The 287,090-nt window shown below is 39.4% G+C and overlaps 17 protein-coding genes, 1 long non-coding RNA gene and 1 other non-coding gene across 47 annotated transcripts in view; 11 read left to right on the top strand and 8 right to left on the bottom strand.

Annotated features, from left to right (window-relative positions):
* Window positions 1-23,832, top strand: part of tbc1d1 (TBC1 (tre-2/USP6, BUB2, cdc16) domain family, member 1) — a 48,173-nt gene extending 24,341 nt beyond the window's left edge. Inside the window, exons 11-21 of one of the 2 annotated variants that reach the window (XM_034688911.1) lie at window positions 991-1,124; window positions 8,552-8,752; window positions 9,860-9,955; window positions 11,457-11,618; window positions 13,530-13,688; window positions 15,643-15,743; window positions 15,914-16,057; window positions 16,898-17,057; window positions 18,081-18,250; window positions 21,920-22,096; window positions 22,191-23,832. In XM_034688911.1, coding sequence (XP_034544802.1) covers window positions 991-1,124; window positions 8,552-8,752; window positions 9,860-9,955; window positions 11,457-11,618; window positions 13,530-13,688; window positions 15,643-15,743; window positions 15,914-16,057; window positions 16,898-17,057; window positions 18,081-18,250; window positions 21,920-22,096; window positions 22,191-22,481 — 1,795 coding nt within the window. In that variant the 3' untranslated portion in view covers window positions 22,482-23,832. The remainder of the gene's footprint in view (window positions 1-990; window positions 1,125-8,551; window positions 8,753-9,859; window positions 9,956-11,456; window positions 11,619-13,529; window positions 13,689-15,642; window positions 15,744-15,913; window positions 16,058-16,897; window positions 17,058-18,080; window positions 18,251-21,919; window positions 22,097-22,190) is intronic. The other variant, XM_034688912.1, reaches the window with a different exon arrangement.
* Window positions 23,833-46,746: 22,914 nt separating this feature from the next.
* Window positions 46,747-63,385, top strand: klf3 (Kruppel-like factor 3 (basic)). Its single transcript, XM_034689071.1, has 6 exons — window positions 46,747-47,075; window positions 56,516-56,576; window positions 57,173-57,707; window positions 58,487-58,634; window positions 61,041-61,207; window positions 61,298-63,385. Exons 2-6 carry the CDS (start codon window positions 56,535-56,537, stop codon window positions 61,477-61,479), a joined length of 1,074 nt encoding a protein of 357 aa, XP_034544962.1. The 5' UTR covers window positions 46,747-47,075; window positions 56,516-56,534; the 3' UTR covers window positions 61,480-63,385.
* A 1,194-nt stretch (window positions 63,386-64,579) lies between these two features.
* trnap-agg lies at window positions 64,580-64,651 on the bottom strand. The gene has a single exon. It is a non-coding gene; the product is annotated as a tRNA-Pro (tRNA).
* Window positions 64,652-66,857: 2,206 nt separating this feature from the next.
* fam114a1 (family with sequence similarity 114 member A1) lies at window positions 66,858-77,239 on the top strand. 2 transcript variants are annotated; one of them, XM_034688706.1, is made up of 14 exons: window positions 66,858-66,924; window positions 67,046-67,108; window positions 68,340-68,675; window positions 68,923-69,007; window positions 69,126-69,358; window positions 70,332-70,466; window positions 70,563-70,715; window positions 70,803-70,959; window positions 72,414-72,499; window positions 73,555-73,800; window positions 74,101-74,240; window positions 74,329-74,401; window positions 74,822-74,875; window positions 75,019-77,239. In XM_034688706.1, exons 1-14 carry the CDS (start codon window positions 66,859-66,861, stop codon window positions 75,142-75,144), a joined length of 1,953 nt encoding a protein of 650 aa, XP_034544597.1. In that variant the 5' UTR covers window position 66,858; the 3' UTR covers window positions 75,145-77,239. The 2 variants fall into 2 exon arrangements, with proteins under 2 accessions (XP_034544597.1, XP_034544596.1); XM_034688705.1 differs by having other exon boundaries at window positions 70,803-70,998.
* Window positions 77,115-84,430, bottom strand: LOC117816442. Of its 3 annotated transcripts, none has more exons than XM_034688707.1 (10): window positions 84,123-84,430; window positions 83,205-83,474; window positions 81,044-81,328; window positions 79,583-79,693; window positions 79,447-79,485; window positions 79,269-79,313; window positions 79,132-79,173; window positions 79,005-79,037; window positions 78,862-78,909; window positions 77,115-77,356 (listed from the first exon to the last, which is right to left on the bottom strand). In XM_034688707.1, exons 2-10 carry the CDS (start codon window positions 83,242-83,244, stop codon window positions 77,304-77,306), a joined length of 696 nt encoding a protein of 231 aa, XP_034544598.1. In that variant the 5' UTR covers window positions 83,245-83,474; window positions 84,123-84,430; the 3' UTR covers window positions 77,115-77,303. The 3 variants fall into 3 exon arrangements, with proteins under 3 accessions (XP_034544598.1, XP_034544599.1, XP_034544600.1); XM_034688708.1 differs by having other exon boundaries at window positions 79,132-79,170; window positions 84,123-84,427; XM_034688709.1 differs by lacking the exons at window positions 83,205-83,474; window positions 84,123-84,430 and adding an exon at window positions 82,700-82,738.
* Window positions 79,990-85,025, top strand: LOC117816443. Its single transcript, XR_004631954.1, has 3 exons — window positions 79,990-80,136; window positions 81,069-81,273; window positions 83,258-85,025. It is a non-coding gene; the product is annotated as an uncharacterized LOC117816443 (long non-coding RNA).
* A 28,029-nt stretch (window positions 85,026-113,054) lies between these two features.
* On the top strand, window positions 113,055-150,804 carry klhl5 (kelch-like family member 5). Its single transcript, XM_034688830.1, is given in 17 exon segments — window positions 113,055-113,458; window positions 113,460-113,717; window positions 113,719-114,000; window positions 118,750-118,938; window positions 126,903-126,999; window positions 127,001-127,040; window positions 128,769-128,785; window positions 128,787-128,966; window positions 132,059-132,271; window positions 139,276-139,462; window positions 141,428-141,652; window positions 142,207-142,282; window positions 142,659-142,745; window positions 144,002-144,076; window positions 144,377-144,514; window positions 145,889-146,060; window positions 147,993-150,804. Coding segments are annotated over 17 exon segments (2,370 nt in total). The 5' UTR covers window positions 113,055-113,411; the 3' UTR covers window positions 148,080-150,804.
* A 4,012-nt stretch (window positions 150,805-154,816) lies between these two features.
* Window positions 154,817-166,791, top strand: wdr19 (WD repeat domain 19). Its single transcript, XM_034688855.1, has 36 exons — window positions 154,817-154,938; window positions 156,365-156,456; window positions 156,575-156,640; window positions 156,724-156,849; window positions 156,972-157,087; window positions 157,180-157,295; window positions 157,395-157,475; window positions 157,581-157,693; window positions 157,790-157,963; window positions 158,053-158,123; window positions 158,230-158,402; window positions 158,696-158,816; window positions 159,013-159,119; window positions 159,211-159,327; window positions 159,480-159,635; window positions 160,344-160,491; window positions 160,770-160,971; window positions 161,368-161,527; window positions 161,606-161,716; window positions 161,915-162,024; window positions 162,843-162,900; window positions 163,041-163,187; window positions 163,296-163,378; window positions 163,467-163,550; window positions 163,652-163,798; window positions 164,180-164,304; window positions 164,410-164,519; window positions 164,637-164,705; window positions 164,810-164,887; window positions 165,069-165,165; window positions 165,261-165,385; window positions 165,474-165,555; window positions 165,669-165,819; window positions 165,906-166,029; window positions 166,136-166,212; window positions 166,474-166,791. Exons 1-36 carry the CDS (start codon window positions 154,933-154,935, stop codon window positions 166,586-166,588), a joined length of 4,038 nt encoding a protein of 1,345 aa, XP_034544746.1. The 5' UTR covers window positions 154,817-154,932; the 3' UTR covers window positions 166,589-166,791.
* A 1,060-nt stretch (window positions 166,792-167,851) lies between these two features.
* Window positions 167,852-178,054, bottom strand: rfc1 (replication factor C (activator 1) 1). The gene is made up of 23 exons (XM_034687497.1): window positions 177,947-178,054; window positions 177,350-177,493; window positions 177,157-177,232; window positions 176,452-176,568; window positions 175,925-176,229; window positions 175,709-175,783; window positions 174,955-175,032; window positions 174,533-174,865; window positions 174,331-174,444; window positions 174,049-174,228; window positions 173,537-173,641; window positions 172,548-172,983; window positions 172,291-172,406; window positions 171,979-172,093; window positions 171,430-171,518; window positions 170,930-171,067; window positions 170,517-170,612; window positions 170,174-170,427; window positions 169,864-169,981; window positions 169,412-169,557; window positions 169,103-169,316; window positions 168,645-168,836; window positions 167,852-168,529 (listed from the first exon to the last, which is right to left on the bottom strand). Exons 1-23 carry the CDS (start codon window positions 177,947-177,949, stop codon window positions 168,419-168,421), a joined length of 3,555 nt encoding a protein of 1,184 aa, XP_034543388.1. The 5' UTR covers window positions 177,950-178,054; the 3' UTR covers window positions 167,852-168,418.
* Window positions 178,055-179,898: 1,844 nt separating this feature from the next.
* rpl9 (ribosomal protein L9) lies at window positions 179,899-185,090 on the bottom strand. Of its 4 annotated transcripts, none has more exons than XM_034688848.1 (8): window positions 185,011-185,083; window positions 184,324-184,370; window positions 184,061-184,176; window positions 183,484-183,579; window positions 183,224-183,356; window positions 182,480-182,560; window positions 180,930-181,059; window positions 179,899-180,077 (listed from the first exon to the last, which is right to left on the bottom strand). In XM_034688848.1, exons 2-7 carry the CDS (start codon window positions 184,367-184,369, stop codon window positions 180,953-180,955), a joined length of 579 nt encoding a protein of 192 aa, XP_034544739.1. In that variant the 5' UTR covers window position 184,370; window positions 185,011-185,083; the 3' UTR covers window positions 179,899-180,077; window positions 180,930-180,952. The 4 variants fall into 4 exon arrangements, with proteins under 4 accessions (XP_034544739.1, XP_034544740.1, XP_034544736.1 ...); XM_034688849.1 differs by lacking the exon at window positions 185,011-185,083 and adding an exon at window positions 184,872-184,978; XM_034688845.1 differs by lacking the exon at window positions 180,930-181,059 and having other exon boundaries at window positions 185,011-185,090.
* Window positions 185,091-185,556: 466 nt separating this feature from the next.
* Window positions 185,557-192,303, top strand: lias (lipoic acid synthetase). Of its 2 annotated transcripts, none has more exons than XM_034688843.1 (11): window positions 185,557-185,718; window positions 185,987-186,165; window positions 187,988-188,081; window positions 188,194-188,274; window positions 188,493-188,649; window positions 189,006-189,063; window positions 189,159-189,287; window positions 189,834-189,979; window positions 190,079-190,149; window positions 190,256-190,367; window positions 191,387-192,303. In XM_034688843.1, the coding sequence occupies exons 1-11, from the start codon at window positions 185,560-185,562 to the stop codon at window positions 191,446-191,448; spliced, it is 1,248 nt and encodes a 415-aa protein (XP_034544734.1). In that variant the 5' UTR covers window positions 185,557-185,559; the 3' UTR covers window positions 191,449-192,303. The 2 variants fall into 2 exon arrangements, with proteins under 2 accessions (XP_034544734.1, XP_034544735.1); XM_034688844.1 differs by having other exon boundaries at window positions 185,558-185,718; window positions 185,990-186,165.
* On the bottom strand, window positions 192,256-199,808 carry ugdh (UDP-glucose 6-dehydrogenase). The gene is given in 15 exon segments (XM_034688850.1): window positions 192,256-192,932; window positions 193,076-193,186; window positions 193,278-193,369; window positions 194,381-194,520; window positions 194,833-194,963; window positions 195,063-195,157; window positions 195,259-195,406; window positions 195,815-195,871; window positions 195,873-196,016; window positions 196,110-196,190; window positions 196,192-196,224; window positions 196,226-196,312; window positions 197,482-197,583; window positions 198,076-198,237; window positions 199,499-199,808. Coding segments are annotated over 14 exon segments (1,494 nt in total). The 5' UTR covers window positions 199,499-199,808; the 3' UTR covers window positions 192,256-192,821.
* Window positions 199,809-202,736: 2,928 nt separating this feature from the next.
* Window positions 202,737-208,007, bottom strand: map9 (microtubule-associated protein 9). The gene is given in 15 exon segments (XM_034688942.1): window positions 202,737-203,462; window positions 203,649-203,702; window positions 203,705-203,786; window positions 204,103-204,249; window positions 204,329-204,351; window positions 204,354-204,489; window positions 204,599-204,685; window positions 205,539-205,701; window positions 205,793-205,851; window positions 205,984-206,051; window positions 206,134-206,242; window positions 206,358-206,527; window positions 206,634-207,140; window positions 207,450-207,540; window positions 207,648-208,007. Coding segments are annotated over 15 exon segments (1,884 nt in total). The 5' UTR covers window positions 207,720-208,007; the 3' UTR covers window positions 202,737-203,346.
* A 959-nt stretch (window positions 208,008-208,966) lies between these two features.
* Window positions 208,967-216,376, bottom strand: smim14 (small integral membrane protein 14). 2 transcript variants are annotated; one of them, XM_034687936.1, is made up of 5 exons: window positions 216,246-216,376; window positions 214,306-214,401; window positions 212,144-212,192; window positions 211,811-211,965; window positions 208,967-210,841 (listed from the first exon to the last, which is right to left on the bottom strand). In XM_034687936.1, exons 2-5 carry the CDS (start codon window positions 214,378-214,380, stop codon window positions 210,803-210,805), a joined length of 318 nt encoding a protein of 105 aa, XP_034543827.1. In that variant the 5' UTR covers window positions 214,381-214,401; window positions 216,246-216,376; the 3' UTR covers window positions 208,967-210,802. The 2 variants fall into 2 exon arrangements, with proteins under 2 accessions (XP_034543827.1, XP_034543828.1); XM_034687937.1 differs by having other exon boundaries at window positions 216,135-216,263.
* A 1,515-nt stretch (window positions 216,377-217,891) lies between these two features.
* ube2kb (ubiquitin-conjugating enzyme E2Kb (UBC1 homolog, yeast)) lies at window positions 217,892-224,099 on the top strand. 2 transcript variants are annotated; one of them, XM_034687369.1, is made up of 7 exons: window positions 217,892-218,212; window positions 219,021-219,114; window positions 219,211-219,269; window positions 220,543-220,625; window positions 220,752-220,851; window positions 221,057-221,185; window positions 221,778-224,099. In XM_034687369.1, the coding sequence occupies exons 1-7, from the start codon at window positions 218,150-218,152 to the stop codon at window positions 221,850-221,852; spliced, it is 603 nt and encodes a 200-aa protein (XP_034543260.1). In that variant the 5' UTR covers window positions 217,892-218,149; the 3' UTR covers window positions 221,853-224,099. The 2 variants fall into 2 exon arrangements, with proteins under 2 accessions (XP_034543260.1, XP_034543261.1); XM_034687370.1 differs by lacking the exon at window positions 217,892-218,212 and adding an exon at window positions 218,386-218,409.
* Window positions 224,100-224,154: 55 nt separating this feature from the next.
* On the bottom strand, window positions 224,155-249,654 carry pds5a (PDS5 cohesin associated factor A). Of its 17 annotated transcripts, none has more exons than XM_034687361.1 (34): window positions 249,375-249,654; window positions 248,305-248,457; window positions 238,777-238,980; window positions 238,201-238,287; window positions 238,013-238,110; window positions 236,469-236,595; window positions 236,116-236,196; window positions 235,864-236,004; window positions 235,285-235,400; window positions 235,020-235,114; window positions 234,733-234,878; window positions 234,274-234,425; window positions 233,827-233,940; window positions 233,476-233,557; window positions 233,336-233,384; window positions 233,080-233,219; window positions 232,678-232,793; window positions 232,030-232,135; window positions 231,680-231,840; window positions 231,428-231,551; window positions 231,132-231,290; window positions 230,901-230,969; window positions 230,578-230,714; window positions 230,163-230,286; window positions 229,651-229,855; window positions 228,266-228,380; window positions 227,975-228,107; window positions 227,572-227,691; window positions 227,407-227,469; window positions 226,899-227,050; window positions 226,720-226,801; window positions 226,380-226,630; window positions 225,939-226,194; window positions 224,155-225,246 (listed from the first exon to the last, which is right to left on the bottom strand). In XM_034687361.1, exons 2-34 carry the CDS (start codon window positions 248,416-248,418, stop codon window positions 225,208-225,210), a joined length of 4,158 nt encoding a protein of 1,385 aa, XP_034543252.1. In that variant the 5' UTR covers window positions 248,419-248,457; window positions 249,375-249,654; the 3' UTR covers window positions 224,155-225,207. The 17 variants fall into 17 exon arrangements, with proteins under 17 accessions (XP_034543252.1, XP_034543242.1, XP_034543246.1 ...); XM_034687351.1 differs by having other exon boundaries at window positions 226,720-226,819; window positions 230,901-230,972; window positions 249,375-249,532; XM_034687355.1 differs by having other exon boundaries at window positions 226,720-226,819; window positions 249,375-249,532.
* Window positions 249,655-252,517: 2,863 nt separating this feature from the next.
* Window positions 252,518-269,588, top strand: n4bp2 (NEDD4 binding protein 2). 3 transcript variants are annotated; one of them, XM_034687348.1, is made up of 16 exons: window positions 252,518-253,521; window positions 254,160-255,156; window positions 257,439-257,563; window positions 257,738-257,826; window positions 257,970-258,046; window positions 259,314-259,454; window positions 260,576-263,262; window positions 263,484-263,569; window positions 264,240-264,285; window positions 264,471-264,694; window positions 264,781-264,905; window positions 265,071-265,197; window positions 266,942-267,118; window positions 267,239-267,407; window positions 268,190-268,313; window positions 268,440-269,588. In XM_034687348.1, the coding sequence occupies exons 1-16, from the start codon at window positions 253,269-253,271 to the stop codon at window positions 268,483-268,485; spliced, it is 5,493 nt and encodes a 1,830-aa protein (XP_034543239.1). In that variant the 5' UTR covers window positions 252,518-253,268; the 3' UTR covers window positions 268,486-269,588. The 3 variants fall into 3 exon arrangements, with proteins under 3 accessions (XP_034543239.1, XP_034543241.1, XP_034543240.1); XM_034687350.1 differs by having other exon boundaries at window positions 253,014-253,521; window positions 260,690-263,262; XM_034687349.1 differs by having other exon boundaries at window positions 253,014-253,521; window positions 268,235-268,313.
* A 2,608-nt stretch (window positions 269,589-272,196) lies between these two features.
* On the top strand, window positions 272,197-275,134 carry rhoh (ras homolog family member H). Its single transcript, XM_034688985.1, has one exon. The coding sequence runs from the start codon at window positions 273,199-273,201 to the stop codon at window positions 273,784-273,786; it is 588 nt and encodes a 195-aa protein (XP_034544876.1). The 5' UTR covers window positions 272,197-273,198; the 3' UTR covers window positions 273,787-275,134.
* A 2,600-nt stretch (window positions 275,135-277,734) lies between these two features.
* Window positions 277,735-281,652, top strand: LOC117816511. The gene is made up of 6 exons (XM_034688811.1): window positions 277,735-277,908; window positions 278,035-278,180; window positions 278,346-278,407; window positions 279,166-279,279; window positions 280,900-280,998; window positions 281,326-281,652. Exons 1-6 carry the CDS (start codon window positions 277,789-277,791, stop codon window positions 281,487-281,489), a joined length of 705 nt encoding a protein of 234 aa, XP_034544702.1. The 5' UTR covers window positions 277,735-277,788; the 3' UTR covers window positions 281,490-281,652.
* The last annotated feature ends 5,438 nt before the right edge of the window (window positions 281,653-287,090 follow it).

Here is a 287,090-nt window from a genome sequence, read left to right as displayed (position 1 = left end):
TCTGTGGTTGTCTTTGATTATCTTTGCTTGTTCTCTCTTTGCTCTCACTTTCTGTACTTTTTCTCAGACATACCCCAACTGACTCTGCCCTTCCTCCTGTTCCTTCCTGCCCTGCATCTCTCTCTCCTCCTCTCACTCATCCTCCCTCCTCACCTTCTTCTGGAGCCCGGCTGAATAAAAGAAGGTGGGAATCCTGCATTGACTTCTGTTCAGCTCATCTTTTCCTTGTTTTTTGTGCACTTTCAATTTGTCAAAGCTTTTATTTTAGCATTAATCACAGCTACTATGTATTCGAGCAACATCTTTCAGCTGAAATCAATGTGGATTAAAAGCATCTGTCATAAGCCACGTGTCTGTTTGTTTGAACTGGCAAGTTTCTCTTTTAACTATTTTCTGCAACATTTTTTCATCCCATCTCTCCATCTCAGTCCGCTGGGTGGTCTGCGAGCTCGTCTCCACTCCTCTTCTTCTGTTCCTAATTTTCTGAAATTTCAATTTCTGGCTCCTGTCCAAGAGAATGATTTACTTGAACCAAAGAGCAGGTACACACACATGTTCACAGAGTAAACAAGTCCATGTTTATATGCCAAAATTGTAACTATGCTGCTGCTTTTATGGATCAGGGTAGGTGTTTATTTTTTTTTTTTCTGATTTTTGATATACAGTTGTGCTCATAAGTTTACATACCCTGACAGAATTTGTGATTCTTTTTGGCCATTTTCAGAGAATATGAATGATAAGAGAAAACCTTTTTTTTCACACATGGTTAGTGGTTGGGTGAAGCAAAATTTTTATCAAACAACTGTGTTTACTCTTTTTATATCATAAAGACAACAGAAACAACCCAAGAAACAATAAATTCTGCCAGGGTATGTAAACATAAGAGCACAACTGTACCTATGCATTTGTGTGTGCTGTTACTTACTGACTGTTTATCACAGAAATACGTCATATTTTCTGTGTGTGTGTGTGTACTTATATCTATTTCAGGGATGTTGCAGCTCTGTCCACACCAAGTAGAGAATATGAGATGGGGGAGAGTCCTCTGCGCAGCCACCGCCACTCCTGGAGGCAGCAGATCTTCCTACGGGTCGCTACACCTCAGAAGAGCACAGAAACCATTGGTATGAATGGACAAGCCACACTTATTTATGTACCTCTATCCCCTTTTCATATTTCAGGTCTGCAACTTCGCCATGACACAGCTTCGCCAACATGCCTTTGTACTTCAATACTGATACCATGACTACATAATATCGGAGTCCCAGTGTGGGATTTCATATTGCATTATAGGGTTGCCAAAGCACGAGAGATAAACACTCAACAGGAGCTTCACATACTTACACACATAAAGTACATCCTGTCTCTATACCATAACTGTTATATCTTTTTTAGCCCATGAATGTAAGTTAAGGACCTGTTGTTTTTTTTTTTACATAAATTAGTTACTTTCCTTAAAGCTGGGGTTGGTAGTCAGATTTAGATGCACTTTTTGTTACACTGGTTAAAATGATCTTTATGTCCCGATGGCAATTAATACACAATGTGTTCTTAAAAAAGAGGGGGAAAAAGCCGCTATCTACAGCCAGAGTAAACCTGGGAAAACACCAACCACTCCCCGTTTTTGGGGTCCAAAATTATGAAACCAATCAAATCCCGTCCTCCCGTTCTGCTCGCCTCCTGCGCGTACATTTCCCCAGTGTGCTCCCCGTCCCCTGCCTCTGCTTCCCCAGACTCTACTGACTTAATAAGTTCTACAGAAAATGTATAGTATTGTAGCATCCATCCAGACGCTATAGGGATGATGAGTCGATTCGGGAATACGTTGAGCTTTAATAACCGGTCACTGTCGGCCGTGACCACGCCAACCAACAAAACAACAATCAATGTTTGAATGAATGAATAACTTCTCCTCTTGTCTCTCCTCTCTCCCGCTTGCACACTCTACACCTCTCCTGATGCCTTCACTGACTGTCAACACTGTAGGAACTAAGAACATCTACACTGAACACGTTCAACAAACAGTAGAGCTGTTACAGTTTTATTTGTATTATAGCTTTTCTCCTGATATCGTGTCACCAGTACAACTGGATAATGCAAAAATGACAGTTGTGAGTACTAACAGTAGCCATGTTTGTTTGTGTTTTTAACTTTCACTATGATAATTTTTTGGTGAGGACCGGTTTTGAATCAGTCACAATCATATGGTTGGGAATCAGCTGTGCTTGTGCATCTGAGAGGGGGCGTCGTTTTGGAGGAGCTCCGATGGGGGAGTGGGGGTCCCGAGGAAATGCTACATTCAAATTCATGCTAGTTTTCCGTGACTACCAACCCTAGCTTTAAAGCATAACCCCAAAACCACCCCTGTATGGCTACAGCAAACAGCCTGTCAAGTGAAGAGTGATTGATATGCATATTTTATGTGTTGTTTAAAAATACAGTTTGCAGTAGATCTCTCTGCCCCTTCTTGAATAAGATTAAACTTTATGACAGTTATAGAGCCCAGGCACTTCATTAATAGATAAATAAAGGCCTTATTTTGGCTAAAATGTGTGAAGAAAGACAGGCACCTCACACAACACAGTGTAATTATGACTGCAGAAGTAGTAGCAGTCATGCTTCACAGTTGTCACACAGCCAACACCCTGTCAGTCTGGAACAGCTCATATAAGACAAATCATTTATCTTGTGCAGGTGATTCTGTTTAAAAACTACTCTCCAGTTAAAGATGTATTTTTGTATCTTTTGTATTTTTAATATGTAATTTCATTTCTTTCTCTACAACCACCTGACAACCTCAACTACTGCTTTGTGCACTTGGGGGGAGCATTGGTGTTTCTGTGTGCGTGAAAGAGCTGTGATCTGTACTCTTACTTTACACGCTCCATTTGTGAAGTTCAACAAAGGAGGAGGGCAGTTTTCGGTCAGGACACTTGTGTAAACACACATGTTCTTTTAAGTGAATGTATGCTAACAATGTCCTGACAGAATACGAGCATTAGCAGGACACCTTGCATGCTTTATGTCAGCTGTAATATTACAAGCATCCATGCCAGGTCCCAAAAGTGTAGATAGGGTGCAGTGACAAAGTCTTCCCTCTCAGTGTCACTCTTTCTCTTGAGAGGAAGGGGAAAAAAGTTGATCACTTTGCTTTTGTTGTGTGAGCTCCTACCTGGTAGTTTCTATTCAGGCTACTGTTTCTTCCTCACAGTGATCTTTGATACGCTGATGTTCACATCTATGCAATCATTATTTGATCTGGTTTTGGAGTGCTATGACACTGAAAACCAAAAGCACCAGTTTTGTCCAGTGTATTCCCTGCTACTCCTTCCCTATAAAGCCCTTCAGAATAACAGATTTGAGTTGTCTGTCATGTTCGTCAAGAGTTTTGTTTGCACTTTTGATTGATGACTGACGGGAGCTTGGCCACCTTCTTAGAGTGTCTCAACCACACTATTGCTAGCATTTACTTTGACTGATGGACACATGAGCTCTGGTGGCATGTCATGTTTGTTTTGAAGCTCTACATTTATGTTACTGAGTGAGCTAACAGGGCTCTGTCTGATGTTATCCGTTTTTTCATGTCTGCTCGTGAAGACAAATGTCAAATTCAAAGAAAATGCTATTTTCACCAGAGACTGAAACATGATTAAATGTGTTAGTCTGCCTGGAGATTGACGACCCTGTCAAATCATTCTAAAAATGTTCAAAAATGTTGTACACTTTACAAATTATTGCTTTAATGCCAGGTAACTTTGGAACATCAATCATCTGTCTTTCCTCAGTACATGGACACAGCAAAGTGTGTGTCTGCCTGTCCAGACGTGGGAATCATGCATGTGCTTGCACGTCCTTACATCTTGCATTTTGTTAATTATATGTGCCGCGTGTGTGTATGACAGAACAAGTGTTGACAGTTGAGATAGTTGGGTTGGTCATGCTGTTACTCCTGAGCAAACAGAAAAAGTAAACATAAAACTCCTTAAGGGAGTACAAGAAAACATGTTCATACAAAGGAAGAAGGAAGTTGTTTTTCATGACGCTTTATTATAGTGTTTAAATTTAGTATCAGGAGAGGGTTTTTTTTAATTCTTTTAAGAGCGCAGCACACACTTTATTGAAGTGACACATGCATTTAACCTCATTCTGGAACAGATTGGGATTGTAGCCAGTGACTGGTTCAACATTGTTTAATGAAGCAGGTATCTGTTATTCAATCAATCATTTCATCCATAAAATTATACAAAATGGAAGAATAAGTGCCAGTTACAATTTTGTAGAGTCAGAGAAGATGTCTACGATTATATCAACGAAGCAAATCGTTATATCTGATAAGCTGTATTTTTTCATGATACCAGCTATCTGCCTGACTATCAGTCTTTCAAATATCTGCAGCACCTTGGACCTCATGCTGATGTATTGGTGGGGACCTAAGACAGAGTCAGCTTTATACTTTGATTGCATGCATAGTTTCTGCAGACAAAGTATAAAGCATAGAAATATGGCACATGTTCCGAACAACTGCACCATGAGATAATGCAGCAAACACCAACAACGCTGAGCAATTTACTCTTTCCGAACAGGCATGCAGGCCAAAAAGCAAGCCTGGCAGGCATTGCACTACTAAGACTTAATCGGTTTTATTGTGTCTCCATATAAATAATTGTGCTGAGATTTCTCCTCAACTTGTGCTACCTACTTAGTGTTGGAGTAAGGGTGATATACTCACACTATGATAGAAACACTGATGGACATTACCTAGATGTGACTGATTATCAGAGGCAGGCTCTTTTGTCATGTGTTGTCATTATGCAAGAATTCCCTTTTTTGATCTATTTGCATATTTTTGCTTTTTTGGCAGTAAAGCAACAATAAATGCAGCCAACCTGTTTATGAAGCTTCATTAAATCCAGATTGTGTTGTTTGACCCCTTCTGCACACAAAAACAACATATCTCTACAACAAACTATCTTCCTGTTTGTTGTATGAGGTATTATTATGAAAGCATGTAAGTTAAGTCCAGAAGCAGTGTAATGTCGTGTGAGGTTAAGTGCCAGAGGTGAAAGAAAAAAAATCTTTGGCGTTGATCTGGAAAAGTAAACAACAGCACATTCTAACATGGGGTGTTGGAACCACCTGCAGTGACGCACGTCACGCCAAAACTAATAGAGCTGGCTGTTTGGGTACAAGTCCTGTGATGCCAGTGTTGTTTGGACTGCTAAGCTGCTTCATTATGTTTCATTATTCAACTTATTAGGAATGACGTGTGCAGCTTTCAGTTGAATTTGACCTCAGGTTGACAGATTTACTATTTGCAAGGAAATGAGTGACACAACAAAAACAAAGTGAAGGAAAAACATGCAGGACTTAAGCTTTGTACTTAAATTCTACTCAGAATGGCAGGCGTCCAGATAACATTGACAGGACATTTTCTTTTTTTTTTTTGTAATTCTCTTTTTTTTATTGAGATATCTTGTCATTATAACATGACATTTTCTTTCTTTTTTAATAAAAACAAATTGCGAATGAAGTAAAACAAATAACAAAAAAAACTGATAATAGGATGTCGCTAACACATCTAGTGAGAATTTACCTTTACGGAAATATATATCCAAATAGCTCAATTCTAAAATCACCTTTCTTTTTTCAGTCATATAAGTAAACTGGCCCTTCTTTAAAATTGCACTTTAGGGAACAGCCATAAAAGCCAAGAGAAAGGACCAGGAGAAAATTAAATAAATAATATAAGTAAAGTAAATAAAATAAATAAAGTAAAATAAAATACAACAATAATAATACAATGAAATAAGAATTGTGATAATAATGACGGAGATAATAACATTAATAAAACTGACAACATACATTAACATCATGAATACTAATAACACTTAGAAATTGTAGCAATGAACCAAAGGGATGGTAGGGGATCTAGCTATTGTGTACTCTATCCATTTTTGCCATGACAGGACATTTTCTATGCATCCATCCATCCATCCATCCATCCATCCATTATCTTGACCGCTTATCCCGTTAGGGGTCACGGAGGGCTGGAGCCTATCCCAGCTGGCTTCGGGCGGAAGGCAGGGTACACCCTGGACAGGTCGCCAACCTATCACAGGGCTAACACAGAGAGACAGACAACCATTCATGCACACACACACCTACGGGCAATTTAGAGTGATCAATCAACCTGAGCATGTTTTTGGATTGTGGGAGGAAGCCGGAGAACCCGGAGAGAACCCACGCATGCACGGGGAGAACATGCAAACTCCACACAGAAAGGCACCTGCCCGGCCGGGGATTTGAACCAGGAACCTTCTAGCTGTGAGGCAACAGCGCTACCCACTGCCCTTTTTTTTCTATGCATTGATCACTAATTTCAGAAAGCCACCAACTGATATCTCCAAATACTCATCAAACTCAAGCCAAAAATATGAACCACAGTTCAGTTAACTTATTTAAAGGGCATACTTTTTGCAGAATGAACACTGTAAAAGTCCCCATTGATTTTCATTTTTTTTATTTTACTCCTTTATACCTTTACTTGATTCTGTTCTTTGTGCTACTACATTTGACATGGGACTGATGGGACCTTTTCATCCGCCTTGTCGCAGAATGTGCTGCTTAGAATGGATTAGAATGGTTTAAGCCTGTCATTGTGAACTAAAGTTTCCCTTTTTACTGATTCAGGTCTCCTTTCACTTAGTGAAATGTGCACCTGAAGTTTATTTTGACAGACAGCTGCCATTTAGGTGAAGCAGAATCTGCATTTCAAGCAGGCCAGTGAGATGGGTTTTGTAGTGGCTGAATGCAGTGCTAAATTGGGTTGAGTTGGGTGTGTATGTGCTTATACACATGAGGTCATGGGGTGTGTCGGGTGACTCCGTGCTCATGTGTGTGTGAGTTGAAGGGGGTGGCGGTGTCCCAAGGTCATGTTGACAGTCCACACACAGACAGCGCCAGAGGAGAGCGCCAGCCTTGTTGACCCACTTTGCATGTTTTGTGTGTGTGAGTGTGTGCCGGGACTTGGTTTTGACCAAGTTGGAGTGTTTGCTCAGGGAGTGGATCATGCCACCTTATGCAAGAGGGTGTGTATGTGTGTGCGTTTGTGGAAGTGTGTGTGGTTATTTTTTCTAAAACAAGGTTTCAGTGTTAGGACTAGGCATAAACAGTATTTGATGTTGACAAGGAGCTAGTGAGTCATTGTAGATGGTTGAGAATCCTCATAATAATTGTAGGATATTTGTGTGTGTGCGCATTCATGCATGCATTTTTCACATGTAAAAGCTGACTCTTCAGCCCTCTTCTGTTAATGCAGGGCAGCAGTCTGTGTTTGTTTAACACATACACAACTCTTAAGAGAGTTCTCTGTTTCCCTGTGTGTCTGTGTCCGTGTGTTTCCGTGTCACACATGTGTCAGGTTTGGCTTCACGTCTTTCATAACTGAAGAGTCATATGTTTGTACAGTGACTCTGCTGGTTTAGACATGTCTTGGAAAGTCTCCCTGACGCAGACACAAAGGCATACATACTAGCCTCATCCAGCACAAAGAAGACTATTGTCACCGTGTGTGTGTGTGTGTGTGTGTGTGTGTGTGTGTGTGTGTGTGTGTGTGTGTGTGTGTGTGTGTGTGTGTGTGTGTGTGTGTGTGTGTGTGTGTGTGTGTGTGTGTGTGTGTGTGTGTGTGTGTGTGTGTGTGTGTGCGCAGGCTTGTCTATTTGTTTTAGGATGTCTTTTGCAGGAGTATAAGGGTAGCTTATCTTACATATTTCTTTCTTTCCTCAGAGGAGTCTAGCTTGGAATCATATTTGTCATTTTAATTGTGTTCTTTTATGCCTGTCTGAATGTCTCCAATGCTTTTAATGTTTTAATGTAAAGCACATTGAGTTGCCCTCGTGTATGAAATGCGCTATACAAATAAAGCTGCCTTGCCTAGCTTGGAAAGATAAGCATCAAATTTACATACCTAAGCCAAGCTGAGGTATGTGTGTTGGTGTGTGTGCATGAGTGTGTATATGTGTGAAAACGATAAAACTGAATCGTGATATTGTGATCAACTGAAAGTAAAGCGAGTACTATCTGGATGGTTGTTATGTCCTCTAAACAACATTGGGTATTTTGAGGTTTGGGATCCACCCTGTACTTTGGGGTGGAGTCACACAAACACATTTATTTTAACTGTGTGTGCATTGCACCCAACTGTGTCAAATATATCTATGTTTAGCTTCTTTTTTTTGTATGAGTGTTGAAGAGATTTTTTTTACAATGAACCCACTTGAGCTGTTACCACTGGTCAGTCAACTAAATGGCATGAGTGAATTGAAAAGAGAAAAAAGCATTAAAAAATGTAATTTTTTTCATTAAGTTCTGGAAATGTCTTACATTTAACTTTCCTTTTCCTTCATATGGTCTGCTATTTCAAACGGCCTGCTTCTACTTGATTAAAATGTAACTCTTCTATGCTAGTGTTTGTAAAGAATGTATTTCTGCTGCAGTGGACACCTGTGAAGTGTATCTGATCTAATGCATTGAAATGTGATATGTCTTACAGAACGAGGAGATCCCTGTCTTGAAGCAGGTCGAGTTTGCTCTGGCCAGGTGGGAAGTGGAGGAGTTGTGGACTTGTCTATAAGCGTGGTGCCTGAGGAGAGGACAAAAAGGAGCAAAGAGGAGCTGAGGGAGCTATGGAGGAAGGCCATCATACAACAGATCCTTTTGCAGAGGATGGAGAGAGAGAACCAAAAATTACAAGGTACATTTATTAGATAAAGGGAATTTATAAACATATTTAAACACACATGTACTACTCAAATGCGTCTTACATAACAGTGCACAACGATGCAGTAAAGTGTCTTCCCCTTAGAACATATAACACCCCATGTGTCCTATCAAAGGAAGGGTTGAATGTTGACCAGGTTACTGAGAAAAAGAAGGGAAGCTAAATGAAACCGAGTCTCTTAAAGTATTAGTACACAGCCTTCTACAGTGGATTTTGTTGAATCACAATACATTTTATAGCTGTCTGGTCTTGCATTTACTGTCTTTGTGATGACAAAAACAGCAACCAACTTTGGTTCACCAGGAAGCACTGGAATCATTCACATGGTGATGTTCTTGAGTGACGTGTGAATTTGATTTCTCTTCGAGCCAAATAGCAAGTCAAACAAGCCTTTCTTTAATTCATCTCTGGCACTGTGCCTTTCCAGATGTGCTCAAACACACACAGGTTAGTGCACACCTCCTTTCTTTTTTCTTTTTTCTTCAAATATTTAGACCTACCATTATTGCACAGGTTACATAATATATAGGTGTGTTTGTGTGTGCGCGGATGATGTCTAAGGGTGTGCCAAGTGCACCACCTTTTTTCTGACCCAGTTGGCCACATATCAGCATACGACGAGCAGTGCACCACACCCTTACTTAACTACCTGTTCTGTAAACAAACCATTAATTCACAGACACAGCACCTCATCCATCACACTGGTAGACATTATTGCCTTCATACTGTGTTCATCAGATTTTTTTACTGAGAGAAATCAGGTCAATATTGATGTAAGTCAAACATGCCAGGGCTAGTGACTTTGCCCACTCCGACTGTGCTCAGGTTAAACAAATATACATACTTCAGTGTTTCTCAAGTGTTTCTTTCTTTAGGTCTAGTTTGATTTTCTTTTATTACTCCCACACGGTGCACTCCACCTTTCTGTCCGTTATCTGTCTGGATGGAGATCAAATCCCTATTCATCAATTTATCTCTCTCACTGCTACCCGCTTTATGGGTCAGCTGTGAGAGTGTGTGTGTGTATGCATATCTTTGTCAGCTACAGGGTGAGGTCTCCTTTCTTGTGTGTTATCATAGGCGTAGCTCTTAGTCAACACAAAGAGAGAGAAATGGAGAGCAGCAGGAGGCGAGGAGAGAGGAGAGAATATGCGCTGGCTGGTCTGCAGCCATCAAGTGAGTCCTGCTGGAGGAGACTGTGCATGTTCAGAAACAGCTGATAAGACCGACATCAGAGCCACAGCCTCTCCAGCAGCATCTATTCTTACCCTGGGTGTGTCAGCTATACTGGGCCATCCAAATTTTTTTCCTCTGTTATTCAGAATTCACATTCCAGGTCACTGTCACTACTTTGCTGTCCTTGCCTCCTGAGCCATGATACATAGTGCTTCATATAAAGTATTCAAACCTCTTGTAATGCTCTCTAATCTCACCCCAAAACCTTTCCTTTCGACTTTCTTTGCTAAATTTGACATTTCCAGATATATTTGAATAATTCCCACCAGATAGCTGCACACCTCTTATTCCCACTATTTCCTGGAAGGTGTCACTGCAGTTCTCTTTCCTGTCCCACAGTGATGATGTCACTCTCCCCCTGGTCTGCCTGGCTGCAGCTGGTCACTGGGTCGACACCACACATGACCATAAAGGGTGGGGAAGTCCTCAAGGGAAAGGAGGGAGGAAAAAAGAGGGAGGGTAGTAGTTTGACAAGACAAATGTGGGATTGAATGAGAAGAAGGGAGTTGATTCTTAACAGAAAATTGACAGAGAAGAAGAGGAGGGTTGTGGGTGAAGAGATTAGGGGAAGGAGAGAGGAAGGGTGTTGTCAAAGAAAGGCACTCACTAGGGGCTCTGGGTGTGCCCTCACCTTCTTTGATCACTGGTGTCAACATGTTAAAACGGAATTCACAGTTTGTGTCTCTGTTTGGCTTTTATGAAGTATTTTTCAAAGTCCAGGGTCAGCACCCTCGCCTGTGTCTCTACTGTCTTGGTTAACAACAAATTAACACATTTTGCTGCAGCAGGCCCTTTTTTTCTTGAGAAATATCTCTGAAAACCACTGTACATGACCTTTTCAACCCCAGACAGCAGAGAAGTTATGGTGGTTATCAGCAGGTGAACATATTGCAACATGTTACGGCTAAAGAACCAGATATTAGAGTCGATGAACCAGGTAAAGACAAAGAAACAGGGCTAAAACCGTGTGAGTAATGGACTTACATTCAAAAAGTGGCCCAAGCAAGAATATCAATGTCTGCATCTTGGCTATTTATTGTGTTAAAACTAAAAACACCATTGGCAAGGCCGCTTTAAATTAAAATGTATCCAAAATGAAGGTTTATTTTGTAAATGTGTATTAATTTCTCTCTCTGGTTTTATTTGAATTTGCTATTACAGTCGCAGTCACAGGCCCTCTTTCCTCCCACAAGCCTGCCAAGTTTAATAATGTTTAAAAGTATAATGATACTGAGTGCAATAGCCGGTCTAATGTGCATTTTTTAAGTGCAAAACCAAAATAGGATAGAATCTATTTTACTGGTTAGGTACATTGTGTATGGTGAAGGCAGTACTATCCTGGCATCTACACACAGCATTTAACAACCACACACACACAACACAGGCCAGATAAGAGGTGCAGGGGTTGTCACATTATTGATTTCTTTATCTTGTGATGCAGATTCAGAGAGCGACCTGCAGAACAAGCGTCTGAAGCTGGACTACGAGGAAATCACGCCGTGTCTGAAGGAGATCACTCTGGTCTGGGAGAAGATGCTGGGGACTCCTGGGAGGGCAAAGGTTAAATTTGACCCAGAGACCATACATGATGCGGTTGCAAAAGGTACATATCATTTCCATGAATATTTCCATCAGAGCTTCTTTGAAATGTTTGTCCTTCCGAAAACTCACTAGGTTTTTGCAAATATTGACTGAATCTTGATTTATTAAGTTCTAAAACTGAAAATATGTTTCTACTTTTCTTCTTATCATCAGCCGGGGCTCTTCTTCTAATTCAGCAAAAAGAGCATCAAATCAAAACATGTTTTAAATCATCTGGTTGTGCACACAGTAAAATGACTGTGCACTTTGCTTGTCCTTATGTGCCTATCTCCAACTTTGTGCTGGCTGACATTTTTGTCCATTTTCTAGTATCAGCATGTTCTGCTCACAGGACAGGGCGGTTATCTCTGCTCTCTAAGAACATGGTGAAGCAACTTTAAGAGCTACATTGTTACGTAATAAGATAACATCAAATATTAAAGGTGACAGGTGGCCTTGAGAAGTCACGTTTAAACATTATCCTGTGTTTTAGGCTTTATGAATTTAGAACATACTTATTTTTGATCGTATTTGTTTCATCATATAAACTGAATCCATGTCCTTTTATGGCACGTTTTACATCACCTCTTTCTCATTAAAGCCCCCAGAGTGAAATAGTCCAGTTCACACACCAGTAACTCAAACTAAAGCTCACATGTTGACGTATTATTTTTTATCAGGGTGTTATGAAAAATCAATGTTGGCTCTGGCATGGCAGACAGGCAGTTAAAAACTCATGAAGTTTCGGCTGAAAACTTATATGTAACCATCTATGAAGCTACAAAATGTAATTCATACAAGAAGTAAGATTTATGTGAGCTTGTTAGCAGCTTATGACTAATACAGGTGAGCTGGTCCTCTGATTTACTGCTTTAGAAGTAGGAATTATGACACTGTGTGCCTGAGGTATTATTCATAATGTGGAAGACTTCATAAGAATAAGCACATTTCTTAAATTTTTAAAACTTTGGCTAGACATTCGCTTCAGGCATTCAAATCCGTATGCGGTTGTACAGGGTAGCTTCAAGGTGTCCATGTGCATACATTAACAGGGCGTGTCTGAATTGCGGTCAACAAAATTTACCAGGGTGAAAATAGTACTAGTAATATCACTAAAGTCTAAAGTCTAAAGTCTAGTTATTGATTAGCAGAAATAAACGGACGTCTTTTGTTGCCCCTGTTCCCAGCTTTTTTGGAACGTGTTGCAAGCATCAAATTCAAAATGAGAGAATATTTGCAAAAAAAAACAGTAAAGTTTATCAATTTGAACATTAAATAACTTGTCTTTGTAGTGTATTCAATTGACTATAGGTTGAAAAGGATTTGCAAATCATTGTATTCTGTTTTTATTTATGTTTTACACAATGTCCCAACTTCATTGGAATTGGGGTTGTAGAAAGAGAAGAACTCTTTAGTTGACCTCATCATCAAAATCTGATCTAATTAATGATACACCAGGTACCATAGGATTCAAATTCACTAGAGGATAATAGTTGAGGAAAAGACTCTAAATGGCCTTACAATACTATATGACGAAGGACATTTCCAATGTAAATGCATAATGAGCTCTATTGTGTCCTAGCTATTTAGAAACATTGTCTGTAGCTTAACAAACTGACGCTCACAGTCTGTCAGTCAGTCACAGTAATTATTGGGCTGACATGAGGTATTTTTACAGCCGCTTTAAGTCTCCTTTAAGTGCCTTAAGCCCCCAAAGATTGACCACATTGTCAAGTCCTAACGTTGGATCTCCTTGTGTTTTGCATGTCTCAGACAGAATTTGCATAGTACTGATAAAAGTCAAATTTTTGCACAAGGAATGCACCGAAACGTCTCACAGTTCAAGCAGATTAACAAGTCACACCAACTTTGAACCATCCCCTCCCCACTCAACCACACCCCACTTCTCTTCCATCTCTATCATCTCCGGCAGGTGTCCCCCGGCAGCATCGCGGCGAGATCTGGAAGTTTCTCTCTGAACAATACCTGCTCAGGCAGACAGTCCCGTCCCGACCACCTGCCAATCACATGCCGTACAAAGAGCTGCTGAAACAGCTCACGTCACAACAACACGCCATCCTCATAGATCTGGGTAATTCACGCATACAAGCACGCACGCACGCACGCACGCACGCACACACACACACACACACACACACACACACACACACACACACACACACACAGAAAATGCAGAAAATGCAAACATGAATTTGTTTGACGCTTTTATATCTTCCTGCATGTCTTGTCAGCCTCAAATAGACACTTCACCTAACTGATATGTATCCAGTAAACAGCTGTTGGAAAAGGAAACAAGTTTTACAAAGGTGTTGCATCATTCTTGCCTTAAAATTCAGACTAATGAACACACTTAGTGAAATCAAGATCTTCAATTTAAAAAACAAAACAGTTTTGCTAATGTCCTCAGGGCCCCTAAAATCAACCCAAAATTCAGATTCTCATTAAAACAGCACCTCTTTAGGCAGTTATTTAATCCATCCTTAATATTAATTTATTGATTTACTGGAAAAAAATAGATCTGCACAGCTGGAGAGGAATGACAACATTTTATTCAGAGAATAACAGATGCATTTTCTACACCTCGGTTTTCTGTTGTGGTTCGGCAAACATTTCATATAGACAGCGGTGTTCAGTTCCCCTTAAATAGTATTGAAATTAATGTAAAACTTGCCCCCCTCCTCCCAACAAAAAAAAGCCAAAACAGCATTAAAAGGTTCCATAGTGTCTCTAACCTCATTTTAACAGTTTCACCCTAAACTTTTGACAATACCTCCTCCCCAAAAACCCACACAAACACCCACAGTACCTGCACCCCACCCATTTAACACCCACATACAAAGAATTCATAGAATTCATACACATCCTCCCACATATCCATCCCTGCAGCACTTCACCTCCTCCTTTTTTACAGTTGACCCTGTGTCTTTCATCTGTCTATCTGTGTTGCTCACTCTGCATCATGTTGGGTGTGGACAGAGGAAACGGTGTGCACGGTGACGGTTGATAGCAGTGATGATGTAAAGGTGCAATGCACTGTGGGAAATAAACAGGGTGTATATGATGTTGAAGCTGCAGAGGAGGCGGAGGGAAATGCACAGAAACTCTAAGCCGTTCTTTTAATGAATCAGTTAAAAAATGAAAGGCAGTAGATTTTAGAGGTGGATTGTAGTGCAGAAGTAGAGAACTCACACCCCTCATATTACAGTCAACACATATACATACACACACTCTTCCCTTGAGGCAGGGGAGGGAACCATAGCATTATGTTCACAAGCATAAAGCCCCTCCAGCGCATTCCACAAATACACACTCACGCCGTCGTCATTGTTTTCCCCAAAGCCTCACTGTCACACACTGTATGTCAAGAAGTCCTCAGTCCCAAAACATAAACACACACACACACACACACACACACACACACACACACACACACACACACACACACACACACACACACACACACACACACACACACACACACACACACACACACACACACACACACACACCTGCCAATTACCAGCCCATCAACGGTAAGAATGCTCCTTTACAGATCCCAGGTCATTATGTTGTCATGTTTGAAAGAGTTGCGTCCAATCCTGCGCTACATGTTAAGCTGCTGAGGGAGGGTATGTGGTCTTTACTTTAACACGCATTCATGTGTGTGCCTGTTTTCAGGAACATGTTTGTGAACATGGCAACCAGGAATACGTTGGCACATGCTCGAGCACTCGGCTCTTCCTTTTTAACATCAGCAGCAGAGTGTAGAGTCGCTCATCCTAAGGCAAAGTTTATCTGCTTCGTTCTAACAGGTGCTGCACACACCTACAGGCTTTGCTGTCTTTAGTATCATTAAGCATTCTTTTCCAGAGCGTGTCAGATGAAATTAAATAAATCACATCTATTAAGGCAGTGTTTTTAGATAGATATCAGGTTTATCGCAGACATCTCACAGACACTGTGTCTGGAAGAGGTATTTCTACTGAATGTAAACATTCTCATATCTGCTGTCTTTTCTTTCCCAGGTCGCACTTTTCCCACTCATCCATATTTCCAAGCCCAGCTGGGTGCAGGGCAGCTGTCTCTGTTTAATCTGCTAAAGGCCTACTCCCTGCTCGACCCTGAGGTATTACCTAATTCCTCTTTTAGTATTCCCTCTGGCTTTTTTTTCCTTCTTTCACTTTCTTATCTAGTATCTCCCCCCCTGACTTAATGTACTAAATGGAAGCGTCAGCCTAAGCTTTTATCTGTCCTTCCTCGTCTGTGTAGATGTCAAATCTGTTGTTGTTTTTATAGGTGGGCTACTGCCAGGGCTTGTCCTTCATTGCAGGAGTGCTGCTGTTACACATGGGGGAAGAGGACGCCTTCAACATGCTCAAATTTCTCATGTTTGACGTTGGGCTCCGCAAACAGTACAGGCCTGACATGATCATCCTGCAGGTAACATGTGCACAGAGTTTCTTTGTCCCACATTTACCGTAGCAAAAACAACTCTTATGTAGATCATTGTCTCTGTTACTCACACCCTTTTCAATCTTGATTTACATCACTGTACTTTTATCAATCAGCCTGTCAATCTCGCATTATATGATGACAGATGATTCATCGCATTCCTTGTTCTGTCGTCAGATTTTCAAGTCAACTAATGGTTTATTTGATATCACGTTTACGTAGGAATTCATCTCCTTCTATTACGGTGCAGGGGGTTACCAAGATACCTGTGATGCAGGTATCAAATTTTAATTGAGCGTCAGATTTCAGCCTTTAATAGAACAACTGCAACCCAAGACAGTTAAACTGATTGGGCGGTATCAAACTGGCATTGTGTACCCCACGGTTATTGTATTAACATTCTTCTGCATTCACGCATTGTTGTGTTTGTTAAGAGTTTTACTGTTAGGTATCTGTCGCTGTTTATCATGTGACTCTGAAGCCCCTGGGAATATTGTTGTTATGGGCGACACAAATAAAGTTCACTCACTCATAGAGATTGATGATCACAGCAATCAGCAGGTGTTGAGTGACTCTCTGAATGTGTTTCAGGGGAAAAATAAGATTATTTCTGACACTGTCCTTAATCTCCAGCAGCTTAAATAACTTGTAGAAGAAATAAAAGCTGTCTTACTGCATGGTCAGCCTAGCTCTGACGTGTAGTTACGACAATGATATAATTTAAGAGAAACAAATTCAAATTTAAAACTATGCATGAAATTATAAATATGTCCACAGTTAACACATGTTGGCATATTTCCAACCTTTGTGTTATGTTGTTCATATCAGATTCAGATGTACCAGTTGTCACGGCTGCTCCATGACTACCACAGGGATCTTTACAGCCACCTGGAGCAGCAGGAGATCGGGCCCAGCCTGTACGCCACCCCCTGGTTCCTCACTGCCTTCGCTTCACACTTCCCCCTTGGCTTCGTGGCCCGAGTCTTTGGTAAGCTTTGAGAGATGATCTGGACTCATAAACCACTAATCAGCACTTTTTCTCTTTTTCCTATGAAGTCTTCTCCTCAGAGATCTTTTCAGGTTGTTTCCAATCTACAGTTCACTTTCAGATTTGATATAGAAGCCCAGAACAATGGAACAGGGGAGGGGAAATGGTGACGCAAGAAAAGTTTGATGGGGAAAATGGGCAGAACATAAGAAAAAAAAGGCTGTGAAGCCAAATTTATACGAGGAATCTCTTAAGTTTGGCAGTGAAGCAAACAAGATGGGTGTGGTAGTGTATGTTGTCAAAGGATAAACTGAAGTTTTACAGTAGTGACCCATTTTCTAAACCTAGACTGCTGTTTCTCTTCAATCAAATCTCCCATAGTGAGTCACGTACACACAGACTTTTGAGATGAAGTCTGAGTTTGTCAGTTAAACTCTGATGTTGTCCTCCATAGTGACCTTAATACCATATATTGGTGTAAATATCATCACACCCACAGCTCCTTCATGTACGACTTTCTTTCTTCTTGTCATTGCTTTCCTCTCCCTCATTCCTTCCTCACTGTTGTTGTCATGCCTAATTTCCTACACTCTGCTCGGTCAGTGAACCAGACTCCCTGGCTCCTCGTGCTCATCTGAGCATAACTGTGCATGTGTGTGTGCGTGCATGTGTGTGTGTGTGTGTGTGTGCTACAGTCAGAGGGCATCATTGTAGCACTGTTACGTCTTTGATATCACACCTCCACTCCCATTCCTTAATCTGTTGTGTGATCTCATGCAATCCTGCCTAACCTGTACTCCACCCTGATGCCTTTACAGCACACACACAAATAAACACACCTACACTACCTCTTCACATTCACCCTGGGCTATATTTATGTTTGTTTCAATGTTTTTATTGACGTCAAAGCATCTATCATTTATAAAACCCTTAAATCACCAGTCATCTCTTTTAGTGCCTCTCACTGTTAATCTAAGTCATGATGTTCCCACCTACTTCATTGTTTCTCTGTCCTTTTGTCAGATATGTTGTTCCTGCAGGGGTCAGAGGTCATCTTCAAGGTGGCCTTGAGTCTACTTGGAAGCCACAAGCCTCTGATCCTGCAGCATGAGAACCTGGAGTCTATAGTGGACTTCATCAAGACCACGCTGCCAAACCTGGGCCTGGTGCAGATGGAGAAAACCATCAACCAGGTCAGAGCAAGAAACTGCCTGTTACTAATTATTACTTTTTATCAAGCAAGAGTGAACTGTAAAATTATACAGTGTGACCCATTTCTCATGGCCGTAGCTGTTCATACTGAGGACGTAGTAGCAGCGACATTAGCAATGCGTTAGCTGCTTTTCTAAAGCAGTCAAGCATGCTGCACTTCTCCAGATTTATTGGATGTTGAACTTCAAATTGTTTCATAAGACTGCTGGTACAACCAATCTCCAAACACAAAATGTTTTGAATAAAAAATACATTGAACAAGACGAAATACTAACTTTACATATCAGTAGGAGGATGGATAAATGCCCGCATGGTTTGTTCTTGTCTTTCACATTTAATGATTTAAGCAGTATTCATTGCAGCAGGGTGACAACTCTAAAAATACCTTGTTTTTTAGTTCATCATAATGCAGGAACATGGCGCTCATTTATGTGTTGTGAGTTTTTGAACAACAATTAATAATGATAATACATTTTATTTATATAGCGCTTTTCAACAACTCAAAGACACTGTACAATTGTTAAAATCAAAACAAGCAAGGAACACAAATCAAACAAAACAAAACAACAATCACAAATCAAAAGCTAACTTAAGAATGTGAGTTTTTAATAGGGATTTGAATGTTGAAGGGTAAGAGCAGTTTTGGATATGAGTGGGGAGTGAGTTCCAGAGGTCGGGGGCGGCTATGGAGAAGGCTCTGTCCCCCCAGGTTTGGTGCTTGGTTCTGTGAGGTGGAGACAGGAGGTTGGCATGTGAGGAACGCAGGTTACGGGAAGGAGTGTGATGGTGGAGGAGGTCAGTAAAGTAGCAAGGGGCCTGGTGGTGGAGGGCTTTGTGGGGGAGGAGGAGGATTTTAAACTGCATGCGATAGGGGACGGGGAGCCAATGAAGATGTTGGAGGACAGGGGGTCATGTGGTCACGGGAGCGGGTGCAGGTGAGGAGGCGTGCAGCAGAGTTCTGAATGTATTGCAGTTTATGGAGGACCATGGAAGATGTGCCGTAAAGGATGCTGTTACAGTAATCTAAACGGGATGTGATGTATGCGTGGATCAGTGTTTAGGCAGCAGAGAAAGAGAGGAATTTGTGGGAATGAAATCCACCAGGCATCAAACTATCACATTAACTGTTGAAGGGTTAATTATTGTGGGTTTTTGCAGCATGAAGAGATAAATTATCAATAAGGTGAACAGATGTTCAACATCAACATATCTCTCAGGCCTCTGGTTGAATGAAAAGGTTATAGGTTAGGTAACTAGGGGATAAGGGTCCAGATAACCTTGTGTCAGGTTGTTTCTCTCACTTGTGTAACTGTGTTGTTGTTGTTGTTGTTGTTGTTGTTGTTGTTGTTGTTGTTGTTGTTGTGTCACTTAACACTAGAAACGCCACAACGTTCTGAGGAACTGTCTGGGATTTTGTAATGTAAATAATATTCTGTGTTTAAAAAATACAGGCCTGTCACTCTATGACTTTTCCTAAAAATATGTATTGTTTGTCCCTGTATGAAGCTTTTATGGCTCAATGAAACAAACAGGATATCAGAGGGTTTATACTTTTTACTTTCTACCGCTGCTGCAGTTACACAGAGGGCTGCGCAAATATGATACATAATGATACATTTCGCAGGTTTCATTTCCTGCGGCTATCGTGATGTTGTAGTTCTTTCCATCGTCTATTGTCTCTTTGTAGGCTAGTCTACGTTCTTATTCTATATTCATAAGGGGGAATTATCTAAACAAAGAGAGGCAGACAGAGATCTAGGTCTACCGATAATCAGACAAAGACGGACAGTGTGGGAGAGAGAGAGGAGGAGAGCAGCCTGCCCAAATAAAAAGGATGCGTCTTTCCGTCACTCAGTGTATCTATTCTATTATGCAAAGTTTTTTGTGCAATATTTAAGTAATATAGCTATTATATAGACAAGAAATAACATAATACGGTTTAAATCAAGGGAGCAGCAGTAAATATGCGAACTAAAATGAGGAAATAAATAAATAAATGCATCATTCTATATCAACATGACACGTTGACAAGGCAGCCAATCATGTTCTGTTCCTTTTTTATACATGATACATTGTTTATTCTTTCAAAATGTATTGCAACTACATAAAAATTGCATTCTTGTGTGCTTCTAGTCACAGAGGATGCAATTGCTCACAACGGTCTGACAGACCGGTGGTGGTGCTATAGGGGTGCACTGGAATGTTGGCGGTCCTAGTGTTAATGAACTCAAGAAACAATTAAATGTTTCATCATAAGATCTGATTTTATGTCTCATGGTAGTAAAAGAGGCAACATAAGTGTTCTGTTCTGACGCAAAAATGTAAATGATAATATGGTCGATTGATAGATATGATCAATTAGAACTTCACCCTTTGTTTAGTGAGCGCAGTGAGAAGGGCAGCTGGTGGGAGGAGAATCACTGAAGTCATAAAACTTAAATGTTTCACGTCAGTATCAATCATGACAAATAATCTACTGATGAGTATTCACATTTATTACTCATGAAAGAAAAAGTCCCACTGCCATTATAAGACTTCTTCTATGTTATTTATGAGTCGGCCTTGTTTAGTGATGTCAGTGCAGAACATTCGATTGTTTTGAATGGGAGGAACCGATGATGAGTCAGTTGCATATACAGTAGGGAAATATTGTCAAGGTACACTATAGTTTAAAAAGTATGCATTTACCTTATAATTTGCCAGAGATAGAACAGGGGCGTTGTGTCATGCTGTAGCTTGTCGGTACTTTCCCTCAAGTGCCACTTAACCACGTCAGGGTGTCTTTATGCTCATGGTGGTGTGACTCAAAGTTTCATCCAAAAAGAGAAACACAATCAGGGACTGGACCAGCTGGATTTTCAGAGCCTGTAGCATGTGTTTCCGATGTTGATCCTTCCATCATAAAACAACAGCGAGTCCTGATGTGGTCATCATTCCTATCAGAATTGATAACACTGTACTCGTGTTAGGTTGTAGAGATCTGGGATGATGGTGAAGTTTTCATATATCTGTAAAGAAGTTCTAAACAAATCACAGCTGAAACCAAACTTATATATAAGAGAGAAACTGAAAAAATGTGTATATTTCTACATAAGTATGAAGAGCTGTCTTTTCTGTCTTCTTGGTCATCTTTACCAGCCACATTTGTGCAACAATTAATCATTACTGATAGTTCCAGTACGCTCAGGTTGATTTTCTTTACCAATAAAGTCATAAACTGACCCCCGAAAAACTAAAATATTTTCTTTTCTTTAACACAAAAAAATTAAAATAAAAACGGATGGGTTGGGGGTACAGGTCACTGAGAAGCGTATTGCTTTAATTAAATACATTTACTGTCAACACTGACTTAACGTCCATATAAAATGGGCTGAAAATTCCTTTATCAAATGTTCCTGATTTTTAGAAGATTATATCTTGCTCCTGACATACTTCGATGGTGACTTTCATCTCCAAAATAGAAGCATCCATATTTCAATTAAAAAAAAGACAATTTTCTCAGTTGAATTTCAGATGAGCCCAGGACAAAAAGTAAAGAAAAATGTAAATGTTTTCTATTAACAATTTTTTTTCCTGAATATTAATCAGATACTTCTACATTTTGAGAATTGTGGCCACTCATTTTAAGATTATCTGCATTCTCTCATCAGGTGTGTGAGATGGATATGTCCAAACAGCTCCAGGCCTATGAGGTGGAGTATCACGTCCTGCAGGATGAGCTGCTGGACACGCCCCCCACCCTTAACCAACAGCAGAGGGCTGCACAGCTGGAGAGGACCAATCAGAGCCTCCGGCAGCAGAACCTTGATCTGCTGGAGGAGCTACAGGTACACACAAACAGAAACAAAGTGGTTTATATAATGTTGTTGTTTGTTTGTGGGGTTTGTTGTTTTGTTTTAACCCTGCTTGTATCTCACACAGGTGTCTCAAGCTTGCGTCTGCAGCCTAGAGAGCCGTGTGGAGACTTTAGCACAGTCGGATGGCCGTCTGAAGGAGCAGGTAACTGCACTGCAGGAGGAAAAGAAGCAGCTCGCCAGCACTGTTACACGCCTCCAGGACCTCCTCACCAGCCTAGGCATTCATACAACCCCTGATGGACACACTCTCGCCCCTCCCTCAGAGAGACACACGCCAATAGTAGAGGTGGAGGGGCTGGTGAACAGGACTGTGGACTCTCCCCCACACCCTCTGGCTATTCCAGAGGGGTTATAACCACACCTGATCATTTTCCAAATGGTGAGGTCAACCTGAGGAGGGTCTGGGTGTGGAGGTGCAGAGGAGGGAAAGGTGGATGGAGATGTAAATCGGCTCCCTACTTCAACCTTTATTCTCTTCCCAGCATGTGAATGTTTTAATAAAAAGAAGAAACTCAGAGGAAGTTGGACCTTGAAGAGCAGAGAAGGATGGAAATAGAACAAAATTGGGGATGAGGTTGAAAGAGAAAGTAGAAATTAAAGAATGGACAAAAGTAGTAGTATTATCCAAAAAACACAAGTGCACACTTCCAGCACTCTGATAAAGATGAATACACTTGTTTTCTGACCAACAGACCCCAAATATAGCACTGTCCCACTGGGCCTCTACTGTCAAAACAAAAGTTACATTTGCACCTGTACCCGTATGTTTGTGTGTCCGAGTGTTTACTTTGTTTGTTTTACTTATTGTGTGTAGAATGTAAGGAGGCTGAAAACGCCAAAGATTGTCCCCATGAATACAAAACAAGATTGCACAAATGTGTTGTTCATAATTGATGCACATAACAATGGAAGTAATACAAAGATTAACTGATTCCAAAGTAAGAATAAGAAGAGTGAGCTAAAGGGACGGATGAAGAATAAACTTCATGACAAAGTTTAGTTTGTGTTCCTCTCTTATAAAGTTTATTGCCATGTAAGCTAAATGATGTTCGATTTTGGTGCTCGTATACAGAAGTCAGGTGTGAACTATTTTTGATTCTCCAAAGTTTGTTTCCTGATCCTGACAATTTTATACTTCATTTATCCGCAGCAGGTCACAGGAAGAGAAACACAATAAATCCGCTTCCTGTTTTTTCACCTTTGAGTGCGATCCATGTGTGTAGAGAGGGAAATAGATGCAGGTTCAGCAGAAAACTTCAACACAGTGTCTGTGCCTTTCTTGTGCACACTTTCACACATCAGTTACTTTGAATTAGGACAAAACACTTTCAAGTCTGAAACTTTAACTTAGAAACTTCTGCTGTGGAGACAATCTGTCAGCTACGAGTCATTTACTGTATTCAACACACTGAACTCCTTCAGGCCGAGCTTGCTGCTTGGTGTGTGTGTATCTTAATGTCTGTTTGTGTTACTTTGTGTCTGTGCACTTCACTGATGTCAACAAATCTGTTGATTTACACTGTAAAGATATTTGAATTTTACTGCAAACTCTCCTTGCACATTTGTTTTAATTGATGATTATAATTCTATTCTTTAAAATACATTTCATATCCTTCCAGCACATCCGAAGTCAGTTTTTCTTTTCATGTGTGTTTGTCTGCATGTGTCAGGTGTCATGTGACGGATTAAAAACAGTGTAGATTGTACCACCTCCTGTCCAAACATGTCAGTCACTTTAAACATCACAGTGTGATATAAGGTTTCACGCATATGGAAATGTTCTCTACAAACACAGACATGTATGGCTTTCCAAAAACTCCTCCTAAGGTTGAGTGAAAGACATGTCTGGACAAGTTGTTTCCTTGTGTGTGTGTGTGTGTGTGTGTGTGTGTGTGTGTGTGTGTGTGTGTGTGTGTGTGTGTGTGTGTGTGTGTGTGTGTGTGTGTGTGTGTGTGTGTATACAGGAACTAGGGCAGAACTTCAGCCAAGAAACAAACAACAAAATGTTGATGAAATACAAATAATCTTAAATTCTGGCATAATACGATTTTTTAAATAGAAAGCATTTCAGATGAAGATTCAGAACACTTTGTACAAAATAATGAATATAGGACACATTTCATTAGAGTGAAGCATGTAGAATTACATGAGAGCTGCAAGCAAGACTGTCAAGTTCCTCTGAGTGAACTCTAAATCAAACAGCTGGTCAGACTGAAGCCTGACAATGTGCGTTGGTAACAAAAACATTACATTTTAAGCTATTACAGTCATCCTAATGGCACCACCATAGTGAAATGTACTTTAATTCAACATTTGAATATTATTTGGTTGTCTTTTATCAGAAGTAAGATGATATCAACATAATTTCAAGTCTCCTCACATTCTCTTCGTGATCTAACCTAAGCGTTCACAGACGTCTCGGTCAGAGGATTGAGTCCTGTCCTGTGCTGTCAGGATAAAAGTTAGGAAAACTGCTTATAAACTCATATAGCATTTTTACAGATTCAGAATACTGCTCTTTGAACGACCTTTGAACTTACCTCCACAAGGTCAAGACAGCAGACTTTTACAGGGATCAACAGAAGAATAACTGTAATTACCAAAGACCATAATTAATCCTGCCAGTGCTACTGATCGCTCTGTTTTAAAGACACAGTTTAGGAGCTTATCCAACCAAACACTCCACCTGGACGGAGATTTCCATGGAGCAGCAACAAAGAGAGTCAGGTTCTTTCGGTACACACCCTTCGCCACTAATGAGCGTGATCAGCAGGTAGACTGTATGACTGCTGATTATGTGGACACACCCTGCAGACCACCAGAACCAGACTCTATGAGACTCCACTAATCTATGAGGATCCCTGTGGTGCTTATGTGGATTTAATTTTAAAGCCTTATAACCCCTGACCGAGCAGCCCTGCCCATGTCGTGTGTGTGCCTGTTAAAGGCTCAGTTATGATGCAGTGCTGTAGTGTTGTGTTATTTGTCTCTGTGTGCACCTGCCATATCTGATTCCTCTGCTACTACAGGTTGAAAGAGCACACTTCTTGTTTGCCTGTGGTTTAAGATCATCTTCAGGTTTTCATTGGTTAACAGAGGGGGAAAAGGATCGCCAAAAGGACACTCATGTTGTGTGTAAACACTGCCTATATCTACAGTGTGTGTGTGTGTGTGTGTGTGTGTGTGTGTGTGTGTGTGTGTGTGTGGTGTGTGTGGTTGTGTGTGTGTGTGTGTGTGTGTGTGTGTGTGTGTGTGTGGTTGTGTGTGTGTGTGTGTGTGTGTGTGTCTCACTGCTGGGCCGAGCACAGTGCCAGGGGTTGTGCCATTGCTCTGAGTTTTGTTTTATTTTACTTGGCATCTATTTATCTTTCCACACTCCAGCCCTGCCCTGCCCTGCCCTGGACTGAGCTCCACCACAGCATGTATCCTCCTACAACCCTGGTGGAACACACTGAGTGAGCCAGAGAGAGAGCAAATCAAACTGGAGAAGTTATCCTAACATACAGATAATAAATATGTAGTTTGACGAAATTATTTGTGTGAGATGTAGGGTTGCACTCACAGTTCTTTAAATATCAAGTTCCTTAAACCATAATTGTGACTTGAGCTCCAGAGTATGCCCCTCCGATAAATGTGAGATTTACAAACCAAATTTGAGTATTAAAAAACAACATTTAAAACAAGTCAGTGATCTGTGTAAGGATGAATAATCCTAGTTTTGAGCCAAGACAAAGGTAAGGGACGACTATTCATCACCTTGCTCTCTTGTTCTCTCTCTCTTCATTCTTAGAATCGAGGAGTAGGTGGGGGCAGAGTGTACAGTCAAACCCAACTGGGCTGCCCTGACTCTGCCTTCCTTGTCCCCTTACTAACACCTTTCCTCTGTTTTTTTCCTTCTTCCTCTGTGGGTGTTATGGGAAGCAAGAGTTCGCATTGAGTGGTTAGCTGGAGCTATCCTTTGAGCTTCCCCAAGGTGTCATGGGCCTAACTTGACGAAATCAGATGATGGAGTTGCACTACTTTATGACCTGTTGATGTACTGGCCCTTGCTGTTCATTCTATCCCCATATAGCTTTCATGTTCAGGTTGTGGGGGACAGAGGGGCCATTGGAGCTACATAGCTAAATTCAGAGAAGGGAAAAATGGTATGGGTTTCACTGAATGTATATCCTTTTCATTAGAACAAAAGTAACTACTTCAAATTCAAGAATACAAAGTATTACAGCTCTAAAATGTTGTCCATAAGAAGGAGCACAAACTATTAATACATGGGGATCAGGAAAATGTGAAGAATGACATGTTACATCAGGAAGCGAAAGCTAAAGTGATCAGAAAACAAATACTCACATAGTTTGATTGAGTAAAGATTACCTTAAACTTAAAGTGATGTAGTGTTCTAAAATGAAGTATCTCTCTGTTGACCAGTAAAGGGACATACTGTCAGTCCCTTCATTTTGTCATGTACTGTATTTCTCTCCTGTTCCAGTGAGGAACATGTGAACGAAAAATGTTGGGTTAATGGTTTCCACTGATTTGAAAATGAGTGATTTATTGCACATGTAAAATTAAAGTAGTTCCTACTAGTTATACAAGTTCTGCTCTTTGTTGTTTACATAATGAGGCTGTTGACATAATCAAAGAACCACCATGTTGAGATAACTCTTTTGTATCGACAAGATCATCTACTTCACTTCCATCATACACCCATGGAATGACCCATGGAATATAAACAACTTCACACAAATTTCTGATTTAAAGATCTTTTATCAATTTTACAAAGATTTATTTATACAGCTAAAAAGTATAGCCCCTCCAATTCCACAGCCGGTAGCACTTCTGCAGCAACAGATCCTCATCAGCCTACTTGGGGAATGAATTAACTGAACACTTTCATCCAATATGAGTTACAACATTTTCCTGCTTTTCTGTTACAGATCAAGTTAAACTTCACATTTTAATTCACACTGGTCTATATTTCTGCATTTTCTCTGTCTGCATTTTAAAATGATAAATACAATTGACAAATTGCCATTGACATGCTGTGTTACTCTGTGTTTCTTTTGTGTCTTCCTTGGTGAATTTGATAGACGTCTGACCTCCCTGCTGTTTCTGTGGTGTTTTTCTCCTCTCTTTGTCTTCTACTTGTGAATTGTAAGCTGTTTATCACAAATCCAACATTTTTGCTCAGCAACTTACTACTATTGTAATACTAACCCTATGTAGTGAAGCCTGCTGATTTAAATGTGAATGGAAACAGACAGAAGTGAACTGTGCTGGATTCATTTGATAAGATGTTGTCATCCCTGGAGCTAAGCTAACAGTAAATAAAATGGCTAAGTATTTATCAGCTCACCTTTAGACACCAACAAATACCACCCTGATCTTTTAATGGGGTGTTCAAAGTAATTTAGGTGCATGTAATCATTAATGACACTCTGTTCAAAGACACAAAGCCACACATCAGGTGCTGAGATGAGAGAGCGCTGCTCTGTACAAAAGGTCAAACAGACTCAGTAACAGCTCATAAAGCAGTAAACCTTGATAAGGAGCTACTTCACCTGAAGCATTTACAGCCATAAAGACCATAAAGAGAGCTACTGATTGTACTGGACCTGTGGCAGCTCCATCAGACTTCTTCTCTCAATAAACCTTTAGGCTGACATCATTCTTTTGTACATGGAGACAGTTTAGGGTTTGTCATTTTAACAGCAATGTGGCAACATGTACTAATACAATCTATAGCTTATACAACATGCCATTGTTTAGTTATCTTTACAACCGTGACACAATTCAATGCACTAAATAATTGCCCAATATTGAAATAGCTACGATCATTTCGTATATGATTTGTGTGTACATATACAATATTGACAACAGTTTTACCCAGGATTTTTTTCTGAAAGCTGAGTTTTGTTGCTTATTGCTGTGCAGTGCATGAGGCAAATTAGACCTCTTATAAAGCTCCTACTTTAATTCTGCATTGCTGTCTGTGTGCGTGTGAATAATCATTCCTAGAAGTTTCAAAAAGCAACAAAGGCCTTGTTCAAAGTGTTGGCTAAGAAACTGCAAACATATTCAACCCCATATGTTTCAACATCGCTTTCTTTAAGTGCGTGTGGGTGTGTCTGTGTGTTTCATCATACCACCCAGAGATTGCAGCTCCTCATGTCTACACTGCTAGTTAAATATGTGTGTGTGTATGTGTGTGTGTGTGTGTGTGTGCGTGTGTGTGTGTGTGTGTGTTTGTGTTTGTGCGTATGCATTTGTGTGTGAGTGTGTGTATGTTCCCTTTTTTAGTTGTGTTCAACAAGAAACACTGCTGTTTCCTTTTTTAATTTCTGATCACCAGAAACACTGTTGACAATTAAGCTTGTTGTCTGTGCGAGTCAATAAAAATGAAAAACTGCTGATCAAATCACTGTGCTTGGATGTATTGTAAATAAGTTACCCAATGGTCTCAATAAAGTTTAATTTGTGTCTGGGGTTTTTTGCATGCTATACAGATTTTAAAAAAAAGATAATATGAGATGATTAACAGAGTTATAAATAAAAGGAGCAGGTGTGAAGTATAAAAACAGGCTCAGGTAAAACTGACAGCTGGAATTTTAAAGACACAGAGATTTATGACTTATGTCATATTTGAGCTGATTCACATCTTTGAAATCAAAGATCATAAAAAAACAAGTGAACTGGGCCAAACCCTCAACAGTTTTCATAGTTGTATTGTCATTATGTGATAGAATAAGAGTTTGTGTGCACAGCATCCGAGGCTGTGTTGAACCTTTCATGCAAATTTTAGAATAGAATTAGAATTTAATTCTAAAATTAAATTAAAATTAAAATTTAGAATTTTAGAAGCAAATAAAGGCTATAGTGGTAAACAAATTAGTAAAATCGTAAAATTAGCAACTAGGAAAGTATTTTTAGTATTTGAAGATGGGGAGTAAGTCCTTCATGTAAGAAATAGCATTAACACCAAACAGAAAAAACAAAATAAAAGTGAAGGTGAATGTGAAAAAAATACCCCCCTGTGTGCCAGCATATAATTGGATTATTATTATTATTATTATTATTATTATTATTATTATACTATTACTATTATTATTATTATTATTATTATTATTATATTATTATTATTATTATTATATATAATAATAATATAATAATAATAATACATTTTGGGGGGGCTGGCATTTACCCTCATTAAATAGGACAGCTGAAGAGCGACAGGAAATGTTAAGAGTAGAGCTCTAGGGACGACATTGAGCAAAAGCTTGTGGCCAGGGGTCATACCAGTGACCACTGTGACCGGAGCTGTAAGCCTCAGTGCATTGGGCACACACTAAAATGCTTGCCCAACCGGCGCCCCATAGAGTCAGATTATTAATTTCCATGTGAAGAGAGAGCAGCAGAAAACACATTTTCTTACCAGCAGACTAAGAACAAAATAATCTGTAAAAAAAGAAGTCCAATGAGACGTGTCAAATGATGTCCTGAAGAGGATCATAAATGTTGTCCTTATACATAGTGTTGTTTTACCAGAGACTGCTTTGCCTCAAAAGCTGTCCTGAATTTCATCCCTGCTTTTTGTTCTAATGTTTAATTGTTAAACATGCTGCATTTTAATATCTTGCAACTTTGAAAGACTAGGTCCTTCGTAGAAAACTGTCTGTAAAAAATAGTACATACACGCATTCTGTCACAAGATTGGCATTTTACATTTTTTATTGTAAACTAAATTGAAATATTCGCATAAGGTATACCTAAAATCTTCAAACCTTAAGTACAGTAGTAAAACAGATCTAGATACTTTTCACCTCTGAGTGTGAGTCCACACTCTACAGCAGAGCCTCCAGCAGTGACCTCAGGGTGAAACTGAGGCTCAGATTATAAAGGGCAGATTGTTGTCATCCTGCTGAGTCACAAACTGAAAACATAGAGCAGCAGGCCGAGCAGAGAAAAGACATCCTCTCTGGAAAACTGGGACGGATGATGTTACAGGATTTAACTGTGTGTGTGTGTGTGTGTGTGTGTGTGTGTGTGTGTGTGTGTGTGTGTGTGTGTGTGTGGTGTGTGTGTGTGTGTGTGTGTGTGTTGTTTGTTTGTGTGTGTGTGCGTGTGTGTGTGGGTGTGTGTGTGTGTGTGTGTGTGTGTGTGTAAGGGTGTAAGGGTGTAAGGGTGTTTCTGTTTGTTGTAGAAGGTCAGGCGCCACAGTTTGGGTGTGACCACCGCTGTCCTGTCAGCACATCGAGTGTCCACAAAACCCCTCCCCTTACCCCCTGCTCTCTCTCTGTCTCTCTCTCTGTCTCTCTGTCTCTCTCTCTGTCTCTCTGTTCTCTCTCTCTCTCTCTCTCTCTCTCTCTCTCTCTCTCTCTCTCTCTCTCTCTCTCTCTCTCTCTCTCTTTCTTCCCCTTCCTCAGAGCCAGGGTGTAACCAAGACTCTACTTGTCAGTTATTCAGATCTGTAAAAGGAGAGGGGGGTCTTTGTGTGTCTGCGTGTGTGTGTGAGCGACAGGCAGAGACAGCAGGCAGGTTTCCTTGAACAATAAAGCTGTCTGTTAGTTATTTCTGAACCCTGGAGAGGAAGAGCTACTCCCTGCAGGGTGGGGAGAGGATTCAATGAGCCCCCACCCAACATGCACACACACACACACACACACACACACACACACACGCGCACATGCAGCATGCACATAAATACACACACATTGATCCAGATGCACAGATGCACACAGCTCAAAGCCACACACACACACAAACTATATCTGAGCCCAAAGTCTCTTTCAGAGCTCGCCACACCCTTCTTGTACAAGAATCAATGATTGTGTTGTGAGGGAGTCATCTTTTATAAAGGCGGGCATTATTCCAGCTCTGCTCTGAATGACTGGGCGACTTCCCTTAGGCCTGTTCTGTGTGCTGCAGCAAAACACCCCAGATCAAGGTGTAATGCCTGTCGACTGCATAATATGTTAAAGAAGCAAGGGGTCTGAAGCAATCTTTAATTATAGGTTATACATTATAGCTGGATCATAAAAATCCAGTCAGGTAATTAAAACAGTAATATTCAGTAAACCAAATAATGGTGCAAATACATTTTGTAAGAATACTTGACACTATGGAGAAATACTCCAGAAACTTGTAAAATATACAAATACTTTAAAATAATGATGGTAAAATACTGGTGGAACATTAAATGCATAAAAAGGTAAAACAACAGTAGATTGAAATATAAGTATATCAAAATGACTGGGAAGATACTCTGTTACACATACTCACCCCCACTTCCATGAGTGACTCTTGTTCAGCTGCTAAAAACTGCTTGTTCTAAGCAACCATTCGATTGGCCGATGAAGAGATCACAATTCAAGGCATGAAGACCGGCAATCTGTTGAAAGTGATTTATGTTTCCTTAAACATAACAATGAGTTTACTGTGCTCGAAGGCCTCCACTATTGGCTTCCTTTACAGTGCATGTGATCAAAACATTATTAACACAATGAATAACACAACTGATAATCTACATTCCTCCAGTATTCTGTGGTTAATGGGTGGGGGAATCTCCAAACATGTGCATGTTTGCCAGCTGTTAAAAGTTTTTGTGTTGATCCTCTTTAATCAACTAGGAAAGATGTGTGGAGGAAAATTCAACTTCTGCATTAATTACAGCGAAATCCTTTGCTATGAAATAAGAAGTGCAGCATCTTAGTTGTTTGATCAACTATTGTTTTTCCCTTGAGTTTTTCAAGTTAGTTTGCATGAGCAACAGTCCATATAGATGCAAAGGCTCTGTCCTCCAGGTCAAATGTCACGGCGGTACTACTTAATCACAGCACAGCATTTGATAGGCTCTTTCATGATCTGCTATAAAATGCCTGGAGAACAAAGTTTCTGCAGAGGAGTGGATCATGGGGGAATTAAGGTATTACCTGAAATATATGATATAATCAAATGTGGTGTCCCAAGGTTCAGTTTCAGGGCCTCTTTTTTTCATTTCAACCCCCTGATTTTATTTTGAAATAACCTCCTAAAACCAGTAGTATGCTGATGACAAACTGTTTTAACTGACTCATTTGCATACTGGACTGCTCACTATACATTTTTCCATCTATTCACATCTTGGCCTGGTTCTTGTGATACAACAGTTCCTCTCAGTCCTCAAACTTACACCTGAAAGCCAAAGGTGATCGGGCTTACAGTTGCAAGGCTCTAAAATAATCCCCTGTTCCACATTGGGTCCTTTTCTACCATTGATGGCTTGATTTTCTTCTCCCTATTTGTTATTAAATTACTCTCTCTTACAACAGTTGTTAGATGTGCTGTTTATTTTTTGTCACATTTAGATTATCGCTTTTTATTGCATTGCTCCTAATGTCATTAATACCAGTCCTAAGGCAGATTCTCAACTTTCTGCATCAGCTGCAAAGCACTTTGGTTCAACTCATGCTATTCAAAGGTTGTATAAATGTGTTTTATAACTGAAGTGAATTGCATTGATGTCCTTAGTGTGAGTGTGTTTAGCCAGGTGTTTGATACCAGCTTTAATATCGACGCTACTCCACCCTATTGTCATAAATCAAAACTACAGACCTGCCCTCTTGCTAAACCACTTTCTTCTCCAGTCACCGATGAGGTCTGTAAACACAGTGATGATTCTCAGAGTCAAGCTTCCTGTTGTGGCTCTATTTCAAGTTTTAACAGTTCACAATTTTTCAGCAACACACAGATCACTTCAGAAATAACCCTCCCGAGTCATGTTTACTCATTGCTTACAGCAATTAAAGTACAGTGCTTGCTTTTTAAGTCTGTGCCCTTTTACATTCTTTATTAGGGTGGATTGAGTTCCCTTCATGATGATGTCATGCCTCAATTAGCAATATCTTAACTCCCGCCACAAGGCACACACACACACACACACCACACACACACACACACACACACACACACACAGACACACACACACACACACACACAAACACACGCACATTAACACACACACACACAATAACACACACACACACAATAACACACACACACAATAACACACACACCCACAATATCACACACACACACACTCGTAAACATAGATAGCCCCCTTTGATTATCCAAATGCACCTGTACAGAGTAAACTTAGAGCCACAGAAATGTTTGAGCCTGGTAGAGTTTTTCAACGAGGTGCAGCAAGTGAAAAAAACACATTTGAACAATAAAACTGTTTGTTCCTACAGAGTCTATGGTTACGCCATACTGCCTGTCTGCATGTGCAGAATACAGACAGAGATGTGATTGTTCTCCAGCTAGAAATTGATATTCCAAAACATAGCTAGTCATCTTCAATTATTACACAAACACACATAGGTGATGTGACAACAGTGAAAACAGATATAATACTAAGAGAAGATCACCTACCAACTTGGATAAATATATATATTTGATGGAAGCAATTTTTTATGTTAGTTAAAGCTCCACACAGCTATCTCTCAGCTGTCAGACAAGCCTGGAAATCATCCAGAGATCATCCACTATATTCCTAAAATTATAACCTTTTCATTTATGACAGCTCACTAAATCTGTGGATCATAGAATCAAGTAGGACACACACATTTGCAGATTCCTTGCACAATTTTTTGTTTTTGTCTTTGCATTTCTCTTTCTGATTATTTGGCAGCCTCTCTGTCTTGCATGTCTACCTGTGTGAAAAGGAGGCCTCGATACAGGCGTGTCATGTTTACGATCCATCATAAAAAAAAAAGAGCTTATCAGTCTGGATCAAATGGAAATTAATAACGAGGAGTCTGGAGGAGCACAAAGAGAAAAGGCGTGTCTTCTGTCATCAGTTTGTGATCGTTTTGTTAATGTGCAGTGGAATATTCAACATAATGAGCTTTAAAATGTCTGGGTGATGCGTCATTTCAATCAGACTCTGAACAAAGGTAATGCTATTCTGTCACTTTTTGTCTTTCAGTTAGATTCACAATTACAATTTATCTACAAATAAGTGAAGAAATACAGCCCTTGTTGTGTGTTCGCACATGTAGCAATAAACAGAGGAAGTTTGACAAAGTGTCAGGTAGGTGGCTACCTGTCCAAACCACAGCTGACTGTGTCTAATCCCTGCTCAGTGTGCCAGGACATCCGCAATGTGATGATTTCAGTCATCATCAATTGAAATGTGTGTGTGCGTGTGTGTTTTTGTAACAGTGTGCCTCATCAAGAATGGTCCAACTGAGTGTTAATTATGGTTTCCCTTTTTTAGCTCTGTCTGAACACATGCCTATGTCCCACGTGTCACACCCAAGACAGAGAGGCTTGCGTGTGGTGTGTGTGTTTGTTTGTGTGTGTCTGAATGGTTAGTGACAATGTGTGGTGAGTCATTTTACTGAGTCCTTGTTTTCATAACTGTATGAAAATAGTGATTCTTTTAAAAGCTACTGCTTTAGCTATTAATGTCCACCCTTCTGTCAGTCATTTCGTCAGTCATGACCCATTTTTACCCAGACTGAAATTTCTCTGCAGCCTTTGCTAATACAGACTTTTTTTTTTTTAGACTTTATTGTCCCCTATGGAAAATTATTTTCCACAGCACCTTTCTGCATTTCCACAGACATAGACAAACATAGAACATAAACTGTAGGCTCAACAAACCGCCCACCAAGACATCAACATTAATACTGCTGTTATTTCTTCTAACAACGATAAGAAGACAAGCTGAGTTTTTCCAATATATATCTGACCAAATGTTTGAAAGCAAATGATTGACAACGTGGACAACATGACATCTACCCAAAAGTGAAGCCAAAACATTTTGAGCCCTCCTAACTGAAAATTAAAAGACATGTTGAACATTTTTTCTCAAAGATTATTTAGGACTTGATCATTTGATCTTCTGGTGATGATTTAAGTCACGGCATTCATGGTCCTGAGAAGTGCAGTTTTAATTTGGCGTCAAATATGGATTTTAACGTTGTGAGTGATGTTGAAAATGTGGCTCATGTTCAAACGGGTGTACCAGATTAGCAGAGTAAAGGAAGAACAGTGAAAGAAAACATAACACAAACATAAAAGTCCTAAACTTACCAAACCCATGAGTGACTGCTTCAAACAAGAAGCTGTTTCTTTGCTGACTGTACAGACCTGTGGGATCTTTGCTGTTTTATCATCACTTTAAACTTGTTTGGCTGGAAAAAAAGGCAGGTGAGTACCACAGTTCTGTGAGCTAATCCCTTCTTCACATACTTTGGCTCCAAACAGCAATATGTCAGTGCCTGGGGTTATTTTGGCATTACCTTTGTACACTGGTGGACAAAGTACCCGTCTTCATTACATAAGTCAAAGTATAGATCCTCCTGGTCAAATATTACTCCAATTCAAGTGAATGTTGTTCCGTCAAATTATTACTTAAGTTAAAGTACTCGAGTACTTGCTTTTAAAAATACTGAAGTATTCAAAGTACTTTTTAAAATATCTCAAAACATATATTCACAAAGCATGAGTGCAGTCAAGAATGCCTGTGTGTACATTCTGCTACAATATGTTTATCCAGAAAACATTTCATATCTAAAAAAAACCATGAAATATAAACTAAGTTACTAAAAGCTCAGACAAGTTTAAAATGTTCATCTGGAATAAAACAAGAGTGTTAGCTACAGACCTCCACATGCTTTCTCAGGTTAGATGGTGATTTTTTTTTGGGCTGTGATGAAGTTTTTGTGGTAAACAGATCTGAGATTTACAACTATACGAATCATTCTTTTTTTCAAAAACCTCAAACGATGGCTTAAAATATGGCCGTGGTGCTCAAGTAGGGAATCACCATTCTTCATACCATCATTACCACAACTAAATGAGCGGACTGATCTGAATAACGTTTGATCTGCATTTGCTCTACGCTCAACCAAAGTATGGCTACACCACTGAGACAAACCACACACAAGTACACAACCAGTTTACTGCCTTTGGGATCTGATTTCAGCTCATCATCATCATCATCATCAGCTGACTTCAAAGCAGAAGTAATGAGTAACTAGAGCATTGATAGAAATGTAGTGGAGTCAAAAGTACGATATTTGTCTTTCAAATGTAGTGGAGTAAAAGTAATAGGTTCCCTCCAAAATATACTCAAGTAATGTACAGATACTCAAAAAATGTATTAAGTACAGTACTCAAGTAAATTTACTTTGTTACTGTCCACCACTGCCTTTGTACAACAGAAAGAGGCATAGACCGTTTATCCGTCTTTGTCTACAGTCACTGCTTTGCCACCAACTTCATCTGTACTTTGCAAAAGTACAAAACAGAGAAAAGATGGAAATTAACTCATCAGGCCTTTTCGTAAAACTTGCAAGGTGAGTGCAGTGTAAACAAATATACTGTCTGCAACATTTTTTAATATTGTTAATTTTTTTTGTCACTTATTCCTTAAAGGCCCTGTAATCTAAGCTCTAAATATCTCTCGGGACTATTTGAAATTCATTTATGTGACTACTTTGAGGTGGTGAAAATCCTTGTAAACCACATGTTATGGTAGTTGTCATAATGTTTGTGTACAGACACTTTTTAAGTCTAGGCTGTAGTAATTGTTTTTTTGTGGTCTTGTGGTCTTTGTATCTGCCAGCCCAGGTAATGTGTGGGTGCTACAGCTTGTCACTAAAGTAAGAGATTTTGAAATTCCACAATCAGGGATTTTTTCAAGAGATAAAGATGGTGTTAAAAATGCAAGATCAAACATCTATCCCCAGGTCACCACACAATTTTTTTTAATTCAGTCAGAGCCACTTTTGCTGCGTTAGTGAGTCTGATCCAGTCCATTTTTAGGTTCTTCCTTTGCCTGTCCCTCAAACTTTCACAAAGCTTAATAAAAACCCAGCCAGTAGAGTTACTTCTAATAAATAGGCACACTTCACCTGTGTTCCCTTTGCTGAGGTACCGACCAAAATTGGATCTGTAGTGTATAAAGAACACTGCTGCTTGTTATTTAACCTCTGGAATATAAAAATTTACAGATCCTGCTCCTGGCAGCTCGGCTAATCCATCCACTCACAGACTGAGGGATGTGTCTCTCTGGTGCTAGTTTGTAACTCTAGATCAGTGGAAACATGTTGTTTCTCAACATGCTCAGATAATATGCAGTCAGTGGAAAGCAACAACAACACACCTTTTCAAAGACTTTTAGCACATTTGCCGAGAGGTGCTGCAGTGTTTTGTGAGAAAACCAGACACTTCAAAGCAAAATGCAGTCAGTGGTGATCACCTGTGGCTGACTCAGTTTAAGCCATCTACATCCACTCAAAGTGTATTGACAGAACAGCTTTCATTAAATTAGTTGTTTACAGACCCATTGGAAGAAGTATAAGAAGCAAACGAGAAGAGTTTTCACAGAGGTAAGAGAGACACATTTTTTGAAGGGCCAAGCATTAGCAAAAAATCAGGGGTAAACAAAATATGTTGCAACTCAGAGGCCTATGGTTGCAGTGATATCTTACCTAGCATCTGCCCACAGTCAGTGTCTCAGCCTTCCACAGAACTATGATCAATATCTTATTCTATTTTATTTTGGTTGGCATTCTTCAACCTCCACCCTCACGCCACTTCTGATTTATCATACAGCCGTTCCTCATTATGCAGATGATGCACTTATTTAAAAATGGAACAGGAAACTTAGGAGAAAAGGGCATTGGCTTGTGAAAGCTTTTGAAAGTACTAAATGATGAACCCCTTGGAATCATAAACTGTATCCAACTGTATTCCTTTGCTATTCTTGTGCCACAAGCCTTGCTAGCTTAACACTGTGAGAGACTGCTCACGTACAGAGAAGAGTGTGTGCAGGTAGGTAAGCCTGAAATCCTTCCAGTCATTTGATTTAGTCCAAACTAACTTTAGACAAAAACATCTGAGTAGATTTTCTTTTGTTTTCAGTCGATGCCTGTCACTGGAAGTCTGACTGTGCAAAACAGTGATTTGGGTTGAAGTAAAACCTGATTATAATTGTCCAGAATAATCTGTCACCAAATAATAGGTTGGAATCAAACAAACCAGTGGATACCATTCTCAATTTTGTGAGAAAAAATCTGGGTATTCTTGATATTTCCTTTGTGTTTGCAAGACAAGTATCTTTAACTCATGAAATGATGATTAAAAGTTATTATGCTCTTCTAGAGGGGTCCAGTGGTTTGAACATTTTTCATAGTACAGAGATTCATTTTTTCCACATTTAATAAAGTGTTATAAATATGCATGTTACAACTTGTACTTTGAATTATGCCTCAGTGTAATATTCGATTGTCCATTTGCTTGATTATAATTCAAAAGGGCCGTTTGTACAATCCTTAATCAGCACTGTAATATCAGCCTAATTGCACATTTGTCACAAGTGACTGTAATGAGACTGACAGCTACACAAGCAAGAAGTGCATTCAACTCTATTTTGCTTTTTCATAATCATGACAAAAACGTTTCTGTTTGGAAAAAAATGTTGTATTTTTTCACATCTTTGCTCTTTGTGTCTGACTGGTGGGATTGCTTTTTCAAGAAGGTTGGCACCTGTCCAGTCATACAGATGGTTATTCATTAATGAGTCTGATCCTGCTCAAGTTTTTTTTATTTATGAAAAACTGCTGCCAAGAGTCTTTTCTTAAGTTTTGGTTATGTTTGGATAACAAATATTCAACAGTATTGTCTAGATCTGCTCTGTATGTTGTCATGATTTGATGCTATGAATATAAAAATTGGTTGATAGATTGAACTATTTCACAAGCTTGCTGTTTGGAAATGTTTGGAGGGGGGAGGCCTCGCAACAATTTATTCCATCAAATTCCGAACTTCTTTGGACATTCACAAACATAACAAAACACAAAGCTCTGCATGACCAAGATCTTGTCGTTTCAGGTATCATTTAAACCACCAAATACAATCCAGGTAGTCCTGTTCCATTGGCAGATCTATGTGGCTCTTATGACACTGAGAGCTATGGCTTCACAACTCAAGAGAGTTGTCATTAGGACAGTTATTGTATAATAAGCTCTTCATGTGTATCTAGCAGGAATGTGCTCTTTCGTATGTTTGATTGGTTAACACTGCAAGTTGTTAGATGCGTCACAATGTGATGCAGCAAATGTTAAACTAGGTCAAACATATTTGCCAAACAACCTTGGATTTTTCACCTTATCCCTCCTCATAACCTTTCATCGTGTGCCCAAGGAGTGGCCTCATTCCAAATATTTGCTTAATTTTATGTTTAACATGTTAAGATGATCGCTGTGTTAGATTAAGTGACTTTATAACCCAGCTTCCCAATCACTGCCACTAAAAACCATAAAATCATCTTAAGATCTATACTTAGTGTCAACTTGTTTGTGCATTTAGTTAGTAGCTGGGTAGTAAGCATGATAATGTTTAGTTAGCCATTGCTTATGCCAGATAGTGGATCAAACATAACTGGCCACTTACATTTTTTTAATGCTTTTAAAATGTTTTAAGTGTTTTCTATATGCTTTTGTTGATTGTTACAGTTCTGGTTTTTAGTTTGTTTTGAACTCTGCAAAGCACTTTGTGTATGAATGGTGCTTAAATAATCTTGCCTTGCCTTGACGTGCAAGTCCCTTTCCACATTTAACATATCAAACATATTGCTGACATAAAACCCAATATATTGCTCTAAATTGAAGTTATTATCAGACTTGTCTAGACTTGTGCAAATTATAATACAATTGTAGCATGGTATCAAAAATGTGACTCAGTTGTAGCCAACCTAATAGCAGCCTGAGTGTGTTTCATAACTCCTCCTCATTGTTGAACTGAGAAGCATCAAGAATCCTGGAACAGTGACAAGTTTTTTGTGTTGAAAACTTGCTGCTACTTTATGAACCATCTTGACCTCTGAGATCATCAGGTACCGGTCTGCTTTCAGTCCCTAGAGTCAGAACCAAACATGGTGAAGCAGCGTTTAGTCATTATGCACCACATATCTGGAACCACTCCCTGTAAGCTGTAGGTCTGCTCCAACTCACCTCTTAAATCAAAGACTAATACCTTTTTATTTGCCACTGCCTTCCTATCCTTTTTTTTAAAACTCATTTTAAATGCAATTTTTAAATTTACTTTTAAAATATTTCTAATTTTTCCTTTTCTTTTCAATGTTTCATTATATGCATCATTTTAATTGTGCTCTTTTATGCTTGTCTGAATGTTTCCAATGCTTTTAATATTTTAATGTAAAGCACATTGAGTTGCCCTCGTATATGAAATGCGCTATACAAATAAAGTTGCCTTGCCAAGGCGACAGCAGGATGTAGGAAGAAGCTGCGGAAGCTTAACTACAGTGTGTCAAAGGAGACAACGTTGCACAGGATCAAAAAGCGATTAGATAAATAATGCAGAACTTAATTGCATCATGATCAACATGTTAACACTGACAGTCCTTAAATGTATGCTATCATTTTACAGAAAATAAACTCTAACATAAATGCTTGCTGAACCCAGAGAGCCGAAAAATACTGAAGAAATTGCAACAACTTGGGAGCACCTACTCTGCATTGCGAGTACATGCTGGCTCATGCTGTGCAGGCAGAGAAAAGGAAAGTGAGACAAAACATTTTTAGTGGAAGGGATGTTGACAAGAACATGTCTGGATTGAATCCAAAAACTTGCATATCTCATTTCTATGGAAGTGTCACATTGTTACAATGTTACAATGTTACAATGTCATTTAGCAGACTTTTATCCAAAGCGACGTACATACGAGAACAAGAACAACACAAGCAAAGATCTAGACAAGAGGAAACAAGATCAGTAAGAGTAACAAAGTGCTTCAAGTCAATTTGGGTGCAGGTACTGCCAAGTGTAAAGGCAATGCACAAAAATAAGTAAGGAATTGTTTTTTGTTTTTTTTTTCGAAATAAGGAACATCTACAATGAAGCAACCAACCAATTTAAGACCTTCCACTAACATCATCAACAATTAACATCACCACAATAATGACCAAAGTACCAAGTGCTGGGTCCCTCAAGAGCTGAACACCGATTCCCAGAGTAGAGCAGGACAGTGCGAGTCAATCGTAGTACATTGCTACAGAAAAAACAGATCTGTTCTTATCACAATATCATGCACCATGCTCAGTAACAGCAGATTCTTGTCATTGCTCAACTCAACCATTAAGTACAACTAAGCCATATCCCTCAGTGCACACTTTTACACATTTCTTCTCTAATTTTACACCCAATTATAGAAGCTATACCATCATATAACCTCAGACTTCAAATTTCATAACAAGAAAATTGCTTGTTACAGCAAGACTAGTGTCATGTTCCAATGTGTTATTAAGATTAGTCAAAACTTTGTTTCAACATGAGAAACTTGATGTTAAAACCGAAAACTTTTCACATTATGACGTTATAGAAATGTGCACTTCTTTTTCTGGTTTTGCAGAGATAAGTTACTTTACATTCATCTCTGCTTGAACAATGTCTGCAGGATACCTTAGGTGTTTTCATTTGAAGGACTACTTGCAAATCTAAAGTATGATATATAAATGTGAGGAACATATTACCCAGACATAATGTATGTGAAACAAATCCACCTGCCATATACAGCACCATCAGTCATCCCTGTCATAAAGGACTTTGGCAGTGTCATGTAGGTGTGACTTATAGCAAAACTAATTCTAATAAAAGTTGTAATTGTCTGGCTCTGAATAGAGGGGGGAATGCAAAACTGTAGTCATTCTCTTTGCTTGCCTATGGCTTACTTACTTCTTACTTTGAGTTCAAGAGTGTATGATGATTAGTCTACCTGATATTTATCTATAAAGATAGGTCTTAGATTTTTGGTTTGATCCTGTTCATAGAAAGCAAAGGTCAGGACAGAAAGATTAAAAAGCACAATCAGGAAAAAGCATGTGTTTCATTTTAGGTCTTATAAAATGACAGTGATGTAAGATATTAGAATCAGTCCACACCTCTAGTCCAATAGAAAATGCTGCTTTACCCAATCTTGAAGCTGTAATATTAAAATCTCAGAAATGGGGACCAATAGTCAACTACATACATTAGGCATTTAGCATTAAGACACACCTAGTTAGTAGCTTACATAATGTCAAACCTGACTTCTGATTTCTGTCATCAGATCAAAGTGTTTCCAGAAGTCGGGCATATCATTCTCCATCAGTCATTTCTGACACAGACACACTTACAATATATTATCCCACCAGGATGATCCCATCATGAACTGTGAGACATCACCACCTTTCACACTCCACTTCTCTTGCAGACGGACTCAGCTAAGCCAATGTGGATGTTTGTTGAGACTTGAAACTAATGCAGAAACATCCATGAAATTACAGCTGTCATATCATCACTGTCTTGTTTAGACAGTAAGTTCAGCAGCAGCACGCACCCGTGCCTCATCTTGCTGCACAGGAGGACAGGGTCTTAATGACAGATGTTACCTACTGTGTGTGAGTGTATATGTGTGTGTCTGTATTTGTCTGTGTGAGTACTATGAGAGTGAGTGCGTGTGTGTTATTTCTGCCACGCCCAACTTTTAAAAAGAAGCAGAAGTTTATGATCCTGTGCTCCTTACCATCTGTCAATCACAGTGAGGAAACCTGTATCCACATAGCATTAAAGATATTCTTGATGAATAACATCTGGATATCGTTGAACATGTTATGATAATTTAAACATTTATCATAAATATTAAACAATTATTGAGTAGGAGAATGAATAAAATGTACCATCTTATAAGTGATAGAGATCAGCTAAGAAACAAAGTGCCACGTGGTGCTGTTTTATAAATCAGCTCACCTACAGTAGGAGTGCTTTGTTGCATCTATATTTACTATGGCCTGTTACCAAAGATAAAGAAGGAGAAAGTGTTGACTGTAATTGCCTGAGAAAAAGCATAGTGATGACAGATTTTTAATGGACACTTGCCAGTTGCTTATCCAACAAGTATTAACTGAACCGACAGAATAAAACAGAATTTTAGTTACGTAATGTTTCATGAAATAATATAAAACATAATTAAGTGATCCAATTTCAGAAATCACGGACAACAAGACCGAAACGAAGAAGGAAAAGGAAATGGATAAATAAAATGATCAGATTCCATTCTTTAAATGGCGGCCATCTGCCTAATCAAATATAATGGCTCTGTGATGCTCGATCTTTTTATGTAATCAATTTAATAAACGGTACAGCAAGTTTCACCAGTGACATTCAGAACTGGACGATATTAACTAAGGGGAGAGTTTCCGACTATGGTTATGCTGTAAAACCGGCAACTGTTCTGATTTGGTTTCTATGGTATTTTTTTTGGTCTGTGTTTCCAGAACAAAGCTCCAAAAACCAAGCGTAGCTACCTGCTCAGCACCAGAGAGCAAGGTAGCAACTAGCATTTAGTAGATAGGACACCAGATATTTCCCTCAGGAGCTGGTGGGGACTAAAAACAGAACTAAAAGACAGTTTCCATTGGCCTTATATTCAAAGGTGGTAAAAAAAAACTATTTCAACTGACAGAGTGTTGCTTCAAAGCTGCATTATGATTATCAAGCAACTGCCACTATACAATTTTAAGATGGTTTCCTAATGTTTTTCATGGCCACAGTGACCAAAAAATCAATATGGTCAGGATTTCAGGAAACCAAATGCCCTCAGCATGAGAGTTGGGTTCACCAGTGCTGAAAACTATTCTCTTTACTTAGAGCTAATATTTATTGTTGATGCCAAATATTGTGGGATGGATCTTTAACTGGAACTACACTGTGTTCGTAAATATCATTTTTACAGTTACAGGTAAACAAATTGACCTTTGTTACCAATAAAGATCAATGACTAACCTGTGTCTTGAGGTGTCCTGAAACATATTTTTTTTTTCTCTCGGCTGAACAGTAAAAAAAAGTATTCCACTAAGTTGTAGGGACAAATTTTTCTGAAGAAATTATACAATTTCTGTTTTACCCTTTGCTAAAATAAATTGTCAATCACTCCCTAATCAGAGATACACAGTGCCTTGTGGCAAAAACTCCTTCCTTGTCACACCCTCTTCCTTCTTTACACACACAAACACACACACACACACACACACACACACACACACACACACACACACACACACACACACACACACACACACCCACACACACACACACACAACTCAGAAGAGAGAGAGAGAGGGGATGAGTCTAACTTACTATCAAGGCCCTGCATTAATCCTGTCAGCAGTCATTAAGTTACCTCAGGGCTGAGGTTTCAAACATGCATAATGTTAATGCACATGATAGCAGATTTTCAGTCTTTTTCAAATACAGCTATGCACTTCTGTGTTAAATCTCTTCATGTCAGCTCACTCATTTAGCCAAAATATTTACTTTTAATTATCTGTGTTGATGCTTTTACATGTGATCACCACTATCTGTGTAAATCACTATGCAGTCAAGTAACTTTGTCCACTTGCATCAGTATTAATACTTTACTTTTCAGTGTTGTGTTCTACACTATTGAATTTCAAAAGTTCAATATTGTATAATTTTTACATCACAACATATTAGTTACTCACTTTTCCATTTTTCCATTAACTTTGTGGGTCCAAAATGTTCACATGACAACTAAAGTATTTGTTTCAGCCTTGTGACAGTAGTTCACATACAAAGCATGCATTTTATCAATTTCATTTGGTTCCCTTATTAATTATATATAGAATGGAAATGTGTCTTCATTTCCACCCATTGTGAAATGTAAAGCAATAAGAACACCCTCTGGGCACTGACACATTGTTTTGGTGTGGGCCAGGCATGGGCAAAAGTGACCTGGCTGGTATAGTTAAAACCAAACAATGCATAAAAATACCAGAGTTAGTTTGAATTAGTTCATAATATACAGAGTAGACCATGGGTACACTCTGGTCTGTGCAAAAATAAATCATTTCTGCATTAAGATTACCATGATGTCATTAAATTATTTGTGTTGCTTACTATTACATGAAGTCATCAAACAGTGTGGTATTTAAAATATATTCACCCTAAAGCCAAAATGAAATTTGCTTGTATCAATGGGTCAACCACGAATATGTTCACCAAGTATTGCTGAAAATTATGACAACCAAAACCTGCAAAGTAAATTATGAAAACAGGATAACTTGTATTACACCAGTTACTGTAAGGTCTGTAAGGTGTAGAACAGAGGAATAACTATTTTCCGTCACTTACATAATAATGTGACATTTATGACACAAGGCCAAAATTGCATTTAAATTAACCCCCAGAGATCACTTATCATAGTTTAGCACCTTGATCACTCATAATAGTGTACAGAGGAAAAAAAAAAAACAGTTTTGTTTTCCTTAAAAAGATTGAGCAACAGAACATGGAATTACTTGTTTACTCAAAAAAAAGGTCAAGTTAGACTTTTTACACCAGGGGTTCCCAAACTTTTCAGACCACGACCCCCAAAATATAGAAGACTCGCGACCCCACTGTCCCTCAAAGTGATTTAACGTGGGCTTCATTTAGCTGGTCTGCAGAAAATTTGCCTAACTATATGAGCATGGGCTGTTTCCTGTGCTGTTATGAATTAACCTACTGCTACTGATGCTTTGATAATTAACTGTTCACTAACCCTAAACTTAGGAGTCCTCTGGCAAAAATAAAGGCTGAAAACTCATTACATTTTCTATTTTCAAGGTTTTAATTTAAGTTTAGCTACTATTTTTGTTGATATTTTTTACTATAATGGGTGAAATGTAGGCTACTATTTTTAGATCACTTTTTTTATTCAAAATGTTTATTGCATTTTTTCAGTATTTCTTTGTTTCACTACAAGTTAACAAACTATTATGAGTAATACAAAAACCAACAAAGAGAAAAAAATTGGGTAATAAATACAAAAAAATACAATAATAATAATAATAATAATAATAATAATAATATAATAATAATAACTAACAGTAAAAACAAAAATGAAGGCAAACATAAGAAAACAAGGTAAATAAAAAAAATAAATGATAATAATAATGATTTTTTTTTTATAATTAAAAAAAAAAAAACTTCTGGAAGACATCTCATGACTCCCCCATTTGTATCTCTCGTATATACATATATATACAAACATAGATACATAAAACACACATAATAATATATGTACATACACATACGCACGAACATACATACATACACACATACATACATATATATATAAGGGGCATTAGCTTCAACATTTTCTTTTTTACAGGCACATAACTTTATATTCATTGATATCCTTTTTATGTATCTCTAGGTACTTTTTCCATTGAGTAAAAGTTCTCTACTGTTCCTAACCACTTGAATGCACTTGGAGATTCCTTTTTTCCCCAGTTTCTTGTTAATTACACATTTTGATGTAAATGACCTGCTGTTAAAACACAGTGTAAATCACACATTTTCATCAACAAAACGAAGCTGCTGATGTTCAAGATAGCGACTGTCGTGCCATGAAAAAAAAGAGTTTCTGTCCTCTGTAGACTCAAAACGAAGATTTCATCACACACCACGTTAAATAACACACAAACACGAATAAACACACAATCTGCTGGACCACCCCGCCCCGGTCCCGCCCCACGGCCCGACCCCGCGGAGAACAGACAGACTGAGGATCATGTGACAGAAACAGTTTCTCAACGACAAAACCGGAGAGAGAGAGGCGCTCACACACTCAAAGATACTCACACATACACACACACAGTGGGAGAGAGAGATAAAGAGAGAGAGACAGAGAGTTTCGTAACTTGGGGAAGTTTTCTGTATCCATCGATCGCTGGACGTTGTCTCGTTGTTGTTCTGATGTCAGTGACACAGCGGAGTGTCGCCTGCGTCACTTTTTCAGCCCGGTCGCTTCATTGAGTTTCTTTCTGTGCCGTTCAGCAAGGCATCTGTTAAACTACCACCTCTCTCCAAGGAATAGACTGTGTACTTCATCTGTCAAGTAAGTTTGATATCGAAATCTCTCAATTTTTCCTGTGTGGACTTTTTTTTTACAGTGTGGACCCCCTGGTACTCTGCTTTTATATCCTGAGATGAGCTGCGGTGAAGCCTGTGGAAGCTGTGTGGTGTTTTAAAGTTAGATGTGGTCGTGGATTTGTTGTGTTAAAGTTATTGTGAGGAATAGAGGAAGTCCATAAATTCAGACTTGTGGGACTTTTTTTAATGAGATCAAGCTGCTTGAGTTTGATTAATTAGCCCGGTTAGATAATTTAGTTTACTGCGGCTTATTTTGAGTTGGTGGGGAAATCAAGGTTTTCATGTGAGACTTTTATTTTGTAAAAGTGAAGAAAAGGAGCGTCGTATTTTATCTTGGTGATTAATGATCGAAACACAGAGAGATAACTGATGTAACCCTGATGTAAGGGCAGCACGGAGTCAGTACTATTTATAGCTTTTAGAACCTTTTTAGAGCATGGCATTGTTAAATGTATTCAAATCAAATACGGGGTCAAAGACAGGCTGATGTCAGGGAAGAGGAGACTGTTTCATAGTGAGGGGGTGTAGTTTGTACCTCTGACACTTAACCTGTGACCACATGTGGGATTTTTTTTTCAGAAGGTCCAAACTAAAAGACTTAAAAAAATTGTGAACTTTCTTTTGATCAGTAATGGTGAAGTTAGTAGCTTCCCTGCTAAGTTTGTATGATGTCATTACAAAGTAAATTTGAGTGTTTTATTTAGAGACATAACCAACATACACTTAAAATCAAAACACAACGCAGCAAATGTCAGTTTTGAGAGGCAGCAATAGTGAATATTGATTTTGTTGATGTAAAAAGTGTGTGTGAGTTTTTGTCCCTTCACTTGTTGATAATGATTTGACGTCATGCTTGCAGGCTGAATCTATTCTAACCTGAAGCAATGTGGTGAGTGGGAGTCTGTGCTTTATGTGTGTGTATGACAGATGACCATCAGTGTTACTGCACAGTGTCAGAGCTGATAAAGTTATGTGACAGGTGTGTGTGTGTGTGTGTGTGCGACAGATTCAAACCTTCAGTCACACCTGAGCTTCTTCTTTTCACTACATCCTTAACAATACACTTTTCTCTCTGTCTCTCTGTGTGTGTTTCTGCGTCTCTGTCTCTCCCTGTTTCCTGTGCTTTGTTTCAAGGCTGAGGCTTGCGTCACACATTCCACTTGGCATATGAAGCCCTTATCCTGTTTAGAGCAGAGAGAGAGAGAGAGAGAGAGAAAGAGAGAGAGAGAGAGAGAGAGAGAGAGAGAGAGAGAGAGAGAGAGAGAGAGAGAGAGAGAGAGAGAGAGAGGGATGTGGATGTGGGGGGTGAATGGGTGGAATGAGGGTGACCTCTCTCTCCCTCTGCCTCTTTGTCTTACAGTACACTACTGGCTCACTTTAAAAAAAGATGACCTGATATTTTTTAATTTTGTTATATTTATTTGATCCTCAATTGGGCTGACACACTTAGGCACACACGCCCCAAATACCCCACCCACCCCTACGCCTTTTTTTCCTGAATCAACATGCTGATGTTATCTGGTGGAACAAAATGCGCTGGAGTGTGAACACGCAGACACACACACTAACACACACAAACACACACACAGCTCAAAGGGCACATCCTAGGGAACATTAAGGCTAAACATTAAACTCCTGGATGCTGAACAGTTGTTGATTCTCCGTCAGAAGTTAGGAGAATTAGGACACTCTGCTCGACAGACAGCCATAAACGTCAAAAGCTGTAACTCGTTACACAACGCCACATGCATGCCAGCACATGCACGCACATACACACTCATGTAAAACATACACACACTCTTGTGCAGTGCGTCTTTGAAACCACTGGATTGAGCCACTGTGACTCTTTCTCACCGCTGGCCCCCTCCCCATGTTTGAGGTTCATTGAAGTTTTGTCATACTTTGGTTGAAACCCACTTCGTTTTCTTCCCCGTTTTCTGTCTCCTGCTTGTTCTTTCCACTTCCATTTTGACATAGTTTGGTCAGAGTGGCTGTTTTCTTTGCCCTTTCTCTCCGTCTTTTCCCCCCTCTCTCCTCTCATTCTTTGGGCAAGGAGGTGAAGTGTGTGTGTGTGATGAGGGGGAGTGAGTAGACAGGAAACCGCAGGCCCCCTGCAGCAGCACCCCCCATTTGGCTTCACTCTTCTCCTCCTCCTCCTCCTCCTCCTCTTTTTTACACCCCCCGACCCATCACGCAGTGTGGAAATAATAACAGTCAGACTAAACTCTGAGGGCTTCCGCTTCTCTCTCTCTCTCTGGCAGCCTCATTCGTTCTCTCCTTCCCGCTGTCCTCGGTCGTCTGGAAAGACTCAAAACTTTGTGCTCTTTGACAAGTACAGTTAGACGTGTACATGTGTGTGTGCGTTTATGTCAGTGTTTGAGCCTTATGTCAACTTCAGTGTGTCTTTAAATTGTGTGTTTGCATATGTGTGTGATGATGGATCCTGTTTCCTCTCCCCCACTGACGGCCCCCTCTGGCTTCCCCCCGAGGTCTGCGGGCCTGCAGCCCCACAGTCTGCTGGAGAGGAGCTGAGAGGGGCAATGTGATTCTGTGTGCGTGCGTGTGCGTGTGTGTGTGTGTGTGTGTATGTGAGAATGTGAGTGTGAGTGTGAGTTTGCGAGTGTGTTTTGGGGGAGTAACAGGAGAGGAGGAGCTGGGGAGGAAGCTCAGATGGAGTATGAAGCCAAAATAAAAGGATAGGGGGCTTCAGAAGGGGCCTTAAAGTGAAGGACTCAAAGTCAGAGCACATGAGGCCTCATTAGGCAGCTCAAGAGAAGGAAATGAGGTTCAGGGTTTAAATTTAGGATGCAGAGACATGCAGAGATGTACAGTAAGGAAAAAAGCTTGAAAATAGAGATGTCCTGATACTTATACCAGCATTAATAATGGCACTGAGGCTGCTTAAAAGGGGGTACGGGATACATATGTCAATACTGATCCATAATTTAAAATAGTTTAAGAATTCTCCCAAAATATTCACAAGTTTCAGTTAATTTATCTTTTAACTATAAGTCACAGTGCAGTGCTATTTGAGAGAATAATCGAAAAGATTACAAAATGTGAGCAGGAAGTGTAAATGTTATAACTTTTTTAACTTGTGCTGGTGTCAAAAGGTAATTCGACTCTAGGTTATCAGAATCTGGAAGGATAAAATTGGTGTCAGAAGGTGGGACAAAATGTTGGTACAGAAATATGTATATACAAGTATGGTATTGTTGGAGCAAATCATGGATGTTTTCATGTTAAAATAAAACAGAGCTCTAAGAAGATTTTCCTTCCAATTTGACCAGTGAGCCACTACTCGTGGCTTCTTGTTGAGTACCTTTCAGGAGTATTATGTATTCTTCTATGAAAGAGATGTATCATTATATGATTGTCCTTCCATTTCTAAATTATCAAGGAATCCCTGTATCCTACTAACCATTGTGGGCCATGTATTGGGTATTGTTTCGTGCCGCATTATATTGTATTGTATTGAATCAAGAGTACAGTGAAGTGAGCTATTGAGGGCAACATGCGTTCCTCAGAAAGAGGAAATGTTGAATTCTGAGTTATTAGCCTGTCACCTTTATGAGTCACTTGAATGGGAGCGTAAATTAAGAATAATCCCTTCATTTCCTTAGGGGTGTAAAAAGATAACACAATATGATGTAACTCCACTTGTAGTACTAAAACCCGAGCAATCCATCTGTTGATAGAGTGCTGTTTGAACAATTTGTCATCTAGAAGTGCAGTTCGGCTGTAAAACTGACAAGGTAGAAAAGAGGGTAGAAAATGGCACAAGAGTCGGAAACAGCAAAATGTGGGCTGTAAGTGTGTGTGTTTGTGTGTCTGCTGCAGCGTGTTCTTGGACAAAGCTGTTGTCTGGAGGTTTCTGCTCTCTCTGGTGATCTCATCATCTCCAGCCTGTTACCATTACAGGGTTTGTGTGTGTCTGTGTGTGTGTGTGTGTGTGTGTGTGTGTGTGTGTGTGTGTGTGTGTGTGTGTGTGTGTGTGTGTGTGTGTGTGTGTGTGGGTGTGTGTGTGTGGGTGTGTGTGTGTGTGTTCAGCTCTGCGTGTGTCTGTGTATGCTTGAGCATATGTGCGTGTCTGTAATAATTTTTTAGTGATTTAGTGTGTGTATTCTGTCGAGCTAGCAGAAACTTGGTGTGCGGCTGTAAGTGTGCGTTGAAGTACATGTATGTGTGTGTCTGCGAGTGTGTGAGTGTGTGGTTGAGTCAGTAGCCAGCGACTCCACAAGCCACAATATTTTCCCCTTCAGTCATGGTGTTTTATATCATTCATAGAGAGGGAGAGAAAAAGAGTGTGGGGCGGTGTGTGGTTCAGATGAAAACAGTGGTAAAGTAATGAGCAAACGATGAGGAAGAAGAAGATCTGAAGTCCAAGGTTTGAGAGGGAGAGGTAGGGAGAGAGAGGTGTAGTACATGTTTGCTGAGTGGGCTGGGGTTGAGTACACAGTAGCTCTACTGACCTAGAAGGACAATATTTGCAGACCACACTTGACATGCACAAACACACGCCCAAATGTAGAGTGCACAAGTAGAAAATACTTCTCAACAACAAAAAAAGCTAATTATTTATCAAAAAGGTGCTGTACATGCTTCTTTTGACTTCAGAGTATATGTGCTCTGATTTTTACATATCTATTTGACAATGTTCAGCTGTCTCATTTCTATCTCACAGAAAGTCATAGTTTCCTCCGTCTGATCAGTTTTAAAACCAAGTCTGTTTGAGGGGCAATGCAGTACTGCTGCAACTTATGATTATTTTTAGGTATGGGTGCATTGAGTGTTCCCTTGATCCAGTTATCAGATGTCTTGACAGTGTTAGAATAGTGAAAAATCACCATTACACCCCTTGTAGCCACTTAACAGCTTTGAATGTTTTGTTTTAACTAACTAGAAATGACCACTTTCTCTTTTTCATTTTATTTTCTGAAGATCTTTTTTACATGTATGCAGTTTAGCTGCTCAGTTTAAAGTGTTGATGGTAGTTCATGGTCAAACCTTTACGTAAGGACAAAGGAGAGAAACAAAGCAACTACGACAAAATCATACACATCATAATATAATGAATTATACAGTCAAGTTTCTGGACCCTGAAATCAGCAGGCTCCAGCTGTCTCTTCTCTCCTGAGGAAGATGCTCTGCAGATATATGTCATGACTTTCCTGTAATTGTCTGATATTTCTGTGTCTCATTGTATTTCTACTTTTTTACTGCACGCCTGAGGTGAAAGTAAGCCTTTCTTTTCCACAAGGCTGATCACCAAACAATCACTATCCTGCAGTTACATTTTGCCTGCTTACTCCTTTCTATTCATTCCCACTTGTGGTAAACCCCAACCACCTGGTATGAACCTCCACACGGATTCAAACACACACACACACACAACATGATTTACCTGCTGCTGTCACAATGTGTCCCAGATCTGTGCCACGAACTGCCCTGTGTTTATTCAAATATATGACACACAGATTTAACCCACTGATCTGGGTACATGTAAAATGTTTTCATGACTCAGATGTACTTGAATCAGCTCCACCCACACATTAGTGTGTGACGGGTGAACTTTAAGGGGAATGGTATGTTCAGAGACTGTGCTTTTTAAAGGCAGTGTACTCCGAGTGCTGCAGGGTTTGTTACAGTTTTAGTGGGAGATGAACTCCTGATAACTGAGCTAATTATGACATTTTTCTGTAGCATGTGCACATGAAACAGAGATGGGCACTTGTTACTGTAAGACTGCCTCAAGCTGAGCCCTGTAGTAACAAGCTCATTTGCATTTGACGTATTTATATTTCAAAGGAGGCCCACATACGTCTTTCTATGTTTTATGGATTCTTGGAACTCACTGGACTAGCTTGATAATTGCTCACAAACTCAAAAACAAAGTCACACGTTACTGTTCATCAGGCTTCGGATTGACATCAGGGCAAGAATTTTGGTTGCTTATCACGTTCTCCTTTTGCTAATCCGCAGGGAAGAACAGTTTCAGCAGCAGAGGTATAAGAATTGTTAGTGTCGCCTCCTACAGGCAAAGAAAGGAACAACTGCTACACTACAAAAAGAAACAGCAACTTCTGAAAAGAACCAGAAACACTCAATGCACACAAGATAGTGAAAGAGTTTAAACTGTTTGATTTGGTTATTTGAGGAACAAGTAGCAGTTATTTGACCACAGAAAACTGATCTCCAAGAAGTTCTAATGTAAACCAAAGAACATCCTTTATGGCCAGTTTGAGGTGATATTTATAAGTAGGTGTCTTGCTGAGATCAAGTCATCCCACCACTACGCCTGCATCTGTGGTAGTAATAAAGGTGTGACAGAGACGAGTGGAGTAGGGTGCAGTGCTGTGTGTGTTTTTGAAGCCCCTGCTGTGTTTATATGGTGTACCTCTTTTGCTTCTGCATCACCATAGGGCAATATAAAAATCACACACCACCAATATTACGCCAATAAGGGATTGGTTTCAAGTATAACATTGTGATGACGGCAGAGCTTTGTTACAGCACTGTTGCAGACTTGCAATATGAAAAGGGCTGAAATTCTGATTTCTTTTCAGGAAAGATCAGACGTTTCATTACGTACTGTTATTTTGGTGCTCTTGGCTTCTCTAATGTGGGGATTTTCTGAGTTCCAGTTTTGAAATCCAACTTAGCTGTTTGAGAATTTTGTTCCCCACATTAGCATTTATGAGCTGCATACAGCAGCTACAAGGACATTTTGTGTCTTAGAATGTACATGGTAATGTAGTCAGCCATGAAAACAATTCAAGTTATTACAACAGCAACAAATGTAACACATTTGTCATTAGAACAAATTTTGTTTCATTATCTTTTTAAACTTGAGCCATTGCTGCCCTCAGGAGGAGTTGTAATTATAAATACAGGGTAAAAAAAAAAAGAACTGTGTTGACTGATGTCGTTGGGTTTTTTGACTGCAGGACAATCCAAGTTGGACATTGTTACTTTTTTTTGCTTTTCCTCTGTATTATAATGTCTGGCCCCGTTTTCTTGTGCTGTCTGTCATCCATATTGTTAGGAGTAGAAAAGGCACTTGCAGAAGTTCTACTCTTTCATTATCAGTTCTAGCTGGTGTTAGTTAGAAATTTAAAAAGATTTCCATGATAAGGTCAGACATCAGTTGTGGGGACTTCCATGTTGGGATCACTTTTTTGTTCATTTTGAGTTTCTTGTGTCCGTCGGGGAAAACACCTCTATTGTTTATACTGTAAGCTGAATAACTGAAAAGCTGCTTCCTTTGTCCTTTTTCTGTTTCGTGATCCGTCTGTTTGTGTTTCATACCTGCTCTTATTGTCACCTCTGTGTGCTATTCACAACCTCAATAGAACAACTGCTTAACCTCTAGTTGAACTTCAATACAATCCAAAACCCGGATTAGGAAACACACCCTTAAAGACATATTTACACATTATCAACCACACACACAACCACACGCACACGCACACACACCAAGCCACCATCTGACTGCAGTTTCTCTGTTTCTTTGTTTCTTTGGAGCCGGGCAAAGGGCGAGGCATCAGTCGTCATGTTCACACCCTTCCTGACCCAGCAAGCGAACATCCTGCTCTGCTATTGGACCATCTGCGCTGTGTGTGGTGTGTGTTTGTGTGTGTGTGTGCGTGTATGTGTATGTGTATGTGTGTGTGTTTGCTGGGGTATGACGCCCTGTCTTCTTGCCCATTTGTTAATAATTAAAGGCTGACATGTCTCCAGACTGTGGACTTTAATCAGGTCTAAAACACACACAGACTCCCTCAGGGTACATTCTTTGACAGTCCATGTTGCCTTAATGCTGAAGTACACACACATGCACCCCACACACAGACACACAAACACACACACACACAACCAGAACTTAAAAACCACACTCATTTAGGCACAAACAACGAGTCCTCACAGCTGCACCTGGACAGGCAAAGGTAACAGGAACCACCTTTGAAACCTCACACGCGTTTGATCCAAACACTCAACAGGCCTCAGTAGGTGGTGTGTGTGTGTGTGTGTGTGTGTGTGTGTGTGTGTGTGTGTGTGTGTGTGTGTGTGTGTGTGTGTGTGTGTGTGTGTGTGTGTGTGTGTGTGTGTGAGTGTGTATGTATGTGCAATATCACTGGCCAGCTTCAGCTGAATCACTCCTGTAACGGCCTCACAATTGAGCAAAACACCTCGTCGTAAAGGTGTCTGCAGCTCTGTCGGAGCAGCAGGTATTTTGGGCGACACCCATACCGTTAATTGTATTTTTACACGACCTGACAAGTTGTTAGACTGACAAGCTTGGTGCTGTGAGAAAGAGGACTTTCTGTTGAATTGTTAAAATGTAGAGAGGAGGAGAAGATGTGTAACCACTGACAGAAAGAAATGTTTGCTTGTTTGACTTGATTTACTGGACGTGATGTTGTTAAGGACAAACACCAAGGAAACTTTTCAGGCACCTGCACTTAAACGCAGACCCTGTATTTAATGCTTCTGTGTGGTTTAGTTTTTAGCACCTCTACAACATGTGTGAGCGCGTGTGTAAGTGTGGTTGTTAAAAAGATGCCCTGCATTTATTTTGTTTTGTTTGTTTGTTTGTGATCATTTTTTACATTATTGGTGTTTTTTTTAAAACTCCTGTGAGGAGTTTTTAACTGGTTATGAAATGACTGGAATTAACACTGCTGCCTCTACTAAAGCTACATAAGAAATAGAGAAATGCCTTTATTCAGAGTGGGATAGTGGATGGAGTAGGAAACAGGGAATAGAGAGAGGGGGATGACATGCAGCAAAGGGTCACGGATCAGATTTGGACCCAGACTGTCCGCTTCAAGGATGATAGCCTCCGTAAACAGGGCCCATGATTTAACCACTGAGCTGTACTGGCGCTGCCTTCTTACTGCTTTAGATTGAAACTCATCACATAGATGGATGGAGCTGGATTGGATTAGCAGCTCCAACAATTGCACGTTTTCTCCCGAACCCTCTCACAGGGTTTTGCATGAAATCAATTTGAGCAGTCAAAATAGGAAAAACTCTCTAACATTTCACAAAAGACAGATATAAAGGAGAAGTATCAAAAAAAAGTTTTCTAGTGAATCTTGCTTTTGTTTTTACCCCCTCTGATACTGTTAATCATCTCTTGACCTCTTAGGATTATCTTGTGACCTTTTGAAGGGGCCCAACCCTGGGTTTTGGAACCACTGACTGAACTGTCAGTCATTAATATTTGCAAAATATGCATTCCACATATCTATACTTTTACTTAAGTGTCATACTTACTTTTGTCTACCATTAGTTATGAATTATTGTCTTCAGTGTTAACCCATTGAACATATACATTTTTAATTTGCTGTCATATATACAGGAAATGTTTCTTAATGGCTGTATGTGTGTTTTATTTTGTAGGAGCCTGGCCGGAGCAGCCATGCTGATGTATGATTACCCTCTGAAGACAGAAATGGAGACGGTAAGCCGAGTGTGTGTCTGTTTTAATTTCAGTTTGGTGTTTTTCTGTGTGTGTGTTTTTCTGTGCTCCCATCATGCCTAAACATGTTTTGTTACCATCTAGTAACTTTGACCTAAACACACACATACACATACACATACACACACACACGCACACTCCTGTTACGTGTCTAGACAGACTGGTTCCCACATTCCAGCTCTTCCTGGACAAACAGCCTGCTGTACAGTGGACATTAGCATACAATGAGTACAAACACTGCCAGGCAGCCGGCTAATCACCACACTCTCTCTCTCTCTCTCTCTCTCTCTCTCTCTCTCTCTCTCTCTCTCTCTCTCTCACTCACTCACTCACACACACACACACACACACACACACACACACACACACACACACACACACACACTGAGACACAAAACAGTTATCCACTCCCAAACAGAGCTCTGTTAAAGATTTTTGGCTGGTTGTAGCTGTTTGTGTCACAGAAACATGTTTCCCTGTTATTCAACGGAGAGCGGATATTTTTAACAGACTTTTTGCTCTTTTGTCCCCCTCTCCTGCTTCCCTCTCCTGCATCCTCTCCCTTTCCTCTCTTACAGTCCTTCTACTCATCATTAGTGAAAACCCCGGAACAATACGGAGTCATCTTCTCCCATCCCACTCACCTCTACCACCCCTCGCACATGCACGCCTTCACCCAGTCCCACTCACACACCCAACTGGAGCCCGTGGACCTGTCAGTCAGCAAGCGCTCCTCCTCCACTTCCTCTTCCTCCTCCCCTCCCTGCTCCTCCGCCTCCTCCCCTGCCTCCTCCTCACACAGCTCCCCATCTTCCCCTTACAGCTCGGCGAGCCGTGCCTCTCCCCGCTGCTCCCCCCCACACTCCCACCTGCGCTCCTCACCCTCCCACACTCTCCCGCCACCCAATCCCTCACTTCAATACCCTACCATGGTGGCTCCTCTGATCGGCACAGGATCAGGGGTGATCCAGGGGTCAGGGGTCATGGTGTCTCCAGTTATGGTGCCTCTGTCTGTCCTCTACCCGTCGCCTCTCCACTTGCATCAGTCGATCATGGTGAGCCCACAGGTCGTCAGTGAGGACGAGCATCATCGAAGCAGAGAGCACAAGACAGGTGAAGACTCATTTTATTGTTTTTATGCAATTGTGCTACATTTTTGGAATTTAACTTAATTGACCTGGTTTGTTTTACATTTGTTTCTAATGTGGATCTGAAAATGTATCTCAAACAGTCATAAATATTGTATTTGTGTAAGAAAACAGTTGGAACAGTGACACTATAAGAAAATCCAAAAATTTAAATAATGATTGGAGGATTAGAGCATCTCAATGCATTAGTATACACAGCTTCATCACCATAGTTTATTAAAGACTGACAGGATATTGTTTCTTTTGAATTGCATGTTTTACCAGAAATGAACGGCTGTGATTTTATTTCCTCTGTTCTCTGAAGATCAGTTTCTGCAGATTCTTGTTACTTATGGGGTCCATGTTTTTCATGTTCTGTTTTCTGTGGTCAGACTTATGCACAGCAGTGCTTTGAGATAAAGACATGCTCAGCATTTAAGCATGCTAATATTAGCAATTAAAAAAAGGACAGCAGAGGTCTATCTGTAGTGGTGCTGCAGGTACTGGTCATACAATTTTTGAACAAATTCAACAATGGTTCATCCTCTGAGGAACATGATTGTCTCTGAAACATCTGCCTTCATCTACAGTCTGGATCAAAAATTGGGACCAAGTAAAGTTACAAATTGTCAGTACATTTTGCATCTAAGGGATATATGAAAGCACTGTAAGTGTAAGATAAGAATGTGTTCATGTGAAAAAGATTCCAGCAGTGGCCATACTGACCAACTCACATCTGGTGTTCTTTTTTTCATATATTCACAGTTCACTCTACAAAGCCCCTGGAGCTGCGAGGTGACGCCTATGACCTGCTCAAGCCAATCAAAACAGAGCCTCGCCCTGAGCTAGCTCATGACCTCCACAGCAGCCATGAGATGAAATCATCAGTCATCAGGATACCACACGAGTACGGGTGAGTGACACACAAACACACTTTTACGAAAAAGTTTCACTCCCTGCTGCAGCTTCCCCTTCAACTTTACATGGAAGTGGTATGAAAAGTGTAATTTTCAAACCAGGTTATTTTTTTGTGTGTAGGTGCAGTCCAAGTGTAGGCTGGGTATTTTAAAATTTTTTTATACCAGCTCTGATATCATTTAGAGTTTTGGCACTGATACAATAACTAAACTGGTATTATACTTAATGCAATTGTCGCCACACTAGCTCAGGTCAACATCATCAGGACCAAGTCAATTGATTGATGGCTAGACGGAGAAGTAAAACAAGTGATCCTCATAGAGCTGGGAATAGTTAGTTATCTTGCTCAGTTATGATGTCAGTGTATCAAAGTGTTGATGTAACACAATATCAGTATTAGCTTATTTGTTATTGGTCACTCTGTCTCCAATATTTTTAGAAGAAGCAGTGGTGGAAGGTGTGTGTCATGATCAGGCCTTCAGTCAGGACTTTTGATAAGTGTGGGTAAAAAACGATTTCAGTGAACACACATTTTTAAGGAGCTTTGGGGATGAAACAGACAGAGGCAATGATCTATTGTTCCAAGCATTGGCATGCCTGTCTCTTACTGTATGTTCCCCGCCTTTGAATCAAGTTCTTCATTGTATTAAGAGGTGAAATTAACTGAAAAAACAGGAAGATGCCAGTGGATATGTTATATAAAAGACAGTAAAATCAGAGATTTTAAATGACAGAGATAACACCCGACAAGTAACACAACAACTGTCATGACTGAAACGTAAACTCACGGCTGACTGTGCTGTGTGCGAGACGTGTCAGATTCCTTCATTCCAGTGTGGCGTCTTTAATTCTCTCATTTCCTGTCTTGACCATCAGCCACACCTCTCGTTACAGCCCCTTACCATGTTCGTTATCAACTTTCAGTCAGCCATCCTTCTGTTCCTCTTCCTCCTCCCCTTCCATTTCTTTCTCTTCTCTCCTCCTTCGTCGTTCAGTACTTCCTGAAATTTTTAGCACTCATTGTCCAGCAGTTCCCTCTTTCTTTCACACCTAGCTTTCAGGCCTCCCCCCGTAGATGTTTATGGTGCAGGTATATGTGTAATTGTGAGGGAATGTTGCCAGTTAGTTCTTGTGTGTGTGTGTGTGTGTGTGTGTGTGTGTGTGTGTGTGTGTCTGTCTGTCTGTCTGTCTGTCTGTCTGTCTGTCTGTCTGTCTGTCTGTCTGTCTGTGTGTGTGTGTGTGTGTGTGTGTGTGTGTGTGTGTGTGTGTGTGTGTGTGAGAGAGAGAGAGAGAGAGTGCGCGTGTGTGTGTGTGAGAGAGAAAGAGAGAGTGTGTGTGTGTGTGTGTGTGTGTTTCCAACCATCCTTGATAGCAGTTATCAGGGTGGTTGCCAACCTTAACAAAAAGGGTGTGTCTTCATCCGTCATCACCTTTCCTCTCAAAACACACTCACAGAGAACCAATGTAAATATACTGTATGTAGACAGTAAATAGGTCAAGTTTGCTTTGCAGCGGAGTGTGTGAAGTGCAGGGTCAACCAAAGTGTGTGTATGTGTGCCTGTGCATGCATGCTTGCGTGCGTGCATGTGTACGTGTGTGTGTCTGTGTGTGTGTGTGTTTGTGTATGTGTGTGTGTAACATGGGGTTTTCAGCACATTCCTTTGCGCAGAAGTTATCTGTGAGGGATTCATATTTCAACACTCGACACCTGCTCTCAACTGCCACTTACACACACACACACACACACACACACACACACACACACACACACACACACACACACACACACACACACACACACACACACACACACGAACAAACTCGCAAATGATAGGAAGACAACTCCTTCTTGTTTTTTTACTTCAAATTAAACACTTTTTTTCTCTCTTTATATTCTTCAGGTTTTAATTAATTTATTGTTTTAAGGACTTTATTGTGAGATTTTTGCACAAAGCTTCCTCTCATACACTCAAACACACATACACAGTGTCAGAAATCCAATCTGCATGGATTAATCAACGTTAGGTATTAAATTGGGGGGAGTGCTGCAAATATGCATCTACTGTTTCATAATATTCAGACTTTCAGAGCTTATTGCTTTTAGCTGCTTGTCAGTGTTACATGCCTGATTTGCTTCAAATTCCACTAACCTGAGTGTGAAATTGTTCTATGATTACAACAACACAAAGTATAGGTGTGGCAGAACTGGAAAACTGTGGGAGATGTTTTTCAACTTCCTGAGAAGCTGGTATTACAATAGAGTGGTTGCAACTGAATCCAACTCGTGTTTAGATTTCAACATCATGAAGTGAGGCGGCCTCTCGGTCACGTCAGATAAAGATAAAGGTGGAGCACCGCCGTTATTTTTTTTAACATGTTTTCTGCTCTCTGTCTCTCTTAGAGGAAACAACCCATCAGTAATAGTTCACTCAGGAACACAGCACCCTCTCCCTTCGGACTCCCCCGACTCATTAAAAAAGAGGCGAATTCACCGCTGCGACTTCTCTGGCTGCAACAAAGTGTACACCAAGAGCTCCCACCTTAAAGCACACCGCAGGACACACACCGGTAAGGGTTTTATTTCACACACAAATGTGAATTTTAAATTATATTGATCACATTCATAGTTAAAAAGTTATTATTTTCTTCTCTTTGCAGGTGAGAAACCCTACAAGTGCATGTGGGAAGGCTGCACATGGAAGTTTGCTCGTTCAGACGAGCTGACGAGACACTTCCGCAAGCACACAGGAGTCAAACCATTCCAGTGCCCTGACTGTGAACGAAGCTTCTCCCGTTCAGACCACTTGGCACTGCACAAGAAACGCCATCTCCTGGTTTGAAGGGCCTCCATGGGTGTTACTTGAGAGGAACTCTGGGCTGGTTTCAGCGTAGGACTGTACCACTTTGACTTGAGGGGGGGGATTTTACAGAGCTGGTCTTTCACATTGGATGGTGTTCCTCAGGATGCAAGTTTAAGACCCTTTCACCTCATTAGCCTGGGTGTGAGCTGGTATCAGGTTAGCTATCCATCACACCAGGCGCCAGTTTCTGATCCTGTCTATCATCAGCTCAATGTCCTATCATCTGGGTAGAAATAAGGTTGTTGAACCAGAACTCTGATCAGCTAAGGAAAATGGAGACACTTTGAAAAGGAGGCTGAAGAATCTCAGCTGGCCTGAGAGCAGCACTCTCTTGTGGCTGCAGAACCAAAGTGCATGTTCACCTGCATAGGGCAAGCTTAAGCTTCTTTTTGCAACATCACCTCTCACTTCCCTGCATGCATGCAAGTTAAGATTGTGGTCACAAACACACACACAAATACATGTTATTGCTGGCTAAGCCAATATAATGTGAAACTTTGCAGAATGTATCATATCACACATACTTCCGCTTTCTTTCAACAGCCACCAGTGACAAAACGCTAACTCCTATTTTATGGACCGCTACAATAAAAGCACCACACACCTCATCTGCCTCTACAAGCTTATTTCATGAAGCCAAATTGAAATACTGGTAGCCCATGCTCGCTTTCTCTTGTACATAAGCGCACACATTTATCAGCACACTCAGCAAAAATCGGCACTTAATAAAAGCAGATCAGCCTTGTTCTGGTGTGCTTTGGTATTTTGGATTAAAGAATAGTGTGGGAGGGGGGAACTCTGGGTCTTTTGCATTGTCAGAGTGAAGTGTTTTATTGTGTTATCATTCAGAAATGTGAAAGTTGCTGCACAGGGGCATTATTGTGTAAGTGAGGAAAAGACACCACTGAGATGGTTTATGGGTAGAAGCAATGAAATATATTATGTCTTATATCAAGTAAATGTATCTGTATGAGTTATTGTTTGGTTTGTGATGTGACACAGTGGTAGCCTTTTCAGTTGTGTGACACTTTTATATAGTAAGAACACAAAGTGCAAAGCAGGGACATTTTTTTTTTTGTTTATCCAGAGCAGATTAGTTTAGAGTAAAGCTCCTCTAAAATATGAAATATGAAATTTGAAATGAAATTATATTTAATTCCACAGTTTCTTCATTAAAAGGTCATATGAAGAAATAAAGTTAAACTTCGCCATTTTTTCTTTAGTTTCGAAAGCCATCACAGTTTTAGAAAACAACTTTCTATTTGTACAGCATCTGGAGAACAAAATATTTTGTGTAAAGCGTCTTTGTACATGTCTCGATGTGCACTTTATATTAAACATTCCCAAAGCCAAACTTTTTAATCACATATGTTTTATTCACAGATCTGCTGGTCGGTTTGATCCAAAAATATCTAACAGGGGTCTTAGTTTGTATTTCTGTTATCATTTAAAGCCAGAGAAAGGTGTTTTATTCACATGTACTCACACCTACATGCACACTTACAGCATAAGACACAGAGACACACTCACATCGAATGTAGCAGCTCAACTGATCTGCATTTACCCCTGGTTATTCTTTGCTGTTTTTGCTTGTAAATGTTTTTGTATCTCTGCAAATATAAGTTGTAATATATACATATATATTTTATAATTGATTGTTAGACTGAAAGGGCAATTAAAGGTTTTTATTAAGCATGATTTTGATACTCTTATGATAATGGATATAATACATTTCTATTATATTTTTTAATCTAATGTTGGCAATACAAAGGGAACATGTTAAACTGTGAACATATAACTGTACAGGTCTATCTGCAATGTTTGCATTTATTTTAAAACAAGATATTCATACCACTTAATAAACTTATTGATAATATTTTCAAAATGCAGTGTTGTATCTGTATTGTTCTTATGTGTGTGTATGTGTGTATGTGCCTGAATGTTGTCAAAGAAAAAACTTGACAATATTGGGTAGCCAGAATTACTCTATTTATCCCGGGAGAAATTCGTCTGTTACAGAATGCTCTTATACACAGTATGAAAAAGTCAAAATATTAATTGAAAGAAGGAATAAAATAAGATATAAATACAAATGAAATAATTTGATTAATAGTAAGTATATACAGAAACGCAGAATAGTTACAGTTCACTATGTACAAAAGTACTGGGAATGAAGGTATTATATACAGGATGTTGAAGTGGCAGGGATATTGCACAGTGTATTGCACGTTATTGCACAGAGTACAGAATATAGTTCAGTCATCAGAGGGAGGAGTTGTACAGTCTGATGGCCACAGGCCGGAATGACTTCCTGTGGCTTTCTTTGGTGCATTCAGGGGGGATCAGTCTTGCGCTGAATTTGCTCCTGTGATTCACCAGCACGTAGAGAGGGTGGTGGATGTTGTCCATGATACTGTGGAGCTTTGACAGAGTCCTCCTGTCTGTCAACCCCGTCAGAGAGTCAAGCTCCACCCCAACAACCTCACTGGCCTTGCAGATCAGTTTATTTAATCTGTTTGCATCTGCTACCCTCAGTCTACTGCCCCAGCAAGTGTCAAAGGAATTTGACCAGAGGTCAAAATGGGTCATTTTAACCCTCCTAACACTACATTTGGCAAAATGTTCTAGATATCTGGGTGGACATCCTGAAGGACATTAGCGAGAGAGAGAGAGAGAGAGAGAGAGAGAGAGAGAGAGAGAGAGAGAGAGAGAGAGTCTCTCCAAGTTTTCTTTTTTATTTCACCTTGAATGCACCATTGTAATCTAAGGAACTATACAATGTTATCTTGTACTGTAACTAGTTGGTAAGACAGCATGGGGTATGAAAGTTCTCAGTCATCCAGGTCATGGTAATTCAAACTTTTCAGATCAAGGTTTCAATTGCATGGGGTATGGAGATTGTGGGGTATTATTATTAACCATTTTCAAGAGGATATGAAAATAGTAACAAATTGAAGTGGACTGTTTCTACTGTTTGTTTTGAGAGCTCAGTAACAAATAGAAAAGATAGAAAATTAATTCTTGAATATCACATAACCCATTTTATCAGTATTATTTAGGATACGGCGCAAACAAAATTGGGCTCGTCCGGGATTTGAACCCGGGACCTCTCGCACCCTAAGCGAGAATCATACCCCTAGACCAACGAGCCACCGTGGCACATTCATGATACTACAGACACAATAAACTCAAAATACGACATTTTTTGGTTTTAAAAGCGTTTAATGAAACATTAATGAAAACTGTGATAAGACAGCTATCTGAGTCAAAACTATGACGGCGCGAAAACCAATTAAGGGCACACACTATCCAAACAAGTGTCGCGGTGAGGTGAGATGATTCACTGCTGCCAACTTCCGCCTTCGTTTAAGACCTCTCTGAGTCTCAAGTTGGACTCATTTTTTCATGCTATTCATTAACCTCAAATGTATTGTCCAAATCACAAATATCTGATTCAAATTTTAGCGCATTGACCAGTTTTCCAAGAGTCAAATGAATATGTGTCATTAACATAGACTGTATAAAATCATCATCATTAACTATTAAATAAATAAAATACTTTAATCAATGCATGAACCATGTATGCTAGAGAGACATTTCTAAACGAAACGTCAATAAATTTCTAGAAACATTGCATGCAAAAAAGAGGTTAAAGTAAGATTTTTCTAAACTGTATTGCATCTACTGTTGTTGGCGTAAATTATCCGAAAAACAAGTAAAACAACAACAAAAATGAATAATAATTATATATAGGCATGGGCCTATATTTCAGCTATATCCAACCAACCAAGCCACCATTTTTTGAAAGCTTTCTTAATTTGTTTGAAAAGACTGCACAGTGAAAACACCTTTTATGAATAAAAGAAAACAGTCGTAAGCCTATATGTTTTTTGTCCCCCACACAAAATCCCACTGCAACTATCCAAATAAACTAATAATATCCCACAACAAGCAGCAAAGGTCATTTGAGAGTGCTATAAATGAAAGCCAACAAGGGAAATTTGTATTATTTGCAGGTAGCAAATGTATTGTGTTAAGAAAAAAGTGATGACCTAGGAAGAAAAAGGGAGAGCAACAAGCTTTGATTTTGATGTGAATGGAGCCCTGATAATGTATTGATTAAAATCCTTTTTTCAGACTGTACCTGTACTTCTTTATTAGAGCAGAACTACAAGCTTTGGCTTTACTTCCTGGTGTGCTTATCTGGAGACTGAAATATGTTCTAATTTTACAATTACATTGTGTAGTTAAATTTTTACAGACTCTTTTCTCCAAGGCCATGTGAATCTTAGAACAAGTCAACTCTGGGACTAATGAACCTGACAAAAAGTTTTTTAACAGAGTCAATGTATTCGTTTTGAGAAATAGAAAAAAAAAATGCTTTGCAAATATGTCACTTTCAACACAATCATTTAAAAAATATGTTGTCTTTATTTAAGGCTTCATTCTTTATTGGGTTGAATAATGTTTAAATTTAACGTTGAGGTTTACTTGTTTAATTTCACCTGTTTATGTTTTTATTGAAAAAATGAATTTCATGTTAAACCTTTCAATGAACCCTGATTGTTTCCAAGGTGTTTTTTCCATGCTACATTTTAACTTAAAGAAAAGAAAGGGAAGGACTTGAAACTGACACATCTTGTAACTCCGGGGGAATTCAAGACAATCATAAAAGACAGAGAAACAAGCTCAATTGGATCTTGTGAGTGCACTGTGTAATCATGTAACCATGTGAAACTGTGACCGTATTTTATTTGTGTTGTTTTGTGTGCTTGTTGTGTGTTGTAACCTGTTTTGTGCTGCCATCTTGGCCAGGTCACTCTTGAAAAAGAGGTTTAAAATCTCAATGAGTCGTTTACCTGGTTAAATAAATAAAGAAATAAAGTAGCGAAAAACTGTTTATCTTTAAAATGTTATAAAGGATGTTTGAAAAAACTTTTAACTACTGTTACTTAATATACTCATGATGCTCAACCACATACTCATAGAGTAGGTGTCCATGCACATCATATTCAGATTTTGTACTTTTGAATTCTGTTGATGTAATAACTGTAATTATATTAATTGTTAATTTTGTATATTCTTATGTTATTTCATTTTTTGTATCAACTATTGTCTTTATATGTGTCAATTTAGTATTTTTTTAAATTCATTTTTGATATTTGAACACTATTTGGGTGTATTTTAATGTATTTTCTTTTAATTGTGCAAATAAATAAACATAAACATAAACATAAACAAAGAAAAAAGAAAGAAAGAAAAAGTAGAAAAAAATGAACAAATGTTTGATAGTAGGCTAGGAAGGCCGAAAAAAATCTTCATCTAAAACACCAGTCTATTCAAGTGGATAAGGAAGGAATGGGGACAGTGTTGTCTCTCAAACCTAGATTTGGCAGTTCAAGTGAAAAATCGTTGCATTTCATTGTAAGAAGTTGTTCAAGTTAGCACTTCCTTATTGTGTCAAAAAAACAAGAAATGTCCAGGCATAGAAACAGCTGTCTTTAATGCAGTGGCTTATCTTGTCTGTTGTTACTCTTTGGTTTAGTTATCTGCCGGCCTGCCGACGTGGCGGGGCGGAAGAGAGAAGCTGCTGGCTGGCACCAGACGGGTGAGCTGCGCCGTCACTTTCATAAACACAAACATGTCTTTTGGCTTTATAACTTTTCTTAAAATGAAGACAACTGTAACAGACACAGAACTGCAAAAATACTTGTGTTTCAGTCTAATGCATCCGCTGCAGTTTTGAGCAAGAGTTTGTATGAGTCGAGCGGAGGATGACATTACTGCCTGAATAATAGCTGAATTGTCATATCGGCTCTCAGATACAACAGTGTCCTTGTGAAGTGTCTGTTTTGTAGGTTATCTAAACTGTAGCATTATACTGTTACAAAATAGTATTAAAACAGGCAGAGTAGGCTTTGTCAAACATGGAGAAGAGGGCTGATGTTTTGATGTTACATTAACTTAATAAGTTTTATTGTTGAGTGTTCACAGGCTGCAGTTACATTTTCACTATACTGTGACAGCTCACTGAAAGGGTGCTGCATTGAAAATCTAACATTTTCTGATAAATTACAAAAAAACAGTGTCTCATCGTGGGTTGTTTGTGCCTTATTTTACTGTCTGTGGTATTTTTGTGCTAAATGCATATTGACAGTATCTTATGCGTACAGTATATCAGAGATAACGTTATGCTGGATGACATTTTACTTAAAGGAAGCAACCTCAAACAAACTAAATGATAGAAAACATTGGGATGACAGTAATGACTGGATGCATGAACAGGAACTCACCACTAGATGGTGCTATTTAACCACGAAGCCAGACGAGAAGATGTCATCCTTAACTTGGCTTCAATATTTACTTTTAGGGGTTTAGAGCAGCACAGTTGTAACTACTTATTGTATTTAAAATACTGTAGCAGAGAGCAATTATCATGTATTAAAGCTTGGTCATATCATTTGAAATCCCTGAACTCATATCAGTCAATTCATGACTAAGAGACATTCTTTGTTAAACATCAAGTGATTCTCTGAGAATACTCTCTGAATTAAAATTAACATGGTACAGACTCTACACCCCAGATGAGAATGCAAAATAATGCCAAAAATAGAATGCATGAGACTAACTTCGTTTTTCTGTGTTGACCATAAGGTTTGGGTAAATACATCTGTGAATTGTGTCAAGACAAAGAGATAAAAATCATGTTTTCATGAGGAACAAATAAGGAGAGGAATGCATGGATGAGTGCTGGTGATGAAACTGAGAGAGAAATAATAGGTTTCTTTTTTCATGTGTATGAATATGCTCACTTAAACCCAAAACCTCTTCTCTTCCAGATCACCATGTCACAGGTTGCTTCCTTAGACTTGGACCCCTCTGCTGACATCACATCTCCTCCCACCCAGGACCCTCAAACTGACCCTGACTCCTCACATGATATTACAGCAGCCTTCCCTCCACCCTCAGCCCCCCTGGAGCCCCCTCTGACCCCTGAGAGTTCAGTCCTCCCACAGCCCACTGAGGAGATCACCACAGAGGACAACATTGCTGAGACGCATGCATCAGAGGCGCAGACAGAGCAACCAGAGGCTGCTGCTGAAGGTCAGGTGATTGAGTGTGACCAACCAGTGAGCCTGGAGGCTGACGCTGAGGCTGCAGAAAACAATGAAGAGGTGTGTAGGGCAAGTTTCTTAATTTACAGCTGATGACATGATGTGTGAAGTTTTCAAGAGGGAGACTTTTGGCAACTTTGTTATTTGTCTCTCTTTTTTGAGAGAAAGAATGAATCAATATGGCTAGGAAATAAGATCAATGTCTGGGTCAGCAGATACTTCTGTAACTCAAGAAGTACTTCAAATGCAGACAAACATAATGTTCTTTAACTGTTACAGTAATGTGAATGTGTTTGTGTGTTTTCAGAGGTCTCTCCAGGAAAAGGAAAAAGGTTGGGGTGGTTGGGGTTCTTGGGGGAAATCTCTCCTCAGCAGTGCCACCTCCTCAGTGGGTGGGTTGTCTGTCCTCATAACCTTCCACTATCTAATACTTCCTCATGCATACTTGATTGTTTCCTTACAATCTCCCTCCTGAACTCCTCGGTCATTTACCTTTATCTGTGTGTGCAGGTCAGAGTCTGACCTCAGTGAAGGTGAAGGCAGGGGAAGCTCTGCGCCTCCACAAGACCTCAGTAGGAGAGGAGGCACACGAGGAGGAAGGGGAAGGTGTAGAGGAGAGGAGAGAGGGAGAAGGAGGAGAAAATGGAGACATTGACCTGTCAAGCTCTGCAGAGTCCTCTACGAGTGCTGCAGCTCCTGGCAGGGGTGTCTTCTCTACCATCACACACGCTGTGCAGAACACTGTGAGTCATGAGACACGCACGCACACACACTGCAGACTGTCCACCTCACCAAGCTGCAAGCTCATGTGACTACAGCCAGCCAGTTCAGATGAAATCACTGCATTCTAATGCAAACCTGCTTAGTTAAGAAACCAGTTACCTAAGACATGATCAGGATCACAGATCTTCAAAATAGTTTATTTAACAATGTCACTTTTGTAAGATCTGTATCACTATCAGATCCTTCTGGAAGAAAATGATCATCCCAATAAAAATGTTGTAGCAAAATAATAAGTTACTATGGTGGCTTTAAATTCAAAAATAGCTTCTTGAAACTTTAGAGTCATATCTGGAATGTTTAAAGTTGAATGTGTGTCTGTTTGGTTCAATTTCTTTTGCCACATGAGTACCAAAACGAAGAAGAGAAAAGAATAATAGAAGTGATGTTTAGATGAAGACGGACTGTTAAATGTTGCTTTCTGGATCTGGATCTCTGTAAGATTGAGGCCTAAAGACACACAGTCAGTTTTTACTTGCTGCTAAAAGAAAGAATGAAAATGAGACATTTGAGATGTACTATGAATTAGAAGGTCCAAATTTTGTCTTAACATCTTACATTTAAATATTATGAATACCATTTATATATCATTGTTTTCATATGAAATAGTTTATTTTACACTGTGCTCGCAGGAACGTATCAAGCAATAGCACATTGAAGTGAATATCACTGGTGAAGACAGAATAATAACTTCAATGATGAGATAATAAGTCACACTCCAGCTAGTTTCTCTAACAATCTTAAATTGTGATCAGCTGTCAAATCATAGAGACTCTTCTCTTATCATTTGAATGATTGTCAGAATTTGTACTCATTTATGTGTAATATAATTTTTTTTAGGTAACAGTTATTTTTAATTTTTCTTAGTTTCTGTGCTTATTCTCTCTCTCACTCAGTTTCTCTCTCCCTCTCTCTCCCTCTTTCTCTCTCTCAAAGGGTAAGTCCGTGATCAGTGGAGGTTTGGATGCCTTGGAGTTTATTGGAAAGAAGACCATGAATGTTCTAGCCGAAAGTGACCCAGGTTTCAAAAAGACCAAGACCCTGATGCAGAAAACAGTGTCACTAAGTCAGGCAAGCAATTTAAAATTTGGGGAATCTCTACTCTCTACTTTCAATAGAGTGACAGTTATGCAGCAATGGTGTATCACTTTTTATCTTATTCTTCAGATGTTAAAGGAAGCCAAAGAAAAGGAGCGAGCACGTCTGGGCAACCAGCCAATGAGTGAACCAACAGCACACTATGGTATACTGTTTGACGACTACCAGGGGCTGTCGCACCTCGAGGCCCTGGAGATCCTGTCCAATGAGAGCGAGGGAATGGTGAGCCAAATGTGTGAGAAAAAAATATTCAAAAAGTCACATAAAAAATAGTTTTAATGCATTTATAAACTCCCTCTCTACTCATAGGTCCAAGCCTACCTCTCTTCACTGACAGAAGAAGAGCAGGATGAGATAAAGAAGGAGCTGATTTTTATTAAGGATATCTTTATTAACCAAGAGGAAGAGGAGAAAGGAGTTGAAGAGGAAAAAGAAAAAAAAGAAGAAGAACAGACGAAGGATAACGGTGATCTAAGTTCCCACTTACACTGTTCTACCCCCCTATGTGAGTGAGCCAAACAAACCTGCTGGAGGTAGAGAAGGTCTCTGAGCACTGACACAGGATCAGTTTTCTTTATTCCCTTACTCCTGTTTGAACTCTGTCAGACAGATAGAATTCCTGATACTGGATCAGATGGATCAGATGATTACGAACTAAATTGTTGTTTCACTTTGGTTGAACTTTTCATTCTAAAGTAACAGTTCAGTTTTTTACTCATTATTTGAGGCATTTTGGTTGTTTTAATTGTGAAAAGAGAAAGAGACGCTCCTATCTCTCTGTTAATAACTTCCTATGGATCATTGATTAAAATCTGCTGGACATGTCACTAATAGAGAGACCTTTATTGGATTATTTAAACTAGAGTAAACATGATAGTATGGCTGAATTTCTAGTTATGTAAAGAAACAAACTACTGTCTTGAGTAGATACATCAATATTTTTTCAGCTAATGTAACTAAACAACAAATGTTGGATAAAAGCAATGTAGCTAAATCATAGCTAGCTGGCTAACTTCAGCTCCCTTGCTTACATAGTACCATTTGGATAGTTGGATAGGTAGCAAAATAACTTTTATAGCAAACATGGCCCGCAATACTAGCTTATCCTTTATGGCAAATAGAGCTGTCCTTCAGTCACTGACATGTGCCTATATGAGCACCAGGACAACTGCAGTTTACTTTACGGTAACATCATAAAGACTGATATAATGTTTGTAGAATGTAATATTAAAATTATCTATTTGCAAAAGCCCAAAAAACTCATGGGAACTTAAGTTTTATTCCTGATCAGATTTTGTCTCTCCTTGTCAAATAGAAATGTTTTACCAAAGTGAAATTCAGTGTCAAGAAGGAAGCCATGTGATGCCAAGATTTGGCTTTTATCAGAACTCACCAGCTTCTTCTTATTGAATACTTAAATAAAAACACATAAATGCAACTTATAATGAACCACATGAACCCTCAGGTGCAGAGTTCAAAGCAGATGTGGTGTTTCTTCTTCCTCTGGGGGTTTATCTTGGTGCCTGATCCAGTGTTGGTGCTCAGGAACCACCGACGCGTTCACATTACATCACAGATTCAAAACAAAACCGACAAAAATGATCTACCAGATTAAGATTTTGAATCTGCATTCTTCCTGTAAAAATGAACCTCTTATTTTGAATAATGTCCTGAAGTTTTAATTTATTTGGCATTAAAACAAAATGAGATGTGATGAGATGATGAGATGTGCAGCAGATCTCTGAAGGCAAACAAGATCATATAATCATGATCTCAGCATGGGGAAAACAGTGCACATGGAACAAATGTGCTTCCCTTTTATAGTTTTTGCATGTAGTGCTTTCAACTTTGCTGTGTAAATCAAGGTATACTTACTTGGCATTGATGTATGTGTATGTCTGTAATGTGTAACTCTGTCAGCAGCGGATGTTGAGGAGTTTGTGAGCGTTCTTACTGAGCTGCTGTTTGAGCTTCATGTTGCTGCCACCCCAGACAAACTCAACAAGGTGAGTCTCTCTCTCTCTCTCTCAAGAAGTCTCTCCCAGGGGTGTATTTTTAGGGACATGAATGCTGCTGAATCATGATGTGAGGTATGATAGCAATACAACAGGCTACTCAGTATCATTGTGATCCTCTTACTCTCCAGCGATTTAACACCATAACTAAATATTACTACTTTTCAATCTGACACAGAACTGGCTCAGAAGTGACGTCATTCATTAAACATCTACGGTATATTTACACCAGATTCCACCAAAAGTCTGCTACTGTCACAAGATTCATCACACATTCACAAACATTAATGGCGGTTTTCTGGTCCCTTCTCATGTATATTAATGCTTTTATTAATTGTATTACAGTGCTTCACTGTCACCCTTAAAAATAAGTCATAGTCAGGAGATGGATTTGACACCACAACCTTGCCGGCTCATGTTCACCATTTACTACTGTCAGCCAACAAGTATATTCACTATTACATCTCCATCAGATATCAATCACAGCATCAATCACAGCATCACAGCTGAAGTGCCTGTGCATGCGCCATCTTCTCCTTCCCTTGTCTAGGTGGACATTTTAAAAGTGCTTTTGTTTTTTAAGTCTCTGAACCTTCTTGTTAAAATCAGACCGGTCATAATGCCATTGGAAATTTCCATTGGAGAAATGCCATCAAAATAATTATTTCCATTCTCTGTATAAACAATTCATAAAAGCTATGAAACAAACTTTGTTTTGGAGTTTTCTGACAAGTTGACGTCGTAACTGTATTTTAGCCAGTTGCAAGTGGGTTGAAGTTTGGATGTTCAGACCTGACCTGAGCTTCAGTTATGTGCAACTCAATTTTATCCCATTTTTTCCCTTAAGATGTATATATTCTTCCCTCCTGCTGCTGTCTTATAAGAAATATAAAAGTTACCACCTTTGAAGTTCTTCTGAATATTCAGATTCACATATAGAGAACCTACATTAGCATATAATCGTGTGTATGCATCTGATTAACATACATCAAGACGGCAATCTCTCACCATGCTGAGCTGATGGGGGTGTAATTATGCTTCTCCAGGCTCGCAGGAGGGCTCATGATTGGGTGAGCGAGGTGGAACAGCCTGTCACTACGAAGATAGTCGGCAGTGAAACGCAGGACCTGCAGGGAGGAGAGGCATCACCTGAGGAGGCCAAGGAAGAGGAGAAGAAGAAAGATGGAGAAGGAGAAGGAGAAGAGCAAGAGGAGGAGATCAGCAGGGGGGAGGAGATGAAGGAAGGAGAGGAGGAGAAAAAGGAGAAAGAGGAGGACCCTAGATCTCCGGAGGTAAGGTCAACTCAACGTCATGTGGCACGAAACTGTGGAGTAGTTTTTTAAAGACCCTCCCCTCATCCTGCTGCCACAGGCTGGTGTGCTTTGATATACTTTAAAATATATATTTCAATTGTGTGTGTGTCTGTATGTGTCCACGTGTGTGTGTGTGTGTGTGTGTGTGTGTGTGTGTGTGTGTGTGTGTGTGTGTGTGTGTGTGTGTGTGTGTGTGTGTGTGTGTGTGTGTGTGTGTGTGTGTGTGTGTGTGTGTGTGTGTGTGTGTGTGTGTGTGTGTGTTCATCTCGCTCTCTCCAGGCTGTCTACATGTCATCAGTGGGAAGTCTGGCCGAAGTGACGGCTCGCAGTATTGAGCAGCTCCACAAGGTGGCAGAACTCATCCTTCACGGCCAAGAGCTGGAGAAACCAGCCAGAGACCAGGCGCACATCCTCACCAGGTGTGTATATTTGTGTGTTCATGCATATGTGTGAGATGCTTTTATGTGAAAGAAGTAAAATGTACTATAATCTACATTCTGATTCCAGGTTGACGTGTGCCATGTGTAAGGAGGTGGAGTGTTTGGCCAAGAAGTTCTCTGATACGTTACTTCTTGTCGGGGTAGGTGAGAGGGGTTGGGTTGTTGTTTGAGTTTGTGCGTGAACAGTGGGAGTATGAAAGGATAAGAGTGGTGTATCTTTTTTCTGTTGTTACCAAATCCCATAAAGGGGTTCAAAGCAGGAGTATATTAATCTGCTCTCAGTACTCTGTGACTTCCCCACCCTCTGTTGGTGCTCATCCCTGAGCCTCTCAGCTCATCAGGTTCTAATAAAAATATAAAATGTCACAAAAATAAAATTTACTTTTTTGGTGCATTTTGCTTTTATTGGATAAGACCGCTGAGGACAGGCAGGAAATGTGGGAATGCAGCAAAGGGTCCCTGGCAGAGTTGAACCAACAACTATTGAGGCGAGGTCTAGGACTCTTGTTAATCTAAAATCCACCACATCTTTGCTCATTGCTGCTTCCTGTCTCACTCAGGGTCAGAGGAAAGCAGAGGAGTTGACTCCGCTGGTAAACAGTGTGCTACAAGAGGTGAGATGCTCAGATTTTAGCTCAGATGATGATCATTTTAATCAGTATACAATGAATGAAGTTTTTGTTTTTAAATGAGAAATGATAATGATGATGAAGATGATGATGCCAATGATGCTGTTCTCTTGGTTGTCTCTCTGCAGGGCTCCAACAGCACAAACTACATCCACGATGCCTTTCAGCTGCTGCTGCCCATCCTGCAGATCTCCCACATCCAGAGCCAACAGAGTCGTCTCACTTCAGAACCCGCAGCACAAACACAACAGTAACACACATGCACACAGGCCACCTGCTCACCTGCTTGTCTTAATGTATCTGTTATTGTACAGTAAAGTATAGAGAATAGATTATTACAGATTAAGTGCTTTAATCTACATCAAGTGCCATAGTAACAGAGAGGGATGTTTTATATTTACATAATATAATATTGTGGATAACAGTTTAACAAACAGATGCATGTAAAAATGACACGGATACAGATTGTATTTGTGTCTCTTCCATGTTGTATCTCAGAATGTTATTTGAACCTTGTTTAGGAATATTAAGATATTTTCTTTGAGACTCCAGAGATGATTGGATGCATTTGATGAACAAATATGTTTCTTTATCATCTCAAAAAGCTTGAACCAAATACAAAACTTATTGAATTACTGAATATGTTAAAAGGATTTGACTTTAATGTATATTAAGCTTTTTTGCACTCCTTATGGTCCGTTGTCATTCCAACAGAAGGAGAATTGACTAACACTACTATGTTTTTATGAAATGTACTAATCTGGTTTGAGGCAAAATGCCAGTATTAGGGATTATTACTTTGTCTTGATTTTTTATGCTAAATTATGTGAAGCAATACTATGTTCTATTTTAGTCTTATGCAGCTTGATTTGAAAAAATCTTGTCTTCATGCTTAAACTTGCACGAGAAAACACTAAGTTTGCTCTTCTCTGTTAGTGTAAACATTGAATATTTAATGTAGGTGTATTCAATTTTAATTCACTCTAATGTGCTGCTACATTCAAAAGGTATACTTTATCTTTTTGGAAAATAGTCTTACGTAATAACTCTATTACTGAGAATCAGATGAGGAGATCAATACAACTTTCTTATGTTTCTCAAATGTGATCAGCTGATTAGTGCATTTTCTCACAAAGACTAGACACAGAGATGCAGCTGACCTGCTAGCACCTCAATCCACAAATAATCATGCATCTGGCTGGTTCAATGATCAAAAGTGTAGTAAAGTAAATAACATAATGTGTTGAAACAGAGTTTATGAGCATAAAGAGACTGAAGCAGGCAAAGAATAAGTCCCACTCGTGGTCAAAAAACACTGACACACCTTTATGTCAAATTGTCTATGTTTAGATCTGATTTAGGTCTGTGACACCACTAACCCTTTGGCTTCCACATATTCTCTTTTGGGCTGTCTGATGCTAATCTGGTATGTACAGCTGATATGGGTTATTTGTACATTCATCACACACATTGAGCTCTTTACAATTATTTGACATTTTGCTGATGCAAAATTATGGCTTAAAGCTTAAAGCCAAGCTAGAAACCTTGTAACGTGCTTCTGAGTCAGAGAGGTTATTTCCTGTTTCACATTTTGCAGTCTAGATAATATGCTAAGCTAACATGCTGCTGGCACTAGCTAAACATTTATCAAATAGAGATGAAATGATGGTTTTCTCCTCTAACTCTTGGCATGAAAGAAAATTAGTATTACCCAGATATTTTCTTACTTCTAAAACAAAAAACTACAGTGTCATTCCTCTGTCAAACCCTAAACACCTTGAAAAAGACTTTTACATTTAGTTTTGGTTGTTTTCATAATTAGACATTTAATGCTGTTTTACAGTAATCTTGATTATACAGTATTAATTCCCCAGAGGTGTGTACTACAACCGTTTCCCACAAAGTTTTTCCCTTCTCTTGTACCACCTGTGTTGAGTTTAAGCAGAAATCCCTGGATGCTCACACTGTTTTTAATAGCCAGTGTTAAATTCGCTCCCAGCTTCTAGCCTGCAGTAAGGATCTCTGGAGGAAATAAACCACTCTTTTTATCTGTCTCTGCTTTTTCTCTCTCCCTTTCAGAGATAAATAAATAGACAAGAAAAATGATTAATCACAGAAGTCATGGTCATTCCTGCTGTAATGTTTTCATCTCTTGAGCTACAGCCAGATGAAGTTGGACTGCCTGTCAGTGTTAATCTTGCCTTAAAAAACAAAAGAATAATAATAATTTTTGGAAGTCCAGTCATTTATTAGAATGGTCACTTTAATAATATTTTAAGATTCCCTTCTAATTAAGTGCACTTAGACCGTTTGAGGATGAAATGTTGGAAATAAATATGTATAACTATCTTCATGTGTCTGTGATGTTTTCATTTTCACTGCACAGGAGGCAGGGACTTGCAGCGCTCCTCTCTCATCGGGGCTGGTCCTCTGAGGTGGATGGATGGCCACGATGATGCAGATTTACTAAAAAGAGAAAATACAAACAGTACTGTATAATAAGCAGACTGGTGTTGACTGAAGTCGAATGATAGGGAAAAGAATCAGGTTGAGGTACAGATAGTGTTTTTAAGTTTTGGGTACTTGTGTAATTTTTTCATTTAATATGACCCCATCAAGAACCCATGTCACTCAAAGATTAAACTATATAATAGGTATATTAATGCCATCATGTTATTTGGGGATCAGACACTGAAGGATTTTGTATCATTAAGTTCCTTGATATTAAATATCTGGATTTACTATCTACAAAGACAACAATGGAACTGTTCGCACCTCTACCGCTCAAAAAGAAATGGGAGGCAACTCAAAATTGCATGCTGTTAGCAACTACCTCAAGTATCTAAAGTATAACCCTATTGGACAGTTTTTAAGACTTAATGGAAATTGCTCTGATGCTGAAAACTTCTCAGAAAACCACCATGGCAATTGTGTTAAAGAAAGGGTCCATATGTCTAATAGCTGGTTTGTTTCTCTGCTAAATATAATCTCTGCACTTTAAAAACAAAGCGAGCAGTTAAGAGACACTGGAATGTGCTAGAAGCAAAAGCATCTTTGAAGGACATCTGTAAATCCTCTCCTCTTTTCATTCAGGAGAGCACCCACAATGAAGAAAAATTGTCCATGTACAGAAACACCACTAAAATGAAACCCCATAGCTGACGACTACTTGCATGTATAGTTTTGGAACCTGTGCCTGCTGTAATAACACCACAAATACAAAACATTAGCAAAAACAACAGCTTTAAGTTCACAGTATCATGGACCAAAATATTACATTTAAATGTCATGTTTTTAAGTTATCCTTTAGCACTGTTGTATCAATAATCACAATACTTTACAGTAATATGATCATAGTATGACATTAAAATGGGCAAATGAGCTCAGTGACTTAGCTTAGGGTACTTAAGGTATACTTTAAACTGAGATTTAGCTTGGGCTTGCATTCCTTATATCTGTGCTTTACAATCCAGATCATTTCAGAAACATTCACAAACACTTAAAGTCTGAAGCAGTTTATGACTTTTCAGATTGTAGAGAAAGAAGGTATCATATTTATTTATTTATTTATTTCAGTTTTAAAGCCATGCCATAGCTCTACTTCACTACTTGTTAATTTTGTGTTATAATATTGAATTATGAATTAATGATATTAAATAGTTCACTAATTATGACCTGATAATTCTAACTTAAGCAGCTTCTGCATTAAAGTGATACAGAGTGAAATAAACTAATCCACCTTAACATGCAAAATGAAGGGCACTTTCTTTTCAGCTTGGGAAAGTATAATTGGGAAATTCTGAAACTGACTCATGCATATAATGAGTGTTTTTCTGCACTATGAAAAGATGAAGAAAAAAATGTGATGCATGACTTTACTTGAAACACAGCTTGTCTACACTGAGGTATTGTTACTTTTACTGGAGTTCAACATCTAAATAATTAATGTTCCTGATACAAAACTGACTTACCTGTGTAACAATTGTCAATATGTCCATCCAGCAGAGTTTCTATGCCATCTGAAAAAACATGAATATGGTTATTAACACAAAGAGTTTTGACTAAGTGATATGGAAATGTCCTTGTATTGTTGGTGTACGGTACAGTTCTGTACCTTGATGGTCAACTTCTTGAATGGGTGACAGACCTGTCCATAAAAGTAAAATAAGTTGTCAGAACACAGACTACATATTTACTCAGTGATTTTCATCATAACAGTGTGTATGTATGAAGTATCTGACCTGACCAAGACCGGGACCCTTGAGGGCGGAGGATCATTCCTGCTGAACAAGAAGAGGTCAGTAGAATCCAATTTAACTGAGACACATGTTAAGAAGTAATCTTGTGGTGTTTCTGTTGAATGACGAAATTTGCTTACGCGAGTTACCGCTGGAGATGGCATCTTCTGCATGTCTCTCAGCATCTGGTTTAAAATCATTAAAACAAACAAGGTAACAGGCAGATTTATAATCACTCATTTTAAAGAGTTGTAAAATCCATGTTTGAAATATCCCTCCACAAATACAGAACACAAAATGTAATCTTTAACTGCTGACCAGTGGAGCTGAGGTTGACAGGTTCCCTCTCTAGCTTATCTGAGACAAACAGAAACATATTCAGGTTATCTTCAGAAGATTAAATCAACTCAGTGATCTGTGTGAGTGCATTAATCTCTGTGTGTTTGTGTCTTACTGCCACAGCATCTCCTCCAGTAGATTTTTCCGATCACAGTCGTGACAACAGTCAACAGCACGACACACAGCAGAAGCAGCCAGAGCACCCTGACAGCACTACGCCACTCACCTAGGAGAGAGGGAGGGAAACAACAGAAACTTTACATGAAAAAATCAAGGCAAGCAACCACTATTACTTTTTCTTCTGATTGCTGTGTCAGCTTTCATGATTTCTTTTTCAGTGTATACAATGACAGAATTCAATCATCCAGGGACTAAACAGATCTTGAGAGTTTTTGGTTGATTTTGCAAACCTTAAAATTAAGACTGTAAGCATTAAAGCATTAAAGCGTTAATGTGATAAAGGTCTGAAATTAGCACATTACTTTTTTTAAATCCTAGCTATTTTGTCCTTTTCAGCACACCATAGTTAAGCCACCACAGCAACTTCTTGTCACAGATGAGCTGAGCATGCAGGTGCAACTAATCAACTAATGAGGTGCAACTATTTTGGAGTAAATCACCAAAGACCTGTGGATGAAACTACGTGGAAGAAGTTCAATCAAGACACTGGTAAGAATTGCTTTACATTGTAATTTTAGACTTAAAAACTGCTTTGAGATGCAAAAAATATAATTTGCGCTAAAAAATAGCATTTATTCCAATTAACTATGAAAATCAGCAATTAATCACTCTTAAGAAAAACACAACAGTTTGACAAACCTACGTACAAGTTTTATTCATTTAATCAAAATAGTAAGAAGAAACCTCATGAATTCAGGTATTTTATGAGACTAATGACTCAAATATAGCATTTTTTAAGATGATTGAATGGCTGGTTAATCATTTTAGCTTTGTTGCATTTTTTTATTATGTTATATGATTTGCAACAAATGACAAACTATTGTCAAAAGAAAGAGATTGAGAGATGTGGATGTTCCACATAAAGGGATAAAGCCAGAAAATTAATGGCAATATTTATGAAATAAATATATGCATAAAAGAAGCAGAAATGGAGGATATGATACGTTTTGTTGGAAATTGTTGGAAGAGCCAGCATGCAGAGTTTCTAGCTTTGAATACACGCACTGCAAAATGTGTCTTAGTGGTAACTCTTTTGCGGGGTGTTGGGGAGTTGAACAGAGGGAGAGGAGAGATATAGCCAAAATCAATTCAGATACAGTAGATTAAGATGAAGTCTCTGATCATACAGTACAGAGAGAGGAGGGGAAACAAAGTCACAAAGCTGAAGCAGGAGTCAAGTGAAGGGAAATTAAGACAAATCTGTTCTACTGAAAAAAAATAAGTCCACTTTGGACTAATCAAAGAAAGACAAATTTGAAGGAGATTGAATAAATTTTATCACAAATAAAAAAGATTGGCCAATTGTTCTGTCTCCTCTCTCCTCTTAAGTCTTAAAGTGAAGCCAGAATGATCACACAGAGAACAAAAGACTCGTCCTTCTAATCCTAATACCAACCTTTCGATGTCCGTTTCCATGGCAGCTCTTCCTTTGCTGTTACATTCATAACTGTTTGATTGGAGAGCCAAAGGAGACAGTGGCTTTGATTGGCTGACCTTGACATAGGTGGGACAGGGAGACAGCAGTAAAAAGCCATCAACTGTCTGTCATTATCCACCCCCTCTTCTTCCTCCTCCTCCTCAGGTGGTTGGATGTGTAAGGCGGTCAGATTACTGTGGCCGAACAAGGTGAGATTCAGTGTCTCTTTGTGCCTCAGTGACACCTCAAAATATACATTTAGACCTGTGAATAGATAGATAGATAGATAGATAGATAGATAGATAGATAGATAGATAGATAGATAGATAGATAGATAGATAGAACAAAGTTAGCATGTGACCCATTAAACAGTTATCATGATGGATGCTTTTAATTGTTAAACTAGAGGTTCCGGTACTTAGGCATGTTAGAGCTCATAGCAAAATGTTAACATTGGTATGCTAAGTTTTAGATGTTAACATACAGTGGGGCAAAAAAATATTTAGTCAGCCACTGATTTTGCAAGTTATCCCACTTAGAAAGATGAGAGAGGTCTGTAATTTTCATCAGAGGTACACTTCAACTATGAGAGACAAAATGAGAAAAAAAAATCCAGGAAATCACATTGTAGGACTTTTAACAAATGTATTTGTAAATTATGGTGGAAAATAAGTATTTGGTCAATAACAAAAGTTCAACTCAATACTTTGTAACATAACCTTTGTTGGCAATGACAGATGTCAAACGTTTCCTGTAAGTCTTCACCAGGTTTGCACACACTGTAGCTGGTATTTTGGCCCATTCCTCCATGTACTGTAGATCTCCTCTAGAGCAGTGATGTTTTGGGGCTGTCGCTGGGCAACACAGACTTTCAACTCCCTCCACAAATTTTCTATGGGTTGAGGTCTGGAGACTGGCTAGGCCACTCCAGGACCTTGAAATGCTTTTTACAGAGCCACTCCTTCGTTGCCCGAGCGGTGTGTTTGGGATCATTGTCATGCTGGAAGACCCAGCCACGTTCCATCTTCAATGCTTTCACTGATGGAAGGAGGTTTTGGCTTAAAATCTCACTATACATGGCCCCGTTCATTCTTCTCTTAACAGGATCAGTCGTCCTGTCCCTTTGCAGAAAAACAGCCCCAAAGCATGAGGTTTCCACCCCCATGCTTCACAGTAGGTATGGTGTTCTTGGGATGCAACTCAGCATCTTCTTCCTCCAAACATGACGAGTTGAGTTTTACCAAAAAGTTCTATTTTGGGTTTCATCTGACCACATGATATTCTCCCAATCATCCTGATCTTCTGGATCATCCATATGCTCTCTGGCAAACTTCAGACAGGCCTGGACATGTACTGGCTAAAGCAGGGGGACACGCCTGGCGCTGCAGGATTTGAGTCCCTCTCGGCGTAGTGTGTTACTGATGGTAGCCTTTGTTACTTTGGTCCCAGCTCTCTGCAGGTCATTCATCAGGTCCTCCGTGTAGATCTGGGATTTTTCTCACCGTTCTCATGATCAATTTGACCCCACGGGATGAAATCATGCGTGGGGCCCCAGATCGAGGGAGATTATCAATGGTCTGGTATGTATTCCATTTTTCTTACAATTGCTTCCACAGTTGATTTATTCACACCAACCTGCTTGCCTATTGTAGATTCACTCTTCCCAGCCTGGTGCAGGTCCCATTTTCTTCCTGGTGTCCTTCGACAGCTCTTTGGTCTTGGCCATGGTTGAGTTTGGAGTCTGACTGTTTGAGGCTGTGGACAGGTGTCTTTTATACAGATAAAGAGTTCAAACAGGTGCCATTAATACAGGTAACGAGTGGAGGACAGAATAGCTTCTTAAAGAAGAAGCTACAGGTTTGTGAGAGCCAGAAATCTTGCTTGTTTGTGGGTGACCAAATACTTATTTTCCACCATAATTTACAAATAAATTATTTAAAAATCCTACAATGGATTTCCTGGATTTTTTTCTCATTTTGTCTCTCATAGTTGAAGTGTACCTCTGATGAAAATTACAGACCTCTCTCATCTTTCTAAGTAGGAGAACTTGCAAATCAGTGGCTGACTAAATACTATTTTGCCCCACTGTAGTATATCAATATCAAATAGAGAAAGTTCATCTTTAGAAACTGTGAAATACCTGAAGCTGAGATGTTGCTCTGTAACTCTGACATGTCCATATCTGTTTCACAGATAAACCAGCTCTTTTCTAGATCTTCACCACCCTCTCTGGATTCTGCTGTTTGCTTTGACTTTCTTTTTCACAGGCTCGCTCCCACTTTCATGTGAAGGGTCACACATCTCCCCTTGCCTGATTTCATTTTTCCCCAATCTTCCCATTTAACCCCCTCTTCAGCTGAATCCTCGCACACAGGGTCGATAGGGTAGACAGAGGAGCTGACTTTTGATGCTGTGAAGGAGAAAGAGAGCGAACAACAAATTCAGAACGATTTCTCAGCAGGAGCAGCTGAAAGTGGAAAAAAATGAAATGCTCTCAAGTCAAGAATCAAAGAAAGATCTCAAAATGGAAACTGTTGCCTCCAGTTTATATCAGACAGACAGACTCCACGGGAGACACAAAAAAAAAAGAAGTAAAGTAGAACACATGTTGGAGTTCAAAGGCTAAAGAAACATTCTAACAAAAAGGGCAAAAGCTTTTAAGCGACACAATATGGAGACATTCTCCTGCAGCTGTCAGTCGGAGTAGTGGGGGTTCTATAATTGGGAGTCATTTTGAGCTCAGATGAGCAGAAAGAAGAGGTTGTATCTGAGTGAGCATGAAGAGGAAGAAAAATTAAGTCACTCAAGGAAAATAAAGTTTATCTTTCAAGGGTGACCTTTCATATAGAGATGGACCAAAACTTATTGAAAAACAAGGACCTTGGCTCTTCCTTCTTGTAAAACCTCAAAAGATTGCAAAATGACTGAAGCATTTTAGAAAAAACACAATCCTAAGGTCAGACACACACAACACACACACACACACTTAACATACACATACACATACACATACACACACAGGAGATATACCTCCATTTGAATCTATTTGGTTGCCCACCTTTTTTCAATGTGAAGAATTCCGGGAGGCAGATGATGAAGCGAGGATCACGAGGATGAGAAGTTTGGTCAGCGCTGCTCTTGTCATGGTTGCACCATATGACCAAACACACACAGACACACTTCTCACACCAACACAGGCATGACTTGTAGCTCGGGGTATCTGTTTTCTTTCTGAAAACAACACACATCCATTCATGCCCTCCCTCTCACCAGCAGTGTAGCCTTTGGTAGAAGCCCGATACTCCCTGACAGTACTGTCCATAATTCAAGGCAACAACGCAGCGACACACGTGTAGAAGAGCGAAGCAACATCACTTCCTATTACACTTCCTGTCGTTTTCCTCAGAACGAGTGAGAAATGGAGAGTTGCAGAAACAAAGAGTTTATATCAGCAGAATGTAAGTATGAAAGTTGTGTGTTTTTCTGTTTCTGGACGTGTGTGGGTAATGGTGTTATGATTGTCTTCTCTCAAGAAGAAATAAGGGGACTTTTTAGACTTAACCTTATAAAGTCCTGTGTGAACAACAACTCATAGGTAACTGATCAATCGTGTTGATTCTTGTGTTCTGTGTGGGTTAGTTTGGAATGTAATATCTGTTAGCCAGGCTGAGAGAAGACAGTACCAAACTCACCTTTCTTTAGACTTTTATGATATGCTGAGAAAAAAACAGGATCATCTGTGGTAGAACTGCTGTCTGCGTATGATGTGAAAATCAGGAGAGAAACCGTGAAACTAACAACCATGCTCTGATGTTTTGTTTTTTACTTGATGTGTTTTCCCCTGAATTTTGCCCATCGTGTCACTGTGAGATAATTCAGGCATCAATATGACTTCATCTGATATTTATGACTTGGAATGTCATATTTTTTTGTTACTGATAAGGTTTTATAGCATGATGAGATCCAAATGGTCAGTATAAGTCTGACTTATGGATATTTTTCCATAACTTTAACATTTGAAGTTGGCTTCTCTTAATCATTTCTCTTCAGCACTTTACTATTGCATACTATTTCATATTTTAACACTTTATTACGCTATATTCTCATGATATACAACACTTATGGGAAATTTTGAAATATGTCACCTATAATATTAAAACATATAATGTAATAGATCATATCATAATAATTCAATAACATAGTGAGTTTCACAAGTGTCACATTGTTAACAAGTGCTTGACATCATGATAGGCTGTGTCATAATTATATTAATTAAGTTAAAGACATTGTGGGGGATTTTAACTGTGTCCCTCTTACACAGATTTCTCTTCATGACCTTCATAGTGAAATGAGATTATCAGTGATACGATTGGCCGAGAAAAGTAGTATTAAGAAGATGATCTGTAGTTCCTTCATTTGCATCCACAATAAATGCATACTTCAGCAAGAGTCACATCCAATGACAGTACGTGATAGTGCTCATGGGAAATGCAGTCTGCATCACTGAAAATAATACTTATTTTGTCCAAAGTCACCAGAACCGACAGTACATGAAAGCTCCTCACTCCTCACCCTTAGGAGAATGTTATCAAGTAATAATACGATAAAGGTTTAATGATCTCTAATTGAATCTGAATTGTAAGAGTGGTTGGTTTTCATGTTAAATCTTAAAAAAGATTTAACATGAAATAGCCCTCAATGGACATCGTAGGCCAGCTAGTCCTTGAATTGATGTTACAATAGTGGAGTAGGCATAGTAGTAGAGGAAATTACATTTCTATTTATCACTTTGTATTTCACTCCATTCTAAAATAAATATGTATTTTTTCCTTCACACTGTTTGACTTGATCTCTGTTGGGTGTTTAGTGTTGCTCAGATTTTATGGTTGAGTTCCTGAGAGGCACTTATCATGGCAGGCGTAGCGGGGACACACATACACACACAGGCAAGATCAGACAAACACACACATACTCAAACACACAAACACAGGGATGAGCGTGCTGTCAGGTGGAGTCTTATCTCGTCTCCACAGCGGCTTGCCTCTCTCAGGGCTCACTCAGCAGCTTACAACCAGATGGAAGCAGCCAAAACTAAACAAAAAAAAATCACATTCTATCCTTTTATGTCCAATCAAACCTCCTTCCAACTTGTATTTTTCCAATTATTCTGAGTGTATTGCTGATATGTGCTATTTATTTACCCACATACCACCTGTGAATGTGGTGTAGCTTATCATATAGAGAGGCCAGGTGTTCTAGCTTAAGAATGTGTATTGTTTTATGCGAAAGAGAACCTTGGGTGTGCAGCCACCGAGACATCATCCATTTATTTCTTGGCTTCTTATCAAGCCTTAACTTTGGCTATTGGCACCTCACTGTTATTGGTTTTCTGGAGCCAGAAGTGACCACATTTAGAGGAGGGTGGTGGTGGAGACTGAACGATTAGCAAACGTCAGGCTATCAAAGCTGAACAGTCTAAACCAAGTGACTAAATTATTAGCCTTTGGCCTCATTTTAACATCATAGTTTTCTGCAAGAAAATGTCATCTTTTAAAGACAGTAATGAGAATAGATTTAGCCAATATGAATCCACTCATTTGTTTAAGGACTACTGTTTTAAGGCCTTTGGTTTGGCATTTGGATTAGACATCCAGTAACACATTTGGAGGGAAGAGCGGATATGTTGTAACTCTATCCCTGATTAAGTGGTCGTTTTGTAGCAACTAAGTAATCACGAAGGACCCATAAGGCACACCCTACTTGGTTATTTCCCCTCTAATTGTGACCATAATTTTCAAAATGTTCATGATGCCACATTGGAGAAGACTCTGATTGAGATGATAAACTCATCATGAAAATATTGGGTGTTTAGCCAAAGCTGTGTTCCAACCAGTTCTCAGGAAATGTTTCAGTGGATTAAAAATCTGCTCATCTCAGTCCAAGTTGCCTCCCATGGACTCTGCTTCAACTACGACAGGGCTTGTAGAAAAGCCTGCTGGTGAAGTCATTTGCAAAAATAATAGGGTTATGGAACAAAAGATCATAGTTGCAAGACTTTTAATACATTACTTAAGTGGCAGGGCATCCAGGTCGCTCACCTGGTATATTGTGTGCCCCATGTATGATGGCTCAGTCCTTACCCAACAGCTTGGGACTGATTGTGACGCAGACCTTTTGCTGCCTGTCATCCCCTCTCTTCCCGCACTCCTGTCTCTGGGTAACTATTATATGAAATCTTAAGGGGTTCAAAATATCACCTTTATCATCAGAAGTGACACCAGCTCAGCCTAACCATAGGACTGCTCCAGGAAAAAACTGGAGACATTGACATAGAAAATATATCTCCAAATTAGTATTTTGGGCAGCCTTGATTATGTTTCTTATGCTTTCACCTGTTCATCAATACTACAAATATAGCTTTAGCAAGTACTCTCACCATCCTCATTTATATTTTAGGAGGCTGCAAATGATATCCAGCTACAGAAAAGCTTGAAAAGATGGCAGAGTATAAGAACACACAGTTGTTGCTATGGAAACGTTACACCCCCTGCCTTTGGGCTCTGGAAAATTGTGGCAGGGATTTCTTCCACTATTTTTGACATTTCAAAAATTTTATGATTTATGAACTTATCCAGAAATTAATCCACAGAATACATTATGAGGAATTTATCTTAGTTTGTTGACTAGGAAACCACACTATGTTAAAGGTTTAAAAACAGATGTAAAAACAGACTGTCAAAAACATATATACAGAAACAGGGTTTTCTGTTCTATGTACAGTATGTTGGATCCAGTGTGTTATGCTGATCAAAACAGTTTTTATTAGCTGCAGTGACAGAGTGAAATTCAGTTTTCCGGGGGATCAGCTGGAAACTCTTCTGAGATCTTCAAGCCTCCTTGAAATCTGATTAGAAAGCCACAGGTACTTGCTCTCCTTTACTGAGGTGTTTCTGTGTGTGATTAGTAAACCGCTGTGATTCTACTGTGTTCACTGACCAGCCAGCAGAAAAAGGAAGCCACCGTTTGGTGTCACACAACGTGAGCCAAACTTTCAACCTGATAGTTTGCCAGAAATCTAATTAATCAGTACTGGGTTTGATTGGATGGAAGCTCCAGCAGATGGACAGGGAAGATTAAATTTGACAGCTGACTGAAAATGTCTACAGAGAGTTGGGTCTTGAGAGGGAAGCCAGGTGTTCAAAAGTTCTGGTCCATGATGTAATACTTCACATTTGATTGCTTTTCCAACGTAAAAGCCAAGGTGTAGGTATTTTAATTGGCTTGCCAGGGTCAGTGTGTCTCATGGTCTATTCAAAGATATTAAAAAGGATACATAGTCACCAGATTGCCATCCCATTTAAAACAGATATTGATTCTCAGAGATACCAAAAAGAATTTGCCATGTTTTTCTCAAAAGAAGTAACTTAACTTTTTTTTTTCTTTTATGCAGAGATGAGAAAACTGATACAACTTTCATGTCTTTCCTGTTGTGTAACTGGAGCCAGGAAAAAAATAGCTAAATGACACAAGACTCCAAGAAGTCACAGCACTCAGCCAAGAAGGAGAATTGCACGTAATCCCATGAACTAGATATAAAGGTTAATTTTTTGCACACATAAAATAAGAGAATATACAGACAGGACTGTTTCTAAAAGGGTAGCCAGGGGTGGCATGGCCCCACTTGAAATTTGATAGGCCACCCCTTGTGCGACCTCAAAAACCTTGGCTACTCGTTTTGTCAAAGACGGGACCTCTGAAATAGACTGTTTTGGCCATGTTGCACCAGGCTGTTAGTAGCTTTCTTTCCATTTCAGCATTGCACATTTTCTTTTGTTTCTTTTTCTTTCAGACAGATTAAGTAGCTTAACCAGCTGTTTCCCCATGCTATTAATATGTATGCTATGCATAGCTAACTATCCATTGGCTCCAGCTTCAACAAGGATGGTATTAATGTTCTTATCCAACTCCTGACATGAAAGAAAGCAAGAATGTTTCCCAAATATCTAATTTTCCTGTACATTTCTGTAAATCTGTATCTGTTGTTTAGTTATTGATTTCATTCAGGTGTTAAGTTAATATTCCTGTGTCACTTTGTCTAGCTCAATACAAATCTCCACACTTCTGGATCCATGGACTTTGAGGCTTGTTTCCAGACAGTGTGTGTGTTGAGGGCTGTCCCACTTGTCAATTTATGGAGCCTATGAGAGCTCTAATGCAGACTTGAAAACATATTCTAGCCTGCTTAAGAGTCCCCTCCCAAAACTTTGAACTGTGCTCAGATATAAATTCAAATCTGTAGCATTTCCTTTGTTATAATTTCGGCTGCTAGGATAGGTTTATAAATTTTAATTACTCCATGACCTTCACTCTAACACCTTCCTCAGGACTTACTTAGCATATTTAGCTCTTTTGCATGAATAATGGCAGGATTAGCAAAGCTGTCATTATGTTACTTTTATGAGCCGTAATGAACTCTACAGCCTTCGGAGATCACTGACAGAATTTACCACACTTAGTTATAGTTTCATCAGACACCCAACTTTAAGTTTTTCCACCCTCAGACCTTTTTATCATTTGACTACATTAAACACAAGCTTTGTTAGAATCTAATTTGTCCTCCAGTGTTGACTAGGTGACAAGTACATGTTTGCTTGCAAGAGTGTGCTTGCATTTGTGTGAATGTAAAGGAAAAAGGGATTATGGGCGTTAATTTCACCACTTCTCTTACACAGCAAGTAACTTGCTGAATATTCCACACATTAACCACACATTCTGTTAGACACATCAACAGTCTACCAGGGGTGTCAAACATACGGCCTGCGGGTCAAAACCGTTCCGCCTGAGGCTCCAATCTGGCCCGCGGGATTACTCTGCAAAGTGAATGAATAACAGAGAAGACCTGAAGTGCAATTTTTCAATAAAGTAACTACAATTTCAAATTGATCCTCTGGGGGTCGCATAAGATCAGTGCTGACTGACTGCACCTGAAAGGCGCTCCGGGACTTTTTTTCCTCAAAGTGAGGAAAAAGAATAGTTGCTGTTTGCATAATCCGGTTGAAATTCATAAAGACTTTTTAGAGCACTTGATGATCCAATTAGCGCCAAAGTTTACGTATATGTAAACTTGTCACAGAAGGAGCTGTGGTTACACAATCTTCGAAAGGAGCAACATATTGTGCTTACCATACATGTGCATACGTCACAGGTGCCCTCCGTCACTACTAGCACTAAAACCCTGCATACAACACTGTCCAGCAAGCAAACTGTTCACGCCGTAGCTGAGGGGTCCACAATCGTGGAGAAAAAAAGTGCTTGTGGAGACCTGTCACTCAGCTGCAGCCTCCAGCTGAGTGACTCCGCTGTGCGCAACACCTTTAGTCAGCTGATTCACATCAAAACATGCTTTAAACGTAAAACACCTCCTTGATAGCTGAACGAAGTATGAGACCACATGATATTTGTTCCATGTGATAGGAAATTGAAACAAAAAATGCGTTCGAGTAAGTTCTTAACAATCAATTAATCAACTCGATTAATTGTAAGCATCTCTACCTTCGTCGTTATTAATCTCTCTGTTTTTCATTTCAGTCTGTCAGTTGAATGTGTGCTGTTTGTTTGGTGTGTTCGCAGCAGATCTCAGTGCTTAAAGAATATAATATTTGGCTCCCCTATGAGACTCATCATGACTAAAAATACAAGAGCTGTTTTTGTTAAAATATAGTTAATTAAATGTGAACATTTACAGAATGTACTTGTACTGTTTTTTTGAACTAAAACAAAGGGAAAAATTTGGAGTTTTCAGTACTTATAGGATATTGTGTTATGATTTTACTGGTCCGGCCCACTTCAGATCAACTTGGGCTGTATGTGGCCCCTGAACTGAAATGAGTTTGATATCCCTGGTCTACAGTGTCACATCTGACAGTTTCCGTTTCAGAGTTACAGTACATGGGCTATTTATGGAGCTCTGCATTACTGCAGAATATAAAGTTGATCCGATGTAGAGAGTTTAGGGACTGGATGTAACGGCATGATGAGATTTGGGATTAAGGTACAAGAGAGACACTTAACAGACTCATCCCGGCACGTTATGATTGTATTTCAGGAATTAGATGTTGTACCTTCGTTACTCCTCATCATGTCTGAGCTTAATCCCTGGATCTGCTTAAAATGGACACAATGATGTTCTCAGATAGACTGAGGCATCAATAACTACAGGGATTTAAAATTCCCTTTCATCCTCTACACTCCTTTTCTGTGTTTGTGCTGAAAGTTGTCTCGTAATAGAGGTCAAACAGGTGTTTTCTGTTACATTTTTGTAAGGTAGAGACTGGTTACAGATACCAACATGCTCATCTGGATAAAACATAGTGTTTCTTTTAACCAACATATTGAGAGCTTCATCATGTGTTGCATTAACGAAACAGTTTTTAGGTTTGACTTCAAATGTGTGAGCTTTGTTTTGGCATAATTTTCAATGACGAAACATTACCAGTCTCCTGGCCTATATTGTATCCTCTTTATAAGTTAACTTGAGACTCTTGTTTTGTTTGTCAGTGGCAAGGCTGGTTATTATCTTATATTACTAAGCTCACATCAGTCGCATCAGTCAAAAGCTAAATGAAATTCAGCCTTCCAATTAGACAAAAAAAAAACTTTCAAGAGCCCTTTCTGCCTTCATCAATGAATGTGTTTTCATAACATCCTCTATGTCAAGAGAGAATTACCTGGCAGGAAGCAACTTTTTTAAGCCAAACTGCAAGACTAGTGAGGCTCCAGGGATGGCAGTCTGTTTGTCCGCCATTTGATATAGACTCAAATGTCTCATAACTTGTTCATTTTGGGGTTTGAACCAAAGACATTTAAAGTTATGATTTCCTCATCATACTAAACTGTATGGTACTCAGTGCAAATTAGCAAATTTATTATGCTAACAAGCTTGAAGAGACACAATAACAGTACATTTTTTGCCACTATCAGTTTGGTAGTAGGTTTATTATAAGCATGTGAGCTACCAACTTTGGCTTGTTACTCAAAAAAATGTATCACCTGGATAGACAAACAGAGTGGTTAGCCTGGATGCTAAATGCCAAACACCGGACATACAATTTGCAACAAATTAATTTGCATAAATGTATTTAAGTTAACTAACAATGTTTTGGGAATATTGTTAAAATGATTATCAACAGCTAGCTTTAAGAGCACTTAGTTTCACCAAAGCTCTCCCCTTTCAACAATACTATGGCTCAGTACCCCACATTTATTATGGCTTTGTACTGATAGTAAAAAAGGCCATGTTTAAAGATGCTCTCAGGTGGGAATTAGAATTACCTTCATTATGTTTTGCTAGATATCTATTGCCTCCTGCCTGATAGCTTTGACCTTCTGCAAACTGAAGGAAAGACAGCTAATGTTGTCCTACTTTTGTTGTAATTTGGTGTTTCAAATGGTCCTTAAAATTACATTTTATTTCAAATGTTGTGGCAAGTCACAAAAGCTGCCACTCCGGTTTGTCACTTAGAACCAGCATGACTCCTTTACATTGTGGACAAAACACAAAATGCTTAAATGTAATTTCTGTCTGATGACAGTGGTAACACGTTGACCAAGTGTGGTGTACCAAGTTGTTATGGAGTCAGCTTCAACTTTTTAACTAACTCATTTGCTGACAAATTTGCAGTTTTGGACACTTTCAGCACATTGCATTGTTTTTTAATCCAGCAGGGCCTGTTGTATGTGGAAGAATGTAAACATTGTTGAGCATTTGCAGCTTAAGAGACTTAAGAGCTTAAGAGACAAATATTTTCCACAGGCATAGTCAGGGACCAAAAACAAATCTTAATAAAAAGGAGTAATGGCTGTCCTTACATTTGCTAGGTGTCCTGAAACATGATTCAAGTAGACGATATTTTTGCTCCAAACTGCACCGTGTCAATGGTATACGCTTGCTAACAAGGTGATAGTATGTCAATGCTGTACTCATACATCTCCGGTGCCTCTAAATGGCTTTAAAAAATCTATAATTTTCTCTTTTCCTGTTTTTCTGTCCTGTAAAGTGTATATATTTAGACAGAGCTAATGTGCTCATTAAGAGTGTTCTGAGTACACTAAAGGTATTCTTAAATGTACTCCAAAAATGGAAACCAAGTCAAAGAAGAGATAAATGGGGGGGAGAAAAGGGGGAAAATTAGGTCTGAGTTGTGAGCATGTTTTTCCATTAAAACTGGGCAGAGGGAGGAGGAAGAGGAGGGGGAGTGTGGTGATATAGTGCTGTGTCAGCAGTTAGGCGTCATCTGGCTCTCCAGAGACGAAGCCACTGTGAAGCTTTACGACTCTTTATGGAGAAATTACGATGTTTCACAAAGAGATTATCATTATGAGCAAACCTTTAAAGGTGATGAAGGTTTCCAGACTTATCCTCCTCCTTGCTCTAATATGTCTGTCTGTCTTTCTATCTGTCTGCCTGCCTGTCTATATGATGACACTTCCTATCAGTTTGTGTGCTCTCAATCTAATATGTTCTCCACTTAATCTTTCCCAACAGTTTAGCTCACAAAAATATGTTTTCCTGTATAAGTGGGTGTTCTTTAATGTGTGTCTCGAAGTGCTGGGAGAGGCAGTACTTCACACACAGTTAAGTGGGCTAAACTGGGGTGAATTTACAAGAAACTCAGAGCCATTGTGATGCTCTTTTGTTTCCCTTTATGGTTCACTTTCTCTCCCCCCCTCTTCTCTCCTCTGCTGTAACCTTCTCTAGTGAGAAAATGCCATGTCAATAAAAGCTTTTTAACATGAGGAAAAATCAATGTGCTCCAATTGCACCTTTCTTCAATCCTGACCACTGAACAAATGAGAGGTTCAGCCTCTGCACTCAGGGTAGATATGCAGAGGGGAAATATGCTGACGGACGAATTTGTATATTTTTATGTAATAATTTCATATTTGCAAATGATATTAAACATATTATTTTCTTTTTGAAAATCAAAGGAAAACAAACATAAAGGATAAATCATTTTTATGCTTTGACTTAACTTGAACACCCATACACTTAACTTGCTTTATTGGTTGCAACATCAACTTTTATCGTCTAGAGATGGAAGGCAGGCTGGCAGGAAGGGTTGCAATAAACATGTACAATAAAAATGCATCATAAAAACAATAAAAACAAAATAAAAACACATTAGCATAAAAGCTCAATAAAATGCATGATAGATAGTTGCATCACACATCCACATGGGATGGAAAATCCAGACAATCAATCCTCATTGAAATGATTGATTTTAAACGCCTTTGATTCTCTTTAAGAGATAAAGCCTGAAATATTTCCAATATCATAAATAAACTGCATCCGGTTTGGTCTTACATAAAACAATCAGGAGAAAATTTGATGATGCAGATGTAACTACCTAATAGTTACATCTGTTTTCTATAAATTTGATTCTTTAGATAAGCATTAAAGTGTTCAAGCAAGACTTCATTACATCTTAATAATGTTATAGCAAACTATTCATGCTACAAAAATTGTCATAGTAACTCTATAAACTCCAGCTCAACAAGCCCATTAGTGTTTGTTGGGAAATGTCTGCTGGATGTAAAAAGTCAACTTTGCTACCCGTGACAGATTTATAAGGTAATAAAATGGCAACGTTTTGTTTGACAGCTCTTAATGCTGCTCCCAGGGGTTAGAAGAGTCAACTATAAATGCTTAAAGAGAAAAAACTATTTAAAAATCTAAGATGATATAGGGCTACATTTCTGAAAACAAGTTATCAAATTGTATTATCATTACAGTCTAGCATTGACAGATGAGGCAGTTACATTGGTTGATGCAAACTGGTGATAAAGTTGAAAACTCAAAAATCAAAGCTATTCAAGACTTAGAAACTTTATTTCCTTGCATTAATGTAGGAAAAGCATTGCCCTCAGAGATAGCACTGAAGAACAAATACTAAAAATTATCCACATCGATAAAAAAATCAATATGAGTAGCAAAATGTGAAAAAGAAATATTTTTAGTATTAATATGTTTTAGTCATGTGTGCATGATAGTAGTGTAGGGTGCTGTATTGGGGGGCTGTGGTAATAATGTGATTGGCAACCCTGATGGCCATCATAAAGAAGCTGTTTCCTTCTCTTTTGCTGTGGCTGTGCAACTGCAGGGAGGCTTGCCTGATCACGGCAGCTTGATTAGTGCACCTCTTTATAAGTGGTACAGGGAGGGGAGTGTATCACAACTCTCTGCAGAGCCCCTTCTGTCCTGAGTGGATCTGCTGCCAAACCACACAGTCATGTTTCTTGTCAGGATGCTCTTTACAGCTAGAGTAGAAGGATTGATGGGCAGTCAGATAAAGCTGCCTGCGGAGTTAAAGGTGTTGCCTTGATATCGAGTGTCTGTTTATGCTGTCCATGTCAGAGCCTTAGGGATGTGGACTCCAGGGTATTTGAAGCTGAAGCAGGTCTTTTGAGTTGAGATTATGTCCAACAATCACTAGCAGCACCAGGGAATAATGATCAGGGAGCTGGATTGTGTAGAAGAACAATGAAAATATTACAGAAAAAACAGATTCAAATTATTATATTATTTATTGAAATAATTGTAAGATAAGGCACAGCACTACACTATGGAACAAAACAAATGCATGTAAAAAGTTCTCAAAATGCATCAGCGCATACTCATTTTATATATCAGTGCAGTGAAAATAAATGGTTGAAGGATTGGTTGGATCAGATACTTAATTGTTAATCTGATTAATCTGTATAAACTTCTCCTTCTAGCTAGCAGTTGCCTGCCTGCTCTACCTAATGTCAGCCTTAGCAGGCACACAGCCTGTGACTGAAGTTTACTCTCAGCCCAGAAGGCTGACTAACAGCATAAATGCAGTTCACTAAGATAGTCCTCTCTTCACGGTCCTCATCATCCTCTACACAGTATAGCCACCACATCAACAATTAGCATCCTGCTTGCTGTGTGGTGGAATTAGCAGTCTGTCTCACCTCTGTCATCACACACTGTATTTAACTTTACTCTAACACACTAAAACGTAATTGTTAGATTTTTTTGGCACTTTTAAATTTTTCCTCTACCAGATTCTAATTATTTTAATCTCATTTTTTTGTATTGTCAAAGTATTTCATCAGCTTCAAGATGGGATTTTAGCTTAAATTCTCCCACAGTCTGAAATATGTCATTGTTGTATACAAAGTGGGTTACTGGAATTGACCGGTCTTGTTACCCAACAGCAGCCAGCTGAGTTCCAGTTATGCAGGAACTAGCAGCAACAGCACATCCCATGCTTTTCGGCAAGCACGAACCATGAATCAGAATCAGAATCAGAATCAGAATCAGAAATACTTTATTAATATCAGGGAGGGAAATTCGGTAAACTACTTTCTTCTCTGGCGTGTGAAACATTCAGTTCCCAATCAGCATATATTGGTGACAGAAGTGATAAGTGAACTACCAGACTGATGCTTGATGGGTATGTTGAACAGGTAAGGATTCAGTTGAGTGGTTAGCATGCTAACCATTCTAACTAATGTCTGAGGGAGCCAAAATCTACAACAGATTTATGTTGTATTTGGGCCAAGATAACCCCACAAAGAGCCTTACAAAAGATGAGCACAACATTTCTTGTTCGCCTGGTTGGTAAACTTGAGTTTCTAAGCTGTCTCTTTTTCTCACATCATGTAGCACAGTTTGTACAATGAAAATATACAAGCCCTCACTATCTAACATTATTATGGAAAGCAGCACACACAGAGACACATTTTCTCATGTATGGGAGCCAGTTGTATTTTAGGAAGTTTATTTCTGGATATTGTTATTCATGAGCTGCTAGAAAGGAGGAAGCAGATGTTTTGAGGAAGGAGTTGGTGGTAGATTTGAAATCTCAGAGACTTTGGTTTTCTTGAATTTTATGCCCTAAAAGTTTTCCAGAGGAATTTTCTTTAGTCTACGTATATTGTTAATTGTAGTAGTTTTTGGGATACATAAATATAATAGTACTTCAGTGAGAACATTCAAGTCATTAAGGTTTGATTGACACTTTATCTCCAGACAACCTTAAGTGCTCCTCTGTCATCTGATTAATGTCATTCATTCACCTCCCAATAAACCAGATGCATGCTAAAAGCTCCCCTGTGCCAAAAAATGAAGTGCTAGTGTGGTTATGAGTTCATAATTTGCAGTGTCAGCCTCCTCTAAATGCCCCCCTTACAGTAATTACCCCACCTATCCTCAAGGCTCCATTCTCATTTTTAACACGACTGCCATTATCCTCTAATCCTTATTCCAAACATGTCCTATTCTGCCATTTTCCTGGTATCCTCCAACCAGCCACAAAATCACTTGAGGATGTTGGCAGGCAGAAGGGCAAAAGCTTCAGAGGTTTCAAGAAGAGGAAAAATGTTGAAGACATTTAAGTACATGTAAGGCCTCTTTTATAAGAACTTGTTAGCTTGCGATTATGATGTAGGAAGTTTAGTTTGAAATATACTTAATGCTTAAGTGGTTAGGTTATGAGAACACCCCTGCTAGGCAAAACCAACATGGCTGTCAAAAGACTTGCATGCTAGCAGATAATAAAAGATAATTCCCCCGACATCTCATAAAATGACAGGGGAACGCTTTACAATCAGTGATACAAACTCTTGACTCAACCTTCCTACAGAAAATGATGATGATGCACTGCTCCAAGCCCAGTGAATCTTTCCAGGTCATTAATATAACAAAAGTTATAGGCATTAATGGACTCTCTTTACAAACCAGTTTTGAAGGCAACATAAACCCTTAACCATAAACCCTGAGGGAATATATATTATCTTAATTTTGATCATCAACTCAGTAAATAGGATTTGAAATATTCAGGCAAAAACGGGGATTTTTTATGGTTTCAAGTCCTAACAGGCACAGATATCATCAGTCCTCCAAGCTCCTGTGAGGAGTTTTTAGCTGGTTATAAAACAGACATAAATTAATACTGATACCTCAAAGGCAAAAAAGACCATCAGTGAAAAGACTGATTATTTCTAAGGAGTTATTATTAGTGCCTGTGAGCACTGCTGCAGCGTAGGTGTCAGACGAGGCCATTAACAGCACCTTGCCAAATCAGCTCCTCTTAATTATTTTCAGTAGCAAATATTCCTGGTTAGTGTTAAAAGACAACTGGATGGACTAGATGACATTTTCATCAGAAAATATTTTTAAGGCTGTAAAACATATACTCAGCAAAGAGATAAGAGGTACAACTTTTTCATGGGGAACATGATCAACACAAACCTTAAGTTCCTCATAGAAGCTTCAAACACAGCTTACTGAGTGATTTGTAGGTCTGTTTGTACTGTGTAATAGTCAGTGGAATAACCAGTTATTGCACTTTTGTTTTGAATTTCCTTAGAGGAAATCTCCATTAACAAAACATTTGCTGCTTATTTGCAATCTCACATGCTCAATTGTTGGGGACCCACAGCCTCAAACAAACTAGTTTGTTTAGACACATAGGATGCCGTCTGGTTGGTTCCTCCACTGATCTCTGTGCCTTCAGCTGCAATCTGTTGGATATTCATGAAAAATGGAAGTTTATTTAAATGGCTTTAGGAGACTTGCACACCTTTTATTGTTCAATTTATTTTCACTGGATTCTGTATTATTGTTTGATTGTGATTTAATTCCAGAAGTTATTCTGCAGTTCAATTTGTTCTCACTCTTTTCCCAGTCTGTCATCTGCTTCTTTTCCAGTCAGTGATATTCCCATATTCAGTTATATTCATCACTTGTTCCCCCTGGGTTGTTATTGACTTATAAATCCAAATGACACAAAGTATTTTAGGTAAAGTTTTGCTTTTAATAGTCCATTTTATAGATGTATCATATATGGTTGTATAATCCAAATCTATACCAAACAGATGACAGTAGTAAAGCGACAGTGGATAAAGAAATATTCACTTACTTTTCATGCTGAAAGGGTTTGGTAGAGAGGCTCCTCACGCTGACTACTCCTTTTTTCATCCATCTTTGTTATTTTTCCTTTCTTTTTTTAAGCGAAAATAAAACGGGGAGGCATCACTTACAGACACACTTAGTGAATTATTGATCCGTTATTGATAAGGTGTCAACTGGCTGACTAATTACTAAAAGATTGTGACTTTAGGGCTTGATTGGTTACAGATTGAGTCAACATTTAGGAAAAGGAACAATTGAAATGTACAACAACTTTAACCGCTCTTATCATATTAACTGACTTCTTTTCATCTGTTTCTCTCACTTACCCTCTGTCCGGCCCTGCTTCTTCTGCATGTGCCTCTGTTGTCTCATTGGTTTATGGATCAATGATCTGAGGGGGGTAAGGTGACCTTCCTCTGATGAGCCAATCAGAAAGCAAGCTGTAAAAGGTGCTGCCTCATCCAGAGACGAAAAAATGCATCTCAGCACTATCAATTTCTTTCACTACAGGAGCAGAACAGACCAGAGAAAACACTGTATGTGTGCATGCCGGTGTATGTGTGTTGTGTCTGCTGTGTAACCAGGTGATTGAAGATGACTTGCTTAAAATAGAGGTAACATTTGTATCCTCATTTGTTTACACGCCAACTGATGCTGACTCACAAATTAGTTTCTTTCTCCATTGGGGGTAAAACTAAGCTTAGGTTAATGTCTGAGAATGACTGAGGATCCATTATAGTTAACGATAGTGCTTGCCTCCAGGGAATAAAGGTAAATACAAGAAAAAAACCTAAGTAATAACTTGTAAACAAGTAAAAAGTTGTAATACAAGCATGTGACTAACAGAGAGCTCAACACAACATTTGGTTACAGCCCTCAGCTTTGAGCTGGACTGATAATAGTGTAATGCTCCAATGATCTGACACATTCGTGTAACACATCTCAAGCAGTTTCATCTTCACTGCTGATCCTCTGTTCATTATGATTATCAACTCTCAATAACAGCTTAGGACTTAATACAAGCAAAATGATTTAAAGTTGGTATTAATCCCTTTTTGACCAAGAAAGTAAAGCAAATCTAAATTTAAAGTGCAGCCATTGTGTTTATTTAGTGAGTGGCTGTGTGAAATGCACTGGTAAGAAACATGAAGAGAGAAGAGGGATGTGATTGTTGTTATATGCGAAAATAATTTGGAATGATTGATATTTTTAAACTTATCCTGCATCTCACGAGCTTCTCGGAGCTTCTTGTCCTCAAAGGTCATCATCGCTGCTTCACCGAGGGGGTGAAGCAGCAATGATGACCCTAGAATCTGGCTGCAAGATATTACTTAGTAATCCTATTTTTACACACTATACCTTTACTGACTCTCAGCAGCTGCAGTTCAAGAGAACCAGATATTTTTAATGAAAGTTGATGGAGACCTAATACTGGAACCTACAGGCAAATGTCTGGTGATATAATAGCCAGGGATGTCTACAATTAGTCAACTAATTTTTAAACTTCTTCACCCTCACTTGTCAGCAACAGAATCATTAGTGGGTTTGTTATATCCTCCACCTGTTTTTTATTTTTGTGGATCTGAAATGCCTGTCACATGTTGTGTGGTCCAGTCACCCGCCATAGCCACAGCTGTCGCTGGTTTGGAAGTATATTGAACTAGAAAATGGAAATTAAGTTGTAGGCTGTGACTGATTAAACTGGCATATAACCACTCAATCTTAGCAATGTGTTACCAACACAGGGACGTTTACCTGCAAGGGGGACTGAAGACTAGTGGTGTTATTTCTATGAACTCAGCAAACCAAATTTATTGTTTCCCTATGGACTCTATGATCCAAGGTTAGCTGTGTCAGGTAAATTGTGCTCATTTTTAAATGTTTCCTTAGTGTTTTCTTACATTTAAATTAGTCAATTGGTCAGAATTAAAATTTCTGTTTAAAAAACTACAAAATGATTGGTTAGTAGCACCTCTAGTATGGCCTCCATAGAACTAATTGGAGCCTCCTGTGTATCCAGCAGTTACATAAAGAACCCTCAGCTAAGACCTTTTGTGTGTTGCCTTCATTAACAGTCTGACTAGAAATTTAAGACATGAAAACTGAGTTGGTGTTGGAAAACTCCATCCTGCAAGGGATTATTAGCTGCACTTGTACGCACATATCTAGTCACAGAAATGAATCAAAGCTAAACTGACATTCAATAACTCCCATTGGGTTCAGGGATTGCATAATGATACCATTGCTCTTTACACTGACTGTTTTCCTGAATATATAACATATGTGCTCCTTGAAACAGTAGTGGTCTATATTCCTCTGGAAACCAGAACATTTCTAATCCAAAATCCAAAATCGGGGATTAAAAGAGAGTCATTATCAAAAGAAAGCCCAGAAACATGATGGTTTATGTTGTAAATTGTGAGCTGGATGTGTAAATAAACAAGTTCCCTCCATTAACTATTCGTGGCAATAAAATGTTCTGCTGCCTCTGACTGGCCCAGCAGGTTACAGCCTCTGTATTAAATAACTTCCTGAACATGATATTCCAGCACACTCTGGCCTCTAAATCCAGTTGTTCATCATACTATCAATGATTCTCTTTATTCTGAGAAACTCTCACTTGAATTTGATGAAATATGGTCGTAAAACCCAAACACTGGTTTGTGCAGAGCTCTGACGAGGGTAATTAAAATTAACTTTTGAATTGTAATTGTTCTTTAATAGATGCTTCGGTTTCTCTGTTCTTGACAGTTGACAGTGAATGTTTTAAGGCTTTTAAAACAGTGTATCTGACCAAATAATTTATAACAGTATCAAGGGAATGTCTGTACCAACATAGCAGCTTCACTGTCTCTCTTCTCTTTCTCTCTCATTTTCTTTTCCCCATTGCTCTCTCTCTCTTCTGGTGACTCACTCTCTCTCATTTCTAAGGGCTGTGATTGGCTTGTGGCTGCAGGTCAGAGTAAATTATTAAGGACTGCTCTGTATTTGGCCGTAAATGCTTTCTCTCTGTGTGTCTCTATCTCTCTTGCCATCTCTCTCTCCCTCGTGTTTTCTACTTCCTCTCCTCCCTCAACACTCAGCCCATTTAGGAAGAGAGTGAGAAGGATATGAGGGCACTGCAGCATGGGAGGAAAGAAGCAGAAAGGGAAAATAACACAGAGATAAATGAGGATGTAGAGAGGGACAAAAATGGAGAAAGAATGTCGGTGGAGGGATGGAAAAAAGAGCTATAGAGCATTACAGAGAGGAGGAGAGGGACAAATGACTGAGGGAGAGTGCTGATGAATCGCACTGCCAGCAGTTTGTTATATCCTCCACCTGTCACCTGCCCTGCAAGGACACCTGGGTACTTCATGCAAACACACACATGCACACACACTACACCTCATGTATACCTGAGAATAGAGACTATTTGATGGTATGTGTGTGGACGGTTTGCTTGCATACTTAACTACAGAGGGACTACTTAAGTGTTGCTGTCATTAGTCTAACTTCCAAACGAGTTAGGGCAAAGAGAAAGGAGAGAGAGAGAGACTGTAAAATAGACTATAAAGAAAAATTAGAGTTGTTTTCATTTTCATCAATAATTCAGGATGTGTATTATATCCTGTTGTGCAGCTGCAAACTTTTTGCCTCAGCGATTTTAACAGAGGCAAACAACCCAACATGTGCATGTGTGCGCTCTCAAACACACACGTAACTGGAGGATTGCCATCGTTTGCACACAGACTAGTAATTTATGTTAAGATGGGAATTTCAATTTGGGAAATCAACTTCAGAAAATAAGTGGGCTGCTAATTAGTGTACTTTTTCATCTACTGCTGTCTTTCAAATCTGTTACCAGTACCTACTCGGCAAACTCTCCTTTTTCATGTACAGTAATTGCCCTCGCTCTCTATTACTTTCTCTTCTCAAAGGTTTTAAAGCTGCTTCATTTTTCCATTTTAACTGTGGATCTGATGACTGTGCAAAACGTTGAAAGGGTCATTTTTAGTCATTTGTGCTCACAGCCCTCATTGGCAAAAATCTAATGAACCCACTGTTTACTATCATCCAAGCACAAAACAGCAGGCAATTAGCTGGTGGAAAGAAGCCGAAGTGAACAACAGGGTGGAGGCCCAACAGAACAAGAGAGAAAGAGGTTTATTGGGTTGGCAAAAACATCTTGAATATAGTTACTGCAAATATTGCTCTCTGTCCTCAGAATATAGTCCATTTCACCAAACACGACATTTCAGAAAACACAACATTTTGCAAAACACAGTAACACTTCACAAAACACAACATTTCACATAACGCAATGACATTTCACCAAACACGACATTTCACAAAGCACAACAACATTTCAGTGAACACAAAAACATTTAACAAAACACGACAACATCACAGAAAAGATGGCAACATTTCACAAAACACAACATTTCACAAAACGGAAAGGGGAGGGACAACAGGTCTTGTTTCCTATTGGACAGAACCCGACAGCTCAACGTAATTTCCTGTTTCTATTAATACTGCTCAGCTGAGTCACTGCACAAATTTTAAACTGAGTTGGAAGGAATGGAAGAAGATACAGAATAATAAAATAATATTTTGACAAAGGATACACATGTTATGTAGTCTTAACTCCTATAGTGTAGCCTACATATTATGACATCCTCAGGTCTTGGAGTCAGGTGTCGGACCTCAGATGAAAAAGATTTAATGGACACTTATGCTGCCTCTTGGTGGTTAAATTAGATGATACTGCTGTGATAGTTTGTTCCCAACGACGAGCCACTAATATGTAAACAGCCCAACACAAGAGCATGGTCAGGCGTTGGACCTGGTTTTATCATGTGGTTTGCCTAATATCTAGGTGTGATGCAATATTTTCTGATTACATACTTGTTTTATATTATATTACTTTGCCCTGTCATAACGCAATAATCTGTGCACTCCAGCTCACCTATGCCAAACCTGCCATCGCTGCTCAGTCCACATATGCTTTTATTGATGAAGCTCAGTATGACAGTAATTCCTGACCCTGTTGCTCCTCCTAAAACCGTGCATCCCAAATCCAAATGTCAGCCGTGATCAATGTCAACTTGTGCTGCTAGGCTACCATGCAGGAAAAACTGAACACACGTGGAAAAAAGCTTTATGTGTCATATGATAATCTTCAGGAAAGCTAGAGAAAATATCAGGGCTGGAAAGACCAGATATGTTTTCTGATAGAATAGTTTTAATAATCGACGTGTTCTTCTTGAAACTATTGAGTCAATTCTTAAAACCGACCAATCCAACTGTCATCTTCAGAGCTTCTTCAGAGGTCAGTGAAACATTTCTTTAGCTTTTTGAAAACGTTCATTAATCAGAGCTCACATCTCATTCCCCCCCTCTTTTGACTCTCTATAGGTTTCACATGCTCTGCTGTTTTTGAACCACTTTTAGCCTGTGTCAATTTCTGCTTTATGAAAACTGTTACTCAGCTGAAAACTGCATGCTGTTCTTGTCCCACAACGCCTCTTAAAAAAGTTAAGGAGACTATAGGACCTAACGTCCTAGAAATCATAAACAGCAGTCTTCTGTCAGGGGTTGTAGCTTATTATAAAAAAAAGCAGTCGTTAAACCTATGATCAAAAAACCTCATTTGGATTCCTATTATATCTAACTTTAGACCTATCTTGAGGCTTCAGTTCATTGCAAATATTTGAGGAAAAGTCAAAGTCTTACAACTAGTCTTTTTTTTATATGTGCATGGGTCCAATCTGGCTTAAAGCGTTTTTTTTATTATCTTTATTGACTACTGACTTTGATGATTCAGTCATTTTAATGACTTTAGATATTACTTCTGCTTTATAGTTGACCACTTAACTCTCATTTCTCACTCGGAACATTGTGTGGGTATAAAGGATACAGTATTAGAGCGGGTCAAATCCTATTTGTTAGCACTGTGATGGACTGGTGACCTGTCCAGGGTGTACCCTGCCTCTCTCCCCTCACGCCCAATGACAGCTGGGATAGGCTCCTTTGGGGGGCAAAGACCCTAAATGGGATAGACTGTAAAGATGATGGATGGATGGATGGATGGATGATGGATGGATGGATGGATGGATGGATGGATGGATGGATGGATGGATGGATGGATGGATGGATGGATGGATGGATATGGATGGATGGATGTTTCACAGTTGAACTTGGAGACTGAATTATCTTCTGCTACCCTGCCATGTGGTGCACCCAAAGATTTGATTCTTGGGACCATGCTGTTTGCCCTGCCACAACTCCCTCCTCTGCTGCTTGTCTACTACATGCTCATTTGATGTCTTGAATTAAGAAGTCTTTTCAATAAAACCCACTCCCCACAAAGTTCATTTAGCACATAGTGAATCACCATTTTTAAATCAGACATTTGTAATACCCAATGAACAGAAGTGAAATTTCAGTCACTGCTCACGCCGTGCTGTGTGCAGTAGGTCTGCATTGCAAGGCAGAGTTTTAAAAATCTAATAAAATGCACAATAGATGTTGAGCAAAGTATTAAAATGCAATGCATTCAATCATTTAAATGATGAAATGCAGTGGAAACAATGTGTCATTACATCATATATAACACTGTGTTAAGTGTGCTGGGAATGTAATGACTTTAAAGGCAGTTGTAAATAGAAAGGTTTTACAGTGGCAGATGAAGAGTAAAAACAGTAAAGGCTGAATTGCCCCACAGTCTCAAAGCACTCTTAAAGCCTTACTCACTTGTGCACTGAAACAGCAATGAAAAACTAATCAGAAGTTTATGTGGTCTGGTGGTGGAGCAGTTGGGGAGATTGGATAAGCTTTTAAAGATAAATGCAATGATATTTCCCTGGTAAGTAATGAAGGTGACTACACAGAGGAGAGTTGTGTATCCTTTGGTACCAGTGAGGGACTTTGCAGCTGCATTCATGGTTGGCTGTAATTCCAAAAAGGATGTATATAATATTTTTCAGCAGTAACACATCAAAATGCAGTGCCATACTTTGTATTACATCAATAGGATTAACCATTTGAACACATTGTCTCGCTACACATGAATTATTGGACGGACTCGGGTTGCAATCGTTCTCTTTGCTTGAGGGTGCCATGTGATTTGTCAGGGGTCATATAATCTCACAACCTCTGCTCATAAAATTCTGTTTGTCCTGCAGCAGCAGAATTTAACGTCAGAGTTTAACAGGTACACCCACACCAGGGCCAAACGTCTGGCACGGGCTGATCAATGGCAGGTCAACGGCTGCCCCAAGAAGATGTATATGTGGGTGTGTGTTTGTTCAAGAACTGATGTAAGAACAATTTTGATTAGACTGGATGAGAGCCAGAAACCATTGCTTTTCAGTGCTCCCAATCATCATCATCATGAAAATCCTCCTCCTCCTCCTCCTCCTCCTACTCATGCTCTGGGGTTGCTAAACAGATGCACAGCTCAACAAATGCAGTTAAATCTGGCAGTTTGCATTCTCCATCCTCTCTGCTGGCTTCCTCCTCCCTCTATCCTTTCAGGCCATTAGGGAAACCAGAGCGAGCAAGCCAGGCCAGGCTTTAGCCATTATGTTCTGTTTGTGTGTGTATGTGTGTTTGTGTGTTCCCAGGTGATGTGCTTTAAGGCAAACTATTTCCTTTCCCCACAGCAACAGGCATGGATCAAAGTAATTGGACAGTTTGGTTCACACTTGGGCAGTCCAAAGGCTTGTGTTCATATGAGTGTGTGTTATGTGTGTATTCTCTGCCTTGATGCCGTGCATGGCAGAAATGCTTCCACACATTTTTAAACCATACACACACATTCAATAACATCTTTTTCTCCCTACATTTGTGTTGAATAAAACATGGCAGTAAAAGTGTGTCAAAGTTTTGCTCAGTGCAGAGGGAGATGAGGTGGAAGGTTTCTGTTCCAATATAAATCAGATAGAAAGTGTGTCTTCTTCTGTCAGTGCAAGGCATTGGTGTAACTGTGGGCAGTTTTGGTGTTTTCACCCCCAATTGCTGTGTTATCATACCTCAGATCACACAGACTTTCTCTTTTCTTCTCTCTGTCTTGCTTATCCTCCCTCATTCTGATTACTGTAACTGCACTCACAACCATCCACTAGTCTCACACACCAGACAAGCTTAATTAACACAGGTTTTTTCTAATACAGGAGATCCATCTCTTGATAATGGAGGAGAGCAAAGGAAGTAAGAGAACAAGGATAATGGATATGAATGACAAAGTAATGGAGAAAGGATTTATAAGGTAGCTATTAAAGGAAGTGATCAAAGGAGAAATGGAATAAAACAGGGCTGTAAAGAAATGGAACAGCTGCATGCTGATCAGTCCTCTGATGCGAGGTTGATTCACCTCATGAACTTTTCAGCATGTTTTCTGTCTGATTACAGACAGATATGATGAAATCAAAAGAGAGAGGATGGAGGGGCAGCAAAGTGGGGATTCTAAAATCCATTGATCGACTGATGTTGTCTTTCTTTTGTTCTCTCATCTCTGTATTAGTTACTTCTTGGGAAACTGGAACAACACAGTTTGTCTGGTGAGAAAACACACACTCCCAAAATGCAGACAGGATCATACAGAAACACACAGACCAGAGGGAATGCCGTCCCGTCCTTGATCTGTTTTGTTCAGCTGCTGACTCCTGTGATTGACGATAACGGGGAAATTACCTGCTGAAGGTGGTCTGCATTTTATTCAATTAGATATACACGTGCATACTCCTTTACTTGTGAGGACAAAACAAATGACCTAGTCTCTATCCTTAATCTTTAAAGGGGCGTCCATCAATTTTACACACAGAGCTTGCATCTACTGTATGTTATGATAAACCATGAGGCTGGGAGAATATTACAGACCAGGGCAGGAGTTGCATTTGAACAATGCCTGTTTTAAGTCTTATTCAAGTCAATACAGGGTTTAATTTAAGATATTATGGTAAAAATGGTCCATAATTTTATCTGGATCAGTGTAATCTACTAGGTGAAGTCAAGAATGACTGGGTTGTCAGTGACTACCAGCATTAGTTTCTCCTTTGCCACTACAGTATGCTAGTTAACTTGATATCCTCAGTCACACCTGTTTGATTTTGATTGGTTCATGGAGGAGAAGTAACACTGATGAGTGTTTGAGAAGGTGGCCTATTTTCAACTGAGAGCGCTGAGAGAGCAGCAACAAAAAACAGCTGACATCAAGGGCTTTTCAGCACTTAAGACTCGCTGAGCGCTGAAAATGCTAAACTGCATTGGTTTTGTGTCGAAAATAGGGGCTGCTGTGTGTAAAAAAAATGCCATCAGTAGACACAGGTCCTAAAATCCTCCTGTGGCTCTTAACAAGAGCTGTGCAAAACCTGATCATTAGCCTTGAGTTATAAATTATTGAATTATTTGTTCAAGATTAGCAGAATTGGATATATAAACTGATGAGTTTATCAGACGTCTGTAGCCTGTAGCTTGATGCTATACTAGGTGCTACTAGCACAATACATGTTCAAACAAACTTGCACTATGGCTAATAAAACTCAGAGGTTTCCACAAGGACAAATATGTGGAATACAAATTACAATTTGTCTTGCTCTTTTTTATTTAAAGATCCTGAAGTCTGACTGCCTACCCTTAGATTTTTTTCAAGACTTTGAAAGGTACAGAGTGTAGTATATAGCTGCATTTAGCAGAACAGACTTGGCATTGAAGGAACATAACATTTGTAAGAATATTGTAAACTGAGAATTAGCCTATTATATCTACATAACGAGTGGATACCCTTGCACAGAGGCTGCCATCTTGCACTGTAATTTCTTTTTTACAATAGCACAGAGCGGACAGACTAGTAACATACACATTTTTTTTAGTCATGGTCTTGTGTTATGCACTAGTTGGAAGAGAAAAAGAAGTGGGTGTTGTGCGCAAAAGCATTTGTATGAGTATACAGTTTTGACGGTAAAACCATACTTATCATGCATCACAGGAGCTTCTTGTCCTCAAAGGACACCTCTGCTTCACCAAAGAGAAATCTGAGCAAGGTAGGGTTTCAATTTACTATCTTACTGCTAGATATTGCTAAATGTTCCCATTTCTACACCCTATACCTTTAAAATAAAGTATAATGTTGAAAAGCATTTTATAATAATGTAAAATTGTCTGAGCACCACAGCATATTTAATATGACTGTAAACAGCTTCTCCCTCAGCCTGAAGCAACACCAAATTCTAACCTCTACCTGATCAGGACTGCCTTTTGAAGGTCTGTCTCTAAGCAAGTGCTTGTCTTAATTACTCAGCCGAGATAGAAAAAAAAACTCATAAAAAGATAAATAGTAGAAACATAACATACACTTTAACATACATGCTCAAACTGTTGGAGTCCTTCCATTCTGCAAGCCTTTTTTTCCTTGGTGTGAAATAAATTTTCTGTTCAGTAACAAAGGATATGGTGCCTCCAGATCAATGAAACTGCAATCATACAGACACAGACACGCACACACCATCCTTCATGTTCATATGTTGGGATAGCTGGCCTGTTGATGTGGAGAGGTAATTATTGCTTGGCCAGTCTGAGCTGGCTCTGGCTCTCAAGGACGGACAAGCCTGCAGCTACAGCACCAAACAACACTCTGATTACACAATAGGAACAGGCAGTGCATGTGTTTGTTTTGATGTAGGTTGTGTGACTTGAATGGAAGTGTGTCCTTGTATTTCTTTATGTTTGCAAACAGAATGCATTGTTGGTATATGGTTCATAACCTACTGAAAGCTGTGTATGTGTGTGGGCATATACAAGCATTTGATTTGTGTGCACCTGTGGACATATATAGAACAATGACTCTCACAGCGTCGTCCCTGCAGGTCTCCACCTCAGGGAATCACAGCCACAGTCCCATCACACCCACACATACATGCCTCCACACACACACACACACACACACACACACACACACACACACACACACACACACACACACACACACACACACACACTGCTTTTCAGTGTGTGTCACAGTTTGATAGCAGAGATGGACAGCAGGAAATTGAAGCTGGGGAGAAGATTGGCTAGAATAGGGTGGAGGAAAGGAGAAAGAGAGGGTTTCAAAGACAGTGTACGGTAAAAAAAAAGAAAAAGGAGGGAGAGAGGGAGAGGGAGAGGGAGAGGGAGAGAGAGAGAGAGAGAGAGAGAGAGAGAGAGGGGAAGAGGGAGAGAGAAAGATTGGAAAAAGGCCATTGGAGGAAGAACATCAGTCACAAGGGATCATCACAAACGGGCCAGACAGATAATGATTCACTTTCAGGCCCCGTAAAATCTTTTACGACAGCTCTCCCCAGATGACTGCTACCTGTTTTTTTGGCTCTGTATTTGTGTTTGTGTTTGTGTGCATTAATGTGTTTATGTAATGTTTGTGTGTGTGTTTGTACGCGTCTGTGTGTGTGTGTAGTTGAAATCTTCTAGAATATAAAGTGTGCATAAATGAGATTTAGTATGTCCATGTGTGTTATTGTGTCCCCCAATCTGCAAGCACGCTTGCATGTTTGAATGCACATGAATGGGACGATTACCTGGTGTGAAGTTTGGGAATGGGATTTCTTTGGGATATTTTGTGTATTTTTTATGTGTTAAGTGTGTATCTGTGTTTATGTGTTTGTTTGTGTCCAGAGTGTGGCATACAGCCGTAAAAGCTTTGCCAGAGACTTTTGAGTGATGATGTTGAGCTACCACAGCCAGGAGACCAATAACAGAGAGCAGCTCAAGAAGGCTCCTGCCAAGTGACCAATGATTAGATCCAACAGAAGGGGACCAAAGCTGAATGGCCCGTCGCTGTTCCCAGACTTCCCCTAGTCACAGGACGGCATTTTCAGCGTGAGGGAGGTGGAAATGCATTGTTTTTTACTCTCTTGGTCCTGAGTTGTTTTTCTTCTTTATTTGAGACAGGCCCTGAAAGAGGGGGAACACTTGGTTCCTTCTGTAAAATGCACCCTCAGGTTGGGACTTTAAAAAAGCAGCATTAGTAAGTTGTTCATCCTTCATGGAGTCTTTAAACTCCAAAAGCATGAGCGCAATACAAAATCCATTGATGCTGATGTTAACATATTATGCGACCTCTTAGGTAGAAGTAAGAAAAGGAAAGTGTCCTAATGTATTTTTTCTAATTCTGGTCACCTACACATCAGGGGCTAGTAGGCATTGGCACTGGATTCGTGTATCGACCAGAAAACTTGCAGATACCAAATACCATGGGGTGGCTACATAGTTTTGAGGCTGATACTAATGCAGGTATCAGTATTGATAATATGTATCACTGGCAGTATCGGAACAACTCTAAGATAAAGTAGTAATACTTGTCTCCAGATGCAGAGTTGATGCTTGGAAGCCAATCAAGTCACCACATATGCAAGAGGGGAACACAAATGATAACTCTAGTATACAAGTTAGCCACCTTTCTGGTTCATCTTGAAATATTGCTTTAATGCTCAGACCCTGTGTTAAAGTTCGCCTTAATGATGCTGCTCCTTGTTTTTACTCCCCCTTGCAGGTTAGGCTGTTTATGTGTGCGTGTTCATGCACCTGTGTGTGGTGTTTGTGTTGCTTTGTAGTATTGATCCGTTAAAATAGCAGGATGGTCCTCTTGGATGTCAGTGAAAAAAAAAATCTATTTCTCAGAACAGTGGTAAAAGTGAAATTGGCCGTGTTCATCTGCTCTGTTCAGTCACTTATTTTAGGAAAATATGAGACTTCAGGCCTGGCTGCTGTAGTCAAATTTATGAGTAACACATCTTCTGTCTGTGTAATTCACAAACTGACCTCAGCTGTTGACTCATTGATTTTGCAGTAGTGGGGCACCTAAAGCATTCCTCCCTTCTTCTTGGTGGGACTCCATCCAGAACTCGCAGTGGCACATCCTGTGGTCATCCCAGGGTGACTGCTGAGGGTGATGGAGGTTCTGGCTGGCTGGTCTGCTGCTGGTCTGCTGGGTGCCCCGGGCGCCTGGATAGGATGGCTCCCACAGGACCTGCTGCCTGCTCATTACTGTCTATGAATAGCTGCTGCATTGCAGATGGAGGGAAAAGAGGGAGAAGGAGAGGGTGATGGGTAGGAAGTGTAGTAATGGATGGAGAAGAGCAATGGTTTGTAGAGAATCAGAAAAAGGAGATGTGTGTGGTTTGTGTGTGGGGAAAGGAACAAGTGAAATCTCATTTTCAAGGACACTGAGGTTAGCTGCTGATTTGAAGTCATTTAGGCTATTCTCCGTTTTCAATTACTGCTCAAACAACAAATCAACGCGTCAGCTGATTGCAGCACTGTTTCTCAAACAAAGTGTAATTATTAGGCAGCAAAAACATAAAGATGGAGACTCACAAAGACACAGATGTTGAGAGGAATGAGTGAAAACAGCCAGACCAGGTAGTATGATTAAATCTGCTGCCTCATTACATTTCTGTCTTTAATTAGTTTGTAATGATCGCTGCTGCCTCAAAAAGTCACACTCCCAAGCCCCAGTCACTGTTGACAATTATTATTATTATTATTTTTTTACCTTGAATCCACATAAGATTGTGTGAAACAATGTATGCTGGTGTGCTACTTTGCAACAGCTCAATACTTGTAGGCCTTCTTGTTTTCCAACTGATATTTGACTTTTTTTTTGTCCTGCTAAGAACCTAGAAAAATTCCACAAATTGTCCATGGTAAAATGTACTCATAAGGGCTTTGTTGTATCCTGTATCCTGAAAATATTTTAGCACTCAACATGTAGTTTTAATTAAACTAGCAAATTCACTGGCGTAATTACTAATTGTAAGAATCTGATGTTTTTCGATGTTAGGAGGTGGTCTTAATTAATTTTGTTTCTGGACTGCGATTTTAAGGACTATTTAATACTTCTGTTGGATTTCGGATAGTTGTGCAATTTGTCTGCAAATATTTCAGACATTTAAGAACCTATAGACTCAACATGATGAGAGCTTTCTAGCTTTATAGTTTGTATAGGTGCCAACAGATTGACCATTTGCTTCCATTTAAGTAATATTGATTGGATGTCCGGCCTGTTGAGTTATGATGATGATGATGATGATGATGATAACATAATGATCACGAGCCTACCCAGCTACTAAATGCCTGTGGTTTGCACTGCATTATTTGGCATGACTGACATTAGTTTGTCCTCGTGATGTGTGTGGCTTGGATTTGTCCACAAAAAGATTTGGGTTCAGATGTTAAAACTCTGTGTAGACCTCTCTCTCTCCCTCTCCCTCTCTCCTCTCTCTGTGTGTCTTCTCTCATTCCGCTCACTCCCTCCACTCGCGGTTAACGGGCGTGCGGTTGCCAGGAGAGACGCGCGTGCAGTACCGTGTACGGTTTTAACGGCAGAGCGGCGCGAGCTCTCCCCGCCATTTCCTCGTGCTGAACCGAGGAATGTCGAGCAGCGGCTCGAGCTCTTCCTCGCGGAAGGAGTTCGATGTGACAGATCCTCAGGATCCGATGGAGGTGGTTTGGTCACCCCGCGGTTCCTCCGCCTCACTCCCCGCTCGGAGACTACTTCGCCGGGAGGAGAGCGGGCGGCAGCTCCGGAGACGGTCCGTCAGTTAGCGGCAGCAGCAACTCGACTTCATCCAGTGTAACACCCAGCCCGGGGACTCACGGCGGGCTGGTAGCCAGCGGCAGCGCCGGGTCTAACCTGTGTACCGGCAGAAAGTTTGCTGATCCGGCAGGGAGTCGGGCGGTCCGGAGGCGCGGCAGCCGGAGCGACGGGCAGCTCCTGTCCCCGCTCATTCAGCCAGCCAGAGTGCAGGAGCTCTGCAGCGGCGCTGTCGTGGGTCTCTCCGCCGCCACATCGTCGTTCCCGGCCGGTGACAAGCATGGAGCTGTCCGGAGAGGCTCCGGTACCTCAGCTTTTGCCAGAGCCCCCCTCCCAGGTCGGGCCTGAGGAGGAGGCGGCGGCACGGGTAGCGTCGGGCACTGAGGAGAGCAACAATCACCCAGAAACCGACTCCAGCTCCTGCAGGTAAGGGGGGGACGGACTTCTGTCGGTTCCGGGACTTTGAAGCCAAAACTAGCTCAAACTTTGTTAAAGAAATTTAGTCCACTAATAAACTCATGAAAAGTTTGGTAAAGTGTGGAGCTTTTTCACTGTTAACATAAAAAGAGTCAACTCTAATCTGGACTTGATGAATCACTGCTCCATCTCATTCAGCAGACCAGTTCACATCTGTCAATAGCTTTCTGTCTCCAAAACAGCAAAACAGGACATGTGGAAACTGTGAATGGGCGCTTTCTGAGTGGGCTATAATAACATTTTGTATAAATAACTACATACTGTTCAGACAGTATGCAGACTAGTGGAGGAGGGCTACTCATTACAAATAGCTGACTGTGGGAGAAGATGATGGCTAAGTACCTTTGGGACAACATGCAGTCCACTGATTCCCCCCTCAACCTCTTAATGAGGCTTTACCAACCAGCCTTTGCCACATTATACACACAACACACACTGACACAAACACCATTCCTGTGATGATTGGATTTACTGAGTCAAATTAACAATACGACTCCAGAGCTGAGCCCGAGCATGGAGCAACATACTGCACTTGACATTTTTACTGTTTTGTCTTCAGTGACCGATTCTTCCAGCTCTTTTTAATTCACAGTCCTCGTTGCTCTGCATGTGCATGTTTGAGTGTGTAGCATGCACGGGAATGCCTGTCCAGCTGTAGTGATGTGAAAAGGCATTTAATTAAATAGTTGCCATGGAGACAGCTTAACAATGCAATTAGGACATCAAAAGTCCTCCATAAAGCACATCTGCAGACCTCCAGATTTCTGTTTTTATTACGATACAGCAGGAAATGTGATGAAGTTAACAGAGAAATAGAGGCAGTGTTTACCATGATAATGCATCTGAAAGCCTCCTATTATACTCTGTGTTCCCAAGACACACATCAGATACATAAATGATTCATAGGTCATGCCCGTGCACAAACACACACCACACTAGCACTTAAAAACAGTTGGAGCAAATGCAGCCATGTCTTTAAATCTACTCCTCTATCTTCACTTCATTTGTTTTCATTGTAAGTGTGTATGTTTGTGTGAGAGACAGAGCAGAAAAAGTATTAAAAAATCTTGTGTTATGCAAGACTTGATGTCTGCTATATCTGCTATGATGACGGGGCAGTGGAAATTGTCATAATAGTAATGCAAATGCAGACGAATATCAGCCTCATCATGAGCAGAGAAGGATGTGAACCTGCACAGGTTTTGAGTACATATCGATATCATACATGTGCATGAATAAAGCCGTGTCCCCCTTACATATTGTGGTTGCCATACCAACACAGAGATCCAGTCCTGAGGCATACATGTGCAGCTTTTACATGTATGTTTAGTGTGTGTAGTAGTGTGTGTGTCTTTCTGTATGCCTCCTTCTGCCTTCTGAGAGCTCCTGCGTACGATAAGATACTCCAAGAACACAAGTGGCAGAATCCCAAATGGGATCATGGGAAGAGACGCGTACAGAATCCCAGAGTGGCTGACGGCTCGCCTCGACTCCGCTGATCTCCTCCTCTCCTTTTTTAACATTCTCACTCCAAAACCCGCCCCTAATCCTACTGTGTCTCCCTTACTCACTCTCTCCCTCTGTCCCGTGTTCCTCTCTGCCCACCCTTGTCCATTCACTTGCTCTTTCTCTCCCTTTTTCCCCATGAGTATAGTTGGAAAACAAAAGCTTCTGCATGTGTGTCATGGAGGCTGTAACATGTGACCAGACAGGCACACCGTGACATGCTGTATATATCAGCTTACAAAACCAAGTTTCCTTTTGCAGTAGCCTTTTAGCCCGCAGGCTAATCAACCCAGATAGTTAATCACGACGGGGTTGCAAATGTGTGTGAGAGAGAGGCAGGGAGAGACGCTGAGTTACAGCTGTGTGAGTGTCCTTGCCTGGTGAAGGGGTTTAAATAATCTGGCTGCATGGTGTTGATTCACCCCTGTGTTTCTCCTCTGTCTCTCTCTGTTTCTTTCTCTGTCCATGTTGAGTGCCTGCCAGGCTCAATTAAGGGGACTGGAAGGCAGCGTTCCCCCTTCAAAGCCATCTCCTCTGGCAGTATTTAGCCCCACCATTCGTCTGCATACACAGTCACACACACACACACACACACACCACACACACACACACACCACACCACACAACCCAACCCACACCATACACACACACACACCACACACACACACACACACACGTCTATATATTCACACTCACACAAGAGGACAGGATAGCTGGCCAAAAAGCTGCCTTGGGTGAGAAAATGGGATAGGGAAGAGAGGTCTGAGGCAGAGATGGATGATGGGATGAGGTGGATGAAGTGAGTGATGGATGAGATTAGTGGAAGATATAAAAGTGAGGACGAGAGGTGGATAAAGAGGAGTAGAGGACGGAGGCAGAGGGAAGATGACACATCACCATCCGGCAGCATACATAAGACAAAACTGTGTGTGCATGAATACTGCGCACGGTATTCACTCCAGCTCTTTCCTTCAACTTTACCTAACAGCGTCAAAACAGAACAAATCACAGTTTCTCCCCTGAGTGTTTTACACCAACAATAGCAGATTTATTTTGCATCTTGGGAGTAGCAGAAAGAGGCTATAAAGACAACACTGACATTTTATTACCCTCTAAATTGATTAATTGAGTCACAAGCTAGTTGCTTACCATAGTTGTCTGTAGTTTGGTGCAGGTCACGAAGGGTACATTAGGTTTTGAGTGCTGTTTTCCTTGGCCTAAAGCAAAGCTGATTCAAGTTGTAGGTATAAACCAAATGGGAATGTTAGAGGCCGGAAAACCAAAACAACGGGCTTAAACTTCTACCCCCTATCCCATCATTTCCAACCAAATACTGATACATGGGTTTTGTGTGTTGGTTGATACTGATCCAATAGTAGTGTTTTATTAGACATCTGTATTTTGGGGATGAGACTGGGCTCATTCTCGATGTGGAAGACAACATCAGGCTCCACTGAAACTAGGGTTGCACAATCTGGATTTTTTTTTCAGTTTCTAAAAACCTGAGAGTAAAGGCTGATTTATACTTCTGCGTCAAATCGACGACGTAGCCTACGCCGGGGGTCCGCACGTAGCTGATGTGCACCTCCTCCAAAATGTAACTACGCGTAGAATCAACGCGGACCACAAGCCCTGTGATTGGTTCGCTTGTATTTCCTGCATTTCCAGCACTTCTGGGGCTCCCCGCTCATCGGCCGCACATCGGTCGTGTATTTCATCTCCTGCTCTCTTCTTCCCTGTAATCATGTCTGTATGACAACATTTATCAGCTGTCGATTAACATAACACTCTCTGAATCTCTGTGGAAAAGTCAACAGAGATCGTAGCGGTGCCGGAAGCAGGCGACTGGCTATCAGAGAGTCCACACTGCCCTGAAGTGTTTCGGCGGGGAATTGCTGCACGACACGGACACATCGACGCACAAGTATGAGGTGCTCATGTCCGCGTCAGCCCCTGCTGCGTAGGGGAGACGCAGAAATATAAATCAGCCTTAAGAGAGGCTAAGGTTTAGTAAGCAATGTTATATATTGATATACAAATTAGATATACAAATAAAAACATTATAAAGAATGGGTGAAGCAAAGACTTCCATGTGCTGCTAACCCCTAACAGGACCTGGACCAGAAGACAGTCTCATCAAAGACAGAAAAGAGGACACACAACAGATACACTAGGAGAATGATTTCTAACTTATGCTGGAGTTTAGGATCATTTAGTCATCCTTCTTTAAATCACGTTGTTCACAAGCTGCATTTTCAGAGCCCTACCAGAATTTCTGTGAGCTTTCACTTTGTTTATTCCAGTGGGACTGTGCAGGGTAAAGTCTCAATTTAAGACATTTTGGTTCGCAAAAAACTCCCCCTCCCACACACACCCACACACACACCACACACACTCACACCACACACACACACACACACACACACACACACACACACACCACACACACACACTCTTCCACATCCCCATAAGAGTGTGATTTCTCTTTAGCTGTAGAAGTGAAACGATTCGTCCTTGGAGTATTAGTTCATTTCTAATCTCTTTGTGCTGCAGGGCCAGTCTTGCCTCTACTGCTGTTAAATTAAAAATGGAAGTACAGCTCTGGCTCTCATAAATTAAAAGCTGGTTTGGGAGCCATGATGGCTGCTGATTCACAGTGAAGCTCAACTTTGGAGCTGTTTTTTGATGAACACATACACACATACACACACCTCATCAGCCAAACTGGAGGAATAAGACATAACAGCCCAAGGCTTTGACTCTTCCACCAGTGAATAACAAATGTTGAAGCCTTCCTGGTCTCAAATCCTGCTTCCCTTCTTGCTGTTGGTGTAAAGATAGAGGAAACTAGTTGCCATTTGGGAGCAGAGTAAATTACAGCGTATCCTATGGGCTTGACTCTCACAGCTATTTAATTGGCAGCCTCTCTTTTAAGTGGGCTAAATTTATCTGGTCATTTACTCCTTGTAATTGGAGCATTAAAGGGCCTTTGTCTGCTTCCAGCAATGTACAGTGACCCTGTTGAAAAGGGAAGAGAAAACGTGTGAAGAAATGGCACATGAAGACAAAGAGCAGCAGCGCACACATCTGTCCCTTTGTCTGAAACTAAAGGGATCAGCATCAACACATGCACCCAAAGCTTCTGTTTCCTTGTTTTTGTGTTCATTTGTCTGTGTTGTTTTTGTGTCACAGGACCTCAAACAGCAGTGCCACGCTGTCCTCGTGTGTGTCCATGGAGCCCTGTGCGTGTCCAGAGGAATCTATGTGCACAGCTCTGTCCCATGCAGATGTCACCTTCTCCAAGATGGAGGGCTACCTGAGGTCTCGGCAGCTGTGTGACGTAGTTCTGGTGGCAGGGGACAGACGGATACCTGCACATAGGTAGGAGCAATGAGGACCCCTCACCCACCCTCCTGTGCACATAAACATAAACGTATGTCGACATTGAGAGAGAGAGAGAGAGAGAGAGAGAGAGAGAGAGAGAGAGAGAGAGAGAGAGAGAGAGAGGAGAGAGAGAGAGAGAGAGAGAGAGAGAGAGAGAGAGAGAGAGGAGGAGAGAGAGAGAGAGAGAGAGAGAGAGAGAGAGAGACCCATTCACTCTGTCAGTTTTATTTTCATGTCGAAGTGTGGACCACAAAAAAAAACACAGGGTGCGGTAAACTTTACTACATCCCTATATAATTCTCAGATATGGATCATTTCTCTTTTCTCTCTGTGAGAATCACCCTGTCATAATACAAACCTTTTCTTCTTTGTCAGCATATATACCTGACAATTCAGGCCTCACAAAAGGTAACAAAATCCAATACATCAACAGCTCTATGCACAAAATAAAATGAACCATTTCTGTATTCTGGATATATTTATGCTCAAAAAGGAGTTCATGGAAGTTTAACATTTCGCACCAAACTGTTTAATAATAACAACACACCTAAGGAAAACATATCCTTAACTTGGCTAGATTGTTCAGACTTGTAGTCTATTTCATGAACTAGAAAAATGAGCATGTCCACAGGGTGAGGACGGTAGTGCCCTCTTGTTTACAATCAGTCCTGCTGCATTTCTGAGAGCAAAGACATTGCAGACATACAGAGGTAGTCCTTTGCTAATTTAGCCAGCCATGTTGTTCTTTGGTTTCTCTTCTTCTGTTATGTAATGTGGGTTACCAAATGCTTTGGTCATAGTTTCAGTGTAGTTCAGCATTACAGCCAGGAGCTGGTAAAAACAATGAAAATCACATACACTACCAGTCAAAAGTTTAAGAACACCCCAATTTTTCCACTTTTTTATTGAAATCCAAGCAGTTCACATCCATTCAATTGCTTGAAATGGTACAAAGGTAAGTGGTGAACTGCCAGAGGTAAAAAAAAAAAAAGGGTAAGATCACCCAAAACTGAAAAAATAATGTACATTTCAGAATTATACGAAAAGGCCTTTTTCAGGGAACAAGAAATGGGTTGCTGTTCTGCAGCAATTGAGGTTAGTCAAGCCTTGAAGGTTGGTGCTACCAATTATTACAGGTGTCCCAACTTTCCTTGAGTACTAACAACCCCCTCTGTCTGCATAAAAGTAGTGTTGGAACATACTGTGCTACCATACCCTCGTGAGCAATATTTGAACAGTCTTGTACTCCAGAAAGTAATGTGTTGCCAAATAAATGGCCAGAAAAAGATGCCAAAGGTGGCTACTTCGATGAGTAAAAGTTTAGACTACATTTTGGTTTATGATTTATTTTTGAAATTCAGTTGTTTATTTGTTCGATGTTTTCATTTCAGAGCACAAGAAGACATTGAACTGCATAATTTTCAATAAAAAACTTGAAAAATAGGGTTGTTCTAAAACTACACTGGTAGTGTACTTTAAGATGATATACTAGTTGCATGAACTCTTTGATTTGCTATAATCATAATGATAATTATTCAAACATTTGAAAATCCTGACCCCTTGCTAAATCAAATGAAAGATTGTCATTTTAAATTCCTAAGATTTAGGTTAATAAGGGCTGAGACTTTTGATTCACAGTGATAGGCTGTAAGAAGGCTTAGATGAAGATGAACTATCAATATCAAATCTTCTTTTAGTATTTCTAGAAATTATGGCAGAGATTCGATAATTAGTTTCCGTTTTCAAAACCCTTTTGTTCAGTGTTATCTTGCTGAAAGGTTGTGTTTCTCCTGAACTGTGGTTGGTTTTTCCCTCCTCTGATATTCTCCTGACTGCCCAAACTTTCTAGGCAACCTGTGCAGAAAAAAACCCACAAAATTTACATGGATTAGAAAAATTGTGAAATCTATCTTGTAATTTTGACATTACTGACAACAATTAACTGGTGTGTCAGAAAATATTTTGCACATTAATACAAAAAGAAAACAATCATTTTGCCTTGTTTTTAATGTAGCATATATTATATATATATATATTATATATATATATATATATAATATATATATATATTTATATATTTATAGAGAGAAAATACAGAAACATATAATGTGGCTCAAGCATGCAATGATGACACACACTGTGCACACAGGAAACAGTTAGGAAATTATATATCACACACACAGCAGAACTAGAGGTATGCTTATAGAAGTCTCTTTATTTTTGTAGTCTCTGCAGCACACTAAGTCCACAGAGTCTCTGAATCATACATCAAACACACACACACACACTCACTTACACACATACAAACTAACACGCACGTGCCTGTCATCCACCTCATGGCCCCACTGCACCGCTCTGTTGCTGTTGCTCTCTGGGCATGTGGCCACTGGTTCAGCTGCAGGGTCCATCTGCAGCAGGATGAGACCAGAGAGCCGCCCTCCACCCGCAGAAAGACTCCTTTTCTCTCACTGCCTTCTTCTTCTTCTGCCTCACTTGATTGCTCCTCAAGGCACAGATGGTGACAAACAAAAGACCCTGCTGTATGAGAATCCTAATGGTGTATGTGAAAGAGTGTGTCGGCATCTGAAGTTGTGTATGTGTGCCAGCGAGGGGTGGAGCAAGACACCTTTGTTTGAAGTTGTTGTTTTGTTTGCAATTGATTATACTGTATGTGTAGGATAAAGGTGTTTTTTCTGGGAACAAAACATACACCCTCTCCCTCTCCCTCTCCCTCTCCCTCTTCCTCTCCCTCTCCCTCTCCCTCTCCTCTCCCTCTCCCTCTTAGTCTTACATGTCTTCAGAGAAACGCAGCAACATGCTGAATAGGCGAACAGTGTATAGCTGCACATTTTGTGTGGAGTTTGTTGCAAGCGTCGAGCTCTATTATGCGTTTTGTCTCTGGGGCTGTACCCGCACAAATACATTATCTTGCAAATCTTGCTATTTCTGTTCCCTATATAGGACACCTTTGAAAAAGAGCAGCCTCAACTTGTTTTACTTAGCGTACCTGTAGTTTCAAAACCATTTGTCTGCTTTGACTGTGAACTGGTGGGTACAGTTATATGGGAGGTAACAGAGGCGGGTGCATACTGGTATGAATAGGGACAACTGTTACTCTTAAATCTCTTCCTAACAGCACACTATATGTGAACCTTGTGGAGGTGTTGCTGGAAATCATAGGATCCCCAAAGTTGTATTTCAGTCTGGACAAAAATGTCATATGGCTATTGACACTCAAACAAACCAGCATATTTCCATCCCTGTAGCCCTGATTATACCATTAATGAGACTAAAATATGTAAGCCCATTCCTTTTCCGAATTATTCTAGAAAAAGTTCGACTACTGAGTAAGTCTCTCCTTCCGTCCTCCTGTTGTTTTCCAGCTCTCTCAGTTTTTCCATTGGCCCTCTGCACTGAGCGGCAGATCCATACTCAAAACAGACACAGAGTTCAGTTTCCTGCTCTCGCCCTCCTTTCCTGAGTCCAACTCGTCTGTTTCCTGCTCTCATCCCTCTGGCATTTTGTCTCTTTTCTGCTCTCCTCCATTACAGCGTGACACTGTCTGCCGGGTCTCTGTCTATACGAAGGTATAAATAACCTGCCGCTGTGTATATGTGCCGCTTATTGCTCGCCAGACCCCACATGAAAATTAGTAGTGAAGATGCTGTATGTGTGGTGAGAGAGAGATAAGAAGAGACACCCAACTTGAATACTGTCTGAACAACTTCCTGCTGACAGTAGTGTATTTCACACACACACACACACACACACACACACACACACACACACACACACCACACACACACACACACACACACACACACACACATACACACACACTACCTCTCCTGTGCTTCAGGCTATCTGTCAAGATCCTGGGTGGCACTCTGTAATGAGACTACAAACATGTGCATAACACAGACACATCAGGAACACACACAGGCAGACAGTAAATGAGCAGAAAATTGCAAACCAAAATAAATGTTCTATTTGTTCATAATGCTGTAATGCGACCGGGCAGATCTAATATGAATAGGAAGGACTGTTCTGTAACTCAGGAGCAGCTACTGCAAAGGCTTAATCCCTTCAAGTTTTTACTCTTGATCTTGGGACTCCCAAGAGCAGCACCTATGTGGTCTCACTGGAGTATAAAAATGCGGGACATTATTAAGAAAGAAAGAAAGGTGAAAGTCTGTTTAAAACCTTAAAAAAAACTAATAAAATGTAAAATTAATTCTGGCATGGACCGGACACCAATGCAGTGAGGCTAAAATTGGTTGAATGTTGTCGATCTTACTTTTGGGTTAACAGTTGGCAAAGGCCAGAGATGATACAGAGACACATCCAAATGAAGGCATGGATGACTCTACCCCAAGCGGCAACTTCCGGTCTAAAACTATGAAGCCCATGCGGAAGTGTCATAAACTGTAATTCATCGAGAATCCACTTGAGGCTGGCTGCAGAAACACCGTAAACCATATACACCAATTCAAAAAAGACGATATTTGCAGCATTAATAAACATGTCTACAGACTGGTACAAAAAACGGCTTGGCTCTACGTCGCTAATTTCTCCATCAGCACACACTGTACGGGGGTGATTTTTTTTTTAACCCAACGTTTCAGAAGATATTAAGATTACAAGTTTTTGCCCAAATAAGGACATGACTGACTTGACTCCCGGACAGGAACACATAGCTGTTGGCTAGGAGGCTCAAACTCTGCCTCTTTACGTCACAATCGCTTGACAGCAGCAATATGGCTGCCAACCGACGATTGGCCTCAAAACAGCGCTTCAGAAACAGATAGTTGACGTCAGGGATACTATGACCATATTTAAACAATCTATGCTCTATCCATGCCTTTCAAACACAAATAGGGTTTTACCTTATGTAAGAGTCTTAGCTGGAGGAAAGCTAAGACTACTAAGGACACAAGTTGCCTTTTTGTAAAATTTAAATGAGCATTTCAAAATCCCACCAAGATTTTTTACAGTAAGCAAATACAGTAACATTAAGATAAACAGCACTGCAGTGATCTGGAGGGATTTCTCAATCAACAAAATACTCTGCTTGATTTCACAAAGACATCTCTAAGAACAAAAAAAGGACACTTTGTTAGTGTTTCTTCAACCTTACTTTTTGTGAGTGTGTACTTCTCATTGACATGAAAGGGGGATGTTTCTTTATTTACAGTGACCTTAAGATAATTCCTCCTGTCCTACATCTGGTTTGCTATCCACTAATCCATAACTCTTCCTAGACTTGTTCACTTCCAAAACACTACACATCAACCTCACTTTAAACATATCTCTATCCTTCTATTTCTCTCTCTTCTTTTCTTTTGCTTTCTTGTCCGTGAGCTCAGCTGCCTGTGATTGACACATGCAAATTAAGTAATCTCCTCTCTGACTGCACGCGTTGGCATGTCTCTTACACTGCGTGCCAGGACTTCAATCTGGCTGCTGTTGTTTTCTCCTTTTGGGCTGTTTGTGTGAGCTCATTGGGGAGATTTGTTTTCTGAAATAACAACCATGGTTAACAAAGAAATGGAAAAATCTAGAGAATGGGAAGATTTATTTAGTTTGCCCAGTGAATAGAGGAGCAAATACAGAATACAGTGTATGAGCAGAATAACAATTTAGTACTGACCTGAGAGTAATATGGCGACAGCTTTCTTTTTGCTTCATTATTTTTCAGAATGTAAGACTTTAGAGAGCATTTATGTTGAGAGACAATCATAAGAATCAGATTTCAATGTTGTAAAAAAAAACCGAGATGTGCAAATACCTTTCTAAACTATTTAGGAGAGGCATTTTTGAAAATTAAAAAGCAAATGTCATTTTCTTTTTCATTTTAATTGTGTAACAAAATTAGCATTGTTGAAGATGAAAATTAAAATGCAAATAGGATTATTGAATATTAATTTTATTTATGAGTCAAATAGTGCGCACATGGGGCGCTGGTGGCCTAGCGGTCTCAGCGCCCTACATACAGAGGCTACAGTCCTCGTGGCAGAGGTCGCCGGTTCGATTCTCGGCTGGTTGACCATCTCCTGCATGTCTTCTCCCACTCTCTACTCCCCACATTTCCTGTCTCTCTTCAGCTGTCCTCTCAAATAAAGGCAAAAAAAAATAAATAAATAGTGTGCACATATTTAGAAAATTAAAAAGCATTTCTGTTAATGCGAGTTAATTTTTAAATTTGCTAATTCATTTTAATTTTGGTACATATATGCTTCCATATTAGAAAGGTTATGAGCCTGTATGCAGTCTGTGTGCACTTTGTGCTAGATAACTTTTTAATAATCCTTTGGAGACCTTTAATGGTGGCACTGTGTTCAAAGATAAACAAACTTAAACAAACACTTTACTTCAGATGGAAGTGTCATTGAAATGCACTGTAGTTATTAAAAACCTGACTAACTGCTATTAAGAGACAACATGCTCAACTGCAGTTTGAATATGAAGCTTCTCTCTCTGAGGATAATCATACTCTTTATCCTCAATATGCTCACTATGCAAAACATCTGGAGATGCCTGAGGCCCATGCTCAGCTTTTGTTTGCACAGTTTTTTTTTTCCGACCTCTAATAGTATCTCTTCAGAGAAGGGAGTACAACATGAGTCCCATTTGGAAAGTATTTATTTCTTCGGGGGAACCAGGTGATTTAATATGTAATATTACATGCACTTAAGGGTCATTTTAATCCAGTCTGGAGCACATATGTATGTACAGGTTATCTTCCATTTTGCTGCAGTAATAATAACAATCCCTCTGCTTCCTTTTCAGCATGTTTGGTTTATCCTGCTGTAACTTTAGGAGAGATAAATGGTTGTAGCGCACATCTTTTTAGGACATTATTATCTTGACCTTCCAATGCCCTTATTTTCTATAACACCTTTTAGCTCAGACTTATGCGGTGTCTTTCATCCTCCTTGTATGAACGAGTGGAAAATATTAAATGTATCCCCTGTAAGATGATGTGCGGCTCTCAGTCTCAGCTCTAAAGAACCACAGGCATACGTGACACAGCGTTAAACTGTTTTTTATCTGACTATTGTTCGCTGTGGTTGCTTATTTTAACACTTGAACTTTCCAGCTCGTACACTCATACATGCTGCACCTTCACCTAACAAGACCTACAGTCCTACAAATGCTCCTCACATGTATCTGTAAGGGCAGTTATAGAAGAAACACATGTTAAAACTCTAAACCAGGCAGCTTTAGACTTTCCATAGACATATAAGCTTGTCAACAACTCACAAGCAGCTCATGAAAGATTCTGTTAGGCTGTACAGTTTTTGTAGTTGCTTTTTAAATGTATGCAATCACTTTTATATGTGACTAAACAATATAGGTTTTGCAGAAAGAGAACTTCTTGTATATTGTGATGTCCAACTGTGCCAGAAGGCAGAGTTTTCAAAGAGTCTGTCACACTTGTGGCAGTATGAAAAGATGGAAGAGAAGATGTGATAATGGTTTAAATATAGAGATAAGTGTACACGTTTTCAGACAGTTAATGAGTTTAGTTTTATAACATGAAATGTACGTAAATAGCTTTAGAGAGAAGGTCAGGCCTACCTTACTGCCTCACACCTGCACAGCTGAGGGAATGATCCTGAATGTTGGTGTTTCAAGATGACTTCAATGGATTCCCAGTTCTTGCGTTGGAAAGATGTAGGGGAAAGGGCTTCAGTTCTGGAGCTTACTTATGCCTTTAATGTGCCTCTCATGTAAAGCTCCCCTGTGATGTATTTACAAGATAATAATGCCATGTGTTGTCTGGTCGTGTTATTCTTTCCAGGCTGCCCCCTCCCTCTCTGTTATGCCATCTTTTCCCTGTCAGCTCAGACTCCTGTCCTGTCAGCAAGGTCAGAGTGTTCTGTCCTTCCATTACAGCTGGCGTCCATCCTCTCTGACTGATGCCTGACTCTGCCTCTCTCTCCCCGCCTCTCTTACAGGCTGGTCCTCTCATCCGTATCTGACTACTTTGCAGCCATGTTTACCAGCGACGTTAGGGAGGCCAAGCAGGATGAGGTGAAGATGGAGGGAGTTGACCCCCGATGCACTGTGGGTCCTGGTGCAGTATGCTTACACAGGTACACAGACGGACTTACAACACACTGTGTATTAGAAGAAAAGATGAGGCTTCTTACTTCAGGTGTCACGCCAATAGACTGTATATAAAGTGGACAGCGTCGCTCCGCCTTTCCCATTGAACGTTTTTTTGAAACAGCGTTTCTCTCTACAGCAGCTGTCAAAGTAAATCCGGGAGTGAACCCCGTTTTTTAACTTCTAATAACTAACAAAAAACAAACTTTTCAGACAAAGAGGCCTTGAACACAAAACAGTCAAATAATAACTACATATCACCACAGTATACGGATGTGAGAAACATTCGTACGACGTGTATTTATTTTTTTACATTTTGACCGCAGCCCCATTCAAATGAATGGGGGAGACAGCGTTTTGAACTATACTGCAGCAAGCCACCAGGGGGAGCAGCTCTTTGCAGCGACCTGACTTCGAGTCGAGCAAGATGACGTCCATTTTTTTTACAGTCTATGGTACAGTCTATGCTATGGTCACACCGCATCACGCCAGATGTGGAACAGATGCAAGGAACATGAATACATTTGACAGTATTACACCGAGGATTTAAAATGACCAGTTACCCTCGCTAAAAAAAAGAATATTAAGAAAGGCTTGTGATTGTAGAAACAGGAAGGTAGGTATACAACTTATGTATAAACAATGTTACAAAACGTATATTGATAACTATTAGAATAAAGGTCGACTGAATGCCTAATTTTCTATAACACTTTTACTCACGATAATATTTTTTTAAAGGTATTTTTGGGGGCATTGTTGCTTTACTAGATAGGAAACTGACAAGAGACAGGATATGTGGGGAGTAGAGAGTGGGCAAGACATGCAGCTAATGGCCATGGTCCGGAGTCGAGCCAACCAACGCTGCAACGAGTCCAAACAAACCTTGTCACCTGAGGCGCGCACTTAAGCAGCCTAGGCGAACAGCGCTCAAATATGTGTGAAGTTAGAATTGAGATGTGATGTTAAGTGAGTCTGAAGTGTTTGGTTTATGGAACTAAAGGTGCTTAAATTTGATCTTCAATAGCTGAGCAAACCTCAAAAAATATTTGTGCGTGTTCTACTTGTCACCTGTTATACCCTTTTGTGTCAAAAACCCAATTTTAAAACTCTAGTAAATACACAACAATGAACCACGTAGTTGTTGTGACAGAGTCTTATTTCATAACTGTGAACATGAGCAATTAAACACTGATTGCCTGCTAGCAAGCACACCAAATGTGTATAAACCCAATGCTTAAAACAGTCCCCAGAAAATTGTTTAATCCTCTATGTATACATTTACCAACATTATTGTTTTATAAAATTCTGTTTTATAAGATTACTTCATTGAAATAAAAATATAAGTAGAGAAACATTTTTAAAGCTGAATATTTACAGTGGGAACAAAAGGGTTTGGGGCTAAATGCCAAAGATGGTGAGGGAAACATTCCAGCTATTGTTTTGCAGTGTTAGTGTTTATATTGTCTTAAACAGTACACACAACCACTGTGGAAGCCTGAGAAAGAGTAATTAACTCTAAGTGGGTTTGGTTTGGCCAATAAATTTTAAAAACTTCCCCAAGCCGGCCAACTTCACCAGCCGGCATGTGCTTATCTCTGTGAATGGGTTCATTTTGGTCTTAGTAATGCCAAGACCAGTTAATGTCAGAGTTAGTCCTGATCTCAAAACCTTTTAAATAACACACCTTTCGCACTTATTTCTTCCTGCGTATCCAGGCCGTCTTGAGTTGAGGGGAGGACACCATTGAGTCTCTGCTGTCGGCCTCCTGTCTGCTGCAGTTGTCGTCTGTGGTTCAGGCCTGCTGCTCCTTCCTGATGAAGCAGCTCCACCCCTCAAACTGTCTGGGTATCCGCTCCTACGCTGATGCACAGGGCTGCAATGACCTGCAGCGAGCTGCTCATGCCTACACCATGGTGGGTACATCTCAACCATATTTGAGAAAATGAATGAAACACAATATCTGAGTGAATATCTAGAATGGTGATCTTGAGTCAGGTCAACCACAGGTGAAGTTCAGGCCCTCACAATGAATGTAAGAAGATTACCGGGCTTCTTTAACCTCTCCCTCTTCACCTTGTACACTTCTTTGGCCATTTTCCAGCCTAGATGATATTCTTGGTACATAATGGTCCCCCATTCTCATCTCACCACACACTATTATCACCACAATGGCAGTTTTCAGCCCAGGGTTGCTATGGTGACTGTGAAAAAGCTCCTCTATCACATTCATTACTCTCTTTCTTATTCTTTTTCTTTCCTGTCTGCCTTACATGCCTTTTATTTTCACCTTGCCTCCCTCTGTGTGACTGTCTATGACAGTGTCAGCGCTCCTCTTTTCCTCCATTAATTTCTCTGTTTCTCTCTCAGTGGATTATTGTTCAACTTTAATCTTGGGTAATTAGGTCGTTGAGGTTGTTTTATCATGGTGTGGCTGTCTGCCTGTGTCTGTAATTCTCTCTCTCTCAAACACACTCATGCACACACGCCTTACTCTCACACTGCTCAGCGTGTTATAATTACAGACAACAGGCAGGAGCTACACAATAGAATGGATAGGGACAGGGAAATTTACATGTCACACGTTTTCCTTCCTGTTTTGCAGTTCCCACAAGAAATACCTTTATCTATTTGATAAAAAAATAATCATTAGAAGAGGGACTAGAAAAATGTCTGCAAGAGCTAAGCTTCATATTCACTGTATAAAAGCCAAATCAGCATTGATGATGTTATCATCTCCAACCTTACTGTCAGAGATGACACAAATATGAGCAACATCTGAGCACTAAAGTAGAGTAGAATAGAGTAGAATAGAATGGAGTAGAGTAGAATAGAGTAGAGTAGTGTATAAAGAGTAGAAAAGAGTACAGTAGAATACAGTAGAGAAGAGTAGAATAGAGTAGAGAAGAGTAGAGTAGAATAGAGTAGAGAAGAATAGAGTAAAGTAGAGTAGAATAGAGTAGAGTAGAGAAGTGAAGAATAGAGTAGAATAGAGTAAAGTAGAGTAGAATGGAGTAGAATAGAGTAGAGTAGAGAAGTGAAGAATAGAGTAGAATAGAGTAAAGTAGAGTAGATTAGAGTAGAATAGAGTAAAGTAGAGTAGAGTAGAGTAGAGTAGAGTAGAGTAGAGTAGAGTAGAGTAGAGTAGAGAAAAGAAGAGAAGAGGAGAGAATAGTAGAGAGAGAGGAGTAGAGTACAGCAGAGAGTAGAGTAGAGAAGAGTGGAATAGAGAAGTGTAGAGTAGAATAGAGTAGAGGTTTATTGCGATTTGCACAGGTACGTTTGATTTTTTGGGATTACCTCTAGAATCAGCTCTAAAAAAAATATCAAGTATAAATGATGGAAGAACAATACAAGAGATAAAAAGCAGCATTATCAATTAAATATTAGTTATAAAAAGTACCAAAGAAATGTACTCTTAAAAACAAAAAACATAAATATGAAATGAGATTGCATATAAAACAGAGAAATATATGGACTCTTGTCCCAGGATTATGAACATCTATTACTGCACACTATCTTAACTTAACTTAACTAACTCTATTATTGCACACGTGTTTACATTCCTTCTTGCTTTCAGAAATCTTTCAGAGCCATTACTTCATAATTACAATACTGCACTGTTTTGTTAATTGTTGTTATTGCACATTGTTGCTGCACTGTGAGGTAGTTAACTGTCTGTGTGGTGGGGGATATGATATTTTCTTCCTACTTGATTTCCTGTGATAATAGTCTCACAGTAGAGGGGAAGATGCTGTGGTAAAAGTGGGCCCTGTGAGTAGAGATGCTCACTGGCCTGTGGTGTCTCAGGTTGTAGCCTGAGTCCTTCCATCTGAATAGAGCGCGAGCCGGGTGGTATTTGTCTCTAAGGATGATCTGCACTTTACTCCTGCAGCAGTGTGGAAAAGTGTGCCCGTGGAGGAGAGGTCAGTGCGGATGATTCTCTCTGCAGTCGTGCTGACCCATTGAAGTGATTTGCTCTCAGACAGGGTGCTGTTCCAAGACTACACAGTGATGCCACTGGTGTGGACACTTTCAACAAGACCTCTGAAAGCCTGGGTCAGGGACTGATGCTTTATTCCGGCCTTCTTTAGCAGCCTGATAAAGTAAAGCTGCTGCTTTGCTTTTTCATATAGTTGAAGAGGTGTTTTTGGCCCAGATGAGATTCCAAAAATGTGAAGACCAAGGAACTTAATCCTGTCAACCCAATCCACCTCGGTCCCTTGATGGGGTCGAAGAGGAGTGGGCTTCCCTCCTGGAGTCCAGAATCACTCCCTCTGTTTTGTCTGTCTAGAAGCAGGCCATAGTCCTTACCTTTGGTGGTGATTTTGTGGACCAGATTCCTGTCATTTTTACTGCATGCATTATTTAAGCATCGGCCTCTCTTTTTAAGTATCTACTTTTCCAATCCACATCTGTATTTACACGCATGCACGCATCAGTAAATTTGCAGATCTTTAGCATGGCTGCCACATTCTCTGGCTCCAGCATTTTAATTTCAAGGATTTACTTTTGTCAAAGGTGTGGGACAAACAGACATCATGAGATGTGTTTCGGAAAATTTAATTTGTAGCTAATGTGGGGTGGACATCTGTGATTATTTGTTGACATACTGTATTATGAATCAAACATGGATAGTGTAATTGAGAGAAAAAATGAAGATGAATCTAAAATAAGTGTTAGTTCAGCCCTACTCTTCCCAGGAATTCTTCTTGTCTTCTACAACTGAATTATTTCAACATTTCCTCACCCCCACCCTTTCTTGTCTTGAGCTTTTCATCCATCGCCCCCTGATCTTTCTCAAGCCTTCATTTCCTTTCTTTTATTCCCCCTACTCCCAACCCCTGATCTCTTTTCGCTCTCTCTACTCATAACTTCCAATTGGATTTTCCTCCTGTCATTCCTCTTTTTTCTGCATCTCATTAATCCTTCACCCATTAATCTTTGGAGTCGTATGTGCCCTTTTCCTTATCTTCTCTTATTTTCCTTTCATCTCTTTGTCTTCCAGGAACACTTCCTAGATGTTGTTGGAGGCCAGGAGTTCCTGCTGCTCCCGCTGGAGGAGATGGAGAGGCTGCTCACATCTGAAGACGTCAACGTGCCAGACGAGGAAACTGTGGTGACCTCTCTGCTCACATGGGTTGGACATGATATGGCCACAAGGCAACGTCAGCTATCCAGGCTGATGGCTCACATTCGACTGCCACTGCTGCAGCCACAGGTGAGCTGTGTGCGTAGTCTGCTGTTGTTACTTTCATATTAGGAGCATCTACTATCAGTATTTTTCATTCATTAAAAAAATACCAAGGGGAAACAGTGTGAAATAGGTTGCCATAATGATTAATCTAGAGAAATTGATCACCCAAATTAGCAGCTCCCTTCGGTTTTACTTAGCTTCACAGAAAGTCTGTTTAGCTGTAAATCCTTCAATTTTAATGCTTTGGTTTCCTTTCTTTGCTGCACCAAACAGCAGATAGAAACTTTTTAGAGAGAATTTAGTATCAGAGGAGCAAGATTTTTCTTTCAAGAGTTGGTAGAGACCAAAATCAGAGCTTAATGAGCATGATTATTGGTATTACATTCATCAAATGACTAGGACCACGAGTAAACTTGACGGATAAATGTGTTTTTCTCTTACTTCATTTCAAACTGTTATTCACTTTTTCCATTTTATGAATTCTTGATCACACTGTGTCAAACACAGTGGATGCTTTTCCATAAAAATAACAAGAGGACACAGTTTGCTGTGTGTCATGACTTAATGTGACCCATATTGGAATCACTGAGTGGCAAATCCACACAGAAGAGAAAAAAGCTTCTGATAAAAGTGTGAATTGTGCAGTGCTGGCAGCTATTATTTACCCATTTCAGTGCCTGCTTCACGGCAGACTTTCCAATAATTATAAAACAGCTAATTATAAAGCAAACACAACTAGAAAATTCTGCAGCAGCTCACTCTCCTGATAGCATTTTTCCATGTGGAAGAGTTTGAAAAGTTGCTTTGTCTGCAGGATATTGCCGTTAAATCACACAATAATATTTTCTCATGTAAACTTCTTCTTACAAGCATGTCTGTCATGATTATGTATTAATCTGGCAGCTATCACTCATGCCATGATCACTGGACAGTCTGGGTTTTAACATCCGTTATAATGTGCTACAGTTACCATCAACTCTCTGAGAAGGCCAATACATTTCATTCTAACTGCCTATAAGCACTGTTGCGTTTGAAAGAGAATTTTTTTAGGCTCATTTACATCGAAAGGGGGCAATTTTGGGCCAAATATATTTATACTGCCTAATTTGAATATGTTTAAATAGCACCAGAGTGCAAAGACACTTCTTGCTCGGCAGTTAAGGATCCATTTCACCCCCTGCAGGTGCTTTGAGAATTACATCTCTTTTTGTCTTATTATTTGAATCTGAATTTTGTACTCGTATTGCCAAAGACACCGTAAATATGAATCAGACCCATTATAACTATTACCTGATCCCCTAATAATGATAACATAGCACCTGTCAACAAGCCTCTCTGTCACCTTTTCCCACCTTTCCGCCATTGTCTCCTTTTCTCTCTTTTGTCTGTCATTACAGTATTTCTCAATCGCTAAAACACTAAACCCTTTTGTCTGAACCAAATTCTTAGCGGCCTGAACCCATGTATTGAATCAGTCACTCTTTTGGCAAAATCATAAGCACTTTTCACCTGTTAGACACAACTTACAAACACATTCTCACTCACTAAAACACATGTTGCACTGTGATGCACTTGTGCTGCATAAAGGTAAGCACAGGTAGCAAAAGTTAAACACATTTGAAGCACTGGAGTCACAGCTTAAACACAACCACTCAGAACTGATCACACTTGTGGCTCATGATGTGAGGAAACCAATATAAGCAAGTTCAGAGAGCACTGGTTGTTGAAGGTTGTACAATGGACAGAAATAATCTGAGAGGCGGAGGAGGTGGTCGAGGAGGGAGAGGAGGCCAGGGAGACTGTGGCCTGTGATGTGGATGAAGTCCTGTGGCCTGACCCAGAACAATAAACATTATTTCTACAGCTTCATGTCCTGAGTGTTGTGTTTTCAGTCTTTTGATGTAGTGTGTAATGACTGCTCAGTATTGTTTTCATTTTTATTGACTTGGGGTATGGTCTAACAACATTGTTTGGTTTTGCAGGAAGAGTCAGAGGTTTGGTGAATGTAGTTTGAAATTTGGGTTTTGTGCTTATAGTGTTGAGAAAAGCCTGGTGGATGTCAAAAAACGTGTTTTAGCAATTGAGAAATACTGTAATGAATCTGTATATTACCGACAAGCAAACAGTAAAACAAATTACACAGATTTACAAAATACACTAGTACCAACTTTTTTAGTGTGGATACTTAACATTTGTCTTAATGTAGCTTAGCACAAGCTAAGCAAGAGGCCACAGTTTGTCTCAGTGATTCACCTCATGATCTGCTGCTCTTTCTTCACTATCTGTCCCCTTTAAGCAATTAGAGAGACTAAAGCAATAACACTAACTGTGAATCACAATCATTACTCTGTCAGGTGTGTGTGCGCTGTGAGTTTATATTTATTTATGTGCATTCCAGATGCTATGTGTAGATCCCCATGCTCTTCCTACTCCTCTGTCTTCCTTGCTTGAGAAAAGGAATATCTTTTCTGGTAATTTGATGCTGAGAAGTTAATATGCCAGGCATAAGCTCCATTTCTGCCTTAGGCGCTGGATGCACATACACACACGCACACACTCTTTTTAAACCTTAATTAAGTGTGAAATCTCTCTTAACTGCAGCTAAATTATCTGTTCTCCTCATCTCCCTCATCAGTCTTCTCCCCAACCATATATAAAGGAACTGTAGAGATAAATCTCCCCTTCATCCCCACTTCCTCTTTCCATCTTCTCTGGCTGTGTCTACATGTCCCCCAGGTTGAGCACATGTGTGGTATCCAGATATATGACTCTGCCCTGGTCAGCTGAAATCACAAGAAGCTGTAGTATGTAATCAGGGGGAAAGATGGATGGTAGAGAAGTGAAGCAGTGGAACAAGAACAGAGAGAGCATCAGCGGGACACACACAGAGCAGAGGTTTGATCCAGCCTTTAACAGTGAAACACCAAACACCACCATGTGACAGTGATAGATGAATTAACAGTAATGGCCTCATGAGCTGTAAAATGCCAATAAAACAGCATATAAACCTCACACAGACAACCAATCAATATTCATCAACCAATTAGTCAGCGCTCTATCTGGGCCGCTGTGAGATTTCTCATCAAGAGGGATGTCAGTGCACCAAATTAATACCTTTAATCCCTTCTCCCCATTACACTGTCAGACACAAACTAACACTCACACTTGCTTTAATCTTCTCAGTGGAGCATCTGTTGGCTGTTAATCAGGCAGTAAATGTGTGTGTGGGTGTCTTCGTCAACAATGATCGTATATTTATGTGTTGATTCATTTATTAAGGATTTATTTTGTCTACAAAATGGAAGAAATGTCCTGAGTGCCATAACTTTTATTTCTTGAATATTTCAAAAACACCTACAAAAATACATGAAAGACAATTTTACAATTGCTGAGCTTGAACCAGTAAATCTGAAGCCTCTGTAATGGCAATTTCTTGTTTAGACTATGATGTCAGCGTGATAGATGAAATAAACTCATAGAGAGACAAATGATTGTCTTTTGTCAAGTTTTATCATCAGCACTCTTTGCAAAGAGGGAGAAAACAAGTGAACTTCTCTCAGTCGAAGTCAGATGTCTTCTGCCCAAGAAATGTGAGCTCAAACAGCATATAGAAAATAATGAAAACAGGTGTGGTACATTGACAGGAAGCTTCTTCCAAAAAAGGTAAAATCCTGTGGTCTAACAAAGATCATTGATGGGTAGAATACAGGATCTGTAGAAGAAGGATTTATGGAAATACAGGAAACCTTACTTCTTATAAAAAAAAAAAGCCTTCTGTGTACGACCTTGGAGAAGAGCACCTGCAACAGTTCCTATCAGTCTTACACAAGCACAGAGAAACACAAAGCACAACAGTTTATTCATTAATATTCCACCACACCTCTTTGTTAAGTATTTGCTTAGATTGCAGGCCAGTCCATCTTTCTTCCTAAAATAACTCTTTAATAGAGACTGTCTGCACTGTCATTTGCAAGAGATCAGAGTGGATTTGTGTATCCAGAGACCAAGTGCATATCAATGAGTAGGTTGCTGTACAACATGGGAATCAGTTACTCTGTATGCTAATGATTCAGCTTTCATACACTGAAGCGATACAAACAAAAAAACATGACATGCCCTCAAAACAGTCACGCTGTCATGGTAAGTACAGAACTTCTTCATTGTGGTGGAAATCTGGAAATGAAAGATCCAATCAATAAATGTTTGTCTTTGTGAGCTTTATAAAGGCATTCAGGGAGGTTTGCAAAGCAGTTAGCAGAGTGATCTGACAAGCAAAACAGAGTCTGCAAAACTGACCAAGAGAAAAGATTCATCATGGTATTATTACCTGCACAGAGTATAAGATGACTGCATCAATAAACAAAACTAGAGAGCTGTGAGGAAAACCAGAGAGCTTTTTACAGCCTTTCACTTCCTAGTCACTTTTTGACCTCTCACTCCCTAGTCTCCTCCTCAGCTACGGGTACAGATAAAAATATATAAATCACAGAAGGATTGTGTGTGTGGAATTTACTTAATACAAGTCAGCTAAGGAAAAGGATAACATAATAGCTTCTGATTTTTCCCATTACACCCATAGACTGTATAAAATAGGGTCGTAGTATCCGTGACGACACCCATCTGTTTCTGAAGCACTATTTTGAGGCCAATCGTTGTAAGAGGCCATATTGCTGCTGTCGAGGGATTGTGATGTAAAGAGGCGGGCTTTGAGCCTCCTAGCCAACAGCTACAGTGTTGCCGCCTGTCAATCAAGTCAGATGTGCCTCTCATTGGAAGACTCGTAATCTCAATATCTTTGAAATTGCTGTGTTAGAAAAAATTTCATCCCCGTACAGTGTGTGCCGATCGAGAAATTAGCTATCCTACACTCGTCTTTTGTACCATGCTGTAAACATGTTAATTTCTGCTGTAAAAGTCGTCTTTTTTGAATTGGTGTGTATGTGGTTTCCGGTACTTCCGGAGCCAACCTCAAGCGGATCCTCGATGAACTGCAGTTTTTAGTACTTCTACATTGGACTCATATTTTTAGACCGGAGGTTGCCGATTGATTACACTCAGTGATGGAGAAGGATGGTGTTTGGCTGGTAGTGAGAGCCAGTACTACTAATGTTAAGCATGTCTTATGCTAACCTTTATAGATATCATACTAGCACCAAGAGACCAAAGTACAGCTAAGACTGATCGAAACGTTATTTGTCATGAAGTGTGGAGACCAATCAGGTGATTCAAAAATTGAATGGGTTCCATTCTCTTAGAAATGGATGATTTTGTTGTTTAAAAACCATGTCCCTCTATTCAGTGCTTGTAGAGATGTTTCAATTTAACCCTTAGTTTAAACTTTTTGTTGGTGCTATAAGAAAACTAAGGGGACCAAAAGTCAACATGTTTCATCCCCTGGTGACCATAAATGTAAATAACTAACGTATCCATCGATGTCAAACTGCTTAAAAGAAATTAACACAAATGTACACACATTTTGACGGTGTCCCTTTTGGTATTCCTTTGGTGACAATCAATTACTACACACATCTATGTAGCTCTATTTTTATGCACAGGTGCAAAGTGAGGAAGATGTTCTTAAAACAATGAAATGGAGATTGATGAGTGTGAGAGCTGTTCTTGTGAGGGAGCTGAAAGGGGAGTGAAGCATAAATCCACATAGCTTGGAGATCTGTGTTATTGCCTGTGCAGGAGTGTGTCGTGTGTGTGTGTGTGTGTGTGTGTGTGTGTGTGTGTGTGTGTGTGTGTGTGTGTGTGTGTGTGTGTGTGTGTGTGTGTGTGTGTGTGTGTGTGTTTGTCATAAGTGGTCCATTTTGATCCAAACAGAGAGGGGAGCACTTCTTCCTCCCTCCCCGCTGTTAGGTAAAGAGAAGATAGAGAGGCAAGGTGATTCGTCGGCAGGATGGGGTCTTATCTCACCCTCCATGTTCAGTCCTTCACAGAATGATGGATGAATAGCACAGCAGATGACAAACCTCATCTTCTATCGCCATCCATTTTTTTTATCACTGGCACACAAATAAAATCCAGAATAGGTTTCACTCTAATTTTTCCCTCTGTGCATGTGTGCAATAGAAGTGTGTGTTCACCCTGGTGTGTAAGCTGCTTATCCATTTAGCACGCTTGCTTTACGCTCGCCACGTCTGACTGAGAAAATTGATTTCATATTCAGTGACCAAATGGAATTATTCAGGCCACATCTTTCTTTTCCTGTTGGAATTATGGAGGAAAAGGAGGGTGTAAAATAATTTAGCTTTTCTTATTTTTCCCTGAATAGTCTCTTTTTTTTCTTTTATCAACTATATTAAACTTCTTCTGTGATTGAATTTTTGCAGTCACATTTAAACGTCCCCTCTGACTTTGTATCAACCAACGTACACACACAAATACATTTACCTGCAAGTTTACACACAGTTTGAAAACTTTAAATTACTTTTATAAAAAAAACAGTTTCCCCTCTGCAGCCATTTATTAACGCGGTCACACACACACACACACACACACACACACAAACACACACCTATCTAAATGTAAATCATGTCGTTCTTGCCTGCAGGGAACTTGCCTCTCGCCAGCTTGCCGCTCTCTCAGGCAGTGATTTCCTGTGAATGTATTTTAAGGAACAGACTGGTGGATTGAAGTGCTTCATGCTGCAGCCCCGGGCTGTTTCTATGTGTGTGTGAGAGAGAGACTGTGTATATGTGTGTGGTGATAGATGAGGTTAGAGGATACAGGCTAAGTTGATGAGATGCTGAGGACAGATTAGTCCTCTAGTGTGTCAGATGATCAGCGTGTGCGTACTCCTCTGTATGAGTGTGTGTAATACTAATGACTGCTGGTCTGGTCTGATCTAATCTCTCAATCAATGAGAGATCGGCTTTGTTCTGACCCCCAGACCTCCTCAATCAGTGATAACATCTTAACACACAGGTCTGCAATTGCAATACACACACATACTCACATCTACACACACTGTATTTGTTTCTACAGCTTGTTGACTTGATTGTGTGTGTTTCTTTTATGTGTAGTTCCTAGCTGACCTGGAGTCAAACCCTCTGCTGCGGGACAGTATTGAGTGCCAGCGACTGCTGATGGAAGGGATGAAGTATCACCTCCTACCCCAGCGTCGGCCCCTGCTTCAGAGCCCCCGAACCAGACCCCGCAAGGCCACCGTAGGGGCCATGTTTGCTGTGGGAGGCATGGATGCTACCAAAGGTAGAGCAATAATGTGTGTTATACATTACCCACACAGCCAAACATTTCATAATGGCAGAGCATAAAATGTATTTATTTGTTGTGTTATATTTCTGTCAATTCAGCCTTCTTTTTATAGCTCATGACAAAGAGATGATAACAAATGAAAGGGAGAAGTGGGGGCAGGGGGTGGGATGGGTTTTCAGACAGTTTTCTGTACACATCCCTTTTTTATTACTTAGAATTGTAGAAAAATACTAAACACATCTATTTCATAAGACATGCCCATAGGATAGGACACAGTACAACCAAAATTGCACAGAAATGTTAACTAGTGTGTTTTTAACGATTAGATGGTACAGAAATTTCCCCGCATTTTTTTCATTTCTATAAATCATGACTTTGGACGGACAATTTTTTTTTTAAATCAAGCAAAGAGTAATCAAATGTTGCCATCCTGCTATGTCACTTTTTAAGTGAACAAATGTACACATGGATATAATATCTGTATGATACTAAAATATACGTGGTTCAAGAAGCTATTATTAGCGGAGAAAGAAATGGCAAATAAATTATATTCATTCATGTACGAGTGTGTGTGCACACTACTTCATGCCACCCCAACATAAGTCAGTGCTTTAACTGAGCCAATCCTGTCAAAATAGTGTGGATCCTTGAAAAGCCACCTGGCCTAGCAGTTTTAACGCACGCCCCATGTACTGCGGTTGTGGTCCTTGTCACAGCAGGCACTGCTTCAGCTCCAGGCCATGGATCTTTGCTGCATGATGTTCCTAGCTCCCTGCTCCCTGCATTTCCTGTCTGTCTTCAGCTGTCCTGACCAAGCGGCAACCTCCAGTCTAAAAATACGAGTCCTATGCGGAAGTGATAAAAACTGCAGTTCATCGAGGATCTGCTTGAGGCTGGCTCTGGAAGTACCGGAAACCACTTACACACCAATTAAAAAAAAACGATCTTTACAGCAGATATAAACATGTTTACAGCCTGGTACAAAAGATTGCGAGTCTTCCAATGAGAGGCACAGCTAACTTGACTGACAGGCGGGAACACTGTAGCTGTTGGCTCGGAGGCTCAAAGCCTGCCTCTTTACATCGCAATCGCTCGACAGCAGCAATTAGGCTGCCGCCGCTGATTGGCCTCAAAACAGCGCTTCAGAAACAGATGGGTGATGTCACATATACTACGTTCATATTTTATACAGTTTTATACATGGTCCTGACTCATAAAGGCAAAAATGCCCGGAGAAATAATAAACAAATTGACCCGTTTGTTTGTTTTTTTCAGAGTTTTTTTTAAGTTGTAGAAGACAGCTCAGCATCTCTGATGGAGATGCATAATTATAGTAAATGAATCTAATATTTGTGGTACAAAGAAACACAAGGCACTATTTTGATAATTAAGGTTTCTGAGACTTCCTTTGACTTATATGGTATTAAATGAAGTATCTGTAGATTTTGAACTACTGTCTTTTATTAAAAAAATTTAAACAGTCAATGTGGAGAGAAAATAATGACCAGAGCAATCAATATGTTGAATAATATTGTGTTTAAACCTTCATGTGAGACCTTTCTGCAGCAGGATAATTCAGCACATTGTGTAATGAAAGACACAAACTGACAGACACTTCCTCTTAAATATTGTTTGATGACATAACTTTATCATAATTATTTGACCATTGTCTCTTAACCATTAGAGTGTAGATCATAATGTACAACCCAGTGCTCCATGTGTGCTTGTAGGCTCCGTTTCTCTTCACACTAATAGAGTGTAAATAGTCTACAGTTGGGAAATGAATGAAGGTGCTGTAATAAAGGTATCCTGCTCAGGTTTTTCAGTACCTCTAACACTGTAAGGATTGGAAGCATAGAAAATTGTCAGATGTAGCCAATGAAACCAACATAAAAACTGAGGGGGATCAAAAATAAAAGTTTGGTTTAACATTTTCTGGTTTTGTTTTGTTTTGTCCAGGTGCGACCAGTATTGAGCAGTACTGTCTGCGTCAGGACTCCTGGAGGCAGGTAGCTACCATGAGTGGGCGCAGACTACAGTTTGGTGTAGCTGTTCTTGATGGCCGTCTTTATGTGGTGGGTGGCCGAGATGGACTCAAGACCCTCAACACGGTGGAGTGCTACAATCCACACAGCAAGACCTGGAGTAACATGCCTCCCATGTCCACACACAGACACGGGTTAGGTGAGCGACCTTTATATATAAATCACTACAGCTGAAATCAATAAGAGCTTAGATTGCTCAATCAATGTCAAAACAGATTGTAACTTTTTTTTAAAGTTTTGTGATGTTTTTTTACTTTTAGCGAAAAACAAATTATCTTCTCAGTGAGGTCAAAGGTCAAAAACATTCCAGCCACAGTACCTATGCAGTAAGTGATCCAAGAGCTGGGTCAAACTGAGTGAATTCATCACATGCATCACGTTTGAAGGGCAGACTCACCAATAAAAAAAAGGACAGGGCATCCTGTCACGGTTTCATAAAATGTGTGCATGTGTGTGAGGGGAGGTGAATATTCAAACACAAACATCTGGCACTGCAGATGTTCTGGCAGATAAACCCCACCAGTATGAAGGTGTCAACATGCTGCTAAATCCACATGCCTGAAGCCCAGCGTGTGGTTGCACACACACAATGAACTCACACTGGTATCCTGAATGCGTTTGGTTGCCTGTCCAAGCCGATGTTTTTGGTAAGTTGCCATTGTTTAATCATGCATGTGGGATTGTGTATTGCAGGCGTAGCTGTTCTAGAGGGGCCCATGTACGCAGTGGGAGGACATGATGGCTGGAGCTACCTCAGCACAGTGGAAAGGTAAGAAGCAATTTCACACACCTGCTAAAAGGATCACTTCACACATAAAGAAACATTTATGTTTTCCACCTTGCATCTGTCCATTTGGATAGCTTAAGCCATGTTCGACATGGTTACACGATATTGTCTCTGAAATATGAGTCTCCTTCTCAGTACACTGCGTTAACAGATTACTCAGAATTTGTCCTCAGGTAACAATAGTTCAAATTAAAAACGGTGTACAGTCATGTCAAGGGTTTAGAAAGATGCTGTGAAGTAGAAATACAATGTTCTAACTGCATTGCTTCATGACTCACCAGGGATTTTTGAGAGACTCCAATTAGCTTTGCTTTGTTTAATTGAAGTATGAGAAGTTATTTACCTCATTGTTTTAAAGGTGGGACCCTCAAGCTCGCCAGTGGAGCTTTGTTGCAAGTATGGCTACACCCAGAAGTACAGTTGGAGTAGCTGTACTCAATGGCAAGTAAGTAACCTCACATATCCACTCATGTACAGCTTCATACATGAACTATTTCTTCAAATTATGGGATTAATAGCATTAATATGAATGTCATTTTCACAAAAAAAATATCCCAATTAATATTGTTTAGTATACTATTGAGATTCTAAAATAGTTGTAAACAAAATATCTATGTTATTTTAACCATCCACATAGAGGTATACCACAACATGATCTCCCATCATAGCCCGCAGTGTCTGTCTGTATGCTTTAGTAATAATCAGTTAAGGAGAAAAATCCAGTGCTCATGGTTTGGTTAGTTTTCACCAATTTAAAATGAAACTTACAGTTTCCTGTCCTTCATGAGGCATCAAACCTATATCAGGAAAAAACATTTTCTTGTCTATGCTTGCTTTGATAATCTATTTTACAGAGAGAAGGTTATTTTTCTGTAACTCCTCAGCAAAATTTATATTTCTCTGCACAGACACACTGCAATATTTAACAGTAATGGAAAATGTGACAGTATTCACAGCAGCTCACACACACACACACACACACACACACACATCCACACAGTCACCAATGCACATATCAATAGTGGCATTTCATAAATCCAAGCCTTGACTCTCCTGACTTGACCTAGTCTTTATAAGAACTGCAATATTTCAACGTTGGTCTTATTATTCAGTGCCTCAGATAGAGGCTGCAGAGGAGGCTATATAGATGCTAATTAATTCACAGACAACTGTTTTAGCCAAGCTTGCCCAGAAGTAGTGTATATGTGTATGTGCATGTGTTTGTGTGCGTGTGCGTGTGTGCGCTGTGTATTCTCAAGGCTCTGTGCCTGATGGAGCTCATTACTTGCTTGAATGGTTCTGATGCACTTTTTCTTTCCCCTCCCAAAGTCCACATCCACACACACACACACACACACACACACACACACACACACACACACACACGCACATTCACATGAACACACGCACATGCACACACATGCACATGCACATGCACATGCACACACACATGCACACACAAACACTTACACAACCCCTGGGGTTGTGATGCCCTGAGATGGCTGACTGATTGATTTTGCTCACCTCACATTGTCCCCTGCACACCAACCACATATAAATAAACCCTCACACATCTCTTTCATTGTCACTAGATGGAAAAGCGACTGTCCAAGTCTAGAACTGGGCACTGTTCTTTGTGTAGCAGGTAGTGGGTGTTAAGTGTGTGCTTCGGAAGGGATAACACTATCTTGTCTTTCTTAGGTTGTATGCTGTAGGAGGCCGGGATGGCTCGTCCTGCCTGCGATCAGTGGAGTGTTTCGACCCACACACCAACAGGTCAGAAACGAGGGACTTCATCTGACCTGAATTAATTGCAGCCTCCTGATTTATTTCCTGTCTGCTGTTCTTTGTAGTGAAGAGCTTCTGGGCTTTTTAGGTTGTTTACCCACAGATCAAAGGAGACAGCTAACCCTCTCAGGATGTTAGAAATAGATCACGCTCAAACAACTTCTGTTTACCAAGCCCATATATTATGGGCTTGACTCGAAGGGCTATGATAAAGTGTTAAACTTAGCAAGATGTCTAAATCTGAACTATGGGGCCTTTTTCATTATTTCTTTCTGCCTGTTACTACAGATGGAGTGGTTGTGCTCCCATGGCTAAGAGGCGTGGAGGTGTGGGTGTGGCCACATGGCATGGCTTCCTGTATGCCATCGGAGGTCACGATGCTCCAGCTTCATCTCTTGCATCTCGCCTAAGTGACTGTGTAGAGAGGTGGGTCTTTATGTACTGTGTGTGTGCTCCTCTAAATGTTACACTGACAGTTCCCAATTTGCTGCCTTTTAGATTTGATATCTTGTATAAGGCTTTTTTAAAAGTTGCTATAAAAAACGTAAACTAGTTAGATACGATTAGCCTCTTTAGTAAAAGTCCCTGTGAAAGCTGACATATATACGATGTCATGTTTTTAAGTTTAACTTCAAATATGGCACACTCAATTTCAATTGTCTTAACCTCTATTAGTATTAATAGTCTAGTAGTTTAAAATTCATAATTTAACATACTGCAGAATCAGACTGAATGTCTGTGATGTAGTATGCGCTGACTCACACATTCATGTACTGCGCATACGTCAGTGAAGTCTGTGAGCGTTCAGTGCCCAGGCATTTGTGTCGAGATCTGGTTTGGGCAAATCTCAGAAAACCATCAGATATTGGATGGCCTCAGTATATCTGCCTCTGGAAGTAACAATAAACTTTTCTTGCATTTTGATGTAGCCAGTGCTTATGAATAAATATCTCCCTGCCAAATCTTTCCTTTTTTGTGTGCTGCATTATTTGAAGTCCAGTGGGCAACTGAGGATGCGGCCGTCTTCGAATTAAAAGCAAAGTGAAATTTGTTTCCTCAGTTAAATCTGCATAAGAAACACTGTCATTTCTTTGTTCATTACACCCTTCAAAGTAACACCCACTCATCGCTTTTTGATAAGTCTCAGTTTCACTGTAAATGGTAAGTTACACAAAGGCTTCACTCTAGCTTACTACAGCTACATGAACCCTTAAAAGGGAAACAATTTCAATGTGATTTATTCACTGTTAATGAGTCTTAAAGTTTAGTATAGTAACAACTTGATGACAGAGATTTGTGAAAAGTCAAAATCCAAGCCTTGTGAGGTCTATATTTCGGGAAGTCTCAAAGTCTGAGTGCTGATTGGTTTCTGTAGCACAGCACAAAGCAGGACTGTAGCTAAAGATCACATTTTTGATCTAGAACAGGTTGTTAGCTGCAATTTTTGGAAGTAAAGCAAATTGTTGTCAGGTTACTGCATACAGGGGCTGAGATGTCATTACCATAGAAAGTGTTCTGCCTGTTTTTGCCCTCCATACTGACTGTTTTTCCCTTATACACAAAAGCCTACTGATATGTGATTGGATTTGGACTTCAAACGTACTGCAAACAAAAACAAAAGCACTTAAAATCAAGAACCCTGCCTCCAAGTTTTGCAGTTTTATGTTAAGCACTCTCATTTATTGCTCTGAATGTATACAAATGATGGATTTTCCCAAATTATTAACTATGGATCTAAGTCTTGAAAATAAAAGACCTGTTTCAATAACTGTGCTATGTGTGTGTGTCTTGTGTTTACAGGTACGACCCTCAGACAGATGTGTGGACAGCAGTAGCCCCAATGAGTATCAGCAGGGATGCTGTTGGTGTTTGTCTCCTTGGCGACCGTCTCTATGCTGTGGGCGGATATGACGGGCAGGTGTATCTTAATACTGTAGAAGCTTATGACCCTCAGACAAACGAGTGGACACAGGTAAAGACACAGCTGCTACACACAACTGCTACATATGAAAAATAGTACGTAACTCTATTCTCTTGCTGTGTTCACACAAACACAGCTGGTTTATTTAGTATAGATGCTCTTATTTGAATGACATGTCTACTCTAGTTTATCAAACAGGTAATAAATCATGATGTGTGCCAATAAAGTTGTTAAATATACACACACACACAGTCTCAGTTTGACCTTCCCAAGCTCCCCTCTCATATATCTGGGCATGTTTTCACTGTTATGTAAATGTGTATTTTCCTCATGCTAATATTGTCCTTGCTGCTGCAGCGGTAGGGGAGAGAGGGGACAATTTCAAAGTTGAACGATCTCATTCATAAAAAAGTCTGTGGCACTTCAGTTTATACTTCATCCCCTGAATAGCCTCAGAGGATTTTCAACCAAAGTCACCTGAAATCTTCTATTTTAGAGACATGCACCATGCTGAGAGAGAGAGAGAGAGAGAGAGAGAGAGAGAGAGAGAGAGAGAGAGAGAGAGAGAGAGAGAGAGAGAGAGAGAGAGAGAGAGAGAGAGAGAGAGAGAGAGAGAGAGAGAGAGAGAGAGAGAGAGAGACGCTGCAGGCGGGCATTTACAGCAAACAGAGAGTGCTTAAACTGACACAGGGGAACAAAGATGAGAGGGAATGTGGAGATCACTAAATGTGTCCTCTGTTTATTGTCAGAAACCGAAACAAACAAACCAGTTATTTGGTTGTCTGTCCTGTCTCTGTCAGCTTTAGCACGAATCTATCAAATTGTTATTTTCCAAGACTTTGATGTATGACAGTCAGCTTTGAATATCTGTGTAGAAGTATTAGCTAAACAAACTAACATGAGTAGACTACCACAAAAGAGAGATTCCCGTAGAGCCATAGGATTACCATTACTACCTTCTCCCTGCTGTGCTGAAATCTGTGTTTGCTTACAGAGAGCCACAAAGCCATGTTTTACAAATGTTATTTTTACATAATACTGATCCATACCCTTCAGTAAGCTAATGGGTTCAATTTAGCAGTGCTTTCAGTAGATGGCCAGAAGTCACCTTTTATAGTTGAATGATAAACAGTTGGTTATTTATCCATCAGACAGAAACAGGGCAGCATGAGCATTTATTAAGAGTCATGTTAATGTCCAACTGTTGAGATTCCATTTTTTAATTTGGGTTCCATCAACTCCAAAGGGAAATATATATATAAACACATGTACACAGGGCGGGAAGTTACCACCCGCCAAGCGCCAATGGCGGGTAAAAAAATTGTTTTGCATGTAAAATAAAAACACACCCGCCAGTGGTCGATGGAAAATTTTGTATTGCACGTGAGGTGTTGTTTTCATACTTTTGCCCATTTCTGCCGACTGTCAGGCTATTTTGACCTGCACGGCGCGCTGCACTTGTGTTGTTATTTGGTACGTCAGGAACGGTGTGACATCAGCTTCTGGAGTTCAAGTTAAAGACATTCCTGTTAAAGCTGTGAGACAGAGATTTGGCTCACTCAGTCAATGTTAAAGGTTGCACTTTTGAATATTTCATGATGATGCAGCAGTCACCTTGAAATGAAGTATAACCTAATAAAATAGCAATAATCTAATTGTATCTTTGCATAACTGTATTCTTTAAGTGATGCTTAAGTTGGATTTTCATAATTAAAACGTATGGTAATTATTTTAAACCAATAAGGCATGATTTTTTTATTTGGACGATGAAAAATATTTTTGGCTGGTAAATTTTCACTAGCCAATGGCAGATGAGGTAAAAAGTTAATTTTACGCCCTGCATATATACATATATATATATATATACACAATATACAAATTGTAAAATAACTCTTTTCCACAGAACTCAATTGATTCATAATGACATACTGCTACACCTGTTAGAATCAATTTTAAACAGTGATACGTCTTTTGTGTTTCCAGGTAGCGCCTCTGTGTGTGGGTAGGGCTGGAGCATGCGTGGTGGCCGTCAGACTGAAAACACCAACACTTAACAGTGGACTCGCATGATGTTGCTCAGTGGCCCTCCTCTTCATCACTACTTACCCATCTGCCTGCCAGCATGTGACCGTACCAGGAAGTGAGAGACTGATTACTGAACACACTAAAGGTGTCGCACTTTGGCAGAGGCACGTTTTGCTCACCTTTAATGACTTCCTGTCATTGATTTTAATGCGAAGGGTTCTGCGTGGGTCTCGTTGTGTGTCAGGTTTCTGATAAAGTTTCCACATTTGAACTCTGTGATAACTTCTCCAGTGGAAGTGAACTGCCAGTGACACTCATGACGAAGAGGGATCTGCAGTGTTTGTGTGAGCATGACAGAACAGCTGTCTCGCAGCTTTTTTTTTTCTTGTCTATTAACGCTCCTGTAGACGATGTGGAACACACACACACACACACACACACACACACACACACACACACACACACACACACACACACACACACACAGACACACCTACACGCTCAAACAAACACACTCAAACCGACAAGGCTGCTTGCAGCTTCTATTTCTGCTTACAAAAAGTGAGGTAGAGAAAGATATTCAAGACAGTTCAGATGCCTCATCATTTTACGCTCTCGCTTTCCATAACAATAGCTGATAGTTTGATGTGTGTATTGATGCTATTTTAATATATTCCTGATTATTTTATGCTGCAGTCTGCACGCTCTCTGCGCCCTATTTCCTTCTTTACTTGCAGGCTGACAGTTTAAAGAAGGACTTTTGACATAATCAGCACAACCTTATGAACAGCAGCACTGTAAGAAATGTGATGCTTTTTATTCTTTTTTGACAAAAACATCATGACGCTTTATCTAATATCTCTGTGTGTCTTCTATGTTGCATCAGCTCACATCTGAGGCATTCATCGTGTCTGATATGCAGATAATTTTAGATTTTTAACAAGTTACATTTGCAAATTATTCAACTTTTGCCTTTAACTTTTATGGTTAACTCCATATGCTTCGGTTTTACATATAACTGAGCTTTAATTAGTTTTACGGACTGAGTAAAAATAACAGGTGCGGCCCTTTGTTGAGTAAACTCAAGAAAATCCACTTTCAATCTCCTGCAGAGCAATTTACAGTTTCAGTTTTGTGCAGTTGAGCTTTTCTGTACCATCTTCTTTTCCTCCACTGAAGATGTTTCCTGTACATGTGCATGCGTGCATGGGTGCATGTGTGTGTGTGTGTGTGTGTGTGTGTGTGTGTGTGTGTGTGTGTGTGTGTGTGTGTGTGTGTGTGTGTGTGTGTGTGTGTGTGTGTGTGTACATTTGTTTTGTTGTTCAGAAATTGCAAGGAGTATATTTTTATCTCAAATGAAAATTTCCCTGCTTCCCTTCTTCCCTCCCCATCTTCAATTCCCTGCTGCTTTCTCTTCATCACCGTTTTCCCATTTCATCACCGCACATGCACACACTCCCATGAACGCACACTCCGATACACACAAATATGTACACACTACTGTGTTTAAGAGGCAGAATTGGGTACAAGGACAGAAATGAACAACAGACCATATAATGAGTCCCTGAATTTAATAACCTTGATTCACTGGGCGCAGCGTTTTCTTTGATGTCGAGTTCAAGGCATTATTAAATTTGATGCTGCTGCAGACATAGAATCAGACGTCATCTAGAGAAGTGAAAAACATCTGACTTCATGTTTTCATATTTCACTAAACCTATTGTACATGTCAGGAAACCTGAAGAATGCAAACGTGCTTACTGCAGGTCATGCCACAATCATGCAACGCCGTATACGTAACTGTGTTTTTCCCCTGTGTGGCTAAATCTGCTCCTCGGGTATGTGGGAATCAGGTATGTTTGTGTGTGCGTGTGTTCTTGTATGCTTAGTGTACAGAAAGCCAGCTCCTGACAGTGAGAGGCAAACCAGGCATCCTGTCTGAACTGACAGATCTAGAGCTAATGTAGCCCCCAGGTTGCACTTCAGAAACACGCATGGACCTTACATACACACACACACACACACACACACACACACACACACACACACACACACACACACATACACACACACACACATACACACACACACACACACACACACACACACACACACACACACACACACACACACATACACATGCACAAAAACTCAACCACACAGCTGAAAGCCAAACGCCCCACGAGCCAGTGAAGATTGAAAAGCCTCCCATATTTGCCGGCATGACATCTAAGAAGTAGAGACGGGCTGGCGTGCAGTTCCCCACAGCTAAGCTGATGTTTATTCAGGCCTAATGCACCGCTGCATTATTCTATTTTCCTCCCCTTCAAAACCTTCAAACCTGCCTGCTGTTTATTTAAAGAGTCATTCTCCTCAGATCACAGCAGAAGTGTCTCACCTCCACTGTGTCATCAGAGTTTGATTTCAGTCGAAGGGTCAACATGAAACAGACATTCCAAATCAATGTATGTATTTAGTGTATATAATGTATATAAATAAATAAAAAATATGTATGTAGTCGCTATAATATGTTGTATTATACAGCACCCACTAAATATACAGTGTGCTTGTGTGTTTCTTTTTGTACCATGAATAAAAATGAAGACGAGGTGTAGTCAAATGAAACTTGATGAGAAATGGTACAGCTGCTCATCTCCTCTTTTAGTACCAGATAATTACACCTCCTATTTTAAAAAATAAGGAAGGTATGTACAATATCTATGCCACTGTTGTCTGTCTTTTTATACATTAAAGTCAAAATGTGATTTAACTGGTCTCTGTTTTTTATTTGCCCTGTAAAATACTAATGCATTTGTTTCACAGTAAGAACTAAATCTTCTTTATGTTATGGTTGTTTTTGCAAGCTGTCTCTACTCGTCACAACAGCACCATAAATGCCATCATGGTGTAAATTAGTATGTTTATATGTGGCTCTTATCTCTTACAGCATCCGGTCAGAGCAGCCATACTGATTGCCTTTGCAGTTTAAAGGTTGATATGGTTTAAGGCTGGTTGTTTCTGCATATGTACACCTCTGAATTAATAATCTGAGTCTGGGGGTTAATGTGAAACCTCATTACTCTTACGTATGGATGCTCTGGTGTACGATACAAAGCAGCAGGTTGAAGCAAGTGTAAAAAGTGTTTGAGGGAGAGGAATGATTACGATTTACAGATACTTTAACCCTGGGACAGCAGCTGGAAGAAAACGGATTCACTCTGCTATTTATCGCAGGGGAAGCTTTAAATCATAACCCGCTCAGACAAACGGCTCCTTGTGGGTCTGAGAAATAGAACCAGTGACCTTGATGTCTTGATGCTTTAGCATCACCTCAGTCCATTATATCTGACAGAAACAAGAAGGAGACAGAAAGTGCTAGACTGTCTGACTTCACATGTTTAACATCTAAACGTAGAAACCACCAGCAGACAATTCAGTCAGACAGCTGCAGGTTTTATTATAGCATCTGTGAGTGCTGTACACAAGTGAACACAACTATATGTACCAGGCAGATTCATTGAAGAGTAGCTTAAATGATACATAATATATGCAATATGTAACACTTTCAGGTTAAATAAGATATTTTGTAATATATATCAGTCGGCTTCTGGACATCTGTCTTTCTTACTCTTGTAAACAAAGTAATGTTGGAGTGTCTTTAGGAAACATCTCCCAACTTAACACAGCCATGTTGCACTAAAGAATGACCTGATTATATTTGGTTGTCAATGGTCAAAGGTCCCTGAGACCCTATTTTCTCACATGAAGTACCAAGATCCGCTTGTAAAAACAAAAAAAGTCTATAGGTAAATGATCAATTATTAGATACTTTTACATCAACTTCTGATAATTCAAAAAATTATGATAGGAAAATGTTTTCACCCTAAAGGTCAAAGTCACTGTTGTATGATTAGGTCTTAAAAAAATATACATTTCTTGGCTTTATTCATGTCTCATTCTTGTGTCTGTGTTGATTCAAGAAGACCGGGAGGAAACTTGGCACAAAAATGTATTTTATTTCAAGGATGAACGTATCAGATTTTGATGGCCGAACCATGAAAATTATTTTTTTGGAAACATCATTTTGTGCTTTTTGTTTTTTGTTTTTTGTTTTTTGTTTTTACAAATATTTGATAAGACAGCTGAAGAGACCCAGGAAATGAGGGGAGAGAGAGTGTAGGAGGATATCCAAGTAGAAACTGGAACAGGAGTCAAACCAGGGACCAGTGCGATGAAGGCTGGAGCCTGTGTACTGGGCGTCTGCTCCAGCCTGCAGTATAAGTCACTTTGACCCTATGTCTAATCCGTTCTCTTTGACATGTTCTGGGAAGGTTTGTGGGGAAATATTGTAAAATGTGTCCACTTGAGTAAAAGGATTAATTGATTTGATTTTTAAAGGGGCAGAGGACAAGGTCACAGCTGTCAACTGCCCAATTATCATGAACAAATTATCTCAAGAATGACCGGAGACGTTTCTATTAAATAGAGGTGGTATTTTTTTTTGCAACCCTCTAGAAAAACGTGATCTTTTGGTAGGGTGTTATCTTGTTGGACATTTATAAAACACAAACAGAAAGTTCCTTAGAGCAGCTTTAAGTTTGAACACATTGGCAGTAATAACTTTTGCTGAGATTGTTTGATTAAATATAAAGCTCTGAAGCAGCTGTCACTACTTCAAATTGTGTCAACTAGTATTACAGTAACACTAGTCGGCATGGGCTTATTAATGTGGGATTTATTTTTTGAAGATCATTTAGCAGTTTAATTAACTTCAACAAACAGTATCGGAAATGCCATGCTCCAACGTTCTATAGATTGCTAAATCAATTGAACTGCTCTGTTCACTTTCATATTGGTTGTCTCTCTGGCAAAAAAAAAAAATCCTTACACAACATCAATTTTTCATTATTCCTTCTCTCTTATTATATCATTTTGGTTTGAAATCATACAGCTGCTCCCTTCAGTGCATCTAAATGAGATCTGAGTCAGCAGGGTGGTTTCTGCAGTGAGGGAATATTGGTGTCACACAGCTGGCATTTCACTCCAGCTCCATGGTTTGTACAGCAGAAATAAGCTGTCATCCTTCATTCAATATATGAGAAAGGACAGAAGGTGCTGTGTCACCACGAGTGTTTTCCTCTGATTCTCCACAATGAAATAACACAAGAGAGGGAACAGCTGACCTTCAATTCAATTTGTTTTGACTGTATACCAGTTTAGTGTATAAAAATAAATCTTGTTGGTCAGTCTCCCTTATGTCATAAGAACATGATGCAGACACTGGGCAAAAGGCACACATTTAAGACATTTTAGACCCTGAATTGCAGAGCTAGCTAATAATTGAGTCAGGGAAGCAAGAGGTGGTGTTTCATAGGCATTATAGATTGATTATGATCAACAAAAAAGGGATGAGGCAGATTTGAAAAAAGAACATGTCTGTGGGTTTAAGAAAGCTTTTAATTTATACTTTGTTGCCATCTACTGGATATGTGATGTAAACACACTGTATGAGAACGCTCTGCCAGCAAACGCTGTAATGCTTTCATGCCCTGTGAATTATGTATGTTTAGTTTTCTAGCTGACATTAAAAAAACCTATTATTAATGTTTTTTTTACAATAGAGGTTACATATTTTTCATTGATAAAAAGTAATTGGAGGTATCATTTGTTTTCAATTTGTTTCTTATTGTTTGAATAATCATGCTGCCCGTAGTCTATAGGAAAACATTCTCCAAGAGTTAAGGTGAGAATATGTTGAGGCCTGCTTATGCTTCACTTTTGTTCTAACTTTTGTATCTCATCAGTTTAGTTAGGTTTGTAATCATTCTTTAACCTTTTTCCCTTGAACCAATTGTTAGTCTTATGTGTTGAATTCCTTGTTCATTTTTTTACGGTGGCCCTGAAGGACAAAACAAATTTACAAAAGATGAAACACTTTTACAAAGTTTGAGACAAATTTACATTTTGGAAACATTTTTACATTTTATAAAACAAAATAACATCAGCAAAACACTTTTTCCAAGGCCAAAACAAATTTACATTTAGGAAAACAAATTTACAAAAGATTAAATACTTTTACAAAGTTGGAGACAATTTTACAAACGATGGAACACTTTTACCATTGAGTCTGACTCCTTTTAGCCTGACTCCGTTTAGCCTGAGGCTCTGTGGTCTGAGGACGTTTCATCTGAATTCTATCACATGATGAAAGTTTTGTGGAGACATGATGCTTTTTCATCTGAGGTCTGACACCTCTCGCTGAGACCCGAGGATGTCCTAAAATGTAAACCATGTTCATCTCCGTTTGGTTTCTCTCCATCAAAACAAACTAATTGACCTCTCACTTGGTCACTTCCGGATCACTTCGGGTATTTGGTTCATTCATTTGTTTCAGAAATGGTGAAAGTTTTTCATCTTTTGTAAATGTGTTTTCTGAAATGTAAATTTGTTGTTGGCTTTGGTAAAAGTGTTTTGCTGATATAATTTTGTTTTATAAAATGTAAGAATGTTTTCCAACATTTAGATTAGTCTCCAACTTTGTAACAGTGTTGAATCTTTTGTAAATTTGTTTTGTCCTTCAGGGCCACCGTAATGTACGGATTATGATGAGGCCACCTAAAAACGCGGATATAATTTGACTTCCTCATCCCAGTCATAGACATATATACATTTTTATATGTCTATGGCGATCACTAATCTCAGCTCTAATTAATCTCAGCTCTAATTAATCTCAGCTCTAATTAATCTCAGCTCTAATTCAGTAGCTTCTCATTGGCGGATGGTTGTTGCTATGGTACCACTGGAGATGGACGCTTCAGAGTGATGCATTGTGGGTAATATGAAACAGCTCCCACCAGAAAACATCGATTTATATTCTATATGACCAAACGCGATCAAGATGAAGGTTGGTACCGATACACTTAAAGCTCCGACTGTGCCTCAGGCTTTATGATTCAGATCATGAGGTTTATTACAGCAGCGTGCGACAGACAGCTAGCTTACCTAGCTGCATGCTAACAGTGAAGTTAATGAGGCCACTTGTGGAAACCAAGCTAATTTAATGTTAATGTTTTACAGAGGTGAAAGTGAGCTATCTGAATGTCTTGTGCACTATGATTCAAACTTAAGTCTGCTTACAATTTCTACGAGTTTGGATATATTTACGAAACAGTATTCTCAAGTAAAGTTGAGGGTAATCTGTCCAACAAGACAAATAATTTAATAAAGACACCAAAACTGATATTGTTTGGTCAGATAATGGCTCTAGTGGTTGTGGGCTGTATTCTCTCTCCAACTAAGACTCCGTGTAACGTTGCGTTGTTCAGATTTTCGTGGACTCAAAGCCCAATCTAACATCTATCTTCGAGGACTTGAACAACCTGGTTCTGATGTTACATCTGCTGAGATGTACTCTGCATATGTACTTCATTTAGTCTCACATGCAAGGTTGATCATTTTGACCATCACTCTGACATGTGAAGTATTGAAGAACTTCCAATTATTCAAAGATTATTTCCTGTAAAACATTATATGTGTTCCCACATTTTCCTGAGTTATCAGAATCAGAATCAGCTTTATTGGCCAGGTATGCTTGAACACACAAGGAATTTGACTTAGGTAAACTGTGCCTTCTTTGTACAAGGCATAATAATAAGGCATACAAATAAAAATAAAAATAAAAATAATAACAATAACATCAGCTATAAATACAAAAGAACAACAAATAGGCACGACTAATATATACAGGCTAAAATAATATGATAAAAGTGCAGTGGTGAGTAGAAGAGGTAGTTTTAACATTAAAAAAAATAGTAGTTAAATAATAAAAAAAATAGAAAAATGGAATTCTGCTTGGATAATTGTTGCATTGTTTGTTTACATGTATATTTACAGAGATTATTTATCTGACAGGTATGACACTGTTATGGTTTAGTGTTCATCAGGGTGACAGCCTGTGGGAAGAAACTGTTCTTATGGCGGGTTGTTTTGGCGCACAGATCTGTAGCGCCTGCCGGAGGGAGGAGTTTGAAGAATTTGTGTCCAGGGTGTGAGGGGTCAGCGGTGATGCTACCTGCCCGTTTCCTGGCCCGGGACCGGTACAAGTCCTGGATGGGGGGCAGGTTGACACTGATGATAGTCAACCTATAGTTTTCATAATCATATTCCTTGAAAAGCAGGGTCACAAAAACATGGTTTCTGGCAAGCATCATCAAGTCCAGCCTATATTATAACTATTCTTCTGTAGAAACCAACAATGCTACTTGAAACTTCACATATCTTTATTTCTTCCTTAATTGAAAGCTACTCAAAGGTAATCTTTATATCTACAGAGTGTTTTCATCCTTGAAGACAAAGCCTGGGCGGGTTCTAGCCTTCTATATAAGTGGCAGAAAACCCTTGGTAACTATATCGCTGTTGCAGGGTAAGTAATATGTTTTGGTATAAAACATATCCCAAATGAAACTGTCCCTAAATATTACTCTTATAGGATTTAAAGAAGTCCATTTCTTAAAATGTGCATTTTATTTCTCATCATACAGACAGGACAACTCTGTGAAAATCTTTGATCGACATGGACACATATGGACTGAACTCAATCTTCCAGGGCGAGTTTTACTTAATTTTCTTTTCTTTGCTGTTTCAAAGTATTTCTGGTTTTACTTTCTATACTTTCTCCTGTACCCCCCAGACGCTGTGTGGGAATGGACTGGGATAAAGATGGGGATATTTTGGCAGTGATTGCTGCAAAATCCAGCTCTATCTATCTTTGGGATGCCAGCGTCAATAAAATATCTAAGATAGAGAGCGGCATGAGGTATGACATACATGTAATACATTATTACAGAGGGAAAAGTTAGCATTGAGAGTAGCTGTGATATTACTGTTAATCAGCTCTTGAGCTCTGGGTTAATTTCTTGCTATTGTTGGTTTCACCAGAGACCAGATGTCTTTCATCCTGTGGTCAAAGATGAGCCCACTGCTGGCAGTTGGGACAGTCAAAGGAAACCTGCTGATCCACAATCAGCAGACCTCACGCAAGATCCCTGTACTGGGTAAATACACAAAACACATCTGAGCAGACACGTATTCATGCTTTTGATAGTCTCCTGTAACTACTGATTTCCTCTCTCCTAAAATTCTAAAGGTAAACATACCAAAAAGATCACCTGTGGCTGCTGGAGTACTCAGAATCTACTGGCTCTGGGTAGTGATGACAACTCTTTGAGTATCAGCAACGCCGAGGGGGACACGGTCAGACAGGTAGCCACACAGACTCATTTGTGCAACAGCAGGATATTCTGCGGTAAAAGAAGTAAAATGATAAAAACACAACAATTTAAAAGAAATCTCTCCTAACAGACAACACTCCGGGGTGAGCCTGCTGAAATTTTCTTTTCAGTGATGAAGACAGATGAAAGGTCTGCTGTCGGAGAGAGCACAGTAAGTTTGTGTTCTTTCTGCAATTTTCCACTTACAATACTTTATTGTTGTATTTTATTTTCACAACACTTTATTTTACATTACATATTACCTATTCTTCCTCAGTTGAGTGTGTCTGTGGACAAGAAGATACTGATGCTTTTCAGCGTCAATGACCCGGAAAACCGGATAGAATTGACCTTCCAGCGTCACTATGGAAACATTGTGTCCTACCGCTGGTATGCATCACACCACTGCACACCATGAAACTCTGAGCCATTGCAGTGAAATGTTTGTTTTAAAGTGAGCTCTTTTCCCCTGTCTTTCTACTCTAGGTATGGTGATGGGTACATACTGATTGGATTCTCCCACGGGCACTTTGTGGTTATTTCCACTCACATCAGAGAGATCGGGCAGGAGCTCTATCAGGCTCACAACCACAAAGATAGTCTGAACAGCGTGGCCATCTCAACTTCATTAAACAAGGCAGCATCTTGTGGTGACAACAGGTAAACACAAGAAAGGAATCTCAATCTAAAGAAACAGCTTAGCAATCCTTTTTATTTTTTAAACTGAAGCCTTGCTGTTCTTGTTGCAGCATAAAGATCCACGAGCTGTCAGATATGAAAGATATCAGCAATGTAGTTTGGCTGGATGATGAAACCAAGGGTGAGACAGCACTCTTCTTTTACTGTGCTTATCTGTCAAAAGCCCCTCCTGAACCCACCATCAAATCTGGCCTCATCTGTCTCTCTTCATCACTCTCCTCCTGCAGGTCTTGATCAGCTGAGCTGGACGGATGACGGACAGCTGTTGGGGATTTCGACACAGAAAGGGACGCTCCACGTCTTCCTGACCAAGCTGCCTGTCCTGGGTGGCAGCTTTGGTACCCGGCTGGCCTACCTCACCTCTCTGTTGGAGGTCACAGTGTCCAACCAGGTGGAAGGGGTGAGGGTCACACAAAAACAAATAAATAATATAGTATTTATTAATAAATCTGGTTAAAAAAAAACAAAAAACATCAGAGTTTAAGATTTCAGATGCATTAAAAAATGTTTACTCCTTTAAAAATGGTCACATAATGATACTGAGTCAGGGTGGTATTGTATTATTGATCCTAAAGTTGCAAGCACTAAAATAAGTGGGTATGCTGTAGTCTTAAAATGAGAGAAAAGTTCTATATGAAATGTGAGGAGGCTCAATTAAAATCTTGTCTTAATGCACTGTGACATGTTTTACAGGAAAGTCCTGTTACCATAGAAGTGGAAGTGGAGCCTACTTTCATTGCGATGGGTCCATACCATGTGGCTGTGGGAATGAACAACAGAGCCTGGTTCTATGCCTTGACAGAGCGAGAACCTGGTGTGTGTGTGTGTGTGTGTGTGTGTGTGTGTGTGTGTGTGTGTGTGTGTGTGTGTGTGTGTGTGTGTGTGTGTGTGTGTGTGTGTGTGTGTGTGTGTGTGTGTGTGTGTGTGTGTGTGTGTTTGAAAAAGTAAACCCTGTTATACAGAATGTCTGTATTTGTCAAACCCTGTATTGCTGTTTGTGTGTAACTCAGGTTTTAAGAAGCTGAAGGACATAGAGTATTTGGGGACGATTGCCAGCATGTGCCTTAACTTGGACTACGCAGCAGCTCTGTTTGAGGGAAAAGTGCAGCTTCACATGGTGAGGGATTAATAACCAGACAGTACTTTAAGCTCTTCTTTCTTTAAAGTCTGTACACTAAAGTCTTGTTGTATGTGTTACATGGATTTAGATTGAAGGGAAAGACCAGGAGGAGAAGAAGCAGATGAAGTTGTTTCCAGATGATGACATGAAAGGACGGATCCTTTGCCACGCTCTTACTGCTGATTTCCTCTACTACGGCACTGATGTAAGACTCAACACACCCTCACATTAGTCAGTTTTTACTCATGGATTTTCTGGAGCCCTGTAAATCTAAGTGTAAGTGTCTTATCATATTCCTCTTAGTCCTCACCTGTTTTTCTTGCATGCAATCATCCCTCCCCTCTTTATGTTTCTCAGTCAGGCAATGTGGTGTGTGTGTTGGTGGAGGACTGGGAAACAGTGAGCAGCTACAGCCACTTGGTTGGTGTCAGGAAAGTGTTCCCTGACATAAACGGCACACGGCTGGTTTTCATCGACGACAAGAACAGCGGCTTCCTACTCTCTCCAACAATCGTCAGTGCATATAGTTACTGAATTGTGACTTTTTGTGGCTGTCAGTATAGACTCATCTTGACCATTTCTAGATTCACAGAAACTGATTTCATTCAAACTACCAAGGATTTCAGGGGAATATTTTGACTACAGCTGCCACTACTAGGGTAGAATTGTGATGAATGTCAATTTAGAGTGATGATTAAGTTCCACGATCTTTGATATGACTGTTCAGACTGAGGTTATATGGCAAAAATACTCCTCTAAATAATTTAGGATTTATTAAAACAGACACAAATCAGAATGGAAAACCTCTGACTCTTTGTGATATATTCTGACTTTGCAGTTATGAAAAAACAGGTTTTAGACTCTCAGGAGCTAAAAACTTGGCTTCGGCACCTTCTGCCTTCAGTATGATTTTTGCCTTTCCTTGATTAAACTAAGTAGATAAATAAAATACACAGATTTACAGTTAAATCAAACAGTAGAAGATTTTAAACTCAGTTCATTCATTGAAAAAATAGGACCATTCAAAGGAAAATTAAACAGCATGCCTTTGATGTTTTGTGGAGGTGAGGTTGAACTCATGTACACATTAGTAGCCCTGTTGCATAGGGAAGTGAACAACACTGGTTTATTGGGTAACTTCTTAGGGGGAAAAAAAAGTTTATTATATTTTAGGGTTATTCATTAAGTGTGTGTGCGTGTGTGTGTCTGTCTTATATCTAGGCAACATTCTCCTGCTTTGAGATCCCAAACTTCTCTCCCACTATCACTGGAGTGCTTTGGGACAACTGGCACGCTGACAGAGGAGTCTTTGTCGCTTATGACGAAGACAAGGTCTACACATATGCCCTGCATAAAACCACCATATATGGTGAAGCATGCCATACCATCACACACTTACAAACACTTATATCTCTCTGCAAGTTTTATTCTAAAATATGACATAAAATATAACAGTACTGAGGTCTAAGTGCAAGAGCATGCATTTCAACATGTAAATTAACTGAACTACATTATTTACTGATGCGAGACATAGTGCAGAATGCAAAAATGTCAAGTTTTGAATGCGCTTCAAATAACATAATAATCTCATGACAGGCAGCTCGGTGTTAAACTTTACTTCTTTCTCCCTCTCTCCTGTCCTTCCAGGCCCCAGGGTGGTGTTAGTGGGGAGTACCCCTCTCTTGTTTTCCCAGAAGCCTCTGCTCTTGCACAATGGGGAGCTGACATGTCAAACAACCAGTGGAAAGACCAGTGAAGTGGCCCTGAACAGTCACGCCTTCCTCAAGCAGTCAACCAGTACGGCGGCAGTTTCAGCAGCAGATCTGGCAAATGCTCTGTTGCTCAAGAGGTAAGCCATGCTGGAACCACTGAAGATGTGTTTGTTGAAAGGGAGCTTTGAGGAGATTAATAAATGTGTTAAGTTTTAAAGATAATTGTCGGTTTGGGGTTTATTTGGTTATTAATCCAGTCCACTGTGAGCTTAACCAGATGCTGCTGTTAAGTGTACATATTGGTTTTATAGTGGTTTTATACTGACAGAAAACATTTCTTCTTACAAATTGTAATATTTTTTTCTTTTGCATTTTATTAACTCAGGAAGTAAAGGCACAGAATATAAGGGAAAAAAGACAAAAGCAGCAATAAAATAAGTGGAAACTTAGAAGAGCACAGGTGCAACAGTGAATTGGAAACACTGCTTACTAAATTAATATGCTGATCTTTTCCTTCTTTGTTGTCTGTCCAGGTTTCATGAAGCCATGAATCTGTGTAAGTCTGCAGGCAGTTCCTCAGACTGGGCAGAGTTAGGGAAAGCCTGTCTGGTCCACATGGAGGTCGAACTTGCCATCCAAGTGTTTCGTATGAGTGGCAATGTGGGCATGGTGCTGTCCCTGCAGGGCATCCAGGTACTTACACACAAAGCATAGTGCATATTAAATTCTGATAAACCCATCCTCCTCTCACCCTCCTCTGTCTCTGATCAGGGTATAGAGGACATGAATTTACTGGCGGGGCATTTAGCCATGTTTCTTGGAGACTACAACCTAGCACAGGACCTCTACATGTCCTCCAGCTGCCCAATTGCTGCCCTAGAGGTAAAAGCATACACATACATGAAGATCAAACAGCCTGTTTATTCTTGTGTTGACCACTTGTGTCTTTTATTTACCCATATGAAAAGTTACTAAGAAGTTCACTTTTATTCTGCATTACAAGCATGTTACAATAAAGGTGAAACATGTTAATGCATGCTTTGATGCAAACTAAAATCCTGTTCTGTGTTTTTGTTTTAGATGAGGAGAGACTTGTTGAATTGGGACAGTGCTCTGATGTTAGCTAAGATGTTAGCAGAAGACCAGATTCCATTTATATCCAAGGAGTACGCAGTCCATCTGGAGTTTATGTAAGTAAACACAAACACGCACCCCTCACACACTCTCACTGGTCTCAATCAGAGGTGGCAAAAGTAAAGACTTTCTATACTTTAGTAGAAGAATAGAGAGACTTGTGTAAAAAGAAGTGTTTGAATAGAAGTCCTGATTCTTCTTTACTGCAGCAAGTAGCTCACTGATGAACATCTCTACCAGCTGATTCAGTGCAAAGCTAACTGAACTTCAGGTTCTGGGGAAGATTTTTAAATTTGGAACCACTGCAAATTCAAATCAACTTGATTTTTTTTAAAACAACCGAAAAGAAAGCATTCCCCTTCCTCATAAATGTAAATGCAAAATGTTACACTGCATCATCTTGATCATGTAGTCTTGTACTGTTATCAACGTCCCTACAGGTTCTCCCTGTCTCATTGATTCAATAGACAGCTCTGCAGCACGGTCTTGTTTTCCTGATGTCTTTATCTTGATATGTCTTTTACATTTTTCTACATGATATAACATCTGTTGGGTTTGACATACACTGAATGACACATTGAGGAAACATATTTTCTGTGAGTTGTTTTAAGATTAATTTAGGATAAAATCTGTCTTAAATAATAATAATTCATAATTCCACTCACATCCACAAACATTTCTTGACTGCTTTAAAAATGTGAAGAGTAGAGAGTTCTCCCCCTTATTTTCTTTTTGGTTAATGGTTAAATTAAAAATGCTTAAGCACAGTACATGTTCTTAAAAACTCAGCACCTCAATGAAGTACTTTTACTTTCAATCTGTGGTCATTGATCTACAGTCTAACTCAACTCGTCCCTCTTTCCCATCTTTTTAGCGGAGACTATGTGAATGCTCTTGCTCACTATGAAAAAGGCATGACCCAAGATGTTAAAGTAAGTGAAATATTAATGATCTCAGCTCCCTGCAGTGTTAATATCATTAGATATATTTAAACTATGATGATGGTTAATGTTATATCTTGAACTGTGCTCCTTCCTAACACCACACTGGCTCTCACGTGTTTACCTTGCAGTTTGAGGAGCATGATGAGGCGTGTAAAGCTGGTCTAGCTAGGATGTCAATCAGGATGGGTGACATCAGGAGAGGAGCAGCTCAGGCGATCCAGCACCCGAGTCGAGTCCTCAAGAAGGAGTGTGGGGCCATCCTGGAGACAATGAAGGTACAGAATCCGTCTTGTGTTTGTGTTTGATAGTGTGGGTTGTTTAAGTCGTGTTTAAGTCTATTATTTTCATACATATCCTCTCCTGTGGTTGTTTTTCTCTTGCAGCAATTCTCTGAAGCTGCTCAACTCTATGAAAAAGGCCAGTATTATGACAAGGCTGCATCTGTTTACATCCGCTGCAAGAACTGGTGAGACGAACTCCACACAGCAACTTTAAGATCTGCAAGAGTCTCTCCCTTTTTTATCCAATCTGCTTTATTTTTAATTTATTATCAGGGCCAAGGTTGGAGAGTTGCTCCCACATGTCTCCTCTCCCAAGATCCACCTCCAGTACGCAAAGGCAAAGGAGGCAGACGGCAAGTAAGTTCTGTCTGTTTTCTGTTGTCTGTTTCACTTGTCTGTTTTTACTGAAGATGAGAAAGCCTAAAATGAGGATGCATTACTTGTGTTGTGTGCACCAGGTACAAGGAGGCCGCACAGGCCTATGAGAGCGCAAAAGACTGGGACAATGTGATACGCGTGCTGTTGGACCACCTGAACAACCCTGAGGATGCTGTCCGCATTGTCAGGGAGACGCAGAGCATTGACGGGGCAAAGATGGTTGCCAGGTAGGAGAAACAAGAAGACTGCCCTCTCTGTTTTTGATCGGGGTGTATTAAGGTTAATTATTGAAGATATATTTGAAATTGCTATACTCAGCTCCATGAGGTAATGTTCCCAGTTTGCTTCTGTTGAACCTAAACCCAACAGATTAAGGAAACTAATTTCACAATGATATAAAGTGAAGAAAAGAGAAAATCATCCCATTTTGGAAGCTGGGACAAACATATTTCTACTTATTAACTTATTAACTTATTAACTCTTTTTTTGTCATTTTTAACAAAACAAAGACAAACAAGTCCTAGGTTGTTCCTGTGCCTACCTTCAAAATCAGAACTTTTGTATTTTCTGTTTGTAAATGACTTGGGTTTCATTCATGTCTGTTACAGGTTCTTCCTGCGCTTAAATGACTACGGCTCAGCCATCCACTTCCTGGTGCTGTCTCAGTGCAATGATGAGGCTTTCCAACTGGCTCAGCAGCATGGACAGATGGAGGTGTATGCTGATATCATCGGTCAGTCCCTGTGTAGTATATAAACTATAGATATACAGAATGGTGCCAGGATTCATGTTTCCTGTCATTCCTGACCTGCTGTGTGACTGTTTCTTTGTTCATCAGGTCCTGAGGCCACGCAGGAGGACTACCAGAGTATCGCTCTCTACTTTGAGGGGGAGAAAAAACACTTGCAGGCTGGCAAATTCTTTCAGAAGTGTGGCCAGTACAGCAGAGTAAGGACTCTGTCTTTTGATTTATTTGATTACACTATAATATACAGTATGACCTAGCAATTACCAACTGATGATGACACATCCATGGGTTCTTTCTCCTTGTCCACTGTCTCTCAGGCACTGAAGCACTTCCTGAAGTGTCCAAACACAGAAGACAACCTGGCTGTGGAGATGGCTATAGAGACAGTGAGAGCTATGTGATAGCGACAAACTGAATATCCCACTGCTCATAGTACATCATGTGACAGTCTGTTTGAGTGTTTATGGATCTGTATGTGTGTTTGTCTCAGGTGGGTCAAGCAAAGGACCCTTCTCTGACCAATCAGCTGATAGATTACCTGATGGGAGAGAGTGATGGCATGCCCAAGGTAATCCATCCACCTGATCATTGGAGCTATCTCTCTCTCTTTGAGTTTTTAGGCTCAGTGGAGATTACTTTCCTTGTAGCATAATTATGTTTGGGTGTATTAACATGTATTTTAATCAGTGAGAGTGACACTGCTGACTGAACAGCTGATAGTTAGTTGAACCCTTTTTTTCTCTTCCCAGGATGCAAAGTACTTGTTCCGTCTCTACATGGCTCTGCAGCAGTACAGGGAGGCTGCTCGCACCGCCATCATCATTGCCAGAGAGGAGCAGAGTGCAGGTAGGAAACTATGCACAAAGATACACACTTTAAGATACAGACCTCTGTAGTATCTGTAATGTTTTGATAGTTTGTTTTACACGTTGCTTCCAAAGGGAACTACCGTAATGCCCATGACGTGCTGTTCAGCATGTACACAGAGCTGCAGGCTCAGAAGATTAAAATCCCTGCTGAGATGGCCACAAATCTGATGATCCTGCACTCCTACCTGCTGGTGAAGGTCAGTACAGCCGAAATATTTTTGATAACACGTAGTGACTGCATTTTGACGCATTTGCCATATAGAAGTAAATTATGTCATTGTATAGATCCATGTCAAGAGGGGAGACCACCTAAAAGGGGCACGCATGCTCATTCGTGTCAGCAACAATATCAGCAAGTTCCCTGCACGTGAGTCGACCTTTTCAAAACTCCAGTCTACTGTCAAGTTATATTAAACACGTGTAGTAGTCTAAATCTGCTTTTTAGCAGAATCATCAGTGTTTATATTTGTCTGTTTGTAGATGTTGTTCCGATTCTGACGTCAGCGGTCATTGAATGTCGCCGCGCTGGGCTGAAGAACTCTGCCTTCAGCTTTGCTGCCATGCTGATGAGACCAGAGTACAGAAACGATATCGACCCAAAGTACAGGAAGAAAATCGAGGCTATGGTTCGGTGAGGACACAAGAAAAATAACACCTCATCTCTTCTCTTCCTCATCCTTGCTCTTAAATCTTTACTACATGTGCCCTGCACCACAGGCGTCCAGACACATCAGAGCTGGAGGAGGAAACTACTCCGTGTCCCTTCTGTGGCTTCCAGCTGGCACAGAATGATCTGCTGTGCATCTCCTGCAAGAACAACCTGCCTTACTGCATCGCCACGGTGCGAACACACACATAAGCAACAACCTTAAACCAAACTGACATTCAGGATTTATAGTGTATCCTGTACTCTTACTTAGCTTGTTAATGATTTGCACTTTTCACAGGGTCGTCATATGCTGAAGGAAGACTGGTGTGTGTGTCCGCACTGTGAATTCCCTGCTCTTTACTCACAGTTCATTCTGTAAGTACAGTACATATATACATTAAACATTCAGCAGCTCCAGCTTCATGAATTTTTACCATCAGACACACAGCAGTATATAAGAAATAATGAAATACATGGACTCATAGTCAGGCTGTCTCCCTGTTTTCAGGCTTTTTGTACTCAGCCTTGTCTTCATCCGTATCTACCTCCTTTACAAATAACAATCCTCTATAGTATTAAAAGTTCCAGTATAAGCTTACAGGGTAGTCACTTCTTGGATCCTGTTTGTGTGTTCAGGTTGCTGGAAACGGAGGAGGTGTGTCCCATGTGCTCAGAGGCTCTGAGCACCAAACAGCTGAAGAAGATTACAGACTGTTCCAGTTACCTAGAGACTGAAGAAGTGGATCAATAGAGAGAGAAAAAAAACAATCTCATGTATATAACTTTCTCATCAGTCAAATGACATATTTTCTATTTGTGTATAGCCATCTCATTATATATATTTAAAAGGAGTGAGAGTAGCTTTAGTTTTGAATACTGTGAAGATAATAGGAGTAAATGAATTTTAAAGATGTTTCATAACTAAGATAATAAAGCATTTTATATTAATGTGAATTGTTCTCTGCTCATATTTTTTACAACATATGTATGCATTTTTGATAACATGGTGGTTAATGCTGCTTTGTTTAATCTGCAGCATAATAATCAGTCTGTGTGAAGTTAAACTGAAGATTAGGATTATAGAGGAAAGTTAGAAATGTTTTTGAATGAATCTAAGGTTTTATCAGTTTACTTCAATGTGAAGATTCTTTTGATGTCAGCTTTTCCTGTATTTTATTTTAAATGGAATGATGGAGATTCATTTTAGTGAAGAATTAAACTAGTCCTTTACACTTTTTGCAAACCTTTCCCTCCTGAGAGTGTACAAATTACTTCCAGTTTCTGTTTTGGTTTTTAAAAAATAATTGATTCTTCTGAATCAATTTTCTTTATTAGCCAGCTAAAAATCAATACTGTTGAGGTTTTCATTTAAGTTTTGGTTTGAGTAGCTTGACGCTTACGTAGTTTTTCAACTTCTCTGCTGTTGTTTTTTTTTGTTGTTTTTCCTTATTTTAACCCTCCTTCAACCTCTTGGGGAGGGACTTCTTGTCTATGATAGTTAAAAATAATTGCACTTGGAAAGATCATTTTAAGGCTTTTTCACCATAATTGGGACAAAATAAAAAAAAAAAAAAAAAAAAAAAAAGCTAAATGTAATATTGTTTTTGGTCTTAAGTCTTCGTCTTGGTGTACTTTTGTCTGATTTAAATGCTGAAATATAAAAATAATACCTCATTATTTTAATATTAGAGGAATCCCTGAGGTTATTTTTAAAGCAAAGATAGAAAAAGTGTTCCACCTTCTGAAGTGGATCGGCTTCTCTTTGCACATTATTAACTGAAGATCTTAGATCATTGGTCAGCCAAAACAAGACTTCACAGGCGTCACCTTTTGCATAGCAAAGTTTTTTCACATTCTTCCTCATGTCCTATACCAGGTCTACCTAGATTTATCAAATCACATGATTTGGGTTGAAATTGTAACAATATTTGTTGGGTGTCATAATTTATCAGCTATTCTCAACAGTATATTTGGACTTCTCACACAAGTACAAACAGAATCTGTCATAAAAGTGTTATTGTTAAAAAACTTACTTTAGAACATGGCATGTTTATCTCTTATTTTAGAAAGAAAATCACAGACACTCATGAGCCACACGCCTCTACTTATCATGACATTTATACAAAGTTGAACTATACAGGAACATCTAACCGTGGAGCTAAAGCATCATTACACTGAAGAAGTAGCCGAGGTAATAGTCTTGTCCATCAGAGTCACATTATTTACAGCCTCCACACCTTTGATCCCAAACCGATGAAGGCGATAATGCACTTAATTCCTGTCGAGTCACGTTACTACAGAGATGTACAGACATGATAAGGGATGTAACAAGCAGATAAGATGCATCATTTGTTGAGTATGGGAGGGCTCTGTTGAAAACATGACAGGAAGTTTAAAAAAGGTGATGTCATTTCTCAGCAGAAGGTAAGAGTCAAGTGCTTGATGTGATCAGTTAAACCACTTTCACTAATTTCTGATGCTTATTCGAGGATTTCTGCAAGCACAGAGAGAGTTAAAGACAGTCTGTCGGGTGGAGGGGAGGCAGAATGGGGCTGTTGGTTTTCCTCATCTAGTCATTCTGTTATTTCTTGCCCTTGCCTTTCCCCTTGCCTTTGCCCTTTCCAGAATCCTCCTTCTTTGTCTCTTTCTTCGTCACCTTCTTTGTCTCCTTGGTGGCTTTGGCCTTCTTCTGCTGCAGAAAATTAAAAAAGAAAAAAGACAGAGGAGGTGTTAACAGAGAAAGTAAAGAAACAGCCTTTTGTGTAATAGTTGGAATACTCAAGTTATCTCATTTTGAATTCACTTACTTTGATCATGGCGTCTGTCTTCAAGCCCTCTCCTTCTTCCTCAGACTCCTGCACCTCGTTTTCTACTTCCTCTCCTCCAAGCTCAGCATCCCCACCGCCGCCACCACCACGCCGGCCTTTCTTCACTACTTGTAGGGAGTACGGCGTGAGGTGGACCTCTTTATTGTAAGCCCGTGTGAATGCTGCTTTTACCTGTGAGGAAAAAAATAGACTGAGGGTGGAAACCTTCTTTATATGTTGGACATACAGAAGACAAGAGAATACGAGGAGCTGGACCTGAGGTATACTTATAAATGAAACCATGATCGTTAGAAAAGTGGGTCTAGCAACTCTCATTTAAGCCACGCTATAAAAACGAGTGTCACACTATCTAATATTGACACTAATGGTTGGATATTAAACTATTTAAGTGTCTTTGAAGCAAAGTGTCACCAAACAACACCCACTGCCCTGCTCACCTTAGAGTCTAGTTTGGAGTAGGGATCAGCTTTCCCACCCCACACGCTGATCTCCATGATGCTGTCCACGTCCTCTCTGATTAGCTGGTAGTCGTCCAGCAGCTGCACAGCATCACTGGCCCCGTCTGCTCCTTTCTTCTGAAGCGGGCTCAGCAGCGCCTGCCTCAGGTAGTGCAGGTAGTCCAGGTTCACTGCCTGTTTGCTACTCAGAGTCCTGCAGGAGCCAAACCAATAATACACTTAGGTGTGATTATTTTAGTTTTGATTTAAGTTTGGGAAGTTAAATGCAGATGATGAAGGCTTGCTTACTTTAGACCCATGTGTGAGGACAGCTCCTGGATGATGCGGGAATGTTTATTTGTGGACGAGAACTTGCCGAGCCAGCTGGGGAAGGAGGGAAACTGACTCATGTAGCCTTTCATGAGCTCGCCTGGTAGCACGCTGGCATAGATGGCCTACAGAAACACACATGGATCACAAAACAGGCAAATGCTCCCCAGGCAGACTGCTTTTACTTGACAAGGTTTCACTTGTCCTCTCCTTTTCAAGATCAAACACTGTGCATAACTCAGCGCAAATATGACTGTGACTAAAATAATACCGTCTTAACACAACACATCCAACCAGTGTTAGAATGGCGCCATCAGTAGAAGCAACACTTAATGAATCAATGCAGAAAATGAAGAACTCAATGCACCTCCACATACAAGCATGATTCCACCTTCACGTCTTTATTGTGTGCATGTCTGAGTGTTAATTACCTGGGTTGGAAGCAAAGACCAGTTCTGCCCTGAGCGGATCCGTCTGTCCACCAGGTCTCCATCACTGATGGAGTCAGCCGTCTTACTGAGCAACACCAGGTGAGACTTCAGGTCACCACTGTAAGAAAAGCACAAAGAAGTCAGAGTTTGAAGTTCTGGGTGATATTCTCATTTGTTTCATAAGAAGTCCAGAACTAAAAAGATCAATAACATTTGTGTATGTGTGTTAAAAATAACAGTAGACAGTGCAATGAGGTAGTCATCTTATCCTAGCTTTGCATACTGACAGGAAACAGTTAGTGACTCTTACCCTGCAGCTTTAGGCCGAACATGCAGGTAGTTCTCCTGCACAAAGAGCGGTGCCAGTGAGTAGTCGTGGAAGAACAGATCGGACTTGTCGATGAGGCTCATGTGGCTAGTCTCCTCCCCTGCGACAAACACCTTTCGACAAACATCAAATGGTCCCATCTTCATGTCCTTGCGGGCTTTAGCTGCATCAGACTTGCACTGGTCGTATGTCATCACCTTGTCTCTAGCTGACCACATACTCATGTTGTGGATCACCTGAGGAGAAACAGAACAGTGTGATGAGAGAGAAAGACAGAACCTCAGAATGAGTTGATTTTCATCAAACTTCGGTGTGCCTTCTTCACCTGTCGGACATCCTGATTAGAGGCTAGGATAATTTCATTAAGTGCTGGGGGTGGGATCTTGATTCCCTCTTTGAAAGCGATCGACATCATTGCTGCCTGAAAAGTAAAAACACAGGAGTAAGAGCAAGAAAAATAAATATTCACATTTAATTACTTCAAAATACTTATATTCAAAAGAAGGTAAGAGACAAAAAGAAATGCTGTATTGTGTTACCTTAATGTATCATGACAACCTAAATTCCACATCTGTCGTTGGCAGTTGTGTGACAGGATGCAGGTGTCAGTGTCAGTGTCAGTGTGTGAGTGTGAGTGTGAGTGTGAGTGTGAGTGTGAGTGTGAGTGTGAGTGTGAGTGTGAGTGTGAGTGTGTGAGTGAGTGAGTGAGTGAGTGAGTGAGTGAGTGTGTGTGTTTACCTTAATCTGTTCAACTCGCGGCCTCTGGAAGCGCAAGTCAAAACAATAGTTGGCCAGAGACCTGATCTTTTGGTGGTTGCGATCGTTGCACATGCAGATGATGGGAATCTTTGAGCTTTTGATCAGGCCGATCATCTCCTACAGTAGACGAGAGGTCAGAGGTCAGTTTCAAGAAAAGGCTATGTATCAACCAATTGTCATTTTTAGTTCATGTGAAACTTGCAGTAGCCCTTGCTAGAAGCAGTTATCTTCAAGACTCTATAAGTACACTTGCAGTTGCCGAAGCCAATCACTCTCATGTATTCTTGGCAAAATTTTACTGTCATACGCATGTAGGAGAATTTTTGGAGGGCTAAAAAATTTGAAATTAAATTTTCCAAATTTAACGTAACATCCCCATTACATTTCAAAGTTAAGAAGTATAATCAATCCTGATCGAAACTCGTCAAATATTAGAAGAATGTGTTCAGACTATGATAGAAACTATCATTTTCTTTTACCTGGATTCCTCCACGGTCCTCATTGCCAGCCATTCCATCAATCTCATCCATGATCAGGACGTGTTTACTGCTCACTGTCTGAGAGTGTCCTGCAAACACACACACACACACACCTTTTACATTTACCACATAATGTATCCTGCACTTCATTCTCTGAGAGAAAAGTTAAATCTTTGGCCAATTACTGGAAAAGATAATCCATGATTACTTTGCACCAATGAAATGAAAAAAACTAAAGCATAAATGTGGCAGGAGACAGAGTTTTGTCAGTCACTGCCTCTTGAAAGCATTCTCTGTTTCTCTTACAATCATTCTTACATTTAGTTATCATCACTCCGTGTAAGAAGCATGACATCAGGAATATTATTGCTCCTCTACCATCTAAATCTTACACTAATTTTTGTGTCTGTTTCTCTGAGAACCCAGCACAAGGGTTAGAAAGTCACAGTCAAATAAGTAGGATACTTTCACTTTACTTGACACTAGCGAAATACTATGGACATTAGGAATTTAAGCTATCATAGAAATTAAATTCAAAAGAGAACTCACCTTTGTAGAAGTCCTCTATGCTGGTGTTGTTCAGTGACTCTGCAACGACTTCCTTCAGGCTGTTTTTGCTGCGAGTACAGCTGGCGTTCATTTCCACGTAGCTGAAGCCCAGCTCCTGCAGGATGAATTACAATCACAGCATAGAGTTTCAGTCTACAACAGACTTACCCAAAGAAAAATGTTCATGCATAAGACATTAGTCACCCAAATGGGATTCATGGATACAGCATTACTTAGAAATACATTACCCTGGCGTCAATACAGAACACAAAGACACAGCACTCAGAGACATGAGCATGTTTTCAGACTGACCTCACAGACCAGGGCAGCTGTGGTGGTTTTCCCCACCCCCGGTGGTCCAGAAAGCAGAGCTGCTTTGAATCCTGATCCATCATCTCTCCCTCCTCCAAATTTACCAAACTTGGGTGCTACAAAGTGAAAAAACACACATTTTCTTTGAGCACAGATGCATTTTTCAGAGCTCACTGAAACAAATAATCCCTGGTATGTAGCTTTATCTATACTCTATATTTTTTTCATGCACTTCAAAATACAAACAGCTGAACTACCTGCTGGTTTGGCAGCACTCCCACAGTGGTTTTTGTGCCAGTTCTGCAGCCAGCGTTGAAGCTTATTGGCACAGCTCTGGTCTCCCTGCTGGCCAATTACAGTCTTCAGAGACTGTGGGCGGTACTTGTCTACCCACAACAGACTGGCACCCTCCCCAGTTGTTGATACAGATAAAGATGCAGGAGCAGAAGATGAAGAAGAGGTGGAAGTTGAAGAGGCAAGGCCCAGTTCCCTCCTGGCTGTGTGACCTGAGCCTCTCCCAGGTGGAGTGCTGCCATCTTTGTTCTTGGCCCTGTGGCCTTGTGCCAGGCCGGTTTTTGACGGGCTTGGTGTGTGAGGCGACCGAGAGTTACCTTTAGAGGGAGAGATCTTCTGGGCTTTGGGGGTGCTCTTTGTTATGTTACTGGGGGGAGTCCTCCTCTTTGATGCTTTGTTCTAAAAAATAAGAAATCCCAGAATCAAAAACAGCCCAGCAAAACATAAATCATCCAGGTACACATGATATGACGTAAAACATTATGTTTGTTCTGCTAGAGCTAATAGACCTGCTCTGGCAACCATATCAACTCTGCTCTCGTTTTAATATTTTTACATCAGCATCTAAATGAGGCATGTTTCACTTTACATGTTTAACTTATAGAGCGTGCAGTCTTAAAGCAAAACAGAGAAAACATCCTCATACAGATCACATTAAGAGCTTTTACCACTTTGAACCCCAATATAATTGGATTGGCTGCTTGCCTTTTTATTAACAAGACAGACCTACATGTTGCGTTGCATGAAGGGGAGCTCAATGAGGAGCATATCTTTATATTTATCTTTATTAACAACCTTTTTTTTTTAAAGGCTCCAAAAAGGGTGACGGTTGTACCATCAACTTCCCTTTAGAAAGAAAGAGTTTTCAATTTCTTTAAACTGTAAACATCGTTAATGAAACCACTTCAATCAGACTAATGTAAAACATATATATTTTAGAGTCTGAGCTGACCTCGGCCTCTGCAGCAATCTCGTATTTAGACTTCTTTCCTGGTTTGGTTCTGATCAGCTCCAACAGACCGTCTTCATCCAGGATCTTGGTACCCAAACTTTCAGCCTGACCATGAGAAGAGTTAAACAGAAATGTTTAATTGAATTTGATGAATAGATAAAGAAATACTGAACAGAAAAGAAAAAAAAAAGACAGAAATACAAACAGCTGTTTGTATGCGTCTTGTTCTTTTGACTATATATACGATTTTAAGTAATTCCACTCCTCATGTTGCAATTTCATAAAAATGTGTAGACACTTCCAATTATAACAAGTTAATCTGACAAATAAGATACATAAAATGTGTCTCATCACATTTTTAACATGTGTGATATGAGTTTAATACAGAAGAGGATTTATAGTTTTCATTTACTCTGAAAGGCATTCAAAAAGATTTGCCACAAAAACCCGTCTTCTCGGTGCTCACATGTCTCTAGGTCTGAGTTTGTTAGTCTAAATAAAGGATGGTTCACCTTTTCCAGCTTGGACACTCCACTATCTCTGCCCTGTACCAGGTAGGTCGTCTTCTTGCTGAGGCTGATTGTCACCTTCCCTCCATAGCGCTCAATGAGGGCTTTGGCATCATCCCTCTCCAGGGACTCCATGACCCCCGTCAGCACAAACACACAGTCCTCCAAACAATTCTCTGCACCCTGAAAGACACGTAAACAGACAGACACACGACACAGTCATCTACTGAGAGAAAGACAAGATATTGGTCATGGGAACAGGTTGACAGCTAACTTGTTTATTACCTGGGGGATTTCCTTTGAGCCCAGAGCCCGGGGTCCGTCTCTATTGAGGAAGTTCCTGTAAGCTGAAGCATTGGCTTTCTTCTTTTCTGGGTCATCAGGACTCGTAGTTGTGCTCTGGGGGAAAACACATTTGCTGAAAATACCTGCCATGACACTGATTCACTGTATTTAAACTGACAGATAAGTCAAAGATCTTCCTCACCTCTGGTTTCTTGGGAGAAGTTTTAACAGTTTTGGGCGTGGTCCCTGCTTTGGGTGTGAACGTCATGTCTGAGCTGGAGGAGGCGATGGGCTCCTTTTTTGGAGAGATTTTGATTTTTGTTGGGAAAATTGGTGTTTTAGCCTTGGACCCTTCAGGTTTCTCTTCAGCCTTTTTCTTCATCATCGCCAGTTTGGAGCTGGCTTTGACAGGGGAGGGCTTCTTCTCTGGGGTCGGAGCAATCTCGTCCTCGTCCTCGTCCTCAAACACGACGGCCTGTTTGCTTTTTGTCGGACTGGGGCCAGGCTCTCGTTTTTCATCGGAGCCTTTACGCGCCTTTACAAAGAAACACCAAAAACATTAGACTTACCAACAGCTTTCATCAAAGGTGAATGTGCATTTGCTTTGTTGTCATTTATACTCACCTTTTTTGCTTGAGGTTCCTGATCTAACATGGCCAGCGTTCTGGCAAACTCCTCATCCTCATGGACCTGCTTTTCAAGCTGAGTGAAGTGGATACAGAGAAAATAGATGAAAAAAGCTCATTATAACCTCAAACATGAGTTGAATTAGCACAAAGAAGATTTTCATTTCTAACAAAAAGCCTTTTCTCCCCCAGATTTTCTCTAATCCACCAGGAATATTTTATAGGCAAGCAAGCATTCACTGTTAAAAACAGGGAATAATCTTGAAAAATTCAAAATAAATTTTTTTCTTTAATTTTAAAAATATTCAAAGTTTTTAAAGTTTGTCATTAAACTGTTCAAGGCCTTAAAAGACAATAAAAGCACTCATAATCCCACAGGAAGGGCCACTTGCCAGGAGATTACTGACTTCTTTGTTGGCTATGACTCCACAGATGAATTACTCTGATTTGATTTTTTTCTTTTCTTTTTTAAATCATACTTTTCGTTAATGCTGAAAAAAGTATGAAGCAAGCAACAAAAGTGAATCTGCTTGGTAAATTCATCAAACTACATAGAAATTCAATTTACTGTGCTACATTAAAAGAAGAAGATACAATTATTACCGTTTGGGGGAAATTTAACGTTAAAAAATGACTAAACATTATTTTGTTTTTTTAGAGAAGTTGCATGATTGAAATGATCTGATTGCCTTTTTCCAGCTGTATTTAAAAGAGAGAAAAAGAAAGAGTAACTGCTGTGTTGAGACGCTTACCTCCATTTCCTCGTCCATCTGCAGCTCTCTGGCGATTTGCTCATCAGTGAGTAAATCATCCATGACCGGATCTGGCTACAGAGGTGATCAGTTTTTATAAGGTTAGTTTTTTGTAGAAGGATCAGCGCTACAAGGATGTTTTTCAAAATATCATGATCTTAAGAGTTTGTTGAGAGGGGTTGAAAAGAGGAAGAGAGAAAATGTATCAACACTTACAGCCTTTCGTTTGGTGCTGGCCACCAGCTTCTTCTCAGAGCGCTGAACAGACCCGCTGCCAAAGTAGTCCAGAACTGAGGTGGGGGTGTGTTTTGGCGGAGGAGGTGGGGTTGACTTGGGGGTGACAGGCACAGGAGGAGATTTAACTGCAGTTTTCCCCTTGGAGGAGGGCTGGACAGGAGATTTCATCCCTGCTTTGGTTCCTGGACTAGAGCTTGCTGCCTGTGACTTCGTTGGTTTGGATGAACCATTCTGCTTAGCTTTTGAGGCCTTCTTCAAACTCTGAAAGGTGTCACTGTCTGAATCTACAACCAGAAAGGGAGAGGAAAAAACATTCTTCAAAACTGTATTAACCAAACATCAACACTCATTATCTTACAGCTGTAACCAATATTGTGAGGAACATGGTAGGAGCAACAAATCCTAAAATGTTTCTGTTTTTTAAAGGGTAAATGTAACAGTTAATCACAACATGTAATTCAGGTCTCCCTGAAACAAGTACCTATAAAAGACATGAAGCCATCTACCTGACTCAGAGACATACTGCACAGGATCCTTTTTAAGAGGGAGCTCCGTCTTCTTTTTTGTCTTATTCTCTTTGGGAGATTTGACTGACTTCCTCGTTGGCTGCTCATCCTCCGAGTCTGAGAAAAGAGACAGAAAACAAAAAAAAGAAAGAAATGTGACATTAATAAAAAGACACAGGGACGATGAAGAGTACAGTGTCAAGCTGTCAATCACAGCTCATCAGAAATTCCCCAGGTTGTGCCCTTTCACTGATTGAACCATCTTTTTTTTTATGCCCTTGCTCATTTAGTATAAATTTCAATGCTTACTTCTGGTTTAACTCCTCAAATGTGTTTTTTTCATATATTTAACAATTTCATGCTTAGTTAAGTGTACATCTGAATTGTGCAAACTGCGTCTGGATGCAGAATATAAATTCCTTTTGATTTAATATGAATAAAAAAGAAAAAAAAAATTAAGTTTTAAGTTTTAGAATTTTAAAAAGTGTCTTGAAGTAGTGAAGCAGGTTTATATCTTGAAGGACCAACAAGGATTATGGATACATCTGAATCACTGTCTGCATCTCATATTTGAGATTTGAGAAGATATGAATATCAGCTCTGTGATGATGTTGTATTGAAAACACATGAAAGGCATATGCTGGGGCTAAACACAAAGTCACAGTCAGTGTGGGGATTTATGTCAAAGCTCAAAGTCAAACACACCTGATTCTATGACAGCATGCTTCTTTCTTTTTTTCTCACTGTCCTTGCGTTTGTCCTCTTGTTTGGAGCTTTTGACCTGTTACATATAAACCACAATATAGTTAGGACAGAAGAAGATGGAGGAAGCAATAAGGTGATGAAACACTGGATTCATTACAAAATCAGGGTGGGTTAATGATAACTGCGTCCTTACCTTGGTGGTCTCTTTCTTTTTCACTTCCTCATCTGAAGAAGGCAGATTCTTCTTTTTCTTCTCCTCTGTTTTGGTGTTTCCATTCGGGGCTGGTTTCTGCACCACAGGTTTGGCTGCAGTTGGTGCAAAGAACCGCCTAATGTCCTGTGTGTGCAAAACCATGCATATCACATTAACCTTGTAACAACATTTAGGAGGGAGAGTGCACACATATCGAGTATTTAGATTACAGCGCTGCCCTAATATCCACGAACTGACTGGAAATAAATAGTTAGTTTGGTTTCGGATTTTCACTTTTAGACATCTGTTTTGCAGAACGTGCATGATTTAAACCGCGAACAAAACAGGAGATAAATGTCAAACTGTGACACGATAACAGAGCAATGATGATCGCACAGTGTCCCCTGCTGAACTTGTCCACTTACTTTAGCTGATATGTAATCTCTCAGTTTTAGCTGTAACACTTCACACTTTGTGTTTTACCTGGAGCGAGCACGGTTTACGTGATCACAGGATTATTCTCGATTTACTTAGCCAGGTTGTTTATAGAGACATCCTTCAGTACACATGACAAAGTAGTTCAAATCTACCACATACCATGTTGAAGTCGCCTTTCTCGCAGTTTACAGTCCGGTTAGATGTCAAAAAAGTAATGAAATTGTTCAACTGGTTGGCGCGAAGCAGAATCCTGTTGTCGCCCGGAGATGACGCACGACCGGTAGTTAGTGTGTGGACGTCGTGCACTGGTCGTGCGTCACTCCGTCTTTTTTTATTAGACAACAATTTTAACAAAACGACACTGACACCATAGATCAGGGGTGTCCAAATTTTTTTCAAAGAGGGCCACATATGATGTTGTCAGAATACCTCAGGGCCAGTGACTCCTACTGAGACTTTGGAATCCTAAACGTTATGAAATATATATTTAATAACAATTATTTTAATTTGTTGTCAATAAAACAGTAACTAGGAAGTCCTCAGTTTTCCACAAGCCAACATTAGCAAACTGTATCTTCTTCTGGAGGAAAATGTTTTTCATTAGGATCGGGCAATGTGGGAAAAAATATTGTCTCATTATTTTCCTATGGCAGGATCAAGATCTGGATTTCATCACGCTTCTTTTTCATGTTGTTTTTAAGACTTTCCTGACAAGCAGATGACATTTCAACAAAATAATTATTTTCTTGCGTTCTGAACATTTTTTATGCACCAAATTTTTCCCTTTTCTGCACAATTTCATAATTTTGGTCTTGTCTTGTGTCCTCTTTTGTGTCTTCTGAACTTTTAGTGTTCATCAAGAACATTTTCACATTTGAAAACCTGTCAAATTTAAGAGTTCTTGTGTTTTTTCTCTATTGCCGTCTTGCAGAATTCCCAGTGCTTTGGCTTCAGACAGGTAGTCCATATGAAGCTTTTTGAGACGTTTCTGGAGTGACTTTAGTTTTGTTTGTACGCTTGAAAGAAACTGCAAATGTACAGATGATTCAGAATGTGATTAATTTCTTTGCTATAAATAACACAATTTAAGATGGAAGCTTTGGGCCATAAATAATTGGCCCCCGGGCCGTACTTTGGACATGCCTGCCATAGACTGTATAAAATAGGCTGACACTGACCCGAAATCAGTGGGAAGTGGGACTGACTACCGAGGACCCAAGTGGGGAGGGGGGCCCTTAATGGCCATGAAATAAAATGTGTTTTCTACTATGCTTTTCTTTTGTTTTGTTATAACTGAAATAAGATAACTAAAATTGTCTGAATAAATAAACATTCAGAATTCCTTTCTGGGAAAAAAGGGGAGTCCCTTCCTGTCGACTAGATTGATCGGCTCCGTGAGATGAGCGTCTCATGACTAAAGTGGGGAATTGTCATATTTTCATAGCATCAAGTGTGGCTTAGATTTGAGTCAGTTAACCAGGATAGTTCCTGGTGGTGATAACATGGTTTACCAACTACAAGATCAAATTAATTTTCATACAGCATTTGTTGACAAGTTTCCTATAAAGAAGTATTTTGTACCTCTGGAGGCATTTACCACAGTATGAGCAGGAAGGTGTTTGTGAGGCCATATGTCTATAGTAAAGCTGCTAAGAGTTAAATAGGAGGATCCTTGGCACCTGGGATGCACTACAAGCCCGGGCAGCTGCCTCTGACACCGTCACTGCATCCACTCAAGCTTTTAGCAATGCTGTAGAGCTGCCAATGCCAGCTTTGTTGCTTTAGTTTTCCTTTAGCAATAGTCATGAACAATCAAAATAGTATTGCTTAAGTATTAGATTTGAAACAGAAATTAACAAATTATTGCAGATTACAGTTGGGGAAAAAGACTATTGTATGATGCATTCCACAAAGAAGCATGGACACTGTAGTGAAAGATTAAAAGTTGTTTACCTAAAATAAATGGTTCCTCATATCTTGAAGTCAACTTTCTGTGAAACTTGGCATGGGTAAAAAGGAAAAGGGACAAGCCTCCCTTTCTTTAGACATGTGGGGCAATGTCAGAACAAGCCTTGCTCGAGCAGTGAGGAAACACACCAAAGGATGACAGATTAGATGGAAAAAAAATAGCTTTATTGGTCACAACAGGACTTGGTGGATAATATTCAATGTGTCGGATGTTATTCGACATCTTGCTCCACTACAGTGGTCTTCTCACTGACATAGATGCCATCCAGGAACTTCCTGATATCCTTCTTTCTGACTGTAGTGGCCTGTTGGATCAAAGCAGCTGAAAAGAAACAAAAGAAGAGTGAAAAAAGTGCAAACAGCAAGGTGGATGGTGAAATGAAGTCTGACCAGGAAATGCAGAAAGACCAAAGAACATGAACCTGCTTTTTAAGTGAAGAAACCAACTGATAAAATGTTAGTATCACATGGTGGTTAAAAGACATACAGGTTATCAAGTTGATGTTAGTATACTATAGTGATAAGATCATGTATTATTTCACAAATATGGGTCTATTATACCAATAACTGAGTATTTCACAGGGTAAAATATAGAGTTCATTACACCATCATCTAAAAATTTGGTGATAGAGTTAAAATTTTATGATTATATTAAAGTAAAAATGACACTTAAAGCATATGCATGATGCCAGTACTGTTGATTCACTACCTGGTAATGAGACTCGAGTTAAATCTAAATTAATGATAAAATGACAACTTAAACATTTTATCTTTGTTACTTCTAAACAATTTAGCCACAGATTTTCTGATTTCAGCTGATAATCTGACTTTTTTTATGAGTTTTGAAAACTGGTCAGTGAAAAAGATATGTTTGCTGTAGGAAGTATAGTTTTTTAATAAATGTGAACATATATCAATCAACCATTGATCCCAAACATTTAGATGACCTGGAATAATAACTTAATCCTTGCTTTTAGAAACACAGCACTTAAAATTAACAGCTGTTTGCATTGTCAAAGAAGAACTTGCAAACATTGCTAGAAAATGTAAAAAGAACACAAGGAGAAAAAGACAAACTTGTCTTCACATGCACCAAGACATCAGGCAAAGGAAAGAATATGCAGAAATGAAAACAGGTCTGCAACAACAGAGGCTTTCGGCGGCATCATCTAACCTCGACGAGTGCAGTTTTTACTGTCACTGTCCCCCCTCCGTTACTGTTCCCTTCTCAGACACGTAAATACCATCCAAGAACTTTCTGATATCCTTATTTTTGACTGTGGTGGCCTGTTGGATCAGAGCAGCTGGAACAGAGAAGTTGGGAGGATGAGCATCACAGCACATTAAATCACACACACACACACACACACACACACACACACAGGGTCAAAATAATCACACAGGAGAAAGAAACTAAACATGGAGTTATGGGATAGTAACAGTGTTCTTTCTGGCTCTGTACTCAACATTTGTAATGAAATCATGTCTGAGGTTTTATCATCAGCTTTAAATTCAAGATGTTTCCATGAACCCCAAAGAAAAAGTGTGCGCTAATACATGCAAGTTCACTAATTTTAGGAAACCAAAGTGTGTAAGGCAATCCTCATTTTACACTCAATACTAACTTACCTGTTGCTTGCAGTTATTTAGCTTTAGAGAAATATACACAGCTGGATTAAGACCAACTGACCTGACTTAACCTGAACTAACCATATACTGTTTGGTTTAGATTTCACTGTTTAGAAAAAAACATGTAACCCATTTGATTTACAGTCAAATGTGGCAAGTACAGAACCAAAAAGAAAACAAAAGTCAATCCCATACTTAATACAACAGTGTATCAGAGGGGGCTGGGGAATGCAACTTGCTATGAAATGACTAGGTAAGATTACAGATTAATCTATGGTGCACAAGTTAAGAAAAATGTGGCAGAGGTTATAAGTAAATAAGGCCTGTAGCCCCCAACTTTACATTAGGGGCCTTCTCTATGTATTTTTGAAGCATTGTGAAATTGTTAATGTAATTTATTCTGATTAAAACATCAATGTTTCAGTCTTTCTGGGACTTTGAGTTATTTAAAAGTTAGTCTCATTTAATCAGCACACAGCGTAAACTTTGATGGGGACGACAAGGTGTGTGCTTTACTTAATGCCACAAGACAAAAATGTTTGGTAGCCCATTCCTTTAATTTATTTTTGCAACAAGCCACCAGTGGCTAAAATTTCTGACATCACTTCTGTTGATGATGAAGTATATGTGCACCAAATTTGGTACTAAAGAAGAACATTACTTTGAGACAGAAGAGTGATCTACTCAAACTCCTGTTGACAGTTTAGGGTCATGGAAGAGGAATGCTAAACGTGAGAGTGGATATAACAGGTTGACTTACAACACTAGATGACAGAGGTAAAACTAGAACAGATAAATTACTAATTTAGGTAGGGAGGTACCAGCAAGTCTGCCAACCACAGGTCAAGAACAGACTTCCCGTTTTGATGGGCATCGGCTCCCACTGTGTTTCAAAGCATGATTTGTGCCAGTGAAGAAACACTGACCTGAAACAAGACAACGACCTGTGACGTCAGTGTTAGAGAGCCCAGAAAGAGATTAATGGGCTCAAATGAATTTGGCATCTTGATAGTGGTGTTGCTAAGAAATATTTGTTCTGATGTCAATTAAAACAGCCCCATGAAGAGAAAGTAAGAGACAAGGCTATGAGCATACCTGAGTTTGAAACCAGCTCAATGTCGTTACCCTCCAGCACCAGCTCGTCCTTCTGGGCTGCTGAGACAGCACAGTTCACACCTGAATGGGAAGGGAGGAAAAAATGTATCAATTAACTGATCTAAATTATAAAACATTATTGAACATTATCAAATCTATGAGATGATGCAGAATGCACTTGTTCTAAACACAAGAACGACATCGGGCACATCAGATTGTGAGAGACTCAATCACTCAATGCTATTTTGCAGCCAGAGGGGATTAATAGGGTCAATGTTTACTTTAAAAAAAAACTACATCACAGCCTTTCCACAGAAGAATGTGATAAATTAAAAAAATTAAGATAGTTTTCCTCATAAGCATGCAACTAAACAGAGCAGACATGTGCCGTAATCCCGCAAATACATATAAAACTGCCATGTGCAAGTTCAGGTACCGACCACAGCGTCTTCCAAAACTTATTTTTGTTTTCCACAGGAACACACATGAAATAGTGTTCAAAAATCTCCACATTGGAAGGTATCTCTAAATCCTCAGTGCCCAGTGACCCAAATCTGCGTTTGGGTGTGGACAAATGGCTGAATGCACAAAAAACCAATGTTTTCAAAAATACCTGCCTAGATGCGGACTAAACATTACTCCCTTACTAATGCTCCATGTCAGAAACTTGAATCTTACAGAAAACATCAATACTGTCCTTCTCAATATTTGTCTCAATATGTCCATAACTAACAGCAGACTTACCTGCCCTCATTCGGACACGGCGGATGTATTTCTCTCCCAGGAAGTTCCTGATCTCCACCATAGTTCCACTCTCCTGAATGACGACGTTGATGGGGAAATGGGCGTACACTGAGCGCATTTTGTAGCGGAAACCCTGCAGTCAGACAGAAATTAATGACTCGTCTCCAGCAATCACAGCCACAAAAATATCATGACATCAAATTCTACTTCCAGTGCGAAAAATTGGAAATAGGGATTTTGTAACTGAACTGCTTTCTTACCAAAGTGACTCCCTTAATCATGTTCTGGACATGGCTGCAGATGGTGCGGACCGTGGCCAGCTCCTTCCTGTTACCCCACCATTTATCCACACGAAGCTGAGAAACCAAACAGCAGCTCACATCAATCTCATTGAACTGTAAAAACTAACCTAACTGATAAAACTATTGGTCATTTTTCAAACAACATTACGTATTAACTATTTTTTAATCCAATGTTTGTGATTCCCGGGTTTTGACTTTAGCAGGAAAACAAGAACTTGACCGTATTTGAATTAGTTTAGATTTGAGTTAATTAACCTAATATTATGACACTTCTTTAATATCGCTATTTTCATGAAGCAGGTTGCTTGCTTTTTGAGCGTATACTATTTCATGAGTAACAAAGTTTAATTTATGGCAAAGGATTTCATATTTAAATGGCAAGCACTGCTTTGTTTGATCAGGTTAGCAGTTTTGATTTAATTTGTTAATAGTTTACTGGTATCATCATAGCCTGCTGACACTGATCTCCAGGAACGCACATTCACTGAAGCATTTACTTTTACATTTAACAGATCATAACCTAGGTCGACCTTACCTTCTTCTGTTTTTTGCCCAGCAGACTGAGCTCCAGGTTGATGTGGTTGAATGCCCGGACGAGTTGGCCACGGGGCCCCTTGACAATCACTGTCCGCCCCTTCAACCTCACCTCGACTACGCCACCACAAAGCAAAAAGGAAAAAGAAACATCACTCACACTGGGGGCAATAAGGGACTGCTAACAAGTCACAAGTTAAGATACAACTGTAAAGGGTGCGTCAGGATCATGACTAAAGAATACAAATACGTCGCGTTTCTTACCATTGTCGGGGATGTCCACAGTCTGACTGCTGAGAATGGTCTTCATTCTACATCAGAGACAGAAAGAACGAGTTAAATCATCAGAAACGTGTTGATTTTTCTGGTGATGTGTCACTGCTTCACTTCACAGATCGTCAATTCAGGTCAATTGATGCCATTATTAGGCTATGTCCTACAGTGTATACTACAAAACCAGCTCTGAGAGGATGTTTTACATTGAATTAAGACAAGCTTTCAGCTTATTGTTGGCTACTTTAAACTGAAGATGCTGCTTAGTACAGACACACTGTGTTAATGCGACTAGCATATGTGCTAATACCAATAAATGGCCCCGGTAAGTAGTGGGACCGGTGCAAAATATCTCTGTAATTGCCTTGACAGGCATTAATCTGAATTTTGTGCGCAGTAAATGGCTTTGTTAACGCCAAAATCCATCCATTCTAATTCTGCTGCTTGACCCGCTGCGGCCATCAGCACGAATGAGCAGTGATAGCAGGCCGTGAACAATCCCACCAAAAACATCTATCATATCTGCCATCTAAACTCACACACAAGTCAAAATACAGCTTGATTAGTGAAGCACAAAGCTTTCCGCTATGGACAGTCTATAGATGAGCAAAATTAATGTTTAATTGACACAGATGAAGTTAGATGAAACTCAGACAGTGAATTCTCAGCTATCCTCACCTCGCCGGTAGCAGAGGAAAGGAGGAAGGAAGGACGTCACGACGCAAATGTAGAGCATGTACGCAACGTCACCAGGCATTACTAGTCGATAAAGGAATAAGGGGTTATATCTATTTTATACAGTCTATGGGTTATATACTTTATTTATGTTGGTTAAGAAATAAAAAAAGTTATTAAAAAATACAGTTGTTGCAAGTAAAACCACTACAAGCTATTTGAAAATGTGTTTTTATATCAAATTTCGTTATTTCAGATTGAAATAAGTATTTTTCTCTCGTGGAAGCTATCTGTTGCGTTATTTTTTCAATTTTTATTTTTGTCAAATCTGCTACCTATTTTTGTATTTCGTTTGAGCCTTTTTAATCTGTTGTCTGAGTTCAACTTCATACTTCCAGTGGCTTAACTTGTAGAATAGCGGTTGAATAAACTATGATACTTTAAAAAGTAACTAATTGGGCGGATTTACCTTGAATTGAAGGGTCATTGAACGCCCCATCTTTGAGAAAGCAGAATGATTTCCTTTAATCCCATTCCACCGATGTTCCACGAATGCATCACCAGACCAAAGCAGTCGATCGTCGATGTTTGTTGTCATTGACAGCTGCGTGTCTGCTAGCCAAAGTCATGGCGCTGCTCAAACAAAGTTGCTGCGTTGCTGGCCGTTTCTCCACAAACCATCTATGGCTGATTCCCAGGAGCATCCCACATGTGAGTATTTAACTAACTACTCGAATATCCTCCCCCTAAAAAAAACTCTTACGGTTTAAACAATTATTTAGTAGCTACCGTCTGTGAGCCTGAGCTACTACAGGCCTTGAGATACAACCTGAAGTGATGTAACTTAACGTGATGTTTTGTTTCTCAGTCAGGGTTCTTGTAAATTCAGGAGTCGGAAGATAGACAGACGACAGCTTGTGCGAAAACACTCTGTACAGCTGTGGCGCTTGAACTAATCCCAAATCCTTCTTTTCCCCAGCAGGTTTACAGCAGCAGTCTGATCACTGCGGCCAAGTCCTCCCCGGACCGGGCTGACAGAAAGAAAGAGCTACTGAGTGATGACGGACCTGATCTTCAAGACTTTATTTCAGGGGAACTGTCAGAGAAAAGCAAGTGGACGGAGTACAGAGGCAACCTTAAGAGAGGGAAGGGAGAGAGGTAAGAGCAGAACGAAGATAACAGATGTGATGAATATCAGTGAATAAAAGGGTTTTTAGTCAGCACTCCTCATTGTATGTACGTAAAGTGTTATCAGAAGAAAGTTCAAAGACCAGATCAGACTCAATCTTATCTACTCCACTGTGTTGAGCTAAATCAACATGAGGTGCAACTCGGATCCTCACACATCTTACTTGTCCAACAAAAATATTGTGTGAAAATGCTCAATGTACCATATGAAAGTGTTATGAATGTATATTTATCAGGCCCACGTCTGCTGTAAAACACTACCAAACACCCAATTGTCACAGCTGCACAGTGGTGGCCAGTAACAAAGTAAATTTACTTGAGTACAGTACTTAAGTACATTTTTTGAGTATCTGTACTTTACTTGAGTATTATTTGGGGGGGGGGGGGGGGGGGGGGGGGGGGGTGGGGTACTTATTACTTTTACTCCACTACATTCAGAAGACAATTATTGCACTTTTTACTCCACTACATTTCTATCAGTGCTCTAGTTACTCACTACTTTTGCTTTGAAGTCAGCTCATGAATGTCCTTCTCTTTTCTGAAATCTGACTCCTAAGACAGTAAAATGTGTTTGTGTAGTTCTGTTTGTCTCAGTGGTTTAGTCGTACCTGTATATTGTGCGTCTCCACGGTTTAATGTGGAGCAAACACAGAGCAAATTTCACTCAGATCAGGCAGTTCATTTAGAGGTGGTAATGATGGCTATAATTCTCCACCTGAGCACACATGGCCATATCTTCAACCCGTGTTAGAGGTTTTTGAAATGAAGAATGATACGTATCATGTGAAATGTTCTCCCTGTTTCCCACTCTGCCCAAACATACAATAATTCACTGTCCAACCCGAGAAAGTGTGTTGAGCCACATAATATTTGTTTCATTCCAGATGAACATTTCAAACTAAGTTGTCTGTGCTTGGAGTAACTTAGCTGCTGCTTTTATTCCATGGTATAGTTTTTAGAGATTTCTAGTAATGGTTTCTAAATAAACATAATGTAACCAAATGTATATACAGTAGTCTTGACTGCATTTATATATTGGGAAAATACAATGTTTTGAGATTTTTTAAGAAGTACTTTTAATACTTCATTGTTTTTAAAAGCAAGTACTTTAGTACTTTAACTCAAGTAATAATTTGACAGAGCAACTTTCACTTGTATTGGAGTAATATTTGACATGGAGTATCTATACTTTGACTTAAGTAATGAAGGCATGTCCTTTGTCCACCACTGCAGATGCATTAATGACTGTAACATAAACAGTGAAAATATTTCTTAATATTACTCACAGACACACGTGCTAATGTAAACTAAATGTATTTAATATTGCATTACTTATGTGTGCTTTATAGGAAAGGTTCTGTAAAATATCTTTATAGCTTAAAATATAAAAAGGACAGTTTTGAATTAAGTCTAATTAGATTTATGTGTATCAGATGTAAGGCATGTATTTTATCTGTGCTATACTTCACTAAGAATACATGACAGCTGTGGGAAGATTTGCAGTTTTGGTTTGTTATTGTTTCCATGAGGTAGTGGATTAAAGGCTGATCTGCATTTTGAACTCTTTTTTCTTTATCTTGAAATTTAACTGAGTTATGACATTATTTTATGGCTTTTTTATATTGATATATGGCATTCTATGCAGACTATGATACTTAGTAGTATGAGCAAATATTGTTTCAGTGCTCAAAGAAAACACACCGTTTTGAAATATCACAAAACTTGTGATTAAGACTCCTTAAGAGACCGGATCCTTCTTTACATTTAAAATGTGCTGTCTGTTTTGTGACAGACTGCGTCTTCCTCCATGGCTGAAAACAGAAATCCCCATTGGGAAAAACTACAACAAGCTGAAGAACACACTCAGAGACCTCAACCTGCACACAGTGAGTTACACACATTTACGAATTAGCACAAGTTAGAGGACAAACATGTAATGATATAGTTGTTCCCTTCACTGCAAGTCACTTCTGCTTAATTAATATCTTTCTTCCTCAGGTGTGTGAAGAGGCCAGGTGTCCTAACATTGGAGAATGCTGGGGGGGTGGAGAGTACTCTACAGCCACAGCCACCATCATGGTGAGGCTCCTCCTAGAAACACTGACTCTATACAAGTCTTTTGACTGTATACCTAAAAAAGCTAGTAATAAGTCTTATAAATTATTTTATAGATGGATGTCAGATCCATAATCTACAAATGTAATTAAATGGTATGATACATATCCATATGAAGAAGTCTTTCCTTCACTTAAAGTGTTTCTCTCTTCCTCTCCCTCTCTCTCTTCATATCCATGTAGTTAATGGGGGACACATGTACCCGTGGGTGCAGGTTCTGTTCGATAAAAACTGCCCGTCAACCCCCACCTCTGGACCCTGACGAGCCATATAATACAGCCAAAGCTATTGCTGCCTGGGGACTGGACTACGTGGTTCTTACTTCAGTGGACAGGGATGGTAATGAAATCTTTATTTATTGTATCTTCTATTAGCTCTACTCAGGTCACACCAGTGCCATCAAACTTATTCTGGATTATTGACCTGATTTTTAAAGCAGATTTATGCAGAAGCTGGGAGTATTAAAAGTATCTTTGAGAAAGGTTCACATGTAATCACATGACTTATAAATAATTTGAAAAAAAATATAACTATCCCAAATGTAAATCAAATTTCTCAAAATTGTTTTTATGGAATTAAAGTTTTTATACAGCATTACTCTGAATTGATTTCCAAAATATTACAAAAATTTAAATATTTACAAATTCAAATGAAACCACTGACTTTAAGAAATAAAATCTTCTCTTTTTGTGAAGATATTTCTGACGGAGGAGCATCGCACTTTGCAAAGACTGTCTCCAACCTGAAGGGAAGGTATAATTCCATCCCTTTTCATTTAATTGAACACTTGTGTTGCACACACTTTTATGTTTGTTATTTATCAGTCCTTTTTTTTCCACATCTTGAAGGAACTCTCTGATCCTGGTTGAATGTCTGACCCCTGATTTTCGAGGCGATCTGGCTGCAGTGGAGACGATTGCCCTGTCAGGGTTAGACGTGTACGCCCATAATGTGGAGACGGTGCGAGAGCTACAGAGGTGCTGACTTACACTTGAAATATTGCTTTCATATACATTACGCTTTACCCAGACCTGCTTTATAGTCTGATTTTAGAGGAATCTAATCAGTAACCAAGCAGGAAAGTAACAGGGAACGTCTCCTATAGAACAGACAAAGAAGAAACCTTTTTTATGTTTGTTTGTTTTTTTGTTAATACAAGAAGAAAAAATATTTAAAATAAAACCCAAGAGCACTTATCTAGTTGAAGGCCACTGGCAACTCAAATCCAGCACTTTCACTGTCTATTTTAGTGTTTTATGTACATAAAATCCTGTAATCATGTAAAAGTTATTTGAATCTAGTTTGGGTTTGAATTTAAAATATTTTAATATTTCTTTCAGTAAACCTTTTCTGGTTTATGCAGTAATAAACACCCTCAACAGCAGGTGGAACAAGGGAGTAATTTACCAAGTGCTAGAGTTAATACTTGATCATGCCTCAGGAAAGGCATGATTGCTCATGTAACCTAAATCCATAATCACCTCTTAGATTATTGTTCATCTGTCCGTCCTTTCTGTTTCCAGGCATGCACGTGACCCCAGAGCAAACTTTGACCAGTCTCTGAGCGTCCTGAAGCACGCCAAAAAAGTAAAACCCAGTGTGCTCACCAAGACGTCCATCATGCTGGGACTGGGGGAGACCGACCAGCAAGTTCTTGACACGTTAACTGGTGAGTGCACACACCGCCACGCAGACACACTTCCAAGGTTTTGATCCAAAGTAGGTATCCCTGTCCAGCTCACGCTGTTGTAATGTTGTGATGTGGCAGAGCTGCGAGAAGCAGGAGTGGACTGTCTCACACTGGGCCAGTACATGCAACCCACTAAACGCCATCTTAAGGTCAGTTCCTAATGCTTAATAATGGAGTATCTCCTCATTTACTTTCCCAGATGTATTTATATTTGATAAATAAATGCACAATGTGATGATGTGGTTTTGGGTCTAGGTGGAGGAATACGTAACTCCAGAGAAGTTTTCTCACTGGGAGAAAGTAGGAAATGAAATGGGATTCATTTATACAGCCAGCGGGCCTCTGGTGAGATCCTCCTACAAAGCAGGTGAGATACAAGATGTGATTAAGTATATTTCAGATAAGTATATTTATTTAAGATTGTGAGCTGAAACTCTTTCAGAGTGACTCACTGTATAGAGTATAACATCAGACTAAAGGGCCTGTTCGCCTAATTTGGAAATATCTTTTCTGAATTCTCCCTGATGATGTGCAGATGATTTTGGGTCACTCAAATTTTGAGTTTTCTTTCTCTGAGCCACCCGCTGCCATCACAACATGACATTTTTATAACTAATTGAATCGTGGAATAAGTAGTTGAATTGATTTGAGTTTACGATGATCATGTACATTTCACAATTCAGCTGCTGTAGCATCTTGTGAGAGAGTGTCTCAGATACCCTGATTATCCACAGAGTGCACATTCATCACTTCACACAGTAGAAAGAATTTCTGATGAAAACCGTCCAGCAGTGACATTGATTCATCAAGGACATTATGTTTTGAATTCTTGAAATGCCATTCCGACTATCCGGCTATCCTTTTATCTAAAGGTATTTTTTTTAATGTGGGGAGGTTACATTTCAGATTTTTATGCAAAGATCAAAGCTTTACCACGGTATTCTTTTAAGTGCACACAGATCATTTTTAAAACTGAAACTGATTAAGAGCTCTGAATATATATTGTTGAGTGATGAGGTTTGAAGCAGAGAGCTAGTTTTGATAAGGTGTAGGAGGGAATACTTGCTCTATAGCAGGTCTTCATCAAAGTGAGAACAGATAAGATGAGTAAATAGCTTTTGCTAAGTTAAAAGCTGTCTGTCACGGGGCACACAGGTTCTCTGCCTACAGCTAGGTTAATATATTATGTTACCCGGCTTCATTAAATATTTGACTCTGATAGGTCAGTATCTAACTTCATGTTGATCCCAATCCACTGTAACCCTCTCACTGAACACAAACCCTTGCGTAAAGAGTAACAAATAACTTGATATACAGTACATATTTCATAATTTAAGTCATATAAAAATGACAAATGAATCTTAAAAATGCTGTTTCTCTTCACAGGCGAGTTCTTCCTGAAGAATCTACTGAACAAGAGAAAAGCAGAAGCAGCAACAGCAGAATAAAGAGCAACTAAACAGCAGCTTATAGAGACCTTCTTTAAAACTAACAGCTTACTTATAACAGAACATACGTGTGCAACACTTGCAATACCATAAAGCATCATATTCTGGACACGCATTTTAAAGATATAACAGATAAAACTCATGTGTAGTTCAGGGACCATGTGTTTGCACTTGTCCTCATAGCTGACCATTCCAGCTGTGATGGCTCAGCTCTGTGTTTTAGAGGAAAGAGATCAAAGTGAACCAGCGATCTTTGAGGCCTGCAGATATGAAGATATGGGTGCCGCCTCAATCTGCGACGCCCTGCCAGAAGAAATACAACTTGTTGTTAGCCGTCGCTGTAATTTGCTATCTCTGCACCTCAAGGGGGGCCCTAAATCTCCTCCAGCATGAACTCCTCCCCTCAGGGCCTCAGACTTCAGGTGAAGAGCTGCTGACCTGTGATCTGTGGCTCTGCAGGAGCTCTTTGATGTTTGCTTCTTCTGGACTGATGATTTAATCCTACAGGAGAGGTGTTTTTTTTCGGGCCAAGTTTTCTTACAGCAGCACAAAGGGGAAACTATGAATTATACAAGATTATATTTATAGTTCTTGAACATTTTAAACAGGAAACTTGTTTTAATTTCATCAGAAAAGTAGAATTTTAACCTTGATTGGCCATTCAGACATTTCTCAAGAAGTACCTCTTCATAAAAAGGGGGTCATTAAATTTAAGTTTAACACAAATGTCTTATTGCGCAAATGGGTTAAGAACATACATCTTAATCATGTAAGTTAATGTGTGAATAATTAAAACTCACAAGTTGATCTGTGTGCAACTTTTGTTTTATGTTATTAAACAGATACAAATGAAAATACTCATCATTTTTTAATGCATTGGCATTTTCAGGGGACAGCCAATAATATAAAGGAAAAATACTAATTAACATATAGTAAGATGATTTTTAAAAATATTTTAAAAAACAGTATAAAATTTAGCAATACTTGATTATATAGTAAATACTGTAAGAAAGAAGACTCACTTGAATAGTTTTCATATAAAATGGACTAAAACAGACAGCATCATATTTACCTGCATGAAATGCTACTGGACATGAAACTTGTAAAAATTAATTGTTCCTATTTTATCATCACCAGACTTCATCCAAAGACTCATACACATCCATGAATCACATTCACACAATTTTGGACTGACTGCTCGACTTCTTCCTCTCCTCTGACCTCCTGCAGCGAGCAGCTGATCGCACTGTCTGGATAATAGGCGTAACCGAGCAGCAGAGCATTCAGGCCTAAATGAAATGTTTCACCAGCAGTAAAAAGGCAGAGAGAGGAATGCGTTGCTTGTCATGTGATTGAGGCAGATGAAGGGAGGTTTAGACTTTGGCTTTCTTAGTGGGAGGTTCGATGACAGCTATGCGAGGAGCAACGCCCGCTGGAGTGTAAGGGATTCTGCTTGCTGTCACTTTCTTACCGATGGTCTCGATCTGTTAACAGAGAAAGCAGCAATGTGATAAAAGCCTCGGCAGACTTCCTCAGATTTAGTCCTGAATTGCCAACACCTTCATTTTGAACTCATTAAGTCTGTGCACTGTAAAGTATGTGTGGGTTGTGTTTCCTGTCTTTTCACCTGAAAGCCGATGTTCTGAAGGTGAGCATGGAGGTGATCCAGCACTCTGCGACCATCAAATAAGAAGGCTGGCTTCAGCATCTTCTTGTAAATCTTCTCATAATCCAGCTCCTGTAGTGGATCAGAGGGTTGTGATGAGTTTAATTCATTTTGTAGAAAAGAAGTTCAGGAATGTTTGTTTAGAAAAAAGTTGGATTGTGACCTTAAACATGTCCCACTCAGTGCAGATGACCAAGGCATGGGCACTTTGGCACGCCTCATAGGGGTCAGAGGTCACAGTCACTAGCTCAGATACTAAGAAACAACACAAACAGCAAGTTTTTGTCATCTATGAGTCACAATGAGTCATTAGTGGTCATTCCCAAAAGTTTGCACCCAAAAGAAATGTTCAAATCATTGTCTACGCATTTTACAATATTCTAAATTTCCCCACATTTGTCACCAGTGACTCATCACCATCAACGACACAAAAGTCAAAGCTAGTCACTAGCTGATGATGATGGCATACAGCAACCAGCACCCGTATGTCACCCAAAGTAACCATCACTGTAATTTCCTTAACTTTAAGCATTAATACAAAAAAATGGGGGATATTGTATCATTAAAATGTAAACTCAGTACAATGTTGTGCCAAGTGTTCCAGGTTTTCAACATGATTTATAACCTATAAAGTCTGACATTTTAAAGATTGACTCACTTTCAGGCTAGTCTCAAGTAGCCAATTATGGAACTACATTTTTAACATATTCAAGTTGGCTTCATGTTTGAGGTTGCTGCTTGCCCGCAACTAGAGAGCTCAATGTTCTACACAAACAGGTTCTATTTGGTGATGCAATTAACATTTTTTGTAACAAATGCAGCATTTACCAATAATTAATTATTTATTTTATGAAATGTCAGAAAAAAGTTTTTTTTAAAAAGGGCCCCACGCAATAAACTATTATGTACAGCTAAAAGTTTCTGCAAATGTTGGCTATTTGAGGGGCTAATAAGATCAACATTTTTTTTTATATTTTACATAGTAATTACTTAGATTTATTTTGTGGGCTAGCAATGCCAAATATTTACTATGAACTTACAACTTTGGAGTCCAATCATTGTTGCATGTCATGCCTGAACTTTCACTTCTCTCATTTCAAATCAAATCAATTTAATTCATGCAACCAAATACAACTTGCTTTAAGGGGATTTAATCAGTTTCTTGTAAGCTCTCTGCTGTATCATGTGATTAAAAAAAATACATCCCACAAAAATGTGTTAGAAATGGGCTCTTCAGAGCTGCATGTAAATGTTATTGACACACACCTCTTTCTGGATTGTCCTCTGAGATGTTGGGCTGGGACAGGTCATGAATGATCTGTTCTTTAAGCACCTTGGGGTCGTAGATAAAAAGCTTGGCCCCTTCATCCATCAGATACTTAGAGATGTAGATACTGGATGACTCCCTAGAGTTGCGACACAAACACACACACTTCAATGTCAACTTTGATCAGGGCCACAGTTCAACTTTGAGGCTTGGCAGGTGTTCATGTGGAGGAAAGTGTGATCAACAGTGACACTGCAGGTTTTACATGAGTAGAAATCATGAGTGTTGTTTGAAATAGCTCTTGAGGCTTTTCATTGGTACAATGTTAGGTTACTGATTGACAAGAAGCTGCCAGAAAGAGAAATAACACACATGAATCGAAAGAGTTGTGATGCGAAGAATGTCTAACAGGGTGTGAGAGGGGAAGGTAGACAGTGAGAATGAGACACACCTTGTGTCACCTGTGTCTTTTTTGAAGGAGAAGCCCAGCAGAGCGATCTTTTTACCAGTGACAGTGTTGAAGAGGCAGTCAATAATCCGACAGGCGAACCGCCGCCTCTGGTACTCATTCATGTCTATCACCTGAGAGAATTACAAACAGGTTAAAAGAGTAAAGTAAACGAAATGAGCAAATACTTTTAGAGGGAGGGGAGATTAGGGTGCGTAATGCTTAGGTCTTACCTGCTGCCAGTAGGAGGCTACTTCAGGCAGGTTGAGGGCCTCACACAGGTACACCAAGTTCAGCACGTCCTTCTGGAAACAGCTCCCACCAAAACCTGACAAATGTGGTAGAGAGTTAAAGAAACAAAAAGCAACACTCCAACAGTGAAGCGAACAAAAGTTAACACAGAAGCTCATTTCAAACATTGTTTCTTACCCACGCTGGCTTTGAGAAACTTGCTGCCTATTCTCTGGTCCATACCAATCGCCTTCGCTACCTCCTCCACGTCAGCGCCGGTGGCCTCGCACAGAGCGCTGATGCTGTTGATGCTGCTGATACGCTGTGCCAGGAATGCATTGGCAGCCTTTAAAAGCACACAGGTGGTGAGCAGGAGTTTGCAGAGGAACACAAAGGAAACTATTAATGATCAAAGTCAGGAGCAATTTAGTCAGCAACTAATCTGATCAGCTCACTGAGTCTCTGCGTTCAGTGGTTTGAAGTCTCAAATGGGAGTTTGACATTTCAGTTTGCTTGTTGCAAAAAACAAGGAGCAAAAAGCCCTCTCAATCAGAATATGTGCAAACTGACTTGATAGTTAAAAAATAAATATGGCTGCTAGCTCTTTTGTAGAAAAACAACCTAATTTAATATGTGGTCTTTTGCTTTTATCTGGCATTTTGTTCAAAAACCATTGAATTTTAAATTGGGACATTTATGATCTAACTCACAGACACACAAATCATTATGGTTATCAGTAGTTGCAGCCCTGCACTCACCAGTTAGACAGCTCAGATGACCATGTGTTGGTGGTGATGATTCGTGATTTGGGGGACCCAGTGTTCGTAGACCGCACACAGTGCCTTGATCGCTCTCTGACCTTCTGCAGTTTCATCTCCACCGATCAGGACACGGTCCGGTTCCTTCAGGTCCTTCACTGCTGTTCCTTCTGCAAGGAACTCTGGGTTGGACAGCACCTGCAGCAGAGACAACATTTACTACAAGCTCACAGAACCACATATACTGTATCAGCACTTGATTCTTATAGTGGTGAAAAAAAACAAACACACTTGTAAGTTGAGGCTGGGTTTCGTGTTGGCATCAAATATCCGTCTAATGCTCTCAGCCGCTCGGACGGGGACTGTGCTCTTTCTCTGTGACGATCTTGTAGCCGTCAGACACTTCCAACAATTCGCCGAGCACACGCCTCAATGAATTTAAGGTCAGCTGCACGACCCTTTCCCATCCCATAGGTCTTTGTTGGAGTGTTCACCTGTGGAGGAAGTACAACTGTTATGCTTTCATGTGTGCGTCATACAACCCCAATTCCAAAAAGTTGGAACTCAAGTTGATGGTTTGCAAATCAAATAAAGCCTATATTCAACTTAAAACAGTGATTTATTAGTCTATCCAGTGATTTCCACTACAGAGTAATACGTTATTAGCCTTGTCCCTTTTGTACAGAGATTTCTCCAGATTCTCACAACTTTATTCTGAAAGTGTTAAATGATTTCCTCACACTGTCTCTCACAGAGTGGTGGACCTCTTCCCATCTTTACTTCTGAGAGGCCCCGCCTCTCTGGAATGTCCTTTTACACATAGTTATGTTACTAACCTGTTGCAAATCAATCCAATTAGTTAAGAGATGTTCCTCCAGAAGTTATTTAGTATTACACAACTTTTTTGAAAAGTTTGCTGCTGATAAACTCAAAATGAGCATATATTTTTCATAAAACAATAAAATCTTTTCCATATCATCATCCATTTTTTTTCCCTTCAATGTCTATTTTAATTTACATTTTAGACAGCAACCCAACTTTTTGGGGATTCATGGGTTGTACATGTCAGATGTATTTCATCTGTACAGATCCATAACATCCCTGCTCTGTCTGTCACACTCCATCATCCCTTCCTGAACTCTCTCTTGACTGCTGCTGGCATTATAATGTATAATATACTGTATTATATAATTATCTTGCTATATTATATTTTGTTAAATTACATTACTATTCTAAAGTACAACCCATGGTCATATTACATACAAATATTCTTTCTATTTATTGCTTAATTTGTCATTACCAACCATAATCACACCATGTCAACCTGTCACTACTGAAACATTTTTTTTTTTTTTTTTAATACTGCCTGTAATTACTGCTATTTAATTGAAATTCCATTTGTAACATTGTATATATCTAAATTGTACTCTAGCTTTATTTTATTTATTTTTTTTACTTATTTTTTTTATTTTAATTTATGTTTTTTTTATTTATTTTTTATTTTGTACTTATTGAAACTTCTTTCTTGATTGTACTTATGTCTGGGTTGCTGTAACAACTGAATTTCCCCCCCCGGGGGATCAATAAAGTAATATCTTATCTTATCTTACCAGTCAAACAGCAGAAACTGTGGGTCAGTATTTGTGTGTAGGGGTGGACTTACGGAGATAAAGACGAGGTCTGCATCCCGGATGGCTGAGTCTATGTCTGTAGAGAAAAACAAATTTCTCCCTCTGCATGATTCAACCACTTCTTTCAGACCCGGCTAAAATGGGAGGAAGTGGAAAAATGAGACAGGGAGGGTGTGTCAGTGAATGCGTTTGACAAAACACTACACAGACCGTTACAAATGTAATATCAGTGTTCAGTGACTATTCATTTACTGCCCTTTACGCTCATTGTGATGATGTAATACCCTGTGGTTGTCGTTGCGACATAGAGCAGTCTGGAACTCATTTATGTTTCAGTCCACGATGGAGTAATGTTGATCAGAAACATAATGCTGAAATGGTTGCCTAGCAACAGTGTATCTACTGATACTGTGTGTAATTAATAAAACAGAAAGATCTCTTGACCCAAGATAAGAAGGTAATAAAAACACAGCATATCAGTATTCTAATAAAACACAACCCACTCCTTGTTAAAGTCTAACTACATGTCACACTGTTGCTGTCAAACAAACAAACACACAAACAAACAAACAAACAAACAAACAAACAAACAAAGGTTTCTTCAATTAATTACATTAAAGCTTTACCTCATATATGGGCAGAGTGTCTGAGTTCCAGGCTTTGATGCGAGACTCATTGACATCCACTACGGTCACGGTGATCTCTGGACACATGTGGGCGATCACACTACAAGTTGGGCCCCCGACATACCCAGCACCAATACAGCAGATCCTCTTTATCTGGAACATCTACATAAACAAAACAAACAAAAGAGCAAAGAATGGAATGAAAAATATTCACACTTTTGATTCATACAAAAATCTTATGAGTTCTTATCAAGTAATTAATTAACACATTACGTTAAAAAAAATCTATCTTCAAACATTGGCTTTGACTTATTTGACTCAGGTAGAACAGAGATATATCAACTTAAAACAAATCATCCATCTAAACTCTGAACGTTAAAATGTTACACTTTCATTTATTCACATTTACTTGCCCCAGTCTCTCACTTAAGAGGTTTTTCATGCTCTCAGTTACTCCTTCAAGAGTGAGCTGAAGGTCCTTAAAGACTTTTTTTGATTACTTTTAGTTGTGAAATCACTGGCCAGCTATGTTAGCAAGCACTAACATTACTTGCAACTATACGCTACAATGAACATTGCATTTCTGTTCATTTTCAATGCATTACTAAAATGGTCCAACCTTTAGAGATGAACCCATCATAGTGCTCAACATTTAAGATTCAAGATTCAAGAAAGCTTTATTGCCAAGTAAGCTCGCACACACAAGGAATTTGACGTGGTGAATGGAACACTAGTACTTAACAACAAGACAGTAAGGGCAATAAATATATAAACCTAAACACAAATCCAAAAATTCTAAATAAAAATAAAAATAGTATCTGTACAAAGAAAGGTATTTAAGTACTTTTAAAGACATGAAATAAGTTAAATTAGCCTAAACCAGAGTGCACATGAATTAGATGAATATAATAATAAGAAATGTTATGGAATAATTTACAATATTGCACATGGTTATTGAGGTATTGCACCGGAAATCAAAGTATTCCACATGTATGTGTGAATATCACAGGAGTCTTTAGTGGTTCAACACAGCTCTTAAAGAACATTTCCTGTATTCATTGAGTTATCTGTATGATCTTTAATCCTCCTCCTCCAGTCTTCACATGTAATGGTAACCAGCTGTACCGTTACAGCCAACTAGGAATAAAGAGCCTTTCATTCCCACTGAGCCACGTCCAGCAGACATTAAAAACCACCTTTTATCCCAGGTATGTTTTCCTTTCAGCCACTTCATGTTAGCTGTGCTTCAGAGCTGTGTCACTGATAGAACATTTCACATTAACAGAATTATAAATAAGCTAGTTTGAATCTCTCTCTCTCTCTCTCCACAAGTCAAAGTGAACATAGTGAGCACAAGAACCGAATGAATGGACGGTCTGTGTATGAGCGACTAGCTTGCACCCGTTAGCCAGCAGGACCTTACCTTTGCCAACTCGACAGTCAACTTCAGGAATGTGCAGATTGCGTTAGCTCCTTATTTATACAGTCTGTGGTGAGCTCCCCTCTCAGATGGGTCTGAAGAAACAGCAGAGTTCAGGATCCTCCGTCCCCTAACAAGAAATATCAAACGCCTTTAACCTGGACAAACCTGCGCTCGACTGACTAACTCACAGCATCAGGGCTTCTTTCTCAACTTTTCTGCACTACCTTTAACTCTGATACTGAGGCTCTGTAGCAAAGGTAGCACCACCTCATTCATGACACCGAGGATAGAGCGTAAGAGACACTTCCGGCGTGAGACTTTCAGAGTAAAGTACCGGATTAGTACCGATTAGTACTCTTATCTAAAATATTAAGATAAGATAAGAGATTCCTTTACTCGTCCCACACGGGGAAATTCAAGTGTTACAGTAACAGAGTAGACAAAGTGCAAAATAAATATATAAAGCAAACAAGAGCCTATAAATGAACAATTATTAAACAGTTATTAGCAATTAAAATTAAAATCAAAAATTAAAGAGGTACAAGATAAGCATATCTTAAAATCACACACACACACACACACACACACACACACACACACACACACCACACACACACACACACACATATACACATATACACATATATATATATATATATATATATATTATTGATTATAGAGTCTGACCACTGAAGGAAGAAAATACCATTATTGCATGGGTATTACAAAGGGAGTACTTACTTTTCTTTGAGAATGCATAACAAAGGCTCTGAAAGTCGAAAAATAATTTACTATCGTATATATTTTAAAATTATCTTATAAAAGATAGAATTGTACATAGTGTGTATACATCTGTGATAGTTGCCATATTTTCTTTCATTTTTACTTTATTTATTTCATTTTATTTATTTTATTTTATTTTATTTTATTTTATATTATATTATTCTATTCTATTCTATTTTATTTTATTTTATTTTTTTCGATTTTATTTTATTTTATTTTATTCTATTCTATTCTATTCTATTCTATTCTATTCTATTTTATTTTATTTTATTTTTTTCGATTTATTTTATTTTATTTTATTTTATTTTACCTTTGTCATTGCATTCAGCCGCTCTGCTCCCCGTCTCTGGAACTCATTACTACCTCAACTCAGAAACACCGATTCTTTCCCCCATTTCAAATCACAACTCAAAACATATCTGTTCAAAACCGCCTACTCCGTCTGACTCCAATTGCACTGTCATTTGTTATTGTTTCTATTTTTATATATATATATATATATATATATATATATATATATATATATATATATATATATATATATATATCTGTGCAGTGTCCTTGAGTGCAGAGAAAGGCGCCTTTCAATAAAATGTATTATTATTATTATTATCATTGCTATTATTATTGTTATTATATTTTTTAACTATGTTAGTACATTGTTGTATTCCCTTGTCCTGTGTTGTAAGCTGCTGTAACAAAAGACTTTCCCCCAATGGAAGACAAATAAAGTATATCTTATCTTATCGTAAAAAAATTATGCATTCATGTTACACAGCAATATTTTACTATTATAATGGGGTTAGAGCATATTAATTTTTAGTGTACGACTAGCATTTTCAGTATGGATTCTTCATTACCAGTGGTGGACAGTAACAAAGTAAATTTACTTAAGTATTTTTTTTGAGTATCTGCACTTTATTTGAGTATTATTTTCTGGGGAAACTTATTACTTTTACTCCACTTCATTTCTATCAATGCTCTAGTTACTCACTACTTTTGCTTTGAAGTCAGCTCATGAATTTCCTTCTCTTTTCTGAAATCAGATCCCTAAGACTGTAAATGTGTTTGTAGAGGTGGTAATGATGGCTATAATTCTCCACCTGAGCACCCATGGCCATATCTTCAGCCAGGTTTTTGAAATGGAGGATGATATGTATCATTTGAAATGTTCTCCCTGTTTCCCACTCTGCCCAAACATACAATAATTCACTGTGCAACCTGAGGAAGCGTGCTGAGCTACGTATCATTTGTTTCATTCCAGATGAACATTTCAAACTAAGTTGTCTGTGCTTGAAGTAACTTAGTTGCTGTTTTTATTCCATGGTATAGTGTTTAGAGATTTAAAGTAATGGTTTCTAAATAAACAAAATGTAACATATGTACTCCTATGTATTCTTGACTGCAATCATGCTTTGTGAAAATACAATGTTTTGAGATATTTTTAAAAGTACTTTGAATACTTAAGTATTTTAAAAGCAAGTACTCCAGTACTTTAACTCAAGTAATAGTTTGACAGAGCAACTTTCACTTGTATTGGAGTAATATTTGACATGGAGTATCTATACTTTGACTTAAATAATGAAGCTGTGTACTTTGTCCACCACTGTTCATTACTCAATGGATTTGTAAGTTTGTGATATTCCGAAAACTGTCTGATTCAAATCAATGCATCTGGAGAGTTGGATTCATTCAGTTTTTCGTATGAAATATGATTTATGTGGTTATATTCTCATTCATTCACTACCAAGTGATTGTTTTAGTCAATATTTGTACATACTGTTGGGCTACTTCCTCTGTAACAAGACAGATCCCGTATTTGTACTCAGTTTCTAAACTCTTCATGTTTTGTAGGTAACACATGTTAAACTGACATTTATTTGAAGAAATAAAGTAGAATATTAAGCATAATTGTGTTGATATGATATACGTGATATTAATTATGCATCACACCACTGCATTTTCTAACTGCTCTACAGATTTTGAGCGCATCACATTGCCTTCATCATCAGACCAAGATTGCCAAAATGCCATGAAACAGATGAGAAGATCTTCAAACAAATGAAAAATGAATGGCAAGGTAACTGAGAACATCTATTTTAGTCTACTTACTCTGCTATTTTCTGATTTGCATTAAGAGTAATTTCAGCAAAGGTGAATATATTTTTGGCACTAGATAAAAATACTTTTTTGCAACTTGTAATTCAATTATTTCTAAATCACTCAACTAAAAAATTAAAAATATGGACTTGTAGGCTTTATGAAGTTATTAAAAATGTAAGTGCTATATTCAAGATGAGGATCAATCTGGCTCACATATTTAGCAAGAACATGACTCCTCAATAAAGGGTTGTGGTAACTTCGAAGGTAATGATCTCAGAGAGAAAACTTGAGCACTCATATTGAAAGAAGCCCATCTTCAGGAGACACAACCACAAAGATATAAGAATGCAAGTAGTTCTGGTAAAATCTTTTATTGTACTATAGAGTGTGAGTACAGACCTCATAATGGGCAGTAAACAAAGCCTCTAATTAAGACAATTAAGTAACAATGTCTGAGTTGTAAAGTCAAATTGCTTCCCTCTGTAGAAACTTGTTTTAAGTGCCCCCTACATAATGGTGGGGAGGAATCAGCTCATTATGTTGTTGTATCATTGAAAACATTCCTAAAGACTATAAATGCAAAAATGGCTTAGAAATGACCTGCATTTTAAGTAATAACTAATAACATCAAGTATTAAGTGTTTAAAATATCACTCTCACAGAGACTGTGATGTATTAGAACATTTCATGATTCAAAAACAAAAATAAACTTTACATTGAAACAAAAAAAATTTCAAACCCTTAACCTAAGTAAAAACAGTGCTGCCTTTTAGAGATTTTGAAAAAACTGTTGTGTTATTACTAAGTAATCACACTAACTTTATTTTCATTTTAATCACAGAAAATGTGTCCACTATTTAGAACACAGCAACATTTTACCCCATCACATATAAAAATAAAAACAAGCACTACATCTGCTGGGTCATATAAAACAGGAGAAAAATATTAGTTACACTTCAATGTTATTTTCTGAATGGTACAGTTTTATTTGGAGGGCTCCATGGTGGAGGGGGACTGTTTCTGAGTATCTCTTGTATTCTTCTTTCCTCTTTTTTTTCTCTTATGTTCTAGGTCTTTCCTTACCTGTTACAAAAATGACAGCAAGATATATTAAACAATCAGTACGTTGTCTGTATAAGCAAGATATCACCGCTAAGATTACATACAATATGTTAGTGTTGACTAGAAAGGGAGAACATTTCCCTCAATACAAACATTACCAACCTTCATTGCCATGAATCACAAGTGCAATGACATTTATTACTTACAAGCCAGCTTTCGTACATCTCCAGAGCCATTTTATCCCTCTCTTCTTCATGTAGCATTCCTCTTCTGCTTTAGTTTTGATGTCTTTACGCTCCTTTACATGTTTCTCATGCAGAACATCTTTCTTTTTTTTCATGCCTTTCACGTTAACAGAAAGAAAAGACAGGTTGAAGAACTTTAGATGAGTTAGTCCATTTCAGTGTTTATGGTTATGTGCTTGAGACGTAGCTTGAGAAAGGAGATGAAACCTGGATAAAACTTTTAGCCTTGGCTGCCATCTAGAGGTTGGTAATTTGTTTGACGGGCCAACGCTGTTTAGTGTTGAATTCAGTGTGACCACTTAATGCAGCAATTTGAAATACACATTCAACACATATTTTTTCAGTAATCAAGCTCAGTAGGTAAATATATGTAGGGAATAATGTATAAAAAAGGTATATGATTTATACTCACCAGTCTGTGAAAGCAGATTTGCTGTCTCTCTTTCTCTCCTCCTCTTGTTCTTGTTTCTTAAACTTCTGTTTGCATTCAACATCTCTTCGTTTTCTGTACTTTTCTTTTAGCAGATGATCATGCTCAAGTTTCCATTGTTCAAACACCTGTAGCATTTATAGCATTACTTGTTTAGCATGACATCTTATGTGTTTCAGAATAATAAACAACAAGTGAAAGTTATACCTGTTTGGCAGATTGTTGTTTTCCTCTCTGTCTTCAATCGCTTTTTGCTCTTTTCTGATCACGTCTTGCTTTTCTTTGGCTTTTTTCCTGACATACTCCGCTTTCTTTTCTTTCCATGCCTGGTATGATGCAACAGCATCTCCCTTCTTAGCCTCTTCATCCTGTTTGTTTTTGAAGGATGGGAAGAAAAGTGCAAACATTAAAATAAACCAGTGTGCTTTGTAGTCTTTGTGGTTTTATTTACAATTTACAAAAAAAAAGAATAGCTACCATTTTCTTTTTTTCTTTTAAGGTTTCCTCTTTCTTCTTTACTTGCATGTTTTCTCTTGTCTTTTCCTTTTTCTTTTTAAGCCATTCCTGTAAGAGCACATGTTAACTTCAGCAAAGTACATTTGAATGGGAGCTTTCCTCTAGAGCTGGACAGGTAATCTAGCATACCAAGCATTTTTACAGTGGGCCAACACACTTTAGTGTCCATGTAATTCTTTAAATATTTTTTGAAAAGTAATGCGAATGACCTGCCCACAAAACAGGGACACTGATACAATTTTCAGAATTACAGTTTGCTGGCCAACACCTTAAATATGTATGTTAATATTTTATTTCATGATCATGTCAATGCTGCCATAGCCAGACTCCAGACAGACCACCAGAGTGCCCTCTTCCTGATCTCCGGGGACTTCAACCATGTATTTATTTTCTACATAGCTTATTTTGTCTTCTGTACATACTTTTATTATTATTATTTTCATCGTATTTGTATTTATATCTTATTAATTACTTTCTTCTATTAATATTATTGATATTCTTACTTATTGTGTATAGGAGCAACTTTAATGACTGAATTCCCCCACCCCCCGGGATAAATAAAGTAATTCTGATTCTGATTTCTGATTCTGATTATTTTCTTTTATTGCACAGTGAATTTGTGGCAGTGTACTTAAAGAATTGTTTACTTACTTGACTCATATTTGAGTATGAATATTGTACAGTACTCCACACTAAGCTACAATTGTCAGGGTCAGTAGCACTTTAGTTTTAGTAGTTGGAGGTTGGGGGTGGAACAGTACAAGTGTTTAAGAGGGTTGCAGGGACGGTGTACAGCTGTGAGACAAAAATACCAGGGCTAATTATCAGTCTCAGTCCAGCCTGCTTTCCTCTACTCACTGGTAACTGTCCTCCATGACACAACAGGCATTATCACACTGACCTGGTAAATGGCAGCTCGAACTGAATCTGCTGCTTGAGGCTGAGACTCTTGTAGTGAAACTTTACGATCCAGAACTTTGAGACTCCCCAAATACTTAGACTCCACTTTCCTGGAGCACGCACTCTGAGATCTCTGGGTTGTCTTTGAGTTGGAGGTTGATGTCCTGATTTAAATACAATGACAGTGGCTTACTTTATTATCCTGATCTACCTTTGGAGCTGCAGGTTTTATGTTGTTGAAACTAGATATTCTACCTGCTGTCAAATGACTTTTCTTGGCCATGAGAGAGTTGGTCTGAGTGATCTCCCGAGTCCTGTTAAGACAAGACCACAAACAAAGCTATTAGATTTAATATAATCACAGTAAGAGACACTGCATATCTAACACACTAGTAAAAGACAACATAAAAAGGCATCACAGTCATACTTGAAAATGAATGACTTACATCAAACTCTTCAATTGATGTGGAGTACTTCCCCTCCTCCTCTTTGCTGTCATCAGAAAATAAGCTTTCTAAAAGAATGCATTAAATGAATGAGAGATTAAAAAAACATTCAAAGAAGAAATTAAGGTTATGGTGCTGAATAGTAATTACTTCTGGATTCAGAATCGACCGTGGACTTGGTAATGAGCTGCGATTGGTCACTCTTGCTCGAAAAGGATTTGCTGAGACTCCGTGAAAGTGTGTGATCTCCTTCTGTCCACTATAAGATGAAACAACACAAAAACATGTGGTTCAATTAGAAAATGTTTCTTTACTTTACCTTCTGACCATAAATATTGAACAACAATATGAGGTGTGAACTTGAGGGTCATTACAGCTGTGTTGCTGCCTGTGCCAGTAGAGATGGGAATGGATGCAGATGAGGTCTGGGCCCTGCTGAGATCCTGAGATTCAGCATCTTCAGCTTTCTTCTCTGTAGCTTGAATGCTTAATCCCAGAGTCCTTTGCCTTGGTTTTGGCCTCGGTGGCTCCCTCTCAATGACATCTGCATAATGAGAGTTTGTGGAACATCAATTTTAATTCTGGACTCATATTCATATAGTGCTGTACTATGCTATTGGCCTTTTGTGAATGAAGCTGTGTAAACAGACCTGCTGAGGAAGCATGTTTGAAGTCAGTTGCTGAGAATTGTGGAGTCTGTGGGGAGCTGCCCTTCTCCTCTGGAGTCTCTGTTACGCTGTTGTCAGATGGTAACGGTAAAGACATGTCCAGCAGAGTATCCTCAGATGTATGGTATGGCAGAGACTTACTCGAGCTCTGTCTTGTGATTTGAGAATCAGTCGACTCAACATTCCTGCTTTTGAATTGTGCATTATCTTCACTGTCATTTGTTCTCTCTGTAGAGTGTTTAGAGTCGTTATAGTAGTTGTTTTGACTGACAGAATCGTCAGGTGGCTCCTTTTCATGTGACTCTGATGATGTTGTGTCTGCCAAGGTAGAGCTAATTCTTTGGGTTTTCAAAAATGAAACTCTCTTTCTTCTGCTGTGTAGGCTTTCATCTTCTGAAAGGTCAAAGTCATTGATTTTTGCTTTGCTCTTCTCAGCCTTGAGTGCACCAGCCTTCTTCTTCCTTGATTTGAGGAGTTCATTCAAAAAATCTGCAAAACAGAATGCTCAAGATGAATAAATCTATCAGTGAATAAACCTTTAAGTTCACTGCACTATTTGTGTAAGGGAATGCAACAAAAAAGTCAAAATAAGAAAGAGAATTGGGGTGCTCACTCAAAACTACTCAAAAAATACTTGATGCTGATCTAAAGTGGACAATGTAATTCAATTTTCGCGAGTGCTGACATTTTTCAATTATGAACTTCAAAATAAACAATCGATGCCACAAAAAAACGACATCTTGATGTTTTCATGTACAAGCATGACTTCCTAGACATTCTAAAGCCCTTCTTTCTTACCATCTTCATCATCATTGAAGTCATCAGAGTACGAGTACTGGTCTGTTTTTGCTTTGCTTGCTCTGGCAGAGACAGCAGCCTGAAGTTCATCCTATAACGATATAAATTCAGGTTGGTTTCACAATTTGTCATCTTTCGTTTTTTTCTCATCCCGTCGTCTCTTGTTAAAACTCAGATTGTAAACAGAACATTTTTCACCTGAAATGTTGTCCTTCTCGATGTTTTCGGGCTTTTCGTGTAAGCAAGAGTCCTGAATTCCTGACTTGTCATGCTGAGAATTAACAGTTTCCTTTCATTGCGTGTGCTGGTATTAGCATGCTAGCTTACATTTACCTTATAGCTAGCTGGTAAGCTTCAAAGCTACCATTACTGCAACATTAGCATAATGCAAAGTTTTCCTGTCGTAAGATTGCTCTAGGGTTCGAAAAAAAATCTGTACAGCTATTAATACAAGCTACAATCCAAAGGCATGCTGACACTGGTAACGAACTTGTTGACGGTAACCCTGGGAAACGTGCAGACGCTTCCGGTTTCACACTGCGCATGCTCAAAGGCTTACCCGAAACACGTCAGCGCCAGAAAGAGAGCGAACCTGATAATACTTGGAGACCTTTTTATTTAAAGTCTATGAGGGACAGTGACTCGATGAACACTCGCCATCTGTCCTGTATGAGAATAAATAGTTGGCTTGTAACAGAAGTATTATTAGAAAATGTAAGAGAAAGTACCAGAAGTATTGGTATTAACCCTCCTGTTATGTTGCGGGTCAAACTGACCCTTTTTAAAGTCTATTATAGGCAATATGTCTTCCAAACCAGCTAAATGCAGCATAAAAATCTGGGCAGCATGTGACAGAAGAGGCGTCGTGTTAATTTATCAACATCACTTCATAAAAATCTAAAAATCTAAATGTAAAATAAAATAAACAAACATATGTCATGTAAAACTATTGTATTTCTATTTAGGGCTTACCAATGTACATTTAAAAAAGTTTTAATATGAATTTCAATGAAAAACGAGTGAGTTATCCTCATTGAACCATGATCTATGAGAATTAAAGAACACCAATGGACCAAATTTGATTTAAATGGTTAGAAATGGAGTTAAAAAATAGATTTTAAAAAAATGTATATTGGGATTTTTTGGGGTTCCGACACTTTTGGATAATTGAATATGCCCCGGGTCAAATTGACCCAGGAACATTAATGCTTTTCCAGAGAAACAAACATAACAGGAGGGTTAAATTAGCTCTCACAACCAACTATATAAGTCAACTAGCCTAAGTCTACTATAGCCTAGATATTCCTGAAATTAGTGTAGAGTCAAAATTTTACATACGTACTGCTTGGGATCATTTTATTTCCTACATTTTAATTTGGTTTGCTGTGCTTGTATTTACTGGTTACATCTGTGAGGTGTAAACAATGAACCAATACGAAGTAGGAATTACTGTGTATTGGCTACAGTATGTCTACAATCTCGCCTTATTGATTGACTAATAAAACACACCAGACAGATAAGACTGAATTCTTTATTTATTTTTTTGTTTTGTTGTAGGAAAAGTGCATAGTTTAAGCCCTTTTCTCGTGTACAGTAACAGTGTAAATCATGTTCTCCTGTGCTGCTCATCTCAACAGTCTAGAATGGCTCCCCCTTAATTTTACACAGCTACTTATGGGTTACTTCAGTTATTCCCTTTGTTTATTTCCTCTCTGCCATCTTTAAAGCAAGTCCAGAATACAGTCACAAAAATCAGAGGGCATTTATTAATGTGGAAATGAAGAGCAGCCGTTGAAGACTGTTGGGATGAACTAAGCTCACACATTACTGAGCTGATCCAGCTCCTGAATTCTAGACGATGCACAGAAGAAAAAGCCTTCATTTTAAGAATTATCCATTTCATTTCTGATCACCATGAAGCAGAAACCTAGTCCTAGAAAAACTTGAATAGCATCATTACTGTAGAAGGTACATAATAAAATGACTGAAACAGAAAACCCACTATCATGTACTGCACCCAGACAAATATAAAAAGAAAGATTTTGTTTAGCAGAGCTCTTGATCAAGAGAATAAACAAGGTATTACTGAAGAGAGTAACCTTATAGAGTAAACAGTAATAAAAAAAAACGATAGAAAGGTACGGCAGATCATCAACTTCCCATCACAACTTTAGAGTAAAAAGGACTTCATATAATGCTGCTTTCATAAAATGATCGTATCTCAGACAAGCACTGAAACAAGTTCTACAAATTTACATTATCGTTGGTCTAAGTTACTCCTTTTTTGTACTCCTTTCTTTTTCTTTCCAACATATTATTATAAAGAAGTTCTTAAGATACCTTGGTTTTCTCCTTTTAATGAAAGACTGCTGAGGTTAAAATTTAGAGAGTTTGATATGCACATCACACCTTCAAAAAGGGAACAACATACAACAACAAAAAGTGCTAATGAAATATGAACCTTGGATATTTAATTAGATCACAATGATCCCTTTTGTCTTTTAAACACAAGACAATCATGGTACAGAGAATGATTTTAACATTCTAAAACGTATTTTGCTTCTCTGAATGAGTTGTAATCTATCTGCTGGTTTGAATATACTTTCGTAACTGTATGTGATATGACATCAGCACTGGCACTGTTTAGAGATGTATAAAGTAAAAAGACAGGAATGAAGAACCCACCACCCTTCATTACTCAACAAGCACACAAACAACATTTAAAGTTTCCCAAAAGGAACTCCCTGCTACCCCTCCCTTCTCCCAGACACGTGACCATTTTTTTTCATTTGGAGTTTCTGCAGGTCTGCCAGCACCAGAGCTGGTATCAGGAACTAACTTAGAAAAATGTAACAGCCTCTGATTAATCATTTGGTGAACACCCAGCTAAAGTATCAACATGCTGGTATCACAGGCTGATGTGTACATGTCTAAATAATAGAAAACAGCCTGTTAAAGAAATCTTTTAATCTCAGTTAAAGTTTTAGGTTGGTAAAGATTGTATTTTTCAATTTTTTGTTCTTTAGCTTTTAAAAAAAAACAAAAACTAAAGTGACCAGAGAATGGCCGTAAATGTGGTATGTTTTTTTTTATGTACCATTATAAGATGAGCATTTACCTCAATACCATCAGATTTTTCATTTGTATTTGGCCTCATTAATCAAGAGAGAATGTGGGCCCTCACAGTAGGACTCATTGACTGATATACCACAAAATAAAAAGATAAAAAGAAAGAAAAGTCATAGATATTTGGATAAAGCTTGGCAGGGAGATGGTCACAGGTCACTGGAAATTTCTCACTGTGCAGCTCCAGTCGGAGCAGGTGTCAAAGTGCTGGTACTCTGCTTTCTCTGCTAGTCAATGGGAGGTGCAGGGGGCTCTCTTCTGTCACTCTGCAAACCAAGACAAAAAGACAAAAAGTTTAACTCCATTGAAGGGTAAACAGTCCTCAAAATGTCATGGTCTGAATTGTCATAAAAAAGTTTGCTTTTTGCTCTACACTTCAGCAGACTCTGGCCTTTTGGGAGCCAATAAAAGTTCCCTAAACAAACACTTGGTAGCTGCTACAAAATGAGCAAAATCTGTGCTGCTTGTACAGACTTCTACAGAATTCTTTCTCCACACTAAGTTTTTGTTTTCTAAATGCTTTTACTTTTGCAAATTCCTTATCATTTTGTCACTGAAAACAAAGATGTAGGCATTAGGTTTGGCATTCAAAAAAATGTGGAATAGCATTAGATAATGACATTGTTTCTTTCCTGTGTATCTTATCCAGTATATGGGAGATGTGTATTTGTATCACGGACTGTATAAATAATAGACATAGTATCAGTGATGTCACCCATCTGTTTCTGAAGCTCTGTTTTGAGGCCAGGTGGTGGCGGCAGCCATATTGGAAATGTTGAACTCAACATAACTGCTATCAAGTAAGTGTGACGTAAAGAGGCGGACTATGAGCCTCCTATCCAACAACTACAGTGTTCCCGCCTGTCAATCAAGTCAACTGTGCCTCTCGTAATAGAAAACTCGTAATTCTAATATCTTCAAAATTGCCGCGTTATTAAAAAAATCCACCCCCTGTACAGTGTGTACCGATCGAGACATGAGCTATCCAGTCTACACTCATTTTTTGTACCAGGCTGTAAACATGTTTATTTCTGCTGTAAAGATCAGCTTTACTGAATTTGTGTGTATGTGGTTTCCGGTACTTCCAGAGCCAGCCTCAAGCAGATCCTCGATGAACTGCATTTTTTAACGCTTCCACATTGGCTTCAATTCTTGCGGCCGGACGTTGCCACTTGATTTGAATCCATGTTTTAACATGACTTTGTTATAGTGACAGGATAGGGCTCAATACTGACATTGTGTGGTCCAGTAGGTTTGCCTGTTTGACTGGAACCTCTCAGACTGGATGGACGCAGAAGGTACAGAAGCAGAGCTACCACCATCCATCCCATCATAATCATGGGGAGGGTCAGGTCTCCACCCCCACCAATGGGCCCATTGGGACCTGGCACTGAAATGAAACACAACTTAGATCATCCAGAGGTAATCAACACCAACAGAAACATGTTTATGTGCAGCCATGATTAAACATAATATTAGACACATATCTATTGATTATCTTGTATTTATACATATAGACTCTAATCTGTTAAATACTGGAAAATCAGGTATACTGTGGTCCTACATACATTCCTGAAAGCATTCTGTGTCTGTGCAGTAGGACTGGGAATTCCTGAGCTGAAACAGAAAACACATTTAAATCACAATCAACTGTAAGAGGTAACTGTCACACAAGTATTACAATCATACGACCCAATTATAGATTTCAGCTGTCAAAAGCTAATTTTCTCATATGAATGTGCGGCTCGTGCCCCTCTCTCACTCTCTGGTCTCTCCTCCCTCTGCCAGCTGCACTATTGCACTCAGGCGTTATTTTACTGTATTGTTTTATTTTAGATGGCGACCACTGGTAGTCTAGTTATCTCTAAATTATTTTTCTTAGGTTTAGTTTTCAATTCCTAGATAGTTTAGGGATAGGCACTGGGAGCATGGTCCATTGCACTCTGGCACCTTTCCATTCATCCATCCATCCATTTGTTGTACCGCTAATCCTGATAAGGGTCGCAGGGGACTGGAGCCTATCCCAGCTGTCATGGGGCGCAAGGCAGGGTACATCCTTCATGCACACACTCACACCTATGGACAATTTTAGAGTGACCAATAAACCTGGTGAGCATGTTTTTTGGACTGTGGGAGGAAGCCGGAGCATCCTGAGAGAACCCGCGTATGCACAGGGAGAACATAAAAAATCCACACAGAAAGGTACCTGCCTGACAAGGGATTTGTACCAGGAACCTTCTAGCTGTGAGGCAACAACCACTCCACCACTGAGCTGCCTACACCTTTCAGTCTTTTGTTAATTTTGCCTGGGGTCTCCAGTCCCTTTGTTTACTTTGTTTTTGTTTTCTTGATAGTTGGACATTTGGGGTTTTTGTTTTAATAGGGTGTGTGGGTTTTGATACTTTGAGTTTTGTGTGGCGTCCCTTTTTAATACGTTCAGGCCTTCACTTCCCTGTTTGTTAGGAAAGCTGTAACAGTTGGTGCAAAGTTATGAGCATTGTGCACTGAGCAGAATCAGCTTTATTAGCCAAGTATGTGTACACACGCAAGGAAATTGACTCCAGTAAACTTTGCTTTCTTCTGTACAAACATTAAACATGAAATAATACACTGTTATGTTCAAGGCAGCAGTAGACATCGAACTTACATAAACAAGATGTGTAAGACAATAGTGCAATGGTGAGGAATGCAAAGGATGCTGAATGATAAAATATACAAACATAAATGCTATTATGTAACAGACGGGTTAATTTACATGAAGTAGATGTATTAGTATTTTTCAAACAGTATATTAATTAAATAGTAACATTAAATAATAGAGTGCAATGAGGCATGTCAGTTAAGATGATGTTATATAAATGATAAGAATGTGTGAGATAATTATTATAAATTAAAATTATATATACAAAATATAAAGATAAATAGTTATTTACAGTCACAGTGTTTGTTTGCCTGGGTTGTTGCCTAGCAATTGATCTGAAGTTCTGTGACTATTATGAGTTCATCAGAAAAAACTACCTTCGTGTCTGGTTGTTTTGACATGCAGTGATCTGTATCGCCTACTTGAGTGGAGAAGTTTAAACAATTTGGTACAGGATGTAAGGGGTCTGCAGTGATCTTAAGCACTACATGGTTGCAAAAGTACTACCCATTTCTGACTGTCAAATGCTGTGCAAATTCTTTAGTTAGTTAGACAACACCCTTTCCTGCTGAAAGCAAATCAGATATCCCCTGGGGCAGCTACAGACATCGAGCAAACTGCAGCTCGCCATGCAAGCTGCACCTGTGCACAGAGAGCCAATCAGGTTGCCAGGAAACAGACACGTCATATAATAACAAGATGTTCTCTTTAGTTAACACTAATTCTCAGAATACTTTTGACCTTACACTGAAAAAAATGCTTTTCATTAACAAAGGCTAAAGAATATTTACATACACAATATAAATCTGACAGTACACAAGGCGACAGAGTGAAACCTCTCTGCATGACAGATCTGATAGGGGCTGAGGATAAACACTGAACAGGAACCAGGATATGGAGGCTTAGTGTCAGCTTTTTATTTCCTTCACTGAAGACTGGTAGTGATTTTTAACTTTAATCTCTTTGCTTTTCTCTTTACTTCAGCGGGGGATGTTTAAACTTTGAACAGCATACTTGGAATACTTTAACCTGTCTCTACTCTATCAAAATAAAGTCTGACAAGAACAGCCAGTGTGTTAAATGACTTACCAGGTTGATGAGGCGCCTCATAGCATACTCATGGCTGCAGATGCACTCACAAGGGTCAAAGCCTCCCTCTGCCATTTTTCACCAGACGATGCCCACCTTGTTACAATAGAAAAGTACTGTAAGGAACAAGGACTTACATGAACAAGTGAGGGAAACCTAATGCTGCGCCCTGTTGTTGTTTAACAGGCGTACACAGATCAGAGGGAGGAGACTGCTGAGTTGAAGACAGACAGCAGACCCTATGGCTGTAATTGCTTGCATGTCATCCAGGTTTTTGTTAACTGAAAGGGCTGATGCAATTTTCAGGGTTTATGTTCACCATTTATTGTTACATTGCAGTCTGCAGTAATGTAAATAAATGGTAGCCACCTTAAAAGTTAACAATAAAGCTATGGTATAACTAACTTATTTGAAAAGGGTCTGGATGTATTACTCTAGTTATGCCTTTCTTCAATGTACGTAATATACAAATATATTCTATGTATTTATCATTATTTGCAAAGACAACTGCATGCTCATGATCAGACACCAGCTGGCTACTGGTGTCTGCCTTAAAGCTCCTGTGGGAAGTTTCTAGCTGGTCTTGAAACAGACTGAAATGAACAGTGATGCCTCTTTATGGCCTACAAATGCAAACAAGACCAACAGCAACTAGATAAGCAGTTCCTATATCGAATTTTTGAATGCCAGTAACAGCTGGAGGGGGTAGGTGTCAGACCAGCACGCTGAAGAAACAATCCTTTTTTTAAACGTTTCTCAGCAAATATTCAGAGTGATTGATACATTTCACTGTCAAAAGATAACAGGATGTGTTGATTTTTCAGAAAACACTACCTAAGCATGTACAGGACTAGATCAGCAAAGAGAAAGGAGGTGTTACTTTGTCCACAGGGGGTGCCAAAATCAAGACATGTAAAAAGTTCCTCACAGGAGCTTTAAACTATAAAAAGGTAAACAGTATAAAACAAATTGTGCATGAGTTTTGTGGAGATGAAAATATTACTGCTTCATAGACTGAATTTCTTTCTTCCGTCAGCAGCCTTTTAGATAAAGAAAAATTCAAGGACTAATAAAAAGTGATTACAAGCAACATATTTTTCAGTGGAGAAAAAAACATTACCACTACAAAGTATGCTTCATCCATATGATGTCACCTCTGTTCTGTTTACCCCGTTTTTTATGTTTTACCCTATTTTATACGGTCTATGGTTTTACCTCGTGATGTGTTTTTTCACAATCATATATGAGCGCCTCTTATTACATGTGACACATATTTGGTTCTGCATTCCATCGCATAGGCCTACTGCCTATATATGCATAGGGTATATAATTGCAACAAAGGACCCATACGCTGATCTGAACAACAATCTGTATCTAGACCGTTTAAGATCTAACACCACAAAATAGTAATAAGTTAAAAGGTTAATAACTGACCGATGTATACATGTTTCTTAAATTGGTCAAATTAAAGAAACGACCTCATTGTAGTCAATTAACGCAACACTTAGAAGCTGTAGCTTATAGACTCAATATTTCACCCACATTTTATAAAAACAAGTACACGTTATATTTTCCATTGCTGTCTGTCTGAATATTTTTCAAGTGACGAACAATCACAGAGGCCAGCTAATCTCGACCCTGCAAAAAAAAAAGAAGCCTGCTAGGTTGTGTCTTCACATTACAATGTTATTTAGCTCACGTTAGACAAGCTTCTTGCTAACCTTTCCATCAAACAAAAAAGAACGCGCATATGTATTTATGTTCTCCGGTTAATGACCATATAATTAAAGACAGATGGGACAGCAACAATGTATCCAAACACGACTTACTGCTTTGTAGATGAAAAGACAACGTTAGATATGTTTTAAAAGGCGTGCACCATGGTGCTTTGGCACGGCTGCTTCCTACAAGACCTGAAAACTGCAGAAATATAAACCTACCGTCCGTGTTTTGTTTGATACAAGTGAGCCAACCACCTAGCTATTCTTCATGACAGACATCCGGGAGTGTGAGGGGCGTGGTATAACACAAAAGGAGCGTTTCTTATTGGTCTAAAGCTTTGATGGGCGGGTCATACAGCCAATCACATTAAGATAGGACTAAAGCGTATGGATTGTAAACAAACAGCCGAGATGCCGATCACCTCAATCAGATGAAACCAACGAATTCCAACATATGTGCAAATTAAAAGTAAATGTAAATGTTTGATTGTCATCATATCGTATGAACTTCCAGATTGTTTTGAAATGAAATCTGCAGTGTGTCAACCATCAGATAAGAGAACAGTATTTGAATTCCTCCACCACAGGGTGAAAATGGAAAATTAAAGCATTTAAGCAAAATTGTTTACTTTAAGAGCAGGCACAGGAGAGGGTGTATGCAGCTCAAGAGTCAGATAGGTAGATAGAAATAGATAGATTGTTCTAAACTCTTGTTGATTTATTTGTGATTGTATATATTGTTTGATGTGATTTTGTTTATGCTTTGGCAATATTGTTTTCACTTTCATGCCAATGAAGCTATTTGAATTTGAATTTGAATTTAGTATAAGTAAAATAAATAGTTAAAATAGCTCTTCTTAAATACTTTTATATCGTGTCAATTAAAAATGAAATCTCAATTATACTTTATATTAGCCAGATCCCGAACTTACTCTCTTGACTGCTGCTGGCATTATAATGCACAATATCCTGTATTATAATTATTTTTGCCATATTACATTATGTTATATTACATTATTGTTGTAACTACAACTCATGGTCATATTACATACCCAAATTTATTTTTATTTATTGCTTAATTTGTCATTACCAACCATAATCACACCATGTCAACCTGTCACTACTGAAACATTTTTAATACTGCCTGTAATTACCGCTATTTAATTTAAATTCCATTGTAACATTGTATATATCTAAATTGTATTCTAGCTTTATTTATCTATTTTATTTTTACTTATCTTATTTTATTTTACTTTACTTATTGAAACTTCTTCTTGATTGTACTTATGTCTGGGTTGCTGAAACAACAGAATCCCCCCCCCCCCCCGGGAATCAATAAAGTAATATCTTATCTTATCTTATTATTATTATTATTTTATTATTATTTTATTTGGTATTATTATTTTATAATTATTATCTAAACCATTGTTTTAACATGTATTTATTTATCTTATTTATTTATTGTGTTCATCTGATCTTGTTAACTCTACCTTATTTTTAACTTTTATTTCCACTCTTACTTATTTTATTAATTTTACTGTGTTGATTTTCTTTTCTTTTTTAAGTATTTATTTTATTTTTTTAAATCATGCCTTCTATGATTTTACCATTGCTGTTGTTTTCTGACTATCTGTTACTCTGTGAAGCACTTTGGGCTACATGTTTTTATGTATGAAAGGTGCTTTATAAATAAAAGTATAAATAAAGTTGAGTTGAGTTATCTTATCTTATTTGGAATCCTGCATTCAAATGGATGTCAGAAATCAGATGTCATTCGCACATGATGAGAAATGTCCTGAAGGTATGTTACAAAGCACATAAACCCATGTACCAGAGCTCATTAATGAAAGTTCCAGTCTCCTCTTCATCTAGCTGCATTGTGTGTGTTGTGTATGTTCTGGACTCACTGGCGGTGTGCACTGGCAGGCAGGCAGTACACGGCGAGGCTGAGCTGCCTGTGAGGTTAAAAAAAAAAAACAGAAGCGGTGGACGGTGATAGTGAAAGGACGGCTTCCTAACTGTGAAAAGCACCGAGCAAGCAGTCCCTATACAGACGGACAACACAGGGAGAGAGAGGCCCCGGGTCTAAGCTTGAAGGCAGGAGTGTATCAGCAGTTACAGCCATGGCTAACATCGCGGTGCAAAGAATCAAGAGGGAGTTCAAAGAAGTTGTGAAAAGCGAAGAGGTGTGGTAACGTTACTGCTTATTTTTGTACTTCTTTAAGTTGTTTTCTGTTATAGAGCTTAAGAGACCATCATGACAGACTAAAATTACCTTTGCTAGCGTCAGGTCTCAGTATGTGTTGCAGTAGGTCAGGCCTAAACAGGAGAACTTTAGCTAGCTGGAGATCACTGTCTGCCCGAACCTGTGTTGTTATGTCAGGTGGGTGTGTTCAGGAAACACAGAGGCTTTGTCCACTAACAGGCCCTATGTTTTTGACAAACAATACCGCATGACTCTGGGTACTTGTCAGTCTGAAATTATCTCCTCTTGTGTGGCACACGCTGTTTACAATGTACCGTATCTGCTAACTCACATTAGTTACTGATGATTCGTGTTAGCAGCTTGAAGCAGAAACGATAGGTTGACATCTCACCCACAGCTAGCATTAGCCTGTGTTGTTATGCTACAACGTACATCAAGACATCACGTTTAAACCACATCCAGTTAATGTTTTCGTTTTTAGAGAACAATTTTGATCTTTAATGTGTGTGTTGTGTAATCTTACTGTCCGCCAAGTCTTATTATTGTGAGCTTGTAGTAAACTTTTTACAGCTCTGCTCCTCTAGCTAGCTATCTGTGTTGCTAACATTGTTAAATATCCTCTGACACTAGATGAAACTAAAGAAAATATAAGTCGTTGTTCATTTTAAAGCTAACATTTTCTGGATTTACATTGTCAAAAACGTGTGGTTTAATTCTTGACTGGACATGTCAAGACACTGGCAGATGTAGGTAATTATTCACGATGTCCCTCTTGTTTGTTCAAACAGACAAGTAAAAACCAGATAAAAGTAGATATGGTGGATGAGAACTTCACAGAGCTGAGGGGGGAGATAGCAGGTCCTCCAGATACACCATATGAAGGTACTGCCACACACCCACAATTAAACCACCAGATAATATATGTGCTATAAAAAGTCGTGGTTTGTCATGCCTGATCATGTTTTCTTTGTTTTCAAGGTGGCAAATATCAGCTTGAAATAAAAATTCCAGAAACCTATCCTTTTAACCCACCAAAGGTATGTGCTTTGAAACTACGTAACAGCTGGTACTTCTTGTATCCCCTTTACTTCTCTATCCTGGTTGGTTAGCTTCATGGTTGTAGGTAGAGCACAAAGATATAGTTTTGAGACTAATACTGACCTCAAACTAAGGCAAATAACCATCAGATTATTCATAATTCAGCCAGTGAAGTTAATTTTTGGGTAGAAATAAAGAAAGCAGACTTTTTCTTTTCTCCAGTATGTAACTTTGACATAATTTACAACTCCCCTTTAGCATTGTTTTCTGAATAATATAGGTTCTTTAAAAAAAGTTTACATACCATCAATACATATAAACCAGTACCAATTTTCAGCGAAAGACCCTTATTAGCCTAATTATATGTGTTGACAGATATAATAAAAATAACTAAATCAGATTTTGAGTAACAATAGAAGCAAAAGAAGCCGAGGTACTCTGACAGAATGGCAGAAGCACATTTGATAAACACCTTATTCAGTTCTTTTTGATGATCCTCTGCTTTACCATTGTTCCCTCAAATCCAGTGACTTAGTAGTTTTTTTTTAGTCAACGAGAAATTGTAGGGATAAATGATACCGTGACTATCTGTGTGCTGAAATGAAAGACCGTTACTGATAATACAAAGAGTAGATTGTAGTTTTGCTTCTGTCTTTGATAAAAGTGTGTAAATGGAAAAAGGTCAGAAAACAACTTTTGTTTATCCCAAACTTGTGATGTAACTCAGTACAAAATTGTCTGAAAGCTATAGAGATGTCGAGGAACCAAAGACACTCCTGCACACACACAGATCAGAAACCTGGTTACAGTGTGTAGTGAATGGGGGATTCTAATGTGTAATGTAAACATTAAATCTCATGTTTTCGGGAGACACACGCACTCATAGTTTATTGAAAATCTGTAGGGAAAAAGAGATATATCTGGTTTTTGATCATCCAGTCAATTAAGACCTGACAAAGAAATGTCTTTCTTTTTCGTCTTCTGCACAGCTAAACAATCTGATATGTAAACAAACATATGGTAGTTTAGTTTATGGTTCTGTGATATTACAGAGAGTTGTAGCAAATACTCAGACTTGTTCAGTGACAGCTATCACTGTTGAGACAGTGTGATAAAATTATATATTTGTTTAACATGTTTTATCTTGAATTATATGATACCTCATCATACTGCCCAACCCTGCCTCAGTGTGCTTGTAAAAATGTACCCCACACTTGTCTCCTATTTCTCTGTTATCATACCCTCGTTTGACTCTGACATTTGTATTTCTAGGTGCGGTTTATCACCAAGATCTGGCACCCTAATATCAGTTCTGTGACAGGAGCAATATGTCTGGACATTTTAAAAGACCAGTGGTGAGAGAAATTAATCTGAACCTTCTGAGCTACTGTAAACCAAGTTCCCAAATGTCTCTGAAAGTGTTTTCAAAACTTAAGTGAAAACACACTTTTCTGCTCCACCTTTTAATTTTGCTTCCCCAGGGCAGCTGCTATGACCCTGCGAACGGTGCTGTTGTCTCTTCAGGCTCTCCTAGCTGCAGCAGAACCAGACGATCCACAGGATGCTGTTGTAGCAAACCAGGTGAGAGACATGTTTATTCTACTATTACAATTACATTTTTATTTTTTAACAAAGGAATTGTTTAGAAGAATATCTCAATCTCTGTAACATTTTTTTGGACACATTTGGTCAGTATTGGTGTATGTACCACCACACAATATAATTAACTGTTTTCAGATGTCTTTAACATTCAACCATGTTCATTGTGTTTCCTCTGTATCCTCAGTATAAGCAGAACCCAGAAATGTTCAAACAGACTGCAAGGCTGTGGTCTCACGTGTATGCAGGAGCCCCTGTATCCAGTCCGGATTACACACGCAAAATAGACAAACTCTGTGCCATGGGCTTTGATAAGGTCAGGACCCCCCTTTTTTTATTTACTGAACATCCATGCATTATGTATTAAGTCTTTTTGGGCTGGGGATGTCCATATGATGGTGGGCTAAAACACTCAATTACTCAACTAACAGAAAAATTGATTGGCAGCAGTTCTGCCAATTCATGATTTGTCAGTATAATGCAAAATCAGAGTTTTTAATCTTGATTATTTTCAGTTTTTCAAAATCTTCTATGGTTGTGAACTGAATATATTTTGCTTTTGGGCTGTTTGTCCAATAATAGGGACATTACCTCGAGTTTCAGCCGAAAGCAATTTTTATAATGTACATATGTCATTAATCTAGCATGAAAATCTTATCCTTATTGTTGGTTGCAGCATTAATGTGACAGCACACTTGTCAGAATGAGCTGTGCAATTTTTTTTTCCAAATACAATAACCGGGGGAAGTATTTAATTCTGTTATGCGAAAAGCTGCTTTCATTAAAGTTTTGACTCTTTTCTGTTCATAACTGTGTACTAATCTCTTAAAAAATCATTCTTATCTTGCCTTTGTAAATAATAATTGCATTGCAATCATTTCTAACCTCATTTCCTCACTCGCTTACAGAATGCAGTAATAGCAGCCTTGTCCTCAAAATCCTGGGATGTGGAAACGGCGACAGAGCTGCTGCTCAGCAACTGAGACCCAGCCAGGTGCGAGGATCCTTCATCATAGTATCAGCTCCCCACGGCACCATCCACCATTGCCTTTTGTTACGCAGACAACTCCCTTTCCCCATTCACCACAGCAGTCTGAGCCTTCTTTCGAAACAAATTTGTTTGCCACAAACCCAACACCGGTAGCCCCACAATCTTCAATAATTTAGCACACCACCCTGTTGCCTGTCTGCCCCATGAGTCTGTTTTTGCCACTAACTCAAACTGTATAAAAAGCCACTACAAACTTTCAGTCATGCATCTTCCCTTCCATACCCTTCAATCATGTTTGCTCTGAAGCTTTTTCTTCTTATTTCTTGAATTTCTGTTCATTGTCACAGAGAATCACATAACTGCCATTGCCTGTAGGATTTCCCAGGGTAAAGATTTAAAGGATATCCTGAATACTGCTCTAACAGCAAACCACAATTTACTCTCTTCTAGAACCAGTTGGATCTTATATGGACATATAATATTATTAAGGTCCAGCTGGATTAATTTGATACAACTGGAGCAGTGTGATGGATAATCCCTGATCAGCTTATTGTAGATGTTTTAATCAACTGCAGAAGTTTGGATGTAAAGGTTTGTTTTTCCATTTGTAGAATCAGAGAACGTCACACATCCTCAAACATCTGCACACAGGCACTGAAAGAGAAAAGTTATCTGTAAATAGAGGTGTGTACATTTGAAAATACAATGGGGATATACTTTTTTTCTTACATTGCATTGTAAAACAAAGTTATTTTAAATATAAACTATGCCTAGTTTACAGTTATAATGGAGAAATATCTTTTAATGCTTTGTGAGCCCAGGAGAAACCCCTCTAAGTATTCTTCTCTGGGGTTTGTTTTCTTTTTTGAAGACTGCTGTGTAGGGGGTGCAGCCAAAATCCTGTTGCCAACAGCGCAGGAGGTGACAGCCAGCTCAGGCCTAAGATGGTCATTACACGCTACCTTTCCCTCTACACCACAATCCAACCTTTTCGTGTGTCTTTTTGTTGTCCTTGCATGTCCTATGCTGCCTTTATTTTGTTTGGCCAAATGATGTGGTGGTGGGGCGTCTGTTAGATTTAACGCCTCCTCAGATTCGTGGAGCTTGCAAGACTGTTTCTAAACCTGCGGAAAGATGCACCTGGATCCTCTGCTCGGCAAGCCACTTTTCTTTTAAAGCACACCCAGTTTGGCTTCATATTTGTGGGGAACCAAAGCCTTCTTCTGTCGATTTTTCAAGTGTGTTGCTGGAAAATGTTCTCCACTGCTCTGAACGGGAGATAACTAAACCTCAAGGAAGAAATGAGAGATCTTGAATGCCATTGATTTTGTGATGCTGTGGTTTTGTTTTTAACTTGTTCTCTGAACAATCTGTTTCATCCATGCGCACGCTATTTTCAGCCACGGGTTATGGATCTACTGTCCCTCTCAGTCCTGATGTTGATCATTTAAAGGGGGCTTCATTTTGAATCACTGATCCAATCCAGCAGTCCTCAATCAAAACTTTGGCCATATAGAGATGTATAGGTGATGTCCTATATATCTGAACATGCTTTACTACATAGCCAAATAAAATGCTCATTGAAGTTGTCTATGAATTATGTCTTATGAGTAAAAAAGAGGCTGGAACTCTGTTGTTTTAAGAAGCAGATAGCAGACCATCACAGTGTTTTCACACATGATGATTTGAGGTACATGGACTGTTACCCTCTGTGTAAGGAGAAGTGGGGTTTTGATCAGTCTTCACACATGGCCTTTTCTTTTTGGGAAACTATCTTCCTTTTGTTTGCCCTCTAAATTGGTCTCATATGACTACAACACAGATATTGTGCACCTTTTCAACTGATGGTGAACCATTTCCAGCCAAAGCCTACCCCCAAAAGGCTCATAGTCAGGGGTCCACACCATCTACTCTGCTTGTAAATAGTTGGGTTCTTGATAAAGAACTGTCTCATTATCACTAGAGTGCACTGTTGATGGCTGGATCTATATTTTGTAATAAAAAGAAAGGACAAAAAAAGAAAGAGAAGCCCCCTCCTCCCCGTCTTCCTGGTGTTGTATGTACAATATTGCACGACGAAGCATAAAAACAAGGGGCTGTTGCATCTCGGTTTCTCCATTTGGATCGAGACTTTTTTCTTCTTTTGTTTCTTTGGAAGCAAGCATCAGCAGTATAAAAAGCATGGTTATTTATTGTGACAGTGTCATGTTTCTTTGATTAAAAAAAAGTGGAAAATTAATTTTGTGGTAGTTGTGTTTGTTTCACACTGCGATCAAGAAGAATGCACTAGATAGTATGATCTAAAGGCATTTTATTTTTCTGGAAAATAATTAAATATGATCAAGAGAATAGGCATACTTTTAACTACATGAAAAATAAGTCCTCGTCAATAAAACCCCAAAAGTTTCCCACTCAATCATTCAAAGAAGGCAACAGCCAACAAAATAACCAACAGAAGTACAAAAAATAGATATATCATAGAAGAACAAAAACCTGGACACTCACTTAGTAATATATCTTTTAAGCATTCCAAACTGAAGACCTGTGTCAGACTTAAAAACAATTTACTCAGTTGGATTTTAGAGCCACTGAGCATTCTATAGAAAGAATAGTCCAAAAACGTTTGACAGTTTAAATTCGCCCGTAAGCACATCGAAAATAAATCCAAAAACAGAACAATTGCCTACAGATGGTGATTTTACCACCACAGAGAGTTTCTACTTGGTCCGTAGTTGCTATTACCCAGCTGAAGCACCCAATCACAATGGTCTTCAAAAGTGTATGTGCCAGTACATCTTTTTACTTCACATATCTTACTCTGTGAGACAGTATTTTATCTATCTGCTGCAGTTTTTTATTATCCTGGATTTTTCAAAAGATTTTACTGCCAAGTAGAATAAATGTTATAACATAACAAGACTGTAAAAGAGAAAAACCTTTAATCCCCAAATAAAAAAACGATGTGAGACACAAGGAGGAAAAGGTCAGGACACATACAGTAGAATTTTTTTCCCAGGGAATTTAATAAGCAACAATCATAACCAGATTAAAACGTTTGTAAAATGTCCATCCTGTTTTTTTTTCTTAAAAATGGCTCCACAAAAGAAGCAAAGAGCAACAAACACAAAAGAAAAAAAAGTTTTTTTAAGTAAGACCTACATACAATGAGTTCAAATCATGACTATAAGGTATTTAAAACCTTCTAGGATGTCAGTGGTGTGTGTTTGTATATGTGTGTATACATGTGTGTTTTAAGAAAGGTCCATAATGTGTCCAGGAAAGCTTTAAAGGTTGGAGAGCGTGTGCGCAGGTTCGGGGAGATATGGGAAGAGTCTGGCCCATTTTCTCTACGGTCTTGATTTCACCCTCACTGGTTTCCTCTTTACCTGAAAGATAAAATATGCACTCAATGTCATCACCTTCATAACGTTTGTAGTATCCAATGACTGATCTTTACTTCTTATCATTCTGGATGCTTCCTACAACGATTCAGTTTGTAAACGAAGACTTGCTTAAATCTTAATGTGCCTCCAAAATGTTATAAATTATACAGCAGCGAATGAGATATCTTTACTACTGTCCTACATTTCCGAGTATGCCCTTCATTTGCACCTTTTTTTAGATGTTAGAAAGCTCTCTTTAACAGCTAGAGGCACTGCACACAGACTAGGGAGGATGAGTAAACTGTGGGTAAACAGTTCCTTGCTCTTACTAAAACTGCAAACTGGGGTAAATACTTATCTGTTTTTAGGTCAAAGACAGAGTATGATTTTGCCCAATTCAAATCTGCCCACTCAAGGACTCATGGACTTGAGGTGTGTTTCGTTAGGGAGTGCTGTTCCACTGTCAGACCATAGAGTCTGTGAACACTTTGATGCAGACTTTTCAAGCCAAATTAAGTCTGTGATTCCCCAATTTCTGCAGACTTTCTAGTGGGACTTTAGGGTACAGATTGGGACTGGAACCTTTGCACACAGCAAGAGAGCTCATCAAACTTATTTCTGATACTGTCTTTAAAAGACAAACTCATTGTATGAGGGTGATCTGTTCAAAGACATCAAGCTCTAATCCAACTCACTACCAGCCTGTCTGTCCTTTCACCACAGTTCGTCTCTCCCTGCCAACCAGAAGGATCTTCCCTGCTTGTAGACTTGGTATCTCCCTGTGAGGATCTCTCACTCTCCTCCCTGCCACAGGTAACTCCCTCTGGACTGGACTCCAGCTCTATCTCAGTTTCCCCTTCACTGCCTAGGAGGAGGGCGAGTGACCCTACAGCTCTCCCTGTCTCCTCTTCAGGTCTCTCTTTTTCCATCTTTTTGCTCTTAAAAGGCCACCTAAAAAGAAGACAGTAAAGGTATCTGAAGGATGATGGGACACCTATGTGATCAGGAGACACGCTACAAAACTGAAAACATCACTCACCAATTTCTACTTTGCCATTCATCAGCCAAAGCTGAAATAAGTTAAGCTGCAAATAATAAACATTTCCCTCTTTCTCTGCATCTCTCTCCACGCTCACCTCTGCAAGTCAATCTGTCTCTTTGTCCCTTCATCATTCTGCTGTTTTGACATCTTGATGTTGATTGACTCTGTCGATGGATTGGAGTCTGCTGCTCTCTTCCTTCCTCTGCCAGCCCCTGCCGGCGCTGCTGCTCCTTCTTTGTCAGCCCCTGCAGGTGCAACAGGAGCCGATTTAGGAGGACGTCCGCGTCGTTTGACAGGTGACGCGTCTGTCTCTGCGTCAGGGGTCATGTTCTGACTGGGCTCCGTCTGAAAAAGACAGTTGAGGACAGCTCAGTTGGGATAATGTTTCGACACGTGTGGTTGGATGCACAGCTGGGGATCCTGTCTGAACTCACCTTCTTGCATTCATCATTCTTGATGACCGGGTTCTCGTTGTTCTCCTGCGCCTGACTCTCTGATGACTCAGTGGCTACGTTGCTGTCATTACAAAACACACTTGAAAATTACACCATTGAAGGCAGCGTTGTTTTCTTAATAATGTGCATATTATGTGTGAGTTTGTGCGCGTCTGTACCTGTTCTTGTTGATGGTTGTGGAGCTTAGCGGGGAGGAGTTGGTGCTGGTGTTACTGGCCGTGTCTGAGGCAGGTGTGGTCTTAGTGAAGATCCTTTTCCCTGGTACTGTCAGAGGTTTATTCACGGCACTCAACACAGGGGCTGTTTTAGGCTGCATGATAGGTGGAGTTTTAGTTCACAGTTAACAGGCCAGTGAGCATTAATTACTTTAGATCCTTATGTAATAATGTTCTGGGTAAGCCTAATCAGTGATCCGTGTTAATTGAATTAATCGGTTCTTGTTTGCATGTACAGCTTGTTCTCACTTTAAACAAAGAACAAATATTTATATACTGGGGTTATTTTTCTAAACCCCATAGAAAAACATCCATGTTAAAACAAAAAAATGTTTAATCAATAAAGGTCGGAAATTACATTTCTTAACTACATTAATCTTCTTTACAATCATTACTATGGATATGAACGTGTTTCTTGCCTATTGTGGTCAATGAAGTGTTTTGCATTTACCTTTCCTGTGAGCAGCATTTGTCTCATATCTGTCGACAGATACTCTTTATCATTTTTAAAGTCCTGTAAAGAGAATGACAGCAAAAGACTTTTATTAGCACATATGTTAATTATGTATCATTTGTTGCACATATTTATTCTTCATTGTAAGAGTGTGTGTATTGCCTTGTCCTGTACGATGAAGAACTTGGAGGGGAGGACTGGGTCTTTAGGGGAATCCAGATGACAGGCAGTGCTCTTGTTGGCGATAACGAAGAGGGCAACATCGCAGACAATATACAGCTTCTGTAACCACAACAATACAGGACACAGGATTAGGAGAATTTGTTGACTTAGTTGCTTAACAACAAAGGACTTCCTCAGAACAAAAAATCCCACAATTTGCAAACAATTATTAAGTTATTAAAGTGAAACATTTTAAGAAATGTGCAACTACAGTTAGGTTTCAACCAAATAGATTCTTAAAAGTCAATCACCAGACAATGCATATGTCACACTTAAAGTAATCAACATTTAATGTAATAATTACAAGCCCTGTGTGCATGTGTTCATGTGTTTGTGTGAATACCTCATTGCCCTTTGCATCATCCGGACACTGTGCATCCTTGGTCTGTTTGATATTCTCTACCATCTTCCTTAAAAATGCATGACTGTTGTTCTCATTCTTTGTCATCAGCACTTCCAGCATGAACCACAGGCATCTGGACACAAAAGCAAACACAAACACGTGACAGAGTAATTCAGCGAAACTTTTTTTATACAAGGTCTGTATAAAATGGGATTTAAAAAATAGGCTTCTTAACGAACGTTTTCAGATCTGACTCAAGGTTAGTTGAGAACAATAAAGGTCAGCACTCACTCTTTGATGTCTTTGAGCTGTTCATATTCCTGTGGTTTTGTGAAGTCTGGGTCATGGGCCAGCAGGTGGATCATATAGGGAACAACGTACTCGGGAAGGAGAGAGACCAGTTTTTCTGATGATAGAGAGAAGATTTAAAGGTGACATATCACGCTTTTTTCATCAAAATATATTGGTCTAGGAGGTCCCCAAAACATGTATTTAAAGTTTATGCTCAAAAAAACACTTTGAAATCAGATTTTGGCATGCCTGAAAAGCCCTCTTCTTCAGCCCTCCTCAGAACAGTCTGTTTTCTCTCTGACCACGCCCCCTCAGGAAGTGGCTATCCCCTTGGCTCTCCAGCACGTTGATCTAATGTTTACATGTTGGCTAAATATACACGGCTGCTCACAGATCGCATTACTTCAACCCTCTGAATCTGATCCAGAATCGGATCCTGACGGAGAGGCGCCTGCAGCAGGACCTTTCTGAAGGATTGGTCACAGATTTTGTGTTTCTTGTTGTTTTATTTGTCAGTATGTCGACGTGTGTCTTGGTACACAGCTACAGCTACGACATGTAGCTATGTGGCTATGCTAACTAGCGCTAGCACTTTTCCATGAAAAATAAAAATCCTCCACTAGATCTTCAAATCTGCAGACGTGGGGAGTAAAACCGACCTTTGTGTTTATTAAGACAGCCTACAACTAGCATGCCTCCCTCCTAAGCTCCTTGTTAGCACACATTTGTGCATGTAATGAAAAACCGAGGATGGCTTGAGTTGTATTTTATACAGTCTATGGGCTGAACAAGCTCCGAGCTCTGACTCCGTGACAGACCGGATATTGTTGTGACGTAACAAAAACACGGAAGTCTGAAACGGCTCGTTTCAGCACACATTTACAGAAAGGTGGAGAAATCAGAACAGGGGCAGAATGGATTTTTTTTTTTTATTCTCGGGGGGTTTGTAGACATGCCAGGGAAACATATTTCAGGTAGAGAACCATTAAAAAGTCGATTTTGCATATGTCACCTTTAATGTCTACATGTTTCCCGTTCTGGTTCAGTTATTAACTTTAAAATAAAAAAACTGAAGTGTGTTGCAAAAAAGGCAACATAGAGGAAAATGAAAACGTCATCTTCTTTCAATTAATTAATTCAGGAAAACTAAAGTATCGTATTCTATTAGGTGTATAACAGAAGTGGATTGGCTCAGGAATGAGTTCACATTTCATTTTCTTTTGCAGATTTTCTAGAAATTCAAATAAAATTTGAGGGATTTGGACAGAATCTTATTTACTTGTTCTTGCATTATCAAAGCTACTATTTGATAAAGCACTCTTCAAAACCTGTCAAAGTATTTGAAGCCACACAATAATAAAAAAATCTATAGGTTTAACCCTTACCCTGAGCAAGTGGGTTCTGTTTGATGTACTCTCTGCGGACAGAGATGTTTTTGAGGAGGCACTGTCGAGCGTGAGCCCGGCGCTCCTTTACTGGGTCCTTTGCACACAGGGCAAAGACAGCCAGGTACTCCAGAGGCAGCATCAGTTTGACCAGAGCTAGGTGCAACTTCTGAGCAAATATCTGCCGGACCTGGTAGCACTCATCCTGTCCGATGAAAGCAGAATGCAAAGTTATAAGACAACTTGTACCGACTAACGGAGAAATTTACAGATGAATCAATTCAATCATAACTATTTGTTCTCATTGCGAGCACACAGGATATTTTGAGCGTGACAACTGATATTCCACAGTAGACATTCTGACTTGTTAAAGTAGATGTGGTGCTAATATTAACAATGAATTCTTTCTGATATTTGGATGCAGCTATCAATAAATTGTGTAATACCTGTAACATGTCACGTGTGTTGTAAAAAAATTGCTTTAAATAAAGTTGTGCAAAGGTGAGACTGACATTGATAACAAGGCCGCAAAGCTGATACTGTTCAGGTGTGATGATGTCATGGTAACAGGGCTCCTGGGCCAACTTCATGATGGCTCCACCTGCAGCCAGCCTCAGACGAGACATGTCTGATTTACTGAGGAGGAGGAAGAAACAACAAACAGGAAGGATTACAAGTGGAAAAAATGTGATTCACAGCTGGCCAAATTTTCCTCACGTGTTATCCATTAATATATAACTACTGTGACTACATTTTTCTTGTGGCACAAAAAGCTAACTAAAATTGTATCTTGTGTTATGTGCTGTTATTTTCAAATCTTATAGTGTGAGCAAGTAAAAGAATCAGTCAGCTACTTTCCTGCTGAATACACCCACAACACCGTAATCCTCTAACAGCCCTTCTGTGATCTCTAGCACTCTTAATTACCTGATCTTCTTCTGCTCTGTGAGGTCTCCCTCACTGACCAGCATGGCTGACAGCAGGCGCAGGGTTGAGTTTGCTGACTTGGATTGGTTGTTCTTCATCCCTAGTAACCAGCGCACAAGCAGCTTGATGGCTTGCACCTGAAGCAGCAGAAAGTAACATGAATTATAAGACAATATCTCCCCGTCTCTGCAACAGATCTCTTTCTTGATGGCAAAGTATTTGAAAAGATCTAAATCTTAAAAACACTACACTGCGGAAGTGCATTCAAGATCACATTGGACAACAGGTAAAATAAAAACACCACATATGTGTTTGTCTCTTACCTTAGCTAGGACCTCTGGTGAGACCTCCTCGTCAGCGGACCACAGCTTTCCATTTTTGTTTCCCACTGACTGCTGACACAAACACACATCACAGTCCCATCATTTTAATAACATATACACAATATCCAGGACTGAGCATGTTTGTTGCTAGTAGTAAATTATAAACAGTTAATTATAATAAGTTATAGTAATCATAAGTGCAATATCAGTACAATGTGAAACTCTACGCACTCTGTCATTCATGAGCAAGTCCTTGACGATGAAGTTAGCAACAATGGACTTCATTGGTGACGCAAACTGATCTGGGGCCAGCATGGAGATATGGCCCAGGGACACCAGGGGAGTAATGAGCTGCTCTGGGACGTCTGCATTCAGACTACGTGACAGAGGCTGAAAGTGAAGGAACACAACAGCAGAAAATCAGGACATGAAAATCATATATATTAAAAATGTTAGAATGAATGAGATAACTATGTGTAAAACAGAGGGTATCCTTGCAAGTCAGGAAACAGTTGATGGTCTTTTACCTCAAAAATCTGTGCCAGCTGCACTTCTTTATTGTTGAAGATGGCGTGGATACAGTGGACGGCCTGCTTGGCCTGGTGAGGTGTGCCCCGCTTGGCTTTTTGATGCAGGATGGGAATCAGAGTCCTGGGGACACATAAAAACATACAATTAGGCCAAATCAAAACACACGTTTCTTTTTTTCACTTGAGAAGCAGAGGACTATGTTTTCAATTTATCTCTTCAACTGGAAAGTTTAAAATAGATCATCTTACGATCTAATCTGCTGTAGCTCTGTCTCGATCTTCTGCCCTGTGTTTCTGAAAATCTGGATAGCTGCCTCAGCCACCTTCTCGTCCTCCATCTTTAAACACTGTAGCAGGGACTCGTAGGTTTCTGCCGAGTGGAACGCTGTAGGGTGAGTGAATGACAGGACCTACACAAAGCATAAAAAGAGCAGAGTTTATAACTTTTCAAATCCTTTTGTTCAAAAATTCTCACAACTAAAATTCAAAGGATGAAGTCACTATTTAGGATATCAAACCCCCTGTTAACTACTAGTCACATGTTACATTGTGAGATTTGGCTTCTATTTATGAAAGTATGATTGGTCCATGCAGTGCACCTTGAGTAGCTCCAGGCCAGCACGGATGGCTGTGTCAGGGGTAACACCTTCCTCATCATCGTCGGCTGTGCCCTCAATGGATTTGTTCAGCAGCTTCACCAGAGCACTAAAATAAAACATTTGAAATCATTGCCACTACTATTTTTCAGAAAATAAAGCTTTGTGTTACTGTGAGGATATTTTAGAAACCCTTTCAGGAGAACATAAAATTATCTCTTAGACAGATCATGAAGGGTCACACCTTGGCATTTTAGATCTTAGAGTCATTCAGTGTGTTTCCTCTCCTATAGTGTTTTTCCATAGAGTAGAAAGGGTTAAACTTGTTCCCTGTCTAAGGCCTGCAGTTACACCTCACCGCCACAAGGTGTCTCAATGAATGAGAAAAGACTGTTCCTGGTATTATACAATGACACAGAGATGTTCAGTCTCAATCACTGAGATAGTGGAACACGGACTGATGGTCTGTTTCATGACCGCCTGTTAGTGTGTGTTTAGAGCTAATTTTATTCATCTGATTTTAATGGGAACTTTTGTATAATCACTTTTACTGGAATTACAATCACAGCTTGATCATCCACCTTATTTTGGGCCTGTTATGAAATCGAACCATGTAAAAATACCATAAACATGAAACTGATTTTCTCTGACCTGATGGCCTCGGAGTCGATGTGGACGGGGGCAATGCGCTCCAGCAGAAACTTCACCATCTCCAGAAACGGATTGGTAGGCTGTTTGGGGAATGTCAACTTCCTGGTAATCTCCCTCTGTAAACATGACACACAATGCAGCATTAACTAAAAAATGTATGGACTTGTGTTCATATATTTGCATTCATATCAAGGCACAGGTTTGTGTTGCTAAATCTCATACAAAGAAAAATACTCCGATAATTTTCAGTGCTAAAATGCAGGTACAGAAGATGGGCTTTAAAAAACAAACTCATGGCATTGAGCCTTGTTGTGATTTTTTGGCCAACACGCTGTCAATATTGACGCTTCAGTGTTAAAGAAAGAAGCAGACTAGCTGTGTGAATGTTTAGTGTCCACTCACTACACAGATCTCGGCCTGTTTGCAGGAGCAGGTTGGGCTGATGAGCATCTCCAGCTGGACTCTGAGCTTCTCATCCTCACCGAGAACCTGGTTGAACTTTTTCATGAAGTCTTGGGCCTTTCCTGCATCTGGCAGATTCTCTGAAAGCACAAAGCAGATAAAAAAGGATGTTATGGTGGGTTGACCTTTTGCAACTGAAAGAAAATGACTGTGGATTTGGGATGCATAAAATAAAGTTACATGGTTTTTAACTTACTGGCAATACACATTAGCTTCCCAAACATGGCTGAGTTATTGGCCTCAGACTACCAGGGGAAAGAGAGAGAAAACAGTCAGCGATAATGGCATTTTGAGACAAGAAGGAAGATGCTGGAATTTGTATGGGTGTTAACTCACCACTGGCAGTTTGTGGAGGTCCAGCAGCTCTTTAACAAGGCTTCTGAGCATGTTCTGACACTTCCACATCTCATTCAGCGCCCTGAAAGAAGAGATCAATTGCACCAGTGATGGATGAAAGGAGGGGAGAGTTGGTAAAACAAAGAGGACAATGATATTATCTCCTCTTGAAGAGTTCTTGTTTACATGTTACTGTTTGGTTTTGTGCCATGTTTGCTTGTGACTGTGCCATTATACTTTCTAAAGAAGTGTTTGTAGTGATCATTCATTCAGGTATTCATCATTACAACCAAAAAATACATTTTCAAATCTTAGTTTGCAGCAAGGATTCAGTGTTGCAGGCTTACTTACTTGACAGCATTTGTGTCTAGGCAGGCATACAGGTAGTACAGACACTTCATCTTCTCCTCTGTGTCAAGACTGTGGGGGACCATGTACTGAGCAAAGATCTTCTCTACTAATAACCTGGAGGAAATTAGCAGAGAGCTTCTATTAATAATGTGAAATTAAAGAGAATAAAGCATGTGAGGACTGCATGAATGTTTCACCCAAAAAATAACCTTGAAAAAACTTGTAGTGATTACAGAAACAGCAATATTTTTTCGCAGCAATTACGTTTTAAGCATCAGCTTTATGCAAGCATCACGCCCTTGGAAGACTTTTTTAGTTGGTTAGGCATTCAAGATTTCTCAATTGAGTGTCAACTAACATAATGTTGCTCAGGGTTAAAACATTCAAAGCAGCCATGTAGTTTTTTTCCAACATTAAACTGTTTCTGTCTATGCGTATAATACTCACTTGTCATCAATGCTGTTCTGATAGTAGATGTGCAGAAGTTTGTCTTTGATCCAGCTGATCTTTGCAGCAGACTCTTTCCCAGCCTCGTGGTGCAGACAGTATTTCTTATAAAGCTGAGCCAGGCCCATCATGGCCTCTTTACGAACACGCCACTGAAAGAGAGAAGGTGAAGGATGAAGAGAAACAGAATAGACATAAGATGAGAAATGTCAACTTACGTTTCTTTAAGTGTGAGAAAAGCAACCCAGTGAACATTGTGTATGAAATCTTTGTCAGAACCCTGCAGGCTACATTTGGATGGCAAGCAATAAAAGACTTGACCTATGACTGCCAATAACTAGACTTAATTAATAATTTTATAGGTGTCAGTAAAACTTGAAGAAATGATAAAGGGTTCAAATATGAAGCTAAACATGTCTACATGTTTAAAGCTCCAGATGAAGTGAAGATTTGTCTCACCCTCTTGTCTAAGGTCCTTTCTCGTACGAAGCCCAACAGCTGATCATTGACCAAGTTGAGATCTTTCTTCCCAGCGTTGATGATGGTGACAATGACGTCATGACGGATGGCTTCCTCTGGATCATGTGAACGCACCTTCAAGTACTCTGATTGGATGATAAGGAAAAAGAAGTGTGACTCAAATTATGCTCACAGCATAGTATAAAAGGAAGCACTTGATCAGAGGGAAGAGGAGACTGAAGGAGACAACAAATTACAAAAGCATGTAAAACATGTGTAGAGCTCACCTGTCAGGTCCCGGGCCAGGTCTGGGTGGTTCATGAGGCAGTGGCTGGCAAACTTTACACACTCTAGCCTGACTGGAACATGGATGTCATTGAACCTGGAGAGAAACAGCAGTCATATGTAATGAGATTTGGTGTATTACTGATCTTACTTTGAGATGGTAGGCATTTCCATTGATTATTTTACACATACAACTTTTCTTTAACTAGTCATTTGTTAAGACACAGGCTTCTGTGTACAAGTGTCGGTGGTGTTCTTGTAACTTACCGCCCTAAGAAGCACTGCCACAGTGGTCTGTTCTGTGAGGCCAACTCTGAGTCTTTAGCCCCAAACAACTTAGCTAGAAGCCGGACAACTGCTAAACGCTCCTCGCCATCGTTGCTCTGCAAACACAGAATATACATTTTTTAACCTTTTAGAAGTAAAGTTAATTCTAATACCATTGACTCTTATAATTTAAAAAAACAACAACATGCCAAACAATTTATGTCGATCAGTCCCTTCACAGCTCAAAACAATCCATAGCACATCAGTGGATAGAGCTAAGTGACGTGTGTGTGTGTCCCATACACAATTTACGTTTGCTTTGCAACAAATGAAATAAAGAAACATTTTAAAATAAAATTTAGATAAATGTTTACTAATCTTTTAAGGTTGATTCGGGTTAAAAACAAGCAGCTCTTTAGTAAGGTTCTATTATCCATCAGATGACACAATAACATAAAATGAAAAACAAACAAAATATCACTACTCTAAACTTAACTCTGTCTTGAATATAACATACAGTAATGATTTGAGTAAGGCATTAACTTCTGTGTGGGTTGACTGTATGTGTGTGGTGTTAACCTTCAGTTTGAATTCCAGCTGTGGCATAACAGAGGTTAGCAGCATGGGGTCGATAGCAAACAGTTCCTGGATGAGGTCAAAGACGTGCTCTGATAGGTCACTGACAGATGACTTCCCCATCACTAAAACCTGATTGAAGAACTGAAAAAGGAAACAAAAATGGTGAGACATAACATGTTATTATAAATAGTCTTTTTACATTATAGCCACTTAACTTGAAAGGGTCTGAGGACCACAGTGAAAAGGACTCACGTTTGCGATACATGTCTCGATGGTCTGAACTGTCCTCTTCAGCAGAGTCTTGGCAAGATCATACGCTTGTTTGTTCAGATTCTGCTCCAAGATAAATTAAGAACGGACTTTAATACACTTATCTTCAGAAACATACACAGAACATCAAGAGTTTTTGGTCAGTGTTCAGTTTGACTGTGGCATAAGATATTTTACAAGAATACAAATCTATTCAAAGTCATATACTAAAACAAATTATCATAGGGTAGGGGCCAAATTAGATATGGCACTGAATTATAGATATTTTAAACAAAATACCTGTTAGCAGAAGTTCTTTTGAAATTAGGTAACACAATATGTTAACATTTGTATACCTTGTGTGCTGGAATGAGGTTAATGAGGATGGTGTCCAACAATTCCTGCGTGACTCCGTCTCCCTCCATGATGATTGAACTCATCAGATCCATCATGTGCATCTGCACCTTCTGGTTATGGCTGTTACTACACAGCGAGTGTGAGAGGAGAGAAAATAGAGGGAATGAGGACAATTTGTATCATAGGAGTTACCAAGGGGTATATAAAACAGAAACAACAGAAGAAAAAATAAAATAAAGAACAATTATTCACTGTAACCCCTCAAACCTAGGTATATATTTAGCACTGGCAGTAAATGGAGTCATATTGATCATTGGGTGAAACAGCACCAATGTAATCTGGTACATGTTACAGGCTTTGAGGGGCTTGAGTGGCAGATTATAGAGCTACCCATTAGCAATGTCAAAATCTCAATGTTTAAAGTGACTATTAATTATTGTACAAATAAATTGTGTCTTTTCTTTTCATTTTCTGCCACACAGAAAATAGAGAGCTTATGCAAAGGAATGTAAATAGCTTTTTTAATGGGTTGATATCACGTGCTAGTTCTTACTGCATGTTCTGCATCTCAAGCTCTGATACATATATTCTAAATAACTAGATCTAAATACAGTTGTGCAGCCCGGCCTAAAGTAAAAAGTAATTCACGATAGCCAATGAAAATTATTAAAATGATTAATTATCACTCTAACTCTAAGTTTTTACTTTATTTGTTGTCATTGTCATCATTTGCTGAAACTTGCTGTGGCTGTGAAATTTAAGATAAACTGCCATCATGCTTTTATTTCATCCAAGTTAGATTTCTGCAATTCACTTTACTCCTGTCTCTCATAAAATAACCTCAACAAACTCCAACTAATCCAGAATGCCGCAGCCAGACTCATAACCAGGTCCAGCAGGAGAGAACACATTACACCCATTTTAAAATCACTTCACTGGCTCCCAGTCCATTTTAGAATTGATTTTAAAATGATGTTGACTTTTAAAGCTCATAGGGGGTCAGCTCCAGACTACATTGCTGACCTCTTGACTCCCTAAGAGCCATCATGTAACCTCAGATCCTCTGGTAGGTCTTTACTAACTATTCCACACTCAAACAGAAAAACGAAGGGTGATCCGAGCATTTTCTGTTTGTGCACCCAGGCTGTGGAATGACCTGCCGGAGGATATCAGTGAAGCCGACACACTGTCGTCCTTTAAGTTGCTTTTAAAAACTCACTATTTTAGACTTGCTTTTTATTGATTTTATGGTTTATTGCTTTGTTCCTTGTTTTATTACTTCTGCTGGATAATGAAATGTGTTTAACTACTGCCTACTGCTTTTTAAAATTGTTTGTAAAGTGCTTTGTAATTTGTTTTGAAAAGCGCTAGATAAAGTTATTATTATTATTACCAGACCATCATGTAACGGATGTATTTTCCTCCAATCAATAGGACTGAGATGGGATACACAAAGCAAATATATAAAGAATTCTAAAATACTGACAAGAAAAGCAAGAAAAAGTAAATCTGAGGAGATTTTACACTGATGGATGATTCTTACTTGATGACGGAGAAAAGTGTTTTAAAAAGCTGGATGAAAATCTCATTGCAGTCTTCCAACTCAAAGCATATGTTGTACGACTTCACCCACGCCAGGTTCTAGAGAAACACAGCAAAAAAACGTTATTTCTTTATCAGATTAACATGATTCGCCCTTCATGTTTATGTTATTATCAATCTGTGCCTTACCTCCAGCAGGTAGAAGTATCTGTTGAACTGAGGGCTCTTTGTGTCTTCCAATCCTTTAAGCTGTCTGGTGATGAACAGGAAGATGTCCTAGAGACCAGAGGAGAAAAAAACTTCAATATGTGATGGCATTAATTGTTTTCATTATGATGGTCTTAAGTTTGCAGAAAGAAAAAATGCTTCCTGGTAAAACCGTAAACACAATACACTTGATTAAAAATACCACTGCCAAACAAAAAAAAGGAGTTATAAAAATAAGGAGTTACAGAAATCTCCAATCTGTAACTGCAGGAAATAAGAGCATGAATTACACATTATGTAGATTATAAAAATACCATAATATCATAACAGGTGGCTAGAAAGTATTAATTGCAAAAAATGCCAGTTAAAGAAATGTTTGTCTAGGAAGCTATAGACATTGGCTCAGAGTGACTGAAGAGGTTTATTCAAATCATGACGTGTTAATAAACCAGATGTAAATTAAATTTGTGTAATTACAGAAACTGAGATGCTTTGACTGTTTGAGTACTATTCCCTTGAGAACACAGCTTAATCACTGGTCCAGGGTCCATTCCTGACCTTGAGTTTGTCGTGGGAGGTGTAGGGGGCCTCAGGAGCATAGATCCTGAAGATGTCTGCCAGACAACATGCCACAAGTAACCGTACATCTTTGTTGGGGTTCCTGAGGAAGAACTCTGAGGCGAGGTGGAGTGCCAGAGCAAGATACTGCTGTTTCTCCTCCTCAGAGTCTTGATCCATGTCCATGTAGGTTTTCACCACCATCTAAGATAGAGCAACGAGGGAAGAGGATGAGAAACATGATTAGGCCAAAAAAGAAAAATGCTTCACAGCTCGGGATTTCAAATATACAGGCTGTTTAAATCTTCACATGAGATCATGATATTTTAGTATCAACAGAAACACCTGTATTTGGGTTGGGATAAATGTCCCGCAGCGCACAGTCACACAGTTGATTTGACCACAGTGGCCACAGCTGGAACTGCACGTCTCATAAAAACCAGTTGAACCAGACACAACCATTACAAATACACTCTTGTAAAAGAATCAATGTGTAGCTTACACAAACGCCCACCACACAATGTTTTATAACAAGTACAGGTTGCGCCATAGCACAGAGAAATCACAAATCAGGGATCAGAGTTTAAGTGTGCGACACACACACACAATTCAAAGTTTCAGAGGGCTTGATAAACAGAAAAAACATTTCCCTTGCTTTAGTTGGAGCGTGAGCTGTTACATTCAGGGTGTTAAATAATCAAAATAAAAATGACTTGCACTGATCCTTAATGAATGGACTCTCATTGAAAACAGGGTTAAACTTTTACTCCCCTGTAGATTTTGGTTGTTTAGTTAAGCAAACTAATAGAGGTTAAAACCACAGGATTTATCAGGAATCAATATTTTATTTTAGAGCTTGTCCGGGTTAAACATGAGCACTTGTCTAAAGAGCACTCTGACATCTCAGTCGGTATGGATAAGCACCAGGACGCCAGGCTACTCAGTGAGAAGGATGAGGGAGTGAAAGAGAGGCAAAGCAGAGCAGTGGAGCTCACTGAACAGCCAGGCAGCCAGCGGGGGTGGGGGATGGGCCAACAGCTCCAACAGACTGCAGAGCACCACACTCACTCCTACACACACTTGTACACACACTCACCCCAACCCTCAACCGTTCTTAGCTGAAACAGTCACAACCCAGGCGATAAAGGCTCTCCACACATAAAGGAGAGAGAGTGAGAGAGAGAGTGAGTGTGTGTGTGTGTTTATGCAACCTCAATTTATGGTGGTTTATTTGGACTGAATTTAACATCGCTCTTAGAATATGTCGGACCTTTTCAATGGCTGCTCTGGCAAAGTCTGAGACTCCAACAGTTTCAGCCAAATGTGGAACAGTAATAAAGCCACAATATAAACCTGAAATGCAAGCATTATGACAGCTTCTAATACAATCTAACAGGCAACTATTTCCTTCCCAGAGGTAGAGTTAGAACTTTCTTTTGTACACATTTCTGTACAGGACCAGAGAAGAGAGTGCTGGGAAGCAGAGCTAAAATTACATTAATCAAACCTCCACATTCATTTCTAAATATATACAATGAGACTGTGAGAAATTTAAAATCATCAACAAGAACAGTAATAACTCACACACTGTATTTTCTACTACAGATAGAATAACTAAGACCCAAGTGCCAATATCTCCAGAGTTAGTTTCAAACAGCAAATGTAATGACTTTGTATCCTTTCTTAATTACAAGGTGCATGGCATCAAACAAGCAATGAACTCCTTAAAGCCTGAAAGCACCAACACTGCAGTCATCCAGAAGTAACATGTTACAATGTTACAATGTTACAATGTCATTTATCACCCTTTTTATCCAAAGCGACGTACATACGAGAACAAGAACAACACAAGCAAAGATCTAGACAAGAGGAAACAAGATCAGTAAGAGTAACAAAGTGCTTCAAGTCAATTTGTTAAGTCTGGCACGCTTTGAGTCTATAAATGACAAAACACTAGAAGAGACTGTCTCCAGCGTACTTTGTCCACTTGCTGCCTTGACGTTTCACCAACTGGCCTCCTTAAAGACGTTATGAGGAGTATTGTGACAGTTCCCACCTCTCTTCCATCTAACATTTTTCTACCGGCTTTGAAAACTGCAATATCTGTAAACCAGAACTTGCTTATCATGGGAGCATGTCAGAATGCAAGAGCGTCTGAGGAGAAGGCACAGTGACATTAACCCCACAGTCCAAAGTTAGTGCCACATTGTAAGTTTTACATTTTCAGTCCCTTGCCTTCAAATCTTTACCTTTTAGCACTATGCCCTTTTCTCTCATTAATTATTTTTCCTTTCTCCTCTCTTACCACTTAACAGTGAAGCAAACTCTTACCATGTTTGTAAAATGACCATTAAAACTAAATCATTGGTGTTGCATGAACTAAGGTTTTTAATTGCATGATTAGAGTTTAAAAGTGCTGACTGATCTGTAGTCAACTATGAGAATAGTTGTTAGTCGCAGCCCTCGTCAGAACAAATTACCTTGACGTGGGGTTCTACAGGGATCTGTTTTGTGACCCCTGACGTTTCATGCTTCCATTGAACTAAATCATACAAAGTAATAAAGTTGCTTACCAAAGTTACATGGATGATACACAAACATATATTTCACTAACATCAAAAGATAATGGAACTGCTAAATCACCATGTACTGAACAAATCAGTGACTGGATGCCACACATCATTCTCAAACTTAACCGAGGTAAGACTGATATTTTATTTGTTGGGCCACAAATCAGTTACTTATTCTGCTTTTTACCATTTAATAACACTTTGAGAGTCAGAGGAATGATGTCAATGCAAGAAAGGCGACTACATGCTTTATTTCCAGTAGAGTAGATTACTGCGACACTCTGTTCACAGGACGGTCAAAACAAGCAGCAGCTTCAGCGTATTCAACATGCTGAAGAAAGACTCCTGATGAAAACTTATAAGTATGACCACATTACTCCAGTCTTACAATCCTTACACTGGTTAAACAGAAAATGGATTTCAACATTTCTCTGCCGTTCTATAAGTGTCTTTGTGGCGCCAAAAGACAATTCCGACATGCTTGTGACATATGAACCATCAGGGACCCTAAGAACATCTGGGGCTGACCTACTGACCTACTGACCGTCCTGAGAGTCAACACAAAGCATGAAGACGCAGTGTTTTGTTATCTTGCAGCACAGACCTGGGATTTTCTCCCAGGAGATGATGGACTGGCAACAACTCTGACCAATTTTATGTCCAAACTTTCTTTTTGATATTGCTTACTCTACCCTGTAATTGATGCAAACTTTTCTGAAATTCAGTTTTTATTATTTCTTTGAAATAACTTTTTCAATTGAGTTTTATTTAAAATTAAAGGCTGATTTATATTTCTGCGTCACCCCTACACAGCAGGGGCTGACGCGGACATGAGCCCCACATACTTGTGCGACGATGTGTCCGTGGCGAGCAGCAATTCTCCACTGAAACGTTCGAGGGCAGTGTGGCCTCTCTGAAAGACAGTCGCCTGCTTCCGGCCCCGCTTCGATCTTTGTTTACTTTTCCACAGAGATTCAGAGCGTGTTATGTTAATCTACAGCTAAAACATGTTGCTGTATATCATGCATACATGATTACATGGAAGAATAGAGAGGAGGAAATGAAATACAGGGCCGAAGTGTGGCCAATGTCCGGGATCCCGGAATTGCTGTAAATGCAGGAAATGCAAGCCGCCAAGCGGACTAATCAAAGGGTTTGCGGTCCGCTTCGATTCTACGCGTCGTTACATTTGAGAGGAGGTGCACGTCAGCTAAGTGTGTAGGCCTCTGTGAAGGGACAGGAGCTACGAGGACTTCCGGCTACGCAGTCGATTCGATGCAGAAGTATAAATCAGCCTTAACTGTGATTAAAAAAAATGTAAAAACATTTTGATTTCATATTTGAATGAAAAATTCTAATAAACTTTCATCAATAATTTAGATTAATTAGATTGGTGCGTGTTTGGCTGCAGAGGTGTTTTTGAAGGAGGTATCTGAAAGTGTGAGTCAGCCTGCAAGCAACCTGCAGGTCTAAAGACACGGGAAGACGTTCGGGGGACAGAATTCTTCACATAGACAAGACCGGTCTGTGAATCTGCATCGAAGGTTGATAAAACTGAGTGGTCAGGGACTTGAGAGCACCAATTATTGTGTGAGCAAAGAGCTGATTTCTTATAGTAATCAATGTTGTTGACTGACCCAACACCCTGTGTGAGTTTTCTGGGGCAGCTGAGGACTGTGACCAACACAGACAGAGCGAGAGAGAACTGTGAGCTTAAATCCAGGAGAAGATGTTCCGAGGTGGTTTGTTATTAAAAAATAATTTTGAAAAAGGCAAGACCAGTAGATAAACCAGTGTCAGTTGGAATGATAAGACTGTAGTTGGGACTTCAGAGCACTATAACACTGGTAAGCATGCAAAGTATTTCAGCCAATTTTAGGAAATGAAAATATTTTCTAATATTTGGATTTTTATTATTGTCCATTTTATTTATCTCTCTTTCCTGATCTTATATTTTAATATATGTTATACTCTGAAGCCTATATTCACTTTAAGTCATCTTTCTTTAAATGTTGTTAATGTTATTGTGTTGTTTTTAACTCTGTAAAGCACTTTGAATTGCTCTGTGTATGAATGGTGTGTTATAAATAACCCTGCCTTGCCTTTGTGTGTTTTAAAGAGGTAAGCCAGAGTATTGAACCCTTTGGCAGCACCACAGGAAAAAAAGTACCCTCCACCCCCTACTGCCATTGAGATCACTGTGGCAGGCACAGTTGAGTATGGGTGCAGGAAGCTCTGGCAAATGAAGTGTCCAGCAAAATAGTAAAGCCTTGCACAATTTTTGCCAATGTCAATGTGATGTGATCTGGCAACGCAGCTGGTTAGTTATTCAAATACATGTACACCCACATACCTGATTTGTGGGGTTGGAGAACAAAACGGCAATTCTCCTGTATACCTAGCAATAAGCACCACAGTGGACAAAGTCATTGATGTAATAATTTGCCGGATGGTGAACTGTATAAAATATATAGAATATTGAACTCAGTTTGGCACCTGTTAATAGTTCAAACTCTCTGGTGTATTTCTTGACATTTTTTTATGTAAACATTTATCTAAAATGCCAAATGCAACACAAAAGCTCTGCTCTGCGCCTTTTTCTTTTTAACACAGAGCTGTCAGGGCTTGCTGGTTAGAACAAGGACTCAAAGCAACTCTCAGAATCATTACGTAATTATTCTTTTAGAATCCAAAAAAGGAAGAAAAATGAAAGGTTGTAATTTTAAAGGGGAAACATGGAGTATCAGAGATAAATGCTCATATTTTTAGACATGGTTCAGTTTCCTTCTTTTCGCCTGCTGAAGCTCTTTTGCTTCTGTAGCCGTTTAAGAGCCAGAGCATCAGCTTTCCTGAACACCAGCGGAAATGGATCAGGAATCTGACAACCTGTTCTGATGCTGAGAAGAAAACCACAGTGTGGTGATTTAACTCGGTAGCCAGAGGGGGCATCTGTGAACTATAATTGGGGCTTCTGGGGCCAATGAACCAGGTTATGGTCCCGACCTTGAGTACCTATCCTTGAATGGTCACTGTCACTTCCTGTAGTCTCTACCTGTTGCCTGGCAACCCAAGTGAGACTAAAAGATTGAAATCTAGCTGTATGGTTGTCGCTTTAAATATAGCACACAAATGTGAAAGCGGTATCAATGCCCCGTTCTGAGGCCGAGATGAGTACAAATAAACAAGGAGACTATGCCAAGTGCATGCTCGAAAACCGTAAACTTTGTCTGGAGACGCATTGATAAACTCAGTAGAATCAGCAGCACAAACACAGCTCAGTAGTCAGCCACTGTTGTTATAATCCTCCTACTTACACATGACTCTTTGACTGGAAACATAATATGCATGTGCCAATGGGCCTGTGACGTCACTGTTTTCAAGGAATTTGCTAATCACACGTTTACATCAAGTGGCAACCTCCGGTCTTAAACTGTGAAGCCCACGCGGAAGTGTTATAAACTGCAATTCATCGAGAATCCACTTGAGGCTGGCTGCAGAAACACTGGAAACCACAAACACACCAATTCAAAACAGACGATCTTTACAGCATTAATAAACATGTTTGCAGCATCGTTCAAAAAACAGCTTGGCTCTACGTAGCTTATTTCTTTATCGGCACACACTGTACAAGGGAATTACATTTTTTCTAACGCGACGGTTCAGAAGATATTAAGATTACGAGTTTTTGCCAAAATAAAGATGGCTGACTTGACTCCCGGATGGGAACACATAGCTGTTGGCTAAGAGGCTCAAACTCCGCCTCTTTACGTCACACTATGCCTGGTTGAGTTCGGCATTTCCAATATGGCTGCCGCCGTCGATCGGCTTCAAAACAGCGCTCAGGAACAGATGGGTGACGTCACGGATACTACATCCACTATTTATACAGTCTATGATCAAGCCTGCAAGCAACCTGCAAGTCTAAGTCTATGGTCAAAAAGGGATGTATTTCAAAAAATTTCACTATGGAACCCATTTTCAAAAGTTTACGTTTTCAGTCACCCAAAATACGGCCAAAATGCAACATAGCTCACAGTTTTCTATTGAAAACATTGCCACGTAAACAGAACGTAACTCTAAACATGATTTAGGGTGAACAAATATGTAAATAAATATTTTGAGTAAAACATCAAACATTCATTAGGTGCAGCAGGTTCTGTAATCTTCAGATAATATGTGGCAGTTTGCTGGACTATTACTTTGTCCAAAAGGACTTGTTGTGGACAATACAGTTGCGGGTCTAATTTACAAAGCAAAAATCAAGCCAAAGTTTTCTTAAAGAAATGTAGTCCCACACACATCAACAGTTTTACACAATTCCTTAAAATGAAAAATGCTGTTAACTAATGTACAAAACAAAGAGAGAGATCTTCAATATTAGGATGAACTTTTCAGAACCGATCCTTGTGACATACAGTGCTAAATTGGGGACAGGCAGCTAACTGCAGCTTTATTACCTACAAAATAACAACATGACTCCATAAAAAGCTCTCTGCCTTTACAATAAGGTCTGTTCAACTTGAATCCACACTTTCAGAGAGGGATGAATTGAGTTACAGGTCTCTTAAAAATTACTTTCAAGGTAATTCACTCCAGTACAACAAAACAACCTACTGTGTCCCTTTATAGACATTAAGCAGAAATCCTGCCAGTGTCAACAAAAAAGATGGAAAGCTTTGTGAAAGTCAAATTCATGGAGGAGCTGTGTAATTGACCACATTAGATTGTACTTACGCAGCTGGTAAATGTATACTCTGCAATGAAACTGTGACCAGCATGCTGCCATTTGGACTCTCTCAAACTAAACCCCTGCAGTGACAGATATGCAGAAAGGTTTCATCCTACCTACCACAGTAATTGGACTGAACTATAGAGCTACTTATGTTATGGGATGACTGCAGCTGAAATTACTGCATCAACCAGCCATCAGACTTACACAATGAGCTGTCTGCTGCTGACAGTTTAACACAAATCTTAATTGTCTTCCACAAGTCAAGTAGCTAGATTACTGCACATGTAATCATTGTGAGCCTCTCCAACTCTCAGCAGCACACAGCAGAGGTTAAATGGATCTGTAAACATCTGTCTTACTCAGTCAACAGCCCTCCTTTCAGCAAAATTGACCAGCTTACCCATGCCAAGGGTTCTGTGCTGAATGGTCACTGCACTGCTCTAAAAACAGCTAAGATGACGGGAACCCGTTTCAGCACTGGTATTGTTGACTTTCTAATGTGATTAGGAAAATAACTGGATCAGAGTAAACACGGTTGCACTGATGCCACCTTTAAAACAGCTAAGAGGTTGTGGTATAGGAGAAGGAGACGGTTTGATATCAAGTCGCAGTGTTTGAAAATTGAACCACAATGCTCAGAGGGTCTTTCTCCAATATTTATATGAATCAAATGACTTGAAAGGTGCACAATGTGGTCACAAGTAGCCATGAGCCTACAGAGAAATATCAGCTTAGTATATAGAATTATCATATTCATTGTTAACCAATTGAATTCACACAATTGCTGCTTTTGTTCAGTTACTCTTATCTTGTCACTTTTATTTTGGCTGAAATTAGCAGCTGTGTTTGGTGAAAAGGTCTTAAAGCCAAATGCACTTGACCTACTCATCACTATCAAACTAACACAGATGTGATGTGTTAGTTAAAAGGTTTACCATAATAACCAAAAGAGAGATAATATGTTTTATGTAGTTGTCATGAACAGTTTATTTAACAACGGAAAGCTAAAAGACACAAGTCAGTGCTTTGTTCCTTTGCAGTAAAGATAGCTTCAGCGTGTCATGTTTCCTTTTCCTGAATTAATATTTTGGGATCCTCCTGTTTTTCCAGCCTTTAGGGGATTATAAGATGGATAAAAAGCTCAAAAGGTTGTAAGCGTTATTACTCAAGAATAATTGTATTGGTTGTATCCTGTCACACTCAAGTTCGGCAGCATTTTAATACTTGGTGATGGTGTCATTTACGTCATTTATTAAATCTGTGCTAAAAAAAATAAGAAAATGGGACAGGTACATAAAAGAACAACATCTGCCATGCGTGAAAAACGTCCTCATATGAATGAACATACAGTAGTTTCCAGAGTTAGGGGGGTTTTGGCATTGTGCCATGGTATAGACCAGGGGTGTCAAACTTGTGGCCCGTGGGCCAAAACCTGCCCGCCAGAGATTCCAAACCAGCTGGCGGAATGACTTTGCAAAGTGACAAAATTACAGAGAAGACATCACTTGCAATTTTTCAATAAAAGTATCTGCTATTTCAAATCTGTCCTCAGGGGGTCACATACAATCATAGTCCGACGGAGCACACCAGAACGGTGCTCCAGGACTTTTTTTCTCAAAGTGCGAAAATAGATTACTTCCTGTTTGCATAATCCAGTTGAGATTCATAAAGACTTTTTAGAGCACTATAAGATGATCCACTAACTACTAACACTAGCACTACACTCCTGCATACAACACTGTCCAGCAAGCAAACTGTTCATGCTGGAGCTGAGAGGTCCAAAATAATCAACTCTACCTTGTTCATTATTATAATATAGCTGTTCGTTTGCAGTAAACATTACACTCTGTGTCAGGTGAATGAGAAACCTGTGTGTTTGGTGTGTTCCTAGCAGGTTTCAGGGCTTACAGGGTAAAACATTCAGCCCACTATGAGTCTCATCATGGTGAAAAATACAACAGCTGTTTTTGTAGAAAGATTAAGTGAACATGTTCAGAATGTATTTGTACTTTTTTTGCACTAAAACAAAGGGAAACATTTAAAGTTGTAGTTATTTATAGATTATTGTGTTATGATTTACTGGTCCGGCCCACGTCAGATCAAATTGGGCTGTATGTGGCCCCTGAACTGAAATGAGTTTGACGCCCCTGGTACAGACCATAAGAAGAGGTTGAGGTTTGCAGAGAACATGTCTGACAGTAGAAAGTGAAACATTTGTGAACTTACCTTCAACCTTTTGACCACCTCATCGTTGGTGATTTTGTCTGTGATCTCCTTCACTCCGGGAGGATAGGTGATCTTTCCGTCCCCCGCCGGTTTCTGCTGTTGCGGGAACTCCATGCTTGTTGATGTTTAATCCACACGGTCTTCTACTGGCCTCTATGGGTCAGAAAACAAAAGTTCAACACAACCATGCTACCGCACTTATCAAAATCTCTCAATAAGCATCATTCCCTTTTACCGATTATCCACTAACCCCCCTGAATCTGATAACACAATTAATGCATACTTTACGATATTACAATCTAGAAAACTTTTCGGACGTGAAGCCGACATTAAACCAGCATCGTGCATATTATTAGCGTACATGCTAAAGTACATCCAGCTCCCTCTGTTTTCCGTGTAATTCTCCTCAAATGCAGCTCAGCTAAACAAACAAGCTCAGCGATATTTCTGGTTCCCTTACAGCTCTTTGAACAGCTAAGTTGTAGGGACGACACTTTAAAACAGTACAAGAGCTGCCGGTGTTCGTCCACTGTCATGCATGTTATGAAATGAGCTAGCAGCTACTTGCAGTCCAAACATGGTTGATCGGAGACTTTAGCATTTTGCGGGAAGGAAGCAGTGTTAGCGGCAAGTGGCTAATGCACGTTAGCCGTGTAAGCTAACTGGTTAGCCTAGGCCGCAAACTCTCCAGGTCCCCATCACATCTCCAGATACAGACAATCACAGAGGAAGTGAAGTATCATACTATCACTGCCCTAAATACACATCCTCGCAGTCAATTCCAGGTTTTCACAACAAATGCAACTACTTTCTGAAGTTAGAATATGAGGCGAAATTACTTGTTACTGTCTTTTTTCAACTTCAACGCATCGCTTCGTACTGCCGCTAGTTCACTGGGAAAGAAGGGCTGCTGCTGCTACCGTCGCCCTGAGCCCTCCTCTCTCACCACAACTTGCCCTCACGGATGATTTTGAGCTACCAAAGACATGAAAAAGAATATCTATTTTCAAGCACACAACTTCTAATACAACAGCAGGATATTTGCCAAGCGTTTCCTCGTTTGTATTTACCTCTGAAGTGGGCCGTTTTAATTCATTAGTCTAACACAGGTTGGGTTTAGTTTTCGGCACAAAGCTCTCTGTCCGTTCAGTCAGTGCTGTCTGTGGGAAGGCTGGATGCAGAGCGCCCTCCTCGGTCTCGCAAGAGGACTGCAGGACGAGATACATGGCGGGAGTCTGAAACAACCAGCTCGCACACTTACCTCATTCTACATACAATGTTACAATGTCATTTAGCAGACGCTTTTACCCAAAGCGACGTACATACGAGAACACAAGCAAAGATCTAGACAATAGGAAACAAGATCAGTACGAGTAACAAAGTGCTTCAAGTCCATTTGGGTGCAGGTACTGCCAAGCAGTGTAAAGGCAATGCACAAAAGTAAGGAATTTTTTTTTTTTTGTTATAATAATAAAATAAGGAACATCTACGATGAAGCAACCAAACCATTTAAGACCTTCCATTATCATCATCAACAATTAACATCACCACAATAATGACCAAAGTACCAAGTGCTGCTGGGTCACTCAAGAGCTGAACACAGATTCCTAGAGTAGAGCAGGACAGTGTGAGTCAACTGTAGCTGGAAGACATGATCTGCCACTGGGGACAACAGTGGAGAACAGTCTAACTAAGTGCATAGTGGGTCTTAGCTGTCTTTTGAAGGTAGAGAGGGACTCTGCAGATCGATATCATGTGTACACATCGACGATACGCTCTCATTTATTTTCTAAAACTTTGATGTGTTTGTTGATAATCATCACGTTAATCATAGATTCATACATCCACGATATTATAGAGAGACGAGAGCGAGGAATGCAAAAACATTGGCGTTTAGGCGTCATTGTAGTTTTTTTCCAGCTCAATCTGAAAGACGCTATAACTCAGGGGAGATTCTAGGATCGGATGTAGAGAGCTGCCCGGCCGGGCAAGATACATTTCACTGTTTTGTACATTTTAATGCAATTTCATTCCCACATTTGTGAAAGAAAAGTACAACACTTTTTGGGAAAGTCTGTGACTAAACCATCAAATCTGATAAAGGTTATTGCTGAGCCACAGCAAAAGAGAAATGGATTGAATCATAAAAGAAACATATGGTAACCCTAATTTCTGGGGAAAGACAACTCATTTTGATACAGCAGTTCCTCCACATATACATAAACAGTGTGTTTCTGGAGTAAACCAGCCCCCTAGTGAGTACCAAAAATACCAAAAATTGGCATTGGAGTTATTTTTTTGGACTTTCATTTGAAATGCAATGCAAAACATGTAAAAACACATGAACATAAATTGACTTTTTCAATCTTTCTCTCTGCCTTTTTCCTTCTTGACCGTATTATATCATTTGATAAGTTTTGCGTGCCACTATTCTCTGTTTTTTTTACCTGGTTCTTCCTGATCTTACACTCTCTCCTCTACCTCCCCCTTTTCATCTCTCCCTCTTTGGACTGACTATAATACACAAATATATTGTATTCAACTAGATGAAAATTTACATAAAAAATACTAATATATACTCCCTGCCCAGCCACCTCAGGACCCCACAGACTGTGGATGTTTTTAAAAAAACATTTAAAGACCTTCCTCTTTTAAGAGGCTTTTAACTTATCTTAAGTACTGCTTTTAAGAAATGTTCAAGTTTGTTTTTACTGTGTGCCTGTAGCACTTTGAGATTTCTGGAAATGAAAAGTGCGTTGTATATAAAAAATGTATTATTATTATTATTATTATTATTATTATTATTATTATTATGAATAATAATAATAATAATAATAATAATAATAATAATAATAATAATAATAATAATAATAAATTAAGTCCTCTCTCTGCTCCCTTCTCTCTCTTTTTGGGCTGTCAACCAAAAGGCAAATAACCAAACAATGCGTTTTATATCTAATAAGAGATATAAACTGATACATTGATCCAACTTACAACATCATTTTAGATAGATAACTTATCAACTAACAAAACTTTAATAACCATTCTGTTTCTTCTGAGTCTCGTCACCTCTTACAAACTACTCTAAGCTGATGTGCGCCTACTCTCCTTGCAGAAAGTGGTTCAAAATGAATTCACAGAAAAGTTATTATTCCTATAAAAAAAATGACCTAAACAGTTCAGGGTCGTCTTTTTTGTAGATGGATAATTTTACATCTGACTGAAAGGAAACTGAATTCATCAGTTCAAGAATGAGATAAAACTGTTTTGAAACACTAAATGTACTGCCACCAGGGCCATGGTCATATAAAAATAAGAAAAATGGCCTTCATATGCTTGTCGGTCCATTTGGGTTCTTTTGCAGTCCATTATGTTTTGTTCTTGTTTCATGCATTCATGGCTATTGAATAGAATAAACTTTGGAATAAAGTTTTCCTCAGGTTACATTGAGAAGTTAGTGACACCTGGTGGTCAAGGTGACGAGCTAATGATGCGTTAAATTTTTATAAAGGCTACATCAATGTGCCTGCAACAGTCTAATTCAAATTCAAGTTTAAGCCACAATGTAGTATAGCAGGGCATCTTTATGCAGCTATTTGAGTACTATTTTGATGTTCCTCGATTTGGTTTTTCCTTTTGTGTTGCCTATATATATGTGTATATTTGTTTGTTTGTTTGTTTTCCCACTTGATTTATCCAGCAACCTTTTTTCTTATGTCTGAAAAATTACAGGTTCTAAAGCTAATACGATCAGCATATGAAAAAACAAGTAGGCAGTCAGTTAAAGTGCCTCTTACATGTAACAATAATACTTATTAAAAATCAAGCCTAGAATATGACAACTTTACAGTGAAAAGGCTGCTGAGTTCCTCTAACTATTTACATTTACTTTTTGTAACGTTACGTTTTGTATTTATTAGTTTATTTGACAGGGGCCATGCAAATCAAAAACTGTCAAGCCAGAGCTGGCTATAATCTAAATTTCATCTGTGGTCCCTGGGCAGGAAGATGTAAAAGATTGTACAATGCAAATGACAAAAACATACTACCATTTAAAATAATACATTCTTAGCAACAGTCCATCACTAATAACACATTTTAAATTACATTTAATTGTCTCTAGTTTGATGCATTGAGAGGATTAAATCAGTGATCACGATTGTTTTTCCTCCAGCCATAAATTCATTTTACTTTTAAAAACACTGAGGCTTGTACAGTTTCTAATGTGGGTAGGAATTGAGTTCCATTTTTCTGCTGCTCTGATTGAAAATTCAGACTGTCCAAATGCAGTCCTCCTAAGTTTACCTGAACAATCTCCTCTTGCTGATACCCTGGTCTCCCTAAGATTGTTCCTGCAGAGTAACACACATTGTTTAAGTGGAGGTGGGGCCTGATCATGAATTAATTTATACATCAGACACATATCTGCATAACAAAGAAAACTGTCAAAGGTAATTAAGTTATATTTATTAATGATGTTACAGTGGTGGTAATGTTCATTAGGCTGGCTTTTACATTTCTGCAGACATTTTTTACATGTTTCTTAAAATTTAGATACGATTTAGACATGTAACTATTTTTTAAACTATAGTTTTTATACGTTATTTTGTACTACTTCAGTGAAGCCTCTGTGAAATATTCAAGCAATTTAATCTTTTCAGAGAAACTTAAATCCAAACGTCATACAGTAAGCTCTTATTTTGAAGTATTTGATTGGGTTTCCGGTTTCAGACCTCACTGGAGGACTACAAGCTGATCCGTACACTTTGTATTATCTCCTGCGTTTCCACCACTTGGAGTGCTGTTAGACATCGATACCTTAAGTTGTTTTACTGAAGTTCCCTACTTGATACAATAGTGGCATGTCTTCGGATCCGGGCTACATTTCTGTAGCTCTCGAGCTACTGGGTTAGCTCCGTGCGGCTGCCGATGAGATCCACCGGCGGCTACAGTCCGGCCCCTGAATGCCTCGGAGAAAGAAGAACGGCCAAAGCCCGGCAAGGGTTCACAGCGGGCCGCCAGAGGGAGGGAGCCTCGGCTATAACACTGGCAACCGAGGACTCCAGGGATTTGACGGGTCAATGGCGAACAACTTTACATCCAGCACCTCGCTCTCCGGCTCAGACAAGGAGAACATCGTCCGAAGCATGCAGGAGATGTTCTCACACCTGGACCCTGAAGTTATTTACATCGTGCTTTCCGAGTGTGACTTCAAAGGTGAGCTCTGAACATTTACCTGCTGGGTGTGAGTGTGAATGCTAATAAGTGGAACTGTGCTAACCAGTTAGCTACTTAGCAGCATATTTCTGATAAAAAAAAAGTTGTTTTTCAGGTTGAGCAATGTGTATTATAAATGTATTAGCTGTCGTGTAAAACTGTACTTTACGTTCCTTGGTTTACCACCTGTTGTCTCTGTTCAGACTGACAGTCAGTGGTTCACAGCCAGGTGACTCTCAGCCCTGTCCGAGCAGATACATAGTAGTACCAGGACATCACCAAGTTAGCTCTATATGAGCTATCCTGTGACTTAATCAAAAGCGTGTCCTAAACACTTCAATCACTAATTGTGTCACAAAAGTAGCTAAAATGTCACTGTAATTGTATGGATTAAATGGTGTTAATCACTGTTGGTTTCAGTGTTGATAGCATCAAAATGATAAGGTTTGATTATATTAGATTCTCAGTTTTTTATTTTAATTATCAGTACCTTCATTGTTTCTGTTAAAATTTCTGTTTCTGTTCAAACAGATATTTAGGTATTGGAACACTGAATCATTTGTCTGTTTATGTTCAGTGTAGTTCAAACAGTATGTTTTCTTTTTCTTAGTATCTGTGTTTCTCTGTATTGCTTCTAGTTGAAAATGCAATGGACTCTCTCCTGGAGCTGTCTAATGCTGCTGAAGTTGCAGCACCCATACTCTCTCCTGTCTCTGGCTTTGAGCTCACTGCTGCAGCCCTGCTCAGCCCACGACACCTCCTTGAGCCGAGACAAGAACCAGACTCTTCTGGATCCTCACGGCTGGTCTCTTCTCCTACCATCCTGACAGAAGAGCTGGACCTGCTCGTTGATCAGGAGTTAGAGACACTAACCACAGAACAATGCAAAAGTGCAGAGCAGTATTTATCCCCTTTCCCTCAACCTCCATTACCACAGCAGGACCTCCCGGAGCTGCTTCAGTCTAGCTTGCAGCCTGGATTTAGAGGCCCCTCTGTCCAGCAGCAAGGCCCAGTGGGTGGCCTGGTGGAGAGTATTTCTGGAGCTTCTTCTCCTCTCGACCAGCTCAGCACTTGGGAAGACAAGGTCACTGAGGCGCAGGAGCCTACTGTGGACTACAAGCATCTGATGACAGAGACATCTGTCGACACACCAAAACCTCCTTTGGACCTGGCAGCGTCAGGACGCCCATCAGCTTTCCAGGTATATAAAAAACAAGACTCATCAGAAGCTTCCTCAGGCATGACTGGGGTCATGTCCTCTAATACAGTTGTTGGTGGAGCCAGATCCAAGGTGAACACGTCTATTCAGGCTCCGTTCGGCTACATGCCATCGTCCTGGAACCTAGAGGCACCGGTATTTTCCCCTCATTTCCATGGAAACCAGGGGCCAGCTTTCATTACCCCGGTGGCTCAAACACCGTCCGGCTGGCCCAACCTACCCCGCCATCCCTCTCCTTGGCTGGGTCAGGGCCCTGTCAGCCAAGCACCTCTCAAACCTTCTGCCACTATTCCAAAGTCCTGGGCCCTGCCTGCTGCTCCTCATCCTCCTGCCCAGCACAGCAGGCTGCATCTGGAGGGAAAGGTACTTGTGCTGCTGCGTGGGGCTCCAGGGTCTGGAAAGTCCACCCTGGCAGGGTAAGAGTGATTGTTTATTATGCTTCTCTCTCTGGTCTTTCGAAAACTGCAGGAATACAGTTTTCAGTCCGAGTGGAGATGGCACTGATGTACCCTCATGGCTTGAATTACACTTTTGTGGACATTCTGTTTTTAACAACCCAAGATATCATATAAACACCTTTTATTGAACTATTGCTTTGACATTTTACTCTTGTCTTACAAGGAACCACTTTTAATTCAAATACACTAATTCAATACTTGCATGTCTGAAAAGCATCTAGATAACGAAGCAAACATCTGAAAAAAAACTTTAAACACAGAGTTTTCAGTTTGAATGTTTGTTTGCAGGTTTGTGAAGCCCATCATCCATTACCGATGTTGTTATTTATATTCTTGCAACCTCTGTGTGGTGTTGTAACCCCTGTTTTAATCAGAAATGTTTCAATGATGACAGTGTGTGTTTTGGCTCAACGGATAACTACTATATCACATGATAAAAAGATCCGGATATTCAACTACAAGTTTACTACAAAAGTACAAGTATTTTCATACAGTGGATGTCAAAAGTCTACACACCCCTGTTAAAATGCCAGGTTTTGTGATGTAAAAAAATGAGATCAGGATAAATCAGTCAGAACTGTTTCCACCTTTAATTTGACCTATAACATGCACAATTCAATTGAGAAAAAAATTTAAATCTTTTAGGGGGAACAATAAAAAAATAAATAAAAAATAATGTGGTTGCATAAGTGTACACAGCCTCCTATACCTTGGGATGTAGCTGTGTTCAGAATAAACAATCACATTCAAACTCACAAAATAGTACAGTAGTTCAGACAAATAGTTGTCAGTATCCACCTGTAATAATTGAAAGTGACTTTTGTTAATCCCATTAAAGATCAGCTGTTCTAGAAGGATTTTCCTGACATTTCCTCAGTTGCATCTTGCAGCAAAAGCCATGGTCCAGGGAGAGCTTCAAAGCATCAGAGGGATCTCATTGTTGAAAGGTATCAGTCAGGAGAAGGGTACAAGTACTTTTCCAAGGCATTAGATATACCATGGACCACAGTGAAGACAGTAATCATCAAGTGGATAAAATATGGCACAACAGTGACATTACCAAGAACTGAACATTCCCCCAAAACTGATGAAAAGACAAGAAGAAAACTGGACAGGTAGGCTTCCAAGAGGTCTACAGCAACATTAAAGGAGCTGCAGGGATTTCTGACGAGTACTGGCTGTGTACTACATGTGACAACATGTCCCGTATTCTTCATATGTTTCGGCTATAGGGTAGGGTTGAAAGATGGAAGCCGTTTCTTATGAAGAAAAACATCCAAGCCTGGCAAAATTTTTCAGAAACATACATGAAGTCTCCCAAAAGCATCAAATGTTTTATGGTCTGATGAAACCAAGGTTGAACTTTTTGGCCATAATTCCAAAAGGTATGTTTGGTATAAAAACAACACTGCACATAAAGAACACCATATCCACAGAGAAGCATGATGGGGGCAGGGTCATGCTTTGGGGCTGTTTTACTTCATCTGGAACCAGGGCCTTAGTCAAGGTGGAGGGAAGTATGAACAGTTACATATACCAGTCAGTTTAACACAAAACCTCCAGGCCTCAGTTAGAAAGATGAAGATGAAGAGGAATTTCACCTTTCAATACGACAACGAAACCAAGGCATACATCCAAATCAACAAAAGCATGGCTTCACCAGAAGAAGATTAAAGTTTGGAATGGCCCAGCCAGAGTCCAGACCTGAATCCAGTTGAATATCTGTGGGGTGGTCTGAAGAGGGCTGTGCACAGGAGATGCCCTCACTATCTGATGGATTTGGAGCTCTCTGTAAAGAAGAATGGGCAGATATTGCCACGTTAAGATGTGCCATGCAAATAGACAACTACAAAAAAAAATGGAGTGCTGTAATAAAATCAAAAGGTGCTTCAAAAAATTGTTAGTTAAAGGGTGTGCACACTTATGCAACCACATTATTTAATTTTTTTATTTTTTGTTCTTCCCCCTAAAAGATTTTAATTTTATTTTCAATTGAATTGTTCACGTTATAGGTCACATTAAAGGTGGAGAAACTTCTGACATGATTTATCTTGGTCTCAATTTTTTACATCACAAAACCTGTCATTTTAACACGGGTGTGTAGACTTGTGATATACACTGTACATGGCTGGAGGCATTGTTACTCAAGAGTCATGGATTTTTTACCAAAACAATAACAACATGTGTTACATCATCTTAAAGATTTCTTTATCTGTGTTTGTGCGTGTGCTTGTATACAGAGCCTTGGTCAAACATAACCCAGGAGGAGTTAGATTGTGCACTGATGACTTTTTCACTAGTCATGGAAGATATCAGTTTAACCCCACTGCACTCGGGGAGGCCCATGAGTGGAACCATAGACGAGGTACACCATCACACACTCAGTGTTGATAAGAAGTGATGCATCAGTGTTAAGACAAAACCCACGTTTTTGTCTCTGTGATTGATTGCCATTGTTTCCTGTAAAAGAAAATGTGGTGTAACAAAATATACACCGTAGCAACAAACTGTTTCCTTCTGGTTTAATTCTTTCAAACAGCCAAAGAGGCGTTTGAAAGAGGAGCTAACCCCATCATCATTGACAACACCAACATGCAGGGCTGGGAGATGAAACCCTACGTGGCTATGGTCAGTCAGCATGCCAATAATACATCAAACATGCAAACATGTCTCTTGTCACTTTCTAATTCTGCTGTAACACTAATCACTCTGAAAAATCGGCCAGACATTGTGTATTTAGTTAGTCTAAGTTTCTCTCTTGTCTTTCGCAGGCACTGAAACATGGATACAAGGTGCTATTTCGAGAGCCAGACACTTGGTGGAAGAGCAAACCCAGAGAACTGCAGAGGTGAGAGCGATAACAACATTGTAATGGTAGCCTCTGCTGTTAACATTAGGGATGTAACAATACACTCAACCCGTGATTCGATTCGAAATCCCGGTTTTTGGTTCATGATACAATTCACTCTCACGATTTTCAAGGAAACTGGATTAAACTCAAAATTTAAATAACTATTATTTTATTTCAATTCTCAGATGTGGACAGTTGCAATGTATATTTTTTCTCTTATATTTCTTTGTAAACAAAGTAATCCTTTTTCATTTTTAAGGTGTGTTGTAACTCAAATAAAACCACTGCACACTAAAATTCCTGTACAAAAATACCTTGTTGGAAAATTTAAGAACAATTCTGAAGAAATGGAAAGTGAACAATTCCCAAATGAAAATATTAAATATTAAAACAAATAAGGTAAATCTCTTTAAATTAAGGATGCTAATTTCAAGTATTTTCCGTGATCGATCTTTGGAAATGTAAACGATCAATTATCGTTTAATCATTAAAAAGACTTGAACATTTTCCATGACAAAAATAATGTCAAATGCATTTTTTCCCCTAAATCAAATTTTCCTTTGCGACACAGTGTGTTGCTGACGGTGTTAAACAGCTACGGATCATATTGAGGTGTTTAAAATGTTAACACGCTGAATATCAATGTGAGGAGCAGGCTTATAATCTCTGCGGACGCATAGTCATATGTGAATACTCAGACTACAACATGTTGATTTACTGCAACAGGACAACTACAGTATCATATTTTGGATTCAAAGTGTCCAGCTTTCTGTCTACTCGTTCCTATAGAGAAAAATAAGCATTTAAACGCAGTAAGGTGTCAGCCGGGAGCAAAACCGGGTCAGAATCAGTCCGGTGGCGGACTGTGTGGAGACCTGTCACTGAGCTGCAGCCCCCAGCTGAGCATCTCCGCTGTGTGCAGTCAGCTGATTCTGAAACATGCTTTAAACTTAAAACACCTCCACTCAGCGAGTGACAAGAGAGCAGCGCAAGAGACTTAATGATGTTGAACAAGTGGAATGAAATGCAGAAAGCGCCTCTCACTGTTTAAAAATAATACCTGGATACAAATTTTGTACCCTTATTTGGATCGATTTTTACCGTCTTGTGATATATTGTTACATCCCTAGTTAACATTAAAAGGTCAACTGGATTAATTTTGTGCACAAAAATAGCAAAATTCAGTTGGAAGCTGTGAAATGATTTTTAAGTCTTGTGTTTTTTTTTTATTTGTTTTTGTCCATGTGTGTATTTGCATTTGCAGGCGTAGCACACATGATGTTCCAGTGGAGACAATCCGACGCATGCTTAATGGATATGAGCGCTTTGTCACAGTCCAGTCTATTATGGGTTCACAGATGCCTGAGTTCAAACAGAGTATCCTCCAGGAGAACAGAAACTCACAGTGAGTGCAGCTCTAAGTGACAGTCGCCTGACAAATTAAATGAAAAACCAGTTTTAGCAGAGTTTTGGGCCTAAGGTGTAATGCATACTGACATGAGTTGTAAACGTCTAAGCTGTAGCAGGGGGTTGGAACCAGTTATCTGTTAAGAGATATTCCCTCATTTGGTGATTTGAAGATGGTGGCAGAGATTATTGTCAGTTCAAAATCTCTTCAAATGAGCGGAGATGTGGTGACCAAGAAGGCCATATCATATGGTTCACATTATTGTTTTACTCAAACCCTTCATTGCTGCACTGTCTTTCGATAGAGACAGGATCAGAAATATTCCATTTGAGGAAGAAGTGACAGTGGACCCAAACCACTGCCAGTAAAATGCCCCTTAAAGTATAACAGAATGAGTGTATTCTCCTCGCTGTAGCATTCAAGCAATCATGTTTTTTTTATAGTAATTAGTCAGCCATTTGTATATTTATCACATTACTTTTGGATGAGAGTTTTAAGCTGGTCACAAAATGAATACTTATCTCTCTGAATGAGCTACAAAAGCAAACCAGAACATCAGCATAAAGATTTATTCTGTGAAGTTTCGTTTATTGTCTGACACAGCTGAAACATTTTCATGTTTTCTTCATCCGAAATTCCAAATACTGACACATTTAAGTATGCCAAGAAAACACCCACAAAAATAGAATTACATTTTTGTTAAAGAAACACTGCTGGTGCATGTACAGGGCAGATTAGCAGGAGATTCAACAGGTGGTGCCAAAATCAACACAAACCCAAAGTTCCTCACAGAAACTTCAATAGGAAGAAGCATCTCATATAAACCTCAATTCTGATTGGCATGTCTGTGTTGTTTTTAGGCTTTAGAAAGGAACACGCTATTATTATGCATTGAAAAAGCACCAAACTCCTTCTCAAGTGTCTTCAACATAAAAAAAAAACCTTGAATTTAATTTTGAAGATACAAATAATCTGTCTGGCCTTCCCCTCTACTGCAGACAGCGCTCTATCCTTTTGTTGCCTTAAAATACACATTTATCAATACCGTCTTGAAATTAATGACCCAAACTCTGGCTGAATAATGATTACAAAATTAATTATTCTGTTTTTTCCTTTAGGTCACAGTCTGTAAAACCTTGTCCCGACCTTGTGGGGCAGCCTAGATTGACAGAGGGATATAAGAAATCAGACTCTGAGCTTTTCTATTCTCTCCCTGATGTTTCATCTGTCAGTTACTCTGCTGAAGTTGGAATACTGGAAGACGGCACCAACAAATCTCAAGAGTCCCTCGATATGACCACTGAGAAACTTACAGAAAACCCTGAAGTGATACATGAGGATGATGAGATGGATCTAGGTGACCTAGATTCTGAGTTAGATGCCCATCTAGAACTGAATCATCCAGGGGATCAGAGAATCCCTGACTGTATTGTAGAATCAGTGATGAACCAAGATCAGCATGAGGAAGAAGAAGTTCCTGTGGCTTTCTCTGAGTCTATTGGACAGAGAGTGAGGAGAGAGAGAACCAGTCGGAGGTCTGGTTTTGACAGAACAGAGCCTGCCGATCTGGTGAAAGATACTACCCAATCAGAGGAGAAGGGAAAGAGAGAGGGAGAGGAAGCAGAAGGGGTTGAGGCAGATAAGGGAACGCAGATTGCATTGGATTTTGTCGGAGATTGGCCATCTGAAGGTTCCCTTCAGCAGCGACAGGCAAGGACAAGAGAGAGGCATATCAATGTAAATTTAAAGGAAGATGGCTTGTCTCAAGAAGAAAAAAAAACAAAAGGGAAGTCAGGGTCCAATGGAGCAGAGTTTCAGAGGCTTCTTGATCTTATTCAGACTGGTGTAGCTGCCACTGACATCAGCTCTCCGTATTCATCTTCCCTCTCCATGAGCTCTGGAGAGGAATCTGTGAGAGAGGATGAGGTGGTAGGCAGACTTGAGGGATCAAATAGCAGTAGATCTAACAGTGAGGAGAGGGAAAATAATCATAGGGTCATCAGCAGCAGGGGTGAATTACCTGACTGTGTGTTAGACTGGAAAGGAGCTGACTACTGTGAGAGTAGGGAATCCAGATTTGATAGTTGGCAGCCACTTACAACTGTAAATGATGGGTGTAGCACCACAGGAGGGAATGATAGTGGGTTAGGAAATAACAGGACAGTAACAGGAATTGGGGATTTCCAATCAGTTAGCCAAATAAATTCCCTCTCAGCTCTTGCTGCTGAGTCACTGGTTATCTCCAGAACTGTGGAGGATAATAACTGCAAGGATGAAGGGGGAAGTGACAAAATTCTAGTCGAGGTTCTTACAGAACCTGATGATGCTGGTCAGACTGATAAAGACAGCGCAGACACCAGAGCTGAGTCTGATGGAGGTCGTGTTAGTGAAATGAGTCTCAGTCCTGTGTGTGAGGGCACTGTGGAAGCAGATAGCAGTGCTGTTAGTGGAGGGAGTCAAGAGAGGAAGCAGCGTCAGGGTCGTAGATCGGGTAAACAGTGTAAACTAGCCCTCACTTTTACACAAAACTGCCCAGCTTCCTCACCCAACGCTCTTGAGGGGCTTAATACCGCAGCCACAAGTCTAAACTTTAGTCGGAACAGCATAGACACAGATATTGAATCAAGTTGTAACACCAGCCTGAACCCTCAACCAAACCTTGACCTGTTCAGCGATTCCAAATCTGAGGCACGCCCGCAGCCTTCTTCCTCACCCCCTCTGGTAGAAACAGGCTGTTCTACCCAGACAGAACCCCAGGACTTTGCCTTTCTTTGGCGTCTCACTCATCGAGACAGTCCGGATGATGCTGGTGTCACTTTGTGCAACCACCCCGGTGACACCACAGTCCTGTCTGGAGACTCCTCTCGCTTTGTGCCGGAGATGTCCTCTGCCATTTCTGCAGCGGTTGCAGTTCACCCGTCTGGCCACGCAGATGTGCCCTACCATGTGGTGCACGAGAAAGGCACACAGGTGGAGGAGAGAGAGTTTGGGGCAACTCAAGATCGCCTTGAGAGTCTTCGCATTCTCAGTCGCCATTTTAAATTGGTTAGTTTCGATACATTAGAGGATCTATATGACAAATGCCATCAGGACCTAGAGTGGACAACCAACCTGTTACTTGACTCTGGAGAGAGGTTCTTCAAAGATGATGATGGTGTGACAGAGATGGAGGAGTATGAAAAAGACCAGAAAATATCCAATCTGTGTGGAGCTTTGGGTGAAGCTTCAGAAACTAGGGTATATGCTAATGTGTTTGATGGGCACCACCCTGAGGATTTGTTTCCTGCAGATAAGGAGGGAACTCAGCAGATAAATGGTACAGCTAAAAAGTTGGTTGTGAACGGTAACGATAATGATGTGCTTAGAGTTGGGGGTGCAGCTTTTCTCGCTCAAAACAAAGATCACCCTGATGAAACTTTGCATTTAGAAAAAGCTCCTGAAACAAAACAAAGTCTCCCTGAGGCAGTGAACGAAGGAGAGAGGTGTGGTGAATCTGAGCAAAAAGTGACATCAGAAGTTGACATTGAAGGTGGTGCTTGGGGTTTAAGCTTTGATGATAGCGTAATAATAGAAGAGTCGAGGGTTGAGATCGACGAGGAGATTGCTAGCATGGACGAGGTTAAGCGGCTCCTGCAGGCTGAGTTAGAGGAGATGGAGAGGCAGGAACAAAAGGAGAAGGCTGAAAGGAGTTTGAAGGAGGGGAGAAGGAAACAACACCTGGATATTCAGAGCGTGGAGCTCAAACTACCCACTGAGGTGGCACTACAACTGACTGAGCTGTTTGGTCCTGTTGGAGTAGATCCAGGTAACTAACATGTCACACAACATGAGTCTGTTGCACACATCCTTTGGATTTCTGACACCTGACATGTGTCCACTGTTAGAAAATCCATCAAGCACTTTGTTTGAAACTTACTCAGACATTCAGTGGACATCAATGAATTGCTAAACCAACATAAAAGAGACTTCTTCTGCTGTACTCAGATCTGATATAACAGTATCTGTCCTTTGGTCATCAATTTTCAGGTTCATGCCCCTCTGATGACTGTGCAGTGCAGATGGATCTGAACCTGGCCAAGCTGCTTCACCAGAAGTGGAAGGAAACCATTCAGGTGAGCCTCTGACGTGTTTTATTCTCAATATCTTTATAATGCCTTTTTTATCATGGGACAATGTGAGAGGGTTAGCTCATACTTATTAACATACAGATTATAAATTATTTTTTGACTCACCTCTAGGTAGCTTTGTAGCTGTTTCTGACTTTTTATCAGGTCAAGCCACAAATGTACTGTTTATGTTCAACTACAGCTCTAATAGGGCAGTTTTCAGCCGCAGCAAGCAGTGAAAAGATAAAACACTGTACAGCACCTGCGCAATACTAAACAGCCTACAGACACAGAGAGAGTGAAGCTGCTATACAAGTGGAGAATTTAGCAGCCGAAGAGCCAGATTATAGATACCAGAAGAAGCAGAGGAGAGTGCATGTTCTTAAATTTATCACAAATAATACTCAAACTATCTAAAAATGTTGCTTCGTAACTCAATGATAGGATAACAGCCACCTGTCTGAGAACAAAGGAACAATATCAGCCTTACAGATGCTGTTCAGTCAGCAGTGTGTTCAGAACTTGTTTCTGCTTCCCCCAAGTGGCTAAAGTCAGAATTTCCTGCAGATCAAATTTGGGAGTCATACTTTTGCAGCATCAGTGTTTCCTTGCTATTATAATTTGACCCTGATATTCTGGTTTACTAATTTGACTTGACTTGAATGCTGTTTTACAGGAAAAGCAGAGACAAGCAACTCTGTCCTTCCACTTGCTTCAGGAGAGTAAGTTCACACACGTAAACACAAATTCAAATAGCCAAATTCAAAATGCTCACCTATAGTTGTAGTTGGAACAGTGTTTTACCTTTTTAAAAAAAATGAAATGCACATTAAACACTAACATTGTTAGACAAAGTCATAGCATCATTTAGTTTCCAGCCACTGAATGTTGACTTATGAATGAGTAGGTTCCCTACACTGGGGTGAGTCACAAGGGGTCAAAACAGGACCAGGAGACTCGTCACAGTCAGCGTGTTTCCTGATCAGTGCTGATGGTTACACAACACCGGATGGCCATCCAGAGACCAGGGGTAGGATCCCATTCATGGACCACTGGAGTGTGTCTCGCCCACACGTGTCTCTCCGGGAGATCATTAAGGAGGAGCAGGCACTACAGGAAAACATGGAAAAGGTTTGTCACATAGGCTGCTTAAATAACATCCTGGCTTGTTCTTCTCTGGACACCACATCCTAAACCTTGTTGAACCCTCCTTCCAGACCAGACAGAGTCGTTCAGACCTCGACCGACGGGATGGAGCCACCATTTTAAAAGAAACCCAACTGTACTCCCTCTTCCCCACTATAGACAGGCATTTTCTTCAAGACATCTTCAGAGACCACAAGTGAGAAACCAACTTTTACACTTGACAGCTTATAGTGGAAACTCTCCAAAGCTGTGCAAAGATGATGTGTTTTTTGGTTACCCGGCAAAGAAATGCATGTGTGTGATGTGTTGAACACTGATGTTCACTCCTGACTAACTTATAAATGTATCTTTTTGTATGCAGTTACAGCCTGACTGAGACAGAGCTGTTTCTTCGCTCTCTTTTGGTCGAGGAGCCAGTCAAGACAGTGATTGCCCCAGAGGCACCTCGATCTGACCACCACAGAGCAGCCAGCAAGGAAAGAGAGAAGGTATTTTGTCAACAGTCTAAGCAGAAGATGTATCACCACAAACTACACTTGAGGTCAAAATTATTAGCCCCCCTTGTGAAATCAGATAAAACCCTTGATTTCTTCATGAAAATGACCATTAAAAACAAGTGTTTATAGTTTATGTGTTTCCAAAATAACAAAGACAAATGTTCACTATGTTTGACTTGGATATTTTATTGATGCAATGAATTGAAACAAGAAAAGGTAAAAATGGCATGTCCAAAATTATTAGCCCCCTGGCCCTAAGTAGTCAATAGTGCACCCTTTCTGAGCCACACCGGACAACAACCTCTTCAAATAGTTCTTTACAAGGTTGGCACATGTCTCTGGAGGGATTTTGGCCCATTTTTCCAATGCAAATTGTTCCAGCTGGTCCAAAATACATGGTTTCTGAGCAAAGACGTTCACTTTGAGCACCCGCCACAGATTCTTCACAGGATTTAGATCTGGGCTCTGTACGGGCCACTCCAGGACCTTGGTTTTTGTGTCCTTTAAGAACTGTTTGACCAATTTTGACGTAAGCTTTGGATCATTGTCTTGCTGGAAGACCCAGCATCGACCAAAGCCTAGACTAAGAACAGAGTTCTTCACATTATCCCTCAAAATGTCAACATAACTTTCTTTTTTCATGATGCCATGCACCAGAACAAGATTTATTGTGCCTGAGGCTGCAAAACAGCCCCACAGTAAGATGCTCCCCCCACCATGTTTAATTCTGAGGACCATGTTCTAAGGGTTGAAGGACTCTCCGTTTCTTGGCCAAACATGAACAACATCCATATGCCCAAAAAGTTCCATCAGACCAAAAGATGGACTTCCAAAACTCATCTTTACCTTTCAAATGTTCTCGGGCAAACCTCAGTTTGGCTCTGATGAGCCTCTCTTTGAGTAAAGGGGTTCTTCTGGGACGATGGTCCTGAAGCCCACTACGATGAAGATCCCTAACAATTGTGCTCCTTCAAACATCAACTCCAATGGAGGTCAGGTCAGCAACAATCATCTTGGCAGATGTCCGGGGCTTCTTGCTGACATCTTCGACTACTTTCCTCTCCAAAGTTCTTGAAATCTTGCGTTTTCTACCACGCCTAGGTTTGTTTCCAACGGAGTTTGTCTCCTTGTACTTTGCAATGATGCAACATACAGCTATTCTAGACACTGTAAAACGCCTGGAAATTACAGTATAGCCTTCCCCCTTATTATGAGCCTCAAATATTTTCTTTCTGAGCTCAAGACTGATTTCCATTGTCTTTGGCATGGTTAGTATGAGTAGTCTCTCTCAATAACGTGTTCAAGTACCCTGTTTGGAGTCCCTTAAGTAAATCTCAATTCTGTTTGAATGCTCAGGTGTTGTTAGGAAGCCAACAGACCTACAGGTGTTGTTAGGAAACAAACTGACTGCTCAGGTGTGTTTTAAAAGTAAAAATTCACAGGGGGGCTAATAATTTTGACCACCCCATTTTTCACTATATTTGATATAAAGTTATCCTAAAAATGTATTTTACATTCCAAAATTTACCAAAGCTACTAAAGAACACTGGTGAATGTTTGCTTATATCAAGTTTTATCAATGATTCAAACATTGGGCAGAATTTAAGGAAAGTGTTCCAGAATTCCTGGGGGGCTAATAATTTTGACCTCAAGTGTATATTAACATGAGCCACTATAAGATAAATTAGTCATCTACACTGTTTGTATCCCTTTGTTTTGTATTACAATTTGTCAGAGGCAGAAGCCTGTGGAGTCTACTGTTCTTGACTATCAGGACACAGAGGATCCAGAGTATGTTGACTTCAGGGCTGAAGCCTCCCTACAGAGAAAACGACAGATCGAGAGTTTTGAGAAAGCTGCTGAGGCTTTTAAACAAGGACATAAGGAAGTGGCTTCATTTTACTCGCAACAGGTGAGGAGCAATATTTTTTACCTGTGCAGGGCATAGTCTTCAACCATTCAGCTCTTCCCTTAATTCACTGACTGTTTCGGAATGTGCAGCTCCAATTCATTTGTTTCATCCTCAATGTAGGGACACATGCACGGCAAGCGGATGCATGAGGCCAATCACCGTGCAGCATTTCAGATTTTTCAGAGGGTGAACTCATCACTGCTGCCAAGGAACATCCTGGACCTCCACGGGCTGCACGTAGACGAAGCCCTTGAACATCTGGCCCAGGTCTTAGAGGACAAAAGCACAGGTAGTTAACAATAACCAGAACTGCTCACACTCAGTCTGAAGAAACAAGAGTATGAGGGAGGAAGGTTTGGAATCTTTGTGTAAGAATACTAATACCTTTTTTTGATTATCTGAAACTGTAACAGGCACAGGTATCCTCACTATTTTTTTGAAACATATATGTTTAATGTAAAGTATATATTTCAATTTACAATTAAAGTTATATTGCAGGTTACCTTAGCCAGAGAAAGGGTATTAGAAACATCACAAAATAATAAAAATGGAGCCCCTCTGTTGTAAAGTGGTTCTATGATTATATAGTTAGTTTTTGTGTTACTTTCTGTAATGTTTTATTGAACTTATGTAACAATTATCATTAAATTAGTTTGTTAGTCATGAAATGTCAGAACAATATTGAATACTTTTGTGACAGTTTCCAGGACACCAAACAGAACAGTAGGGTTAAACTAAGTGCCCGATGGATTATGGGTAAAGTTCCAGCTGTGTTTCCTGACATTGAACAAGTTGAAATATGTGTGGATTCAAAGTTTTGCGATTGTTGGAGGTCTGCGACTCAGTTTAAAAAGAATGCAGGAATTTTTTGTTGTTGTCAGAAAACACGATATACACAAGGACAAGACATGTGGTACCACTTTGTCCATAAGGGGACTCCAAACTCGCCAAAACCTGAAAGTTCATGCAGAAGTTTTAATAATCATGTTTTCACAGGTTTGTGTCTCAAAGTTCCTGCACTCTGCTCCTGTTAACCATTTTCTGTGTCGTCTTTTTGTTCTTTCTGAGTAGAGTGTGAGCAGGGTCTGTGTAAACCTCAGCTCTCTATCATCACAGGAAGAGGAAACCACAGCCAGGGGGGCGTGGCCCGCATCCGTCCCGCTGTCATAGACTACCTCACCAGCAAGCACTACAGGTACACACACACACACACACACACACACACACACACACACACACACACACACACACACACACAGTACTTAGAACTCATGCATACCATGTTCGTTGTCACCCACCTTCTCTCCTATCTCTCTATCAGGTTCACAGAGCCAAACACAGGCCATGTGTTAGTCTCTTTGAAGTGAGAAGAACCTGGTTTCAAGCTCCTCTGGCAGAAAATACACACACATGCACATATCTCTCTCTGTCTATCCCTTCACATAACCATACTATATAGTCATTACACTACACAAAATATGACACATTCAGCCTCAGTTTTGGTGCCGTGTGATCTTCTCATCTCATTTCTCTTCTTTTTACCCAATGAGTTATCAAGAGCTTGAAGTTAGTTTGGCCCAAATGTTGGCATGAAATGCAAAAAGATGTTTTTTATTCATCTGTAAAGCTCAAATGTATGTACATTTTTACTCTCAAGGCACTTGATAATGTAGATTTTGATTAACATTATCATTGTGCCTTTTAAAAATAGTGACTTTTACCTTTTTGCGGGCTAGATGTTCAATAAGATGTTGTGATGATTTTAACATTTACTAGTTTAATATCATTGTGGAAATATAATGGTAGATTTTATCAAACTTTTATTAAAAACGATTGCATGCTGTCTACCTGGAGGTTGTTCGTAAGCATTTAAAGTAATACACAAACATATTTTCATCTAAAATCTTAAGAATTTGATTAGGTTAAATTTTATTGCATACCATCACAGCATTTATTATTGTGTGATGATGTATTATAAAACCAAAAACTTAAAAGGAATTGTTGCTCTTTGTTGTAAGCCTCTGATTTAAACTCAACTTTGATGTAATTGCTGCCTCAGCTTCTACTTTCATTTGCTTTAGTTTAATGCCACACTAAGTATTGCTGCTTGATATTCAAACTCAGGTAAATATTTTGAAGTGTTTCTTAATCTTTCAAGGCCAATCTTTTATCTCCAGTCTGTTCCTAGTAGCTTTTTAAACCTGCTGTGCCAAATTTTGTAGCAGATGTATTACTCAGGTTGCTACCATACTATTTTGTAGGCTTAAAAATGGCTTCTGCTTTCTTTTATCTTGGTGGCTTTTTTTCACAAAGTTAGGACAACAATTTTGAAAAAAATGTATTGACTTGTACATAATGTTGTCAAACATGACTTATAAAGAGAATATTGTATTTTTGTATTCATTTGTTTAAATTGTTTTACAGAGAATGTTGTACTGTTGAATAAAATCCCAAATGTTTACTCTTTAAATGTTGTTAATGTGTGGATCTTTGTAAAAAAAACTTATTTCAGATCAACCAGTTGTAATCTAACTATACTAAATAAGCCAGTTAATTATTTAGAAGTAAAGGCTGGTCAAATTCTCAATTAGAGCAGGAAAAACAGGTCATCTCATTAATTCGGCCTCCTTGTCAGAACCATGCAAATAACTATGGGGTTCCGTTTGTGCCAAAAATATGCCGTCATGCGCAGTCTATGTCTACTGAACATGTGAGAAGACATTTCTCCATGTCCATGGAACGTTGAACTGTCCTTGTGTCATTTGACTTTGTCATTACATCGTGTTGTCATGATTTGTCATTTGACAAAGTGTCATTATGATGTGTATTATTGTTTGTTGACCAATTTGTCAAGAAGTCAGATATATTTCTTCAACTGTGTGGGTAAAGTGATGCTTTTCAAATTACGTTGGCTGTATTTTTTAAATAAATGCAGAATCTGCAGAAATGAGCGTGCCAAATTATTATGCAAGTTGGTGATAAGAGCATATAACTTGTGAAAATGAAGAACTAGGCACCATTTAAACGTTCTATTGATTGAAAATAATAATATTTACTACAACTTTATTCAAACTTCAACAAAAACAACGGTTTTCTTTACATTTGTATACAAAATAAAACTGTTAAAGTCTTTAAAACATTTCAGATCTAAAGTGTTTCTCAAATGTCCAATATAACCTGCTTTTCTTTCAGTGAGGGTCAGAGGTCACTGGTAAACTGATTTAGTGAGGTTTCTGATGACTTCTCTGCTGACACTGTGAGCTGCAACTTGTATGACTTTCCAAAGCTGCTCTTTTGAGCTGTATTTCTTGCCATTACTGTAAATTATCTCCTTTATTATTGACCACAAGTTCTCAGTCGGGTTGAGATCGGGTGAGCAGGTAGGCCAGTTCATGAGGCAATCCTCTTTTGTATTTTCCTCCATGGAGGAAAAGACATTCAGCTAAAGTGAAAAAGATGCTACTGTTCATGCATGAGCACAATGCACCGTCACATGCCTCTCGTTATTCCCAGGACAGGCTGGCATCTCAGGGCTTTAAAGAGGATCACCTCATGAACTGGCCTGCCTGCTCACCTGATTTCAACCCGACTGAGAACTTGTGGTCAATACTGAAGAAGATAATTTACAGTAATGGCAAGAAATACAGCTCAAAAGAGCATCTTTGGAAAGCCATACAAGGTGCAGCTCACAGAGTCAGCAGAGAAGTAATCAGAAACCTCACTAAATCTGTTCCCCTATGACCCCTGACCCTCACTGAAAGAAAAGAAGATTATATTGGACATTTGAGAAACACTTTAGATTTGAAATGTTTTAAAGATTTTAACAGTTTATTTTGTACACAAATGTAAAGAAAACTGTTGTTTTTGTTGAAGTTTGAATAAAGTTGCAGTAAATATTATTATTTTCAATCAACAGAACTTTTAAAATGGTGCCTAGTTTTTAATTTTCACAAGTTATATGCTCTTATCACCAACTTGCATAATAATTTGGCACGCTCATTTCTGCAGATTCTGCATTTATTTAAAAATAAAGCAGAAATGCATCAATTTAACTACACATATGAAGAAATATATTCACTATCTGACTTCCTAACAAATTTGAAAACAACTGTTAACATAGTTTTTATAAAATATTCACAAAAATGCAACTTGCATAATAACACACAGTGTAAAGAATCCAGAACAATATTTTGGAGGTAGTTTTATATTTCTGACTGACTTAGTTTTGGAAACCCGTAATTTAGTTCCACAAGTGTAACCTGAGAGCTTTTTACTTCAGTTATTTGTGCTAGTTGTCAAAATTATAGAAGAAAAATAACCCACCAGCCTGAGCGCAGCTGCTGTGGGGGAGCAGATGTCACACCGCAGACGGTATCGTTTCTACTTTGCTTTTTAGTCGAGTGACTTCCGTTGTAACCCTCCTCCTCAACCTTAACCTAGCTCGAAGATGTAAGGCAACGGCAAGTGCCAAAATGTAGTCTTTTTGTCTTTTGTCATAAACATATACACACTTTAACAAAGTTTTAATAACTCTTCTCAGGAGGATTATAATTCAGAGTTGAAACACTGAAGCGCTTTGAAAACTTCACAGGGAGCCTCAAACATCCATCCGTTAGAGATCGAGACGACTGACAAAGAAGGTAAACTTTTGTTCTCTGTTTTACTCTCCCTGATACAATTGATTTGGTTAAAACTCTATTCACACTTACTCTTATCTCTTTTACATTTTTAATCCAAAAAATGAGGGTAAAACACAATTTTTTTTAAATTGGCAAGTGAAATGTAAAGGGTGTATTCTTACTTCCTTGAGACAAATTGTACCATTAACTAAACGACTGAGACAAAACTAAATGATAATTCAACAGCTAAAAAAGGCTTTATCCGTTTCTATTTATTACTTTAGCTGTGACAGAATATTTGGTTAATACAAAGTCTTATTCTAGTTTGAATTTCCATAAAGTTAATTTGTAGAGACACACTTAGGTTAAAGTGTCATGGAGGTCTTTCCATCGAGATGCTTGTGTCATGGCTGGTTTTTTGAGGTTATGACTGGTTGTCTTGCTTAGATACTAAATGTCAAACTGTTGGTTTAACACACCAGAGAAACCAGAAAGAAGCAACCTGTAGACTATGCTAATTATAAGAAAAAGATCAGCAGATTTTTCTGTCAAACAGTACAACAGCATCCTCTGATGATCTGTAAATTTTTTACTTTGTCTAATTATCAATCAGGACAGGCCATGAAAGGGTTGTTTAAAAGTCATAAGAAAACAGGATTATGTGTGTACATTTGATAGTATTGTATTAAATGTCAACCATAAGTGGTGTTTGGTTCTCAGGATCACGTATTCTGGGTCACACCCAAAAACAAATTCCTACTTCCGCATCAAACATTTGACTCTTTATTACCATACACCTTTTTCTTCTTTCTTCAAATTTGTGTGTTATTTGAACAGAAGTTGATGTCGTCTGCTGTATCCAATAAACTACTCGGGCATTAAAGTTTTGGGTAAATGAGCAACTTGCAGCAGCACTGTTTTTTTTCATTGCTCCCCCATATCTCAAAGTAAGAGGACATACTGACTTCTTACAGGTGCCTTGTGTCTATAACATTTCCATCTGAATGTCCTCCTCAGTAGATTTCCCTCCTCTGCTTTGAGAAGCCGGATAACATGGACAGAATGACGGCCTTCAAAACCAGCAGAGAGAAGTTCAGAACCAGACCACGCTGCAGAGACCATGCAGAGGTGAGAGGAGCCGAAAGCGTCTGAAGAACTAGGACTTGCCGTGAAGTGTGAATGAAGCTCAAAGCTGACTGTATTATAGGCTACATTAGGCAACATTTAAGGACTCTGAAAAAAAGAAACTATTAGTAGCCTCTAACAAGCTGAATCACCACCGATCAACTGAAATGGATTTACCACAAGACAAGCTACTTTGAAATCTACACAGAAGCCCAGTACATCAAATACCTTGTGAACCCTATAGCTCTACATATTGAGACTTCTCAAAGAGGCAGCTCATAAAATTTTAATTCCAAACCATAGACATCTAGAGGAGTGGACTTGTCCGAGGAGGCGATGAACGGCCTTACAGAGATGTCGTTAAAGTGTGTCCTTGTCGGGGATAGCGCTGTGGGAAAGACGGCCCTGCTGGTCCGCTTCACGTCAGAGACCTTCCCCGATGCCTACAAGCCTACCGTGTTTGAAAACACAGGGGTGGAGGTGTACATGGACGGGGTCCAAATCAGTCTGGGTCTGTGGGACACAGCGGGAAATGAAAACTTTCGACAGATCAGACCAAGGTCCTATCAGCAGGCTGACGTCGTCCTCATCTGCTTCTCCGTGGCCAACCCAAGTTCTTTGGCCAGTGTCCAGAATAAGTGGATCAATGAGGTTCGAGAGAACCTGCCCAAGGTTCCTGTGTTGGTCGTGGCCACCCAGACAGATCAGCGGGAGATGGGGGCACATCGAGGCAGCTGCGTCTCTCCTGCAGAGGGGAGACGCGTGGCTCATGAAGTCCACGCTAAAGGCTACCTGGAGTGCTCATCTTTAAGCAACCGAGGCGTGCAGCAGGTGTTTGAGTATGCAGTGCGGACAGCCGTTAAACAGGCCAGGAAACAGGCCAGGCGTGGGATGTTCAGCAATAACCAGTGCAAGGTCTTTTGACCTTTGACTTCAAGCAAGTGGGCAGCTGTAGCTCTTATGAAAGGGCTATTTAAATAATGCATCGAGATATGCTGTTTGGAACTGAGTTAAAGCCTGTAGAGGTACAACAACCTAAAGTTGTTCTGCCACACTTACAGGGACTCCTATAATCTACAACTCTTTTTGAACCTGGGAATGAATTGATTTAGTCATTTGCCAAATAGTCCCCTAATTGTGAGTTCTACTGTTGTGTGAACTTAGGAAAGATGCGACGAAAAGGGTTTACTTGATAATCTAATCTGTTTATTGAGTGAATGATATCCCACAGAGATATTTTCATGGGGCATCTGAGAAGTTTTGTGTTTTAGAAAGACTTCATCTGAAACTTGAGCTGTGAGAATCTTGCTCAAATTAAATCCCTAGAGCTTTAATATTGAAGCAACATATCACCTCTCAAGGAGGATAGTACCTTAATATTGCATTATATGGTTGGATGGGCAAATTAATTTTTTACAGTCTAAAGTATGACAAAGAATATTTCATGCCTTTTTTATGCCTTTTTGATAGAACAGTGGATCAAGTAGGAAACAGGTGAGTGAGAGTAGGAGATGACATGCAGCAAGTGCCTCGGATTTAATCCTTGGTATCCCATTTCGTGAACTACGGTCTCATGGGGCCACAACATTAAAACTGAGCTAAACTCCCAATCTTAACTATTTGAATGCCTTCATCACCACAAACGAAGTCAGAAAATTAGTATTTTTTTACAGCTGCATGGAGCTTTTACAGAGGTGTTTTCATATTTCTAAAAAAAACTAAAAAGAAATGGCTGTTTTCATGCCCGTAAATCAAATATTTATATGAAGGGTCAATTATGGAATTATGCAGCAGTGATTTTAATTTTTCAGAAAATGAAAATTGGGGGCAGAGTGGGCTAGTGTAGCTTTGTTGGGCTCTGTGTGTTATGAAACAGAGGCAGAAAACTAACTGACATTTAGGACTGACGGACAGACCTTAAGGCTGCAAGTTCTTTTCAGTAATGACTCTATTTAAGAAACATCTGTCAAAATCTATTCAATTGATTCAAATAATAATAGTATTGTTTGAAATGTTTTGTTTCAAGTGGGTTGTATTGAAATAGAATTTTAGCAATACATGACAGGCAACACAGATATGTCATTTAAAGGTTAAAGTTATGTTTTTTTTTATAGTAGTACAACTTTCAGACAGTTTTATCAACACATGCATGTGTTTTCATGTGGATTTGTGTGAACGGGTTTTTGTTGTTGTTATTTAACTGTATACCTCTTTTAGAACATTTAAAAAATATATATTAGAGAGATCTTCGACCTCTTATGTTTTTCCTCATCTGATCAAACTGTTCTTTTTATTTCTTATTAGAACAACTAATTTGAATAAATGAATACTAACAATTTAACACATAGTATTGTCCTTTTTTTTTAAAATCACATAGCTTTTTCTCGCAGCACATAATTTTGAAAGGTTGTCTTAATAGTCTACCATGCGTTACTGTAAAAACTGCTAGATGTACCTTAAAGTATACTTCAATATGTCCAGTCAAATTCCCAGTTACTTTCGTTAATCGTCAGGGTTCTTTTCGGTCTTTTTCTCACAGAGTTTACGTTGGACTCTAATATCTTTATGCATCCTCATGAAATCTCATTTTTCTGCCTTTCTTGATTCACTCTTTGTCAAAGAAACCCTCCAAGAATCATCAATCAACCAACCTGTCAATCAAGCTTTATTTATATAGCACTTGTCATACAAATCAAATGTGCTCTACAGCGACTAAAAACGGTAACAGGCAAAAAATTATTTAAAAAAAATGACAAAACATGCTACTTTTTAAAAAACAAAATGGATTAAAAAGTAGAGACTACACCAACAGCAATCAAATATATGCAATTTAATCTATTAAAGATAAAGAGTCAAAATAAGTTAAAGCATCAAATTGCAAGAATATAAATATTTTAAACAAATTGATTAAAAAGGGTAAGGACAAAAAGTTGAAGATAAATAAAAGTACTGATAATAGCAATAAAACCGAGTGGATAAATAACAAAGATGAAGAGTTAAAATAAAGAACAACAACAACAACATTAAAATAAATGTAGGCAACAGTAATATTATGAAACCCTACATAGATTCAGCCAGGCTGAATAAATAGGTTTTTAGTCTTTTGTTGAAAGTGTTCATATTTCCTCTCGACTTCCAGCTTCTCAGGGCGTAATGTCTGAAAGCAGCATCGCTAAATGTTTTGTTCTTGTCAGTGGAACAGCTAAAAGAGAGAAGTCACAAATTCTGTAAATGTTCTTTTGAAGATAAAAAGCTAAATTTAGTGTAGTGGCCGGTTTCTCTCTCCGAGCCTTGGACGATTAGTATTTCTGGTTTATTCTGGTTGAACTGTAAAAAGCAGTTAAAAAGTGAATCGAGATCCAGTGTCCCTCAATGGCACTGCCAAGGGGTAACATGTACAAATTGAATAGTAATGATCCTAAAATGTTTCCTTGCACTACCCCACAGATAACCTAATAATGTTCAGAAGATTGATCATTAATTATTAGCAAAAATGTTCTAAATTCTCAACGCTGAAGAAGGCTTTGTGCTGAAACACATCTGTTACTCACATACTGTGACTGGTCTGTGCTTTGCCCAGATTAAATTGTTTAAAGGAACATTAAGTCTGCTGTCTTTTTCCTGTTTAGCAAAAATGTTCTGTAACGAAGATAAGATAAAATTGCATTTTTAAGCATCAGATGTGAAAAATGTAACTTTAGCACTTTTTATTTATTAATCATCTGGTCTACCTTTTGTTTATGCATCTCAGCATAGCACTTTTACAGATGAATCAAATACCATCTGCAAAACATATCAACAATATCTACGTTAAAAAACACTATTAGATATTCATAAACACACGAGTCTATCAATAGTATTTACAACCAATTAATTCAATTCTTCTTTATTCTCAATTTATAGGCCAATAGAAAAAAGGCTTATTGACGAGTACATATGTCTGACAAGTAGTACCCACATCGTCTTGTATATGTACATAAACATGACATATAAGATGTGTTGAGGATGTTATTTTTCATGTGAGAAGAAGACATGAGGAAAATAAATATTTTTTTAAGTGAACTATTGTAGTGAAGTGAAGATAAAAGCTCAACAAAAGACAAGAAAAACCTCAAACCAATTAAGAGCTCAGAGAAGCTGTTCCTCCCACCCCCATCACTCTTTTATACCTCTTTCTGTCTCTTGTTTGTGTTCATAACTGTTTGAGGATCAGAGGCACTTTGATAATTATAATGGATAAACCACACAAACACACACACACACACACACACACACGCACACGCACACACGCACACACACACACACACACACACACACACACACACACACACACACACACACACACACACAGACACAAGACATCTGATCTGAAATCTGATGTAACATTTTCAGAAATTCAGTATTTTTATGTAGTCCCATTACTTTTGCAATCTAATAAATTATGGAAATTTAACCCAAAAAAAGAGTTAGTTAAACGTTCATTTTAATTACTTTTTAGTTTGGTAAATGTTGCAATCTGACCACTATTATTATTTTATTGATCATGCAGTCTAATAATTATTGTAATTTGGTTATTCATTGTCATCTGCTTATTCTTTTTATTCGTGCATCTCTGTAGTTTTATAGTTTTTAAAATTTTTTATTGTTTGGTAGAGTCTTCTGTTTCACGCTGAAGCATTTAAGCAACTGTATTTCAGTTTTTGTCACTGGTCGTTGTTTCAAGTAAGCACTGATCATCTGACATACACACTGCCATTTATCCAACTTTTGAGGCCTTATTTAGTCGTCCAACTGAACAAAAAAAAAACGGACTAGATTTCAACAGATTTGTAAACAGTACAGGAGTCCTTTTGGCATCAGCCTCCGATTTCATCTCACCAGTTTAAGATCAGAGAAGGCAAAATCAGTTTCAGGCTTCAATCCCCCATGATGAGGTTCATCCATGTTTCTATGGCTGTGTTCAGCCTTCTGTCTGTCGTACAGACAGCTTCTGTGAACAACTGCAAGATTCTGACCCAACCTGTTGAAATCCAAGGAAGAGACCAGGTGAGACAGTCTTGCCATCTGTCTTTCATACCAATTTTATCAACTTAAGTTGCTATTCTTTTAAGAACGAATCACAATTCCTTCACAGAATTCTAAGTGCAAATCCTAATCATCTGTCTTTTGCAGATGTTGGGAAAGTGGATGCTCTTAGCGGAAGCAACAAACAACCCTGGAGCCGAGTTGATTACAAAGCTATTAGTAGAGAGCTCCTGGACGAAATTCGCTGCTGCTAATGAGAGTGATGCCATTGATGTTTTTGAGGCTGAAAAAATGTAATCTTTAGCCTACATTTCGTGTGTTTTGTTTTGGTGATTGTATTAAGACTTAGTATGTGTTTGGAGCCTTGCATAGAGTGTGCATGAATGTTTATGAGAAACTTGTGTGCTTAGATGTGGATTTTAACGTTCTAACTTTTCAATTGTTCTCTGTAATTAAAGGCTTGGTCACTGCTTCACGCTCAAAACCAAGATAACTTTGGAAAACAGAACTCTCTCTATCGGTATGTACAACAAATACACCAAATATTTTGATTGGCTCTATGCCTGTATAAACAGATTTTGACTTTGTGTCCACAATTGCAACAGAACTTTGTGCTTTTCATAATGTGTATTTTAGTGGTGTTTTTCGACCAGAAGTAGCAGGAACTTTTAGTCACAGGAACTTCTTTTCAAGGAATAAATGGTACCTTTGGCCCTTTGTTGTCTGCATTTCCACTGCGACCTGCAGTGAAGATTTAAAAAAATCAGGCAAGTGACGTATAGAGATGCAACAAAAGAAGTTGCATTACACTAGCAGTCCAGTAGAGGGCAGTAAGAAGAAGACAATGGCAATAGAACAAAGGTGATGCCATTTAAGGCTACAGGCCTGCATTGTCATGTGCAACATTATAGCTAACCTGTTAGCATTGAGGAGATTCAGCTTGTGCTGTTTTTAAACGTGCTTCATGGCACTGTAAATAGATTTGTTGAATCAACAATTGGAGAGAGACAAGTGCTTGTAGCAAAGCAGACTCAAAACTACCAAAATTAAGTGAATCATAGTTGTATGTGATATTATTGTTGACAACGGGCAAAATAAAAGCACTGCAGGTACTCTACCTGTCAGAAATGTTCTGCATTGGAGGCCCTTGTTCCAGGCCCACAACTAAATTTACCCTGGTTCCTGCTAACAAAATGCACATAGTTCTTTAAAAGATCCCTAGTTCCTGGGGAAAGTTCCTGCTGTCATAAAGCACCCTATTTATTCTCTTATCCACAGGGCCACCTATGAATTCTTCTGCAAGGCTGCTGACCACTGGCTGCCCTGACTGCCTTATTTACTATGTGCAATATCTCATGGAGGGGAGCACATATGGTGGTCTCCAGCTCATGAGTAAGATTTTCAGACTTGTTCAAGGAAAAAAAGACTGATAAACCAACATAGAGGAAACGCAGTGACTTTAATTACATAACAAATCAGAAGATGAGTGACTTTGCTATATGAAATTAACACTAGTCGGGGCTGACAAAGGCTGGATTAGAGGTCTATTAGAAAAGGCATCCAAATTTTGGTTCATGGTGGTAAATATCATGTTACTAAGTAACAGGACTGAAGTTCACATTCATTCATTTACTCAACTTAAAAACTGTCTGATCTCATCTTATGGGATTTTTTAATCCATAACCTTTGAGACTTCATTCAAAGACAGCACTCACAAGTCAATTTGACCCTGGCTTTAAAATACACTTTTAATTTCAAAGCTAGGGAGGAGGACCAATATCACGTCACAGGACAATTAACAGAGTGGTACGAAACCAACATTGACTAGCTGTCCATGGATTTATAAAGTGGTATAGTGTGGTTTTCCTCAGACTTACTTTGTGTTATTCGTTATCAGTATCAGAAAGTGTTTTGTTATAATATTTCCACGGAAATTCAGTAACTAATCAATTTTTATTTTTATAGCTTTGAAATATTTTATTTGGGGGATAGGATGGTAGATAAAGAAGGAATCTTGGATGAGAGACTATGGGTATTTATTTTTACTCAATGTAACGAAACACTCAACCAACAGAATTAATAGATTTAAAAAAAGACGTCTTTCTTCAGGTTATCCAGTGAATTGAGACTTTACAAACAAAGTTCTGTAAAACATTGATGCAAAAACTCTAAAATCCAATATCATCAAGCACTACACCATATATGACTAAAAGATGTTAAGCTACAATGGCATAAAGTTAAAGGTTAACTGAGACCATTACTTTGGTTACATTACTCAGTACTGTTTGACAGGATTATTGGAGGTTTATGTTTTTTAAGTTTTTTGGGGGCCTTTTTCAACTTAAATTGGTAGGGCAGCTTAACAGAAACAGAAAATGTGGGGAGGAGAGAGCAGGGGAAGATGTGCAGCAAAGGCTGGGAGTAGAAGCAGCGACTTCTACGAAGAGGAGTATAACCTCAGCACATAGGACTCGTGGTTTAACCACTAAGCCAAACCAGCATCTAAGAGGTTTGTGTTTTAATCTGGGAGGGTTGTATCCTCTAATCACATCTATTCTAACTTCTAATATAAAACAATCAAAAAATGTTATATATTTTTGTAAAAATAAAAAAGGGTAATTCAACAGAACAGAGTAGTAACAGTTACAGAACTCAAAAAGAGGATGTTTGTCCTAGTCAGTCCAAAACTTTTTGACACTTTTCAAAGATGGGGGATCTGTCTCAGATATCTTCGGAATGCCACCAAACAGACATTTTAATGGTAAACTTAATGTTTTCACTTAACATAATATTTATGGGTATTTATTTTTACCAATGTATACACTCCAAAAAATAAGAAAACAACCTAAAACTGAGTCCCTTATATCTACAGAGAGCTGTTAACATTTAAGCATTCAGCCATGTTGTACATATTGTTATTTACTTCCTGTTAACACTTCTGATATTGCTCAATTTATTCAGCCAACTCATTTTGTATTGCTGCTACATAGTCAAATCTATGCTGTCTCCTAGGCAAAAGAAACAATGTGACTACTGCTGAACTGGAAGAGTTTAAGAAACAGGTGGAATGTCTGAACTTACCGCCACCAATGATCCTGAGCCAAGAAAAAGGTATCATCAACCATTCACTGAAGGGTGTTGATTCTGAACTGCATGGATTCCAACAAAGTTTCAGATACATCTGCAGGGTCCTGGAATTAAAAACAAAACACAAATAAAGGCATATTGTAGTATTTCATTGTGAGGACCTTACTGAAAGCCAGCTGTCATTTTCTTTTTTCACAATTTAGATACTTGATAAAACTGCTCCTTTCGTACTTTTTACAATGCACCACAAACAGAACATTTCAAGTATGTTGAACACTTAATGAATGGCTTGATGGTACTAATATAAGAAGCTTTTGTAACTCTCATATTCAATATTTCTGCTCTTCACAGGTCTCTGCCCTGAGGAGTCTCCACTGAGCACTGATCTAACCATGGACATCAACAACATGACCCCTGAAATTCTCGAAAAGATCGAAAAAATGATCAGTAGTGCAGGTAGCATGGATATGCTCTTTAGATTTATATCCAGCTTAGGTAACTTGGCAGACTATTAACATTGTCAAAATTGCATGACATGATAACAGCAAAAACATTTACCAATGCACACATACTGTATCTACTATTGGCAAGGTAAGCAACAAGGCTGTGCAGGTTATTAATCATTTTGAGATAAAATTATATCTGAATTTTGTAAGAGGTCATTTTGTCATCACTTTTTTTTCTGAATAAAATACAGTTTTTTTTTTTGATATTTCATGGTCGCAATAAACAATGTGTAATGGTTAAAGAATATGCATGACGGATTAAAGATTGAAAAAAAAGAACAAACTACCATCAAATTATTTCCTCATACCTCTGACATGAGCACATTACAACAAAGGATCTCATATCCGTTGACTTAAAATATAAGAAGTCCCTCAGTAGTTTAAATAACATGTATTTCTGAATTAATATTTTTTTTCCTATGTATCTGTATTGGCATACTGTCAGTACATTGCAAACACAATAATCCATAGAGGCTAGGTACCTGTGTATGACAAGAAACCTATAGTATTATTTGTATGTAAGAACAACATATGTGAGCATCTATGATGAAAAAAAGTTGAGGCAAAAAATCAAAACTCCACCACATTAAATACATTTCTTAACATTTTTTTAAATCCTCAGAAAAATGTCTCGATTATGGTGGTGGGCCCTGAGGCTGGGCCAGTTGGAAACTTGGATTAGAAGTTGACATGAAGGTTAACCAAGCATTTGGTTAAATATCTACAACCTTAAATGCACTTTGTTATTAATCTCTGCTTACGGGACATTGTGATTTTAGATTATTTCTTTATGCTTTTATTTGTGGCTCGAGGGATCATCTCACTACTCATTTGAAAACTGTCTATTTGTCTTGTGCGTGCAAACACTTTGTGATGTCTTTGCCTGTAAAAAAACGCAATATAAATAAATGACAGCACAAAAAAGTCAGAAAAAACAAAGTAAAAGCTCTCAGAAGCTGTTCATCCTCCATCATCACTTTTTCTTGATCTTTGTTTTTGTTCAGAGTTGTTTGATACATTAAAAACATACCAAACCAAGTTCCAGCACCCATACACACACACACACACACACACACACACACACACACACACACACACACACACACACACACACACACACACACACACACACACACACACACACACACACACACACACGTACAGTATATATCAATGCACACATTTATGCAAGTGCACAGATATGTACAGGATGTAGTCAAACTTGTTAAAACACAAAGCCACTTCAAGTCACTCTGTTTTGCTCATAGTTGTCACATGTTCACTCATTCAGTCTCATGCACACATTGTTGAACATAATTTGATCAGATTTGATGGCATGAATTAAAATTGTATATAAAGTAATCTGATGTAATGTGATCTTATTGAACATTCTACGATTTCTGTGTTTTTATGGACTGATAACTCTTCAGTCTTATAATTAAATAAAAACTGATTACAAGCTATTTATTCTACTTTAGTCAGATGATGTATGACTAGACTCTGAATTTGGCAACTATTACTATTTTATTACTCAAGCAATCCACGAACAAATTAAATAAAGTTGCAACACATATGTAAACAATGATGGGATCTTTGTACCCCGTCCTGATTTCAGTTCACCACTTGGAGCTTCAAACCTCGGTCAGCACAGTACAGGGAGCCACTTGGCTTCAGGATCTTTGTGTAAGTAGACGTTAGGAGCCATGATGGGCTTAATCCATGTTTTTGTGGCTGTGCTCAGTATCCTGTCTGTTGGACAGTCCGCTCCTGTGACTGGCTGTGAGAGTCTGATCCAACCTATTGAAATTCACGGAGGAGACCAGGTGAGACAATCTTGTCCGACTTGTCTCCTGGCTTACATCCTAAAAACAAAAACCACACAATCATTTGACACTTTCTTTTGAAGTGTCTTATTTTTGCAAATGAAGGATACATTTCTTTTTTTCAGATGCTTGGAGAGTGGATGATCTTAGGAGAAGCCACAAATATCCCTAGTTCCAAACTTCTGACAAAGAAGTTTGTGGAGAATGCCTGGGTGAAACTAACTGCTGCCAATGAGAGTGATGCCATAGATGTTCAACAGGTTCAAAAAATGTAAGTTTAACCCTACTTGATGACTGCATAAAGATTTGAGCATGCAGTTTTTTTTCCTGAATCCCCTCAAATTTGGGCTAAATTGGAGTGTTGCATAAAGTGTCCAGTAATGTTGTTCCCTATCTTTCAACAAATTCTGTGTTTAGCCTGATTTTAATAATGTATACTTTTGAAAGGTTTGGAAGCTGCTTCATGCTCAAAACCAAGGTGACTCTGGGAAACAACACTCTCTCTATGGGTATGTGTTACTGGTGAAACCCCCTGTAAAAACATTTTGACTGGCCATGAAGCTGCAGGAACAGATTTGGACTTTGTACTTTGTATGTTTGTTAATGTGTTCGTGTATGTTTGTATCCACAGGGCTACCTTTCAACTCCTCTGCAAGGCTACTGACCACTGGCTGCCCTGACTGCCTTGTTTACCTCTCACAATATAACATCGGGGAGAGCAAATACAATGGTGTCCAGCTCATGAGTAAGACTTTTAAAAATACTAACTGGTCACACCAGTGCAGAAGAAACATACTGACTTTTAAACAACCATGGCATACAGAGTAGGAAAGTGTCTTGTTTGGCATATTTCTAACATTTCACAGGTGCAGAAAGTAACTGAGAACATTACAACACATTTCAATCAATTCAATCATTTTCATGTCTAGAAAATGATATACAAAAATTAACCTAATGCATCTTAGAGAGGCCCAACATTAATCCCCCATCAGCAAGCACTTGGCATCAATGGCAGAGAAAAACAGGAGTTATGGTTGTAAGTGTTGTGGCCCAGCTGCATGAAAAGCTGCTATGTTGACATGTAGAAAGAGGTGAATGGTGTGGCCCAGATGTCTCTTGCACAAGTCTCACTTAAAAGCAACCCGTGCATGGCTTCCAAGGAAGTGGAGACACTTCAAGTCACGTGGCCAGCGCTGCCACTAACACTGCAGGTGACAGACACCCCCTTTGACCTGTATGCCTGCTGGAAAACCTCAACAGTGTGTCTAGAACGTCTTTTTGGTGAACATGGTATGTACCATGTCCCCTGTGATATTTGCCCCTGGAAGGTGGGAAGCTGCCCTTGGTTCACTGCTCAGATGCTCGTTTTCACCTTGTTTTGAACAAGCCTTGAAGCCTTGACTTCACCCTGTCCAGGCCTTCTTGGCTACAGAAACCCCTCATAGACAGGGAATCATCATATCACTCTAGTAGGACTGCTTTTGCATTTGTGGCAACATTGGATTGGGGCAGCAGGCCTTGATCCTGCCAACCTTCCAACTAAGCCAGTCAGGCTGGCTTAAGCTTCCAAACAGTAATTTTGGCATATATTTTCAGCCAGCCCCTCTCTCAGGTGTTTAATACTTAAACTTCTGAACACACAGTTTAATACTTAAACTTAACACATCAGGCTTTTGTCATTGCCAACCACATCAGCACTATAATAATTTTAAGATAAGTAAGACTGATCATAACAGCTGTAGCAGTTTGAGTCGAACAGGTCAGCAGCAACAGGTGGTCCACAATGATCTACTGGAACCTGCGGGACAAGGAACAACAGAAACTCCCGGGAGATACAAAGTTAGCGGAGGAGGGTGGAAGTTCGGTGACTAAAGGCTGGTCTAAGCCTGATCTCGAGCATTTTTTCTGATCCCCCCTAAGTGCTCCTACATGTTTGTAAGGGTAGGGGACATTGGATTGCTGGTTGTGGTCTGTAACCTTAACTCTGTTATAGCATTTAATGTATTTGTGTTCAAACTTCTGATAGGACTTGACTTATCCAGCCCACAGGTACCTTATTTCTACATATTTTAAATCTACTCTGTCTCAAAGGCAGGAGAACCAAAGTGTCTGCTGCTGAGCTGGAGGAGTTTAAGAAGCAGGTAGAGTGTCTGAACTTACCGCCACCTGCTATCTTGAACAAAGACACAGGTATGAACTTTTGGTGACGGAACATGTTGTTGTTTTTTTTTTTACAGAATATCCCAGAATGAGCTTTTCAGTAATTTGAATTTTTGATGCCTGAATGTTTGTCAGCTAAGTTATGAGAAAACTATCTCCATGGTTAAACAAATTGAGAAAAGACTGGCATCAGATGACAAATAAAAAAAAAGCCCAAATCTAAGGAAAAATTCTGCAAATTCAACATTTGTCATAATCCTCAGGGTGGGGGCTGTATGAATCTGTGTTACTATGAGGTCCATCTTTCTTTGTTTCTTTCTCTCTTTATTATTTGAAAGGACCATGCATATTAATGAACATTTCTGTAAATATGCCAGTTAGCCAAAAGGCTAGTTTACATCCGTAGTCCCTTGCCAGATGTTAAAAAGGCTCCCTAAAAAGATCATTAATAAAACAAAGATAAAATTGAGTAAAATAAAATCAAAGTAAGAAGGTAGAGGAGAAACCAAAACACAAACAAACAAACAAACAAACAAAAAAGAGAAGAAAAGAAAAGTACAAATAGCACCATGTGATTAAAAATGACTAAAAGCAACATAAGAACATGATATGACAGTTTTGAGAAAGTGTCCATGGACATAAAATACATGGAGCAAGACAATCAGGAATCAGCAATGAGGAAATGTTAAAGAAGACACATGCAGACACAACAGGACAACATTTAACAGTGCTGTACATATTTGCATCTGGCAGTGACTACCAATCATTAAACAAGCTGCATGCGGATCAAATGAGGCAACATATAGATTGAGCGACAGGTGAGCACAACGAATAGACAACACAAGCAAGCAACAGTATGTTAAGGAAAAAAACACAGGACAAATTCACAGATGGCTGACACAAGGTGGCAGTAGCAGGGTGAGATGTGGGGGAGATTTGGTTGCTTATGAGCCGCTGCCTCAAATGAAAACTAAATGACTGATGATTCATTATTAACTAAAAAGTCAAGCTTGCAATTTACTCATTGATATACAGTATAAGACTGGGCTGTTACAAATCAATGATCACAGCTTAAATCTCTACTGTGTAATTTTAAAGTCTTGTTTCTGCCCTCTTTTTATTCAGCACCATGTTATTAAAGTTATGCAGTGAATGAAAATGAAATGAGGATTTGTTATCCCACAGGTCTCTGCTTGGATGATTCTATGACCACTGATCTAACCACTAGCTTGACTGAATTGAGCCCTAAACTTTTCTCCCTATTTGAGAGAGTTATGAATACTGCAGGTGCGCTTGAGATGCTACTTAATTCATTTTCCAGTCAATCCACTGGCTTGGATGAAAACTGACCCTGAAAATTTGACTGTGTTGCAGTTTGATGTAAACTTGATATGATTACATGATGAGAGGATATTTCTGACAATAAAAAAGGATGGTGATAGAGAAAACTGTCTTTTACATTTTTGTGTGGTCCATAAAACACATTTACATTTTGTATTATCAAACACAAGAGGTTTTATATTGTGATTTTTCATGTAAAATCTTTACAAAATTTAAAGAAAAATACTGCTGAAATGGTATTGCATTGAAGCTCCCAGTTACAAGATGAACATTCTTTTCATTTTCC

This window comes from Notolabrus celidotus, chromosome 7 (genome assembly GCF_009762535.1).
Source record: "Notolabrus celidotus isolate fNotCel1 chromosome 7, fNotCel1.pri, whole genome shotgun sequence".
Classification (NCBI taxonomy): Eukaryota; Metazoa; Chordata; class Actinopteri; order Labriformes; family Labridae; genus Notolabrus; species Notolabrus celidotus.
The sequence above is the reverse complement of the archived record's forward strand: the minus strand, read 5'-3'. Positions and strand labels throughout refer to the sequence as shown.

Coding starts and splice junctions, on each gene's coding strand:
- klf3 (XM_034689071.1), top strand. CDS start 56,535: ATGCTGATGTATGATTACCCTCTGAAGACAGAAATGGAGACG. Junction 57,708..58,486: donor AAGCAGAGAGCACAAGACAG/GTGAAGACTCAT, acceptor ATATATTCACAG/TTCACTCTACAAAGCCCCTG. Junction 61,208..61,297: donor ACACCGCAGGACACACACCG/GTAAGGGTTTTA, acceptor TTCTCTTTGCAG/GTGAGAAACCCTACAAGTGC.
- fam114a1 (XM_034688705.1), top strand. CDS start 66,859: ATGGGGACAGTGTTGTCTCTCAAACCTAGATTTGGCAGTTCAAGTGAA. Junction 70,467..70,562: donor AAACAGTGTCACTAAGTCAG/GCAAGCAATTTA, acceptor CTTATTCTTCAG/ATGTTAAAGGAAGCCAAAGA. Junction 70,999..72,413: donor ACACTGTTCTACCCCCCTAT/GTGAGTGAGCCA, acceptor TAACTCTGTCAG/CAGCGGATGTTGAGGAGTTT.
- LOC117816442 (XM_034688707.1), bottom strand. CDS start 83,244: ATGGACATGTCAGAGTTACAGAGCAACATCTCAGCTTCAG. Junction 81,329..83,204: donor GAGCAACATCTCAGCTTCAG/GTATTTCACAGT, acceptor ATCTATTCACAG/GTCTAAATGTATATTTTGAG. Junction 79,038..79,131: donor AGGGTCCCGGTCTTGGTCAG/GTCAGATACTTC, acceptor TTTTATGGACAG/GTCTGTCACCCATTCAAGAA.
- wdr19 (XM_034688855.1), top strand. Junction 156,641..156,723: donor ACTGAACTCAATCTTCCAGG/GCGAGTTTTACT, acceptor TGTACCCCCCAG/ACGCTGTGTGGGAATGGACT. Junction 165,166..165,260: donor CAGAGAGGAGCAGAGTGCAG/GTAGGAAACTAT, acceptor TTGCTTCCAAAG/GGAACTACCGTAATGCCCAT.
- rfc1 (XM_034687497.1), bottom strand. Junction 175,784..175,924: donor CCAGCACCAAACGAAAGGCT/GTAAGTGTTGAT, acceptor TCACCTCTGTAG/CCAGATCCGGTCATGGATGA. Junction 168,530..168,644: donor AGACAGACGCCATGATCAAA/GTAAGTGAATTC, acceptor AATTTTCTGCAG/CAGAAGAAGGCCAAAGCCAC.
- rpl9 (XM_034688845.1), bottom strand. CDS start 184,369: ATGAAGACCATTCTCAGCAGTCAGACTGTGGACATCCCCGACAATG. Junction 183,357..183,483: donor TGATTAAGGGAGTCACTTTG/GTAAGAAAGCAG, acceptor GTCTGACTGCAG/GGTTTCCGCTACAAAATGCG. Junction 182,561..183,223: donor CCGTGTCCGAATGAGGGCAG/GTAAGTCTGCTG, acceptor CTTCCCATTCAG/GTGTGAACTGTGCTGTCTCA.
- lias (XM_034688843.1), top strand. CDS start 185,560: ATGCATCACCAGACCAAAGCAGTCGATCGTCGATGTTTGTTGTCATTG. Junction 188,275..188,492: donor CAGCCACAGCCACCATCATG/GTGAGGCTCCTC, acceptor ATATCCATGTAG/TTAATGGGGGACACATGTAC. Junction 189,064..189,158: donor GTCTCCAACCTGAAGGGAAG/GTATAATTCCAT, acceptor CACATCTTGAAG/GAACTCTCTGATCCTGGTTG.
- smim14 (XM_034687936.1), bottom strand. CDS start 214,380: ATGGCAGAGGGAGGCTTTGACCCTTGTGAGTGCATCTGCAGCCATGAG. Junction 212,193..214,305: donor TGAGGCGCCTCATCAACCTG/GTAAGTCATTTA, acceptor TTTCTGTTTCAG/CTCAGGAATTCCCAGTCCTA. Junction 211,966..212,143: donor CACAGAATGCTTTCAGGAAT/GTATGTAGGACC, acceptor GTTTCATTTCAG/TGCCAGGTCCCAATGGGCCC.
- ube2kb (XM_034687369.1), top strand. CDS start 218,150: ATGGCTAACATCGCGGTGCAAAGAATCAAGAGGGAGTTCAAAGAAGTT. Junction 219,115..219,210: donor TCCAGATACACCATATGAAG/GTACTGCCACAC, acceptor TTTGTTTTCAAG/GTGGCAAATATCAGCTTGAA. Junction 220,626..220,751: donor GACATTTTAAAAGACCAGTG/GTGAGAGAAATT, acceptor TTGCTTCCCCAG/GGCAGCTGCTATGACCCTGC.
- pds5a (XM_034687351.1), bottom strand. CDS start 248,418: ATGGAGTTCCCGCAACAGCAGAAACCGGCGGGGGACGGAAAGATCACC. Junction 232,136..232,677: donor ATCGACTCCGAGGCCATCAG/GTCAGAGAAAAT, acceptor GTTTTATTTTAG/TGCTCTGGTGAAGCTGCTGA. Junction 226,820..226,898: donor ACAACCATCAACAAGAACAG/GTACAGACGCGC, acceptor GTAATTTTCAAG/TGTGTTTTGTAATGACAGCA.
- n4bp2 (XM_034687348.1), top strand. CDS start 253,269: ATGCCTCGGAGAAAGAAGAACGGCCAAAGCCCGGCAAGGGTTCACAGC. Junction 255,157..257,438: donor GGAAAGTCCACCCTGGCAGG/GTAAGAGTGATT, acceptor GCTTGTATACAG/AGCCTTGGTCAAACATAACC. Junction 267,119..267,238: donor CTTCATTTTACTCGCAACAG/GTGAGGAGCAAT, acceptor TCCTCAATGTAG/GGACACATGCACGGCAAGCG.
- rhoh (XM_034688985.1), top strand. CDS start 273,199: ATGAACGGCCTTACAGAGATGTCGTTAAAGTGTGTCCTTGTCGGGGAT.
- LOC117816511 (XM_034688811.1), top strand. CDS start 277,789: ATGATGAGGTTCATCCATGTTTCTATGGCTGTGTTCAGCCTTCTGTCT. Junction 278,181..278,345: donor GTTTTTGAGGCTGAAAAAAT/GTAATCTTTAGC, acceptor CTGTAATTAAAG/GCTTGGTCACTGCTTCACGC. Junction 280,999..281,325: donor GATCCTGAGCCAAGAAAAAG/GTATCATCAACC, acceptor TGCTCTTCACAG/GTCTCTGCCCTGAGGAGTCT.